General features: G+C 41.5%; 2 protein-coding genes and 1 pseudogene across 2 annotated transcripts; 1 reads left to right on the forward strand and 2 right to left on the reverse strand.

Moving 5' to 3' along the window:
- The first annotated feature begins 34,129 nt into the window (after nt 1–34,129).
- SMARCAD1 (SNF2 related chromatin remodeling ATPase with DExD box 1) lies at nt 34,130–219,235 on the forward strand. Its single transcript, XM_089691627.1, has 24 exons — nt 34,130–34,261; nt 69,211–69,358; nt 79,866–80,028; nt 89,288–89,453; nt 93,057–93,123; nt 105,416–105,504; nt 110,591–110,692; nt 119,813–119,897; nt 134,244–134,632; nt 148,841–149,043; nt 152,634–152,724; nt 153,005–153,104; nt 157,102–157,161; nt 157,243–157,318; nt 165,218–165,353; nt 171,068–171,205; nt 177,873–177,968; nt 178,079–178,196; nt 180,696–180,817; nt 197,651–197,839; nt 199,974–200,092; nt 200,727–200,909; nt 210,680–210,789; nt 218,701–219,235. The coding sequence occupies exons 2-24, from the start codon at nt 69,241–69,243 to the stop codon at nt 218,760–218,762; spliced, it is 2,982 nt and encodes a 993-aa protein (XP_089547753.1). The 5' UTR covers nt 34,130–34,261; nt 69,211–69,240; the 3' UTR covers nt 218,763–219,235.
- Nucleotides 95,334–96,776, reverse strand: LOC149450655 (uncharacterized; annotated as a pseudogene).
- A 6,567-nt stretch (nt 219,236–225,802) lies between the features above and the next one.
- LOC149450656 (hematopoietic prostaglandin D synthase-like) lies at nt 225,803–281,712 on the reverse strand. The gene is made up of 6 exons (XM_089691628.1): nt 281,632–281,712; nt 258,863–259,013; nt 242,822–242,914; nt 236,642–236,742; nt 229,142–229,234; nt 225,803–226,048 (listed from the first exon to the last, which is right to left on the reverse strand). The coding sequence occupies exons 2-6, from the start codon at nt 258,993–258,995 to the stop codon at nt 225,884–225,886; spliced, it is 585 nt and encodes a 194-aa protein (XP_089547754.1). The 5' UTR covers nt 258,996–259,013; nt 281,632–281,712; the 3' UTR covers nt 225,803–225,883.
- Between the last annotated feature and the right edge of the window lie 6,646 nt (nt 281,713–288,358).

Raw genomic sequence — 288,358 nt, forward strand, 5'->3', positions numbered from 1 at the left:
AGAAAGAAGCAGAGAAAGAAAAAGGAGGAGGGAACCCGAGTGGACCCACCATTAGGCTGCAGCTGCCTCCACTGGTGCGGGTTACATGGAAAGCAGATGGTCTCGAGGTATTGGGCATGGGTATATTCCAAAGTTGAAGTGAGCTTCTCCAAAGTTGAAGTGAGCCAAGAAAACAAATCCCACCAATTTCCCCTGAGTCCTAGATAGAGATGGAATATGTTCATGTAGAAGGGCTTCCTCAGGGTAGGGTTAAAATGAAATGAAGAGCGGAGCAAATCATAGCATAAACACGTGTCCAGAACTGGATTGTTTTAGGGCAAGTCCACCACATATTGGAGGAAGGCTCCACATTCTCTACAACCCTGGAAGCACATCGAGGACAATGAGTGAGTAAACTTAGTAATATGATCAGGGATCATATACCATCAGGAGAACATCTTATAAGCATTTTCATGGGCAAAGAGATTCTGTAAGCACTTGGAGGAGGCGAACCAAATTTTTATCCCATGTAGAAGTGTCTGGAGTTCTGCCGAGGTCTGCAGCCCACTTGATTGTATAGGGAAGGGATCAAATTAGTCAGGGAGGCATATAAATCAGAAAATAACCTTTCAAGTGTGGGTCTTTTTGGCATCGATTCTCAAGGATGAAGCAGGGCTTTTCTTCTTTGAGACATTGCCTTTAGCAAGGAGACCAATAAGCAGCATAGTGATGATAACACCAAATCCCACTTCAAACCTCCTGTGACTAGCAGTCAGAAGTAGCAGTGCCTTAGATCTTACACTACATATACAAATATAAAGCTATGAGGCTATTGGCATACCTCCCAACAGTCCCAGATCCTGCTGGAATCTAAACAAAGTCCCAGCGGCCTGAATATCCAGGCTGTTTCCCACTCAGAACCAACCAATGCACACAAGGTGTGTGAGTGCATGTTACTCAGACATTGGCATGAACACCTAGGGCTCACAATATGCAGTAGCATAGGCAGCTGCTGTAGGTAGCCACCAGTACAGAGCAACAGGCCCACCCACTGCATCAACACTTGGGAAGCTTAGGTAGGTGTGTGTGAGAACTTAGTTTGAGGTGATATGTTGGTGTGTGTGTATATGTGGTAAGTATGTGTAACTATCCTCCACCCCGCCCCCCCAACTGTACCAGATTCTGTACAATCTCAGCATCCCATGGATCACAGCTGTATCCTGCAGACAAGCACACAAACACTTGTTCCGGGCCTCAGCTTATGTTCTATTCAGAAACTGTGGGCAGCCATGCAGCCCCACTGCCTTACTCTCAAGGATCAGACTACAGCTGCTATGTGGTACCACTGTCCCACTTTTAGCATTACTATCACTATTTTGCTTTGATTGGCTGAGAAAGGAAGACATTTCTGCAATTGGTTGAAAAGTCATTCAACTCACCTCATCAGAGTGCACAGGTGCTGAAACAGTCATGGATAAGCACAAGTAATAATGGAGGTCAGCAAGCGCTGGGTGCGGGGACATGGTGTAGGTGATGTGATGAGTCAAGGTGAGAAGAAGTGGATTACATACTTCTTACCCTTGCACCCTACAACTGACCTCTGCATGCTGCATTACTTACATCTGCTCCTTGCACTCTGCATAATTTACTACTGACATTTTCACTTTGCATTAGTCACTAATGACCCCTGCACACAGCATTACTTATATACTTCAGACCTTTGCATTATTTATTACTGGCCATTGCACTCTGCATTACATATTTATGACCCCTGCACATTGTGCCACTTACTCCTGCCCCTTGAACTTTGTATTACACACTACAAAGCTTTGCACTCTATGTTACCTACTATTGACCCCTGTGCTTTGCATTACTTACTGCTGACCTCTACATTATTTACTACTGACCACTGCACTCTATATTACCTTATCGTGACCTCTGCACATTGCACTACTTATTCCTGCCCCTTGAGCTTTGTTTTACATGCTACTAAGCTGTGCACCCTGCATTACTTTCTACTGACCCCTGCTCTCTGCATTATTTACTCCTGACCTATGCAGTCTGTGTTACATACTACTGACCTCTACACTCTACTTTGACCTCTGCAATAGGCTTTGAAATTTAAGTTATCATGAATGTTCATTAACACTTATTTTGCATTAAGCAGAATTTAAGATGTGTTTTAAGACATTTGCATTGCATTAAGAACATTTGCCCTCTGTTTTTTTTATTCTTTTATGGGGGAAATTGGGTTAAAGGGTAAATCCCCAGTTTTGAGGAGTGGTTAACTTATGATATGAGTACTGGTGTTTTTTGGTGATTTTTTGTGCTGCATTCTTCCTTTCTTTTGTTTATTTGCTGAATTGTATAGACCCAACTTTCTTTTGAAAGGAACACCAGGGATTCCCATACTATCTTTCCCTTTATGCTTGGCTTGATCCACCTATAGATGATAGTGAATCAAATGGAAGAAGATGAGAGTTGTGTCAGTAGTGGGTGCATCTGTTCCAAGAGGCACTTGCACACCTTGTACCATGACATTCACATGAACCCACAGAAGCTCTTTGTCTGAACAAAAGTGTCAACGTTCGATACCTTACTGAAGAAACCTTAGTCCCCAACTGATGCAGTTCAAAATGTATGTGAGCCATCCAGTGTCTGGTGAAGAAAGTCTCCTGGTAACACTGTAGTAAGTATTTTATATGTTGTATAGGGCTTTATATACCTTGGTTAATTAGACACATACCTGTATTTAGGACAAAACTAAAGAAAGGCAGATGACTGTTTTACTTTTTTGTGGGTACTGAACAAGGAACTGTATATTTGACATTTTGCAAAAGATTGTTTTTCCATATGGCTGCAGGCCAGTGTCCACTGTGGAGCAATGGTGACAAGTAGAGCTTGTGTTGTTACAGACAAGTAGGGCTTGTGTTGTTACAGTGCAAGGCACTGTTGAATAATTATTTTAAAACTACAAAAAGTAACATCTAATCTAGCCCCTTAGACAAAGCACTGAAGAAGCATGGAATCGTTACCTAAAGCTGAACTCCAGGAATTGTATTTTTTGCATACTTACATTGGGACAGCTGATATCCAGAGGGCCACTGGGAATCCTGTAAATCACTGTAGTAGTCTGTGCTATATCTAGTGAAAGCAATGATCTTCTGGGTTTTGTGCTTTTCCTCTGCATATTGACAACAGGGGGTCACTTACTCAGCATCTCTGCCATTCATAAAATTCCTTGTATTTTTTATTGATTACAAGGTGTTCTCTGATTGGACGAGGTGGAGGGGAGGAAGAGTGACATCTTTTTTGTATGTCTCCTTGGTATATTAACAAGTTTATAATAAAAATGTTATTCCAAAAATACATATACCATTTGCGGGACATCTAATAATAAATATAATAACTGATGTTGAAATACATTGTAGTGTGTTGTTGCAACTTACATTGACTCAAACACTAAAAAAAATAAGATTTCAAACTACAGGACAATATGTGTACTTGTGTTTTGGGGCTGCTTTGCTGTGTCTGGCATAGGGTGATTTATGTATGCAGGGCTGAAAGAGGTCTCCAGACTATCAAGGAATTCTAGATTGAAAAGTACTGCCCAGACTCAGAAAGCTTTGTTTTAGTTGCAGGTTATGTGGCCTTATTAAAGTATAACAATCCAAGACACAAAGCTAAAAAAAAACCCATAAAACCAGAATGTCTAACAAAGGGGCGGACTGACAACTCATGGGGCCCCCAGGCAATAGAGGATCATGGGGCCCCTGTGTCTTTGCCCAAACTCAAAAAAGCCTATGAAAAAGGTATCAGGGGCATCTCATGGGGCCCCCTACTGACCCTGGGCCCTTGGGCAGCGCCCAAGTTTCCAAATGGTCAGTCCGCCCCTGATCTAACAACAAAACGTTTGACTATTTTGAGATGGTCTTTGACGAGCCCTGAACTGAATCCTGTAAAACATATATACAAAATGGTAAAATAAGCAGCTTGGTCGAGGTTTCCTCGAAACTCAAATTAGTTTGCTCAAGAAAAGCTGCCCAAACTACATTTTTCTAGGTGCATAAGCATCACTGTGTACTGCATGAACCACTTATTTTCAATAGTTTGCTAAAGGTTATGCAAAAATTGTCATATTTTTTTTATTAGGTCAGTCTTTAGTAGCCTCTGGAAATATAATTTCCTGAACATATTTATTTTTTGTGTTCCTCCTGAAAAATATCAGTACTCCTCCTGGTATGTGAGTGTACCTTGGTATTTCTGTGCATACAACCTTATAGCTGTATATCTGAAGTGTGAATCTTGGGCACCTTGTCTATGACTGCTAGTCTCTGAAGATTTGGAGTGGGATTTGGTGATGTCTTTACTGTGCTGCTCACTGTTCTCTCAATTGCAGCCTCTGACATGAAGATGCAAAGACCTACCTCTACCAAGATGGCTGCACCGAGACACAGTGTAGAACAGAGCATGAAAGAAGGAAAATCAGCTGTAGGGTAAGCATAGCCAATTCTTGTGCCTAGTCTTTTACCATCATCCTGCATTTTCTAATATATTAATCAAGCATAAAACAGCGAGAATTGACAATATGAATGAATATTCCTATAATACGCATCTCTCTTCTGCTGCTCCCTTTCCAGCACTGGTAATGGAAGTGCAAGCATTGGTTCAACTTTGCACTAGTACTGGCTACACAGACATCTATTTGGTGTAAGAGCAAAAGAAGGTGCTTCTACGGGCAACACAGTGGCTAAATGGTTAGCACTTCCACCTGGCAATACTAGGGTCGTTGGTTCGAATCCCAGCCATGACACCACCTGCCTGGCGTTTGCATGTTCTCTCTGTGACTGCGTGGGTTTCCTCTGGGTACTCCGGTTTCCTCACACACTCCAAAGACATGCTGGTAGGTTAATTGGCTCCTGTCTAAATTGTCCCTAGTGTATGTATGAATGTGAGTTAGGGACTTTAGATTGTACACCCCTTGAGGGTTAGGGACTGATGTGAATGTACAATATATGTATGTAAAGCGCTGTGTAAATTGACAGTGCTATATAAGTACCTGAAATAAATAATAAGCGCAGTAGGTCAAAAAGTTTTAATATCCAACCACGGCATCACCTGCCTAGAGATTGCATGTTCTCCCTGTGCCTGCGTGGGTTTCCTCTGGGTACTCCGGTTTCCTCCCACACTCCAAAGACATGCTGGTAGGTTAACTGGATCCCGTCTAAATTGGCCCTAGTGTGGATATGTGTGAATATGAGTTAGGGACCTTAGATTGTACACCCCTTGAGGGTTAGGGACTGAAGTGAATGTACAATATATGTAAAGCGCTGAGTAAATTGATGGTGCTCTATAAGTACCTGTAATAAATAAATATACCAAATGGTTTAAAACACTTACAAGAGATAAAAGGTAAAAAGGCTCATCAAATCATAGAAGCAACGTCCAACGGGAGGATCTCCTGAGTGGTGCTTCACCACCGACCAGCAGTGTGCCTAGAATGCAGGAAGGACCGCCGTGCTGCGTGAACCAGTGTGGAACACAAGCACTTATTTGACATCACATCCAGGTGCTTGCATTCCACAGTGGTTCCTGCTGCACAGTGGTCCTTCCTTCATTCCAGACACACTGCTCCACATTGCTGGTCGGTGGTGAAGCGCCACTCAGGTGCTCATTGAAACAGGAGATCCTCCCACTGGAGGTTATTTCTATGATGTGATGAGCCTTTTTACCTCTTACCTCTTGTAAGTGATTTTAACCATTTGGTATATTAATGCCTTTTTACCTACTGCATTTAGAAGCGCCTTCTTTTGCTCTTATATTTTTGCCAGAGTTTGCTTCTACATATGGAGTGCTGCTGAAGTGCATGTCAGGCTGCATGCTTATCCAGTTTCTGCCATACGCTGAACAACTTTTGGATTTCTACAATTACCAGAGGGTCCACCTGCCTAGAGTGCCCTATACAGTATACACCTATTTGTTCTACTCATTTTAGTGTGCATGCATGTACTGGATGTACAGGCAATGGTCAGGCTTCCACTGGTAACAAGGTGTACAGTCAATATTGCCCTGAATGGAACAGGTACTGGATGTATGGCACCAGTACTGGCTTGCACTGGTATAACTTGTACAGTCACTGGCATTCTGGCTAGCACTGGTACTGAATGGATAACAGCAGTAATAGCTTGCACTGGTTCTGGCTGCACAGGCACCAGTATTCTAGATGACACAGGTAATGGATGGATGTCACCGGTACTGGTTTGCACTGGTATTGAGCTGTACAGGCACCAGTGCTCTGGCTAGCACTGGTACTGGATGGTTGGCACTGGTACTGGTTTGTACTGGTATGGTTGTACAGGCACTGGTGTTTGCACTGGCATCAGTACAGGCTGGCATTGGGTGGGCAGGTACTAGTTCTGTTTGGTGCTGCTATTGGCGTTCATTAGTACCACCTGTAAAAGCACTCAAGCTCTGGTCAGCACCAGTACTGGATGGATGGCACTGGCTGTACAGGCACTGGTTCTCTGACTGGCACTAGTACCAGCTGGGCAAAAAATTGATCTGTATAGTACTGGCTTTCACTGGTACTGACTGTACAGGCACTGGTGCTCTGACTAGCACTGGTACTGGATGGATAACGAGTACTGGAATGCACTGGTGCTGGCTGAAGAATCCCTGGTGTTCAGCCTGGTACTGAATGGAACCTGCACTGGTTGGCACTGCTTCCAGCTGTAGAGACATTTGTTCTGGCTAGCAGTGGTGCTGGATTGTAGTCAATGATTCAGGCATACACTTGGAGTGTATTTACCATGCTGCACCACGAAGGGACACAAGTCTGAAGAGAACTTTAAGGTGCTCATTTTAGTACGTGAAAGGTGTCTTGAAAGGCAGTCAGAGAGCTTTAAAAACGTGGCTCTACCCCTATGGGGAGGGGGGGAGGCTGCCGCTCTCAAAATACAATAGTGCGGCAGGGGAAATCCCTGCATCCACATTGCTTGTGTAGATGTGAGGATCTCATAGTTTTTTTGTTTTTATTTTTCATTCAATCAAAAAAAAAAAAAAACTCTTCATGTATAACCTGCTTTAACACTCTTAAACAGTCTAACTTCCTTGCACTCATCTCCTCTGTGAACTAAAAATGTATTTTGTTTTCTGTTCATTTACATTTTCTTTACATGTTTTACTCCAACCCAGTCCCCAGTGAGAACATATCCCTCGTCGTGCAGCCTCCTGGGTTTTCTACATAACTCAATCCAGGAGGCTGCAGAAGCAGGGACTCACAGCAGCTGGTGGGCAGAATCTTTACTTTTTCAATACAGGTTCACTATCATCTAATCTGAACACACTGCCTGTTTCCACAAGCACTCAATTCCCTATAAAGGGTTGGCAAGAGGACAGTAGGAATGTAGTTCTTAAAACTTATGACTGGTACACACAGGCAGGTTTTTTTTTGTTCCACTCAATGTCAAAAAACCGGAGGATTTTGCGAGGAGCTCTCTCTACTAACTAAGCGATGTTAGTTCAGCGATCTCCCCGCTAATCTATTGTGTTCTGACAGGGGGATTGCCCCCCTGCCAAAAACACACTGGCTGTGAGCGCTAATCAGATGCTGATAGTCTGCTGTTTTTCCAGCATGCCCGTTTGACAGAAGCCGGACATTCGGTTTGCTTCTGTTGGACAGACTGCTGTACACACAGGCCTAATGTCGTGTACACCAGGATTTATGCTGTCTAATTTTCATGTACCTGTTTGAGGCTGAACTGACGAGAGGACTTCCCTTACACCTCCTGTCCTGTTTCTCCTGCAGTTGGTAACGGGATATAACAGGGTAAAGAGTGGCATGGGTGCCTTGTAGGAGATTCTGGCCAGAAGATACTTGCAGCAGGTACCAGGCACCAGGCAGACTGGTGATCTGGCAAACATAAGACTGCTGTAGCAGGTGCAGAACAGCAGATAGACTGGTGATCTGGCAGAGCCACGACCACTACAGACTAGTGATCTGGCAGAGCCACGACAACTGTAGCAGGTGCAGAACAGCAGATAGACTAGTGATCTGGCAGAGCCACGACAACTGTAGCAGGTGCAGAACAGCAGACAGACTAGTGATTTGGCATAGCCACAACCACTGTAGCAGGTGCAGAACAGCAGACAGACTAGTGATCTGGCAGAGCCACGACCACTGTAGCAGGTGCAGAACAGCAGACAGACTAGTGATCTGGCAGAGCCACGACCACTGTAGCAGGTGCAGAACAGCAGACAGACTAGTGATCTGGCAGAGCCACGACCACTGTAGCAGGTGCAGAACAGCAGACAGCAAGTAAGCTGGTGAATAGGCAGATCGGGGTATTGGGCAGTCAGGCAGACAGGAGTTGTTAACAGCCAGGGAGAAGAGGTACAAAATCGAGAACCAGAACAGAGTCAGGCCAGGGTTAGTATCGTGTGAACTGAAGAGAAGGTACCGGAATGGCTGGCAAAATCCATGGGCCACAATGCCAAAAAAATGCCCAATTACAATATACCCGACAACACCTTGACACGCTTCCCTGGGCTTTTTTGTGGCATTGGCGTAGTAAAGACTTCTTTCTGGCAACTTGATCATGCAGCTCATTTTTGTTCAAGTATTGTTGGATTGTTCTCCTTGAAACAACTGTCTTTTTCCAGAGCAGCCTGTATTTCTCCTGAGGTTACCTGTGGGGGTTTTTTTGTATTCCCAACAATTCTGGCAGTTGTGGCTGCAATCTATTTTGGGTCTACCTGACCTTGACATGGTATCAAGATATCCCTGAATTTTTCACTTCTTAATAGGTAATTAAACACTACTGACTGCCATATTCAAGGCTTTGGATATCTTTTAACATTCTTTTCCATCTTTATAAAGTTGCAATACCTTGTTATGCAGTCTCTTTTGACAGTTCTTTTCTGCTCCTCATGGCTCAGTATCTAGCCTGCTAAGTGCATCCACGTGAGATCTAACAAACTCATTGACTATATATACACAGACACTAATTGCAGTTTCAAGTATAACTAAAGGCAAAACTTTATTTTTGGATAGAGAGGGATGGATTAGAACAAGTGTCAGTTTGTATTGCTATCTGTGTCTGCATTAGGGAGATTTACCCTCTCTATTTGTCCTGTTTACCAATATCATTGAAAGTGAAAGCAAATGAAAATCCCAAATTTTGCATTGTCCCCAGAAAAGTAATAGAGGAGAAATATTCCAATGGGGACACTAGTCCTGATGACCTGGGGGTCCTCAAGGTATTTCCTAACTTTCAGGGATTTCCTCTCATTTCCTGTTTGGCTATGGGACTGGAAGTAAGGGTAAATCTCCCCAATCAGTCAAAAATAGCAAAAATAAATCTCACAAGGGCCATACCCCTATCTTACTCTATCCAAAATAAAAAAAAGAGTGTTGCCTTTAGTTTTACTTTAAAACCCCACATATATGGGAAATTAATGAATAGAATGCATGAAGTAAAAAACCTTCTGTGTGCAGCAGCTCCCCAAGTCCCCTCAATACTTACCTGAGCCTCATCGCGATCCAGCGATGTGAATGACAGCCTTGGCTGTCCCGGGTCTCTGCCTCCTCATTGGCTGAGACAGCAGGTGGGAGCAGTTGGCTCCCGCTGCTGTAAATTACAGCCAGACAGCCAATGAGCAGAGGGGGTGCAGGGCCAAGTCTTGACTCCGTGTGTGAATAGACACATGGAACAGCGGATACCCCCATAGCCAACTGCTGTTGGGGCACCTGACAGAAAGGAGGAGCCAGGAGAACCTGTGGGGGACCCGAGAAGAGCAGGATACAGGCTGCTCTGTGCAAAACAACTGCACACAGTAGTATAACATGTTTGTTATTTTAGAAGAAAAAAAAATGAACCTTTAGGATTGCTTTAACCTTTAATTACCATTTTTACCTGTGGGTGTCACCTTGTGTGTTTGTACCAAGGCCAAACATTGTATGTAAACTTTTGATCATAGCCATTTGGGTGATTTTTGTTATCATTATGATTTAAAAAGAAACCAACCAAGTGATAAGAATTGGCTTCATATAATCACTATGTTTTTTCAGAAAGAAAGTTTTTTGGCAAGATCAGTCATATTTTCAATATCAATGTCATAATTCCATGATTTCTGCCTGGGTATGCAAACTTTTGAGTGCTGGCTTTATACTGGTCTGGCAACACTGGAAGCAGTGTGGGGGTGATTAGGAACATTGTTGCTCAAGTACACTGTTCTTGAGACTCTAACTGGTGTGGCAGCACTAGTGTGGTGAAGATCAGGAACACTGTTGTTGGCTGCACTGGCCTGGCAGCAATCAGGAACACTGTTGCTAGCTGCATTGGTATGGTGACACTGTGACTGGTGTGGCAATGATCAGGGACACTGTGGCTGGCTGCTCTGGTCTGGTACCATTATACTGGTGTGTGATCAGGGACACTGGCAGTCTGCATACCTTGATTGTGCAAAGCAGCAAAGTTGGAATATCTACTGAAGGGAAGGCGTAAATTAAGTGAAATTGATCCCACTGAGTAACCAGTGTGTTCATTCCAAAGGCCTTGTCCTGGCCATAACCTGTCCAGCTTGTGGCTGAAGTGGTATTGTTATTATTATACAGGATTTATATAGCACCAACAGTTTGCGCAGCGCTTTACAAAATGAAGGTAGACATTATAGTTACAATACAATTTGGTACAAGAGGAAACAGAGGGCCCTGCTCCTTAGAGATTACAATCTAGAGATGTGAAGAGATTCATGATCCTTGTTACCCAATGGTGACATGTTCCAAAACAATTCAGGATGCAGGGATCATTCCCATGCAAATTAGTAATATTGTTGTTGTTAATTGCTGCACTTTTATGTGGATCTCCTCACTGTTTCAATAATAATGTACAGTATATGATGCTTGTAGCCGATTTGTCTAGGTTCAGGAACTGTGGGGAGATCTTATGCATGTACTGCAATTTATTGTTATGTCTTTATATGATGCTTCCTTTCATAAACATATGACATTTGAAAAGCTAGCTGTCTGGAGTGCTGCTATTTATTTATTGTGTACCATTGCTCTGCATCCTGGCATCTATGACTGTAGAAGTCCACCTGGCAACTGACCAACTGTCTACTTAAAAAATGAACAGTGTACCTTGGGATCATATGAAACCCTTGCGTGTGTCCTTTAACCCTATGCTCTCCATGAAGGTGATGCTCAGAGCATGGCACCTCAATATATCTAAACATTCCACAGTTTCTAGTTGCTAGTGTCCTCATACACCCCGTGGTTAAATCCTATATTATCTGAATTTCTGTCGAATCCTGACCCAATAGTCTTGGCCTCCTAGGGCATTAAAAACCTAAGTTATATTTGTGAAAGGGGCTCCTTGAAATCCTTTGATAGACTGAAACAGCAATTTGGACTTTCCAACTCCCACCACTTTAGGTATCTGCAACTCTGCCATGCCTACCATTCTCAATTCGGAATCCATCAGTTGGATCTTACTCCCTCTGAGCTGAAAACTCTATTATGGGATTTTTCCCTCTCTAAACCATTATCCATGAATTAAAAGGCTCTCATGCCTTCTGTTCATGTTGGCATGGAGGGTCTTCATTCCAAATGGCGGGCAGATGTTCCATATATTGATGGAGAAGATTTGGAGGACATGTGGTAATACCCTTTTCTTCAACTGGTTGCTGGCTGAGATAGACTGGTTAGAGACCACTCAATTTGTTGACTACAATTCTAATCCCGATGAAAACTGAAATCTGTCTCCTAGAATTGGTGGGTCCCTTATCCTTTCACATGACTGTCAAGACCCTTCTTGGCCTACTATTATTCTATGCTAGGAAGGCTATTGCTTTAAAATGGAAATCAGCAGAGCCGCCTACCCTCAATTCCTGGTAAATGCTGTTATACCCCTCTATAAGACTACCTACCTTTCCTGAGGATGTCCACACAAGTTTGATAAGGTGTGGGACCTCTGGCTCAATTCACCATCTACTAATTGGACATAGATAATATTGTATCCCTTTTTAGAACCATTACCAGCCTTACTCAGTGGGACCATTGTATTATGTGTTTTACCTGCCATATATGGAGTCATTGTTGAGGCTGCCAAATTTTACCCTGCCTTGTTTTCTCTAGTCCAATAAGTTACAAAGTTGATGACTGGTACTTTTGCTACCTCCGATGATTTACTCCAATGTGCACTAAGCAGACACCACATTTGGGTGTTTCCAAGGTTACTTAAACTGTGTTTTTTAAACTGTTAAGGTTACTTAAACTGTGTTGCTGTTACATTGTATACCTTTGAGCCAGGGAAAGCCTAACAACTCTGTTTTATATGTACCACTTTTTCTTTTATAAACAAATCTTCAAAAATGAACAGTGCACAAGCATAGAAAAAAACATTTCAGCTTAGGACAGGGCTGTGCTACTACTAGTGCTGTTCTGATGACTGATGTAAGCTACAGATGTGGTGTTGTCTGACTGTACCCTCATTGGTGGTCCCTAAAGCTGGTCCATACAGCACTAAAGGGATAGACAAATGGCCCTTAGTTCCAAAATGTTGATGAAAAGTTTGAAGCCCCTTCACAACCAAGTCCCATGGATCTTTTCCATCCTTAAGATGCCTTCCCAGCACGTCAGGCTGGCATCCACTATGAGAACTATGTTGGAAATGTTATAGGAAACTCCTTTCCTAACATTGATCAATGGTTCCAAATTAATAATATCTACTGTAGTAGGGAACAGACACAAAAAGATACACCCAGCATCTTTCAAAATAACTGCCCTGTTTATTTGGTGCATTTGACGTTTTTTTTATAACCATGCTTATATAAGTATCACATGAATATTACAATTGTAAACAGTACATAGGCAGAATAGTTATCAAGGTCTAAGGAATGTGACTGAAGAGATAGACTGCTGCCAAGGACATTGACTGCAGTAGACAAAGCAAACAAAATGCAATACATTTATATATGGAGTTGAAAAACTATTTCACATTTTTTACCCTTTTGATAAATATTTTACTTTTGATCACTGACCATACCAGCTATCACTTTTAACCTGCCATTTTCTCCCCAATGGAAGTAAAACTCAACTGGGGAGAAGCTAATAGTTGAGAACAGCTACACTATATTGCCTAAAGTATTGGGACACCCCTCCAAATCATTGGATTCAGGTGTTCCAATCACCTCTATGTTACAGGTGTATAAAATCAAGCACCTAGGAATGCAGACTGCTTCTGCAAACATTTGTGAAAGAATGGGTCGCTCCCAGGAGCTCAGGGCATTAAAGCATGGTACCGTGATAGATTGCCACCTGTGCTATAAGTCCATCCATGAAATTTCCTTGCTACTAAATATTTCACGGTCAACCGTTAGTGGTATTATAACAAATTGGAAGTAACTGGGAACAGCCGTAACTCAGCCATGAAGTGGTAGGCCATGTATAATGACAAAGTGGGGTCAGCGCATGCTGAAGTGCACAGTGCGTGGAAGTCTTCAACTGTCTGCATAGTCACAAGCTAAAGACCTGCAAACTTCATGTTGCCTTCAGATTAGCACAACAGTGCATAGAGAGCTTCATGGAATGGGTTTCCATAGCCGAGCAGCTGCATCCAAGTCTTACAACACCAAGTGCAATGCAAAGCATCTGATGCAATGGTGTAAAGAATGCCGCCACTGGACTCTAGAGCAGTGGAGATGTGTTTTCTGGAGTCACAAATCATGCTTCTCTGGCAACCTGATGGACGTGTCTGGGTTTGGAAGTTGTCAGAATTGTACTTGCCTGACTGCATTGTGCGAAGTGTAAATTTTGGTTGAGGGGGGATTATGGTGTGGGGTTGTTTTTCAGGGGTTGGGCTTGGCCTTTAGTTCCAGTGAAAGGAACTCTTAATGTGTCAGCATACCAAAACATTTTGGACAATTTCATGCTCTTAACTTTGTGGGAACAGTTTGGAGATGGCCCCTTCCTGTTCCTACATGACTGTGTACCAGTGCACAAAGCAAGGTCCATAAAAATGGGAATGAGTGAGTTTGGGGTGGAGGAACTTGACTGACCTGCATAGAGACTCATCTATACAAAAAACTAACAAGTTCTAATTAGAACCTGCCCTACATATTTGAAACAAACAATTCTACATATAACATAAAATGGAAGCCAAATAAAAGACAAATTGACTTTAACATGGCTGAACTACTGTTTAAATCATTCTAAAGGCTAAGTTCACCTTTTTTTGGGCAGAATTTCACTTTTCATAATAAATAGAATCCTATCATATCATTTCTTCCCCAGGCATCGCAATGTTATTATCTCTCACTTACCTTATCCACAAAAGGTGTTACTGGTTGAGTTTTAAAAAATTCTGTCTGCTTGTATCACTTCTTATAGGTCATCTCCCATCATTCACTGCATTGCTACATCACAGAAAAGGGTGAGCTATCATAATAATTTCTGTCCCAGCCATTGCAATGTTCTTATCTACACTCACGTCATCCACAGAAGGTGTTACTTGCTGAGTTTTAAAAAATTATTCTGCTTGCATCACTTCTTGTAGGTCATCTCTATCATTCACTGCATTGCTGCATCACAGAAAAGGATGTGATAGAGCATGTATTACTAGTCTGAACTACACCTCCCTCATTACCATATCAACTCTTGTGTTATATTCACCCACTTTCCTACTTCTTCCCTTAAGGTGACCATACACATTACAATCTGAATGTGCAATCTCCTTTAGATCTACCATTAACTATGTAGTACAAGGGCCTACCTGATTTGATACATATTGAATAGATTGTTCCTATTCCAAAGTTCTGGTAAATCTAAAGGAAATTGTACAGAGATTGAACAATCAGATTGCACAATGTATGGCCATTTCCATACAAGTACATGGGAGGGACTGAATGGAGATGCTCGGCTGTCAGGCCTCGTCCACATCTTCATAGAGTGTGAACTCATGTTCCCGTTTGTGTTCTTTTGGGACATTTCAGAGCGTTTTTTCTCATCACATATAGGGCAGCCCATTCACTTGAATGCACTCAGTGTGAAAGCAGCCTAAAAAAGTCTAGTATTTCCCTTAGGCGTCACTTCAACTTAATATAAAATATATTAGGGGATATTCAGGCAATAGTTTTCTAGTTTCTGACATCAACACGGCTAATCTGTTTTTCAGAATGTCATTAGGCCTTTCTACTTTTTCACTATATTATGGACAGTAGGGGGTATAAAAGGTACTTCACATAGAAAAGTGGATGACCACACTCAAATGTATGAAAATTACAAGCAAGTTTATTATTAATCCATCAATTAAGACACATGACAGCTTCAAAAGGCAGGAAACAGAGTTGGCGTGTTTCGCACTAAACACGCATAATCATAACTGTTATGATTAAGTACATTTAGCTTGAAATACATCAATGATATTCCCTGCCTGTTGAAGCTGTGATGTGTCTGGATTGATGGATTAATAATAAACTCATGTGGAAATTTCATACATTTGAATGCAATCATCCACTTTTCTATGTGAAGTACCTTGCTGCTGCAAAATGGACCAGCTTGTATGGAATGGTGGCTAGCACTAAGTATGGGCTGACCTGGAGCAATGTCTCTTTACTAGGGAGTATACAAGGCCTGTTGTAATTCCAATGCACTCAAAGGGGTCAATTCACTTAAGCAGTGATATATGAAGGTCACATGATTCATTTTTCTGAAATATCACATAAGATAATAAAAGAGTCAATTAATTAATGTAAAATATTGAATTTGAGGTAAATACCAGATATTTGTTAAAACTGTGAGGTAAATACCGTACAAAATCATCAATTTAGAATATAATACAAATATAATACAAAATAGTAAATTCACTAAAAAACATACACTTGTTATTTATCACCTTGTGTAGGCTGATGGTACACCTTGTGTACGCCTGGTTCACATCTACAGTATGTGTTTTTCAGTGTGTTTTCAGTTTTGCAGAAATGCACTATAGTCTGTTTAACATGGTTTCCTATTGGTCACGCTCACATCTGTGCTTTTTCCACTGCTGGAAAGGGTCAGGAAAGGATCAGGGACTTTTTTCCCGCATCAGGTTGCGTATTTGTTTCAACAGACTTCAGTGCTTGCATTTTCGATACAATTCTGCTGCGTTTTTGTTGGTTTCTCCCACAAGACAACTGACACTTCCCAAAAATATAAAATGCATCAAAAATGCATTAAAAATGTGTGAGAAAAAAATGAAAAAACACACCCAGGAAATGCATCAACAGCAACCTGCATTGGTGTGAACCAGGCCTTAAAGCAGAGTTCCAGTCGCACTGTGAAAAAATAAAATAAAAAATAAAAGTCAACAGCTACAAAAACTGTAGCTGATGACTTTTAAAAAACAGCCATTTACCTGTTCCACGATCCCATGGTGTCCTATCTGCAGCCCATTTCACCAGGTGTCTGGTGTTCCAGGCGCCGGCATCTTCAGTGTGGGCACTGCTTGCGGCTTCACAGCTAGGTGCCTACTGAGCATGGGCGAGTATTGCTGAGCTTCCTAAATGGCCCATAGTCTTCTGAGACCTGTCACGTGTCACAGAAGACTAAGTGGAGGAAGGGTAGGAGGATAACATCCGCTTTCGATCGCCTAGGTGATCGCAACGGAAGTGGGGGCGGGTACCTGTCAATTTCAGGTACCAGCTCCCCAAAGGTGCCAAGCCTTAATGGGGAGAGGGCAACCAGTCTTTAAAGCGGAACTTCCCCTTTTGTGTGGAGCTCCGCTTTAATAATGCACAAAATAATGAGGGGAATTCTGCACTGCCCATTAAGTTAAAAATGTGCAATGTATCAGTGTGAAAAAGTTCTACCCTAAGCTCAGGAATGAAAAGAAATTGTAACATTTCACCAGAAGGAGATTGTTCTGTGAATGAAATCACACTAGAATGTTTTCAGTTTCACAATATATCTGTTCTATAAAAAAAAAAAAAAAAAAAAAAAAAAACAACAAAAGAAAATTGCTCATGGTGCACCTCCACCACCAAGGGATCGCAAACCCCAAGGGAAAGTAACCCAAAAATAAATGAATGTGATCTGTGAAACACGCTGAGTGTATCAATTATTGTAGGTAATTATATGCTGCAAGTTAATTTAAAATTACCATACTCTGCAGACGAGATAAAGTGTAAAAATGTATCAATGTAAAAGCAATCAAAATAGATCAAATCCTGGAGGTAAATCATAACCTACAAATAAACTAGCGAAAGCTGAGGTCCGACTCCAGCAGCACATGTTGATACTTTAGTAGTTCCACAATTTGTATAAGCGATAATGATGATAATAACTTACCTACAATTTCATATACCAATCTGTTGGTCCCATAATGGCGGTGTTCATGTTGTGAAAAAAACTTTTTTTTTAATCTGATTTTGGGCACCATTCAAGAAATTAGGAAAAATGTGATTTGCTTTAGTGAATGGAGCCCAAAATCACAAATATTTAAACAAATATTTAAACAGTAGATGACCAAGTAGTATCTAAGAACTGAAATATTAAAGTCGATTCAAAATCAATATTGAAATGTTAAAGTGGAGTTCCAGTTGAAAAAAATAAATAAATAAAAGTCAGCAGCTACAAAAACTGCAGCTTCTGACTTTTAAAAAACAGCCACCTGTCCCTTGGTTCAGCGGTGTCCTCACCACCGCTGGTTTCACTGGCTGCCTTCTCTCCCTAGTGCCGGCATCTTTAGTGTGGGCACCCAACTGTGACAGCTTGCATCTTCACCGCCGGCTGCCCACTGCGCATGCGTGAGAAGTGCTGCACTTTGTGAACGGCCTCGCAGAAGATTACGTGGAGGGGGAGGGGGGGGCTGGACAACTTCCACTTCCGATCACCTAGACGATCTCAGAGGAAGTGGGATTGGTTACCTGTCAAATTTGGGTACCCACTCCCCCCCTGCTCCTCAAAGGGAGCGGGGGACAAAGCATCAAAGCGGAACTTCCCCTTTTGGTGGAACTTCGCTTTAACATATTGCTGATGAATGATGATGCTGACTATTGCCAATTTCCTTCAAAAACTGTGTGTATTAGTCTATCTACAAGAATTGATGCTGTTCTGAAGCCATTTGATTTCGGTTTTTCTTTTGGTCGCTCACTTTGCATGTGGTAAAATATACAGTGGTTATAGTAAAAAATCACCCCCTTTAAAATAATCACATTTTGTTGCTTTGCAGCCTGAAATTAAGACAGACACAGTTTTTGTTTTATCCAGCTGTATTTGCACATTTCAACTTATAACATCTAAGTGAACGATGTAACACCAACACGTCTGAAAATTTCTTTAAAATTTCAAAAGCAGAATAACTTACTCTCTCCTCCATCACTGATTTCCACTTTATATATATATATATATATATATATATATATATACACAATATATACACAATATACACACACTGCCTACTCAAAAAAAATAAAGAAACACTTTCACTTTAAAAACACATTAGAACTCAATGGGAAAATATCATGCTAGATATCTATACTGATATGGACTGGGTAATGTGTTAGGAATGTAAGGATGCCCCCACATATGATGGAAATGAAATTGATCAACCTACAGAGGACTGAATTCAAAGATACCCCGAAAATCAAAGTGAAAAAATGATGCAGCAGGCTAGGCCATTTTGCTGAAATTTCATTGCAGCAACTCAAAATGGTACTCAGTAGTTTGTATGGCCCCCCACGTGCTTGTATGTATGTCTGACAATGTTGGGGTATGCTACTAAAGAGACAACGGATGGAGTCCTGGGGTATTTCCTCCCAGATCTGGACCAGGGCATCACTGAGCTCCTGGATTTATTGGATTTAGGTTAGGTGAGTGTCGGGGCCATTCAGTGGTATCAATTCCTTCATCTTCCAGGAACTGCCTGCCTACTCTCGCCACATGAGGCCGGGCATTGTTGTGCACCAGGAGGAACCCAGGACCCACTGCACCAGCGTAGGGTCTGACAATGGGTCCAAGGATTTCATCCTGATACCTAGTGGCAGTCAGGGTGCCATTGTCTAGCCTGTAGAGGTCTGTGCATCCCTCCATGGATATGCCTCCCCAGACCATCACTGACCCACCACCAAAACGGTCATGCTGAATGATGTTATAGGCAGCATAACATTCTCCATGGCTTTTCCAGACCCTTCCATGTCTGTTACATGTGCTCAGGGTGAACCTGCTCTCATCTGTGAAAAGCACAGGGTGCCAGTGGCGGACCTGCCAATATTGGTGTTCAATGCCACTAGAGGATGTCGGGCCTTCAGGCCACCCTCATGAAGTTTTTCTCTGATTGTCTGGTCAGAGACATTCACACCAGTAGCCTGCTGGAGGTCCTTCTGTAGGGCTCTAGCAGTGCTCATCCTGTTCCTCCTTGTACAAAGGAGCAAACACCGGTCCTGCTAATGGGTTAAGGACCTTCTACGGCCCTGTCCATCTCTCCTAGAGTAACTGCTTGTCTCCTGGAAACTTCTCCATGCTCTTGAGACTGTGCTGGGAGACACAGCAAACCTTCTGGCAATGGCACATATTGATGCGCCATCCTGGAGGAGTTGGACTGCCTGTGCAACCTCTGTAGGGTCCAGGTATCGCCTCATGCTACCAGTAGTGACACTGACCCTAGCCAAATGCAAAACTAGTGAAAAACAGTCAGAAAAGATAAGTAGGGAAAAAAATGTCAGCGGCCTCATCCTGTAAAACCATTCTTGTTTTGGGGGTCGTCTCATTGTTGCCCATCTAGTGCACCTGTTGTTAATTTCATTTACACCAAAGCAGCTTAAACTGATTAACAACCCCCTCTGCTACCTAACTGGCCAGATCAATATCCCAGGAGTTTAATTGACTTGATGCTATATTCTCATTAAAAAGTGTTCCTTTAATTTTTTTCGATCAGTGTGTACCGTATTTTTCGCACCATAAGACGCACTTTTTTCCCCCAAAAAAAGGGGGGTAAATGTCAGTGCGTCTTATGGAGCGAATATGGAGCGGCCGGTCCGGTATTTCCACTGCCGCCGTGTCAGAATACCGGGCCGGCCGCTCAGCTCTACAGCGGGACCTTATAGAGATGACTGCTGACCTTTGGGGAGGGGGGGGAGCGGGTACCTGAATTTGACAGATACCCGCTCCCACTTCCGTGGAGTTGTTCTTTCATCTTACCCGTTCCTCTATCCAGCGGCGCGGTCTTCCCGGCTTCTGTAGTGTGGGCATGACAGCCGGGTGCCAAGTGCGCATGCGCAGGAAGCGGTGCTTTTTGAGAATGGTAAGGCGGCACCTGGGACACATGACAGATCCCAGAAGCCGCCGGACCAATCACAAAGCGCAAGTGCTTCTCGCTCATGCGCACTGGGCACCCGGCTGTCATGCCGAGCGCCATTACAGAAGCCGGAAAGACAGCGCGCGGCTGGATAGAGGAACAGGTAAGATGAAAGAACAACTCCGCGGAAGTGGGAGCGGGTACCTGTCAAATTCAGGTACCCGCTCCCCCCCTCCCCAAAGGTCAGCAGTCATCCCCTGTACTATCCACAGTCTCTGGTCATCCCTGTGCTGTCCGCAGTCTCTGGTCATCCCTGTACTATCCACAGTCTCTGGTCATCCCTGTACTATCCACAGTCTCTGGTCATCCCTGTGCTGTCCGCAGTCTCTGGTCATCCCTGTGCTGTCCGCAGTCTCTGGTCATCTCCTGTACTGTGTCCGCAGTCTCTGGTCATCTGCTGTACTGTGTCCGCAGTCTCTGGTCATCTCCTGTACTGTGTCCGCAGTCTCTGGTCATCTGCTGTACTGTGGCCGCAGTCTCTGGTCATCCCCTGTACTGTGGCCGCAGTCTCTGGTCATCTGCTGTACTGTGGCCGCAGTCTCTGGTCATCCCCTGAACTGTGTCCGCAGTCTCTGGTCATCCCCTGAACTGTGTCCGCAGTCTCTGGTCATCCCCTGAACTGTGTCCGCAGTCTCTGGTCATCTCCTGTACTATGTCCGCAGTCTCTGGTCATCTCCTGTACTGTGTCCGCAGTCTCTGGTCATCTCCTGTACTGTGTCCGCAGTCTCTGGTCATCTCCTGTACTATGTCCGCAGCCTCTGGTCATCCCCTGTACTATGTCTGCAGTCCATTAGTTCAGAATTTTTTTTTCCTGTTTTCTGCCTCTAAAACCTAGGTGCGTCTTATGGTCAGGTGCATCTTATGGAGCGAAAAATACGGTATATACTGTATACGGGTAGGTCCATATATATTTGGACACAGGCACAATTTTAGTTTTTTTCAGGTATTTGACAAAACATATTCAAGCTATAGTTATATAATGGATATGGACTGAAAGTGCACACTCTCAGGTTTAATTTAAAGGTATGTACATCTAAATTGGATGAAGGATTTAGGAATTACAGCTCTTAAGAATAGCTACTCCCCCTTTGTAAAGGGACCAAAAGTAATTGGACAATTGAATCAAAAGCTGTTTCATGGCCAGGTGTGGGCTACTCCTTCGTTATTTCTTCATCAATTAAGCAGGTAAAGTGTGGTTTAAGTGTGGTATATATGTGGTGTATATATATATACACACACATATATACACACACACACACACTACATTGCCAAAAGTATTGGGACGGACACCTGCCTTTACATGCACGTGAACTTTAATGGCATCCCAGCCTTAGTCCGTAGGGTTCAATACCCGCCCTTTGCAGATAACAGCTTCAATTCTTCTGGAAAGGCTGTCCACAAGGTTTAGGAGTGTGTCTATGAGAATGTTTGACCATTCTTTCAGAAGCGCATTTGTGAGGTCAGGCACTGATGTCAGACAAGAAGGCCTGGCTCACAGTCTCTGCTCTAATTCATCTCAATGGTGTTCTATCAGGTTGAGGTCAGGACTCTGTGCAGGTCAGTCAAGTTCCTCCACCCCAAACCTGCTCATCCATGTCTGTATGGACCTTGCTTTGTGCACTGGTGCACAGTCATGTTGGAACAGGAAGGGCCATCCTCAAACTGTTCCCCCAAAGTTGGAAGCATGAAATTTTCCACCTTTAATGTGACCTATAAACTGTACAACTCAATTAAAAAACAAACCGAAATATTTTAGGAACAGGAGTAAACACAAAAAAGTAAAATAATGCGGTTGCATAAGTGTGCACACCCTCTTAGAATTGGGGATGTAGCTGTGTTCAGAATTAAGCAATGTTAAATAGGAGTCAGTACATAGCTGCCATCATTTAAAGTGCCTTCCATTAACCCCAAATAAAGTTCAGCTGTTCTAGTAGGTCTTTCCTGACATTTTCTTAGTCGCATCCTTAAGTAAAAGCCATGGTCCGCAGAGAGCTTCCAAAGCATCAGAGGGATCTCATTGTAAAAAAGTATCAGTCAAGAAAAGGGTACAAAAGAATTTCCAAGACATTAGATATACCATGGAACACAGTGAAGACAGTTATCATCAAGTGGAGAAAATATGGTGCAACAGTGACAGTACCAAGAACTGGACGTCCCTCTAAAATTGATGAAAAGACGAGAAGAAAACTGGTATGGGAGGCTGTCAAGAGGCCAAGATTAAAGGAGCTGCAGGAATATTTGGAAAGTACTGGCTGTGTTATACATGTGACAAGAATCTCCCATTTCTTCATATGTCTGGGCTATGGAGTAGAGTGGCAAGACGGAAGCCTTTTCTTACAAAGCAAAACATCCAAGCCCAGATAAATTTAGCAAAAACACATCTGACGTTTCCCAAAAAGCTTGTGGGAAAATGTATTATGGTCTGATGAAACCAAGGTTGAACTTTTTGGCCATAATTCCAAAATATATGCTTGGCGCAAAAACACTACACACCATAAGAACACCATCACCATACCCACAGTGAAGCATGGTGGTGGTAGCGTCATGCTTTGGGGCTGTTTTTCTTCAGTTGGAACTGTGGCCTTAGTCAAGTTAGAGGGAGTTATGAACAGTTCCAAATACCAGTCAATATTATCAGAAAACCTTCAGGCTTCTGCTAGAGAGCTGAACATGAAGAGGAACTTCATCTTTCAGCATGACAATGACCCAAAGCATACATCCAAATCAACAAAGGAATGGCTTCACCAGAAGAAGATTAAAGTTTTGGAATGGCCCAGCCAGAGCCCAGACCTGTATCTGATCAAAAATCTGTGGGGTGATCTGAAGAGGGTTGTGCACAGGAGATGCCCTAGAAATCTGACAGATTTGGAGTGTTTTTGCAAGAGTGGACAAATATTGCCAAGTCAAGATGTGCCATGCTAACAGACTCAAACAAAATGACTGAGTGCTGTAAGAAAATCAAAAGGTGCTTCAACAAAGTATTAGTTTAAGGTTGTGCACACTTATACAACCATATTATTTTAGTTTTTTAGTTTTACTTCCCTCCACCTAAAAGATTTCAGTTTGTTGTTCAACTGAGATGTACAGTTTATAGGTTACATTAAAGGTGGAAAACATTCTGAAATGATTTATCTTTGTCTAATTTTTTTACATCACAGAAACCTGACATTTTAACAGGGGTGTGTACTCGAGATAAGATTTCCCCCCTAAGGGTTTAATATAATTGCTGGTTACAATAGTAGCACCCTCATGAAATAACTCCAAGTCTAAAAACACCAATCTATCCGGGTCGATGACATCGGTAAAATGTAACTCCAATGAGTTGTCATTACAATGAGAGATAAAGGAGGAGAACATGTCTGAACCACCACCCCAGATCAGCAAAATGTCATCAATATATCTACCATGCAAAATTATGTATTTGGTGAAGGGGTTGTTGGCCCAGACATGTAACACCTCCTATTATCCCATTGTTATGTTTGCATATCCTGGAGCAAAATTGACTCCCATGGCGGTCTCATTAATCTGTAGATATAATCAGTCAAGAAACACAAAATAGTTTTTCTCAGGACATCAGTGGAACTCTCTCCATCTATCTATCTCTATACGCCTTCCAAGCCTGCATGTGGAGTTCTTCTACCATCAGATCCACAGGATGACAGTCTGCTAATTTTGATGTAACATTAACCATTTATTAAATCACTTTTGGTTTTAATAAAAGTTCCTTCATTTGCATCCAGTCAAGAGCTAGTTCACAAGTATCTCCCACTGTCTCCTCCTCACAGGGAGAGAAAGCTGATGTTTCACTTGTACTCATCATAAGGGCCTAGAACAGCAGGTCCTCATCTGGTCCACCCTTACTGCCGTCTGAGGATGGGAATAACGCCACCAGCAGTGAAGTTTCAGTTGTTTTTTTTTTTAACAAGGAAAGGCAAACGTGAAATGTTGGGTTTACATACTCTTCAGTTTTTATGTTCTCCGTACTTGGGGAACCTGCTGTGCTTCCTGCAAATGGGGCATTGTGCTGGGAAATGGCCTGCAGAATTTTAAACCTCATCTGTTCATTTTCCCAGCGTCTATCTACTTCAGCTCTCATTAACATTATCTGCATCAGATCAGTCTGCTGCCATAATATCAATTTGATGTTCTTGTTCATCTGCCTGATGTCATGTGACATCAGCCTCATTTCTACATTAAAAACACAATCCCAAAGAATCTGGTGCTAAGTCTCTAATAGCATATAGCTAACTATACATGTGAACCACAGCTGCTGTAGGAAGCCACTTGGAGCAGTGAGCCACAATTGAAAGAAACCAAAGACCAGAGCGCTCAAGACCACTCTGTACCATGAATGCTCTCTTGATTATTATTATGCAGGATTTATATAGCGCCAACAGTTTGCTCAGCACTTTACAATATAACAGGAGACGATAGAGCAACAATACAGTTCAATACAAGAGGGTTAGGAGGGCTCTGCTCCTTGGAGTTTACAATCTAAGAAGGAGGGGCTAGCTGTACAAAAAGGTAATAACTGTGGGGGATGGACTGATAGGAGGAAGGGAAGATTCCATTATTAACTGAAGGCAGGATAGACTTGGCTGAAGAGACAGGTTTTCAGAGATCACCTAGAAGTGAGCAGAGTAGGCGATAGCCTGATAAATTGGGGTAGAGAGTTCCAGAGGATAGGGGAAGCTCTGCAGAAGTCCTGGAGATGAGCATGGGAGGAGACAAGGAAGCTAGAGAGTAGGAGGTCGTGCGAGGAGCGGAGAGTCCGGTTTGGGTGATATTTGGAGACAAGATTGGTGATGTAATTTGGGGCAGAGTTATAAATGGCTTTATATGTTATTGTTACTATTTTGAATTTTATTCATTGGACAATGGGAAGCCAGTGGAGGGCTTGGCAGAGAGGGATGGCAGATATGGAACGGTTAGTAAGGTGGATGAGTCTGGCAGCAGCATTCATGATAGACTGCAGAGAGGATAGCCTGCGATGAGGTAGGCCAATGAGGAGGGAGTTACAATAGTCAAGGCGAGAGATAACCAGGGAGTGAATAAGTTGCTTTTTAGTTGCAGAGGTTAAGAACGGGCGTATCTTGGAGATGTTGCGTAGGTGAAATCTACAAGATTTGGACAGCGATTGGATTTGGGGCTGAAAGGACAGATGAGAGTCTACACCAAGTACCCTGGCATGAGGGGAGGGACTGATGGTTGTATTGTTGATCTTGAAGGAGAAGTCAGGGGAGGGGGCACGAGCTGGAGGGAATAGTATGAGCTCAGTTTTGGAAAGATTGAGTTTGAGGAAGTGGAATGACATCCATGCCAATATGTCACTTAGTAGGTTAGTAATGCAAGAGGAGACTGAAGGGGTAAGGTGAGGAGTAGCAAGATAGATTTGTGTGTCATCAGCATAGAGTTGGCAGTTTATCAAGTGACCAAGGGAGGAGGTGTAGATGGAGAAGAGAAGGGGTCCAAGGACAGAACCTTGAAGGACCCCTACAGAAAGAGGGAGTGGAGAGGATGAGACAGACTTATAGGTAACGCTAAAGGAGCGTAGGTAATGCTAAAGGAGCGCTGCGATAGGTAGAAGTAGAACTAGGAGAGAGCAGAGTCTCGGAGGCCAAGAGAGTGGAGTTTTTTGGGGAGGAGGGGATGGTCAGCAGTATCCCAAGCCGCAGAGAGGTCAAGTAGTAAGAGTATGGAGTAGTGGCCATTGGTTTTGGCAGTTAGTAAATTATTAGTGAGTTTTATTAGGGCAGTTTCAGTGGAGTGTAGTGAGCGAAAGCCAGACTGTAAAGGGTCAAGAAGGTTGTTGTCAGTGAGGTGGGAGCTCAGGCAATTGTAGACTAAGTGTTCTAAGAGTTTAGAGGTAAACAGGAGCAGGGAGATGGGTCTTAGGTTGTTCAGGTTGGTGGGGTCCAGCGAGGGCTTTTTAAGTATGGGAGTGATGTGTGCATGCTTTAGAGGGGTGGGGAAGGCACCATTAGAGAGGGAGAGATTGAAAATGTGAGTGAGGGAGCATAGGATAGAAGAAGAGGGTGACCGTAGTAGTTTTGAGGGTACAGGATCAAGGGGGCAGGTAGTGAGACGGGCTTCTGAGAAAACTTTAGTGACTTCTTCGATAGTAGCAAGGTCAAAAGAGGAAAGTCTTGAGGGAGGTTTAGTATAAGGTATGCTAAGTGGGATAGATGTCTGTGCAGTGGAAATGCCCCTTCGAATTACATCAATCTTGTTTTTGAATGATTTGCAATCTCGTACGCAGTGAGTGAGTTACTGGGTGGAGGTGGAGAAAGTAGAGAGTTAAAAGAAGAGAAGAGACGATGAGGACTGGATGACAAGCTATTGATGAGAGTGACAAAGTAGGCTTGTTTGGCAGCATGGAGTGAGGAATTGTATGTTAAGAAAGCAGAATTATATAGGGTGAAAGCTTGCTGAGATTTGGTTTTACACCACAATCGCTCCAGTGCACGACTATGTTGCTTAAGATTTCTAGGGTCGTTAGTCTGCCATGGTTGTAATGGTCGGGGCCTGATACTTCGTGTAGTTAGAGGAGCGAGTCTAGTGTGGATGAAAGCGAACTGTTGTAGACAGCAGTGGCCAGGTCAGGGCAGGACAGTGGAAATACATGCTCAAGGCTCCCAACTTGACCATAAATGAAGGAACTTTTATTAAGACCAAAAGTCATTGAATAAATGGTAAAAGTTACATCACAATTAGCACACTGTCATCCTGTTGCCATTGTGCTGTGTCTCTGACAGAAGAACAACTCCACATACAGGTTTGGAGAGCAGATGGAGATGGATTGAGTTCCACTGAAAAGCCACAAGGCTAGGACTACTCAAGCCAGCATGGCTCACTGGAAGTGACATAGGTATCGGCAATAGCTGGCATAGGTACTGGAAATAGCAGAGGTGTTGAAATTTGTTTGCACACATAGCAGCTATGCACTTTTTGGTGATTAGGGTTTGAAATATTAATTGGCTGCGAACAGTCTGCTAAGGCTGTCGGACTGTCAGCTAAGACTGTTGGGACTTGCAATTCCTTCATTCACGGAAGTCAATGCACAGCCGTGCTGTTTTCAAGTTTGACAGATAAAAAAGACAAAATAAAATTAGTTACTTAATGAATCAAAACTAAACATTCATTCTGCACATCTAAGAAGCACATATTACACATTGTTAGGCACATAGTTAACCCCTTCATTGCCCCTTGATGTTAACCCCTTCTGAGCCAGTCTCATTTCTACAGAGTACAGTATTATCACCGATTACTGTATTAGTCTCACCAGCAATGTCAGTTAGTGTCTCTCCCAGCCAGTGTCTGTTAGCACCAGATTAAAAATAGTCACTGCCCCAGTTTATAACTGGCCTTCACAGCAAGGAGCACATGGAAGGGCGACACATGTCAAACAACAAAAACAGGTTAATTCGATTTGTTTGTAGGCTGGCTGGCAAGTATATCTTTTTCTTTCGAAATTTTGAGATTTTTTTGTTTATATAATAAAAAAATAAAAAACCCAGTGGTGATCAAATACCACCAAAAGAAGGCTCTATTTGTGTGAAAACATTATATAAATTTCATTTGCGTATAGTGTTGCCTGACTGAGCAATTGCCCGTTAAAGTAGTGCTGTGCTGAATAGCAAAAAAATGCTCTGGTCAAGAAGGGGGTAAAACCTTCCGCAGCTTAAGTTGTTAAACACTGTATATGCGTTTTTATGGCCGGTTCTGAATCACACAAGAACATGCTGTGCGTTCCAAACCACATTAACTGGCAATCTGCAGCGGGTGTCAATAAAAAGTTAACGACACCCAAAACGCAGTGCAACTGACCGCGTGGTTTTGTACCATGCGATCCGATTGTAGTGCATCTTAAAAAGTAGTGCATGCACTACTTTTCGTGTGGTGCGATTTCAGCCCATTCAAAATAAAAGGGCTGAAATTTCACTGCACAGAACTACATGTGAATCGCACATTGTGGTTCCTGTGCGATTCAAACCGTATGCAAAATGCACTACATTTGCAATCTGCAGTGGGTGTCACTATAAAGTTAACGATGCCTCAAACACAGGTCGCAAAAGCAACGCGTTTGCCCACCCCTGTTTGCATGGTACTGCAATTGGTACATGCAATTCAGTTGCACTGCGCTTGAAAAAGTGTGCTCTCCCCCACTTTGTCTTTTTCCCTATATTTGCACTGTGTCCACAATAGCATTTGCGTAGGCAGGGCAGAGTAGGACTGGCCATAGAGGGATTACTTTGACGCAGTTGGCCAGCTTAAACATGTATTGCAATATGTGTGAACCAAATATCCCTATTTATTGCATAGTCTGCTTGAAAGGGTATATACCATTGTGCAGAGGATCCTTCAGAATTTCTAGCCTTAAAGGATAAGTTCACCTTTGGGAACATGTCACCCTACCCCCCCCCCAAACAGGTAGTATGGGGAGACGTTTTTCCGTACTATCTGTCAGATTTGAAAACAGCGTGGCCATGCAGGGCTCTGCCCACACAGCCGCATCATTCATTCACAGACTTCCATGAATGAATGAATTGTGAACCACCATGGTAGTTCATTGAACCTTCCTGTCAGAATACACAGGTCTGCGACTAAAAAGCTGTTTGATTATTTTCAGCTAATTTCCATGTATTTTGGTGTGCTGAAAACAAATAAAATATTGAAAAAACCCCTAGACGTCATGATTTGCCACAAAATGCAAAATTGTCTTCAAATTTATAATTTTTTTTTAATTTTTGGTATTTTTTTTATATGATGGGTTTTTAACCAAATTTAAAGTCCACATTACTATTAAATAATTCACATAAGTGCATTTAAGATATAAAATTCCAAAAAAACCTTAAAGGGGTTGTCCGAGTTATGTACAAAAAATATAGCACTGTAAATCTGATGGTCAGCAATATATACATAAGCTAAGCAAGTTTTAGGGAAAAAAAATCTATTTCCTCATTTCCCTAGTTCTCTTCTGGCCCTTTGTTGTTATTTGCAGGTAAACAATCTCTGCCCCTCCCCCTGCAAAGGGGGTGAATGCATGTGCTGCTCTGAGTGACATGTCTGACTACTGGAATACCCAGCAGCATGCTGTATGTGTAAGCCTCAGCCCTGAGTCTGTGCTTCTACTGGTAGAAGGGGTTAATCTTTCCTGAAGAATCCACTGGGTGGGATACCAAATACCCTTGTTTTCTGTGTCTATGGGACAGTCAAGACCCACAAAATCTCTGGACCAAGAAGAGTTGGCAGCCGAGGGTGCTAACAGTCGGTGAAAAAAATGTCCTCCGAGAAACTTTGGTACCTTCCTATAAAGTTCTTCTACCACCTCTCCACATAAAATTGGGATTGATGAAGCAATTCTTAAAATCACTTCCAAGAGATGGAGAATGCTTCAAATACTTAGTCACCAAGTTTCCAGGCCTGTCGGAGGCAAAATTGAAGGAAGGTGTGTTCGTCGGACCAGACATTAGAAGGCTTATAGTTGATCAAACGTTTGTCAATACCATGACGGATCCTCAAAAAGAAGGGTGGGTTGCATTTAAAGAAGTCGTACAGAAATTTTTAAGCAATAACAAAGATCCTCACTGCAAAAAGATCGTCGGACGAATGCTGAAAGCATTTCAAGCTTTAGGTTGGCTGATGAGTTTGAAAGTGCATTTCCTCCAGTCCCACCTTGACTACTTTCCTGAAAATTTGGGAGCTGTGAGTGAGGAACAAGGTGAACAATTCCACCAAGACATTAAAGAGATGGAAAGGAGATACCAGGGAAAATGGAGCATTACAATGATGGCAGACTACTGTTGGATGCTTCAGCGAGACATTCCAGATGCTACTCACAAGCGTAAATGCGCCAAGAGGAGCCTCACAGGGAAGAAGAATCAAGTTTAGTGTGTGTAGGTGAGCTCATTTCAGTTCAAAAAAGGATTTTCATGAAAAAATTGTAATACAACTTTAATTTTATAAGTCTATTTCCATTTATTTTGAGGTATTGCCTTATTTAACATAGTTACCTAAATTGTCAGGAAACGTGATGTCCTATGACAAAATGGAGGTCATTTTCAGATTCAGCGCACCAAATAACATAAAGATTATGTGGAATAACCAAAACAGCTCTTGAAACAAAGTTTTTTGCAGATCTGTGATATCTGCTTGACCGTACATCCCGTATGGCAAGCAGATATTCTGACAGGTCTGTAGAAGACCTGCATGGCATCAGCAATCTACTGATCGCTGGTGTAATGCTTTCCAGGCTCCTGTAGACAAAAATAATAAATGCAAATTTTTTTACCTACAAAGACCTCTTGTGTAAATATAAATTGGTGACCTGTAAAGGCTTTTAAAGCATCTCTTATTGATATTAAAAATGTGTGTACTTTGTCGCCATTGTGCGGGCATGTGCAATTTTAAAGCATGTCATATTTGGTATCTATTTACTCGGAATAACATCATCTTTTATAGTTTATCAAACAATTGGACAATATAGTGGGTTTTTGTGCATTAAAATTCTAAAAAGTGTATTTTTCCCAAAAGATTTGCATTTGAAAAATCACTGCGCAAATACTGTGTGATGTAAAAAATTTCAGTACCCACCGTTTTATTCTCTAGGGAATGAAAAAATATATATAATGTTTGGGGGTTCAAAATAATTTTCTAGCAAAAAAAACCCAGTTTTTTCATGTGAACAAAAAGTGTCATAAAATGCTTGGTCTTCAAGAGTGGGTGATGTGGGGCATAAGCTTCTAATGTTGGCCCTAAAATGCCAGGATAGTAGAAGCATCCCCTCCAAATGACCCCTTTTTGGAAAGTAGACACTCCAAGGTATTTGCTAAGAGGCATGGTGAGTATTTTACAGATCTCATTTGTTGCCACGTTTTTGGAAAACGAAGAAAGAAAACAAAAATTTTTTTTTCTTTTTCAAAACCCTGTGCCCAAAATGATATCTGTAAAATACTCACCATGTCTCTTATCAAATTCCTTGGGGTGTCTACTTTCCAAAAAGGGTTAATTTGGTGGGGGATTTGTACTATCCTGGCATTTTAGGGCCTCCTAAACTGTGATAGGTAGTGGGGAAGTGATATAAGGAAATATGCCCTTTGAAAGCCTGGAGGTGGTCATTGGATTTTGCAGGCCTGTATGTAGCTAGGCTGCCAAAAAGTCTCTTACATGTGGTATCCCCATACTCAGGAGAAGTAGGAGAATGTGTTTTGGGATGTAATTTCACATATACTCATGGCATGCCTGAGCAATGTATCATTTAGTGACAACTTTGTGTAAGAAAAAAAAATGTGTAATTTTCAAAACATTTGTAGCAAAATTTAGATTCCCGGGACTCAACATGCATCTCTGCAAAATCCTTTGGGTGTCTACTCTCTAAAAAGTGTGTGTGTGTGTTTGTGTGTGTGTGTGTAGGGGGGTTGTACTGCACTAGCATTTTAGCACCTCAAGAAATGTGATAGGCAGTCAGAAAGTAAAAGCTGTGTAAATTCCAGTATATATACCATAGTTTGTAGACGCTCTAACTCACACAAGCCAATTAATATACACGTGTTGGGATTTTTTTTTTACCAAAGACATGTAGCAGAATACATTTTGGCCTAAATTTATTACTAACTTTGAGTTCATTGGATATTTGTCATAACCAAAAGTGAAAAATATTGTTTTTTTTAAATTTTCAGTCTTTTTTGTTTATAGCGCAAAAAGTAAAAGTCGCAGAGGTGATCAAATACCACCAAAAGAAAGCTGCATTTGAGTGAAAAAAAGAACATAAACTTTGGGTACAGCATTGCACAACCGCGCAATTAGCAGTTGAAATAGCACAGTGCTGAACAATAAAAAATGGCTTGGTCAGGAAGGGGGGTAAATCTTCGAGGGGCAAGTGATTAACTTAGAATGAAAACGCACTGAACGACATCTGATATGAACCAACCATAAATCACATCACACTACAATGAGTGTGGTGGCTAGTGCACTTGGAGTGGCATTATAAACGAATGGCACCAGAGTGCACCTGCTGAAACAACACATTTTCACGTACTACGGTATCCGATTTGCCTAAGTGTGAATGGGGCCTTAAAGTATAACTAAAAACAAAACTTTTTGTTTTTTTTTTAGTTTTGGATAGAGTGGAAAGGGATTAGAACCCCGGTCAGTTTTGATTGCTGTCTGTGCCCTTTGGGCTTGTTCACACTTGACTCCTTCCCAAACGCCCCTATAGCCTTTGACAGGCGTTAGCCCTATGGGTGGCTTTGAGGCGTTTCATAGGTATTTTTCAAGCGTTAAAACCGCACCACAAAGGTCTATAATGAAGTTAATGGTATTAACGCCCCACAAACGCCTGCCAGGCGTTTGAGGTGAGTCGCCATAGACTTGAATGGGAGGTATTGAAAGGCTTCAACTCTTCCTGACTGGACATGAGGCATCAATTTTGCTGCGATGCTAACGCTTCAGTGTGAACAGCACTGTGTGCTGCTATGTGTATCATTTTCATAGGCGTTTGAGGAGCGTTAATAACGTCCCTCAAACGCCTGCTTACAAAGCTAGTGTGAACTGAGCCTTAAGGAGATTCTTCCTTTTTGTCCTGTTTACCATTATCATTGAAAGTAAATAAAATCACAAATTTTGGGTTGTCCCCAGAAAAGTAACAGAGGGGAAACCTTCCATTGGGAACACTAGGTCTAATGACTTGGAGGGCCCCAAGGAATTCCCTTAAGGCGGAGATCCACTCACCCTGTCAAAAAATAAAAGACTGTGAGGAAGAACAACAAAAAGAAGCGCACCAACCTTGCGCATTACCTCAGTAACCAAAATTTATTAAATAAAAGAATGGTACTCACAAACAGCGAATAAAAACAGGCATGTAAGTCCTCAAAGGGACTTTAAAGGCAAGATGCAAATGCAAACCCCATCATGGAGGAAGCCACTCAGTACAGCTGACGCGTTTCGAAGGACAAGCCTTCTTCCTCAGTGCATTTTTTTTTTTAAAAAATAAAAGACAGCAGCTACAAAAACTGTAGCTGCTGACTTTTAAAAAACAGCTACTTACCTGTCCCTCGGTCCCGTGGTGTGTCCCCCGCAGCCCGTTTCCCCAGCCGTCCTAGGTTCCAGGAGGCCGGCATCTTCAGTGTGGGCACCCAGCTGTGATAGCTTGCGGCTTCACAGCCGGGTACCCACTGAGCATGCGCAAGTAGTGCTGCGCTTCATGAATGGTCCTGTAGTCTTCTGGGACCTGTCACATGTCCCAAAAGACTACAGGGAGGGAGGACGTCTTCCGCTTCTGATCGCCTAGGCGATCGGACCGGAAGTGAGATTGGGTACCTGCCAAATTCAGGTACCAGCCCCCCAAAGATGCCAATCCTTAATGGGGAGTGGGGGAGCAGTCCTTAAAGTGGAACTTCCCCTTTTGGGTGGAGCTGCGCATTAATGTGTAGGGATTTCCTCTCATTTCCTGTTTGGATATGAGAGAGGAAGTGAACGAAAATCTCCAAAATGGGACACAGATGATGAAAACATTTTTCAGCAGGGGTTATACTCTCGCCCTTGCTCTATCCAAATGTTTTCTACTAATTAGTTCTACTTTATTGCATGTTAAGCAGTTGTGTTGAGGCTTTTATTTAATGTATGCATTCTTTATTTCACAGCAGTGGCCAAATGACTTTGCTGCAAAAACTATCCAGTATGACCTAAGCACTATTCCACTGACTAGCTATTACATAAACTGCCTGGCTCAGCTTCCCTCTGAGGTCCATCCTCTTCACACGTTCTCTTCCTTCCCACCTCATCGACGAGCAGCAATTTTCACACCCAGCCGCCAATAGATGGAATCGTAGCGGATCAGCTCAGCGTGTTGACGTCATTCAGGCGCCTCTCCCAGTCCCCGGCCTGGAGGTGTCGTCATCAGGCGGCGCAGGTTGCCGGAGACCCTAGAAGCCGCGGGAAGGGAGCAGGAGGTGAGGAGAGCGGACCGTGTGGTGATGGCTGTGTGTGAGGAGACATGAGCAGGGGAAGGTGCTGGCAGCTCAGTGCTCTGTGTCCCGTCGCTCACACGGACTGTGGATGTGACAGGGAGCCGGCAGCTCTTTGTGTGTGTGAGAAAGGGGCCGCCACACAGCTTCATCACCGGGAGGGCTCTCCATGGACAGCCTGTGTCTTGTGTGGGCTCTGAAATGAAAATAAACTCGCTGATTGAATGAAATGGGGCTGCTGCTGGTGAGCTTGTCATCGCCATTGCATGCAGACGTGTGTATTCCAGTGCTGGAGAAGGCAAGGCCCAGTCATCTCTGTCATGGAGATTTATGTAGCTTTCACCAACAGCATGGATTGTGCTTAGGCCTTAAAATGTGGAACTCATCAGTTGTGTATATGCTCTTTAGAAATCAGACATGCCTGACAACAGCGCAGGCGACAGATTCACGTTCCCATTGGAAGCAGGGTCATGAATTTGTGTCAAGCACCAGGTGTGGAGGAGCACTGAGCCCAGAGTGGCCATACAGTCAGCTGAGCTTCCTCACCACTTCAGCTGCAAGGATCTGCAATTCATATAGCCCGAGACATGCAGTTGTGGATGTGGTGCAGGGGCGGACTGACAACTCATGGGGCCCCTGTGTCCTTGCCCACACTCAAAACACACCCAAAAAAGCCTATAAGAGGTACCAGGGGCATTTCATGGGGCCCCCTACTGATCCTGGGCCCTCGGGCACTGCCCGAGTGCTCAAATGGCTAGTCCACCCCTTAGCAGGTGTTTACATTTAGTCCTACTGCGGGTAAGCAGCAGGGTTAACAATTTTGTGTTTTTTTTACGGAGCGGACACCGGCGAAACACAAACAGATCTTCATGCTACACCAGAATTAGCGGGCTCTCCACTCATCAATCCTGGTGCAGGCAGTCCTCTCTCCTCCAGCCTCTCACTAGCTAGGCAGCTCCCTCAGCCCATCCACTACACTTGTTGGCCCCGTTCAGTCTTGGCCACTCCCACACTTCTCTTACACTCCTCCTCCTTCTTGGACACGTTGACAAGCGCCCTCACCTCAGAACTCGCTCTCCTCTCCATTTGTAATCCTCCATCTGCATACATTCTGCTGCAGAACACACCCAGCGGGTGGGCCTTAGGACCCAGACCACCATACAGGACATATCAATGACAACACACATCAAACTCTGTCCTGTTACTACTTTTCTACTCCACCTGCCACATCCACACACAGCATTGTACTTCGTGATTGCTGAGCGTAGGGATAATCAGAGGTGTTATGCTGAGTGTGGGGATGATCAGAGGTGGCATGCCACCCCTGTCATGCCCAGGCTCAGCAGGACACCTCTGGCCATGCCCAGGCTCAGCAGGACACCTCTGGCCATGCCCAGGCTCAGCAGGACACCTCTGGCCATGCCCAGGCTCAGCAGGACACCTCTGGCCATGCCCAGGCTCAGCAGGACACCTCTGGCCATGCCCACGCTCAGCAGGACACCTCTGTAGGGATGATCAGAGGCGTCCTGCTGAGTGTAGGGATAGTCAGAGATGTGATTGCTTAGTGAAGGTATGGTCAGCCTTAATTTAAATATGGTTTTGGTTTAAGAAAAAATAAAGACAAGTAGATTGAGACCCCAATTTAGTCCCTTGGACAAGTAGGTTTTTTTTTTTTTTTTTTTTAAATTTCCACACCCCTGAGCTGTCACACTGCACACCAGCCAAAGCGTTTTGTACTGGAGTGGGTGGAGCCTGATAGGGATTCAGAGATCTAGATCAGAGGCGGTCAACTTGTAAATTATAATGTGTTTCTAGTGTGCACATGGCACTTTGAGAGGGCAGCGTAATAGTGATGCATTCATGGGTAACTAGGTGCCTTATGTCAGGGTTAGGCAGACTGTTAAAATGAATAAGCAGCAGCAACACACTTTCAGCACCCAAAATTATGATCCTGTTGCATTTTTTTGCAGTGTATTGCTTTAAGTGGAAGTAAACTAAGCCTCCTCCTTGGTGTCAGTGGTTGCAGTCAGCACCCCCCAGTGTTGGTGTCAGTGGATGCTTGTTTAACCCCTCAGCATTGGTGTCAATAGTGGATGCATGTTTAACCACCAGCATTAGGCTACGTTCACACTAGCGTTGTGTGCAGACGGCAGAGAGGCGCTTGGGAAGCGTTTTTACCGCTTCCCAAACGCCTCTGCCAATTCTGCACATTACAGCACATGGTGCTGTTCTAACGGGAGCGTTTGCGTCGTGGCAAAACGGACGCCTCTGGTCGAGTCAGGAGGCGTTGAAGCCTCCTATTCTAGTCTATGGTGCCGCTCTGCAAACACCCGGCCGGCGTTTGCGGTGCGGTTGCAACGCTGTTGCGGGGCGTTTGCGGAGCGGTAACACCATTCAAACTGCATTATAGGTGTTTGTGGGGCGTTTTTAACGCTCGGCAACCGCCGCTAAACCGCGCATGCGGCGTTTGCCGAGCGTTAAAAAACGCTCCGCAAACGCCAGACAACGCTTGCCAAACGCTATTAGGGTGTTTGGCAAGCGTTGGTAAAACAGCCAAGTGTGAACGAGCCCTTACTGTCAGTTGATGCAGTAGTAATCCCCAGTAATGGTTTCAGTGGACATAGTATTGACTGCCATGGGTGTCAGTGGACGCAATAATGACTCTCAGCTTTGCTGTCAGTAGTCACAATATTAACCCCTAGCATTAGTACAAGTGGATGCAATAATAACCCCAGCATTGGTGTTAGTAAATGTGGTAATGGCACCTAGCATTGGCACTGGTGGACACAGTAATGGTGCCCAGCACTGGTGTCAGTGGATGCTGCATTGACACCAATGGATGCCACAATAACATCCAGCATTGATGTCATTGCTGATAAGCCCCCCACACTGGTGGTCATTGGCAGTGCTGTTTACAACCAACAACCCCCCTCCCCCCATTCAGTTGCACTGATAATCAGTGACATCTCTATGATCCATCCACAGTACAGGGTTTCCTTTTGTGCCAGGTGCTGGAGTAGAGAGAACATGTGATTCAAAGCAGGAAGTGGGCAGATCTATATCCAACAGCCTGCTATTGGGTATAGAATTCACGCACTGGGCTTTATTCACTGAATAATATTTCATGAGCTAATGGAATCGTGACACATTTTCTCAAATTACCTCATGAGATGGTGAAAATGTTAATTCACTATCATCTTATAAGTTAGTTACCTCACAAACCAAAAATGAGAACTCATAAAACTGTGTTAAAGTCGATTCACTAAAGGAAATAAATAAATACATGAGTTACATAAGTCATGGTATAGACATGAGGTATTTAGGAAATGTAAAAATATAATAGCCAATTTTGAATACTCAACCTTATTACATAGAAAGCTAAACATGGAAAAACACAATCATTGGGGTTGGTTTACATAAAGTACACTGCTCAAAAAAAATTAAAGGAACACTTTTTAATCCGAGTATTGCATCAAGTCAATTAAACTCCTGGGATATTGATCTGGTCATTTAAGTAACAGAGGGTTTGTTGAACAGTTTCAGCTGCTTCGGTGTTAATGGAATTAACAACAGGCGAACTAGATGGGCAACAATGAGACGACCCCCAAAACAGGAATGGTTTTACAGGTAGAGGCCACTGACATTTTTTTTCCTCTACTCATCTTTTCTGTTTTTCACTAGTTTTGCGTTTGGCTAGGGTCAGTGTCACTACTGGTAGCATGAGGCGATACCTGGACCCTACAGAGGTTGCACAGGCAGTCCAACTCCGCCAGGATGGCGCATCAATACGTGCCATTGCCAGAAGGTTTGCTGTGTCTCCTAGCACAGAGCATGCAGGAGATTCCAGGAGACAGCGAGAGCTGGAATGGGCCATAGAAGGTCCTTAACCCATCAGCAGGACCGGTATCTGCGTCTTTGTGCAAGGAGAAACAGGATGAGCACTGCCAGAGCCCTACAAAATGACCTCCAGCAGGCCACTGGTGTGAGTGTCTCTGACCAAACAATCAAATACATTTCTTCATGAGGGTGGCTTGAGGGCCTGACATCCTCTAGCGGGGCTTGTGCCATAGAGCTTGATTGGCATTTGCCATTGAACACCAGAATTGGCAATCCAGCACTGTGCTTTTCATAGATGAGAGCAGGTTCACCCTGAGTACATGTGACAAATGTGAAAAGGTCTGTATAAGCTGTGGAGAGCATTATGCAAAGACCTCTACAGGCTAGACAATGGCACCCTGACTGCCATTAGGTATCTGGATAAAATCCTTGGACCCATTGTCAGACACTACGCTGGTACGGAGGGTTCTGGGTTCCTCCTGGTGCATAACAATGCCCGGCCTCATGTGGCGAGAGTAGGCAGGCAGTTCCTGGGATATCATGTTTCGGTCCATCGACACTGCCAGTTTGCACTGACTTTCCAGGAGCTTAGTGATGGGCTGGTCCAGATCTGGGAGGAAATACCCCACAACACCATCATTTCATTAGGAGCATGCCCCAACGTTGTCAGGCATGCATACAACAAGCATGTGGGGGCCATACAAACTACTGAGTACCATTTTGAGTTGCTGCAATGAAATGTCAGCAAAATGGACTAGCCTGCTGCATCATTTTTTCACTTTGATTTTCGGGGTGCCTGAATTCAGATCTCTGTGGGTTGAATTTTATTTCCATCAAATGATGGGTTATCTTTGCATTCCTAACACATTACACACTCCATATCAGTATAGATATCCAGCATGATATTTTTCCCCATTGAGATCTGATGTGTTTTCAAAGTGTTCCTTTCATTTTTTTTGAGCAGTGTACAACTAAAGGCAAAACCTTCTTCTTTTTTTTTTCTGTTTTGGATAGAGTGGAGATGGAATAGACCAGTTTTATTGCTGTCTGTGTCCCTGTTAGGAAGATTCATCCTCTCTGTTTGTCCTGTTTACGATTATCATTGAAAGTACAGAAAATCCAGAATTTTGGATTGTCCCCAGAAAAGTAATGGAGGAGAAATCTTCCAATGGCAACGTTGTCTTCAGGGAATGCACTGTCTTAGTGAGTTGGCATATATCTATGGTTTAAAACACTTTCCGACTTTGTTGGCAATAAAAACTGACAGGGGTTCTAATCCTTCTGCAGTGTATCCATTCCACTGGATATTGTGTCGTGATAAAATACCGAATGGTTTTATGAGAATCATCTATGAACTGGAAGTAATTGTTTTTGAATCTGATGTAGTCATAGCGCCACTTTGTAAAAGTGGTGCTATTAAGAACTACCTGAATCTGTTGCTTGTTTTGGTAAACCTATCGGAACAGGGGGCAGGGCTTTTTCAATATGGCACAAGCCATTTAAAAGACCTTACTGCTAGAAACGTGTCTTGCTTTGGTTGTACCTAAACTCAAGCAAAAATGTACTGTATTGCAGCTTACCAGTCTGTAGATGAGGCATTTTTACACTTTCAGAGAGGGAGGGAGAGAGGGCCGCCAGGCAGCCACGAGTGTAGTACTTTGTTTATTGAATAGGATAAAATAAATAGCATATATTGCACTCACAAGTGTCAGAGGATAGGCATATCTCAGAGTTGCAATGTCAAGAGTCAAAGGAGCAGTGGATGTATCCTAGTGAGGACTGTTGGAGCCAATGGTTAGATCACAGGTGCTGCCACTAGGAACCCTTCAGTGGACTGCTAAAAGAGCTGTCAGAGGTGCAGGAGGTTTCTGGTAGATGCTTTGAAAGGCAAGACATGACTTCTTCCTCAGTCCTGAACTTTGACCCTGAACATTGCAACTCTGATGAAGTTTATCCTTTTGACACTTGTGAGTGCAATAAACACTGCTTGTTTTATCATATTCAATAAACTACTACACTAGTGAGTGCTTGGCACCCCTCTCTCCCTCCCCCTGTCTCTTTGCAGGTCTCTGGTTCCCAGCCTAACTGAAGAGGCAGCGGTGCCCAGCCAATTATAGATAGTTGATGACTAATTATCTAGATTCAGCCCATACCTCTGGGATTTCTGTTATCAGACAATTGTTGCTTTGTTACACATTCTTGATCTATATGTTGACACACACGTTTTTGGAAAATGAAGAAAGGAAAATGTATTTTATTACGCTTTCATTTTTCAAAACCTTGTGACAAAAAATTAGATCTGCGAAATACTCATTATGCCTCTTATCAAATACCATGAGTGTGTGCTTTCCAAAAAGGGGTTATTTGGGGATTGTTTATATTATCATGAGATAGCCAAGAAATCAAAAGAGTAAGCTATGCTCTTTGAAAGCCTGAAAATAGTCATTGGATTTTGGGCCCCTGTACATTATTAGCCTACCAAAAAGTCTCTCGCATGTGGTATCCTCGTACTCGGGAGAAGTAGCAGAATGTGTTTTGGAGTGTAATTCCATGTATACCCATGGTATGTTTGAGAAATATCTAATTAAAGTGGCAACTTAATGATAAAATAAAGTTATAATTTTCCAAAAACCTGTGCCAAAAAATAATCTCTTCCATGAACTCAACATGCCTCTCAACAAAACCTTGGGGTGTCTAATTTGCTCCCGTGGGGGGAAAAAAAATTCCTTCCTGATCCCCCAGGAAGCAGTCAGATATTCCTGGGATCAACAACCCCTGCTGTGATGTGGATAAAGAAATCTCTGCCTGAAAAATGTATATGCCGAGCATAGGAGCTACCGCGCGTTGACCACCCCACTCTCTAAATGCTTGGGCATGCACATTTTATTTATTTAAGTGCGGCTGGGGAAATCTTATCCTGCAGTGCTGCACGCACTGACACGTGTATTCTGACAGCAGCATCCTGCTGCTGTCAGAATACACAGATCAGTGCTGCAGCTGATTGCCATGCCTGCAAAGCAAACAACTACATTTAACAATAACACACAGTAGCAATATAACATTAGCTCAATAAAACAGCTTTTTTTTTTTTTTTAAATTATTTCCGTAACTTAACTTTAAGAAAAGTAACCTTTCCAGCCTTTGATTTTAAGGTCTCTAAAAACATGATATTTTCCTGACTACCTGACATCTTTGAAGACCCTTCTTTTACAGAATTGTGCCCTATACTGTGCCATGCTGTATCCTAAACCAAATGTCCACTACGGTGTGATCGTGATGGAATCAGTTTGAGGCAGAGGCCAGGCTGGCCAGTACAAGAGGGACCAAAAAATAGTGTGTCTTGCCTTATTCCATGTTTCCCACAGACACCGTATCTATTTTGCGGTGACTTGTGTTGGGGTACCTGACAGGACATCTGGAAAATGCTTCTCATGCAGCTGGCTATTTGCATCTGGATTTGGGCATTGGGCCACAGTGCCTTCTGTCTATAAAAGGGCCGTGATAATCACTTCCTGAAATTTTAGGAAGGATCCAGTTCTTCCAGTTGCTTTGTAAATAACAAAATCATTATACAGTATGTAGCCTATTGAAATAAATATAAACACTTTTATAATTGTGTTTAGCTCTGTGGGAAGCTAAACACGGCTTAATCATTTGGTCATTGAAGTCTTTTCATAATATAAGTCATATTTAGAATATAGTTGTGGACGCAGAGAGGCTTTTCAGTGACACCAGATGCCTTGTTTATTTGGACTGTTGTGTCTGGGTGAATGGAAGATAGGATGAATACGTCCCGTTTGTCCTTCCAGTTTACTGCGATTAGCTCTTTGTTGTACAAGCAGGCTTTCTGCCCCTTTCTAAGTGGGGAGTTAATGAGCCGTTGGGGAAAACCTCTGTGATTAGATTGCATGGTACCATAGCAGCCAATTTCTTTATTGAACAAATGTCTAAAAAGTGGTATGCTTGCATAAAACCTGGCCACGTACAAATGGTACCCCTTACAGAACAAAGGTTACACTAAGTCTTACCACTGCTCCCAATGTAGTCTGGGCATCCGGGGGGGGGGGTTCTACAAGATTGTCTTTTCCCTCATAAATTCTAAAATGTGTTAATTTTTGGTTGTTGACGATGCACTGTTAGGCTTAAACATTTCTTTGGTCCACAGTTGAATTGTGGAGTTGTTTGGAGAAAAACCACTAAGAAAATCAAAGGGCGTTGTTAAGCTTGTTTCCACCTGAACCCCCGGGCTGGGCTATAAATGGGGGGGGGGGGGGGGGGGGGAATGGGTCCTGCTGAATCTAGGGACAGGCCAGTTATGGTTTGCAAGCACCTCCTGGAAGTTTACTGTGGGCTCTACAGGCCTGTGCTCAAATGTTGGTGGGTGCATTATGCTACTAGTGCTTGCCACCTCACCAGCTTGTACTACACTGCTCGTGCTCGCCACTTTACCATGAAATACTGCAGTGCTTGTGTCTAAAAGGTCAGGATGTACTATGTATGCTGCTGGTGCTTTCCAGATCATGAAAAAGTAATGCAGCGCTAGTACTTGCACCCTGCTGCATATGAGCTGAATTTTGTGTTTTTAGCACTTCAGCAACCCGGTATCGGGTACTCCTGATCTTAGCAGGAACCTGACAGGCTATCTGTCAGGGTGCCGCTGCTTTCTACAGGTTTGTATCCTGAGCCTGATTCGGACAGAGAGAACTTCCCTTTGCTCTCATTTTAATCCTGTAGGCCACCTCACTGGTGTCCCTTTTTTTTTTTGGCACTAAATTTACAGGTACCTAGTTGTGACTATGGGAAAAAAAGAGCTATGGGTTAGCAGTCAGAGACTGGTTGCTTGGTAAAAATTAAACTTCTAGTGCTAGCAGAGATCAGACCTGATCTTGCTGTGGTTTTGTGTACAATGTATCAGAGGTGGCAGTGATCAAAAAAAATTATACTGACACTGCACTTGCTGCTGCTTTCAGTTATCGGGGCCGATCCTGCTAACAACATGTTTTTGGGGACACGATACTATTTGAGGCACTTTTATAGATCTGATCATGCTCAAGATATGATTAATCAGATTATTCAGAGTTAATCAGATTCATCCGTTAAGACAGTATACTAGTAATGGCATTGATCAGTGACCGTGTGACTGCAGTAGTGTGGTGGGCAATCTGACACTAGCTGACCTCTTGGCTGGGGGGAAACCAACTGCCTCTGACGCCATCTATAGTCGCTAGTGACACTAATACAGTGATCAGTGAATAAATGTCATACACTGTAGTAATGACACTGGTGACAGGGCAATCAAAGTGTTAAATGGAGGGAGATCAAAGGTTTAAATGTGCCTAACAAGGTTTATGTAAGTGTAAATGTGCTTCTTCTGCTGGAACAGGGAAAGGGCTCAGAAAGAGAAAATCCAGGCAGAACCTGTGTATGTTTTTGCAGATATTGACACAGGCTGTGCTGTGATTGGATACAGCTGATCAGAAAGTTTATGGCCAAAATCATTGGCTGGAACCTGCTGACAAACTGTAGCAAATCAAAGCACAGTTCAGCAGGGGGTACGCACATTCATGTCCCAAACCTACAACCATGTTTATTTCCAGTACGTTGCTGAGCCTCAAGCTGCTGCTCAATCACAGTAAATCTACTGTGACTGGGCAGAAAGTGGTTAAAAGGCATGTTGATAAATGCTAGAACGCTAAAAGTTTTGCTAATAAAATGGAAGAACTGGAACTGCTGATGCCTGAGGAGGATTTCAATTTTGTTGGAGTAATAGAAGCCTGGCTTGACAGCTCACATGACTGGCTGCCACTGTCCAGGGGTACTGCACTCTATACTGCATGACATTAAATGGGATCAAATTCTAGAAACAAGGAACACTGAGGAAAAATGGGAGTGCTTTAACTACTTAACTTCCTAAAGGTTTTATCCCCCAAAGCATTTTTCTATTCTGCACTGTGCTACTTTAACTGGCAATTGCATGACCACGCAACACTGTACGCAAATGGATTTTTTTTTTCCCCACAGACAGCAGTGTTTTCTTTTGGTGGTATTTGATAATCACTTTTTTTTTTTTTTATATTATATACAGAAAACAGATTGAAAATGTTTAAATTTTTTTCTAAGTTCTAAAACATATCCAATAAAAAAAAATCAAATTTCTTCAAAAACTGAGGCCAAAATGCATTCTGCTACATGTCTGGTACAATAAAATCCAAATAAGTTGTATATCGGTTTGTGTGCAGGCTATAAAGTCTACAATCTATGGTATATATACTGGAATTTACCCAGCTATAGACGCAATACTATAATAGCAATGATCAGCGACTTATAGTGGGACTGTGATAGGGTGGCGGGCAATCTGGCGCTAACAGACACTGGCTGGGAGGGTCACTGACACGTCACTAATGATACAATACAGTGATCATTGAAAATACTTTACCCTAACACTGTAAGTAAAAACACTGGCTGGGAAGGGGTTAAAATCTAGAGGCAAACAAGGGGTTAAATGTGTGCCTAACAATGTGTAATGTTTGCTTTTTATCCCTGTTTTTTAGGGGGAAGAAACAGCCAGATCCCTTTTCTTCTGCAGATAGAGTTCTGTGTGTTTGTAAACATGTGTTTGAACATAGAAGCTGACAATTATAGGCAAGTGAGTTTAACCCCTTGGCGCTAGCACCTCACTGTCCTTTAAGGGGTTTGTGGGAGGCAGGGTTTAGGGTAATGTGACTGTCGTGATTGGCTGTCACAGCGGTCACATAATCGGAAAGGTCCCAATCGCAAGTAGTAATTGGGGCCTTTCCATGAGGCGTCTGTAAATGTGCCGGAGGCGCTCACTGTCTGCACATGTTTGTTTACTTTTGGTATGGAAATATGTGGTCGCTCGGCCCAGCTACCGAGAGTAGTATTTTGGACTAGGGTGGTGCTGTGAACATAGCCTATCTTTATTTCAGTAAGGCATTTGATACATAATCTAATAAAAATGTTCTGCAAGCTAAGACTCCTAATGTAATTACACACGGATTATGAAAACTTTCATTATATGCTATATTGAGTGTACATACTCACAAAGCCGTTAAAGCATTTGTTTTGTGTAGATTGAAATATACCTGGTTGATCCTGCCTTCAGCTGCCTCTCCGATCTTCTCTGTGTCCTTATTGTAGGCTAAGATTGTGTAGACCAGCCGTTGTCCTGTACTGGGCATCTTCGTGTTTCAGTTCCCTTCTAAGTTATTCCTTTCCTCCTTGGATGCAGATGCCATCTGAATAAAGTGAAAACTAGTGTCAATCATCTTTGACTGTCCACACCAGGGGTCTCCAAACTTTATTAACTTTATAATTTCATTTGAATTACTCTTCTGAAACATTTTTTTTTTAGTCATTTGACTGGCACATCACCAAAAAGGGCAGGCCAGACACAGACTCATACTGTAGAGAGCATACCTCAGCAGAGTAATAGAAGCTTTTCCACAGGATCTTTCCCTACAGATGCCAGAGAACAGGAAAAGATCATTTGAATGACACAACAGTGCAGGAATAAGGAGTTTTAAACATCAAAGTACAGGAGCATGATTTATGTGACTGAATGGCAATTAATACTGCTCTGTTTAGTATCACTTTATTCCTTAGGTGGTTCAGTGGACATGCAGTTGGCTAAAGGATAGTTACCAGAGTGTAGTTGTAAGTGGGGATCATTCAGAACAGAGAACAGTCACTAGTGGTGAACCACAAGGTCTGTACTAAGTCCTGTTCTATGCATTCTATATGTAAGTGTTATAACTAAAGTGTTGATGGGTAAGGTTTGTCTTTTTGCTGATGACACAAAGGTGTTTAATAGGTTTGATATCCCTGGAGGTGTCTGCATCATGGAAGATGATTTGGCATTGCTGGAAGATTGGTCAAAGCAGTGGAAACTGCAGTTCAATGTTTCTAAATGTAAAATGCATTTAGGGAAGGATAATCCCTGGCAAAGTACAACAGTAAGGGTGTGGTGTTGGTCAGCACTACAGAGGAAAAAGATTTGTAAGTACTTGTCTCAGATGATTGCAGAATGAGCAGTGTGGCCAGGTAGTGGGAACATCGAATTCTAGGATGCTTCACTAGAGGGGTCACCAGCAGGAGGAAGGAGGTCCTGTTTCTGCTATATAGAGCTTTAGTGAGACCTCATTTAGAATACCGTGTCTAGTTCTGAAGACCTCACATACAAAAAGATAGTTATAAGATAGAACGAGTCCAGAGCTGGTGAAAGGTCTAAGGAATAAAACATATCAGGAAAGACTTAAGAAATTTAATATGTACAGTCTGAGGGAAAGGGGAGACATGACTATTTTTAATATAAAACCAAAATCAAGAACATGGGGAGATGACCTGAAACTAGCCAGGGGAAAGTTCCTTATCTTAGAAAGTATTTTATGGAAAGGGTCATTGATGCTTGGAATAGATTTCCAGAAGAGGTAGTGAGCCAGTCAACAGTAAGTGGATTCAAGCATGCCTGGGACTATGACAAATGCGGCGTCAGACCACCTTTGCTTTACCGACTTGTGACCAATGGCTGGTCAACCTCACATTGCACTGTTAGTGATGGGCAACAGCGACACTCAGCCTCACGCTGCACAAAGATTTTCCAGCTTGCAGGACCACAATCTAAGTGCCAACATACTGAGAGCAATTGTCACTGGGTTTGGGTAACTAAGCAATTAACCCTTTACTCTTCCACCAGATAGAGGTTTGCTCTATTAACCGTTCACTATATCAGCAATAGTAATTTATGACTTTAAATAAATGTCTGTACATACACTCTCACCTCAGACAGGTATATCCAGAGAGTTACCAAGTAGTACTTCTCTTCAAACAGACAGCAATTCTTTGTTCCGCATTGGTGCATTAGAAACAATTTAACCACTTTTCAAAACATTGTTTAACCACTTGCCCTCCTCAGAACTTACCCCCCCTTCCTAACCAGGCCATTTTTTGCATTATGGTGCTGCGTTACTTTAACTGACAATTGCGCAGTTATGCAACGTTGCACCCAAATGAAATTTGGGTCCTTTTTTTTCCGCAAAAACAATTTAGCTCTTTCGGTGGTATTAGATCGCCTGTGCATTTTTTTATTTTTTGCGATATAAAAAAAACAAAAAGTCAACAATCTGCTACATGTCTTTGCTAAAAGAAATTCCCAATATGTGTAAATTGGTTTATGTAAAAGTTATAGCGTTTACAAATGGAGGTGTATATATACTGGGATTTTTAATTTTTTAAAATTATTTTTACTAGTAATGGTGGGATCAGCGACTTCTAGCGGGACTGCAGCAGGCATTCTGACACTTGGAGGAGCTGACTTGGTGTCACATCCCCAGTGACACCATTACAGTGAAAAGTGCTTAAAAAAAAAAACACTGACACTATATTAATGGCAATGGGCAGGAAGGGGTTAACATGAGGGGCGATCAAAGGGTTAACTGTGTGCTGGGAGTGTTTTACTGGGGGGTGGTGTCTGTGTCCTTCACTGTAAGCACACTGCATTGGATGGCTGTGTTGTGCACAGCCATCCAGAGCAGTGTGCCTGAGCTGACAGGGAGGAGAACTGTTAGTAAACAAAACAGCTCTCCTCCCCATCGGAGATCCTCGGTAGTCACTGGTTGCTGGCGACTAATCAACAGCTGGGACCCAGTGATTGACAGCCGTGGCTGCGAATAGCGGCACGGGTAGGGCACGCGTGCCCCCTACATGGGGATGCAAGATCACGTATACAGTGAGGAACAGAAGTATTTGAACACCTCTTGATTTTGCATGTTCTCCCACTTAGAAATCATGGAGGGGTCTGAAATTCACATTGTAGGTGCATTCCCACTCTGAGAGACAGAATTTAAAAAAAAATTCAGGAAATCACATTGTATGATTTTTAAAGAATGTATTTGTCTTGCACTGCTGAACATAAGTATTTGAACACCTGAGAAAATCAGTGTTAATATTTGACCTCTGTAATTGCAAACAAAGGCTTCTGTACCAAACATTTCCTGTAGTTCTTGACCAGGTTTGCACACACTGCAACAGGGATTTTGGCCCACTCCTCCACACAGATCTCCTCTAGATCTGTCAGGTTTCGGGGCTGTCGCTGAGCAACACGGAGTTTCAGCTCCCTCAAAAGATGTTCTATTGGATTTAGGTCTGGAGACTGGCTAGGCCACTCCAGAACCTTGATATGCTTCTTATGGAGCCACTCCTTGGTTATCCTGGCTGTGTGCTTTGGGTCGTTGTCATGTTGGAAGACCCAGCCACGAACCATCTTCAATGCTCTGACTGAGGGAAGGAGGTTGTTGCTCAAAATCTCACAATAAATGGCCCCATTCATCCTCTCCTTAATACAGTGCAGTCGTCCTGTCTCCTTCGCAGAAAAGCACCCCCAAAGCAAGCATGATGTTACCACCCCCATGCTTCACAGTAGGGATGGTGTTCTTGGGATGCAACTCATCCTTTTTCCTCCAAACACGACGAGTGATGTTTAGACCAAAAACTTCTACTTTGGTCTCATCTGACCACATGACTTTCTCCCATGCCTCCTCTGGATCATCCAGATGGTCATTGGCAAACTTCAGACGGAGCTGGACATGTGATGACTTGAGCAGGGGAACCTTCCGTGCAATGCATGATTTTAAACCATGACGGCGTAGTGTTCGACAGTGACCTTTGAAATTGTGGTCACAGCTCTCCATGTCATTGACCAGCTCCTCCCTTGTAGTTCTGGGCTAATTCCTCACCTTTCTTATCATCAGTGATACCCCACGAGGTGAGATCTTGCATGAAGCCCCAGTCTGAGGGAGACTGACAGTCGTCTTTAGCCTCTTCCATTTTCTAACAATTGCTCCAACAGTTGATCTATTTTCACCAAGCTGCTTGGCAATTGCCCCGTAGCCCTTTCCAGCCTTGTGGAGGTCCACAATTTTGTCTCTGGTGTCTTTTAACAGCTCTTTGGTCTTGCCCATGGTAGTAGTTGGCATCTGACTGACTGTGGGGTGGACAGGTATCTTTAAAGAGCTCAGACAGGTGCTACTAAGTTAGATTAATGAGTGGAGTAGAGGTGGACTTTTTAAAGGCACAGTCACAGGTCTTTGAGAGCCATAATTCTTGCTTTTTCTTAGGTGTTCAAATACTTATGTTCAGCAGTGCAAGAGAAATAAATTCTTTAATTCTGAATTTTTTTTTTTAATTCTGTCTCTCAGAGTGGGAATGCACCTACAATGTGAATTTCAGACCCCTCCATGATTTCCAAGTGGGAGAACTTGCAAAATCGCAGGGTGTTCAAATACTTCTGTTCCTCACTGTATACATGTGATTTTGCGCACCCATGCCACCCTGTAGCAGTATATCTGCTATAGGGTGGTCTGGAAGCAGTTAATATTGAAAAGGTAAACAATGGTGCAAATAAAATATTTACATGAACAAGGGTATTAGAAAGAAAACAGAGATGATAATGCAACAGAAAAGAAACTAAGCCCAGGTTCACACTGGATCTGACTTTGAAATCGTGCAACTTCATTTGAGAGACATCTGTGCAGCTTCATGCACAGATGTCTATGTAAATCGGACCCCAAATCTGCAAAAGTAGTGCAGGAACTACTTTACTAATCGAATTCAAAGTCGGAGTCGCACCGATTAGAACCATTCCATTGCTGATCACTAGATGTGATTTGTAATGTGATTTGAACAGTCAAATCACATGACAATTCTCATCAGTGTGAGCCAGGGCGTAGGGCTCACTTTTTTAAAAAGAAAAAAAGATAAATTCCCTCCATGCCCCCCTTGCTGCAAGTGGAAATACTTATCTGATCTTCTCTGACCTAGCAGCCGGCACTTTCCTACTCCTGTCCAATGCTCTAGGATGTGGCTTGGCCCTCACTGTCCTCCCATACAGCGCAGGACTGCTAGTTCTTCATTGTGCGTAATGATGTCAGAGAACTCCGACTGACTTGGCAGCATATTGAAGCAGCTTCTGGGAACCTGTCACATAGAGAGTAGGGAGAAATGTAATGTAATTGTACTTATTATTCCCCAGTCAAACTAACTATAACCATTGCAATGAAGGGGGGCACACTACTGTATGGGTTAATTTAAAAGCAACTTGGAGTTGGAGCTTTAACTACTTTTCCTCCAGAAGGTTTTTATCCCCCTTCATTTTTTGCTATTCAGCACTGCACTACTTTAGCAGACAATTGCTTGGTCATGCAACACTATACCCAAACTAAATTTATATAATTTTTTTTCACACAAATAGAGCTTTCTTTTGATGGTATTTGATCACCACTGGGTTTTTATTTTTTATATACGCAAAAAGACCAAAAACTGAAAAAATGTTTTCTACAGTTATAAAACCTATCCAATCAAAAATCAAATTTCTTTATAAACTTAGGCCAAAATGTATTCTGCTACATGTCTGGTAAAAAAAAAAAATATATATATAAATCCCAGTATGTGAATTTGTTTACATGAAAGTTTAGTGTCTACAAACTATGAATCCTGGAATTTATGCAGCTATAGACGCTATATTGTAATGGCGGTGATCTGTGACTTTTATAGTAGGACTGTGATAGGGTGGCGTGCTATCTGGCGCTAACACACTCGATGGAAGGTATGCTAACTTGCTAATTGACACTGATGTCGCTAGTGACAATTAATTGATAATTCTGTACACTGGCTGGGATGGGGTTAACGGGAAATCAAGAGGTTACCTGTGGGCCTAACAAGTGTGAAGTGTAAATATGTGCTGCTTTTACTTATAGCTTTGGCTTTTTTTTCTCCCTACTTTTCAGGGAGAATGGCTAAATCGAGGTCTGTGTATAAAGTCCTATGTGTTTGTAAACACAGGACTTATCTGTGATTGGCTATAGCCGATTAGCAGGTCCACATCCAAAATCATTGGCTGGGATCTGCTGACAAAAGTGCGTTGTAGCCAGTGACAGTGCGGGTCAGCAGGGGATGTGCATCCCGAACCTGGAAGCTGTACGTGTACAGTGGATATAAAAAAATCTACACACCCCTGTTAAAATGTCAGGTTTCTGTGATGTAAAAAAATTAGACAAAGATAAATCATTTCGGACTTTTTCCACCTTTTAATGTGACCTATAAATTGTAAAACTCAGTTGAACAACAAACTGAAATCTTTTAGGTGGAGGGAAGCAAAAATAAAAATCGAAAATAATATGGTTGCATAAGTGTGCACACAATTAAACCAATACGTTTGTTGAAGCCCCTTTTGGTTTGATTCCAGCACTGTCTTTTTGGGTATGAGTCTGTCAGCATGGCACATCTTGACTTGGCAATATTTGCCCACTCTTCCTTGCAAAAACATTCCAAATCTGTCAGATTGCGAGGGCATTTCCTGTGCACAGCCCTCCTCAGATCAGACCACAGATTTTCCATCGGATTCAGGTCTGGGCTCTGGCTGGGCCATTCCTAAACTTGAATCATGTTCTGGTGAAACCATTCCTTTGTTGATTTGGATGCATGCTTGGGGTCGTCATGCTGAAAGATGTCTCTTCATGTTCAGCTTTCTAGCAGAAGCCTGAAGATTTTGTGCCAATATTGAATGGTATTTGGAACTGTTCATAATTCCCTCTACCTTGACTAAGGCCCCAGTTCCAGCTGAAGAAAAACAGCCCCAAAGCATGATGCTGCCACCACCATGCTTCACTGTGGTTATGGTGTTCTTTTGGTGATGTGCAGTGTTTTTGCACCAAACATATCTTTTGGAATTATGGCCAAAAAGTTCAACCTTGGTTTCATCAGGTCATAACACATTTTCCCACATGTTTTTGGGAGACTTCAGATGTGTTTTTGCTAAATTTAGCCAGGCTTGGATATTTTTCTTCATAAGAAAAGGCTTCCGTCTTGCCACTCTACCCCATAGCCCAGACATAAGAAAAATACGGGAGATTGTTGTCACATGTACCACACAGCCAGTGTTTGCCAGATATTCCTGCAGTTCCTTTAATGTTGCTGTAGACCTCTTGGCAGCCTCCCAGACCAGTTTTCTTGTCTTTTCATCAATTTTGGAGGGACGTCCAGTTCTTGGTAATGTCACTGTTGTGCCATATTTTCTCCACTTGATGACTGTCTTTACTGTGTTCCATGGTATATCTAATGCCTTGGAAATTCTTTTGTACCCTTCTCCTGACTGTTATCTTTTAACAATGAGATCCCTCTGCTGCTTCAGAATCTCTCTGCGGACCATGGCTTTTGCTGTAGGATGCAAATAAGAAAATGTCAGGAAAGACCTACTAGAACAGCTGAACTTTATTTGGGGTTAATCAGAGGCACTTTAAATGATGGCAGGTGTATACTAACTCCTATTTAACATGATTTTGAATGTGATTTCTCAATTCTGAACACAGCTACATCCCCAGTTATAAGAGGGTGCGCACACTTCTACAACCACATTATTTTAGTTTTTTTAAAGATTGATTTCAGTTTGTTTTTTTTCTTGTTCAAATATTTTACTGGCATTGTAACATGGGGAAAAAGACATTGACAGTAGATGTTTTTTAATTTAATGGTTTATAGGTCACATTAAAGGTGGAAAAAGTTCTGAAATTATTTATCTTTGTCTCATTTTTTTACATCACAGAAACCTGACATTGCTGCCCACCTGCAGAAAATGTACAGCAGGCAGCAAGCCTTTTGTATTAAGTCCACAACAGTAAAATCAGTCTGTATATGCAGTAAAGCATGCTTGACTGTGGAACCTAAGGGGTTAATCCTCAGCACTGTGTGGAAAGGATGTTTGATCCTGTCTTCTCTGGTCCTCCCCTTCTTCCACAGTCCCTAATCCATTTGATGATAGAACAGAACCTTGGGGGAAAGCTGCAAATGCCCAGTTTGGTGTCTATTGCTAAAGAGTTTTTCTTTTCTTTGGGAGGGAGCATGTGATCAGCACAGGGCCAATCAACTCAAAAAATTCTTCAAATCTATTAGTAAAAAGGTCAGGTCTGAGCATGTAGGCCCTTTACAGAATTATCTAGAGTGGGTGACTGGGGACAAAGAGAAGGCAAATTTATTAAATACCTTCTTCAGCTCTGTGTATACAAAGGAGCATGGGGGAGCTCTTGTCCATAATGGGCATGGTATTGACACAGCTCCAGATGATCCACATTGGCTCACAACTGATATGATCAAAAAGTATTTAAATAAAATAAAAGTGAGTAAAGCACCAGGACCGGTTGGCATACACCCATGTGTCACTAAAGAATTGAGCTCTGTCATTTCAAAGCCATTGTTTCTAATTTTTAGGGACTCTTTAATGACTGGCAAAGTGCCACTGGATTGGCGTAAGGCCAATGTGGTGCCAATATTTTAAAAGGGGTAAAAATCTTTACCAAGTAATTATAGATATGTAAGTTTAACATCTATAGTTGGGAAGATACTGGAGAGTTTAATAAAATACCACATAGATGAGTTCTTGCTGGAATAAAATATTTTAAGCAACAGACAGCATGGATTCATGAAATAAAGAAGTTGTCAAGCAAATCTAATTTCTCTTTATGAGGGGGTGAGCAAAACCTTGGACAGAGGGGTTGTGGTGGACGTGGTATACTTGAATTTTGCAAAAGTGTTTGACATAGTTCCCCACACATGGCTAATGTGTAAGGTAAAGTCTGCGGGCTTGGAAAAATCTGTATGTAAATGGTTAGAAAACTGGTTAAAAGATCGTATTCAGAGAGTAGTGGTTAATGATTCATACTCTGAATCTGGTCTGTGGTCATCAGTGGTGTACCCCAAGGTTCAGTGTTGGGACCCTTACTTTTAATATATTTATAAACGATATAGGGTCTGGGATTAACAATCCCATTTCAGTCTTTGCAGATGACACCAAGCTGTGCAGTGGAATAACGTCCTTACAGGATATCTTCAATTTACAAGCTGACCTCAATGCACTGTTTAATTGGGCAACTATGTGGCAAATGAGGTTTAATGTTGATAAATATAAGGTTATTCACTTGGGGGCTAAGAATATGCATGTATCATACATACTATGGGGGGTACAACTGGGGGAATCAATGGTGGAGAAGGATCTGGGAGTTCTGGTAGATCACAAGCTTAATAATGGCATGCAATGCCAAGCTGCGGTTTCTAAAGCGAGCAAAATCCTCTCTTGTATTAAAAGATGTATAGACTCCAGAGAGAGAGATATCATATTATTATGTACAAATCATTAGTAAGACCTCATCTGGAATATGCAGTTCAGTTTTGGGTACCAATTCACAAAACGAATATTGGGGTACTGGAGAAAGTACAGTGAAGGGCAACCAAACTGATTAGAGGCATGGAGGAGCTCAGCTATGAGGAAAGATTAGAGGAACTGAATTTATTCTCTCTTGAGTAGAGGAGATTAAGGGGGAATATGATCAACATGTATAAATACATCAGTGGTTCATATAGTGAACTCGGTGCAGAGCTATTCACCCTGAGAACATCACAGAGAACAAGGGGGTACTCTTTACGTCTGGATGAAAAGAAATTTAATCTCCAAACACGGAAAGGTTTCTTCACAGTGAGAGCTGTGAATATGTGGAATAGGCTCCCTCGAGAGTTGGTTCTGGCCAGCTCAGTGGATTGCTTTAAAAAAGGCCTGGATTCTTTCTTGGATACACAGAATATAACTGGTTACTAACATTTGTTGGTAAAGTTGATCCAGAGAATATACGATTGCCTCTCAGTGGATCAGGAAGGAATGTTTTCCCCTGCAGGAGAAAATTGGATCATGCTTTCCTGGGTTTTTGCCTTCCTCTGGATGAACTGTGGGTGTAGGATTAATTTATTTTTTTATTTATTTTTTTTGTATGGTTGAACAGGATGGACTTTTGTCTTTTTTTCAGCCAGACTAACTATGAAATTATGAATCACATATGTGCGGTGCGGATTGAGGCTCAGGTTTCACAGCTAATTGACACAGTAAAATGTCTTTAGGTGTCCAGAAATCAAAAGGCACCCAATCCCAAATAAGAGTATACCAGATGTTGGAAGATAAAGGGATTTTTGAGCGGTGCCACTTATAATCCAGTACCACAATAATTTTAAAAACTATAACCATTTTATTGAATGACAGCATATAAAAACAAACACCAAAATATGATTTTGGTTATAAAATCATCACTCATTACAATTGAGGTCAAAGCAACTCTGAATGTTTTGGCAGTAGCTTCTACTCATTGTGTTTCACCATAAATTGGCTCCTGCAGGAGTTTAGCGAGAACTGCACTTGCTGTCACTATTAAACAAAAACATGTAAAGAAAAACATCACATAATATATTCACAAAATTCACATACAATGATAAATACTTGTACAACACAGAATTGAATATAATGATTTCCTTAAAGGGTGTCATACCCAAGAGAATAGGGGATCATGCTGCACACTGTCACATTTCAGAAGCTTCCATGGCAAAGTTGGGGACCAAGTAAGGGCAATATCATTGGCCATAGGGGGGACATGGTATCCCCAGTCCAGTCCTACAATTATAAAATACTGATTAAAGTTCCTATACATGATGTAAATGTGTATTTGCAGAAGTCGGGCTAAAGCAAGCCCTTCATTTCCTTCAGGAAGATGAGTGCACTACTTCCACATGAAATATCCAACCAGTAATCAGCATAAACACCATTTTATTTTTGGAAAAAATGTTAGCCTTTCTCTGCTCCTACGCAATAGAAGGACAAGCAGTACGCCCCAACCAGAGAAGGAAGAATTTGCAGTTGAATAGAAACCAGAACATTAGGCTTTCCAGTAGTACCTCCCTCCCAGTAATACTTCACCATAAAAGTTCTTACCAATAGGACAAGAGTGTTCTCAAGTTCCCGACAGTAGCATGTACCGCATTCAACAATAAGTGCGGCTAGCAGGGCCGTTATATATCCCCCCACCTCACTGGCGTCTGAGATTGCTGGCGAGGTGCGGACGCCATTGGCACCAGAGAGCATGTGCCACCGTCAAGTGATGTGATGACGCACGCCATGCAGTGTCAAGCGCATGTGCGGTGAAAGCAACCACACCATCTTGGATTGACTCAGCTGTTCCACAGCCTTTGAATATGGCAAGCTTAAAGCATGTGCTAAACACAACATTCATAATATGCAAAATGCATCCACAGTACTCAAAAATGAAGAATCGGTGTAAATAAAGTCCAGTGCAAAAAAGTCCAAAACAAGTATCACCGCAGAAAAAAAAGTCTTCCACCAACTAATGGAAATCCTCTGTACCACATTTGTGCAACAGAGCTAAAAGGCCTCATGTACACAGGGCGTTTTTGCAGCCATGTTTAGGGGCATTTTATTATTATTTTATTTATTTATTTTTTTTACTGCTTTCAAATGGCCCTTCATATTATCTTATGTATCCATGCACACATAGACTTTTAGAAGCTTTTAGCAGCAGTAGCATTTACCAGCAGGGAAAAAAAACAGGACCAGAGCGTCTAGGGACAGCAGCGTTTTGGCAGAAAAAACACTGACCACTCCTAAACTCTAATAAACTGCTAAACACCAGTGCCCAGCATTTAGCAGAGTTTTTTTTTTTTTTTTCACTGGTTATTGAGAGGGCCAGGAAGCTGATCCCTGCGTCCTTAACAAAGGATGAGCCATCAGCTGTCAGCGGGGTTCCCTGCTTAAAAAAAAAAAAAAAAAAAAAGATGCTTTTGGGGGGATGACTCCTGCCCCAAAGCACTGCCCCCCTCCTCCCCATATGTTGAGGGCATGTGGCCTGGTATGGTTCAGGAGGGGGGCACTCGCTTGCCCCCCCCCCCCCCCTTTACTGACTTACCAGGCTGCATGCTTGGAAAAGAGTCATATGGATTTGGGGTAAGTGGGGCATTTTTTATTGGCCTGGGTGGCTTTACAATCCATACCAGACCCAAACGGCCAGGTAAGAATTGGGGGGGTTCCCCACGTTGGTTTTTTCACTTTTTTTTTTTATTGCTGATAGCTGATGACTCATCCCTTGTTAAGGATGCTGCAGCTGCCTTCCTGACTTGCTCTTTAACTACATGCCGCCCAGCCACTGTACATATACAGGGCAGGGCGGCACTCACAGGCAAAACCACGTTTTAAGATGTGTGTTTTGTAAACAAATAGGGGGCACGCGCAAGGCGCGCCACCGCCCTATCTGTCCCGCGGATCACCGGCGCAGATGTCAGTCGCCGGGTCACAGCCGCTCATTAGCGGCTATTTTCCGGCGATCGGCGGCAAACAGTGACAGACAGCAGAGCTGCAGTAGCTGTGCTGTCTGTCACTTCCCTGTTAGCTCGAGGATGAGCTGATCGAGAGAGAAGAGTTTCTCAGTCTCGATCAGTCTTGTCCTGTGCAGCACACACCCCCGCCCCCTAGTAAAATACTCCCCTCACTCCTATAACCCTTCCCTGCAAAATAAAGTTAACCCCTTCCTCCCCATTGCCATTAGTACAGTGTCAGTTTTTTTTTTTTTTTTGCACTGATCACTGTATTAGTGTTTTTGGGGATGTCAGTGACCCCAAGTCAGTACCCCCCAATGTCAGAATGTCCGCCGCAGTCCCGCCATAAGTTGCTGGTCGCTGCCATAAGTCCCTGATCGCCACCATAATTCGCTGATCGCTGCCATTATTAGTATAAAAAAAACCTAAAAATCCCAGTATCTTTCCCGCCATGTGTAAACGCTATAACTTTCACGTAAACCAATTAATTTACACGTATTGGGTTTTTTTTGTTAGCAAAGACATGTCGCAGAATGCATTTTGGCAGAAATTTATGACTAAATTTGATTTTTGCATTTTTTTTTACTGGACATGTTTTATAGCAAAAAGTCCAAAATATTGTTTTTTTTCCTCAAAATTGTCAGCCTTTTTTTCTTTATAGCGCAAAAAATAAAAACTGCACAGGCGATCAAATACCACCAAAAGAAAGCTCAATTTGTGGGGAAAAAAAGGATGTAAATTTCATTTATGTACCGTATTGCATGACCGCGCAATTGTCCGTTAAACTAGCACAGCGCTGTATAGCAGAAAAATGGCATAAGTTGCAGTATTTATACCATAGTTTGTAGACACTATAACTTTCACACAAAGCAATCAATATACACTTATTGGGATTTTTTTTACCAAAAACATGGAGCAGAATACATTTTGGACTAAATTTATAACTAACTTTGAGTTTACTATATATTTTTTATAGCTGAAAGTAAAAAATATTGTTTTTCTTCAAAATTTTTGGCTTTTTTATGTTTATAGCGTGAAAAATAAAAAGCGCACAGATGATCAAATACCGCCGAAAGAAAGCTCTATTTGTGTGAAAAAAAGGATGTAAATTTCGTTTGGGTGCAGCATTGCATGACCGCGCAATTATCAGTTGAATTAGTGCAGCGCCGAGTAGCAAAAAGAGGCCTGGTCGTTAAGGGGGGTAAATCCTCTGGAGCTCAAGTGGTTAACCATGGAGGTCCCGCTCTTTAATGCTGAATCTTGAAAACGTAGCTTACACACTAGGCTAAACGTGGCAAAAACCGTTTAAATGTTTGTGTTTTTTCGGCCAGCATTTCTAAAGCATTTTTTTTTGCTTTTCTAGTGTGTATGAGACCTAAAGCTGCCAGAAGAAAGCAGCAATATATGCGTTTTGTGTCAACAGGATCCTTCACACATGGTTAACCAGCTCCATTCTTACAATGGGGACTCCCTGTAGTACTACTTCTTGCTGCTGCGGTCAGTGCGTGTTTAGGAGATATTTTGTTTACCTACAGGTAAGCCTTAATATAGGCTTATCTGTAGGTAAAAGATTAAAAAAAAGATTAGTACCACTTTAAACACCACTGAGCTGCTTCAAGTTGTCGTCAAGTTTGCATCACATTGCATCTGAGCCGCTTTTCTTTTCCATAAACATAAAAGCTGTGCTTCTGTAGATATGCAAATGCTGGCTGGTACAATTCTCCTGCATTTGAAAACAGTCTGAGATAATTGAGTTCCTGTATAGGTGCAGTTGACCTCCCCCTTACCTGCAGATGACTCCCCCCCCCCCCCCCCCCCCCCAAAGCTTGACTTCCTCAAGCTAATACAATATGCTTTTGCATTCCCCTTGACCTGCACAGGTAGAAAAGCAACCAAAACAAAAATCTGTCCACACACAAGTGGTCAATTTATAAAGCAACAGTATCACCTTAGTACGGCCATATCCGTTCTTTAAAAATAGAAGAGAGCAGATAGCGATATCTGCTCTTCATTTAAATGGTTTACTGTCAGTAAAATGTTCCTGGAATCTGCTTTTTTTTAATTGTAAAAGACAAAGGACCTTAACCCCTGGTTCACATCTGTGCACAAATACCTGCAGCTGCACCACTCACACAGAGAAATGTGGGGTCTGCAGGTGGGTGCCTTTTAATTCTAATGACATGCTGCCCGCACTGGAAATTGCAACCATACTGGGAACCTTGGTTCCCATGCAGGCTGCGATTTCCAAAGTAGTGCAGGGACTTCTTCCCTGCATGTCTCGGGGCACGGAAGTCCATCCAAATGAATAGGCTCTCGTGCTCATGCAAATCGCGGACCACACAGATGTGAACCAGGGCTAAGTTATTACCACTGGGCATATGCAGCTATGTTTAGGTGATTGGACACCGAAAAAGAAATCTTTGGAGACATCCTCTTATCTCTCTCTCTCTCGCTCTCTCTCTATCCATTCTCAATCTAAAAGCTTTGACCTTTCAGAAGTTTTGTATGTAAACTGCCAGATCCATCATTGCCTCCCTCTCCTCCTGGGATATTTTATGGCTTCAGTAGATATTTGGCAAGTCTGCTTTCACATTTCCATCTTTCCTCTTTATCAGTGCGTTTTATGGTTAGTGATCAGCATTTACAATATGTCACCCTTCCCTTGGCTTGTCCACAGCCCCAGGGGGTACCTGGACGATCACCTGCTGAAAGATCATTACCCCATCAGCCAATGTCCAACGAAAACTACAGACGTTCAGTTGGATCGTCATCCTGCATCATGGCAATCTCGTAGATTAGAGTTCTTGAGCCTAACGGTTAGGCACAGCCCTGTAGAGGATCTTCTTACTCTGAGACAAATATCTGTCCCTCCCTCATGGCCCCTCCTTCATGGCCCAGAAGAGATCCTCACTTTGTGCCTGCATGAGGGTTTGGAGTTAAATGGTTGCCTCCTTAGGGTCTGTATCATATGCCCATTTTCACTCCAGATAAGACAACATTCTTGCAGCGTGGGACACTCAAATTGATCCTCTGTTGGAAAAAAAACTGCAAATTCCAGCACTGGTTGCTGTCCGCTTCCCAGCTGTGGAAAATTGTGAGTTTTTTTCAGTTGCCAGCGTTTGGATCCAAGGGGATAGACTCTCCACCTGGAGGTGTTTCAATCCTTTGCCGCAAGTGGAGGATGCCAGATGTGGATCTTCTGGTATCCAGATTCAACAGCAAACTGGACAGGTTTTTCATTATGTCCAGGGATACATGTTGTTGGTTACCTGGATTATCTATTTTTAAAGGATCAGTCCTTCTTATCCCTATCCCTAAATGCAAACTCTGCATAGATTAGGTTAGATTTTCAAACTTTGGACCTATTCACTCTAAGTGACTCACAGGTTAGAGTACTTGGGCCTGACTTTGCAGGGTTGCAGTGCAGGATTTTCCTATCCCAGGACAAACTTTTGTCCCCGCATTATTGTGCCTGGGCCCTTCAATCCCAGGGTCAAACCTTTTTTTTGTGCCTGCATAAGAGCCTTGGACCTGATGGTAGCCACATCTAGGCAGTGCCGTACATACATTTTCACTCCAGGCCATTGCAACTCAACATTCTGGCAGCACGGGATAAGCTGACTTGGTCCTTGGACCACATCATGCATTCATTTTCATTCCAGCCTGTGACCTGAAGGGGTTCTTCTCTACCCTGTTATGGCACAGTCTACTAGATCTATTTAGTGCTTTTCGGTATTGGACATCTCTAGCTCAGATTTGCAAGGCTGCCACTTTATTGTCCAAAATAATCTATACACGTCCACTACATAATGGTGCTGTAATCTATTGTTCATGAAATTGTTACTGTGTTTTTCTACCCCCCTTGTAACATCTTCCATTAGCTCCAAAACCTCTCCCTTTCCCACTCCCTTTTGTTTACTTTGAAAATCAGTGCGTGTTGGTTATGGTCATGTTCACTGCTGTATGCACACTGCACATTCCATAGTCCATTTGTGAGCAGGAGATGATGGCTACATCCTACATTCAGTAGGACCATGCAGAGCAAATTCAGCCATACATTAACAGCAGGCTGGATCACAGCAATAAAAAAATAATTTGGAGATGTGGAGGAGACTGAGAGTAATAAAAGGTACTTTTTTCAAGTTAAAGCAGTATTAAACCCAAAAGCAAACCTGTATTATATTGCAGCTTGCCAATTCTTACATGTGATGGCTGCATTAGTTTTTTTGTGTATTTTTTCAGGCTATCTTTCCTTTATTTTCATCTGATGATCCAGCTAGTAAGTCTGGTGTTTTTCAACAGAACAAGCTCTCCTGTAAATGTAGCAGTTTGAGTATTGAGACAAACCATTTACCCCTGATCAGCTTTTATTTATTCATGTAAAAAATGTATCCAAAAAGAAAAAACTGTTGCTTTAACTGCAGTATGAGCTGGAGTTTGGCTTCAATTTTTAGTGTATTTAAATATTGATAGTACATCTATTGTTCCCCTCCTCCCAAACTGACAATGTTGCTGTCCAGAGGTGCCCATTCATCCTGAGAGGCACTCTTAAAGTTGTAGTACAGTTCCGACTGTTTACTTGTACCTACAGGCAAGATTTAAAATAAGGCTTACATATAGGTACAGTAAATATCTCCAAAATGTACACCGTTTAGGAGATAATTGCTAAAGTAGCAGCCGGTGACGTCACCATCGCATGTGCACTGCACTCTTAATGGACAGCGTGCAGTGCATGATGGCCAGTCAGAGCCTAAGTCCTCAAACCCGGAAGGAAGACTTGGTGAAGATGGAAACCCTATCAGCAGTGACAGCACACTGCTGGAGGGCTTCCTTCTAAGATAAGTCTTTCATAATGTGCTAGTATGCAATGAATATTAGGCTATTATCCATTTTTCTGGAATAGAACTCCTCTGGGAAATCAGGTTGCACCTCAGACTGTCCAGGAGCTCAGCGATGCCCTGGTCCAGATCTGGGAGGAAATACCCCAGGACACCATCCATCGTCTAAATAGGAGCATGTCCCAATGTTGTCAGGAATGCATACAAGCATGTGGGGGCCATACAAACTACTGGGTACCATTTTGAGTTACTGCAATGAAATTTCAGCAAAATGGCCTAGTCTGCTGCATCATTTTTTCACTTTAATTTTCGAGGTATCTTTGAATTCAGTCCTTTGTAGGTTGATAATTTTCATTTCCATCAAATGATGGGGCATCCTTACATTCCTAACACATTACCCAGCCCATATCAGTATAGATACCCATTTCCCTATTGAGAATTGATGGTGTTTTCAAAGTGTTCCTTTAATTTTTTTTGAGCAGTGTGTGTGTGTGGAAGCCGCGCTGTTTTGCAAAGGACTAGTGTGTAGTGTGGTCATAACACTGGTCTGTGAGAGCCTCCACTGGTCACTAGTCTATGAGAGGACATATAGCAATGGCTAAATTTAGAGCAGGCATGCTTGGAGGCAGCCCACTCCTCCTTAACCATTTGACGCCCGGCCAATAGCTGTATGGCGTCCGGAAAAATGCAGTAGCTTTCCGGGAGGCCGCCATATGGCGTACTCCCGCACATGCGCAGTTTGTGTGCTTGCAGAGCCGCGCAGCGGCGCGATCTGTCACCGACCGTGTACTTCGGACACGGCAGATGACAGATCTGAGTATCGGCCCCATTGCCGGTACCATGTGACCTGCTGTGACCAATGAAAAAACCCTGAATGAATCGATGTCATTCAGGTAAATGCTTGCTTATAGCAAAGTTATTCTTTGCTATAAGCAAATTGTGTAAAAAAAAAAAATAAAAAATACTGATCACTTCCCCAAAGTAGTACAATGTTACTATGGTAACATTGTACTACTTTGGACATAGTGAAATATAAAAAAAAAAATCTTAAAAGAAAAAAAATTTAATAAAAATTTTTAAATAATAAAAAAAAATATATATTTTTTTTTTACACTGTCACCAGTCAGTGTCCCTGATCACCGCCATGCCAGTTATATGATAACGCTGTACTGCACTGGTGACAATATGTAAAAAAAATAGTGAAAATAATTTTTTTTATTTTGTCATTTTCCGAAAAATTATGACAAAAAAATACAACTTCAAAAAACTCGCCATGCCTCTTATGAAGTACGTCAGACTGTCTACTTTGCAAAAAGGGGTCATTTGGGGGATATCTGTACTGTTCTGACATTCTTGGACCTCAAGAAATTAGATTGGCTGTCAGTACTTCAGGATTGATCAATATTCAGATCTATACCATAGTTTGTGAACTCTATAACTTTCCTACACACTAAAAAATACATCCTAATTTGGGTTATTTGCACCAAAGACATGTAGTAGAATACATCTCGGCCTAAATTTATGAAGAACAATTATTTATTTGCAAACTTTTATAACAGAAACAAAGAAAAATGTGTGTTTTTTTCAAAATTTTCGGTCTTTTTTGTTAATTTAGCAAAAAATAAAATTATATACCACCAAAAGAAAGCTCTAGTTGTGTGAAGAAAATGATACAATTTTAGTTTGGGTACAATGTTGTATGACCGCGCAATTGTCATTCAAAGTGTGAGAGTGCTGAAACCTGAAAAATGGCCTGGGGAGGAAGGGGGTAAAATGCCCGGTATTGAATTGGTTAAAGGTGCCAGAAACACAGCACATACCAGAAGCACAGCACAATGGCAGCCAAAGACATTCGATATGTCCCTGCGTCTTTTCCAGTAAGCTAGACATAAATGGCAGCCACCCCAATTTATAACTAGCTTTTAGAGTAAGGTACAAACAGAAGGGTTTTGCACACAACATTTTCCAAACACACTTACTAGCTAGTCGAAAATAAAATTACACTTCCTAACAATTTGCATTAAAAACAGGCTTGCTACAAAAGTGAATCTAGGATAGAGGAGGGGTTGTATAGGGAATATTCCAGCAAGATTATTCCCAGTGCCCAAACACCTGATTGAAGCTACATATATATCCCATGGTTACAGACTACAGAACCTGTGTCCTGTACTGTACTTCAAGAAGTGGATTTACTGGCAAATAAAAATCTTATTTCTTAGGGTATTATTGAATCTCTATGCAGGACTAGAACAGAGCAGGCATGGGCTGGGGTGGGGGAGGAGGGATGAATCACTCTTGAGACTCATTCACCTATGTTTTTAATTTAGGCTATTAATTTTTTCTTCAGCAAAACAACTAGGGCAGGAGTACTGAATCAAAATTAATGGAGATCCAGTGAGTAAAATGTTCAGCAAAGGTCTTAATCTCATATTTGTGCTTTGTCTCAGATCCTTCACATCACAGTCAACCCAGGGCCCGTTCACAGTGAAATCAAGGTTTTACTGTCAGATCCGGAAACGTGCTGTGCACAATGCACATTTTGGTTCCCCTGTGCTGTGCACTTTTTTTTTTTCTTTCAACTTTATTAAAATGTCAGAACTGCATTTAATTAAATTCTGTGTTCCTCAGCTCGGCATAATTTACAGTACATGGAGATTTCAGGTGAACGATGGTCCATTGCCAAAAAAATGCATACAGTATGCATTTTTCTGCACATCATCAAACTGCTCTGCACCCGGGGACTTTGTTGCAGTGAGAACAGGGCACATAGAATATAATTGTTTGTCATGCGCCCTCGCAGAGACCTGTGATTTTATATTTCAATGGTAACACAACACAAGCCATATTGTAATTTATTATTAAAAATCATATTTTCAATCTGAAGCTTTGTGTCATTTTCATTGGCAACCTGTTCTGTACACAGTTGGTGAGGTGTAATTTCCAGTTTGTGTGATTGGCTCACGGATCTTCCCAGAAGTCTGCATTAAGATGCAAGTCAGGTTTTAGGCATCCCCTGAAACAAAAATGTCAGTTTTAGGGAGATGCTCCTAATGGGTAAAGCAGTATTTACCTCAAAACTAAAAATGTAATACATTGCAGCCTATCAGTCATTAGATGCATCAGTTTTCTTTTCTTTGGCTTTCTTCCCTTTGTCCACCTGGTTATCTGGTCAATAACAAACCCTCCTGTATTAGTGAGTGCAGGGAGGGGGAGTAGTGTTAAATGAATTAGCATTAACCAACGGCCACTATTCAATACTCCTACTACTCGACCTCTCCGCGGCTTTTGACACGGTTGACCATCCCCTCCTCCTCAAAAAACTACACTCTCTTGGCCTCAGAGACTCCTCTCTCTCCTGGTTCTCCTATTTATCTCAGCGCTCCTTCAGTGTTACCTATAATGCTGCCACCTCCTCTTCACTCCTTCTCTCTGTAGGGGTCCCTCAAGGTTCTGTCCTTGGACCCCTTCTCTTCTCTATCTACACCTCCTCCCTTGGTCACTTGATAAACTCCCACGGCTTCAATTACCATCTCTATGCTGTTGACACGCAAATCTATCTGTCTACCCCTCACCTCACCCCTTTCAGTCTCCACCCGCATCGCTAGCCTACTAAGTGACAAGTCGGCTTGGATGTCACTCCACTTCCTCAAGCTCAACCTTTCCAAAACTGAGCTCCTATTATTCCCCCCTGCCCGTGCCACCTCCACTGACTTCACCATAAATATCGATAACACAATAACACAATCATCAGTCCATCCCCTCATGCCAGGGTACTAGGTGTCATCCTAGACTCCCATCTGTCCTTCCAGCCCCAGATCCAATCGCTGACAAAATCATGTAGACTTCACCTCCGCAACATCTCCAAGATACAACCATTCCTAACCCCGGAAACCACTAAGCAACTTATTCACTCCCTTGTTATATCACGCCTTGACTACTGTAACTCCCTCCTCATTGGTCTACCTCATCGCAGGCTATCCCCCCTCCAGTCTATGATGAACACTGCTGCCAGACTCATCCACCTCACTAACCGTTCTGTATCCACCACCCCTCTCTGCCAATCCCTCCACTGGCTCCCAGTTGCCCAACGGATAAAATGCAAAACTCTGACAATGACATATAAAGCCATCCACAACACTGCCCCAATTTACATATCCGATCTTCTTTCTAAATATCACCCAAACCGTACACTTCGCTCCTCGCAAGACCTCTTACTCTCTAGCTCTCTTATCTCCTCCTCCCATGCTCGTCTCCAAGACTTCTCCAGGGCATCAGCCATCCTCTGGAACGCCCTACCCCAATCTATCAGACTATCACCTACTCTACTTACCTTCATTGAAAACCTTTCTCTTCAGGGAAGCCTATCCCGCCCTCTGCTAATACTGGAATCCTCTACGCTTCCAACCAGTCCATCCCCCACAGTTTTTACCTATTGTACCACTCACCCCTCCCTCCTAGATTGTAAGCTCCAAGGAGCAGGGCCCTCAATTCCCTCTTGTATTGAACTGTATTTTTACTGTATTGTCTCCCACTATAATGTAAAGCGCTGAGTAAACCATTGCCGCTATATAAATCCTGTATAATAATATTAGTACTGAATACACTAAACAAACTGAAGCCAGCTCACAGTTTATAATCCGTTACAGCAAAGTTTTTAATTTTGGGATAAAGGTTTCTCACATGAATAAATAAAATATGATCATTTTAATAACTTGCCAGTGTTTATTCAATCGTGCAAACTGATACATTCTGCTGGACAGCTTGAGCTTCTGAAAAATGGCAAACTTGCTGGCTGGATCACCAGATGAAAAAGAAATGAAGCCTAAAAAATAACTAATATGGCCATCACATCTATAAATTGGTAAGCTGCAATATAAGGTTTGCTTTTGGGTTTAGGCTCCGTGCACACTAAAATAAAAAAGCTGCTCCTAGAGGAGTTGAGAATTTTGCCTGTAGAATAAACCAATGTTATCTTATGTGTTCATGAACGTTATGTAGTATAGAGGCGTTTTTATAAGTTCCGCATTTAGAGGCAGAAAAAAAAACTCTGTTTTGTGAACTTTTTTTTTTTTTCTGGCAAAAAAAAAAGCTAATACATAAACCACTTAAAATTACCGTTTTTATTCTGCCACTGCATTAGCATTTTTTAAAGTGGTTGTAAAGTCTTGAGATTTTTTTTTTTTAACCTTCATGCATTCTATACGTGAAAGTAAAAAAACCTGTGTTGCAGCACGGCTCTGTGTGTGAATGGACACGCTGAGCAACAGTTTGGGAGTGAGCCTGCTTGGGTGACCCTATAGCAAGCTGCTTGCTCTGGGGGCACTAAGCAGGAGTGCCAGCAGGGGACATGACAAGAGGAGGATCTTGGCTGCTGTGTGCAAAACCACTGCACAGAGAAGGTAAGTATGATATGTTTGTTATTAAAAAAAAATGCCTTGAATATCACTTTAAGCTAGTGTGCATGAAGCCTCAATACTGCTTTAACCACTTCCATACAGGGCACTTTTACCCCCTTCCTGCCCAGGCCAATTTTCAGGTTTCAGTGCTGTCACACTTTGAATGACAATTGTGCGATCATACAATACAACCCAAACTAAAATTTTTATCATGTTCTTCACACAACTAGAGCTTTCTTTTGGTGGTATTTAATCACCACTGGGGTTTTTATTTTTTGCTAAATTAACAAAAAAAAGACTGAAAATTTTGAAAAAAACACGTTTCTGTTATAAAAGTTTGCAAATAAATAATTGTTCTTCATAAATTTAGGCCAAGATATATTCTGCTACATTTCTTTGGTGAAAATAACCCAAATTAGTATTTATTATTTAGTCTGTAGGAAGGTTATAGAGTTCACAAACTATGGGATATATCTCATAATTGATCAATCCTGAAGTACTGACAGCCAATCTAATTTCTTGAGGTCCAAGAATGTCAGAACAGAACAGATATCCCCCAAATGACCCCTTTTTGCAAAATAGACAGTACGATGTATTTCATAAGAGGCATGGCGAGTTTTTTGAAGTTGTAATTTTTTTGTCATAATTTTTCGGAAAATGGCAGAAATTAAAAAAATGATTTTCACTTTTTTTTTTGCATACTATCACCAGTGCTGTACAACGTCATCATATAACTGGAATGGTGGCAATCAGGGACACTAGTGACAGTACGAAAAAAAAAAAAAAAAGATTTTTTTTTTTTTTTTTTACATTTTTGTTATTTTTAATTTTTTATTACATTTTTTTCTCATTTTGTTTTTTCATATTGCACTATGACCAAAGTAGTATAATGTTACCATCGTAGCATTGTACTTTGGGGAAGTGATCAGTATTTTTTTTTTTTTTTTTTTTACACAATTTGCTTATAGCAAATAATTACTTTGCTATAAGCAAGCATTTACCTGAATGAAAAAAGCAGAGAATTTTTTTTTTTTAATTTTGAGCGTTTTTTGTTCTAGCGTTTAAGAGTGTTTAGCTTTTCTTTTCCGCTAGAAAATCGCTCTAAAAACCACAAAACAGAAAAGATTTTTTTTTTTTTTTTGCCTTCAAGCCATGAGTTTAAAAAGCACCTCTAGATTGCCTAATATGCTTAGACACATTACTGTAGGATAACATTAGTTGATTCTGCAGGCAAAATGCTAAACTCCTCTAGGAGCAGTGTTTTTTTAAACCAGTGTTTATGGACACTTACGCTTGAAGATTAGTTAAAACCCCCAAATATATTTTCTAAAAACAGAGATCCCAGAGAATAAAATGGTCATAATTGCAATTTTTTGAATGCCACTTGATGTTAGCGCAATGGTTTATCAAACTTGTATTTTCAGTAAAAGTTACGCTAAAGTTCATTTTATTGCACACAAATGTAAGTTTTTTGGTAAACTCACATATGTCCCAATCCTCACTGATGTTGACAAGGCTAGAGGTGATAGAAATTATCTGGTCTGCTTTCCACTTGTATGATCAGTATCGTCATTGTAGTTTTTTTTTTTTTTTTGTTTTTTTTTAATTTGTATTTTGGCAGGAAGTTTATTTATGTTTTATTTTCTGTTCCCAGATTCTTTTGTGGTGAACAAGGTAGAAAGATATGAGCTTGTTTAACCTCGACCGCTTCCGCTTTGATAAGAAGGGGGACCCAGCTTCCACTGAGAAGGAAGGGACAAGCAGACCTGGAACTCCAAAATATGAACTTGATGAAACACCTAGTAAGCTGTTTACTTATCTTTTTTTTTTTTTTTATACTAGTTATTCAGCGTGATGCACTGGAAAATTTTTGCTTAAAAGAGATCTATGGTTACAGTGTACACTTTCATTTTATAACATCAGCATTGTAAAAACAATACAAATAATGATTATATTTGGCAATCTAAACTTGCTTGAAAAATCTCCTTTCATGTTTTGTATGCTGCCTGTCTCCTGGCCATCTCTTTCCACATCTTCATGTATTCCTTGCATGCTTTGCAGCTTTTACTCTGCTGTTTACTTTAAAATTCTAAGGACTACATCTCACATGGCACCTTGCTACCTGAAACTCTTCATTTTACCACTTCTGTAGCTTAAGAGGCAGGATCTGTGAATTCTGTGACACCAGTACCTATTCACAGGGCACAGTGAATATGTGTTGCAGAGTTCGCAAAAGTAATTGTGTGGGGGATTTTCACAAAGTAAGTTTACAAGCTTCAAGCTGTTCAGAATAATAGGAGTAGGCTCAAAATATTTAAAATACAATGTGAGAATAATTATATGATATTACATTTTGACCATGGATACTCTTTAAAGTAATAATTTTTTGGAGAGACACATGGGGCTGTCATTACAAATCTCCATTTGAAGATTATCATCTGGCTATTGCACTGATCTACAGAAATTAATAAGGTTTGTGTTGCTGACCTGGAACAAATATGCAAATCTGTAAAGCTGGATGTCCTTATTTTCATACTCAATCCAGATAAAAGATGAACAGTATTGAAGAAAGAGGGTAAACATGATGGCAAGCTAGCATTTGCAGAATGAGAAATGGCAATAATGGCCTCCATGTTTCTCTCAGAAAACATTTACCTTTTTTGTGACTCAGTAGTGTTACTGCTTTTCACAGTTGGAACCTTTTTTTTTTTTTTTTTTTTTTTTTTCATGACATTAAAAAAGTGTGAAGTGCACTCTCATGTTCTTTCAGGGAGCCATGGACCATGCTAAACAATCCACTATGTGACTAATGAACTTGAAAAGGATGTCTATTATGTCACTTCTGAATTCACAACTGTCATTTTCCAGATACTACAGCTAGGTCAGCAGCTAATCAAGCATGATTTGTGCTTGATTAGCTGCAGGGGAGGCTGTGTGTCATAGGAAATTTAATAAAATTTAAAAGCACCTCCATAAACACCACAGTGCAAATGTGCGGCATAAAGCACACACAGCTGTGTGTAAACATAAATTGCCCTACATATGAGGTATTGCTGCGAACGTCAAAGTGTAAGCAATAATTCTGGGGCCATATTTCATTACTGATAACCTGCAAAAGCTTCTAATATGTTGTCTATAGAGAACTATGTGTTTGAAAAAATGGCAACTGCCATCATTTTATTCTCTAAAATTTTCAGAAATGTATATCATTGTTTGTGGGTTTAACCACTTGCCTATAAGGCCAATTCTGACACTTCATACATACATACATACATGTAAAAATCTAAATTTTTTTTTTTTTTGCTAGAAAATTCTTAGAACTCCCAAACATTTTATATACAACGGGTAAAATAAGTATTGAACACGTAATCATTTTCCTAAGTAAATATATATTTCGAAAAGGTGCTATTGATATAAAATTTTAACCACATGATGGTAACAGCACATACAATCCAAGCATACTAAGAAACCTTAACAAATAAGTTCAGAAATTAAGTTATGTGTAATAAAATGGAATGGCACAGGGAAAAAGTATTGAACACGCTAACTGAAATGTATTTAATACTTGGTACAAAATTCTTTGTTGGTAAGGACAGCTTCAAAACGCCTCCTCTATGGAGAAACTAGTTGCATGCATTGCTCAGGTGTGATTATGGCTCATTCTTCCACACAAACAGTCTTCAAATCTTGAAGGTTCCGTGGGCCTTGTCTGTGAACTCTGATCTTTAGTTCTTTCCATAGATTTTCTGTTGGATTCAAGTCAGGTGATTGGCTGGACCATTCTAGCAGCTTTATTTTCATGCTTTGAAACCAGTTGAGAGTTTCCTTGGCTTTGTGTTTGGGATCATTTTCTTGCTGAAATGTCCATCCTTGTTTCACCTTTATCATCCTGGTAGATGGCAGCAGATTCTTATCAAGAATGTCTTAGTACATCTTTCCATTCTTCCTTCCTTCCTTCAATTATATGAAGTTTGCCAGTACTGTATGCTGAAAAACAGCCCCACACCATGATGTTCCCACCTCTCAACTTCACCGTTGGTATGGTGTTTTTGGAGTGATGTGCAGTGCCATTTGACCTTCAAACATGGTGTATATTATGGTATCCAAAGAGTTAAATTTTGGTCTCATCTGACCAGAATATTCAGTGGCTTGAAAAAGTATTCATACCCCTTGAAATTTTCCACATTTTATCATGTTACAACCAAAAACGTAAATGTATTTTATTGGGATTTTATGTGATAGACCAAAACAAAGAGGCATATAATTATGAAGTGGAAAGAAAATTATGAATGGGTTTTCAAAATGTTTTACAAATATCTGAAAAGTGTGGCATGCATTTGTATTCAACCCCCTTTTCTCTGATACCCCTAACCAAAATCTAGTGGAACCAATTGCCTTCAGAAGTCACCTAATTAGTAAATAGAGTTTACCTGTGTGTAATTTAATGTCATTATAAATACAGCTGTTCTGTGAAGCCCTAAGAGGTTTGTTAGAGTATATTAGTGAACAAACAGCATCATGAAGGCCAAGGAACACACGAGACAGGTCAGGGATAAAGTTGTGGAGAAGTTCAAAGCTTTGGATTTTTTTTTTGATAACCTAACCCTGCTTTAAACATCTCGGAGAGACCTGTTCAATCCATTCTGAAAATGGACAGAGTATGGTACAACTGCAAACCTACCAAGACATGGCCATCCACCTAAACTGACAGGCTGGGCAAGGAGAGCATTAATCGGAGAAGAACCAAGAGGCTCATAGTAACTCTTGAGGAGCTGCAGAGATCCATAGCTCAGGTGGGAGAATCTGTTCACGGGACAACTATTAGTCTTGCACTCCACAAATCTGGCCTTTATGGAAGAGTGGCAAGAAGAAATCTATTGTTGAAAGAAAGCTATAAGAAGTCCTGTTTTCAGTTTGCGAGAAGCCATGTGGGGGACACAGCAAACATGTGGAAGAAGGTGCTCTGGTCAGATGAGATCAAAATTTAACTTTCTGGCCTAAAAACAAGATGCTATGTGTGGTGGAAAACTAACACTGCACATCACCCTGAACACACCATCTCCACCATGAAACGTGGTGGCAGCATCATGTTGTGGGGATGCTTTTCTTCAGCAGGACAGTGAAGCTGGTCAGATTTGATGGGAAGATGGATATAGCAAAATACAGGGCAATCTTAGAAAAAAACCTGTTAGTCTGCAAAAGACTTGAGACTGGGGCGGAGGTTCACCTTCCAACAGGACGACCCTAAACATACAGCCAGAGCCACACTTTTCATATAATTATTATTTGAAAAAAATTTTTTGAAAACAATTTATCTTTTTCCTTCCACTTTACAATTATGTGCCACTTTGTGTTGGTCTATCACATAAAATACATTTATGTTCTTGTATGTAACATGACAAAATGTGGAAAATTTAAAGGGGTATGAATACTTTTTCAAGGCACTGTATTCTCCCAGTATTTCACAGGCTTGTCAAAATGTTGTGTAGCAAACTTTAAACAAGCCTCAACATGCTTTTTCTTAAACAATGGAGTCTTGCGTGGTGAGCATGTATACAGGCCATGGCGGTTGAGAGCATTACTTATTGTTTAAAAAAACATTTGTACTTGCTAATTCCAGGTCTTTCTGAAGCTGTTCCACAAGTGGTTCTTTGGCTCCTGGACAACTCTTCTAATAATTCTTTTCACTACTGTGTCATAAATCTTGCCAGGAGCACCTGGTCATGGCCAGTTTGTGGTAAAATGATTCTTTCTACTTCCAGATTAAGGCCCCAACAGTGCTCACTGGAACATTCAAAAGTTTAGAAATCCTTCTGTAACCAATGTCATCAGTATGTTTTGCAACAATAAGTTTGCCAGGGTCTTGAGAGAACTCTTTGTTTTTACCCATCATGAAATGTTTCTTTGTGACACATTGGTAATGAGATACCATTTTATAGGCCATCAGTTGAGACTGAACCAGCTGATATTAATTTGCACTGACAAGGGACAGGTTTGCTTTCGAATTACTGATAGATTTCAGCTGGTGTCTTGGATTTCCATGCCTTTTGTACCTTTCTTCGTGTGTTCAATACCTTTTCCCTGTGTCATTCCATTTCATTATAAATAACTTATTTCTGAACCTATTTGTTTTGGTTTCTTTTGTATGTATGATTGCATGGGTTGTTAACGACATGGTGAAATTTTCATGTCAATAGCACCTTTAGAAATGTACTTGGCTATAAAAATGGTGACGTGTTCAATACTTCTTTAAATGCTGTATGTGTGTATATATATATATATATATATATATATATATATGTGTGTGTGTGTGTGTATATGCGTGCATACAGAGGCCCTATAGAATAAAATGAGTTTGGAAAACCTGCTGTGCAAATACCATGTGACATAATAGAAACTGCAACAAACTCATTTTTTTGGAAAAAATACACTTGAATGAATGTTGTTGCACACATACACATTTTAATGCCCAATTTTTTGTTAAAATATAAAAGATGATGTTACGCCGAGTAAATAGATCACCTAACATGTCATGCTTTAAAATTGCGTATGCCCGTGGAATGGTGTCTAACTACGGTATTTAAAATTCTCTGTAGGTGGCACTTTAAATGCCTTTTTAGAGGTTACCAGTTTAGAGTTGTACAGGAGGTCTGTCGCTAGAATTATTGCTCTCATTCTGATGTTGGCGATGATACCTCACATGGGTGGGGCGATCACCGTTTCACATATGTGTGCTGGATTTATGTATGCTTTCACATTTGCACGTAAGCACGAGGGGACTGATGTGCTTTAAAATTTTATTTTATCTAAAAATTTTTTTACATGGTCTTTCATTTTTTGTTTTTGTATTAACTTTATTGTTATCACAAGATTAACAACATCCCTTGTGACAGCATGAACCATGACAGGACCTCTTTATGGAGAGATCTGAGGTCTATTAAACTCTAAATTAATTTATTTTTATTTCATCTACTTGTTTAGCGCCGTCAAATTACGCAGTGCTTTACATATACAGGTGAAACTCCAAAAATTAGAATATCGTGCAAAAGTTCATTTATTTCAGTAATGCAACTTAAAAGGTGAAACTAATATATGAGACTCATTACATGCAAAGCAAGATAGTTCAAGCTGTGATTTGTCATAATTGTGATGATTATGGCTTGCAGCTCATGAAAACCCCAAATCCACAATCTCAGAAAATGAAAATATTGTGAAAAGTTGCAATATTCTCGGCTCAAAGTGTCCCACTCTAATCAGCTAATTAAGCCATAACACCTGCAAAGGGTTCCTGAGCCTTTAAATGGTCTCTCAGTCTGGTTCAGTAGAAATCACAATCATGGGAAAGACTGCTGACCTGACAGTTGTGCAGAAAACCATCATTGACACCCTCCATAAGGAGGGAAAGCATCAAAAGGTAATTGCAAAAGAAGTTGAATGTTCCCAAATTGCTGTATCAAAGCACATTAATAGAAAGTTAGGTGTAAGGGAAAAGTGTGGAAGAAAAAGGTGCACAAGCAGCAGGGATGACCGCAGCCTGGAGAGGATTGTCAGGAAAAGGCCATTCAAAAGTGTTGGGGACTTTCACAAAGAATGGACTGAGGCTGGAGTCAGTGCATCAAGAGCCACCACACACAGACGGATCCTGGACATGGGCTTCAAATGTCGTATTCCTCTTGTCAAGCCGCTCCTGAACAACAAACTACGTCAAAAGCGTCTTACCCGGGCTAAAAAAAAACAGACCTGGTCTGTTGCTCAGTTGTCCAAAGTACTCTTTTCTGATGAGAGCAACTTTTGCATCTCATTTGGAAACCAAGGACCCAGAGTATGGAGGAAGAATGGAGAGGCACACACTGGAAGATGCTTGAAGTCCAGTGTGAAGTTTCCACAGTCTGTGTTGATTTGGGGAGCCATGTCATCTGCTGGTGTTGGTCCACTGTGCTTCATTAAGTCCAGGGTCAATGCAGCTGTCTACCAGGAGATTTTGGAGCACTTCATGCTTCCTTCCGCAGACGAGCTTTATGGGGATGCTGACTTCATTTTCCAGCAGGACTTGGCACCTGCCCACACTGCCAAAAGCACCAAAACCTGGTTCAATGACCGTGGGATTACTGTGCTTGATTGGCCAGCAAACTCGCCTGACCTGAACCTCTAGAGCAGTGGTTCTCAACCTTTCTAATGCCGCGACCCCTTAATACAGTTCCTCATGTTGTGGTGACCCCCAACCATAAAATTATTTTCATTGCTACTTCATAACTGTAATTTTGCAGTGGGAGGAGTAGTGCCATGTCATTGGTGTCAGTGGAAGGAGTAGTGCCCCATCACTGATGTCAGTGGGATGAATAGTGCCCCATCGTTGGTGTCAGTGGGAGGAGTAGTGCCCCATCGTTGGTGTCAGTGGGAGGAGTAGTGCCCCATCGTTGGTGTCAGTGGGAGGAGTAGTGCCCCATCGTTGGTGTCAGTGGGAGGAGTAGTGCCCCATCGTTGGTGTCAGTGGGAGGAGTAGTGCCCCATCGTTGGTGTCAGTGGGAGGAGTAGTGCCCCATCGTTGGTGTCAGTGGGAGGAGTAGTGCCCCATCGTTGGTGTCAGTGGGGGGAGTAGTGCTCCATCACTGGTGTCAGTGGGGGGAGTAGTGCCCCATCACTGGTGTCAGTGGGAGGAGTAGTGCCCCATCACTGGTGTCAGTGGGGGGAGTAGTGCCCCATCATTGGTGTCAGTGGGAGGAATAGTGCCCCATCACTGGTGTCAGTGGGAGGAATAGTGCCCCATCACTGGTGTCAGTGGGAGTAGTGCCCCATCACTGGTGTCAGTGGGAGGAATAGTGCCACATCACTGGTGTCAGTGGGAGGAATAGTGCCCCATCATTGGTGTCAGTGGGAGGAATAGTGCCCCATCATTGGTGTCAGTGTGGTGGAGGGGAGAATAGTGCCCCATCATTGGGGTCAGTGGGGGGGGGGAAATAGTGTCCCATCGTTGGTGTCAGTGGGGGGAGGAATAGTGCCCCATCATTGGTGTCAGTGGGAGGAATAGTGCCCCATCATTGATGTCAGTGTGGTGGAGGGGAGAATAGTGCCCCATCGTTGGGGTCAGGGGGGGGGGAAATAGTGCCCCATCGTTGGTGTCAGTGGGGGGAAGAATAGTGCCCCATCGTTGGTGTCAGTGGGGGGAAGAATAGTGCCCCATCGTTGGTGTCAGTGGGGGGAAGAATACTGCCCCATCGTTGGTGTCAGTGGGGGGAAGAATACTGCCCCATCGTTGGTGTCAGTGGGGGGAAGAATACTGCCCCATCGTTGGTGTCAGTGGGGGGAAGAATACTGCCCCATCGTTGGTGTCAGTGGGGGGAAGAATACTGCCCCATCGTTGGTGTCAGTGGGGGGAAGAATACTGCCCCATCGTTGGTGTCAGTGGGGGGAAGAATACTGCCCCATCGTTGGTGTCAGTGGGGGGAAGAATACTGCCCCATCGTTGGTGTCAGTGGGGGGAAGAATACTGCCCCATCGTTGGTGTCAGTGGGGGGAGGAATACTGCCCCATCGTTGGTGTCAGTGGGGGGAGGAATACTGCCCCATCGTTGGTGTCAGTGGGGGGAGGAATACTGCCCCATCGTTGGTGTCAGTGGGGGGAGGAATACTGCCCCATCGTTGGTGTCAGTGGGGGGAGGAATACTGCCCCATCGTTGGTGTCAGTGGGGGGAGGAATACTGCCCCATCGTTGGTGTCAGTGGGGGGAGGAATACTGCCCCATCGTTGGTGTCAGTGGGGGGAGGAATAGTGCCCCATCGTTGGTGTCAGTGGGGGGGAGGAATAGTGCCACATCGTTGGTGTCAGTGGGGGGAGGAATAGTGCCACATCGTTGGTGTCAGTGGGGGGAGGAATAGTGCCACATCGTTGGTGTCAGTGGGGGGAGGAATAGTGCCCCATCGTTGGTGTCAGTGGGGGGAGGAATAGTGCCCCATCGTTGGTGTCAGTGGGGGGAGGAATAGTGCCCCATCGTTGGTGTCAGTGGGGGGAGGAATAGTGCCCCATCGTTGGTGTCAGTGGGGGGAGGAATAGTGCCCCATCGTTGGTGTCAGTGGGGGGAGGAGTAGTGCCCCATCGTTGGTGTCAGTGGGGGGAGGAATAGTGCCCCATCGTTGGTGTCAGTGGGGGGAGGAATAGTGCCCCATCGTTGGTGTCAGTGGGGGGAGGAATAGTGCCCCATCGTTGGTGTCAGTGGGGGGAGGAATAGTGCCCCATCGTTGGTGTCAGTGGGGGGAGGAGTAGTGCCCCATCGTTGGTGTCAGTGGGGGGAGGAGTAGTGCCCCATCGTTGGTGTCAGTGGGGGGAGGAATAGTGCCCCATCGTTGGTATTAGTGACACAAATGATGGGGCACTATTCCTCCCACTGACACCAATGATACTTACCTTGCTGACCCCTGCTCCAGCCTGGGCTCGCTCTCTCACTTACCTGTCAGCTGTCTTCCTTCTCTGGCCGCTCTCCTCTTCACTCGCTCCCTCGGTCTTCTTTGATGTCCGCGCGCTGCCGCTTGGCTCCTCCTCTCCAAGCTCCACCTCCTCGCCGGTGATTGGCCGCCTGTGTGCCTCTCCTGAGCTACAGTTCCGGTGGCCAATCAGCGGCGAGGAGGCGGAGCTGCTGAGCGATCTTGGAGGTGTGGCCGGGTGACAGCAGCGTATCATCCCGCCCACACATCGCCGGAGACTGCAGCGGTGTCTCGGTTCCTAAGACCATCGGAAATATGTGTTTTCCGATGGTCTTAGGCGACCCCTGGGAAATGGTCGTTCGACCCCCAAAGGGGTCGCGACCCCCAGGTTGAGAACCGCTGCTCTAGAGAATCTATTGGGCATTGCCAAGACAAAGATGAGAGACATGAGACCGAACAATGCAGAAGAGCTGATGGCCGCTATTGAAGCATCCTGGTCTTCCATAACACCTCAGCAGTGCCACAGGCCGATAGCTTCCATGCCACGCCGCATTGAGGCAATAATTGCTGCAGAAGGGGCCCAAACCAAGTACTGAGTACATATGCATGCTTATACTTTTCAGAGGTCCGATATTGTTCTATGTACAATCCTTGTTTTATTGATTGCATGTAATCTAATTTTCTGAGATTGTGGATTTGGGGTTTTCATGAGCTGTAAGCCGTAATCATCACAATTATGACAAATCACGGCTTGAACTATCTTGCTTTGCATGTAATGAGTTTATCTCATATATTAGTTTCACCTTTTTAAGTTGCATTACTGAAATAAATGAACTTTTGCACGATATTCTAATTTTTCGAGTTTCTCCTGTATATAGTACATTCACATTAATCCCTAACCCTCAAGGGGCGTACAATCTAAGGTCCCTCACATACATACTAGGGCCAATTTAGACAGGAGCCAATTACCTACTTCTCTGACCTCTTCTGGCCTTCAGTGCAGTCGATCAGACACAGATCAGTCCATTTGCCCGTTTGTGCCCTCCGGGGTCGCAGAAGATTGTCAGTTTCTCTCTCTCCCTCTCTCTCTCTGTAGTGCAGCTGTCGCCGCTGGTCATATCACTCTCGGATTCCGTGATCAGATTGTAGAGCCCGAGAAAGGTGGTGGTAGGAGGGGGGAATGAACCCCTTACGCCATCCGCAGGAGTGATGGCTGTTCAATTTGCTTTTGCTTTGCAGGGAATCGCCTGCTGCAAATTTTGATACTGGGCTGATGCCTGTAGCTGCAAGCCTCATCCTGGTACAACCAATTCAACCTAAGAATGTTATATGCTCCAGAAGTGGTTAAAGTAATTTCCAGAAAATAATGTAGATTTTAGCATGTGTGAAAAGTGCAAAACAATTTCCCTAGTAGACAAGTGTTTTTGTATTTTGGAAAGAATAGGGAAGAGTTAGAACCCCTATCAGGTTTACCAGGTTTTACTACTGTCTTGGGCTCAGCTAGAGAGGTTTTATTTTAATTTCTGTACTGGAAAAATCTGAAACAGGCAAACGAACAACAATGAACAGATATATAGTGAAGGAATCTCTCCAATGAAGCCTCTGACAGCAGTAAAACCTTTCAGGAAAACTAGTCCTTCCACACACAATCAAAAACTGAGAAAGAAAAATGTAAAAGTTTGAGCTATAGATAGACTTTAAAGCCGAACTCCAGGCAAAGACATTTAGCAGTTCCTATGTGCAAAAAGTTCCCTATGCTTCGGTGTGCTATATGCCTTGTGTATGTGTGTGTAAAATACACGTGTGTGTGTGTGTGTGTGTGTGTGTGTGTAAAATCAATTTTAATAATTCTTAAAAGCAATACCTTGTTTTGTTTTTTTTTTCATTGCTAGTGACCAGCATCCCAGAGACTCCAGAAAATAAGAGGATAAACAATGTCTCCTTTTTTAAGAATGATAAAGGTATTAGTTTTCTGGACTCTGAGTCTGAAATTGAGGACCATGAAAGTCAACCAAGTATGAGTTCCATACACAGAAAAGCCCACCCAAGGGAAGAGTAAGTAATGAATGGGTCCTAAACCATAATTCATGTTTACTTTTTCATACCCAGTCAATTGTCAGTTGTATAGTTAAACTTGATTTTGCCATTTTACTTTTTTAAAGCAGCCAGTGAATATATTTTTTTTTCTGTGACTTTGTAAGCTATACTGTATATCTGTAAATTATTGAAACTTTGAAAAATTCTTTTGTAGTAACTTACAGGAAAGCATTGTAGTTATTGTCCTTGCTTGCGAAATGTCTACATCTGCTTAGATGCAAAATTATTTAAGCATGGAATACTTAATGCTGAACTGCAGACTAAAATGTAATAAAATTGGAGGTTTACCTCCAGCATAACAGTGTTCATTAGGGAATGTTTACCCTTCCGCTGCCAGGTCTGTATGGTGTACAGATCTCATTCCTCCTTCTGCTATACGCTCATGGTCACTCCTGTGCCCCCCTTTCACAGTGTCTCCTGTGTGCCCCCCTTTCACAGTGTCTCCTGTGTGCCCCCCTTTCACAGTGTCTCCTGTGTGCCCCCCTTTCACAGTGTCTCCTGTGTGCCCCCCTTTCACAGTGTCTCCTGTGTGCCCCCCTTTCACAGTGTCTCCTGTGTGCCCCCCTTTCACAGTGTCTCCTGTGTGCCCCCCTTTTCACAGTGTCTTCTGTGCCACCCCTCCAGCTTCCACCCCCACCTTCCATCCAGCACTATGCTGCCTTTCGCACTCCACTCTGCAGGTAACATGAAAGCGACGGAGGATGGGCTAAGGTAGAGCCACGGTCACGATTGACCTGTAAGCTCCCCATGGTAGACCGGTCGGTCGTGATCGACGGCTTGCTGACCCCGATCTAGGGGGTCTTTTACAAACTCTGAAAGCTCTGAGTGAAAAATAAAAAAAAAGCAATTGAAAAATTGCAAAAATGGTCCAGCAAGTTCAGTTTAAAAGTGGTGTGCAGTGTCTGGCAGTGAGAGGGTTAAAAATCAGAATTTAAAGCTGAACTCCAGCCACATATAATAAACACAAATTAATGAAAATGTGTATATATATAATTTACACACACACGTTTTGGGAAGGGGATCAAATACTTATTTCCCTCATGAACATGCAAATCAGTGCATAATGTGTTAGACGTGCATTTCTTTTGTTGCTATTCTGTCTCTGTGTTACAATACACCTGCCATTCGATTTTTAGACTGATCATTTCTTTGTGAGTGGGCAAACATTCAAAATCAGCAGGGGATCAAACACTTATTTCCTGCGTATAAATAAATATATATATATATATATATATATATATATATATATATATATATATATATATATATATATATATACACAGGCAATAAAGCATTTGCCTTATCTTGAAATCAATGTACAATATACTGGGGCAGTGAGAAGCACCACAAGGAGCCAAACAGTTGTGCTCATGTGCTAATAAGGGACATGCCGATAGGAGGGGAGAGCTGAGTGAAAAGGAGATAATCTGATCTATCCTGCTTCTTTCACTGTCCAGTCACAGTTTGGGGGATGTTACATTTAAGTATTTCTGAACTGGAATGGAGAAAAAGAATGGCAGAACAGTGTAAATCTTAAGAATTTGATGGACAGAAAAACAAAACTGGCAGGTAAACAAATGGTATATGTGTGAATTTGGCAGTTTTCCTGGAGATAAGCTTTTACCCTTTTGTGGCCAGGTCTGTACTCTGTACAGACCTGGTAGCAGGGGGTTTTATACACAATCCAGTGGCTGCAGCCACTGGGATTGTGTATAAATCTGACAGGCAGACTGTTGCCTGTCAGCTGGAAGCAATTAGGCGGCTCCGCTGCCTCTGATTGCTGACATAGCCCCTGGTTCTGTTTCCCCCCCCCTTACCCAGGGGCGCGCTCCCGTGGCGTAACCTTGATCCGCTTGCCCATTTGTGGGCCTGGGGATTGCCAGCGGGTGGAGGCGAGAGAGGAGAGCATCACTTCCGGGTCATAGCTGTCACTTTCCTGACTAGAATAGCTGGGGAAGATGTATTGCAATGCGGTTTGCATTGCAATACATCTATAGGATTAGACCCTGCATGTCTCAATAAAGAGAACCTGTCACCAAAAAAATCATCACATAGGGGAGGCCAGATTTTTGTAGAGCATCTAGTTTATTTACAATTGTTTAATACATTCAATAGAATCCTCGAGGACCCAGAACATACAAAACTTCCTTAACCATTTCCCACCTTATTAATTGGAAAATGATGGCCTGACAAGGCACTCCTCATTCCGGGTGGACATCATATGCGTCCTCCCAGAAAGCGCCTTGCACATGGTCATGATCTGTCACCCGCTGTGTCCATCCCATATGAAAATCAAAACGTTTTGCAGCAAAGACCACTTCCTCAGGATGGAATAAATGTATTATAATGAGCTAGATGTAATAAAAAGAAAAAAAAAGAAAAACGAAGTGTGGTCAAAGCTTTTTTTGGCCATACTTCTCTTCTGTGTCACAAGAGTGCACCTATTTGTGCTCTCCTGTGACCCAGAATCAGCTGACAGTGGACTGATGTCACAGAGCCACTCCAGGCTCTAGAAGGATCCCAACCATATTGTCGGAATCCACCCAGGTGCCTGATTGACAGCTGGCTCAGCCTCTCAGCATGGCGCTGAGAGTCTTAAACAGCCTCTCCCACCCCTCCCCAGCCCAATGCTCCAGTGAGCTCTGCATGGGCACAGCAGAGAGCAGTGACTGACATCACCCTGATGCTGCAGCATAGAGGTGAGTATGTATGTATGTTTGTTTTTTTTTGTCAACTCCACATTCCAGCGGCATCAGCCTGGTATGTCATATACATATAAAAAATGTAAACCTCCTGCGCTACTAAGCCTATAGCTACCAACATCCAATCATATACCAGATGATAAATCAAATAATGAAAAAGGAAATGATGTGACGCTGCTACCTATGAATAAACCCTAAACCTGTAAAAAATACACTCATAAACGCATGTAACTATCCACAATAAAACAAATAAAATGAATACACAAATAAAGTGATGATATAGTGCATGTGATAAATGCCAACTATATAAGTGAAAAAAGGAACATGCATAAGCTGATGATGATGCCTAAACGCAATGTATGTGCATAGAAAACAAACCACACAACACTCACACCAATCTGGACTGAATGTTCAATTTTCATGTGATCGTGAGTAATCCAATGATAGGACTACTATAGGTGCTCCAAGTTTCTCAGAAAAATATACCCCACATAAAGTATCAAACCGCATGTACATGTAACATATATACAAAATTAATCAACCCATGCATTTTGTGCAAATACTCAATAAAACGATGAAAAACATAAATCAATATACATGCATATAGTGCAAAAAATATATCTCATGCCGTGCAGAATATATATATATATATATATATAATATATATATATAGCGCACCCTAATATAACAAAAAATGTCCAAGATGGGTGCAATACACACAAAATATGAAATCTTGTGAACTTGAGTGATCTGTACAGATGGTGACAAGAGGGCTTCCACTAATGGAAAAAATGCGCACTCACCTCCCCACGTCGACCCGTAAAGGGTCACAACGCTATTAGGATCTCTATCACTGGATCCTTCATGTGTAAAGCTCCTCCATAACTGCGTCACTTTCTCCTGGATGATATCCCTCTTTCAGACTGGTATATGTAATGGCAGACCTCTTTCCCGTAGTGTAGTAAGTATGGCCAGTAACTCACATAGAATATAAGCAGAAGCTCCAAATAATGTAATACTGCTTTTATTAATAAATGTAGGTAACAGTAAGATATGCACTCACATATTCCTCCTTCTTGGGAACAGCATAAACAGATATTTCCCTTCACAGTGGGTGTAGCTAAATGGGTGCACAAAGATGGCGTCTGACCGAAAGTACGTCGGCGCACGCCTATGCGTTACGGCAAGTCTCGTGACTTCCACTGGGCTATCCCCAGAATGCCTGCCTACTGTGACAGTACAGTAGGCATTCTGACACTAGTTAACTGACATGACCAATTACACTAATACAGTGGTCATTGCTACTCAAATGCGCAGATACTGAGCAGGGTTAACATCTGGGGCAATGAAAGGTTAACTGTGTGCCAAACTATTTCTAATGTGATGACTGTGTGCTGTTTTCCGAGGGGATGGGACAGGAAGACAAAAGCCGGCTCATCCCCGCTGTTAGTAGAGAGATCTGTGCTGTTTACCAACACCGAGTGCTCTCTTGTCTCTAGGTCTGACAATTGGTGGGTACTGGCCAGGACCCATTGATCGGCATGTTAGGGAGCCAATGATAGCGTGGGTAGGCGGGCACGCGTGCCCCCTACCCAGAAAGACAAAATCACACATCTATATGTGATTTTTGCCCAGCCGGCCAGTGGTCTGCAAGCTGTAAAATAACAAATCACGTGTAAGGAAAGTTTTTAAAAAATGGATTGGTTGATTGAAGTGAACACAGCTTCACTTTATTTACCAAGCTTAGTGAACATTCATTTTGCAGACAGCCTCTCCTCTAGTTTTTATATGCCACAGCCAACAACTTCTCCCATTAAATCATCACTACTGACTGTAACCAGTGTAAATGCTTTCTAATGTGTTAATGTGTCACTGCCGAATCATGCATCACCCCCTGGTCTCTTCTGTAGGTTGTGTCATTAGACAGCTGTTACTATAAGCAGCTGTGAAGTAGCTGCTGAACAAGAAAAGTTGATACTCCTGCTGGGAACTGTCACATGACACATCTATTATAGTGCAGCATTCACAGAGGCACTGAAGTGAATCCCTTGGCTTTTGGCCACAGCAAGCGTGCTATATGTTTATCCCTGATAGTGCTTTCTTCGTGGGTGCTTGTGCCATCATAGGAATAAACTTAAACTTATTTCTGTATTTTTTATTAACATTATACAGAGCTGTGAAAAGTGTACATTTGTGGCGCATAGTTTCTTGTTTATGAAAAGTCCCTGTATCCCTCATCTTTGTGTAGAGCTGGTTACAGTATTTGAGATCCACCGAATATAAGGGTAACTGTTCTTCAGTTACACTTAATACTTAAATCCTTCAAATGCTTTCAGGTCTTCCATCACACTCCGAGGGGACCAAAGCGAAACAACACTTTTTAAAACATGTCACATTAAATGACACAACAGATTTATCCAGCATTCGCTAGCACTGTGTGAAAATGCATTTCATTTTAATTGCAGAAATCATACTGGGTTTATCAGATGCCTGAACATAGACAGGCTTTAATACAGCCCATTATATTCAATGTAAAGCTCATATATTTGGACTCTTTTAGTGCATTTACTAGTACAGACATCCTAGAGAACATAATGCCAGGAAGTTTCTAAGGAGATGGAAAACATATTTAAAGTCTGGAAAAAGCTGCAAAGCCAGTTTATTGCGGGAAGTCATATACTGTCAGGTTATACTTTCACCTGAAGGAGTATTCGTTGGAACTTTAGATTTCATCTGTGATGAGCTGCTGAGAGCACATTGGCTTGTCTTCATCTGCCTTTTCTCAAGACAGATGTGTAGAGCACTCTTTTTAAAGTACTGGTCTTTTGAACTTTCTTTCATAGGCACCTGACTCGCGTGGTCTTTGAGTGACATTGCATTTTTCTACTGGCCCTTAATATTATCAAGGATATTACTGGAGATGAGCCCCCGATTTCCTCCGTGCGCATGCACTTGCCTCTCAGGTGTTTAGCAAAGCATGATATTTCAGGGATAAAAACTGAATCTCTGCTTTCCGCTCCCTCTTTGGCTTTTCACCTCATACTTTTCTATGTTTCTGCACAGATGACAGATCTGCATTTAGATTTTTGGAGTCTTCAGGACCAGGATGTCTTTGCCCCAGTTCTTCTGGCAGAAAAGTTTTAGGAGTTGTATTTCAGCGTGGTCACTTTTTCCTTTTTTCAAAAGGAACATCTGCCTCAATTGGAACCTTAAGCTACTGTGACCAATAAAGTGATCCCAAACTCAGAGGTCATTTAGTGGGACATCTGCATTATAGCTAGCAGTTATTTCATTAGTATAACAAATACAGAAGAAACATTGAACACAATAAGTTATTAAAAAAAAATTCACAATCCTCCACCAGGTTAATAATGACAGCATTGTCACCAAAGAACATCCTCTATTATCTGTTCCATTCACCATGGCCCATTCAAGATAATCCCTTTGAGTCACGTCTACATCCTCTTACACAATTTCTCAGGCTCACAACAATATATATTCATAAGATAGAAGAGTTTTCTCTCACTGAATCCTAGGTATCATACTGGTAATATGGAGTAATTAGAGTCTTAAGGACCAAGAGGGATCCCTCAAGGTGAAGCCGCAGTGTGTATGGGGTTGTTGCACTGTTTAACTAGTGACACCTTCCTTCTGTTTAACAAAATATCCACTTTAGGACAGCAATTGGTCCACTTGTTGTGCCTGATAGTAATACATAGATTGAAATACTACTATGCCTGCCATTCAATAGTGTGCATTCTGTCCCGGCAAAAGCAGGGCAGTAACAATGGCATGGGTTTAAGTCTGAAAAACATGGCAAGCCAACAAGTTCATAACGCAAATTAAGCACAACTTCTCATACATTTATGGTACTAATGCTGAAGATTACAGAGGTGTTTGAGTTGAGTTCATCACTGCGGATCATGTCGCTCCTTCATACCACCTTTTGACTTATTCTTGGCAATGGCACGATGGTCAAATAATTACAAGACCTAGAGGTTTAACTCCGTATTTAGGCCAAATGCTCAACTTATACAGTATGTCCACATTTTTTCTTTTGACAGGACAGTGTCAAAATTCCCCCTTTTTGCTCTTGAATTAAAAGAGAAGTGTGAGAATAAAATATATATGTTTACCTCTATGGCTGCAGAATCTCTGTGGTGCTGCAGCTGTCAACCTTCTTACTCTAAGCACGAGAACTGAGCAATCACATACGCACTGATCACTTCAGCGCTTAGTGGAGCTTTGGGCTGGAGTGAGGGCGGGAGCGGAATGAGAGGCTGAGACAGCTGCTGGTGAGGCATCTGGGTGGATTTCAATATTGTCATTATCTTTCCAGAGACTGGAGCGGCTCTGTGGCATCAGCTAAAATCAGGGTTTAGCCCACTGTTGGCTGATTCTGGGTCAGAGGAGTAAAAAAGTAAGTTCACACCTGTGACCAAGAGAAATATGGCCAAAAAAAGCTTTGGCCATACTTCTTTTTAAGTACATCTATTCATTTTACTTTCGATTCTGTTGGCTGACCATTATGCACCTGTAAATAGTGTTACGCTATCAGACTTTTTTTCCTGTTTTTTTCTGTTCCTAGTGGTGTTCTCCTACCCTCACTCGTAGTTGATGTTACATTTTTTGACACAGTATTTTTGACAGGGCATTCAAACATGTAAGCTTCAAGCTTGTCGCACAGTTAACTTATTAATTCAAAATCTCTTGGTGATACTGGTACTAAATAAGTCCTTGATTTTTTTCTTCAAAGGGACAGATTTGACTTTGTTCCACAGATATATCCCTTTTACCCTCAGGAACTCTGATAGCTTAGTTTATTTGGGTTACCTGACCAGCTCGGAGTGGACTAAGATGGCCATGCAAAATCCCGGCTCATCTAGCCCCTGAAAGTAGATTCGGACCATCAAATTCCACTATTGTTGAACATGTGCCAATGTTTATTCAGTACTTACGTTCTTACCAATCTGAGACATACTGCGTGATATCTGTACCAGCTCTGTTGCTTGCAAAGCTTCAACCACTTTCAATTATAGCAGGTCCTTCCTTTCTTGGCTGATTGCTTTTGCCTGGATTTTTTAAAAACACCTATGTGAATAGTGTCTCACCCTCCTCTTCCCCCCCCCCTCCTCTTCCCCCCCCCCTCCTCTTCCCCCCCCCCCCTCCTCTCTCCCCCCCCTCCTCTCTCCCCCCTCCTCTCCCCCCTCTCTCCCCCTCTCCTCTCCCCCCCTCTCCTCTCTCTCCCCTCTTTCTCCCCTCTCTTTCCCCTCTTTCTCCCCTCTCTTTCCCCTCTTTCTCCCCTCTCTTTCCCCTCTTTCTCCCCTCTCTTTCCCCTCTTTCTCCCCTCTCTTTCCCCTCTTTCTCCCCTCTCTTTCCCCTCTTTCTCCCCTCTCTTTCCCCTCTTTCTCCCCTCTCTTTCCCCTCTTTCTCCCCTCTCTTTCCCCTCTTTCTCCCCTCTCTTTCCCCTCTTTCTCCCCTCTCTTTCCCCTCTCCCCCCTCCCCCCTTCCTCTCCCCCTTCCCTTCCCCCCCCCCTTCCTCTCCCCCCTCCCCCTTCCCTCTCCCCCCCTCCCCCTTCCCTCTTCCCCCCCCCCCCTTCCATCTCTCTCCCCCTCCCCCCCTCCCTCTCTCTCCCTCTCCCCCCCTCCCTCTCTCTCCCCCCTCTCCTCCCCTCTCTCTCCCCCCCTCCTCTCTCTCCCCCCCTCCTCTCTCTCCCCCCTCTCCTCTCTCCCCCCTCCCTCTCTGTCCCAATTTTAGAAAGTATTTCTTGTGCGTTCTAAACAAAGGGTGGCAGCTTACAACAATATCCTTTAGTTGTATTGTATGTCTACAAACCTCACCATTCTTTCCAAAGGTCCATTGATTGCAGATTCAATGGGTTTTTATGGTACTTTGGAATAATATAAACTGTAGAGATGTAACTATCCACACATAAAATTCACCTTTGCTAACTAGGCCAGATTCCTTAGCCATCGCTAACTTAAAATTCAATGTTGATAGCAAAGCAGGAAGAGGGTGGTTTTCAATTTCTGGCACATTCCCACACTGCTAATAATTGTCTCACACCTCCCACATAGATATCTCCCTCTAGTAACACTATGTTGCTCCCCTTACACCTCGTCTTTATTACTAATGTACTTTATCAAGTTGAGGCTGTAAGCCCAAAATGTTTGCATTATCCTCGTTCAACTGCACGAACCAGTGCACGACTGTGGGGCTGCATTCTTATCTGATGCCAACTTTCTAGTTTCAGGTGTCGCTGCAGGTAGCCCCCAGTTTTTTCTGCTGTGCATGTTGCGTCTGTTAGAATGCTCAGTTGGAATGCTTTTGGTGAAATACTTCCTTTGTCCCTCAATGAATGAGGAAGAAAAGGATTTTTCAGGGTGTACAAACATACTGTATTATTTTTCCTCTGGGTTCAGTAGTGGGTATCAACAAAAAATCCCTAATCTATTAGGCAATTGCAGTTTTCATATGAACACACTCATCTAAAACATTGTCTTTTTTGTTAAAGGAATGGAGTTTCAGAATCTGCCACAGACGATTCAGCAGATGAATACCCTCCTCCCAAAAAGACTACTGGAACAAATATATCTCAGGTTAATGATGGGACCAAAGATGAAAAACTCCAAAAACTTCAAGAAATATTCCCTCAGAGGACCAGTGAAGATCTATTAGAAGTAATGTTGTGCAGATAAAACCTAAGTAGCCAGATTGTGGTGTTTTTTTTTTTTTTTTCAAATTTAGGGAGGTACTCTATTCCAAAAAATAAGTACAAAAACAATCCTTGCAATGTCACCAGGAGCTTATGAAACCTTTTGTATGTAACTAAAAGAAATAAGGTATGTTGTGCAATAACCAATCAGATTCAAAGGCTAAGTTCACCTTTTGTTTAAAAAAAAAAAAAATACATGCACATATTACGTGCAAAAATACGTGCAATGTCAGACTGCTGCAGGCAAGCCCTGCAACTTTCGGCCCGTTCCTCCGAAATGGGCACACTGTTTACATTCTGTAGGGCTTGTGAATGAACTGCAAGAACGCTCAACAGCACCCTCGCAGTTCATTGAGAACTGCAAAGCTGTCAGCTATGGCTGACGGTACTGGTAGTTCTCTCATTCACAGATCACTGGGAATGAATGATGCAGTTGTGAGGGTGGAGCCCCGCACAGCTGCGCTAATTTCAAACTGTGACAGCAGGTGCTGGAAGAAGATCCACAGGGGGAACTAGAGTCCAGTAGGTCTGGTCTGGAGCATGTTAAATTTTACACCCAAATTATGTGTGTCACATGTAACATGCTACGAAAGGTGATCTTATCCCTTAAGCTTTCATTGAATCGTTGTGTTTTAGGGTTCATTCACAGGGAACATTTCTGATCGCATGAAATGGGAATGGGTTTTCTTTAACGACACCCTATTCTAATCAACTGTCAGCTGTTCAATGAATAATTAGACTCATCTGTAGTTGAATTCTTGTTAATTAGGATTTTGTTGTCTAAAATTTAGTTTTGCTCCTAAGATTTCATTGGGGTGTATTCATTTTTGCAACATGGTCTTGAATAAATTTGTTAGGAAAAATACTTTGTGTGTGCAAATTAACAAATCTTGCCTGCAATCAATGGCCCGCATTAGTAGGAGTATTTTGTAGTATAGTGTCCCAATGTTGTGTCCAATGAAAATGTTGATAAATATATACACGCGCATATATGTGTGTGTGTATATATACACACACAAACACACACTCACTCTATATTGCCAGATATATGGGACACCTCCCTTTACACGCACATGAACTTTAATGGCATCCCAATCTTAGTCCGTAGGGTTCAATATTGAGTTGGCCCACCCTTTGTAGCTATAACAGCTTCAACTCTTCTGGGAAGGCTGTCCGCAGGTTTAGGAGTGTGTCTATGGGAATGTTTAACCACTCTTCCAGAAGTACATTTGTGAGGTCAGGCACTGATGTCGGACGAGAAGCCCTGGCTCGCAGTCTCCGCTCTAATTCATCCCAAAGGTGTTCTATCGGGTTGAGGTCAGGACTCTGTGCAAGCCAGTCAAGTTTCTCCACCCCAAACGTGCTCAGCCATGTCTTTATGGACCTTGCTTTTTGCACTGGTGCGCAGTCATGTTGGAGCAGGAAGGGGCTATCCCCAAACTGTTCCCACAAAGTTGGGAGCATGAAATTGTCCAAAATGTCTTGATATGTTGATGCCTTAAGAGTTCCCTTCAGTGGAACTAAGGGGCCAAGCCCAACCCAACCCCTGAAAAACCCCACACCATAATCCCCCCTTCACCAAACTTTTATACTTGGCACAATGCAGTCAGGCAAGTACCGTTCTCCTGGCAACTGCCAAACTAAGACATGTCCATCAGACTGCCAGACAGAGAATAGTGCTTCGTCACTCCAGAGAACATGTCTCCACTGCTCTAGAGTCCAGTGGCAGTGTGCTTTACAGCACTGCATCTGACGCTCTGCATTGCACTTGGTGATGTAAGGCTTGGATGTAGATGCTTGGCCATGGAAACCCATTCCATGAAGCTCTCTATGCACTGTTGTGCTAATCTGACAGCCACACAAAGTTTGGAGGTCTTTAGCCATTGACTTTGCAGACAGTTGGCGACTTCTGTGCACTATGTGCTTCAGCATGCACTGACCCGGCTCTGGTTTTTTTTACGTGGCCTACCACTTCATGACTGAGTTGCTGTTGTTCCCATTTGCTTCCACTAACAGTTGACTGTGGAATATTGCACAGGTGGCAATCTATCACGGTACCACACTTGAATTCACTGAGCTCCTGAGAGCGACCCATTCTTTCACAAATGTTTGTAGAAGCAGTCTGCATGCCTAGGTGCTTGATTTTGAACTCCTGTGGCCATGGAGGTGATTGGAAAACCTGAATCCAATAATTTGGTGGTGTGTCCCGATACTTTTGGCAATATAGTGTATCTCCAAAACTGGTTAAAGACACTGGTCTTGGGAAGAGGAGGAAGATCAAAAACAGCAGTGTTTTTATTAAGAAAAATGGACTGAGCTTCATCGACACGTTGACAATAAAAACACTGCTGTTTTTGATCTTCTTCCTCTGCAAGACCCGTGAGTGACTTTTTAAACAAGTTTTGGATTTATATGGATTTCTTTGTGGGTGAGCACCTGGGCATTTATCTCAAACATAGAGTGCTGTGGCTACTTTTAGAAATAAATATAAATATATATATTATTTTTTTTTACATCACTCAATTAGTGTGTGTGTGTTTTTTAGCATCTGCCTGAAGTTCGTATTTAGTTTCTTTTTTGTAGTGAAAGTTGACTTGCTATAGTATTTAAACACATCTGAGATGCCTTAGAATAAAGTATGCCCATTCTTAATTTATCTTCTAGTAAAGGTGTGTAAGTTACTTAGACACAATTGACCTTTACCAGAAACTGCCTGTGCATGTAGGGGGTGTCTGTAGATAAAAACAATCTGTGTAGCTTTGACCAAAATTGATGCCCTCGATGTAGGTATAGGCCATTTGCGCACATCCTTCATAGTGGTAGTAAACAACAAAAAAATCCCCTGCAAGGTAATGTCATAATGTGCTAGTATGCATCGCATACTAGCACATTATGAAGAACTTACTTTAAAATGAAGCCCTCCAGTGGTGTGCTGTGACCGCTGCAGAGGCTTCAATCTTACCCGGTCTTCCTTACAGGTTCCCGAACTCTGGCTGCCTGACTGGCCAAGCCACAATAATGTCCTGGGCCACGGCACAGTGCTCTAAAGGAATGGCATGGGTATGCCGTTCCTTCAGAGCGCATGCGTGCCGGCTCTCAAAAAGAGAGAATATTTCCTAAATGGTGCACGTGGTTAGGAGATATTCAGTTTACCTACAGATAAGCTTTATTATAAGCTTACCTGTAGGTAAAAGTATTAACGATTACTACTACTTTAAGCCTGACCGAAAACCTCCCAGAATTGGCATCATCCTGCCCTGCCATCTTGCTAGGATACTCCCAGCCAATACTGCTCACTTCCACCATTACGGGAGCAAGTTTTTTCTCGGATTCAACCCCCATCACATGTGCTTTCTCTTCCCTGACGTAGGAGCTCTGAGCTCAGGTTCAGCTCAGTAATGGCTTCTTTTTTTTTTTTTTTCCTTGTAGAATAACAATATAGCCTATTAGTAGAAAAGTGAGATTATTTAAAGTTTTATGTAGATGAACATATTACTATAGCATTACATCTTTGAAATTTTTAACCCATGATTTATTTTCGAGACTAATAATGTTTTTATTATTACAGCTAATTCAATCCACGGACACATTGGAAGATGCTGTAGCTGCTGGTATAGCTCGCTTTGATGATAAAGGTATGTCCTATTTTTTATATTGCATTAGAGTTTTCACTTTTGTACCTTAACATACACAACAGTTGAAATTAGTGATGGTAAACCTGAGCAGGCACTGAAATCACCTAAGGCTGTCCAATAATATTTAGTGTATACAGTGTTACAAAAACTGTCAGACTGGATGTATAGTAGATGGCTAGACACTGTTGATATGCTACAAATTATTATTATTATACAGGACTTATATAGTGCCGACAGTTTGCTCAGCGCTTTACATTATGGACAAATGGAGACTGAAGATATTTCTACAGTGGTTAGAGACTGCAAACTTGCTCCCTTAAAAAACTACTGGTCCCACATTTTATATTCCACCTTGCAATACCCATTATACAAAAATCAGAGGTCGTATGTGAACAGGCATCATAGGAAGCAATGTTATTTCGTGTGTCATGCGGATTGGATGTGGGTCAAACCGGTGATCAGTGACTTATAGTAGGACTGTGATAGTATGACAGGCAATTTGTTGCTAGCTGATGCTGGCTGGGAGGTACACTAACATTAATAGTGACACTAATACAGTGATCAGTGCTGATACTCTACACTATCACTGTACTAATGACAATGGCTGCAAAGGGTTTAACATTTTAGGGACAATCAAGGGGTTAATTGTGTGCCTAACAATGTGTAATATGTGCTACGTTTTTGCTACTGTGTCTGTTTTTCACAGTGCCGTGGTAGTTCATTAAAAACTACAAGCCCATAACTGCTAAGGCTGTCTGGATTTGCAGTTCATTCACGTTAATCCGTGAATGAATGAGGTGGCTGTGTGGGCGGAGCCCCACACAGCCGCTCTGTTTTCAAATTTGATAGTACGTGGAGGCTGCTCCCTGTACTATCTGTTGGGGGGGCGGCGCCTGCTGCTATGGGATCATGTTACATGTTCCCCCTTAAAACGGGGGGAACATGGACATGTTCCCAGAAGCGAATTTATCCTTTAATCTGTGCATTGCCATGCCACATGCCTTATGTTTGAAAACAAACAGAAACCTCTGATACAGAGATGAGAAGATTTAATTTACCATATGCTGAGTGTTTAGGGAAACAAATGACACCATAAAACTGTTAGGAAGGGGTTAATTTGGCCCCTCGGATGATCTGGGAGACCCCGTCAGAATTCTGGTAGCACACAATGAAAGACCACAGAGGCAGGTAGGCTCTAAGTGTGCTCATTTAATGATAGCGAAAGAAGGAATTAAATACAGACTGTTATGGAGGGAGGATGTCTCTCCATCCAATCAGATTATTACAACCAATATCAATTCAACCAATCAGAACATCATTAGCTAAGCATATTTCATAACATGATCTCATTCTAATAGTTATTATATAAAAGTGCTATGGTTTGCAGGAATCCAAAGTTCAGTATTTGTAGCTAGTGTGATATTAACAATTTTCGGGCAGGTTAACATGACACTCTAGAGCAGCAATGGGCAAACTACGGCCCGGCGGACCTTTTAATCCGGCCCGCGGAGCTAGGCTCCCGCTAGGCTCCTCTCACAGTCCGCCCTGAAGACCGGTGTAGCATGAAAATCTGTCTCCTATGAGGATCTGTCCCCCTCGACGTATCTGCGCATGTGCCGGAGATCGCCGATCGGCTGCTAATGCCTGAAACAGGCACATGCGCAGATACGTCGAGTGGGACAGATCCTCATAGGAGACAGATTTTCATGCTACACCGGAACGGCGAGGGAACACGGCGAGAGGAACGCGCGGAGCAAAGGTAAGTGAATTGACACAGGGGGGACTTGGGGACTTAATAGGGGGGATGAATTACTATAGGGGGGATGAATTACTATAGGGGGGATGAATTACTATATGGGGGATGAATTACTATATGGGGGATGAATTACTATGGGGGATGAATTACTATGCTTACTATGGGGGAATATTACTATACTTACTATGGATGACGCATACACATCATTCATCTACTCTTGGTCTGGCCCCCGGGTCCAATATATGAACCCATTGCGGCCCTCAAGTCAAAACGTTTGCCCACCCCTGCTCTAGAGATATGAATAAACAGTGGCAGAATAAATATTCTGTATTGATTGGATCAAAGTTCTCTATCGGTGAGGGAGAAATTAGATGTTGGTATTTTTCAGAATTATAAAAGTAGATTTTAGACAGGCATAAGAAATTAACCCTTTCCCCCACAATGCCCTCTTAAATCACAACGTGATTTCCCTCACAGAGCTATTTTCTTTTCTCTGATTACATATAAAGGTAACAATTCTATATACTGCATATAGAAAAAGGAAAAAGAGTAGGCACATTAATATCAGCATTCCTGCTTTCTTAAACCATAGAAAAATACCTCCAAAGAAATCACCAATCCTTCCTAGGCCCTTAAATGGATTCCATCCTTCTTCAGCTATTTTCCTGGCCTTCTCTTGGAGGGCTGAGACCTCTTCCCTATGTTTGCTAACTATGTCGTAATAGTCTGGGACATCAAAACTAGTGTTGTGTATCCAAGTACAGCATTCATATTCCTCAGTCATTTCACATAATCCCGTTAAGGAAGAACTCATAGATTCAATAGCAAAATTATGTATTTCTAACTGCTTTCTAATTGCTCTTTGCTCTACACTCAAGAGTTTAATATCCACAGTATTCTTTTCCATTATGTCATCTAGAATGTTTGAATAGTTATTCAATCTATTCATTACCTCCACTCCCCAACCTGTCCATTATGGAAACCAAGCCCAAATCTTATCCTGAATTAGAAACAGGTCCCGTTTCTGTTTGTACCTTAGTGGATACTTTGGATGGGGCCCTGCTTCCAGGAAGTGTGTGTGCGCATCCCCTTTCCCTCCAAGGACTCCCATGACGGGTATTAAGTAAGCTAGATAACACCATCCATGGGCTTCCAAGGGTATCCAGGGGTAACAGATCTTTCCACAGCATATGTAAGTGTTGTTCCCAAATGACATAGATCGAATACCTACAAACGTTTGTGCAGTATCGGAGTATCCTGCAATGGCTAGGAAAGCAAGAATTTTACTTAAAGCAGAATTCTTATTTTTAACCATAACATCTACTAACGTTTCATTGAACACTGGATCCTCAGTGTAATATACAGAAGACAAATCTGAACTAAGAGAGAAATTCAACTTTTCCCACTGCATGCTCCCCTCTTCTCACTTGAGATGTTACCTAATTTAAAACACCAATCTGGAAGCTGTATCTTACTATGTGAAAAGATATAGTGTTGTTCTCATACATGGCTGATATGTTAGTCAGGGTCACTGGAGGTGATCCATTAATAAAAGGGAGAAATCCTAGAGGGAGGCTATCAGGGGGATTCTAGCAGTGCTGGGGTGAAATTTGCTACATATCCAGCATTTTTCATATCCTGACCTCTGTGAATAAGTGTACTTAAACTTGAGCAATGACATTTTCCCAGTGTAAGTTTCCACATCATTAAAAGCAATTTCCCTTTTCTGTCTGTCATGGCTATACTGTAAACCACAGATAGAACTAATCATACCCAAGTCATCTGGATGGTATATACAATTAGAAACAATCCATGTGGGCAGGAACACTATCAGGACTATGATAAATAGTCGACACATCAGTTTCCCAGAATGCAGGGGCAAGACTAGCCAGGGCATCTTCTTCAGAGACTTTATCACCTGCTTCACTTACTCTTCGAGGTTTTAAAACACCTGCTTCACCTCCTTTATCTGTATCCGGTCCTTCAGGCTTGGAGGGAATTTTCTTTATCCTGCTGGCATGGGTCCAGGTATTAGCTTGTTCCGTTAGGACAGCCGTCCGGGTCACTGCAACCACTGTAGTTGGTGGTCCAAAAGGGTATTCTTGCTTCTTATTCCGATTCAGTTGTTTAATCACCACAACGTCACCTGGTACAATGGAGTGGGTTGGTTCCTGTGAAGGCAGAGAGAGTGCGAGCTAATTTGCCATAAACACGGTATAATTTGTCAATCAGGTTTTTACAACATTCCTCCTGTATTTTCTCCAGGTCCCCTCTTTCTATTATTAGGGGCTTTCTAGTCCAAGGAGTGGGAAACGGTCTCCCCATTAGGATCTCAAATGGAGAGAGACCATTTGTCTTGGAGGGAGTCATTCTGATCTCAGCCAAGACTGCTGACAGTACATTTTTCCACTTGTGATAAGTCCCACCTGTGGCCTTCCTGAGCTTGTCCTTGATTGTGCTATTCATTCTTTCCACTATTCCTGAACTTTGGGGATGATAGGGGTAATGAAACTTCCACTCAATCTGGAGCAGTTTCACCAGTTCCAGACATACTTTGGATGTGAAAGCTGGCCCATTATCAGAATTCATCTGAACTGGGCACCCCAATCTTGGAATTACTTCCTGAGTCAAGATTTTGACTACAGTCCTGCTATCCTCTATGTTTGTCACAAAGGCCTCTACCCATCTGGAAAACATGTCCACTATCACCAGCAGATACTCCTGTCTTGTACCCATCTTGGGCATGTGAGTGAAATCAATTTGCAAGTGTGTGAAAGGTGAGGTAGGATATTGCAAATGGTCGTGTGTGGGTTTGTGAGGAATGTTAGGATTATTCCTTATGCATTCAATGCATCTGGCCACAAAAGCTTTGCAAAGCGAAGGTAGGTGCAATATGTAGAAATCTTTTGCTATCAGTTCTGCTGTAACTCTCCATCCTCTGTGTCCTATGCCATGGTACTGTGAGATGAACAAGGACGCACTTCCTTGTGGGATACCTGGCTTCCCCTCTTTGGAAATGAGCCCTGTATTGGGGTCCAATTCCAAAGCTTGTGAAGCCCAGAAGTCAAGGTCTTCTTTAGTTGCAAAGGCTTGGAGATCTTGGAGTACTTGTTCCCAGGGAAGAGAGGGGGGGCATTAGGGGAGGAAGTTGTACAAGAGCCTGAGTGGCACTAGCAGCTGTTTTTGCGGCCGCATCTGCCAGGGCATTTCCCTTAGCAACTGTGTTTGTACCATGTGTATGTGCTTTGCAGTGAATGATAGCAACCTTTAGTGGCAAATGAGTGGAAGCCAATAAATCTTCAACCAAGGATGAATGAGAGATGGCTTTACCATCTGCATCGATGAATCCTCTCCTTTTCCATATTACTCCGAAGTCATGAACAACCCCGAAGGCATATTTGGAGTCAGTGTAAATGTTTACTTCTTGACCCTGGAATAGCTGACAGGTCCTTGTGAGAGCAATCAGCTCAGCAGCTTGTGCTGACTGGTAGGGAATCGGTTTGGCCTCCAAAATTGTGTCAGGTAAACTCACAATGGCATAGCCTGCATGATAAGTGTTCTCATTAGACCGGGAACAGGAGCCATAGAGTAGACTGCATGCGAATCTACATAGCCTTGAGTTAGATGACACCAGGTTAACTGGCGCCCCCTGTATGTCCAGGCCATAAGTAGCTGTGTCTCTTCGTCAACTGGGACGGAAAAAAAGGTGTTTGCTAAATCAACAACTGTAAAAAACCCTGCATCCGCAGGAATGGAGGTAATGAGAGATGGAACTTCAGGTACAATTGGGGCAATGGAAGCTACCAGATTATTGATGGCCCTGAGGTCTTGTACAAACCTATAGGTTCCATCACTCTTCCTCACTGGATTGATGGGCGTGTTGTAAGGTGATATGATTGGTTTCAATATCCCTTGCTTCAAAAAGTGCTCAACCATTGGGGCTATGCCTTCTTCCTTTTCTTTGGACAGTGGGTATTGTTTATCATAAACTGGGGTTACGCCGGGTTTCAATTTGGCCCTGTAAGGTGTGCACTGTACGTGGCCTACATCCAGACTAGCGCAGGCCCACAAAGGGTGTTCTGGCGGAAATGTCAACAGGACCTCATCTGAATAACAGTATCCAGGAATCAGAGTCCCCTGACCTGTAGACAGAGTAGTTTCCTCTGGGATTTCCAGGGATAATCCAAAATGAGGTGATTTAATAAAAACACCTCCTTCTCTAGTGAGGATAATTTCTATCTGCAGCATTCCTATCGGGTCCCTGCCCAACAAATTCACGGGGCAAGAGGAATGACCCGGAAGGAATGATGCAGCAATGTCTGGCCTGTTATGAAGTTTGCAACAGGGAGGGGTGGTGTTTTATATGTTTTAGTCAGTATCCCATTTATCCCCATGGAAGATTCAGCATCCTGTTTCTCACCCGTGTATAGCTCCTCCCCAATGGTACTTTTCGTGGCTCCCGTATCTAACAAAAACGGGGAAATTCGTCTATCTACCATGACGGGCACAAGGGGGGCTTCAGTGTGATCATCAGTGAGAAGTGGGAATGCTGGGACACTACCTTCCGGGCCTCCTCAGGCCTGGTGTTGGTTCCAGGGTAGAGGATCACGTGCAGTGGCTTGGGAAGGGGGGGGCCTTGTGTTTGCTGTGTCTGTTGTAGCTGTTGTGGCTTTTGAGGCTTTGGTGGATGTGGACATTGATTCCTCCTGTGTCCCTCCTGGCCACAGTTGAAATAATGAGTGTGCCTAACTCCCCCTTCCTGTCTGCGTCTTTCTCCTCTCCAATTTGGGCTTTTTCCTCTCCCCTACTTCCTATACTCTCCAGTAATTTATCACGGAGTTCGGCATGCACTGGATTATAGTACTGCAAGCTTCCCTGATAATGCAATGCTGTAACTCCCTTTGAATCAAAACAACCTGCTGCATCCTTCTCCATAATCTTACTAGTAAAATCCTTCACTGTTAAACTTGGCCATTCAGAAATCATTTGCTTCACCATGAGCCCTGATTCCTTCTTCAAACCAGAAACGAATGTTTGAATGAATAAGGGACCCATTGATCCTTTTTTAGACAAACCTGCTTCTTCCTTCCACACTTTCATAAACCTTACTCTTCTGTTTACATGCCACAGCTGTGGGGAGAGAAGACCTTTCACTAAAAACCCGCTTCATCTCTGTTGTTAATTGAGTCCACATCTCCTCCCGCCCTTCCTCAGTATTGAGTCCATAGGCACTAGCTGCTGTGCCTGGGCCTTGAATAGTGTTTATGGTTGGAACCTTGGCCCAATCCCAAGCACTTTTCTGATCATAACCCGTGATCCCATCTATGATTAACCTCATATCCTCCTGGGTGAACTGTCTGCCTTTGCATGCACGCTTGAGAAACATTATGCAGCAGGATTGTGCTGGGGCTTTGGGGCTCTGTTAGTAATGTCAGCTAATTCTCCAAATTCCAATGGCTTGAGAATCATCTGATCTCCCATAATTAAGTAGGGCAGTGTACTACTATCTTGAACCTTCTGGTTCCCACATCTCTCCTTCAGGGCTCCATGGGCGGGTTTTACCTTTAACAGCAAGCCTTTTAAGTTTCTCAACTGCTGCCATTTTGGCCTGTCTGGGGGCTTCAAGGGTTTCTTCTTCCTCCTGAGTTGCCTCATCGCATTGTTCCTTCAATGTATCTATTACATGTTCCAGGGTCGCCTTCAAAATAGTTGCCACTTTTTCACCACCTGCATCCCTTGACTCTTTGACCATACTTGGTAAGGGGGCAGATGCCTGGACCTGAGCAGCAGAATCTTGTTGGGCTTGGGGCTTCATGGCCAATGCAGCTATTTGGATGAGCTCCTTATCCTTGTCCCTGAAGCCCCAATATTTAATTTACCATATACTGAGTGTTCAGTGAAACAAATGACACCATAAAACTACAGGACCAATGCACATATTATGCTGCCGAAAAACACAGGCGATATAGGCTTTATAATGCCTTTAACCCCTTGATGCCGACGTAACACAAATTTGCGGCCTCGCAGAACTGGGCTTTTATTCGTGGGGCTGCATATTTGCGTACCTGTCTGGCCGCACAGCGCGCTCCCAGCACAAAGACCACGGTGTCACTGAGAGCCCCGGGTCCCGTTCTAATAATCGGGTCCCGTTCTAATGATCGGGTCCCGGGACTCCTGACTCCGGGTCACATGATCGCTGTGATAGCCTCTGATTGGCTGTCACAGTGATCAGTCACTGGACAGCCCGGCCCCCTTGTTTTTTTTCTCTCTATGAATGGAGAAGAGATGCATTGTATCTCTCTAACTCCTGGCATAGAAAGAAAAAAAATGTTTGTAAGAAAAGAAAGATAAATATTCAAAAATAAAGAACAAATACCTAGATCGAGGTTTGATCTAGTTCAGTGCCAGGGTTAGTGTTTGGGTCAGGGTCAAAGGTCAGGATTTAAAAAAAAAAAAGAAATTGGTGTCAGTGTGTTTTAGGTAAAAAAAAACAAAAACAAAATGCGCACTATTGTTTCTGGGCTGTACTATGGGTACAAATAATATACACATATATGGTCTCGCTGCGATCGTCAAGAGCTGGAGAATTTATTTTGGGTTGTTCTTTGGTGGTAGGTTATGGTAGTAACAAGAAACATTGCTAAATAAAAAAAAATTATTTTTTTTACTATTTTGGGCCAGTTTTCCTTTGATAATAAAAAAAATCAGGAGATATCCATTACCATTTAACACCAATTGAAAGCCCAATTTGTCCTGAAACAAACGTGATATAATTCACCTGGATGTACAAAGTAGTTGTGATATGTACGGTTTTACTAACACATGTCAACGTTGCAAAATTGTACTTGGGCATTTAGATTTGTTTTCCCCTTAGGCGTGAAGGGGTTAAACTAAAGGACCCATTTATAATGAAGAATAGATATTTATTCTTCTGTAATTATACACATACACTAGGTAACCCCAAACCACAACACGCATTCTAAGGAATTTTTTCTTTTTAATCTTTTCTCTCACTGACAGTGTAGAATTGTTAGGCTTTAAAACTGTCCTGGCTGTCTGAGCTCAGTGCTGAAGACTTAGATGTAAACAGTTTGTATCACAAAGGGTTAAATAATTTAATGACCGTTTTAAAGTCTTTCAGCAGCTAAGAAAATGTTTCCGTTGTCCTGTCTGAAGGTAAGTAGAAAGACAGGTCAGTCTATGGAGTAGCCACACAATCTAACAGCTGGCTGACCATTTGATAGGAGAACAGAAGTGAATAATGATACACCCCTATGCGGCACTCTGAGTAGAGATTCAGATTTTTATAAATGCCCAACCCTGATTGTTCTCATAAGCCCCAGTTCACACCAATGCAACTTTAAAGTGGTTCAACTTTATCGTGCGACTTGCTGTCACTTCAGGCGACTTTAATCATACAGCTCAATGCAAGTTGCAAGCAAGTCGCACTGCAGTAGCGCAGGAACCTTTTTAAAGTCCCTGTGATTTGAGTCACATCTATTAGAAGGGGCCATAGACACACATTGGATTGACTTGTCATGCGACTTCAAAGCGGCAAGTGGCATGACAACTTGCTTTGGTGTGAACCAGGGCTTAATGTCTTACCAATAAAATCCCTGCACATTTAATCTTCATCTGCATCTCTTGGCTTGGTAGCATACTCTTATTCTCTTTCATACTCGTTATTTCAAATATTTGCTGTAATATGGAAATCTTGTGTGGATTTGACTTCTGTACACCATGCCAGCAGTGCACACCCTCTGGGGCAGTCTGCCATTTCGGCATTCAGGGGGCACATCACAGCTGCTGTCCACATTTAAAAATTTTTCAACAGGTAAAGACGTGTTTTCGTTTAATAGCATCTGCTTTAACTTGAGGCACTTCTGGTTCTGTAAGCTGCTGAAACCTTGTTCAACATCTGCTTTATGGATAATTTGCATCATAAATGCAATCTGATGTTACATTAAGTTTAATGGGGGTATAAAATGATAAATTCGCAGATATGCATAAATAATGTTCAGAAAATAGCCAGAGGCAGACACAGAAAAATTCCAGATAGCTTTTTTTTTTTTTTTTTTTGTTAAATATACGTTTTGTGCACCTTACTGTTTTTACGTTGTATTTCCTAGTGTAGCCTGGTCTGTGACTGACCATCAGATGAACACACAAAACCATGTTCTGCTTGCTAGCTATAATGGTATTCTGCCTGAGGTGTGTCCTTTAAGTTTCATAGACGGATCAAAGCAGTGAAAAAATTCAGCTGCTAATCAAACTAAAAATTTCAGCACTTTCTATCATGTGAGTGGCTCATTATCTTGTCATATCCAAAATCCCCAGGTAGACAAGAAATGATCTGACATAAGCATTTTTCTGAGTAAAATGAATGGGTCTCTCTGAATATGCTTTCCAGGTTTGTTTTCTCCCTGTTGTATAATAGAGTCTCTGTTTATAAACTGTATTAACTCTGTAGGACCCATTTCCATTTCTGTATGTACAGTGCTATTCATTGTTAATAGCACCCCTGTACATTGCACAGTAGGATGTAACACAAGACTTCTAAAGCAGAACTACAACCAAAAAAAAAAGATGGCTCAAAGATAAAATTGAAAAAAAAATGTATGTATGTCTTTACAGTCTTCCAGTTTTGACTACCTGTATCATTCATCCTACTGTCTCTGAGGCTGTGGCTAGTAAGTGAAAGGATGAGTAGCACATTTAATAGGATTATCTGTTACTCTGCTTTCTCCTCCTATCATCATACTAACAAGGTGCATGTGAACTTTTTGTCTTCTTGTGCTGCTTTACAGTAGACATAAGAGGATGACAGCAAGTCAAATGTATGTACATAAATACATTTAGGCTGGGTTTACACAGGAATGAACAGCTGCCAGAACGCTTTACCTCTCCAGCAGCTGTCCGTTGCTGTTCCCCCCCGTTCCCGGTGTTTTTTTTTTTTTTCTTTTTTATTTGTACAGTCATTTTGTTAAGCTTACAAAACTTTCACTTTGTGGCACTGTACAGCAGCATAATGCAATGCGCTGCTGTACAATGCCATGCGATTCTGTACAGTGCTCTGTCATTGCAGTGTGAATGAAACACACAGGAAACATTTTTTTTCTTTGCGTCCTTGCGGTGATAGGTGTTTTACAATGCAGTAAAATGTAAAATAGCCCTTTATAATTTATTGGTGTTTAGTTCAAGTAAGCGTAAATATGGGGGGGGGGGGGGGTGCCATTGCTGACTTTGTGAAATGTCTAGCTGTCTGGTTGATACTTTTACCCGCTGACCAAAGTGCATGTCAGGGAAGTTCACAGGAACCTGCAGAACATTGCACCTGCGGTCAGTAGATCACGGGTGCAGTGTAAGGCTCCTGCAGCTTTCTGCCCATACCTCTTTGCAGGCTGTCAGTTTGAAAGCTGCAGGGCTTGTGAATGAACTATGAGGGTGCTGATCAGCACCCTTGCAGCTCATTTAGAACTACAAGACGTCTGCCATGGTGGCAAAAGGGACTTGCAATTTTCGCATTCATAGATTGCTGTAAATGAATGATGCCGATGTGCAGGGCTCTGTTTTCAAAATATGACAATGGGGAGAAGACCCCCACCCGCTTTCACTGGGAAGGGGGTTACTGGCAGCGAGAAGGGGGGAGGGGTTTGGTGAATAGGAGCTTGTTACACCTTAAATATGGGTGTAACATGCTCCTAAAGGTGAACTTATCCTTTAAGTCAATAGCATTCTTGTCCTGGGTTAGTGAACAAGAGACGTTTTGAAGGAAGAATCAGCTTGATAGGCACACCATTTGCAGAATAAGCAAATGGGCAATGACAGCCTCTGTTTTGTTCAGTGGGGCCAATAATGTATCAGAGGAGGTCCAGTTCTATTACCAGTTCATTCAATTTTAGTTTTAAACTGTGCCCCAGTTTACTTTGAAGAGACACTGCAACTGTGCTCATCCATGACAAATTGATAGTATCTCCTGATAGTTACCTCCCAGCAAGGTATGCTCACTGATGCATGCTCCCTTGCTGCCTCCCCGCAGTCATAGTCCACTCTGGGTAAGATTCAAGGTTGAGTGGTGTTAGAGCTCATCACTCAGGCCCGAGCATGCTTGCATGGTGAAGAGTGAGTATACCTTGCTTGGGGGAGCTACCGGGAGACAATAACACATTGCCTTGAATGGAAAAAGTGGCAGTGCTTTTTAAGCACCAAAAATGTGTCCTAGATAAAAAGACCTGTGAAATGAAAATATATAAATATATATACTATATACGATTAATTTCTCTGCTTAATATACTAATATCTAATCATTATTTGTGTTAAAAGGGTTCTTTAATTACACTGCAGTCTTTTGTGTGTATTTTTTTTTTTTTAATCAGCCAGATAAAAAAATATTGTACCTTGAAAGAAGTCCATGTTTTGTGACTCTGGTCTTTCTAGATTTTTTGACAATATTTTATGCATGGTCAGTATGTGCATTGTAAGCATGTGTCAGCAGTAATAGTAATGTTTAATAATATACTTTTTTAACATATATAGATAAAAACTCATCTCGAAAAAGAAAGGCAGATGACCATTCCCAGGATGGAGCTGAGGAAAAGGCTGCAAAAAAGAAGAAATCGGATTCTGTAAGTTTTTCTGTGACACTGATGGTCAGTTGTTTCTTCCTTGCCTTACCAACTTAGTTATTGGTAGTTCCACCTTACACTTTTTCATTTTAGGATCTTTCATATGTTTTCACCACACACCGCAATAAAATGCTTTAGTTTTAAGGCTTTTTTTGTACATCAGTCACTGCCCTGGAAGGGTTTACAGACTGCTGACTTTACCAGCATCAAACAAGCCTATGTGCCTATGTTCTAGAAGTTTTTCATGTTTTTGGGTTGATGAAGCGTAACTGGAGTAAATCATAGGAAGAATATACCCACTCTCATCAAACCGATAGCTTTAAACCTAGTGCCTTTGCTTTGCAGAAAATATTATTTTAGAAGATAGAAAGCAGGCTGGAGTAACTGGTCTTGAAGAGGAAGTACGTGCCTTCAGGCACCCAAAAGCAAACCTATCAAAAGGCTTCTGTGACAGCAGAGACAAGTTGTGTCAAAACATATGTTAACATGCACTTAAAGTGTATGTTACTCCAACATGTCTTATTTTTAATATGTCTGTCTTACCATGTCCTATGGTAATAAAAAGTAACCTGTTCTCTTTGCATGGAAGCGCATCCATCCCAGTTTGGTCAATTTTATTCTTATATTCTTCTTGGGAGTACAGCCTACCCATACTCCTATGGTCAAACACTTCCCCTTGCATAATTCTTTGATGGGAAGATCATTGTACTGTTGTTTCTCTGCCTTCTGCTGAGAGGTTCCCCCTGCAGTCTTCATCCCCACATTTACAAGCCCCTTATGCAGCTGAGAACAGAGGGCATGTGATCACTTATTAAAAAAAAATATGTATAATGTACATATCTTGCTTTGCGTTTTTTAAAAACTGAATGGGTTATTTTACAAGGTAAGGGTTTGCATTTATTTTAAAGGTATATAGAAACCTACAGTTATTCAAGAAATGTGTGCTGTGAGATGAGCTTTAAGTGTTAGCTTCCTTTCCAGAAGTAATTTATGCTTAAAACTGTTATAATGTGGAATGTTGTTTTAGTCTCTGTTCACACTACTGATACCTGAAAGTCGCGTGATTTGCAGTGCAACTTTGCTAGGCAACTTGAGTACTACTTTGAAGCAACTCTGAACCAACTTTTCAGGGAATGCCTGGGTGATCTTCCTGTAATGTCCGATCGAAATCACATCAATATAGATGAGGATCTGACTTGGAGGCGACTTCCATTAAAGCTTATGGGCACAAGTTGGATAGAAGTGGCCTTGAAGCATTACAGAAACCTTTTCTAAAGTCGTAGTGACTTCAGTAGTGCTAATTTAAGACCGCTCTCATTGGGGTCTCACAAGTCGAATCCCAAGTTGCGGGATTGTGAACTGAGCCTTATAGTACTAATGATTCAGGAAAGCTATGAATTGTAGACACTTTTTTTTAAGGTAATAAAACTTGAACAGTTTTTTTATTTCAGATATTTCATCTTGGACATAAAAGTAGGCAGGCAATTTCTTTTGGAGACAGCATGTCTGCTCCCTGAGGTTTTAGTGATGTTTCTAACGTCTACATTCAGTCTGACACTCCCTCTTCTTTCCTTTTGGCAGTAGTTACCCTTGTCTGTGTGCGTGCTTCTGTCCTAGACGCAGCTTGTGATTGTCTCTGTCAAAGGGAACAGTAGGATGATCTGGTGGATGCAGATCTCCATATTAATAAATTGTGTACACTGTTCTGAAAGGGACTCGGAGACTTTATGTAACATCTTAGGTGTTTTCAGTGCTACAGTATCGCTAAGAATTGACATTCTAATTCACTGTAGAAAGGTGGTGAGTGGCTTTTCCCAGCACATTTAGAAAAAGGTTGCATGTTTTTTTTTCTCCTTGTTTGTAGAGTCTAATGAATGCAAAGAGAGGAAAAAAAATCTGCAAGCTCCAAACTGCATCTTGAAACCTACACAGGGCAAAGGATACTCATTGCTCTCATGTGACAGCAATTGGTGCATGGGCAAACAATCATCAAACACCATTTCTGTCACGTGGAAGGATGAAGATTTAGAGCTGATTCACACATGTGCGGTGCGGATTGAAGCTCAGGTTTCACAGCTAATTGACAAAGTAGTCATTCAGCGGTTCAGGTCAGGTTTACATCAGATTCAGGTCAGATCAGGATTTTATCCTGTTCACAGCCAATATGCGGTTTAGAAACGGTTCCAATAATAGTCAATAGTCTCTAATCCGCACCTGAACTGGACCGCACTGCTCAGAAATCGCACATGACTCTGTTTCAAACCACACTGAATCCACGCTGCCAGTGCATCAGACATGCACTATATTGCCAAAAGTATTGGGACACCCCTCCAAATCATTGGATTCAGGTTTTCCAATCACCTCCATAGCCACAGGTGTATAAAATCAAGCACCTAGACATGCAGACTGCTTCTACAAACATTTGTGAAAGAATGGGTCGCTCTCAGGAGCTCAGTGAATTCAAGCGTGGTACCTTGATAGGTTGCCACTTGTGTAGTAAGTCCATCCGTGAAATTTCCTTGCTACTAAATATTCTACGGTCAACTGTTAGTGGTGTTATAACAAAGTGGAAGCAACTGGGAATAACAGCAACTCAGCCATGATGTAGTAGGCCACGTAAAATGATAGAGTGGGGTGAGCGCATGCTGAATTGCACAGTGTGCAGAAGTCACCAACTGTCTGCAGAGTCGATGGCTAAAGACCTCCAAACTTTGTGTGGCCTTCAGATTAGTACAACAGTGCATAGAGCGCTTCATGGAATGGGTTTCCATGTTCGAGCAGCTGCATCCAAGCCTTACATCACCAAGTACAATGCAAAATTTTGGATGCAGTGGTTTAAAGCACGCCGCCACTGGACTCTAGAGCAGTGGAGACGTGTCCTTTTCGGAGGGACGAATCACACTTCTCTGTCTTGCAATCCGATGGACATGTCTGGGTTTTGTGGTTGCCATGAGAACGGCACTTGCCTGACTGCATTGTGCCAAGTGGAAAGTTTGGAGGGGGGATTATGGTGTGGGGTTTGTTTTTCAGGGGTTGGGCTTGGCCCCATAGTTCCAGTGAAGAGAACTCTTAGGGCGTCAGCATACCAAGACATTTTGGACAATTTCATGTTCCCAACTTTGTGGGAACAGTTTGGGGATTGCCCCTTCCTGTTCCAAAATAACTGTGCACAAAGCAAGGTCCATAAAGACATGGATGAGCGAGTTTGGGGTGGAGGAACTTGACTGGCCTGCACCTCAACCCAATAACACTTTTGGGATGAATTAGAGCAGAGACTGAGCCAGGCTATCTCATCCGACATCATTGTCAAACCTCACAAATGCGCTTCTGGAAGAATGGTCAAACAGTTCCATAGACACACTCCTAAACCTTGTGGACAGCCTTCGCAGAGGAGTTGAAGCTGTTGTAGCTTCATAGGGTGGGCCAACTCAATACTGAACCCTACGGATGCCATTAAAGTTCCTGTGCATGTAAAGGCAGGCGACCCAATACTTTTGGCAATATAGTGTATATGAACAGGTACCATAGGAAGTAATGTTGCTTCACATATCATGCGGAATGGATGTGCTTCAAATCGCATCCAGTCCGCATATATGTGAACCGCCACTCCGTCACGTATTCATCATACCCGAAGGTACCAGCTGAATTTCTTCACTGGCTAAATGGAGCGATGGAAAATTGAAGGGATGAGGAAAGTGATGCTGGTAGGGCTGCCATTAAAGTGATTCTTGTTGCTTTGTCTTGCATGAACCAAACATATGCTGCCCAGGGGAGGACTGACAACTCGTGGGGCCCCTGGGCAATAGGGGATCATGTGGCCCCTATGTCCTTGCCCAAACTCAAAAAAGCCTATGAAAAAGGTACCAGGGGCATCTCATGGGGCCCCCTACTGACCCTGGGCCCTCGGGCAGTGCCCGAGTTTCCAAATGGTCAGTCTGCCCCTGATGCTGCCCCATAAATATATTTTCCCAGAAAACCTTTTAAAGGTAAGACACATATACCACATGCTTGAGATTTTACATTGAAGTCTATGGCAGTCATGCTGCACCACTAAAGTGTTTTTGTTGTTGCAACTGAAGTCACAGCAATGAAGATGGCACTCATTTAAATTAATGTATTTTTTAGTGTCTTGCAGCTTTCTGTGTTTCAAACCTCACAGAAGCACAGCAGTATTGCAGCAGTGTGAACCAAGGCTTAGAGCAACTTAGAGAAAATTGGTTGGGCACCATTGCATTGTTTATCACTGATGCAAAATTCCCAAAGGTCAAGTTCCGGCAAGCTTGTTATACATAGGGTAAATGTACAAATAAGTTGATGCCCTTCATACAAAAGTGATATTTCAAATGTAGGTGCAAGTGACAGGTTGAGTCATATGCTGCCACCTTATTCTTTAGGGAGGGCTTTGCATATTTCTGGGCTGTCTGTTTCAAAAATGTATAGAAGTATTTTGCTCCATGCTACTTTACAGCCAAGGATGTATCCTCTTGGTCATGTATCCCCTTGGTTATGGCAGTAAGCAATTTATAACAATCTCAATAGCAAATGGAGTAGCTCCTTGCTCCAGTACTGCTCATAGAAGAAGCATAGTTTTTCTGGAGTAAGTTGGGATACTGTAGGTGTCCAGTTCAACCATTAGATTTATATACCCTTAGGAAATATATTCTTTTATCTTTATTAAAATTATATCAAAACTGGTTAATTTTTATTATTAGTATACCTCTAAAGCACATAAAAGTGCTAAAGGAAAAAAAATAAATGTTAAATGTAGTTTAGCACATAAATCAACTCCTGATACTCTGATCTGCAAATCTAGCAAGCATCTCCTGTTTTTGAATGTTTTTTTATGTGCAAGAATGAGATCTGTTTTTGTTTGTTTTTTTTTCTTTTCCTCTTCTAGTGCCATGGCCTGTGCAGTCCAAAGTCTACAGCATTAGAACATATCTCTTCCCACATTGATCAATAAAATATATATTAATTTATTTTAGTATATAAGAATCTTATTGTTTTTTCTTAACACATATTTGATTTTGTTTGGTTAATTTCTGAATCCTCTCATTCTAAAACCTATTTTCTTGATCGTTTGCAGTTTGGTGTGGACAGCGACAGCTCAGGCTCTGAAGAAGAATGGGAAAAACAAGAGGCCAGTGTAAAAAAGCTGCAGAAGCATTTTCCTGATTTGGATAAGGAGGTCAGAGCACTGCTGCAATATTTTTGGTTGTCCTCTGCATGGATTCTCTTTTTACTGCACAAGAGAAGTGCGCCATTTCTTAGGCATTTAATAAGTGAAAAACGAATGTCTTAATCACAGTGGTTTGTGTCTGGAACATAAGCTAGAGTGTGAAGTAGAACACTAAAGAAAACAAACCATCACTGTATGTATGCAAAGAGAAAATAGAAGTAGTATACGGTTTTCCCAGCAATGTTGGGCTGCATTTTCTGTGTGTGTATATGTGTGTATTCTATATGCATACACAGACTTTGACACAAAAATGCTTTATCTAATCCTTGAGGTGTTCAAAAAAAATTTTTTTTTGTTATTTAGCAATACATTATTTAAATATTAGGCTGCTACATTTTTATGATTTTGTCAGGGGAAAGATATTTTTCTGACCAGGTCAGAGTGTACAAAACTCAATTTGTTGGTAGCTTTGTCAGCACTGAGTTTCCAAGAGATACACGTGTACAATTTTGCGGTGCTCTAAGCAAAAAAGCATCCCGCAATGCCAATGTTCTTCCCTGCGTTCTTCCAATCTGCTGTGCCATGTCCACATGCTTTTCTTTGCCTCATTGCAGGGCTTGTAATAGTTCTTTGTTCTGCCCAACTTCTGCCTCCATGTGGTGGTTGAACTTTACTTCTGTCTTAGCAGACTGCAGAGCACACATTGCTCCATGTAAGATGTCACATTGTTGAAAGGATTATTTGTGAACATAGCACTCCTCCATATTTCTCCCTTTCAGCTCTTTAAAGGAAAGTGATGGTGAGCTACACCAGTAAGCTGAAAAGGAGCACATGTGGCCACTGCTACATTCTTCTCCATCTTAGTCATACCCTAGAGGTACTGCTTCATACAGTAGTGATCACACACTTTGTGGTTTTATCTTGACAGGAGGGAGATGACAGGTGAAGGTTTGATATGAAATGTGAACCTGCAGATTAAGGGTGGCCTCAGTTCACTGCTGCCATTCTCTCACAATCCCACACTAATCTTCTTTTGGCCTACCTTAACCTTTAATATGTTCTTTTCAGTCACTTTTGTTTACACAATTAGGCCATGTTTTTACCCTTCCATATACAGTCAGGTCCATAAATATTGGGACATCGACACAATTCTAACAGTTTTGGCTCTATACACCACCACAATGGATTTGAAATGAAACAAACAAGATGTGCTTTAACTGCAGACTGTCAGCTTTAATTTGAGGGTATTTACATCCAAATCAGGTGAACGGTGTAGGCATTACAACAGTTTGCATATGTGCCTCCCACTTGTTAAGGGACCAAAAGTAATGGGACAGAATAATCATAAATCAAACTTTCACTTTTTAATACTTGGTTGCAAATCCTTTGCAGTCAATTACAGCCTGAAGTCTGGAACGCATAGACATCACCAGACGCTGGGTTTCATCCCTGGTGATGTTCTGCCAGGCCTCTACTGCAACTGTCTTCAGTTCCTGCTTGTTCTTGGGGCATTTTCCCTTCAGTTTTGTCTTCAGCAAGTGAAATGCATGCTTAATCGGATTCAGGTCAGGTGATTGATTTGGCCATTGCATAACATTCCACTTCTTTCCCTTAAAAAACTCTTTGGTTGCTTTTGCAGTATGCTTTGGGTCATTGTCCATCTGCACTGTGAAGTGGCGTCCAATGAGTTGTGAAGCATTTGGCTGAATATGAGCAGATAATATTGCCCAAAACACTTCAGAATTCATCCTGCTGCTTTTGTCAGCAGTCACATCATCAGTAAATACAAGAGAACCAGTTCCATTGGCAGCCATACATGCCCACGCCATGACACTACCACCACCATGCTTCACTGATGAGGTGGTATGCTTAGTATCATGAGCAGTTCCTTTCCTTCTCCATACTCTTCTCTTCCCATCACTCTGGTACAAGTTGATCTTGGTCTCATCTGTCCATAGGATGTTGTTCCAGAACTGTGAAGGCTTTTTTAGATGTCATTTGGCAAACTAATCTGGCCTTCCTGTTTTTGAGGCTCACCAATGGTTTACATCTTGTGGTGAACCCTCTGTATTCACTCTGGTGAAGTCTTCTCTTGATTGTTGACTTTGACACACATACACCTACCTCCTGGAGAGTGTTCTTGATCTGGCCAACTGTTGTGAAGGGTGTTTTCTTCACCAGGGAAAGAATTCTTCGGTCATCCACCACAGTTGTTTTCCGTGGTCTTTCCAGGTCTTTTAGTGTTGCTGAGCTCACCGGTGCATTCCTTCTTTTTAAGAATGTTCCAAACAGTTGTTTTGGCCACGCCTAATGTTTTTGCTATCTCTCTGATGGGTTTGTTTTGTTTTTTCAGCCTAATGATGGCTTGCTTCACTGATAGTGACAGCTCTTTGGATCTCATCTTGAGAGTTAACAGCAACAGATTCCAAATGCAAATAGCACACTTGAAATGAACTCTGGACCTTTTATCTGCTCATTGTAATTGGGATAATGAGGGAATAACACACACCTGGCCATGGAACAGCTGAGAAGCCAATTATCCCATTACTTTTGGTCCCTTAACAAGTGGGAGGCACATATGCAAACTGTTGTAATTCCTACACCGTTCATCTGATTTGGATGTAAATACCCTCAAATTAAATCTGACAGTCTGCAGTTAAAGCACATCTTGTTAGTTTCATTTCAAATCCATTGTGGTGGTGTATAAAGCCAAAAATGTTAGAATTGTGTCGATGTCCCAATATTTATGGACCTGACTGTATTAACCCTTTACTAAATTGTAGGCATTTATTGCATGCCAACCTTTAGGGCTCATGTACACAGGGCGTTTGAAAAACTCTTCTGACCGCTGGAAACTGACTGCTAGAAAATGTAGGTTAAAACCGTTAGTTTAGCTGCGTTTTCCTACTTTGTTTTTGTGCATTTAGCCGTGTGTACGTTTTGCGTTTAGAAGAGTTTTTAAAATATAACCTCCAGAGACCCTCCCAAATGCCCAGAATGCACTGAAAAATAGTAACCTCATTAAAAAAGGCTACTAAAATAGCGCATGAGTTATTTTATCAAGTCATGTGGTATTTTAGTAGTGAAAAGCATGCGTTGATGTTTCAGCTGAATGTAAAAGAAAGAATTGCCAGCAATCCATTGCCTATCCATACCAGGCCACATGCCCTCAACATGGGGGGGCTTTGGGGTAGGGGGGCTCCCTGCTGAAAACAAACGCTCAACTGCTCCTAAACGTCAGTTTAGCAGCTGCAGTGAAAATGAGCCTTTAACAGTGTAACTCATTTTTAATATACCTAAAAATACATTACTGTATGTCCTCTTATTCACTGTAAAGTATCACTAACGGCAAAACATTTTGGATAGAAGAAGGGAGGGTTATAACCCCTGTCCCATTTTTTTTGCCCTCTGTGTTCCATTTGGGAGTTTTTCCTTTACTTCCTGTTCCATAATCCAAACAGGAAGTGAGAGAAAATCCCTCCAAAGTGAGGGAATTTTGGGGTGTCACCAGAATTATTGTCCCCATTGGAAGATTTCCCTTCTATTACTGTTCTGATGTCAACCCAAATATTTGGGATTTTCTTTACTTTCACTTTCAATGATAATGGTAAACAGGACAAAAAGAGGGTGAATCTCCCTGATGTTGGAGATTTGCCTGACAGGAGTTTTAATTCTCTTCTACTCTATCCAAAAATTAAGTTAAAAAATAAACTTTTTGCCTGTAGTGACACTACAAACCTAGTAAACCTTCACGGTACAGACTATTTTCAGAAAACACAATAAATCTTGTAATTACTATTTATTGTTTAGTAAAGTGTCATTAGAGGCAATTTTTTTTTCTTTTTAGTTTTGGATTAAATGGAAAGAGATTAGAACACCTGTCAATTTTTTTATTGCTGTCTGTGTCCCTGTTAGGGAGATTCACTCTCCGTTTTTCCTGTTTATCATTATTGAAATGGAAAGTAAAATAAAATACCAAATTTTGAGTTGATAGCAAAACCGTAATAGAGAGGAAATCTATGGGGACACCAATTTTTGTGACCCTAGTGACACACTGGGATTCCCTCACTTTGGAGGGATTTATCTCACTTCCTATTTTGGATATGTGACAGGAAGTGAAGGGAAATATCCCCATTGGGACACAGATGACAAAAAAAACTGACGGTATTTATAACCCTCCCTTAGAACAAAACCCCCTTTTAAATGCCAGTTATTTTAAGAGACGGACATTTATGAATCTGATTCTTGTGATACTAAAAGCTGGAAAGGCTACTTCCTGCAAGATCTCTTTGGCATGAAAGACTTGGTGTGAGTCTAGGGGCGCATGGAACAACTCCTCCTTTCAGAAGGTGTTCTGAACCATTGTTTGGCTTTCAGCACTGTCAAGAGCTAGTTTTATGCCTTTTCTGTCTTGTTTCAGAGGCTGTTGGCTTCTCACTTCTTTAAGACCTTTGTACAGAGAGTCTCCCATATATCTCCCCCTGTTTGTTCCCCTTTGACTTTATGGGATCTGACTCTGGTTCTCTCTAGACTTCAGAACCAACATTTGAACCCATTAGAGACATTCCTTTCTTCTCCCACCCTCAAAGTTGTGTTCCCTGTATCTATTACCTCTGTAAGTTGAGGGTCTGAAGTAGAGGCTTTATCCTGCAAGGAACCCCCTCTGGTTTTGCATGGGAATTAGATGATATTGAGGCAAAGGACCACCTTCTTACCTAAAGGCAGTGCCTTCATCTCAAGCAGGGAATAGCTTTTCCGTCCCTCTGTCCATCCACACTTCACCAAACCAAACAAAATATTCTCTTGTCTAGATACGATTCATTATGTGAGAGTCTGCCAACCACTGCTTCTTTCAGAAAGACTAATGCCTTTTTGTCTTAATAGATGGTCCCAGTAAGGTTGCACCGGCTTCTCATTCCACCATCTCTTAAGTGTCTCAGACTAACCATCATCCAGGCTTATGGGCTCAAGGATCAGATTCCATCTTTTCATTTCAAGGTGCACTCTACCTAATCTGCAAGTCCTTCTTGGGCTTCTCCGCATCAAGCAGCTGTTTCTACATTTTTGAAGGCTGTCACCTGGTCTTCTGTTCACATGTTCTCCAAGTTTTTCCAGATGGACGTTTCTGCCTTCTCTGATGTCACTTTGGACATAAGGTCCTTCAGGAATCCCTTTGAGCTCCATGTAGTCCCGAGTTCTAATATAAATTATAATAAAGCCAAGCGCTAAACCATTACATTTTGTCTAACTCACAAATGGAAGGCCACAGTGAAGTGGTGGTGTTAATTGTCACCTGGTGGAGACCACATAATATTACATTCAAGATTTGTTTTTGGCTTGGGTTACTGAAAGGATTGTACTATCCACATAAGGACTTGAAGCTTTTTTTGTCTGTTTGGGACTGCACAATTGCACACAAGAAAGTGACATGTGTTTTTTCTTTTGTTGATAAATTTGCATTGGCTTACACAGGATTTTATTCACAGTGATTAACCACTTCCCGTCCGAGCCATGTATATAAACAGCCGGACGGGAGCAGTGCAGGAGAGGGTTGCCGTCCATCATTTTAGCCTGTGTGCGCTCCCTGGGAGTGCGCGGCACCGTGATCTGGTGCCCGCTGTGCCTGGAGAACAGAGCGGAACACCGATCGCTGTAATGGACCTCTTTGTGAGGTCCCAATCATGTAATCACTGATTGGCCAATCAGTGATCACATGAATAGTAGTAAGCAAGATGTCACTTCTGACATTATTGCTTACTACTTGTGAAATCTGTGAATGATCACAGAGGTCACATGGTACAAGGCTATTCACAACAGCCTTGTACCATGTAGCAAGCTGTGACCAATCACAGCTCTCACAGTATTTCTCAATGGATGCAAGAATGCAGCCAGAGAGAAAGAGAAATGATTGCTTTTACAGCCTTTATGGGTGTAAAAGCAATCAGTGTACAAAAAAAATCATCATCACCCCCCACAAGTAGTACAGTGTCACTATGGTGACACTGTACTTCTACTGTGACAGTATGTTAAAAAAAAAAAACATAATATAAAAAAAAATAAAAATGTAAACATTTTTTTTTTTAATTATATTTTTTTGGTTGTAAACTAATTTGGGTTTTTTTGTTTTGTTTTTTTTTTTTTTACTAAAAAGATAACTGAATAATTTTTGGTCAAGATTTATGAAGAAAAACTTTTTTTTTTCCCCAAACTGTTTATATAGTAAAACAAATAAAAATCTCAGTGGTGAATAAATACCACCAAAATAAAGTTTTATCTGTCTCAAAAAAATGCTAAAAAATTCATATGGGTACAGTGCTGCATGACCTCGCAAGTGTCATTCAAAGTGTGAAAGCACTGAAAAGTGAAAAATTGGCCTGGACAGGAAGGGGGTAAAAGTGTCCGGACTTGAAGTGGTTAATAACAAGGTTAGTTTGTGAGTAAAAACAATAATGGGTTAGTCTAGGCTTTTTAAAAATTCAGAGTTTTCACTTGTAAGGTAAAGCACAGCTGCTGTAAAAATGGGGTAGGCCACTTGGCACACAGTTCTATAACCTTTTTTGAGAGTCCCCAGTTCTGTTGTTTGTACTTGAGCCCATTAACTGTTTGTTTTGCCCATCCCTCACTTTTGACTGCTTTTGAACATTTTGAGATCTTGAGAAGGAAGATAAGATTACCTTTTTTTTTTTTTTGTAACAGGTTCTGTTTATGAAATGTCAAGGTTATGCCTCACCTACCCTCCAATGAAGCTAATGGAGTGTAAATGCTCTCCATTAGCTTCTTCCCTGGGCAGATTGTCAGATGAAAGTGACACCAGAAACCGTGTGTTTTACACGTCACTTCTGGGTTCTTAGTAGGGAAGGAGGATCAGTGAATAGATATTTGTTGATCTCTCTCCCCTTTACCCAACGGCACTTGTCATGCTGAGTCCACTGATGAGATGGCGGAGCCTGGGGGACAGTGTTGCTGGGGTGTGGGGAAGCAATTGAGTACATCGCTTTCATCTGAAATCTGGGTTGGCCCCTTCAGATTCTTGGCATAAGTCTGGCAGCAAAAAGATTAATTGACTTTTACAGTGCGCACAAAAAAAAAATGTTATGTTAATATAGTACAGGATACAGAACTTGTATTTGTACATGCCAGTCATACAGGCCGGGGCAGCGTTTACATTTCCCTCACTATCCAGGGGACATAGTCCCCACAGTAGTCAAGACTTCCCATCAACATTCTGGGACTTAGAGTCATCAGATGATCTGTACAACACTGAACCGTCCTTCTGCAAGGTTACCCAATCAGGGTACAGTCGGACAAAGCCACAGCAGAGGCATACATAAATCATTGGACGACACCAGAAGTCAAGCTGCCCTAAAAGAAACAAAAGAGAAAAAACTCATATTCCAACTCTCTCAGCCATCCACATCCCTGAGGTGGATGTTTATCAGGTGGATTTCCTAAGCTGTCAACATCTAGACCCAGGGGAGTGGTCTCTGCACCCAGAGATCTCTCAAAATCTCTGTCAAAGGTAGATAAAATCAGATGTGGACATCTGGTCTCCAGATTCAACAACAGGTTAAACAAATTCATAGCCAAGACCAAAGGATTCTCTCGCCTTTGCAGTAGATGCTATGGTGATTCCTTGGACTCAAGTCAAGCTTGTTTATTCCTTTCCTCTGGTGAAGATCTTACCTTAACTGATGCACAAGATAGAGGAGAAAAGAGTTCCAGTGGTTTTCATTGCATCAAAATAGCACAGAAGAATGTAGTTTAGACATACTCGGAGTTATGGCAGTTAAGCCAGATCCCCTGCTGATCAAAATGGACTGCCCCACCTGAAAGGGGCCTTAGACAAAAACTTTCCTTGCTATGTAAAGTGATATTCTTTCCACCTCTTCCAAACAGTCCCAAGGCTCCCTATTCCATCCTGCTTCTCAGTTGCTGTCTTTAATGGCATGGCTGTTAAAACCCCAAATCCTAAAGGATAGAGATATTTCTGATTTCGTTATTCCCACCTTACTCAGAGAAAGAAAATCTGACTTCCATAAGGTTCATCATTGCACATGGAAGGCATATATTACCTGGTGTGTGGACATTATGTTGAGTGGGGCTGCTGACTTTTATTGTGCCATTTCTTCAGTATGGGATTAACTAGCATCTAGCCCTGATTACCATCAAAGAGAGATTTCTGCATTATCCATTTTATTCCAAAAACCTATTGTCTTGCAATCCCTTATCAAGACCTTGAGGGTAGGAGGGAATTGCTCCTATAAATCCCTCAGTTGGATCTTCTTTTGTCACCTTTGGATCTCAACCTTCTGCTCTCTGTGCTCAGAGACCTCCCTTTGAGCCAATTAAAGATATTTGACTGGAAGAGCTCACTCGTAAGGTTGTTTTCCTAGCCATTACATCTGTTGGCTATGCTTTTGAGTTGGCAGCTCTTTTCTTTTTTTTGCAAAAGGATAAATTATTTTAAGGCCCCTTTCACTCGAAGGGTCCAATCAGGTCTTCTTGTCAGTTTTTAGGGCAGACCAGATCGGATGGCAGTAATCGTATTCTGCTGGCTGGGAAGGCTTCCTGCCGGCAGAACACAATGGCGTTGCGGGAGGTATTCCCCCAACAACAATGACCGCGTTGATGGGGGAATTGATTTGATTTTCTTTCCTACCACCATGGGTAGAAGGAAAGAAAATTGCCCATCAGTGGGCTGCTTTATATCCTGAAGCGCACCTTCCATACAACAGAATACCTACAGAAATCACAATAAAAACTCACAACATTCATCAATAGTTGTGACATATGTATACAAATCTGCAATACACCAACTGTGGCCTGTTTCCATTCACCATTCTGTATCTGTCTTCCTGCCTCTGGTTTAACAGTCATCGGATTGTTTACATAATCCCTCTTTCCTGTGCAGACACACTTGGTAGTCTTTTATTCATCTACATTGTTTTATTTTAGATTTCCTCCTCTTGTTAAGTTGAATGCTTTAAGTCTCCTTATACTATTAATTGCCTTTTTGCTGGCAGCATGTGCTCGTTTCATGAGTTTTTGACATGGCAGTGTTTGATTTCTTGATCCGTAACTAATGTGATGAAGACGTTCTGTAATTATGCAATATTTGTTTTTGAATAGGAGCTTAGAGAGGTTCTTCAAGAACATGACTGGTCTTTTCATGAAGCACTTGAGGCATTGAAGTTGTTTGCTGAAGATGAACAAGGTAAAGTCTGCCACATTCACAACTTTCCCAAATTGCTTTAAATGAAGCAATAAAATACTGTACATATACTAATGTGGAGTATGGTGTCTACTAAAAACATAAGCAAAATTGAAAACACTTTCTCTATATCCTTTTCTGTATAATATACTTTTTTATTTTATTTGAAGCCCAGAATATATGATATTCAAAAAATACCACACAACTATGCAGAGTTTGTCAGGCTTGGACTGAACCCTTGAAATCCCAGATATGAATGAATACAGCAGAATAAATTTTAGCAAGCTAGGCCAGCTGATCACAGTAATTATGCTGACTCAGGCTTTAGGAAGCAAGAATTTTCTCTTGTGTGAACGAGTAATAACTATTATAATGCTGTTATAATTTTAAATTTTCGTTATTTTTTTTTTTAGAGATACAGAGCATTTGAAATCATACTACGGAAGTTGTTCATTAAAACACACACACTCACACTCACTTACACTTACTTTAGAAGAGTGGTCTCTATACTGCCAGCCAGACGCAGCCCTTGGGATAAAATTGCTCTAGCAACACCCAACAGATTTCTTCTCATTGCCACCAATGATGAGGCACTATTTCTTAAACTGGGCATAAACCTATCGAAATCCATTGGGTTAAACAGTAACCGGGTTAGTGTCAGCACGTATTCTAATTGAGAGGGGTGAGGAGTCCTGCGCTATCGGAATACAGTAATGCAGTGGGAAAGTTCCCTGCGGGGATCTGTGCGTTTTTTTTTTTTGTGCAGCCATCTGGTTGAACAAAACAAAAACTGTGTGTATACCCTGCTTTGCACTGACACCAATGATGGGGTATAATTCTCGTCACTGACAACAGTGATGAGACATGCTTCCCACTGAACAAATGATCAGGCACTATTTCTCCCTCTGACTGCAACCGCTAGGCACTGATACCAATGATGGTGCATTATTCCTACCATGGATACAGATGATGAGGCACTATTACCAACCTCTAATACCAGATATGGGACTTTTTTCTTCTCCCTCTGACACCAGTGATGGGGTACTGCTCCTTCCATTATTGATATAATGATTGAACCCTATTCCTCCCACTGATGCCAATGATGGGGCACTATTCCTCCTACTAACACAAATGAGGGACTATTCCTCCCCCTGATACAAACCTTGGAGCACTGTTCTAGGGACATCAACAATGGGGAACTATTTCTGCCATTAACATCAATGATCGGAAATTATTCCTTCTACTGATAGCAGTGATGAGGCTCTATTCCTCCCCATGACAGCTAGGAGGGGGGAGATCTATTCCTCCCATAAACGTCAACAATAATGCACTGTTCCTTGTACTGACACCAACAAATCAGAAATATTCCTGCCAGTATATTGCTGATACCAGTGGATGAGGTACTGTTCCTCTCATAAACACATACTATTCCTCTAACTAAGGTATTCTTCTTGGTACTATTCCTCTCGCTAATATCAACAATGGGGCACTTTATCTGCTACTAACACAATGGTGGGAACTACTGCTCCCACTGACATCTAGGATGATGGCCTGTTTTACCACTGACACCAATGACTGAGAATTATTTCTGCCACTAACACAAATGGTTGTGCACTTTGTGACTGACAATGGTGCACTATTTCTATTCCTAGATCTGTCACCAGCAGTGGTGCACTAATCCTAACTCTGTCAACGAAGATGGTGCCTAATTTCTAGCTCTGATAACAATGGTGGTGAATTATTCCTAGTTCTGAAAACAGCAGTGCACTATTGCTAGCTCTGACACCAGCGGTGGTGCACTATTCCTAACTCCGACGATGATGACGGTGCCCAATTCCTAGCACTGAAAGCATTATTTCCCCAAGCACTGACATAACCCTGGAGTATTTTTTTATTCCCATGAAGCCTGAGGCATTTACTACTCCCAATGGCCATAGTCTGGCCTCCCTTAAGTCTGGCAGACCAGTAGAAGATAAAAGTACAGTTACATTTAAAAGAGATTCTTAGGGCTTACAAATGTAACTTTTTTCCCCACAGTTAGTTTTCTTTGTGTCACAGATACAGTACCCCTGAGAATGCTTTTCAACAAGTAAACGCAACAGCTGGTTAATGGTTGACTAATGAGAAACCAGTGACAGTTATAGGAAAATGCACCTTATAACACCCATCATTATACACGTGTGTCATCATGCATGCATTTTACTAGCGAGTTATGGGACAGCCCTAGAATGGCAAACATGTTTTGCCTTCACTGTTTAAAAAGACAATTGAGGTGGACCTGTTGATGGATCTCCGCGCACAGGTTATATAACTGGTTCTGCAGCGGTCTGCATTCACACTACTGTGTAACCAAGACTTTTCCATTTTTGCTGATCATGTTGTGGGTCTGTGCTGTTTATAGTTGTTACACAGATTAAAGTGTATTTTCACTTTTTCTGTAAAGTTTGAGAAAACCCATTTTGTATGTTTGTGCTCCCATTCACACAGCAAAAAAAATAAAAATAAAAAAAAAGTCCATATATTATGTAACCCTCTAGAAAAAATTTATATTTGTGCTGTGGTGTGTTCATTTACTTGACTTTCTTTCTAAACTACTTCCTGGTATGTGTATAATTTGTGTGTCTGCTAAATTCCATTTGACAAACAGGAGAACCAGTTAAAGCCTTTAGAATAGTACAAGATTTCACATGTTGATAACCATTGGTCTAGCTTTTCTTTGTCAATTAATTGCTCTAAACATTTTAACTTAAAAGCAGATCTACACTTATTCATGTTGACAGTCATTAAAATGAAGACATAAAAATGAATAGCAATACTTATCTCTTCTGGGAAGAATAGCTCTTCTTGGCTTCCTTTTAGTTGTGATAACATGACCAAAAGCTCAGGAGTGCCAATGCAGATGAACAGCCACTCTAAATTATTACCTGCACCAGAAATCATGAAATTAAATGCCCAGGCTTTTGTTTGTGATCAGCAGTGGGGCATAATTTTCTCTGTGAAAAGTTAGCAATTCACCCCTTCTAGTATACATTATCCTTTTGAGCAACACTAATTAAAATTGCTTAATGTTAAAGTTACAGTTGCTAAATGGAAATTACCAGTAAGAGTTTCCTGTAAAGAAGATTGCAAATCCTCACAGAGGCATTGTCAGTGGTAAGGGGACAAGAAATTGCCATTCAAAGACACATTAAAAACCAATATTTTGGGTGTCGGATTCCTGTCCCCCCTGTCTCCTACTGTGTTTACTCATTTACCTGTAAAAATCTTGCTTGTATAGACATCCATAAGCCCTGAGACTACTGAGTGTTGTCATCTTGGATGTATGCATGTGGTCACAAACACTGCTCTGTGTGTGCAAGAGAGGATGGCTGCGTTCCTGCATACAGACCATGGAATACAAACGTAGCCACCCTCTAACAGGAAGTCAGATCACAGGGGCAGAAATTGGAGGAGGCTGAGGGCAATAGAAGGTACTTTTTTGAGTTCACAGTACTTTAATTTTTTTGTTTTTTTTAACCAGAGTTTTTAGTGTCCCTGTAAGTAGTGGTATAATATGCTATTTTAACTACTCAGCTGTTAAATCAACTCCGATGTTGTTTTAAATTAAGCATAGAATACTTGTATGCTTAAAGTGTCACTAAACCCACAACTGTAAAATCAGTCTGTTTATGCAGTAAAGCATGCTTGTTATAGGAGGATGAAAATTCCTCCTACAAGCTTAACCAGTGCTCAGCTGGACACTGATAGAAGTCACAAGACTGCTTTAACTGCTGATGAGAAAAGGTATTTAGCAGTTTAAATTTACTAAAATAATTGCATTTCCATGTTTTGTGTACTGTGGGAGACCAGATATTGTGATTGCAGGGTCCTGGGTTTAGTAACACTTTAAAATGCAATTCACAGAGAAAAGGTCCTTTTTATCACTCGTTATTCAGGGTAGTGTCAGTGACGGAAGTCAGGCATCTTTTGATGCTTGTTGCGCTGTGATGAAGTGAGGTCAAAAATTGAACACCAATGGGCTGTTGTAATGCATTTTCCATGCCACAAATGTAATCTCAAAACAGATTTTAGGTGTTCAGGAATATTTGCTTATCCTCCTTAAACGGATTATCAACAGATACAGCACTAAATCAACCTATCTGAGATATTGATTGTGGCTCAGCAAACCCGGCGTTGCTATTCATGAAGAATTCCTTCTCTTTTAAATTAATTTTAAGATTCATATACAGGTGGTAAAAATGTTCTGTATATGGAATCCATAAATACTTTGGTGAAAGTAAAACCGTTATCTGCAAACATACCCATTCTGCTAGCAAAATACACCACAAGAGTGTTACAATAAAACTGAAAATATTTTTTTTATCACAGTAATGTTGGGTTTATGCATGCTGTCATTGCCAAGCCTCTGAAAAGTGATTTGCGGTAAATAGGTAAATACTTTGCCACCACATTCTATGCATGAATGTAAAAAACCTTCTGTGTGCAGCAGCCCCCCCCCCCCCCAATACTTGCCTGAGCCCAATCGTAATCCAGCAATGTGCACAAGAGCCTCAGCTCTTCTGGGACTCTCCCTCTTCATTGTTTGAGACAGCAGCAGAAGCCATTGGCTCCTACTGCTGTCAATCGCAGCCAGTGAGCCAATGAAGAGGGGGGGGGGCAAGGCCCAAGCCGCAGCTATGTGTGTAAATGGACACACAGAGCAGCGGCTCGGGAGCGAGCCTGCTTGAGTACCCCATAGCAAGCTGCTTGCTCTGGAGGCACTCGACAGGAGGGAGGGGCTAGGAGCACCAGCGGGGACCTGAATAGAGGAGGATCTGGGCTGCTGTGTGCAAACCCACTGCACAGAGCAGGTAAGTATAACATGTTTGTTATTTAAAAAAAAATGTCTTTAATATCACTTTAAAATAATACCAGCCTAATGCAATGCGAGTACACAGTGGAGCCACACACTGATAACCTCAACTAGAAAGTCTTTATTCCGCTGAATGGCCGGCTTCTCAAACAATCCCTGCCTGTCGGTCATACCCCACTGCTGCTCTTCACCTTGATTGGGCTCATTCGCAGAGATGAGATTAATGTAGTTTATACCACTGTAATACCAGTTTAATGAAAACACATCACTCAGTAAACAGATTATGCGATATGAGTTCCAGTTTTTGTGAATTGCATGTTTCGGCAGTCAAAATAAAGAGTGGCAAAATAATAAGATAACTTCCACTCTCAAAATGCTGAGCTTTGTGACTTGTCCCTATAATCTTTTGGGAGACTGTTGTTGAAATGATTGGTCTGGTGACTGGTGTCATTTTATGTTCTTTTTGACTTTCTACATGGGTAATGTGCAGGCAAGTAAACCAAAATGGAAATGTTGATTTGTATTGATATCAAATATGCAATTTGCTGAAGATAAAGGGGATTTGACAATGAAGAATAAAATGGGTTGTGTTAAAAATACCTTTCCTGCATCTTATTTTGTTTTATCATTTTTTTTTTGTGGTTAGTTGGCCACTCTGACCTGTGCTCCTTGCAGTGCTAGCATGAATATTCCTGCATGATCAGAATACGCTTGCATGTTCAATATCCTTTTTGTGCAAATGCCTAGGGTTATTCATGTTTACATGTGCTAACCAAAAGACAACTAAGAAAGAAACATTAAAAAAAAGGCCTTCCCTATCTGCTTGCTGTTTCTCAGATTGTATATCATATTCAATTTTCTTTTTTGTGTTGAAATATGTACTGTTTAACAGACGAATTTAACATTAATACCCTGAACTTGAGCAAAGTCTGTACAAAATTGTTTTTATGCAGTTTATTTTATCTCAGGTACTTATAGGGCACCGTCAATTTACACAGCGCTTTATATATATATATAGTTATATAGTTGCATATATATATATATAGTTGCAAGAAAACGTATGTGAAACCCTTGGGATTACGTGGAGTTTTGCATGAATTGGGCATAAAATGTGCTCTGAACGTCATCTAAGTCACAACAATAGAAGAACACAGACATAGATAAATGATGTAGCGCTTATACATAAACATATATATAATAATATAGTGACCCCCAAGTGAGATTACTGTGTACTAGTTCCCACATGGGCCTTATATAGTGAAGCAATCAACATGTGCAGGGGCAAGACAAGCTCTTTTATCTACATAAGACAAAAATAGATGTGTGACACGTTCAGTCCTCAATATAGGACTTAAATATATAATTAATGTGGAGTTAATACAAAGTGTGAAAACACTACAAACAATACACACATGAGGAAAAAAGTCCAGTGATCTGTGTCACATTCCTTTTGTTCATGCAAATCAAAGGAATGTGTGTGAACCCACACACCCTTGAATGTGATCCAATAACGGCTGAAATGGCCTCTCACCTCCTACCTGCGACCCTGCAGGGCCACAGAGCATTTAGTATACCACCACTGGGTCTAGGAAGAACTCCTCACGATTATATGGCTTGAGAATGTTTCCCCAGAACACAGCTTCCACCTCTCCTATGGTATCCTTGCGGGCCAATGAGCAAGATGAATCCCAGCTCAAATCCCCATAAGAAAAAATAAGACATCCTCCATAGTGTAGACCGTTTAATTATAACATTTAAACAAGTAAAATGCAAACTCACATGAGCAGAGTTTCATACAGCGTTTTTCCCATATGTTGGGTGTAGACATAGAACTAAAGGGTGTTCCAAGATGGCGCCACGCCGGAAGTGCGTCACCACGCTGTGCCGTCGACGCGTTGCGTCACGTGACCTCGTGACTTCATCACATTAAAGGGTGTGTGGGTTCACACACATTCCTTTGATTTGCATGAACAAAAGGAATGTGACACAGATCACTGGACTTTTTTCCTCGTGTGTATTGTTTGTAGTGTTTTCACACTTTGTATTAACTCCACATTAATTATATATTTAAGTCCTATATTGAGGACTGAAAGTGTCACTCATCTATTTTTGCCTTGTGTGGATAAAAGAGCTTGTCTTGCCCCTGCACATGTTGATTGCTTCACTATATAAGGCCCATGTGGGAACTAGTACACAGTAATCTCACTTGGGGGTCACTATATTATTATATATATGTTTATGTATAAGCGCTACATCATTTATCTATGTTTATGCTTTAAAGACCTATTGGTATAGGATTAGATGTTAGCAGCTGTTGGATATTTGGTGTGACATTATTTTTTTCCCACTATTGCTTAACATAAGAGCGCAAGAGGATTTTGTATATTGTCTTTTTAATAGAAGAACACAGTCTTCTGAACATAATACTACACAAACATTAGATGTTGCCATGGTTTAATTGCACATAACATGTAAACATTCACAGTGCAGGGAGGAAAAAGTATGTGAACCTTTGGACTTAATAACTGGTTGACCCTCCTTTGGCAGCAATAACCTCAAGTAATTTTGGACCACCTGGAGTAATTTTGGACCACTCCTCTTCACAAAACTGTTTGTGTAGCAATATTCTTGGGATGTCTGGTGTGAATCGCTCTCTTAAGATCATGCCACAGCATTTCAATCGGGTTGAGGTCAGGACTCTGACTGGGCCACTCCAGAAGGCGTATTCTGTGCTGTTGCAGCCATTGTTTTGTTGAATTACTTGTATGCTTTGGGTCATTATCCTGTTGCATCACCCATCCTCTGCGGAGGTTCAGTTGGCGGACAGATGGTCGCACGTTTTCCTGCAAAATGTCTTGATAAACTCTGGAATTCATTTTCCCATCAATGACGACAATCCGTCCAGGCCCTGACGCAGCAAAGCAGCCCCAAACCATGATGCTCCCTCCGCCATGTTTTACAGTGGGGATGAGGTTTTGATGTTGGTGTGCTGTGCCTTTTTTTCTCCACACATAGTGTTGTGTGTTCTTCCCAAACAACTCAATCTTGGTTTCATCTGTCCACAGTATATTTTGCCAGTAGTGCTGTGGAACATCCAGGTGCTCTTTTGCAAACTTCAAACGTGCTGCAATCTTCTTTTTGGACAGCAATGGCTTCCTCCGTGGTGTCCTCCCATGTACTCCATTCTTGTTTAATGTTTTCCTTATTGTAGATGTGTCAACAAAAATGTTAGCATGTGCCAGAGATTTCTGTAGGTCTTTAGCTGACACTCTGGGATTCTTCTTTACCTCATGCAGCATTCTGCGCTGTGCTCTTGCAGTCATTTTTACAGGACGACCACGCCTAGGGAGAGTAGCAACAGTGCTAAACTTTCTCCATTTGTAGACAGTCTGTCTTACCGTGGACACATGAACATCAAGGCTTTTGGAGATACTTTTGTAACCCTTTCCAGCTTCATGCAAGTCAACAATTCTTGATCGTAGGTCTTCTGAGAGCTCTTTTCTGCGAGGCATGGTTCACATCAGACATTGCTTCTTGAAACCAGTAAACCTAAAACAGGTGTGTGTTCTTTAAGGACAGGACAGCTGTCAGCAACACATCCAATATCATCACACTGATTGGAGTCAAGGTTGGCTCACTCCTGGCTCCAATTAGCTCTGGTAGAAGTCATTAAGCTAGGGCCTCGCATACTTTTTCCTCCCTGCACTGTGAATGTTTACATGTTATGTGCAATTAAACCATGGCAACATCTAATGTTTGTGTAGTATTATGTTCAGCAGACTGTGTTCTTCTATTGTTCTGACTTAGATGACGTTCAGAGCACATTTTATGCCCAATTCATGCAAAACTCCACGCAATCCCAAGGGGTTCACATACTTTTTCTTGCAAGTGTGTGTGTATGTGTATATATATATATATATATATATATATATATATATATATATATATATATATATATAATTTTTTTTTTTTTTGTACATTCACATCAGTCCCTAATCCTCCAGGAGCTTACAATCTAAGGTCCCTAACTCATATTCATACATACACATACTAGGGCCAATTAATCTACCAGCATGTGTTTGAAGTGTGGGAGGAGACCGGAGTACCTGGAGGAAACCCACACAGATACGGAGAATATGCAAACTCAAATCAGGTGGTTCCGTGGTTAAGATTTGAACCAACGACCCTAGTGCTGCCAGGTGCATGTTCTAACCATTTAGCCACTGTGCTGCCCAGTTCTTAGAAAACTATAGATGAAATTGGTAAATATGTTCCTGCAAGTCCTTCCTTGGCTTTTTTAAAGCCGTATTAAACCGAAAAGCATTTTTTTTTTATTGCAGCTTACCAGTTCTTAGGCTTTCTTCTATTTTTATCTGCTGATCCAGCCAGCAAGTCTGTTTTTTTGTTTTGTTTTTTGTTTTTTTTAATGCACAAGCTCTTTGGCAGACTGTATGCATTTATATTAAACACTTAAAATTATTAGCCTTTGTTTTCATGTAAAACCTTTATCCCAAAAGGGGAAAAAAAAAAGTTTGCTGTAACTGATTATAAAGTGTGAGCTGGAACTTGGCCTCAATTTGTTAGTGTATTTAAATCTGCTAACACATTTAACATTACCCTTCCTCCAGACTGACAATTCTGCTATCTAATCTGCCCCCTGTGTTTATTTATCCAGAGTGGGTTCACTATAATATAGGAGGTGTTATTGGCCAGATCACCAGGTAAAAACAGAGGGGTTAAAAGCTAAAGAAAACTAATGCAGCCAACACATCTAATGATTAGTAAGCTGCAATATATTTATATAATTTTTGGTTTGGGGTTTAGTATCACTTTAAATATTGTTGGCAAGTCTCTAAAGTATAAAGGTACCCATATGCCCAGTGCAGCTCGTTAAAATCCCTAGACAAGGTTAGGGCTTACATTGGGCCAAGGTGCTCCCACCCTACCCTCACATTATAGCACTCAAACATGGTAACTGACCATTAAGGTACTGAATGCCATGCTGTGAGGGGCAAGGGTGAGTTTTTCTAAGCATGGGAGCATGTGGCAGGTAGTTGAAGGCTGCTTACCATGTCTACCCACTGTGTGCAACGTTCACTTCATAGCTGGGTTTGTCAGGGCAAACCTGCAAAAAGAGAGAAATATCTGTTCATCAGCAAGAAAATTCCTGTTTGGGCTGACTACACAGAGCTCCTGCTGCACTGATGTATCAAACAACGTAGTCAGAACTCCATCTGCACAGCACCAAGTCCTACCCTGCATGTATACTTGTTTATTTCCCAGCAGAGTAATGCTGCTTCCTTGACTCCCAAGCGTCTGCCCACACATTGTGTATAGAAAAAAAATCTCTTGGGAGATATTATTCTCAAGGGTGTACCTACAGCAGTAGGAATGGAGCTCCCATTAGCTGTCCCTGCAAGACTTTTTCAAGCCTGTTGAAGTCATGGTTAGTAATAAAAGCTGTTTCTCACTACAGGAACAAGGTAAAACAAATAATGCTTGAACGTGCTCTACAGAGGGAGCTCGGAGGGTAAATTTGGGTAAAGCCTGGACATGTGCCTTTTTTTCCTTTTGAACCCTAAAATGTTTGATAGCTTTACATGTTTTCATGGCTGCATTTCTGACATCAAACATTCTGCTCACACCAAAGAACACAAAGCCCTACTTAACAGGCACAGGGATTTATATGTTTTTGGTTTCTCAGAAAAGTGCAAAAAGATGCAGATTCTGGTTGATGCCTGAACAAAAATGGTGCTGGTTTTATGGAGAGAAAAGCTGAATAGAAACGATGTACAGAGCTCAAGTGTTAGGCCCCTTTCATACGGGGTATATCCGATTTGCTCAGAAGGGTTCTGTCCCCTGATCTCCTGCTGAGCAGGCAGATGACAGGTCCGAGTCCGCTCAGTTTTTGCAGAGCGGACACGAACTGAGTCCGTTCTGCTCTATAGGTGGCCAGGTTCAAAACAGACTGGCTGCCTGTTTTCCACCCGACTACCTCCGAGCCACCTACATGGAGGAGAATGGATCCTCTTGTGTTTGATTTTAGAGGAGCGAATCGGTGGTAGGCATTTACACCTGCTGGTCCATAGGTATGAATGAACCATATGGTCAGGTCTGTCTGAAAAACTGACAGGCGGACTTGATCAGAATGGTTGTGTGAAAGGGGCATTACTCCTGACAAATGCACATGATATGAAAAAGTATCCTATGCAAGATCAGATAGATTTTACAAAATTCTGACTCCACAACATTAGCGTAAGCCTTTCTCTTCACCCCTCTGTCGTTTCATTCAGACACCGGAAACAAGTGTGTAAGTGATCTGGAGCTTACACAGGGCTGTTTTTTTTTATCCTAACGTCGGCAGCTAATCAGAATGGGGAGAGGGGAATGTCGAGTATGAGGTGCTGTGGGGGTTGGAGGGCTACGCAGGTGAATGATTGAAGGAAAGGTTCACTTTATGATGCAGCTTACCAGTCTTTGGATGTGCTGGCATTTGTTTTCTTCTTTTGAGAATATGTTCCTTAACTCTCACCTGATGAACTGCAGAATGTTGCCTTCTCTCCTTTTCTCCATAGCATAGGTGGTATTCTGTAATCCATAACAGAGTGCTAGGAATAAAATATGATAACAGTTGGCAGCCCACAATATTTGCTGGTCACAGGTGTTTGAGCTCAGCAGCTTTTTATTATTTTTTTTTAATTGATTCATTCAACCATGTCCATGCTGTGACATGTTGCAGCTCATTGTGGCATGCTGTGTTGCAATAAACTGTGTGCCAGTATCGTTCATCATTTTTTCACATTACCACACACAGCAATGCAGACTCCAGTTTTGCGTTTATTTTTGATTTTCAAATTTTTTGCAGAAAAGCACAATATAAAATTCATGAATATGTTATTACCTCAGTGCAGTTTTATCTTTTAGATTTAGTTTTTAAGTTCTGTTGTGTGCACTACAAATGATACAATTTATGAAAATTCTATGTGAAATATGATATATTGTGAAAAATTGCAAAAATGGTCTGGCCACCTGAGGTTAAATTTGGAGTGCAAGGTCTGGCAGTGTAAGGGTTAAACACTTTTCTAAAGTTCTCAGTAGACTACAGAACACCTCCCCCCCAATTAAGAGAAGAAGTAAGGGCTTTGAAAATTATTCTGTAGTCTTAAAATGCTTCCATTCTAAGGATGCTGCTCCTCTATAGAAACAATGCAGTGAGTGAGCCATGTCACCCTAGAACTGGATGCTTGTTATTGGCAGGACCACTACGTGAAAAAGTGAAGGCCTGAAAAAAGAAAGTGAACAAAGCCACCATATCTAAGAACTGGTAAACTGCAATTTTGGCTCTTAGGTTCACGTATGTTTTGTGCACAATACACAGGCAGATCTTACAATAACCACGGCATTTATTTTTTTATCCCCTAGGGCAGGGGTGGGCAACTGTGGCCCTCCAGCTGTTGGTGAATTACAAGTCCCATCATGCCTCTGCCTTTGGGAGTCATGCTTCTAACTGTCAGTTTTGCAATGCCTCATGGGACTTGTAGTTCTACAACAGTTGGAAGGCCACAGTTGCCCACCCCTGCCCTAGGGTAGATTTATCTCCCTTGCCTTTGAAGCCCGATCCACGTGTGGATTGCGCTCCCAAGGCAACTGACATGCGGTAAGGAAGTGATGCAAAGCTTCCTCACCGCCTGAAAATCACATACAGATGTGTGGCATTTGCGGTGCTTCCCCATTGACTTGCATGTGTAGTGTTCAGCTTGCTGCCCGCCAATCCCTACTTGTCAGGTCAACTTAGACGCGGTTGTGAAGCATCGCAGCTGCAGCATGTAAACATCCCCTTCTGCTGCCTATTGCAGCTTAAGAGAAGGCAATTGGTGGGCAGCAAAAACATGGCTCGACCACGCATTTTTGATGCCCTCCCCCCCAACTTCAAGTCTAAACAAGACCTTGGCTATTGTTATACTGGGTACACACAGTGAGGAGGCCAGTTCCTTTTTTGTATAAAAAAAGGGGCAATCAATAAACAGATTTTCTAGCATGCTGAAAGATGATTTTTAACTGTAATATCAGACAGTGCTAAAAGGAAATCTCAATTACTGGACTGTATACAGTTTCACTTAATTCTGTCAATTTATTTAGTTCCCTGTTCACGTGTTCATTTTGGTGCACTTAAATGTACTTCTTATTTCATACAAAATGCACAGTGGGTTGTGTTATGGTCAATGGCATTGTTCTTAACTCTCCTTTTCCTACCAGTGTTTTTTCCGCAGCAACAGCTGGGAAAGCACCATGTTACTGTGCGTCGAGGTTAACTGCATTGCAATATGAATGGCACACATTTCGCACATAATTCACATTACTACAACGCCACGGTGTGAACGAACCCTTCATGTGAAAATACCCCCTATTTTGCTGAGGAAAAAAAAAACTCTATTTGAAATGTATATTTTGCAAGTATTTTAGGAAACCTTAGTATAGTATACTGTTCTGCAGATATTTATAGAATCTTTGCTAGAACGTCTTAATAGAAGGATCTGATAGCCATTGTAATAAGAACCCCCCCCCCCCCCGATGTCCTTATATGTACAAAATATGCAGAATGTATCCCAACAAATATGGAAGTCATAGGGAAAATTAATATGTTTTCTCGTCACAAATTCTTCTCATGGTCCTGAAACTTGAAAAGGTTTGAAAACAGTTTCTTTGGTGTATAATTTTTTTTTTTTAACATTGCATTTTGTATGTTATACTTTCAGACATGGAACTACTATACAGTATATCAACATATGGCAGTATTGTGTGTGCATTGAAATCGCGAATACTGTAATATCCTAGAAAGCTTTATTTTGATATTTTTCATCTGCAAGATCTCTGTGTGCAGTTCAACCTATTAATCACAAGTGTAAAATTGTAAAGCGTTTGGCACCTTAAACTGTTCTGAGACTTGCTGTATGTGTAGGTATGTCATCAGACATTATATTCTCTAACCTCTCCAGGAGCCATCGTGCAAATATTACAGGTAGGTCATAGGGCATAAGTAATCTCTGCTGTGATTGGACCAAGATCTAAGCGCCTTGTGTAGTCCCACCCAGGTGACAGAGAGAAAGAGAGGGAATAGTGCTTTACCCAGCTTGTGTTTTTGTTGTTTTTTTTTTTTCTTTGGGACGTTAGTATTGTTACATTGTAGTCAAGTCTTATCACAATTGCAGCTTTTAATTTTTGCTTCCTCAGTGATCTTTTTAAAACCTGTACAATAAACCTAATGGGTTGGTCAAGTGTAGATAAATTATCTTGAAAATATGCTGATGGTTTTAATTGTCCCAGAATCTGTTTGGAATATTTCAAAGAACTGATTTTTTTCTTTTAAAGCCAAAATAACGTATCTCATATTCCTAAAGCAATTAACTTATCTTCAAAAGTGCCAGACACTGCAATTAGCCTCATACGCATGTATGCAAAAATTATATTAAAACTGTTTGTCTTCATTGCTTAAACAGATGATTTGCAGAGTACTTCCAAAAGCGCTGTGTGCAATGGAACATCAGAAAGTGACAAAACAAATGCTAAAAACGGCACCAAAGCGAAGCCAGATCACAAATCTAATGAACTGATACAGAACGGTTTAAAGAAAAAATCAAAAAGCAAAAAAAAAATGATCAGCTTTAAACGAGACTCAGAAAGCGATGAGTCTGCTTCGGATGCAGGCAGTGCTCTGGATGAAGACTACAGCAGTGGAGATGAAATAATGGAGGAACAACACAAAACTAAAATAGTTAGCTTCCTTCAAGATGCTTCCCTGGATGAGCTCTCTCTGATCCCTCAGTGCTCTCTAAAAAAAGCTCAGAGGATCACTGAGCTCCGGCCCTTCCATTCTTGGGATTCTCTGGTAAGTTTTCAGTGTACAGTACTTTTTTTTAATATTCCTTTATGCTCATAGGCAAGAGGTGTCTACAACCTTAAGGAGGCACAGATGGGTGGCCTTTTCCTGAGTAAGCTAACACTATATTCCTTGTAAGCCAATAGCAGTTCATATGACCTAATTTTGAATAAATTAAGGGGTGATTTTCCTGAAAAACTCTTGCTGATTGGCTGGCAATGCTGTCACTCATTCAGCAACCTAGGAACTTGGTTCAGTGCTTTGCAAAAGCAGACATTAGAGCTTTCATATGGGAAGAAGAACTTTGCCAGTCTGCTCTGAGCTGTTTTACAGGAAACTTTTGCAGCAAGCAAGAATGCAGCAGGATTTTTATCTCAACTGCGTCTGCCTAAAGAAACAGCTGCAGGAACTGCTCCATGTTTCAGGATGCCAGCATTATTTTTCAAGTTTCTTCCTAAAACAGTATCTTTTCTCCATTGTACTACATGCCTGTTACCTCTGCTGTGCAAGGGAATTTCTCCTATGTTTCTTGTGCTTGCACAAAACTTCCATTTTCTGAGTGAATGTTAACTTACTTTACTTAGCAGAGGGCTCTAAAATGAGTCTCTGGAAAAGTGAAATTTGTCACACTGATTGGTAAGTACATCAAACATTATTATACACATTTTTCTTCTATTAATTGATGTCATTTCTCTGTGCCAGTTAAATTTTTTTTCATATATATATATATATATATATATATATATATATATATATAATTTTTTTTTTTTTTTTTTTTTCCTCGTATCTTTTTTTTTTTTTTTTTAATCTTTTAATTTGAGTGCAAGTGCTAATTATTAAAGTGCACATTTGCAGGCCTCGGTCGGTATAATGCGCTGTGACTTGCAAATCACTCTTAAAACTTAGTGTAGTTTCAGAAGAATATTGCATTTTGATGGATTACCATGTGATGCGCTAAAGTGGGCATGGTTTCTAGATATAATGATTATCTGGGCCATTTTTTAGCTATTCCTTCATGAAAACAGAAACATTTTTTTTTGTCCTTTATGTTTTACAAAAGAGGACGGAGAAAGGTAATTGCTAAAGCTGCAGTGCAGATTCACAAGCCGCTCTTTGCACAGGAAAGGATCGTTTTGCCTGGAGCTTTTGGCTGTTCTGACAACATCTGTCTGATAGGCAGCTTGCAGCCGAACGTGTTGGGCTTTGTCTTTGCTATTTTTTTTATAAAACTATTTGCTGAAGGGCTGTCTTTGCTTCAGATGTCTCTCTTCAGTTTTTACCCCCTTTGGCAAAAGTGAAGAAAAAAATGATAATGTTATAAACTCTGTACTGACCTGCAGTGAATTGAAAGGCTTTTTTTCTATCCTTTTATTTGATTGAACATGTCTTTCATAGAACCAACGCCCATACGTTTGGTTGCTGTAACTACATGCCCAGAGATGTTGCTAATGCACACAGAATTCTTATTTCTCCTAATAGCTTCATGTTGCCAAAGAGTGAATAACATTTACTTAATTCTGTCTAAATTTCCTTTTAACATTTAATGTTTGTAACTTATTTCCTGTGCAGATGTACACATTACCTTGTTAAATAGATTTGTTCACTAAAAAATACAATTTTACAGTGTACTTGAGTTTCTCTCGATGTTTACAAATTGCAAGCCTTCATTTTTCAAATAGTATGTCAGATTTAAATCCTTTATTGCCCAAAGATTAAAAACCACATGGTTGTTAAAGGTGTGATGTAAAGCTGTGCTAAGCAAAGATGAGGGTTTTTTTCTTTTAAAGGTATCTGGAAGCAGACGAAACCTATGACCTGTAGCTATCAATCATGTGTTAATATTCTTTTTTTTTACAACATGATAAATATGCTTCTGCTGGCCATACACGTAGCAAACCTCAGGCAATTTTGGAGGCTTTTCTTCTGTCTTTGAACACATAGTTGCATAGAGTTGTACATAATTGCCTGGAATTGTTTTATCTATCTATCGATCTATCTATCTATCTATCTGTGTTTTTGTAATGTCTACAGCAGTGAAATTCTGCTCAGTTAACTGTAGCTTATGCTGGGTATTTTGGTGAGAGCCTGACAATGTTTATATCAGTTAAAGCTTATCAGGTCCTCGTCTAACCAATTGCTGGCATTGAGAGAAAAAAAGCCCCTATTCTAATAATCCTTATACTCCTCTAAATCTGCAGCCATGAGATTTTCTGAGCCCGTGTGTTCTCTTTTTCTTTTTACCAAAGGAAGAGATGGCCTTTAAAGGCAAAGTTCACCTTTTTGTAAAAAAAAAAAAAAAAAAATTAACACATCTTTTTGCAGATAAATTTTGCATTTATTATGTGTTCCTTCTGTAAAGCATTGCACCTGTGATCAGCAGATCATAGGTACAGTGCCAGGCTCCAGCATACTGTCAGCTGTCTACCCATACCTCCCATATGGGCAGACAGTTGCTAAATCCCAGAAAGAATCAAAGAACTACAAGAGAGTTGACCAGTGCCTTTGCAGTTCGAGAACTACAAGCTGCCTGCCATAATGGATGACAGTAGTTGTAGTTCATGCACAGGAAATGGAAACTGTGGATGATGTGGCTGTGTGGGCAGAGCCCCTCACGGCTGCGCTGTTTTTAAAGGGATTCTAAAGGGTTTTTTTTAAATGACAAACATATCTATACTTATTTGCTGTGTTTAGTGGTTGTACACAGAGAAGCCCAGATCCTCCTCTTCTTGGGTCCCCCGCTGGCTCTCCTAGCCCCTCCCTTTTGTCGGGTGCCCCCACAGCAAGCAGCTTGACATGGGGGCACCTGCTGCTCCATGTGTCCATTCACACTCAGAGCTGAAACTTGAATAAAAGAAATGCAGCGCTCTTAAAAAGTGAGTAAATATAATAATAAACACAGTCCGGTGAAAACAGTGCTCCTTGATTCCCAGTGCAAATGGTAGAATTTTACACTAACTAGAACGCGCATAGGTAATACGCATGTGTATATATATATCCTGAAGATCCCCTCTCCACTCAGGTCTGGTCAGGAAAATAGCTGGGAAAGATGGAGATCCTACGCCCTCATGTGGTGAGAAAATAATCCGGCAGGTCAGAGCAGTATCAATCTGGATAAGCCTCCAAAGGAACTGGCACAGGAATCCCCAGGGCTGCAAGGATGGAAGAAGCTCCTCACAGGAGACATAGGGAAGCACTCCTAGTGTAGTAGGTAAAACTTTTATTCCAAAAAAACACAGGTGCATATTTGAGTATTACATAGCCAAGTATGAGCAAACACACTGACCCTTTAAGAAGTCAAAATGGCCGCCGGGCCTCCTCGTGGCACCGACGGCTTAGTGTCAACGGCGTCCTGGGTCCCAGGACGCCGTTGACACTAAGCCGTCGGTGCCACGAGGAGGCCCGGCGGCCATTTTGACTTCTTAAAGGGTCAGTGTGTTTGCTCATACTTGGCTATGTAATACTCAAATATGCACCTGTGTTTTTTTGGAATAAAAGTTTTACCTACTACACTATGAGTGCTTCCCTATGTCTCCTGTGAGGAGCTTCTTCCATCCTTGCAGCCCTGGGGATTCCTGTGCCAGTTCCTTTGGAGGCTTATCCAGATTGATACTGCTCTGACCTGCCGGATTATTTTCTCACCACATGAGGGCGTAGGATCTCCATCTTTCCCAGCTATTTTCCTGACCAGACCTGAGTGGAGAGGGGATCTTCAGGATATATATATATATACATGCGCATTACCTATGCGCGTTCTGGTTAGTGTAAAATTCTACCATTTGCACTGGGAATCAAGGAGCACTGTTTTCACCGGACTGTGTTTATTATTATATTTACTCACTTTTTAAGAGCGCTGCATTTCTTTTATTTATGTATTTTGGGACTTTTATGTGTTTTTCCTATAATGTTCAGCTGCTTTGCATTGTAGATGAGCTCTTACTATACACCTTTATTATTCTCTAGAGCTGAAACTTGGCCCCACCTCCTCCTCATTGGCTCACTGGCTGTGATTGACAGCAATGGGAGCCAGTGTATCGCGCTTATGTCTCAGCCAATGAGGAGAGGGAGTCCCGGGATAGCTGTGACTACAGTACACATAGCTGGATCGTGAGGGGGCTTCAGTGAGTATTAGGGGGGGATGCTGCACCGAATAGGTTTTTTTTTTTTACCTTCATGCATGGAATGCATGAAGGTAAAAAACCTTGAGCCTTTAGAACCACTTTAAATTGTGACAGCAGGTGCTGGGAGAAGATTCCCCCACCCACTGTCACATTGGATGATCAAGGAGGTGCAGGCAGGTGCTCTTTGGTAACCCTTAATATGAATGTAACATGTTATCAATGGTGAACTTATCCTTTAAAGTGATTTAAAACGTTTGCAGTGTTATAGCTTGTAATATTTTTTCCCACTTGTTACCTTTCCCTTTGGGTTTTTCTTTGCAGCTTTCTGTAGAATATACTGTCTTGATTTGCTGCTATAGAACCTTTTTGTAATAAAATTGATGCTGGGGAAAATATGCCGACATCCTTCTTAAAACAGTATTAAACTCAACAATTGAAAAAATTGAAACGTGCAAGGTTTTTATAACAAAAGAGAGCCTGCTAGTCTCTTCTGTCATAAATGCCTCTCCCGGCCTGCCAACGGTGATGTAATCTGAGCTGAGCATGCGCAGCTCAGACCACATTTACAACTCCGGCTCTGTGCCATAATGTAGTGACTTCTGTGCCCTCATGCCTACGGGATCAATTCATTATGGCAGTTATGTCATCACAGCCTAGCCATTCAAGTTGCCAGAGAGAACAAATGCAGGAAGCAGGGCCGGGCAAAGATGATGGAAGCACCTAGGACCTACTGGAGCAGTGACAGTGCAGCTCTGGAGATCTGTATGACAGGCAAGTCTGTCTTAATGTGCAAATATGGAGTGCCTACTAACACATTATGACATAAACTTCCTGGGAACCAATTAAAAAAAAAATTAGCGGAGTTTAATACCTCTTTTAATGCAAGTTGTTTGGCCATTCTAGCAAAAGATCTCAGTGTTTTCTGGGGAACCTAGCAATTTGATAAGGAAAAGACAACAGTAGTAACCTCCATTTTTCTTAACTGGTTCCCTAAAATATGCTTCCCCTCTTTCCTGCAGAATGTGTTCTCTATGCATGTCAAGGGAAATTGCTAGAGGACTGTCTGCAGAGTACACAGGTACCTAGCTCTAGTGCTGGATGCTGGTGTAAAGGATGCGTTCTAAAGATTGGGTCTGTATAGCTAGTTATTATTTACAGTTGTTTTCACTTAAAAAGGAAAGTTATGAAAGAATCGTGGAGGCTGCCACTGTTGCCCACTCTTTTGATAATGCTACTTGCTATGCTGTCTTCTTAACCTTTTGGTTTAATTATGTAAGTCATTGACTTGAAATAAACAATGCATTCTTACTTTCCCAAACTTTTGATCTGCAGACTTGTTTCTACACAGAAAAGATTGAAGCCTTTGTTGCAGTGTAACAGCCTGGCAACTAACAATTTTAGAAGGTGGTCAGCTATGGTGGTCACCTTATTTCTCTCATGATAGGGCTACTTAACTATTTTACTGACCCTGTGGTATACTTGATCATAAAACTAAGCAGGCACATGAAAAGAGCACATACTTTTTCTTTATTTCTGTTTTTAATGCAGATCTAGAGGGTGTGTAGAGAACTAATATAAAGTAAAATACATAGTTAATAAAATCTATATACATTTACCTTATGTTAGTCACTTCATTGTCCCCATGCAGGGTAAATCAACAGGCTCCCTTTGGTGCGGACCTACCCAACATCCTTCATAAGCTGGCAAAAACATCTCTGTGTAAGCTCCAAGTTACACTAAGCAGAGCTTACACAGGCCTGTGGACTCTCTCTGCCTCCATATGACAGAGTTGAACCATGTACCATAGCCATCACAGAAGAAAGATAGGAGACTGAATTACATGCTTGTATTTTCTGTGCTTTTTGTGGTTCAATGGATCACTGGGGGGGGGGGGGGAGTGAAATAATGGTATGTGTAGCTGTGTAGAGTGGAACAACAGTCCTGGCGCTTTGTACTGCAAGAGCAGAGATTCTGGTTCTAGGACAAGATGTAAAAATTCAGATAATGGGAGTGGGGGCAGGTCAACTATAAAAAATGCTGCATTTGGAGGTTATAAAGCAGTGAATATGATGTTCACCAAACATTCCCAGGTGGCTAAACATCCCTTGTAATAAGAACACATGCACCAGGAAGGCTCGCCTGCTGTGAATGTCTTGTTCCACTTCATAACTAAGCCCACGTGGGCCTCTTTATCCTTGTCTAAAACTGGCCATACATGAAGCTAAAGTTCATCTGGTTCAGAAGGGATTGGACAAATTTTAGGTGGACAGAAGTCGATCTGCCAACCGACTTTTGTTCAACCACCCTGCAGGATAAAAGCCACTTGATTAGCGGGTGCAGCCAATGGCTGCAGGGCTGTTCTGTATTACTCTGAGAACAGGGGTGTCTCCCCGCTGTCAGAATACATTAACGCAACAGGTAGGATTCCCCCTTCCAGCCGAAATGTGTGTATGGAAGTAACAGTTCAGTTTTTTCATTATGCCCGCTGGCTGATTGGAAAAGCTGAGCCATGTATGGCTAGCTTAAAAATTATTTGGAGGTTGGTTAATTTTATAACATCAAATAGATTGTAAAAACTAAATCTGCTTATAAACTGCTAATTGTTTTTCCTCTGGAAGTGTGAAGTGGTATGTAGTATAGTGGCCTATTACAATGTAAAACAGATTTGTACATACTGCACAGCAGCTTGTTTATACCTGTAGAGGGACATATGTGATCCTCTGATTCATAATGGTTCTTACTGCAAAAAGTACACCTCTTCCAAGTAGTTGATAACTTGTATTATTCATCTTGATTTTTGTGGAAGTGATTGATGTTAAACCCAAGTTATGTGCCATCTGTTTGTGCAGGATAAATATACATTTTGCAAGTTTCAACAATGTTCAAATTATAACTCTTAAGGTGAAAATACACTTTGTCCTGATTACCTTGAAGTACCTGGTGATACTTAACCTTTTTTTTTTCTGTTTGTTTTTTTTTTTTTCTTTTCTTTTTGTTTTTGAGAGGTTTATACTTGTGTGCATTTTTCAGTTGAGTGTTACATATGCTTTTACCTCACCTTTAAGATTATACACATTTTATTCCTTTTAACTTGGTTGCATAGTTCTCCTAAGCTAGGGGTCTCCAAACTGTGGCCCGGGGGATGGATGCGGCCCTTTGATTGTCTTTATCTGGCCCTTGGGGCACTAATCCTCCCACTGATATATGAGGCACTATTCCTTCCACTAACACCAACATTGGGACATGATTCCTCCTACTTATATAAACTACAGAACACTATTACTTCCACAAGCACTAAAGATGGTGCACTTCTCCTCCCACTGGTACCATCATTGGGGTACTATTCCTGCCATTGACATCAACAATGGGGCATAATTCCATCCACAGATATAAAATATAGAGCACTATTGCTCCTGCTAGCAGTAAAGATGGGGCACTACTCCTGCCACTGACACCAATGTTGGAGCACCAGTTCTTCCACTGACACCAATGTTTGGGCTCCGGTCCTTCAACTGACACCAGTATTGGGGCAAATTTTCTTTCATTGATACCAGTGTTGGGGAACCATTCCTTCCACTGACACCAATGTTAGGGCACTATTCCTCTCACTGATACCAATAATAGGGCACTATTCCTTCTATTGACACCAATGATTGGGCACTATCTCTGCTGCATTCTCCACTCCCGCTGGTTACGGTCTGGCCCCCTCAGAAGGCCAGAAAACTGGCCCTTTGTTCAGAAAGTTTGGAGACCCCTGTCCTAAGCTATAATTCTTTCTTATTTTCCACAGTGGTTACTGAAGTCAAGGATTTCTGATGCAAAATAGGTATTTAGTTAGAAATTTGATGTATATCAAACTGTGTTTGAGAAAAGCTCACAGATTAATCTGCCTGTAGTATTTGCATTAGAGAAGGTGTCTCTAAACTTTCTAAACAAAGTGACAGTTTACTGTCCTTCAAACTTTAGGGGGGGGGCATCAGTGGGAATAAACAGTGTCCCATGATTGACATTAGGGGGACTAATCGTGTCCCATCATTGGGATCAATGGGAGGAATAGTGCCTCATCTTTAGTGTCAATGGGAGGGATAGCGCCCCGTCATTGGTGACAATGGGAGGAATTGTGCCCCATCATTGGTGTCAATGGGAGGAATAATGTCTCATCATTGGTGTCAATGGGAGGAATAGGGCCCCGTCTCTGGTGTCAATGGGAGGAATAGTGCTCCATCTCTGGTGTCAATGGGAGGAATAGTGCACCATCTCTGGTGTCAATGAGAGGAATAGTGCTCCATCTCTGGTGTCAATGAGAGGAATAGTGCTCCATCTCTGGTGTCAATGGGAGGAATAGTGCTCCATCTCTTGTGTCAATGGGAGGAATAGTGCCCCATCTCTGGTGTCAATGGGAGGAATAGTGCCCCATCTCTGGTGTCAATGGGAGGAATAGTGCCCCATCTCTGGTGTCAATGGGAGGAATAGTGCCCCATCTCTGGTGTCAATGGGAGGAATAGTGCTCCATTTCTGGTGTCAGTGGGAGCAATAGTGCCCCACCATTCGTGTCAATGGGAGAAATACTGCCCCATTGTCAGTGGCAGAAACTATGCCCCAGCATTGCTGACAGTGGGGGGACTAATGTTACAAGGACCAGATAAAGGCAAGGAAAGGGCCGCACTGCATTAAAGTAAAACGTAAAGTTTGAAGACGGTCATTGCTGTTACCTCGATGTGGGTTCCTTTCTTCATATGCTATGGACCTGTCCCAGATTTCACCCAGATTTTTACCCGATTCTGACAACCGCCTAGGCTATCGGAAGCGGAAGACTACGGGATCATTCACAAGGCGCAGCGCTACTCGTGGATGCGCAGTGGGCACCCGGCTGTGAAGCCGCAAACTGTCACAGCCAAGTGCCCACACTGAAGATGCCGGCGAGCAAGGACAGACGGTAAAACCGGCTGCAGTGAGTACACCACTGGAATGCGGGATGGGTGAGTGGCTTTTTTTTTTTTTTTATAAAGTCATCAGCTACAGTTAGTTTTTTTTTGTTTTGTTTTTTAGCTTTGACTGGAGCTCTGCTTTATTAGTTTTTTTTCAGCTTTGACTGTACTGGACCTCCTCTTTAAAAAAAAAAAAAAAAAAAAAAAAAAAAAAAAAAAAGGGGAGAGTGAGATTTGGTAAGGCAGTAGAAATAGGCCAAGGTGAGTCATGGGTTAAGAGAAACTCAAATCAGAAGTAAGAGTGTTTCAACCTCCAAACTGTGCTCCAGGGATGCTGGTCTCAACAGCCAGGTTTCTGCTTTCCTCAACAGCATAAAGTTAATGATAGAAGCTGGAGACCACAAACAGTCCTCTTTAGTCCTTCAGTGGTGTCAACCATTCATATTTACAAATAGTCCTGTGGTTTTCAGCTTTTATCCTGAACTTCAGGCTAAGATAACCCCCTTCATTAGTCCTGTTTACAGGGCTGAAACCGCAAGCTGAAATGTGGAAACATACAAATGAATTGAGTCCAAGTTGCTCATCCAAGTTTTGCCAAATAGTAGGTATTAAGAAAGTCACATCTTCTTATTGGTACCTGTTGTCAGGTATGTATATATATATATATATATATATATATATGTATACATACATACAGTATCTCACAGAAGTGAGTACACCCCTCACATTTTTGTAAATTATTTGATTTTTATCTTTTCATGTGACAACACTGAAGAAATGAAACTTTGCTACAATGTAAAGTAGTGAGTGTACAGCTTGTATAACAGTGTAAGTTTGCTGTCCCCTCAAAATAACTCAACACACAGCTGTTAATGTCCAAACCGCTGGAAACAAAAGTGAGTACACCCCTAAGTGAAAATGCCCAAATTGGGCCCAAAGTGTCAATATTTTGTGTGGCCACCATTATTTTCCAGCATTGCCTTAACCCTCTTGGGCATGGAGTTCACCAGAGCTTCACAGATTGCCACTGGAGTCCTCTTCCACTCCCTATGACATCACAGAGCTGTTGGATGTTAGAGACCTTGAGCTCCTCCACCTTCCATTTCAGAATGCCCCACAGATGCTCAATGGGGTTTAGGTCTGGAGACATGCTTGGCCAGTCCATCACCTTTACCCTCAGCTTCTTTATCAAGGCAGTGGTCGTCTCGGAGGTGTGTTTGGGATCATTATCCTGTTGGAATACTGCCCTGCAGCCCAGTCTCCGAAGGGAGGGGATCGTGCTCTGCTACAGTATGTCACAGTACATGTTGGCATTCATGGTTCCCTCAATGAACTGTAGCTCCCCAGTGCCGGCAGCACTCATGCAGCTTCAGACCATGACACTCCCACCACCATGCTTGACTGTAGGCAAGACACACTTGTCTTTGTACTCCTCACCTGATTGCCGCCACATACGCTTGGCACCATCTGAACCAAATCAGTTTATCTTGGTGTCGTCATAACACCGGACATGGTTCCAGTAATCCATATCCTTAGTCTGCTTGTCTTCAGCAAACGGTTTGCGGGCTTTCTTGTACATCATCTTTAGAAGAGGCTTCCTTCTGGGATGACAGCCATGCAGACCAATTTGATGCAGTGTACGGCGTATGGTCTAAGCACTGACAGCCTGACCCCCCACCCCTTCAACGTTGGCAGCAATTCTGGCAGCACTCATATGTCTATTTCCCAAAGACAACTTCTGGATATGACGCTGAGCACGTGCACTCAACTTCTTTGGTCGACCATGGCGAGGCCTGTTCTGAGTGGAATCTGTCCTGTTAGACCGCTGTATGGTCTTGGCCACCGTGCTGCAGCTCAGTTTCAGGGTCTTGGCAATCTTTTTATAGCCCAGGCCATCTTTATGTAGAGCAACAATTCTTTTTTTTTTTTTTTTTTTTAGATCCTCAGAGTTCTTTGCCATGAGTTGGCATGACGAACTTCCAGTCACCAGTAGGAGTGAGTGAGAGTGATAACACCAAATTTAACATACCTGCTCCCCATTCACACCTGAGACCTTGTAACACTAACCAGTCACATGACATCGGGGAGGGAAAATGGTTAATTGGGCTGAATTTGGACATTGTCACTTAGGGGTGTACTCACTTTTGTTGCCAGCGGTTTAGACTTTAATGGCTGTGTGTTGAGTTATTTTGAGGGGACAGCAAATTTACATTTATACAAGCTGTACACTCACTGCGTCACATTGTAGCAAAGTATCATTTCTTCAGTGTCGTCACATGAAAAGATAGAATCAAATATTTACAAAAATGTGAGGGGTGTACTCACTTCTGTGAGATACTGTATATGTGTGCGTGTATGTATATATATATATATATATGTGTGTGTGTGTATGTATATGTGTATGTATGTGTGTGTGTGTGTGTATATATATATATATATATATATATATATATATATATATATATATATATATATATATATATATATATAGTATAATATAGGTATGTGTGTTGTGAGGTACAGATGGTACCAGAAGTAATCAGATGTAGCATCTGAGCATTTCTGTTGAATTGGCTCAGCATCACCGTGCGGTGTGCAGCCAGGGAGCTTGTTCTACCTTTCCTCCGTGTGCATTCCCCACCTACTGAATTAAAAGATTTATAGGCAATATTTGTTTATGAAGGTGGGGAGGAATAGCGTGTGGAATACCTAAAGCAAACTAATACTGTACTAAAATGTAATAGATTTTTCATGCACGTGGTGTGGTGATACAGCGCAAAGGTTCCCAAACGATTCTTCAGAAGTGTATATATAAGTATGTGTTAATTAAATTTTAATGTATTTTATATATAATATATGAATAAGAAGGAGTAGGTTTTATTTTAATTGTTTTGGATCCAGATCTCTCTCTCTCTATCTATCTATCTATCTATCTATATATATATACTTTTGACCTGGTGTTAAGTTACATATGTAACGAATACGTCTGAAAAATTACAGCTTGGAGCAAATAACGTCAAACATTTTCATTTCAGTGGCTTAGCTGTTCCCTAAACCCTTTAAGTATCCTGTCAATCTAGCATTGTATATGAGTGTACTATATCTTAAACTGCTACCTGGAATCTCCCTAACACTTATTCAGTTACAGGAGGAAATAAGGTGATAGTTAAATCAAAAAGCTTTTATTAATTAGATCATAAATTTATAAATATTAGGGGCTCTTGCTCTCGGGCTGCCTGGGCCCTTTCAGTTTAATGCCCAATATATTTCCTCCACCCAGACAGTGCAGGAACAGCGTACTGCCAGTCATTAAAGCCTATTTCCTGCACTAGTACATGCAGTGGCTGTCAGCACTGTATGAACTATGTATCCTCAGCGCTGTGAGATGGTGATATCATCCGACTACCTCCCAATAATTAGCCAATTAGAGGAAGCCTTGTATTCATTCAGAAAATACAAAGCTTCCAATGAATGGTTGAGCAGTGCTCAGGCCTACTCGATTTTCTTCCATGTTCCCATCTTATTACAGCAGCACAGCGCTAAATGAACTCTATACAACTCAGTTCATACAGTGCTGACAATCACTGGACGTGTTAGTGAAGGAAATAATTTGTTTGGACCAGCTTGGTCCAAATGAACTATTTAAAGTTCACTAAAACACGGGGATAGGTTTTAACATGAATGGATGTGCACTGCTGTATTCGTGTAAATCGCGGTGCTATTGTAAACACAAGTACAGCGCACAAACATTTTTAAAAAATAGAACATTTCCTCTTTTTTGCTAATGCTAGTACACTGTACTGTTCTTGCGTTAGCAATGCTGTATACACAGCAGTACTGTAGCTGTGCAGTGCAGGCTGTAGACCGCATGTGGGCAGAGGAAAATATGCCCGACATTCCTCTGAATGGGGCTTAGGCAACCTGTGAATTCATGTGATCTCAAACTAAAATCAGATGTTTGCATCCAGTTGAGCAGTAATGTCAGAATGTGTATTTTTTTTTTCCTTAGAAATGCTGTTGTCAGATTGCTCTTGTTCAGTGATCCGATTTCTTAGACCAGTGTTTCTCAACCTTCTCTTTTTTTTTTTTTTTTTTTTTTACCAGCCAAGGCACTCCTTAAAATTATGCAAACTCTCGAGGCACCCCATACTAAAATGTAAAAAACTGAACCAATGGTTTGCTGTACCACAGCAACATCCATACACATAGAAAACCCACTAATAAAGGTGATTTAATTTACAAAGCAAATATACCCTTGCACACTGATACTAACTAATCCAGCATTTCTCTTCTCAATCAATTCCTCTTCCTTACGCAGCTAATGTGCTGATGGAGAGGGACGCAGAATGGGCAAACTAGGGCACTAGATGTGTTCCTTATCAACCGATGACATTGTTCGTTAGCATGCTGGTGGACGGCTCACACAGTGTCGAAGTTTAAAATTCTGGCCAATAAATACCTGTTGCTTTGTATTACAAAAAAAGGCGTGATCCATCATTGTTTGGCCAATTTGGGGCAATTGTTAGGCATTTTGCTGCAGCACCCTGGTTGCAGAAGGCTGTTCTAGACTGTATTGCTGTGTGGAAGTATTAGGGAATGCAGTTCACGGAGCCTACCTTCACTACATCATGCAAGTGAGATTAGGAGGTCACACGAAAACCTATATTATTCATTCACTAATAAAATTCATGTCAACCAAGATGTGCACCCATTGCAAATGACAAATTATTCAGCAAATAGTCTGTAGCGTTTAGATATCCACAAAAACTGTGTAAAGCAGTAACAGCAGGACTATAACCCGAGAAGTTAGTTTGAAACTTATTTCTCAACACTCTTGATTTCGGGTGAATTGTAAAACATCTTGATGGTCTCCTTGTGGCTTACAAAGTTTGAGATGATAGTAGTGGTTCTGAACCCCATTTTGTTAACTTTGATCTAGATGGCAAACTTTATCTGTGCACGAACATTAGAACTTGCATGTTTTCATTGAATTTTATGTTGTAGAGTAATACACACGGTTCTAGTTAAAAAAATATATATATATATATATATTATTTTTGTTTCAAAGGACAAGGCTGCCTGTTTCTTCAAGGATAGGCAAATGTGCGACTTCGTCATGTGCATCAGCTATCTCATTTTTTTTTTTCAATAATTTTTTTTTTCCTTTGCAGCTTAACAAAATAAACAAAGTGAATACTCTTTCGTTAGACCTAGTTTGGAACTGTAAAATACTGATCAAGGAAAGAGAAGTGGTTTTAAAACTTATGAACAAATGTGAGGAGATTTCCAAGAAATTGATGAATAAGGTGACACATATCACTGAAGATGGAGAAAGTGGCTGGAATGTGAAGCAACCATCTATGCTGTCCAAGAGGTATGCCCAGACTTGTCAAGGTTTTTTTATTTCAGCAATGTCAGTAACTTTCCACCTCCATAGGTTGTGTATGTAGGTTTTGACTTCACTAACTGGGGACTCGCTGAACCCTGAGTAAATAAAGAACTATATAAAGCTATGATAGTTGTTTTTCCGTGGAAGCTGTGTTTGAAAAAGGCAATCAAAGGGCAGTTCACCAGTGTTGACTATTGGGTCTCTGCAGCTTATCTTAATCCCCGTTATTTATACCTTGTTTTGCACTGTATCTGTGTAGAGGAAGCCATCTTGGTGAAGGCAAGCCTTTGCTTTATCATATTGAAGCTGCACCCCAGGTGACTATTAAGGGTATAATCAATAAGCACCAGCTAAAGAAATCACACATCCACAGAATGAAGCAGATGCAGGGTGATCCTTGTATTACAGCTTTCTCTTCAAATTTGATGAGATCAGTAATCAGAGGCAGTGCCCTTAGATAATTTTTCATGCAGGTATACAGTTATTGGGCTTAAAGTACTGGAGTGGAATGCAAGACAGAAGTTAGCCTTTTTTTCAGGGTACTCCTTCAGCACGTTTTAACTTTGCTAGATGTGTCCTGTAAGATAGATAAATTTTTGCTTTTTCACAGTTTGAATTCAGGGCCCTTTAAGTAATTCATACAAAACTAATGCTTCAGTTTTTAATAATTGACACAGGATTTTTTCAGTGTTGCTGAGATCTTAGGGGTAGTCCTGCAGCTTTCCGAGTCGGCTGTTACTTGGCATAACCTACCCATACCCCACTGGAAGGAAGAAGCAGGTTGGCCCTGTAATGGGTCTTTGTATACTGAACACTGCAATAGGTACACATTTCTTGGTATGTTAGGTGCAAAATTTCTGGAAGCTGCAGAATGCTTTTACAGGTTCAGGTCCTTGGATTACACTTCAGTGCAAACCTACCCCTGAGGACTGCTGTGAGAGTTTGCCCATCTGCAGGGCGAAGACTGTTGTCCCTGAACCCTGCTTGTTGTCTTTTGTGTGATGGGACTGCATCAACTGGGGTAGGTCTGGAACTTGTCAGCCTTTAATTGGAAGCCCTGGGTGCATGCTTCTAGTCTTTCTCCCCCCCCCCCCCCCTTCCCCAAGGAGTTAACAAGGTTTGACCAGCTGCAACACTTTTCTTCGCATACTAGCAGCAGATGGAGCGCCGCACAATTTTAAATTTGGTGTCTGAGCGGCCTCTTTATTATTGATCATTTTATGCATGCTCACTTTTGCAGATCGTGTGCAGCCAACTCCCTATAGCGTCCACATCAATTCTTTAACATTCATGGTCCTATGCATCCCCCTTAATTGGGTTTTTTACTCTGCATTCCTAGTATGGAGGATCATAAGCACAAGGGCAGAGGTGCCACGGGCTCTGCCAGCTTCTGCTCCAGTGGTTTCAGGGGGGCTTGCAGTGTACCCTCCAAGGAACCTGACGCAGAGTACCTAGATCACTGTTCCCTCCCTTTCAGGGTGTATCTGCCAGTTTCAGTCTGAGCTGTGGAAACTCCCAGTCCATTTCCAGCATGATGATGACACATTTAGCATCCCCAATCACCCTGGATGTGTTTGACAATGGATTGTACATAATTCTCAAGATGCATTCCCTGACACCCAATTTCACTCCATGTCATTACAACTCAATTTTTTGGCTGCATGGAATAAGAATGTATTAACCTACAACCCAGAACCTGTCTTGCTTGGCGGATCACAAATTTGGCTGCTGAATCTGGGAAGTCCTTTTTACCCCTCTGTTGTAAGGTCCTCATGACAGAACCAGCTTGTTGGGCGGGGAGCAGAACTGGACTCATTTGGTACATGGGACTTAGTTGATGAAATATGTTTTTCTCACAATTAACATTCTTCTGATCAGAGTGATCTGGTTACCCGTTCGGCGCTGAAGCTCATACAGCAGCACAACAGTGGCTTACATCAACCATCATGAGGGAACCAGATGTCTCGACAGTCAGAGAGGAAGATCAGTTTCTGGCTTGGGTGAAACTACACATACAAGCCCTGCCAAATTCCTCAGTCATCAACATCTGGACTCCAGAGAATGGTTTCTTCACCTATCTCAAAAAAGGGACAACGAAAGTGGACCCCCTGACTTTCAGATTTTACAACAACCTGGAAGGGTTTGTTTCTATGTCCAAGGATCCCCTGACCTTCACACTCTACCCTTTCCCCTCTGTCGTTCCTCTCTTGTCTGCTCTGCAGGGTTGAGATGGAGGGCATTCTGGTGATTTTTATACCAAACTGGCGCAGGCAGATATAGTACTTGGACCTTGTCAGACCTCCTCTGTCCCAAAGGACAATTTACCACTTTGCTTTATATCCATTGACTTTAACAGCCTGGCTGTCGAAACCCAGGTCCTAAAGAATAAGGGCCCTTTAGTTTCAGCTATTCGTACACTGTTGAAAGCTACGAAGTAGACTTCTTGTAGGGTCTACCATTACGCTTGGAAATAATATTTCTCGTGGTGGAAAGCAGGATATTTCCATCCCAGAAAGAGCTCTGTGGGATTATTGCTGACGGTTCACCTATGAAGGCTGAAACAGCATTTATTTAGCCTTGAGTACCATCAAAGGACAGACCTTCATCCTGGTGATTCTTTTTCAAATACTGCTTGCTTCTCACTGCTCAGTGAAAGCCCTTTGAACAGGTTGTTGCTCACATTGTGACCCTGTGGGATTTCAACCTGGTTCTGTTGACTCCTAAAACCATCTACTGTGGATGTTTTCTTGTCTTCTGCCCCTCACAAGGTTGACTTTCTTATTGCCATCACCTCATTACAAAGTGTTTGAATTGATGGCCGTAACCTATAAGGAACCCTTTCTTTATACTGCAGGATCTACCTGTCCCCCATCCATAGATCCTGTTTAATTCATAGAAGCTATTGGAATCACTTCCATGAATGGAGGAGCTGGGCAGAAGGGGTGGACATAGTCTGGCATTCTCAATGAGAGCAGTGACAGTTTTTCAGTTCTGTTAACCCCTACCTGAAAGATTGAGGGGAGGGGGTGTAAAATGTCCTAAAGGCAGCATAACCCTGCTTCTCTGAAGTACAATCCTGTGACCAGTAATGTTCTCAAAGAAAAGAATTTTACAGATAGTATAAAAATCCTATTTTATCATCCGTCTTGCTCCAACTCCATGGCGAGCTCTTTATGCTCCCACTGTAGATACTAATAGCTCAGTCTGAGGTGGTTTGATTCCACCTGCTGCTGTTGTGCTATAAAAGAAAAATGTGTATTGTGTCACCAGGAGTGAAAACCCCACGTAGTGTCGTGGTAGCTAGAGTGATTCTCTTGTCAGGTATTGAGAGGTATAAGCCCATGTGCTACTTTTTAATGTGTTTCCTTTGCTTGTCTGTGTTTGTGGCAGTTTGTTGTAAATTTTGTGAGGAAAAAATACAAAGCTGGTCATATTCAGTGTCAAAATAGATTCATGTACTCTGTAAATCTACTTCAACGATTTTTTCTTTTTAGCCTGTTATTGTTTGCATGCATTTTTTTTTCTTTTCTAGTTCCTGCCATCACAAGTGTTTAACAGTGCTTTTATTTTTAAAGTCTAGAGCTCAAGCCTTACCAGAAGATTGGTTTAAATTGGCTAGCTTTGCTGCACAAACATAATGTCAATGGAATTTTGGCAGATGAGATGGTGAGTTGTGTATTTACATCTTTTACTATTATACTAGCTTAATTATTTAAAACATATACTGTAAAAAAAAAAATAGCTTTTGTAATTTTAGTTGCAAGTTTAGCTTTGGCTTTGTTCTTAGGATCATTTCCTACTGAGCGTAAATATCTACTAATTGCCTATGCAAATAACTGTATGTTCAGTGAGATAATGTTAGGATTAAAGTGTGTGTTGGATAAGTTCTTCGCTTCTGTGGAAAATACCCAGCATAATGAGAGAATTTCTTTTGTGTTTTTCACAGGGTTTGGGCAAAACTGTTCAAGCTATAGCATTCCTTGCGCATCTTTACTCGTTGGGAGATAAGGGCCCACATCTTGTGGTAGTACCAGCTTCAACATTAGGTTAGTGGTTTATAATATACCTGTAGAAGTCTACACTCGGGAGCTTTGTGCAAGACAAGAAGACCTATAGTAGGCTAAAACTGGCTATGAGTGGATTGAATTTCGGACGCTGATTAGTGTATTTTAACAGCAGAGGAGTCCCGCTGTCAGAATACAGTGTCTCAGCAGGTGGATGGAGGAATCAGTCCATTTTTTTATTTATTTTTGTTCAGCCAGCTTTAGTAAATTTTAAAGAAAGCATGACTTTCGTATGTTCATAGTAATGTTGTATTATTTGACCTGAAAAAATAACAGATGTTTTTTAGTTTAGCTTTTTAACCACTAGGGGACCGCCCACAGTACATATACTGCTGCAAGGTGGCCCCTGTGCGCAGGATCACGTATATAAACGTGACCCTGCATTTCTGGGTAGTGGATGTGCTACCGCCCTACCTGCGGCCCCGGGAGTCAAGCACCGGGTCCCGGCCGGTGATTGCCACCAAACACTGACAGGGAGGACAGCTGCATTGTTTACAATGCAGCTTTCCTCCCTGTCAGTTTGAGCACACTGATCTGGATGGATGAGCTCCGCCTTCCGGATCAGTGTGCTTGCAGTGAAGCCCCCCCCCCCCCAGCCCCTTAGTAAAACATTCCTCTCACACAGTTAACCCCTTGATTGCCTTCAAAGATTAACTCCTTCCTCCCCAGTGCCATTAGTACGGTGTCATTGCCCTTTTTTTTTTTTTTTGTTTTTTGCACTGATCACTGTATTGGTGTCACTGAGGATGTCAGTGACCCCAAGTCAGTTCCCCACCAGTGTCCGAATGTCCGCCGCAGTCCCGCTATAAGTCGCTGATCAGCGCTATTATTAGTATAAAAATTTTTTTTAAAAATCCAGGATCTATACTGCCATTTATGAACACTATAACTTTCAAATAAACCAATTAATTTACACATATTGGGATTTTTTTTTTTTTAGCAAAGACATGTCACAGAATACATTTTGGCCTACATTTATGACAAAATTTTAATTTTTTTTTTTTTAATTTTTACTGGACATGTTTAATAGCAAAAATATTGTTTTTTTATCACAAAATTGTTGATTTTTTTTTTATAGTGCAAAAAAAAACCACAGGCGATCAAATTCCACCGAAAGAATGCTTTATTAGTGGGGAAAAGAGGACATAAATTTCATTTTATTGCAGCGTTGCATGACCGCGCTATTGTCAGTTAAAGTAACGCAGCGCCATAACACAAACCGCTTCTGTAACTGCTTCCTGACCGCCCTATAGCAGAAATACTGCTTCAGGGCGGCACGAGTGCGCAAAATCGTGTGTGTGTATGTATATATATATACATCGCGCTCGCACAGTTTTCACGCCCCTCCCAGATAGCGTCAGATTGCCCATCAGTACACCAGTAATCAAATTTAACCCGTTGATTGCCAGGAACACACTCATACACAATACACCCAATTGCTAGTATAGTATATATATATCTTTGATTAGATCAGCACTATACCAGCGATCACATTAGTATAGCATCCCCAAAAACGCACCGTTAGCTGGATCAGTCCCAGCACCTGCGTTTTAGCCCCTACACTTACCCCCCCCTTCTCCCTCAGCAAGTGCAATGTCAGTAGGTCACTGTCCCTTGATACATTGCACACAAAACCGCAGTGTTCACAGAATCAGGCCTGATCTCTGTTAGCACTTGCCGGTAAATTTTCCTGACTCATTTGCAGCAGAATGCCAGTACTAGGCTGCCTTTTGGTGAACTGGCAAGCACCAGCCGCCTAGTACATCCTGGTCTATCACATACCAGCACTGCAGTATCACTTGGTGACGTGGCGAGTCCCATAAGTGCAGTACTAGTGCAGTGGAGAGCACAAGTATTGTCCCGCAACCACCAAGAATTCTCACACAGACCCGTAGAGCCCCTAGTATCCTTCTGGATGTGCTTCCAATTTGCAGCCCACAATTTCTGCAGTACCCGTACTTCCCCCTTTCACTGCCCAACCCAGAATTCAGGTGGAAACAGCAAATTTAAGTACTCCCCTTGATTATTTGGAGCTGTTTTTCACGGAAGATCTGTGGATTGTGGATCAAAGAAATTAATATGCACAATAATTTATCGCCACCAACCCAAATTCAAACCTTGCCAGACCATTTGCATGGAAACCCATTACGGTTTCTGAATTAACATTTTTTTTTATGGGCATTACTAAAAAAAATTAATTGCGGTTATATTGGTCCACAGACCCGATTCATCATTTGCCAGTGTTCTCTGCTGCTATGGCCAGGCATAGATATGAGAGTATAATGTGTTTGATGCATTTTAATGGCAATACACTCTGTCGTTCTCAAGGTGACCCAGAATTTGACTGGCTCCACAATATGCAGCCCCTCGTAACTCACCTTAACCAAAAATTTGCAGATGTCTATACTCCCCAGCAAAAAATCTGCGTTGATGAGTCCCTCATTAATTTTTCTGGCTGCCTTTCATTCAAACAATTTCTCCCCAGCAAGCGTGCCAGATATGGGGTTTAGATGTATAAGAGAGGGCAACAGGCTATACTTATAAGTTTCGGGTTTACTGGGGAAAAGAAGTCAGGTGGAACCTCCTGGATGCCCAGGCTACAATGGGAGCAGTGGCAAGATAGTTTGGGACTTGGTGTCATCCTTTTTCTATATGGGGTACCACTTATACGTGGACAATTTTTATTCAAACTTGCCACTATTTAGACATTTGTACAATCTTGGAACTGGCGCATGTGGCACAGCGCGACCTAATGTGTGCCCACCATTAGAAGTGGGTGGATGCAGGGCGGTATATTCTAATGGTGGCATACCACATACTTTTTCTGGCAGATATTTCTTCTCTTTTTTTCATTCTGCCCACAGGCTGCATACAAAAAATGAAGAACATAGCATATATACCCAACAAGGACGAGCGACGTACTGGTACATCACTGGAGTGTGAATGGTTATACCAGGATGATGCCTACAGCTACAGGCTTTCACGTAAAATCAATCCTAGTGGCTAATTAGCTGCAGGATTGCTTTTACAAGCAGCGGGAGATGATTCCCCCCCCCCCCCCCCCCCGCTGCCTTCCACTGCCTTCTCGGGCAGTCCCGTGCCATCGGGGGGAACCTGAGACTGCAGTCGGTGTTTCTGCCAGCTGACCATAGAGCTGATTGGAGACCAGAATGGTGGCAATCATCTCTATAGCCTAAGAAGTCGGAAGCTATGAGCATTTCATCACCTCAGTTTCGCAGGATATAGAGAGCGCCATTTGTAAATTGGGAAAGCATCTGATCACACCGATCTTGGTTTGATTAGATAATGTAAGGGCAGAGGAGATATCTAGAGTATGATAGACCCCAGATTTCTCAAAAAAGAATATATGAAAATGCCCATTGAAGTTATAGGATTCCCTGTGATAGCATTAAAACTGATCCAAAAAAAAATTAAAGGGACAGTGTAAAATAATAATAAAAAAAAAATCGAAATAAAAAAAAAAATTAAATCACCCTTCCCCCCGCGTGTGCACACCTGTGTGCGCGATCGTTGACCCTGTGCTGGTAGGTAAACAGCGGTTGCACCATGCATGTGAGGTATCGCTGTGAACTGCAGATCAAGTGCAGTAATTCTAACACTAAACCTCTGTAAATCTAAAATGGTAGCTTGTAAAGGCTTTTAAAACTTTGCCTATGGATATTAAAAACGTATGCAGTTTGTCGCCATTGCACGGGGCATGTGCCATTTTAAAGCATATAATGTTTGGTACCTGTTTACTTGGCATACCATCATCTTATATATTTTACCAAATAATTGGCCAATATATTGTGTTTTTGTGCATTAAAAGTAAAAAAAAATTTTGTTTGGGTACAGCATTGCATGACCGCGCAATTATCAGTTGAATTAGTGCAGCGCCGAGTAGCAAAAAGAGACCTGGTCATTGAAGGGGTAAATCCTCTGGAGGGCAAGTGGTTAAAATAATGATTTGTTTCCACAGATAATTGGATACGAGAATTCAATCAGTGGTGTCCAGACATGAATATCTTACTATACTATGGTAAGAACACAGTAATTTTTCTTTCTGCATTTAGGCATGTAAATATCTTTCAATCAATGATACACTTTTCTCTTTTTTCAGGTTCTCAGGACGAAAGAAAGTACTTACGCTATGACATACTTAATAAGGTTATAGAATTTAATGTGATTGTCACAACGTGAGTATTCTAGAAGGATAAGTACAAATGTTTATTATACTTAGCATTTCTCTGCAGATAGAACCCCACCTCTTTTAGTTGTGTAGACCCAACAGTTTCCCTGTATGGCACACTGAAAAGTTTACCTGGTTATCCAACACCTCAGGGCTTCAGATGGCATACCTCTGCCAAATCGCCACTGGATTTGGGCCATGTGCATGTCCATAGGCCTGTTGCTCAATTCTGTTACTAACAGAGTGAAAATCCAGAGTGCTAGTGCTGAAAGCACAAGGGATTTTAGTACTTTAAACATTCAGACTGTGCAGTAGGACCATACATTGTGTGGATGTTTGGACAGGTAGGTGGCCTCTCTGTTTTGACATTTGTCAGTGAGGTCTTTTACAATGAGTCTTAACTTTGAAGTATTTCATAGAAAAGAATTTGAAGTGTTACCTGCCAAAAGGTAGCAAATGAGCACTGTGAGAAAAGGCTACTGTTTAACCGCTTACACGTCGTCGTATAGCAGATATACTGCTACACGGCGGCACGGGTGTGCTAAATCACGTGTATATATATATATATATATATATATATATATATATATATATATATATATATATATATATATTCATTCATATTCATTTCCGGGTAGGGGGGTGCGCGTGCCCTACCCACGCCACCATTCGCGGCTGCAGATGTCAATCACTGGGTCCCACCCGCTGGCACCCGATGATTACTGACAATCACCTACGGGGAGGAAGACTGTTTTGTTTACAAACAGTCTTCCTGTTAGCTCAGACACAGCCATCTCGATCAGTGTGCTTACAGTGAAGCACAACACCCCCCGCCCCCTATAAAACACTCCCTAGGCACAGTTAACCCTTTGATCGCCCCGCACATTAACCCCTTCCTGCCCAGTGTTGGTGCTGGTTTTTAGCACTGATCACTGTATTGGTGTCACTGGGAATGTCAGTGACACAAAGTTAGTTTCCCCCCAGTGTCAGAATGCCCCCCGCAGTCCCACTAAAAGTCGCTGGTCGCCACCATTACCAGTACAGAAAAAAAATTACAGTATATACCGCCATTTGTAAATGCTATAACTTTCACGTAAACCAATTAATATACACGTATTGGGATTTTTTTTTTATTTTATTTTTACTGGACATGTTTAATAGCAAAAATTCCAAAATATTTTATTTTCTCTAAATTGTTGGTCTTTTTTTTTGCTTATGGCTCAAAAAATAAAAACCACACAGGCGATCAAATACCACCAAAAGAAAGCTCAATTTGTGGGAAAAAAGGACATAAATTTTATGTGGGTGTGGTGTATGACCGTGCAATTTTCAGTTAAAGTAACGCAGTGCCGTAATGCAAAAAATGGCCTGGACAGGAAGCGGCAAGTGATTAAAAGCAGCAGGTTCTCTCCGTTATTTACTAAGAGAATTGACTACTACACTGCAGCAGACCTGTCGACTGGCTAATAATGCCATATGGTAAAACCACTGTAATTAGATATGGTTCAGTAAGTTATGGGACCATAGGCAGAACCTGAAATTCACAAATAAAAAGATTAATAATTAAACATTTACACATTTTTGTTTGGATCAAAATGGCCACAACCTTTTATTATTTGTAAAATAAATATTTTTTTTATTATAACCAACTTGTAATACCTATATAAATAACATTTTTGACCAATGAAATTACACAGAACTAAAATATATCCTCACATTTAAGAATACCTATATAACTCGGCTATTACAACTCAAGTTATGGCAACTGGTACAAATAACTGTCCCCTTTGCATGAAAGGGACGAATGCCACATAAAAAGGATCACAACATGGGAGGGAGGCACACTTCTTCTGTTGCTCTTGGCGTCTGACAGCTTGGGATGCAAATTAAATTTTTTTAATTCATTGCCTTGTGCTACAGCTGTTTAAACATGTGACTCTCTCCTTTTAACCAATTATAGCCTATTTAACTGTTACTTTTGCTATGCTGAATCTGCCAATTTTAAGGTCTGCCATGGTGCCATAGATGGTTGAGGCAAATGAATTGCTCCCCCAGTTCCCATTCCCTCTCAGGCACTAGACTATGCATTAAAAAGGAAACTGCCAGGATAGAAATTTTCGAGTTGCCTTTGCTGAATATATGTTAAAGGCTGTCATCTTTACCCTATCTTTACTAAATAATTTGTAGCAAGCATATTCAGATTAGGTGTTACGATACCTGGCATGCACTGAATTTTTTTCTGGAAGCAATCATGGAACCTGTTGCTTTAAATATAAGTTGTCAATGGTAGCTCTATTTCTGTCCTGACAGGTTCCATAAACAAAATAAAAATAAAATAAGGATTATACTGATGTGATTAACAGCTGTGTGTCTGAACACTGGCTCTCAGCCTGGGTATGCATTACCCAGAGTGTTCTCCTGCGTTTTAGGTTTAATTCATGATAATAGCCTGAAATTTTTCTACACATAAGAGAGCTTAGTATTAATTATTTAAAAACATAGTTCTGGTTCCTGCACCTAATGTGACTAAGAAAGTAAATAAACTCTGCTGCCGTCGACCTAGATCTAGCACACTCAAACAGACCAGCGTTCAGCAAATTTCCATTTACCAAGCAAAAGAAGCAAAAGCATTGCTCAGCCAAGAGGAATGAGCGTAAGCACACCACCCCCACAAGTTACTGAAGAGGACTCTGCCTCACAATTTAAAGATCTTGATTGCGACTCCAAACAACTGGCGACTGAAGGAGCATCACATCTTACACATGACCTCACATCTGAGAAAAGCTCCCCCTTACCAAAACCTGAACAGATGCCTTGGAGCATCTGGAAAGTACTGTTGATGCTATGATAGACTTGCTGATATCTTAAAACACTTAATAAAAGACAGTCTGCCCTAATGGAGAAAAGTGAAAGCTTAGAAAACAGACTGTAGGGAAATAATCTTTGGTGGACATAACAGGACATCTGAAACCCTCTGACCTCCATAAATTTTGCCCATTGCATTCCCAATGCCCTTGAATACCTACAACCAATAAAAGTAGAGCAGGTACATGGAATCAACTTGCATTGCTCCAGCGATTCCCAGCCATCCAATAATGGCTAGTTTCAGACAAAGCTTACATCTAGTGAATTTACCAGGCACAAAATCACCTCATTGCTGTTAGCCACAAAATACTGCTGTTTTTTGATCCAAAGTTTCCTGGCTGCATAGAGCTTTCATTTGCGCATACCCTCTGGTGAGGACAATAAAATCCCTCCTACTATATCGAGCCACTTGGAAGATCTTTGCTCCTGACAATGAAATCCACTCCTTCACAGACCCAGAGGGGGCAGACCATTTTCTCCAGACACCTCACCTACACAAGACACCCAGGCGATCCTGAGGGAGGCAGGCTACCAACAATCAGCTCCTAGCTGTTCTATTGGAGCTAGAGTGGACATCTGAAGATCGCTCCTCCCAATGGTAAGACCCTTTGGGGATCTTCCTTCTGTCTATAATTTCACCTTACGTCCTACAATAACCAGTGGAAACCTTTTACCTTCTTTTGTTTTCTACTGTACTTTGCACCTACACTTAAATCAGGGCTCACAGCAGATGTCATTACTGAGTGGTCCAGGCACTACAGGCTCATTTACCTTGTGTCTACAATAAGCTACATTTTTATGTTTTTCCATTTTTACTATTATACATTTTTAAAATGTTCCATCACTTTTCCATCCTCAACAGGAAAAAAGTATAAAGATGGACTTTTAAAAGGGAATAGTTGTGCGTATGCATATGCTCTGTTTCACCTTGGTTTACCATCTAGCTTTTGACGCTTACTCAACATTACTAATGGAACCTACAAGATCAAAATTTAGGGAGGGGGAGCTTTGCCTGGACATCCACCCTCTTCCCCGACCATAGACTTTTTCGTCGGAAGTCTCGACATACATATGGCCCTTCATGAAAATAGTGACTTGGAATGTCAAAGGACTACACTGGCCTAACAAGTGAAGGAAAGTCAACCATTGCCAAAAAAAACCATATGCATGGCCATTGTTCTTCTTTCAAAAGACTTGCCTGTATCAGGAGAGCTTTGTTTCCTCTGGATATTTTGGGTGGGCATGCCAAGGGCCATTGAACTGGTTTCCTCCTATTGATTCTTGAAAAATTAAGCTGTCAATTGCTACCCATTGTGATCTCACAGAAAACAGATGGGCTAACATAGCCAAACGCCTTCAAATTGTCACTATATAGTGTATATTACTATCTAATATCTATTAAATGGAATATCTAATTCAGTTGACCATGATTATTCTGGTAACCTAACAAAACAAATTATACACACACAACCATGGAAACAGTGAAATCCTTTCCTCCCCCTAGGTGTTGGAAGTCCTGACAACAGACCCAACATCAGTCTAGCGGGGAATCCTGGACATCCTGTCAGTCCAGGGGACCTGGTCATCAGGGGAAGCTTGGATGCCAGTAAATGTCCTTGAGCTCAGAGAAATTCTTCTTGCCCTTCAGAACTGCTCTGGGGACTGCCAGTCAAGGTCCAGTCTGGTAGCTTCTGGAAGCAGAATACATAAACCATCGGGGCAGTACCAGATGGCAGGCTGCTCTTTAAGAAGCTGCAATCATACTGACTTGGAAAAAATGTAGTGTTCTGATTCTGTCCAGTACAAATTCCCAGCTTGGAAAATTGACTGCCAATGGCGCGATCCCATGGAGTGGTCCCTCAACTTGGAGGAGTTTCACCAACTTTGTGGTGTTTGGGGAATGCCAGACATAAGTATGACATACAGACATAGGTTCTTATCTAGGCTTAGGGATCTTGGGTCTACTTCCTAGTCTCCTCAGTCACTCTGTGGAATCAGTTCAAACTATTTTATTAATGCTGCCCCCCCTCCCTCAAATATCTGCCTTTCTCTGCTTTGGAGGGTAGAGAGAAAAGGCATTCAGATTCTCACTGCACCAAGGGCATCCACGCAGACTTTTGTTGGTCTGTGCCTTCTCTCTCAAGGTCCTGTGTTCCGTTCTACTTCACAGTCACTGGTTTTGATGGCTTGGCTTTTGGAGCAGTAGTCTGGTGTGCTCCAAATCCCCCTTTGCTGAAAGCTAGAAAGCCCTCCTCTCAAATGGTTTATCACCGCATGTGGAAAGCATACTTGGCTTTGTGCGAAAAAGGCAAAGTGTCATCTTCGAAAATACCCTGTGGCATACAGTAAGGATAATCCTTCCTTCACAAACAAAACCATTTCCTAGCACACTTACCAGCTAGCCTGAAAAAAAAACAAACTGACCCTTTTCTAAAAAAAAAAAAAAATTAATGTTCTAAACAGTAGGTTTAGTTACACACATTTGCAAATATATGTGGAAGTTGCAGTGCCTCGCCAAGGCTCTTCTATATACTGCAGCCCCAACTCTATAATTGAGAGTCTCCAAGTTGAAGCATATACAGCAGTGGATAAATTCAGGGCAGGTTTGCCTGGAGGGATCCCACTCTTCAACAAAGTTACAGCAACGCCCAACAAGAGCACTATGGCAGCTGAAGGCATCCAGTGTGTCCCCACGCCAAATCCTGTATTTCCTTCAGTCATGCTTGGACAAGTTCTTAGCCCTGAGAGTTATTTAAGGTTAGGTTTCTGCATTGGTAGTACCCTTACAGACACTGTTGGCTCTCCATTATTTTGGTCTTGGATGTCTCACATTGTTCCAGTAGTTCACTCCCCGCTAACTTCATGGTGTAGTTGGTCCTACAAGGACCACTGTTTGAATCCATTTTGGATATTTCTCCCTCTCGTTTCGTGCAAGGTTGCTTTTCTTGTGGCTATCGCCTCAATTAGGGTATCTGAGCTTGTGACTTTGTCTGGTAAGGAGCCTTTTCTTGTGTTTCACAAGGACAAGGTGGTGTTGAGGCCACCTAATTTCCTTGTCTTAAGGGTACATTCACACTTTCAAATGTACCTGACTACGATTAGATGCGAGAACAAAGACAGCATATGGTCTAGTTGTGCTTCATATATATAAAATGCCACATTACTAAAAAATATTACAGGACAAAACATATTTTTAAGCAAGACTTTACTTACATTGATCCCTGAAGTGCTACATTATAACATGACATGGCAACCCCATAACTTCTTTGTACAACTATACTTGCATTAAACTACACTAACATCTGATTCACCTCACTGTAAAAGAAAAAAATTTAAAAAAGGAAGTCTCAGGTCCCCAAAGAGCATGCTTTTTGTATATGAAATTTTGCATTTGTCAGTTATGCAAAGTTGTGCAGTATTGTCAAACCAGTCCCATTCAGCTCAAGTGCATTCTTCTTAGTGCTGCGCTATTTACTTAACCACTTGCCGTCCAGACGATTTACCCCCCTTACTGACCAGACCATTTTTTGCATTACAACGCTGCATTACTTTAACTGACAATTGTGCGGTCATGCAATGCTACACCCAAATGAAATTTACGTCCTTTTTATCCCCCCCCCACAAATGGAGCTTTCTTTCGGTGGTATTTGATCGCCTGTGCTTTGCTTTTTTTTTTTTTTTTTCCGCTATAAACAAATACCAACATTTTTGAGTAAAAAGACAATTTTGGCTTTTTGCTATTAAATATGTCCAATAAAAAAATACAAAATCAAATTTCGGCATAAATTTAGGCCAAAATGTATTCTACATGACTTTGCCAAAAAAAAAAATTCTTATTACGTGTAAAGTAATTGGTTTACGTGAAAGTTAGTGTGTGTATGTGTGTGAATATATATGTGTGTATATATATATATATATATATATATATATATATATATATATATATATATATATATATATATATATATATATATATATATATATATATATATATGATTTTTTTGTCTTTACTAGCAATGGCAGCAATCGGTGACTTATAGCGGCACTGAGGCGGGCATTCTGACACTGGGGGGAACTGACTTGTCACTGACATCCCCAGTGACACCAGTACAGTGATCATTGCTAATAAAAAGCATTGACACTGTACTAATGGCACTGGGCAGGAAGGGATTAACATCTGGGGTAATCAAAGGGTTAACTGTTTCACATTATGTGCTGTGTGTGTGCTTCACTATAAACACACTGCTTTGTATGGCTATGCTTTGCAAAGTTATACAAAGTAATATGCAGGAGCTGGCAGGGGAGAGAACTCTATTGTTTACATACAATTCTCTCCCTGTCGATAATACTTGGCGATCGCCGCGTGTCGGCGAGTAATCACCGGCTGGGACCCAGTGATTGACCGACGAGGTTGCGAATGGAGGTGTGGGTAGGGTTCATGCACGCCCCCAACCCGGAACTGCAAAATCAATTTTCTTTTCTGTGTGTGTGTTCACATATGTATGTGGTGATGTAAACGGTAAACAGAAAACAAAAAGTGTAATTCAAAGTGAAACATTGTTTCTGGGCTTTACCAATTTGTTATATTGTGTAAAAAAAGAAAAAAAAATCACTTTACTGATAGCATTGAAGGCAAAAGCATTTGTTGAAACCTGCATAGTATGCTTATATTCAAAAGTGTTGCAACTATAAAGCTTTATCATCCCTAAAACAATAGATCAGAAATTCAAGACAATTTATGTCATCAAACTTTACACATCTAAGTTGCTGGAAGTAAAGGGTTTAAAGATTAGATATTGTAAAAGCAGACTCTGATGACATCTTGTGGGATCATTGGGAATTGTATGTCCACAACAATGAAAAACTATGCATAATCACAAGTTGAAAAAAAACAAACAAAACTGTCTTTCACTTCAGTGATTAAGTATTGGCATAAGACCAGTAATTCTGTATTTTGCAAGAAAAATGTATTTATAGCTTCAGAGCATAAACACTTTGAGCTCTTTACAATTACTGATGATTTCTTTAATACACATGGCAGGTACAACTGTGCAATTAGCAGCTCTGAGGATCGCAGTTTGTTCCGACGCTTGAAGCTAAATTTTTCAGTGTTTGATGAAGGACACATGCTAAAGAACATGAGTGCCATTCGCTATCAGCACCTTATGACTTTAAATGTAAGTTTACCCCTTCCAGCATAATGTTCAGAGTTTTTTTAGGGGTTTTTTACTGCTTATGTAACCAGTATTCACATAATTGTACATGCTTGACCAGTCTTTGGATTTATGAAATTCTTCAACAATTGATGCATGTTACGTGTTTAAGATATAGCCAATAAATTACACACTTTAGACAGGTTTTCATTTGACCATCCTGTATTGAAACTGCTGCCTTACCTTTTTTTTATTACACTGGCATTGAACACAGTCTCAGGTTTAGTAATACTAAACTTTGCTCAGCTCTTTGTGAGCATAGATTTCAGATTTCCTGAAAATGTAAAAGTTTTATCTTTTAATATGTAAATTCTCTGTTTCCAGGGTTAATTTTTTTTACGTTTTTTACCAGCAATAGTTTTTTTTTTTCGTAGGGCTTTCTGCTTGCTTGGTTTGTTTACTTGTTGCATGGTTTGCTTGATTTTTGACAGAAAGTTGCAATGAAATTTTTTTTTCTATAATTTACTTTTTATTAATTTTTAAAGAGTGTACAACAGAATTACATAGAAGTGTGAAATAACAATCATGAGGCAATGAAAGAACAAAGAAACAGGCTCATCAATGAGATGCATATAGGTACATACAATGTCCGTGCATAACAGTAAATTAGCCATTGTTTGCAGACAATTGAGTAGACAAATCGGAAACTGAAAGATCCCATGGTTCCTAAACTGCTTCAAAGATGGTGACAGAGTTTGCATATGAGGCAATCAGGTGCTCCAGTCTTCTGATCTCTACTATAACCTTCACCAATTCCAAACATGTAGGAGGCGTAGTAGAAAGCCAATTCATCGAAATGGTTCTCCTGGCCGATGTTAAAACATGGGAGGGATGTTTCCTGGGAAATTTGGAGAGGCCTGAAAAAGGTAGGCTCAGCAAAAAGTAGATGGGCTCAAATGGAGTAGGAGCCTGTAAAAGTAGCTGCAAAAGGTTAAGGACCTCTCTCCAGAAGGGTGCAATGTTCTGGCATGTCCAGAAAATAAATTATAAGAGGGAGCCAGTTTCCTTGCCACATCACCAGCAGACAGGAGAAACACTTGGATTGTGGGCATGGAGAACCTCACGGGTCTTATACCAAAACTTCAGTATTTTTATAAGTGTTTTTTTTATATACTACACAAAGAGAAGATCTGGAGGCAGCCTCCTAAATCCTACTCCATTGATCCAAGGCAATATCACGTTGGATTATTTGGGGCCATTTACGCATAAAAAAGTGTGTATTAATAGAAAGGGGACAGGCATCTTGAAGCAGCTTACAAGTGGAGGAAATTATGCCCTGTTGGTATGGACCCTGAATGCAGATGCGTTTTGAAGAGAGTAGGCTTTTTTTAAGGGTTAGAGACGGGGCTTTGGAGGAGAAAAAGTGACGTATCTGCAGATAAACATAATACTGGTGAGATGACATACGAGTAGCTTTTTGAATCTCAGAAAATGACTTTAGCTTATGGGTCACTGGGTGGACCAAGTGTCGCAATTGAAGTAGATCAGCCTTGGCCCAGGGACTCACTCGAGCCAAAGCCAAACTATCAGGGAGACTGGAATTAAGTATGACATTGGTCAGGGGGGAACACAAAGAAGACAGAGCAAATCTAACCCTACTCCGCCTCCATATAGATCAGTGGTTCTCAACCTTCCTAATGCCGTGACCCTTTAATACAGTTCCTCATGTTCTGGTGACCCCCAACCATAAAATTATTGCAAAACGGTCGATCATTTTGCGCCTGGTCATCCGACTGAAGGAATTTGATGGGAACGGAAGTTAATCTGATTGCCAATTGGATCTGATAGTAAAATTGAAGTGTGCATGACCAGTATTCCCCCCTCCCCCCCAGGGATATCAGCCCTCTTCCACACCAAGTCGTCCTGCCTGAGGCTCCTTGTATGACCCCGGAAAGTTTGGAATTGCTGGTCGCTGTGTACTTTCCACTAGCGGGCCATGTGCCCCAGTGTCAGCCCTCGTACAAGTGCTGTGAGGAGAAGCCTCTGTGGGAGGTAAGCGGCTGTCGGGCACTTGCTCTGCGGGTAACCAGATCCCCCCTCCCCAGAAAAAAAGGGGGGCCCGGCTCACATCTATCCAGCTGTTGTGAGCAGCTGCCCACTCAGGGAAACGTGCAGCAGGTGCAAGGGCAGCCAATGGGTGGCAGCGGGGCACCTCCGACATGCCCCTTGCAGGGGAGGAGCCTCCAGACTGGCCAGCCACTCATAACGCACAGGGAAGAGGGAGCAGGCCAGTCAGTGTGCTGGTGTTAATTCAGCGTGAGAGGCCCGCAGCAAGCCGGGAGTGCGGGACACCCTGCCGAGCCCCTCCGGCCGCCCTCACCACTGCCTCATAGAGTCTACCTGCATGTTGGCGGACCCGCCTGGAGACGGATAGAGGAACGGTGTCTCCGATGGTCTTAGGCGACCCCTGTGAAAGGGTCGTTCGACCCCCAAAGGGGTCTCGACCCACAGGTTGAGAACCGCTGATATAGATGATATAAAATGCATGAGTCCAAGCAGCAGATGTTTCTAAGAGGTGGTTTCAATGTTGGTCATAGACCAGAGTAGAGAACAAGGGTGCATTGGATGCAATTGTAGCCACTCAATCTCAGCCCGTTTATTAGAGGGGGGGGGGCGCTGGGAAGACCATGCGACAAGAGTACGAAGATGAGTAGCCGAATAATATGACACAATATCTGGGGCCCCCAGACCTCCCCTAGATTGAGAAGAGAGAAGGACAGTACAGGCAATTCGCTGAGATTTATTATGCCAGATGACATGGAGGAAAGATTTCTGAAGGGAACGCAACTTTGACATGGGAATAGGAACAGGAAGCGTCTCAAACAGGTACAGTAGTTTGGGCAGTATGGTCATTTTTAGTACATTAATCCTTCCAAGGAAGGAGATGGCAAGATTGTCCTAAGATTTTAAGGATTGAGAAATAACATGAAACAGGGGAAAAGTTGGCATCATAAAGGGAGTGGTAAGAGGAGGTAAGGTTAGCACCTAAATACCTCAAGGCGTGTAGGCACCATCGATAGGGATAATTTGACTGAAGAGAAGACAAAATGGTAGATGGCATGTGAAGCGATTAAGTTGGCCCTACATGTTTCTAGTCCTGGAGAGATTTGGGTTCAGTGGTCTGTTTGTAGCTGCTTTAAAAGCTCTTTACTCCACTCCCTCCTCCCAGGTCAAATTAGCGTTGTTCCCATCCCCTTCTTTTCGGATGTCCAATGATCCATAAACTGATCAGGGAGCATCGCCTCTGATGCCTGGCGGGTCAAACATCCTCTCCATAGGCAATTCACGTTTTATTCTATTCCACATCGCATGTTTTCCCGATTGGATAATTTTTTTGTCGCCACCCCCCTGATCCCCTTTTTGGTTTCCTTGGAGATCATTCTGATGACTTGGTCAGATCACGCCTCACTGTCACTTGATCTCCTTTTTCCTACCTCCTCCCCTAAGGTCTGCCACTGGCGCCACCATGTGAGTTTTCTGTGCTCGGAACATTTTCAAGAAGAGCTCTCTCGGGGCCTGGATGCTTATTTTCAACTTAACAATCCACATAATAGCTGTAATCAGGACACAATTATTAAGAAAATTGCTAAGGCACACATGGGGATATAGGAGCTCAATTAACAGGGCTGATACATAGTAAAGAGTCAGGTGGTGGAGCCCACCGAACCAGGAAGTTGGGGACGTTGAGTGCGAGGAAATCTCTTCTTCCCAGGTTAAGCGGGTGTCCAGCTCTTGCCTGGAATAACAGAGGACCTGGACAGAGTAGGAGGTTGCTGTAAGGTCTCTTCCGGCAGGGGAGGGAGTCCCAACTGTTTAAAGAAGTTCGCTTCATGCAGGTCACGAAGTACGACTTGGGCATTATCTTTGGAGACAACTAGCTTGAAAGGAAATCCCCACCGGTAAGTGATGCAGTGCTGCTGGAGATGAGTGGTGACCGGCTTCAAGACACGTCTTTTTGCCAAGGTGATGGGGGATAAATCACTGAAAATTTGAAGCCCGTCTCCTTTAAATTCCAGGGAGGACTTGTTGCGGGTGGAAGAGAGCAAGGCTTCTTTGCTATCAAAGTAGTGAAAACGAATGATAACATCTCTGGGACTAGTGCCCACAGGAGGCTTTGGGCCTAATGATCTATGGGCCTGGTCCATACGCCAATCAACATCTGGGACTTTGAGGGCCAGAATGGTAAACAGAGACAGCAGGCAACGCTGAAGTTGGGAGTCAGGAACTGTTTCAGAGATGCCACGAACACGAATATTCTGGCAGCGCTCCCTGTTGTCCAGGTCTTCCTGCTGGAGCTGTAACTGAGACACTGAGTGTTTCAGATTTGCATTATCCTCTTCCAGGACATGGACATACTGTACCAATCCTTCAAACTTTGACTCAAGGTGGTCTGTGCGGTATCCCAATTGGGTTATCTCCCCCCTAAGCTCCTGAGCCAGCTTCCCAATCTCAGCAGAGATAGTGCGGGTGATATTGCATAAGAATACTTGCAGTTTGGCCTTCAGGATATCCACCGTCCAAGTAGGGACCACCAAGGTGGGAAGTAGAGCAGAAGAGGCGTCTGTGTCTGTCCCCTCCATTTCAGCGGACCCTCCGGAGCACTCACTCGGACCGCCGCAGGTACTCGAGGCCGGGGATGCAGGCCTAGTAAAGAAGTGATCCAACATGGAAGACCGCAGATCCGGTGGGTGGCTTCCAATGCCCGATTTTGCCCATGGAGGGGGGGGGTGCCTGAGGACATCCCGATTCAGGGAGAGTGCTCCCGGGTCTGTGGGTGCTGCAGAGGAGGAGTGGGAGGACTATGAAGGCTGAGCTTACCATTCAGATGTCCGCCATCTTGGATCGCCGTGCATGCACCCTCGTTGCAATGAATATTTATCTCTTATGTGCTTGTGCTTACACCCTAAAAGGTCTGTGGTTTCATGAAATGGGACTGATTATTATTGATTTCTTGTCTTAATTTGGGAAGGACCCTGTTTAACTTTAGATTCTTCATTAATAGAATCTTAATTGGTGACCAACTGCAAACTCATGAAAAAAAAAAAAATCACCAAATGTATCAAGCCACCATTTTGTAAAATTGTGCTATATCTGTATATTCTGCCCACACAAGGGAGTTTCGAACAGAGAACAGCATTGGAGCCTACTGCAGTGGGAGTCTGGTAACTAAAGCCCCTTCTGCTGGACGTAATGAGCAGTTTAAACCTGTCCTTTTTTTTTTTTTTTTTTTTTTTTTGCGTATTGACTTTTAATAAAATAAACCTTAATTTTATTAAAACTATTTTCTCAATATATCAACCAAAGTACAGATGTAGCAAAACAAAAACACAGCAAGCAGCTGCTTCTATTGCTCTTTCTGTTGCCCACTGCCAGAATTTTCATTTGAATGCAGTTACGAGCTTGTGGATTTTCGTGTGTTTATTATCTTTGTCAGTTTAATTTTTTATTTATTTATTTTTCTAACTCCATTATTGGACATTTGGATCAAATGGGAGTTGTTGTTAAATACTTCTATATCACAACAGTTAAGCTTCATTACCCTATAGGGTAAGGTCCATACTCTTTATGCCTAGCTTTACTGTTTACAGAAAGCTGAGGCTGCACATCATTTGAGAAGCTCTTTGTTACGCTAAGGATTAAGAGTTGCCAACAGTACTTTTTTCACTCTTTACTTACAGGCCAAACATCGTCTCCTTCTGACTGGAACCCCCGTTCAGAATAACCTACTGGAGCTGATGTCACTCTTGAATTTCGTCATGCCACACATGTTCAGTAGCAGCACCAGTGAACTCAAAAGAATGTTTTCATCCAAAGCGGTAATGTCAGATTAGCCACAAGGCTAGTTTTGGAGTCTTACATCTCTACTTAAAACCATTGTTTAAATTCCAGATGAGTGGACAGCTGGTACGCCCTGAATTTAGACTATATCTTAACCAACATTGTCAGTTCTGCCTGTTGGAATATGGCACTCCCCCCATTCACTGTTCCTCTTGGTCCCACTATACATGAATTGTTATGTACCTAAACTTCAGCTTTAAGCACAAGAATGCATGGACCTGCATTTTTTTTATAATCTAGTAAGGCCTACTGACTCTTGAACTGCATACATATATGCACTTTATATATAAATACTGTATGTGTGTCTTGTGGAACGGCATTTACTGTAGAGGAACATAAAGACTGAAATTTATGTGCCACAGTAAATAGTTATTATGTATGAAATCTGTTGGCAATTTATAATGTAGTTCAGCTTTCTTGCCCGCAGTGTTTTAAAAGGCTAGAATTTATTTGGTTAACAGATTTCACCACAAGAACATGAGTGTTCAATCAAACCTCTGTGTGTGTTTTTTTAGCTTCCGCTGTGTGATAAGACACCTAGTTAACAAGTGGGAGACCTCACTTTCGTCATTCACTGCATGATATGCTAGTAATATGGAGTCGTGTCAGAGCTTACTGAGCTTCAAAGAGGGCAAATGAGAAAACAACTGCTACAAAAGTGACTGCAGAGCTCAATCTAAAACTTCATGGGACTGAGTTTTAGCTCTGCAGTCAATTTTGCAGCAGTTTTCTTATTCTAGGTCACAATCTTGCGCAATGTCCTTTTGTCTCTTTCGGTCAGTTGACCATGTCGACAGCGCTTATGCTTATCAGATGATGTTTTCCCAGAAACTGTATGCAGTATGCCGTTACCTTTTGATACTGTACCTTGTGACACAGCAAATTGGCAACTTCAGTCAAAGAGCAGCCAGCTAACCGGGCACAAATAATTTGCCCTCTTTGAAGCTCTGACATGACTCTGTATTGCTAGCAGGGAATGACGAAAGTGAGGCTTACCATCTGTTAGCTAGGTGTCTCATCACACAGCCTATGCAAAAGAATGTTACATGACTTCTGGTTTCAATGCGAAACATGGCGTCACTTTCACACCTGCAAATCATGTCGGGTTTCCATTTTTTTTTTAACACCTGTATATCTTCATCATATGATACAGGACAGGACAATTCATAGACCATGGTTTATATGCTGCTACTTTCAGGTGGTGGATACTGACAAAAGCTTCACTGGGTCCACGCCCTAGTGTATGTATAAAACCTTGCCCACGCAATGAGACTGCAGTTTTTTGGGTTTTGTTCAATACCCTTAGCTGATGGATGCCTTCTCCCTTTCATTTATTTTGTCAACATCTACAGTAACTGCTTTTGATGCTCATTAGCAGTTTCTGGATTGTTAACCCTTATGTAAACTTTGGGAACTATAACTGGACTCAACGGCAGCCAGGCTGGCTTGTATTGTTTGCATCAGGCGCTGGATCCTACATGGATACCCACCTCAGCACTTTGTGCAATCTGTGCAGTTAGCTGCAGGGTGCTGTGCAGGGCCGTGGTCTATGCGAATAGAACCCTCTGAGAGTATTCCCATAATGCTGGGTAAAGCCTGGACCCCTGGATGAGACCATCAACATGCATAAGGTAACACAGGGACAATCTTACAGTGTTTCCTTATTACCCGACTATGGTGTGAGACTCCAGTTTTGTTAGGAAGCAATAAAGAGAGGAAAGGAACCTACAGTATGTCCTGTACTGTGCGCCAAGATACAGAATTTACACATAAACGTCAAAATTCCTCGTCTTTATCATACAGCGTAGGGCTCAATTCATAGGTCAGGTGACATTCACAAGTAATCGAGGGGTAACCAAACACTAAACAGCAGCAACAGGATACTTGTGACAGGAGTCACTTTGGGTGGGAGACCCATGGAGCCCAGCTCACTTTGGAGAGGTGGGCAGACCCCTGTCTCAGCTCCCCATATCTCTATTATGTGTAAGTCACCCTGTGCCTGTTAGGGGCACAGGGTGATCTGTCCGAATATTGTGTAGACATGTATAAGTGGGGTGGGGGTTGTGGATTGTTAAATGCCATGTGGTTGCATCCCATTGTTCTATTGTGTGTCTTGCATGGGAGCAAACTATTATGGGATGTATATGTTTGTGTATTGGCTTGGTGGGGGGTGTCTCCAGCAGCCCTCTCTCCTGATGGGACTGTCTGTTGGTGTGTCTCTTGTTACTAAATGTAGATTGCCCCACCCTGTGTCATTATGTAGGGAGGGGGATTGTTCCTTTGAGTGTATATATCTTGTATCTGTGTTAAAATAAACTAGTCTACTTTCTGGATTACTTCAAGATTGGTGTCGTCTAGTCTTGTATGGTCAGCTGTGGTGTCTGTTGTCTGTGTTTGGACGGGGAAGCGGTAGTCTAACAAAAGTACCCAAGCGCATTCTGGGGTCGGTTCCATTACACTACTGTTCTGAGAACCTCCTTTGCGCTGGCTGGCCCTACTCTAGAACGAGCAGTAGCTTCCTTATATCCAGGTGAAACTCAAAAATTAGAATATTGTGCAAAAGTTCATTTATTTCAGTAATGCAACTTAAAAGGTGAAACTAATATATGAGACTCATTACATGCAAAGCAAGGTAGTTCAAGTCGTGATTTGTCATAATTGTGATGATTATGGCTTACAGCCCATGAAAACCCCAAATCCACAATCTCAGAAAATTAGAATATTGTGAAAAGGTGCAATATTCTAGGCTCAAAGTGACCCACTCTAATCAGCTAATTAGGCCATAACACCCGAAAAGGGTTCCTGAGCCTTTAAATGGTCTCTCATTCTAGTTCAGTAGGAATTGCAATCATGGGAAAGACTGCTGACCTGACAGTTGTGCAGAAAACCATCATTGACACCCTCCATAAGGAGGGAAAGCCTCAAACGGTAATTGCAAAAGAATTTGGATGTTCCCAAAGTGCTGTATCAAAGCACATTAATAGAAAGTTATGTGGAAGGGAAAAGTGTGGAAGAAAAAGGTGCACAAGCAGCAGGGATGACCGCAGCCTGGAGAGGATTGTCAGGAAAAGGCCATTCAAAAGTGTTGGGGACTTTCACAAGGAGTGGACTGAGGCTGGAGTCAGTGCATCAAGAGCCACCACACACAGACGGATCCTGGACATGGGCTTCAAATGTTGTATTCCTCTTATCAAGCCGCTCCTGAACAACAAACAACGTCAGAAGCGTCTTACCTAGGCTAAAGAAAAACAGACCTGGTCTGTTGCTCAGTGGTCCAAAGTCCTCTTTTCTGATGAGAGCAACTCTTGCATCTCATTTGGAAACCAAGGACCCAGAGTATGGAGGATGAATGGAGAGGCACACACGGCAAGATGATTGAAGTCCAGTGTGAAGTTTCCACAGTCTGTGTTGATTTGGGGAGCCATGTGATCTGCTGGTGTTGTTCCACTGTGCTTAATTAAGTCCAGGGTCAATGCAGTCGTCTACCAGGAGATTTTGGAGCACTTCATGCTTCCTTCCGCAGACGAGCTTTATAGGGATGGTGACTTCATTTTCCAGCAGGACTTGGCACCTGCCCACACTACCAAAAGCACCAAAACTTGGTTCAGTGACCGTGGGATTACTGTGCTTGATTGGCCAGCAAACTCACCTGACCTGAACCCCATGGAGAATCTATGGGGCATTGCCAAGAGAAAGATGAGACATGAGACCGAACAATGCAGAAGAGCTGAAGGCCGCTATTGAAGCATCCTGGTTTTCCATAACACCTCAGCAGTGCCACAGGCTGATAGCTTCCATGCCACGCCGCATTGAGGCAGTAATTGCTGCAAAAGGGGCCCAAACCAAGTACTGAGTACATATGCATGCTTATACTTTTCAGAGGTCCGATATTGTTCTATGTAAAATCCTTGTTTTATTGATGGCATGTAATAATCTAATTTTCTGAGATTGTGGATTTGGGGTTTTCATGAGCTGCAAGGCATAATCATCACAATTATGACAAATCACGACTTGAACTATCTTACTTTGCATGTAATGAGTCTATCTCATATATTAGTTTCACCTTTTAAGTTGCATTACTGAAATAAATGAACTTTTGCACGATTTTCTAATTTTTCAAGTTTCACCTGTATTAATAAACCTATTGTTAAATGGACTGGAGAAACCCATACTGAGCTTTCTTCTCCTATATAGGTGATCATCAGTTTTATTTAAAGATGCAGCTTGTGCCCTCAGCCCTACTGTCTTGTGTAGACACATTGGGCAATTTTGTCAGATCTCCTGAATGTCTTTACTTTGTCTATATGCACAGGATTTTATGGCTGTAGCACAAGAAAGATGCTTTTTGATGGCAAACCTCTTTGGTAATGCCACAGATGAATACATCAAGATGGCTACTGACGCTATAAGGTTCGGGCCCCATTAACCAAGATCACAATTACCTCTGGAATGGATCTCCCCTACCTTGTGGATTAGATCTGTTTGACACCATTAGCTACTGTGAGTCCTTCCAGTAATAGCAAGCCTTCCTTCCATAAACCCAGCTGAGCTACCAAAAAGCCTTGTTTACATTTAAAAGTTTACCCCGTGTCAGAGATGAAGCGATAGCCTTCTGATACTTTTAAAATGAGAAGCCTGAACCTTTTCTTTCATTCTGTTTGCTGGTGTTGACACAGTAATTTTCTCTTGTCATCTCCAGCCCTCTCTGTTTTTATCCTTTTCTACTCATTGCTAGGAATGAACAGTTTTTCCTTAACCCTGTGTTTTTCTCCCACTTGAAACACTTTCTGAAGCTGCACATCATTAAAGCGGTAGTACATCTTAAACAAAAAAAAACTTCAAGGTAAAGGCATAATGTGCTAGTATGCATTGCATGCTAGCATATTATAAATGACTTACCTGAGAACTAATCCCTCTAGCGGCGTGCTGTCACCACTGCAGAGGCTTTCATCTTCACCTGGTCTTCCTTCCAGATTTACAGGCCGCTTGAATGGTTGAGCAGTGATTATATCACTCCGGTGCATGCGGGAGTCACAGCCGCGGCGCACAGCTATGAAGGAGCAGAACGGGTGTGCCATTACGTCAGAGCGCATGCGTTGGTGACGTCACCGGCTGCTGCCCTCTAGAATATCTCCTAAAAGGTGAACGTTTAGGAGATATTTATTTTACCTACAGGTAAGCTTTAGTATAAGCTTACCTGTAGTTAAAAATAAACTTTGAGACTTAACTACCACTTTAAGCCTGGATTGTATTGTATCTCTTTTTCAGCATCTGGCCTCACAATCGGGCTACACCAACCTAGCCCCTACTGCTCCATTGCACCAGGACATATCCTTCCCTGGTATCAGCCCTCAAGACTCTGTCTCAAACTCTGTTGTGCCTTTCCCTACTTCTTCCACAGTTGCAAATCATGGGATCGCTTCTCTCAACTAGAGGTGACTATCCTGATTTCACTTCCTTAGCACTGACCTTAGTGCTAGACAATGTATCCCCATCCCCATGTGTTGGACAGGTTACCATCCCTCTTTTACCTGGGGTTCTTCGGTGCTCATCTTTCCTCTACATATATTGTGTATTGCAGCTAGGGCACTTATCTTAAAAAGGTCCTCTTTCATGCAGGTTACTTTTTCCTGCTCATTGGTCCCTACTAAGCTGTTTCCACCTAGTGATCTGATGGGGGCAACTTTATCCAAATTTTTAATTGTTCATCATATTGTAAAAATGGTCTGCCTGATCCAACTTACTGCATGCCAACTTGTGTCCTGTGGGTCCTATTCAGCCTTCAATATCCTCTCCCTATATCCTTAGCACTTGCACCAGCAGGGCATTTTATGCTGATAATGTGTTCTCCCTGGTTTCATGTGGGGACTCCTGTAGGGAATTGAGACTAGCCAAGCCCTACTCCCTCTGTTTTCTGCTTAATGGATGATTGTTTTGTACCCACTTTTTAGGTGGTTTCTGCCTACTTGGAACAGGTCTCCCCATCCCTGCTTAAGTGCATCCTCTCATTGAGGTGGGGTTCTGAGGCATTTGCAGTCTATTCTATTTGATTGGAGCCTCTGCCTGTATTGTTTCATGTTCCTTAACACTATAGGCTGTTGAATGTCTGTTGGTGTTTGTTCCAGCAGTGAGGTGTTTCCACTATCGATGGACTGTTTGGGTCTACTGACCCTGCTTGTCTTCCTTTGGGTCTGTTGCTACTGTTTTGTTTCCCATCCCTCGATTATTGCTTGGAGATGTCACATGGTCTATAATTCAAGTCCTGCACTGTATGATAAAGACAAAGAGTTTTGACATACTTGTAAATTCTTTATCTAGATGTATAAATATAGTACAGACATGGGTCCCTCTCCTCATTTTATGCATTGCTTTCTAACAAAACTGGATTCTCACAGCGTGGTCAGGGTTATACACTGGGGGCAGGACTCAGCAAAATTTTTGCCTGGGTCCAATCACGTGATTGTAGCTACTGTACTGTGCTCCAAGATATGGAATTTACAATTATGTCAACATTCCTCTTTTTTTCCCTTCCTTTTTTTTTTGCTTTACCAGATTAAAAAAACAGTCTAAAAGTTTTCTAAAGTAGTGTCCTAATTATATTTTAATGTGATACTTTCTTTTTTTTTTTTTTTTTTTTTTTTTTAGAAATCTACTGATGAACAAAGCACTTTTGAAAAAGAAAGAATTGCTCATGCTAAACGAATCATGAAGCCATTCATTCTCAGAAGAGTTAAAAGTGAGGTATGGTTTGTTATGAGTACATTTTACTAACGTGTACATATTACATGCAAATTATTGGAAATCTGTACTATTCTTTCTGGTAGTATTGTCAACATATTTGTTTCTCCCAGGTCCTCAAGCAACTACCTCCTAAGCAAGATCATGTTAAGTTTTGCACATTGTCCAAGAAGCAGCAGCAGCTGTATAATGACCTAATGCAGAAACTAAAGAGATCAGTTGAAGGCACAGGTAATGTATGTCTGATAAAGCTGTCCATTGATGGATCAAAATTTGTCCATTTCAGCAGCAACCGGATGAATTTCAGTCCACGTGTGACTGTGCCTGTTTGACAGACTTTTGGCACTGAATCTTACGTGAGGCTCTCACCTTGACACTTAAGTTAGCCACAGGATGCTATACAAATTCAGGGCCGTGGTCCATCACAATCGAGCCCAGCCCCCAAAGACCCCTTCAATGGTATGCTTGCCTTGAGGAGTGTAGCCTGGACCCTATATACAGTCCAACTTTGTGAACAGGTAACACAGGGTCACTCTGTATAATTGACCGTCACAGTGTAGCCTGGACCCTATATGGGGACCATCGAATTAGACAGTTAAGACAGGGTCACCCTGTATCTCTGACCCATTACTGTGGCCCTACAATCCTGAGTAGTATATGTTTGTACGTTTTAACTGTCAGAAAAGCAGGACTATGTTTGGAATGTGTTCACTTTACAGTGTAAACTTTTCAAACTTTACATCCACCCAGAGCTTAGTCTCACGTGGTTTTCCAGGTGTTACAGCACACCACAGGTTGCACACTTTAAAATCACTGCTGCCAAGAATAAGGTATTTAGGCGTTTCCTCCCGCCCTTTCACCATGAGGATTCGTAGCAGGATGGTCTACTCCTGGGTTCCTGTATACTCCTACCAGACACTCTTTCCCTACCTCCCACACTCTACTCCGTGTCCCCCCACAGGGTAGTACCCTCATTTGTAGATATGGCAGACAGCAGGTCTAAGGTGTGCTCAACACTTAAAGTGATGATGCATTCCACTGGAGCAGGAACCGATCTTAACACCGGGTTCAGCATCCAATGCTAGTCCTATTTCAGGAGTGCAACAAGCAGCCTATTTGACAAAAGCAGACTTTTCTGTATGTATGTCACAATTTCGTGGACAAATTACGACCTTAATTTAGCCATCTTTGTCCAGAGATCAAAAATGCCTCACCTCTTCTGCTCCGTTTCTCATCCAGAGTCGAAATTTGATATCCTGGTCCTAGAGGATGCTGAATCAGAAGGTAACAAAGGATACATTAGAGACCGTATTGGAGGAAGCTGCAGAAGATTTCTCTCCCTCACATGGTCACTGTATTGAAGAGGGAGCTTCCCCCAATATACTTGCTAATGTTAAAAACGTATTGGCTCTGTCCGCAAAAGCCTTGACATTATACAGGTAGACTGTTCTCCATCTTGCCACACCCCTTTGGGCACAAAGAGACCTACTAAGCCTTGCAAAACATTCTCTGTTCATGAACAGATAGAATGTGCGTTCTGTGATGTCTGGGTCACTCCTGAAAGGATTTTCTCTATCACACTCACTTTCACAAAAATCTTTTTTTGAACTCTATCTTGTTGAAAATGTTGACTGTTCTTGTGGTCTAAACTAACAACTCTCTGTACCCACTGATGATGTTCCATCTTTCAAAGATTCTCTGGACAAAGAATCTGTGATGCTTTTAAAACTTTTTTTTTCCTCTTAAAATTCCTCGCAGGCCCAGCCCTGCAACCAGCTCTGGCTGCTATTTCAGTATTGCAAACCACAGCTAACTGGATCAGGATAATGAACAACCAACATGACCCTGTCTTTCAGGATTGGGCAGTTGCAGAGCAGTTATAGCAACTTTCATCTGATCTTTTTTTCTGTGATTCCCTGCAACACATCATGAGATAAATATCAATAATTTGTACAACTTCCAGTTTGATGCACTGCCATTTGGTCTATCCTCTGCTCCCTGATTTTTCACATATATTCTTGCTCCTCTCATTGCCCATCTCAGAACTGAGAGCATCCTGGTCACAGGTTATCAAGACTATCTTCTAAAGGACTTTTCTCTCATCTAGCTATCTGCAAATGTCCACAGGACAATTTGGATGCTTTGGAATTTTGGCTGGATGATCATCTTCCAAAAATCTGCTCTCCAACCTTCTCTTCGCCTCGAATACGGGGTCTTATTCTAGACACAGCCCAAGCAAAAACTGTGCTCTCTCAGAATTCACACTTGGAACTTGAGATTACGTTTTGGGTCTCGTCGTAGCCACCTTCAAGGCTGTCCTATTTGCTCAATTTTGAGACCTTTCCAGCACAGCATTTTATTGGTATGGATTAAGGGTGCTCCTTCCCCTACCCCTGCTTCTATCCAGCCAAGCAAGGAATTCCATAGTCACTACCAGAAAGCATTACTATCGTACCTGGAAATCCTTTTTTGCTTGGTGTCAACACAGGCACTTCTTTATAAATATATAGGTCTTTTTCATTATTTGTGCAAGGTTTTGTCCACTAAATACTTTTCTTTAAAGTAAAAAAAAAATCCTTAAGGTTACTGCCCCTTCCTTATTTGTTTTGCTGATTGTATTGATTTCTGCTTGTTTCATGTCAAGTCCTGGTGAAAAGGAGTATAGTCAGGAGTATAGTGATTTTACCAGAAAAAATAGTAGAGCTAATTTAATTTTATTTTTTATTCTAGAGAAAAATACTGAACTATGCAATGTAATGATGCACTTAAGAAAAATGGCCAATCACCCATTACTACACAGGCAGTACTACACTGCAGACAAGTTAAGAAGTATGTCTAAACTAATGCTTAAGGTAAGTACTATGTGGTATCTGGATAAACCATTTTACATTTCTATATTACAGATATATACACACATAACCCCAATTCCAAAAGAGTTGGGATGGTGTGTAAAATCTACATAAAAACAGTATTCAGTGGTTTGCAAATGTCATAAACTCATATTTTATTCACTATAGAAAACATATCAAATGTTTAAACTGAGAAAATGTGCCATTTTAAGAAAAAAATAAGGTAGTTTTGAAATTTATGGCAGCAACACGTCTCAAAAAAGTTGGGAAAGGGCCATCACAGTGTAGTGTCACCTTCTTTTAACAACATTTTGTAAACATCTGGGAATGGAGGAGACCAGTTGCTGATGTTTTGGGAGTGGAGCGTTCTCCGATTGTTACCTGATATAGGATTCTAACTTCTCAACATTCCTGGGTTATCTTTCTCGTATTTGATGTTTCATGATGTGCCAAATATTTTCAGTAGGTGAAAGGTCTGGACAACAGGTAGGCCAGTTAAGCACCGAGACTACTACGAAGCCACGCTGTTGTCATAGATGCAGTATTCGGTTTAATCTTGTTCTGCTGACATATGTAAGGTCTTCCCTGAAAAAAGACTTCATCTGGATGGGAGTACTGTATATGCAGCTCTAAAACCTCGATATATCTTTCAGCATATTTGGTGCCTTTCCAGATGTGCACACTACTCAATCCATACACACCAATACACCCCATACCATCAGACATGCAGACTTTGAAACTGAGCACAGATAACATTTCAGGAGGTCCCTCTCCTCTTTAGTCTGGAGGATACAGCGGCCATGGTTGCCAAAAAGAATGTCAAATTTCAATTCATCTGACCACAGAACCATTTTTCGCTTTACAACAGACCATATTAAATGAGTTTAGGCCCAGAGAAGACCGTGACGTTTCTGGATCATCTTCAGATATGGCTTCTTTGCATAATAGAGCTTTACTTTACATTTCTGGATGGCACAACAAACTGTGTTCAGACAGTGATTTTTGGAAGTATTCCTGAAGCCATACAGTGATGTTTATCACAGAATCATGCCTGTTTTTAATACATTGCCATCTGAGGGTCCGAAGGTCACGATCAACCATTATTTGCTTGTTCCTTGCGCACAGAGATTTTTCCAAATTCTCTGAATCTTTTGATGATATGTATTGTGATGATGATATATTTAAAGTCTTTGCTATTTTCCATGAGGAACAATATTCTGAAATTGTTCTACAATTTTTGGATGCAGCTTTTCACAGATTTGTGAAGCTCTGCCTATATTTACTTCTGAAACACTCTGACTCTCTAAGATTCTCTTTTTATACACAATCATGTTACGGACTATTGCCCATTAACCTAATTAGCTGCAAAACATTTTTCCTGCTCTTCCTTTTTAGTACCACTTTGCCAGCTTTTTGGTATCCTGTCCCAACTGCCACCACTTATCAAATCCAACATAGAGGATGAGACACCACAAATAAACCTCTTTCGTTCCCATTTACTGTAAAATCTGTACATTTTGCAGACCTGACAGTGGGGGCGGTTTACACAAACGTCTGCATTGTGTGTGCACCTAACAAACGAATTTCTGGCTGTCATATGGAAGCAATCCAGAGGCTATGTAGCCGCCCGATAGCTTCCAAACCCCCTAATAAGGGGCACCTCACCTACCAAAAGCAATGTGTAGAACAATTTTGTACCCAATGTGATTGGAAAAAAGGTAAAAAAAATTAAGTTTTACCGAATCACATAAAATATAAAATTCCAGCTCACCCCCACACAATTGTGATAAACATGTTATGTATCACTGCGAATGCACACGTGAGAGCAATAATTCCAGTACCAGAGCTCCTACGTAACTAAACTGATGACCTTTAGGAGGTTTTTAAAGCATCACCCTAGAAAAATGTAGGGTACTAAAGTTTGTTGCCATTTCATGGCTGCACACAAATTTAAGGTTTGATATGTTGGGTATCTGGTTATCCCTGCACATACATTTATTGCGTTTGTGCACCCTAAAATTAACTTCAAGGTAGTTTTTACTGAAATTTTGCATTTACTAGTCCTTTGCAGTAGTATTGTGTAACATTAAAAAAAATTAAACTACCACTATTTTATTCTCTAGACTGTTTGCTTTTACAAAATATATAATGTTTTGAGGGTTTAATGCAATCTTCAGGCCTAAAAGTTTTTTTTATTTAAACGTATACGCAAAAAACGCAATGGGTTAATCTCAATTCCTCCAGCACATACATGGAAAAATATGAACGACCATTTCTGGTGTACCTTCCCTTAAAGAGGTTCTAAAGCCAGAAGGTGTTTTTTTGTTTTTTTTGTTTTTTTTTAAACCTTAATGCATTATATGCATTAAGTCAAAAAACCTCGGTTTGAGCCCCATCTTGAGCTATCGATGTGCATGAGAACAGTGGCTCTCTCTACTCATTGGTGCACACAGCAGTGGGAGCCTTTGGTTTTATGCAATCTTCAGGCCTAAAATGTTTTTAAACATATGTGCAAGAAACGCTTAAAACAGCTCTGGCATTGAAAGGGTTCATCTCAATTCCTTCAAGACTTACTTGGAACAATCTGAGCAACCGTTTCTGGCGTCCCTGTCCTTAAAGTGGTTCTTACCTTGGCCCCATCTCAGTCCTGCGATGTGCATGAATGCAGCTTTCCCAAGTCTCTCTCTCTCCTCATTTGTCACACAGCAGTGGAAGCCATTGACTCCTGTTGCTGTCTATCACAGCCAGTGAGCCAATGAGAAGAGAGTGGGGGTGGAGCTGTGTCGCGTTCTGTGTGTGAATGATCACTGTCCATTCACAGGAGTGTGGCTTGGGAGCACTCCTGCTCAAGTCCCCCCATTGCAAGTAGCTTACTACTGGGGACGCTCTGCAGAGGTGGACCAGGACCGCCCACGTGTGACCCTAAAAGAAGAGGATCGGGGGTGCTCTGCACAAAACCATTGCACAGAGAAGGTAAGTAATAACATGTTTTTTTTTGTTTTGTTTTTTTTAATTACAACCTTTTAAAGTTTTCACTTTAAGTTTACAAGCATTTGGTGTACATTTTCACACAGGCTTAAATAATCATTAAAAAGCTCTGAAGAGGAAACTCGTAACCACCCTGTTACTAAGTAACTGATAAAACAATCCCACTGCCGAAACAAGATGAACACTTATCACTTCCATCTACTTCAGGTATGAATAGGATTACAGAATACACAAGGCATGATCAATCCTTGATAGTCTACAACAGGGGTTGGCAGCCCGTTAATTCCAATATACCCATTGATCACGGGCAGGTGATGGGCAGATCATGTCCTTTGATTTCTGCACCCTGGAACCTTGAGAGGAGGGGTGGCATTTTAGGGGGCTGTATTTCCTCTCTTCAGCAGCTAAATACCAGCAATGTTTGCTTCTCCTCTCCCTCCCAGCAGCATATAGCTGCTGCAGGTAGATAAATACAGCCCATCTTCCTTATGGTGCTAACCCCCTTGTGTGTTTATTATGCTTCAGTTTGTAAATGAAAAGGAAGCCGCTCAGCACAGTGCACTTTCCACTCATTCATTGTCCCGTGCAGCTGAGGCTTCAGAGAAAGGGACTAGGAAATACGTGTTCTTAGTACCTTTCTCTGACCCCAGATATTTCACCCACCAAAGCCCCCTATCTGGGCTCCTATGAAAATTGTAAAAAAAAAATACACACACATACACACACACACACACACACACACACCCACCCACACACCAGTGCCCTGCCCACACACCGTACACTGCCCTACTGACTCTCCACTGCTCTGACTGACACTGTTCACCTTTATCTGCTTAAGGACTGCCATATAGCGGATATACTGCTACAGGGCGGCACCTGTGCGCAAAATCACGATTTTGCATTTCCAGGTAGGGGGCACGCGCGCGCCCTACCTGCTCCGCCATTCACGGCCGCAGATGTCAATCACCGGGTCCCTGCCGGTAGTTACCTGCCGGCGCCTGGTTGATTACCGAGAATCTCCCACGGGGAGGAAGATTGTTTTGTTTACAAACAATCTTCCTCCCTGTCAGCTCGAGCACACTGCTCAGGATGGCTGTGCACAGTACAGCCATCCCGATCAGTGTGCTTACAGTGAAGAACACACCCCTCGCCCCCTAGTAAAACGCACAGAGTTAACCCCGTATCGCCCCTCACATTAACCGTCTCCTGCCCAAGTTAGTCCCCCCGTGTCAGAATGTCTGCTGCAATCCTGCTAAAGGTCGCTGATCGCCGCCATTACTAGTAGGGAAAAAAAAATCCCGTTATCTATACTGCCATTTGTAAATGCTATAACTTTCATGTAAACCAATTAAATTGCACGTATTGCAATTTGTTTTTTTAGCAAAGACATGTAGCAGAATGCATTTTGTAATATATTTTTGCCGGAGTTTGATTTTTGTAATTTTTTTACTGGACATGTTTAATAGCAAAAAGTCCAAAATATTGTTTTTTTGTTTCTCAAAATTGTCGGTCTTTTTTTGCTTATAGCGCACAAAATAAAATCCTGCGCAGGCGATCAAATACCACGGAAAGAGAGCTCAATTTGTGGGGAACAAAGAGCATAAATTTCATTTAGGCGTTGCATGACCGCACAATTGTCAGTTAAAGTAATGCAGCGCAGTAATGCAAAAAATGGCCTGGTCATGAAGGGGGGTAAATCCTTATGAGGGCAAGAGGTTAAAGTAGGCTAAGTTTATATTTTTACAGTGACATTTGTTTTATTATGTTTTCGAAGTTTATTATAAGTTTTCCTTACTATTAGTTAGGCATTGTTACTTAATTTCATTAAAGAGAAAAAAAAAAATAATCGAACCCCAGTGATCTTTGGTCTCTTTCATGTTGTTAGATCTCCACCTCTCAAAGGTAGCCTACGACTGAACATAAAATAAAAACTAATTAAATCCCCTGATTCTATAAAAGGGTTTGCAAAAAAAGGTACCTATCAAAATATCTTTTTAATCTTTATGAATATAGTGAGGGCAATTGGTAAATCCATCTTGCTTCTTTTTTTCTCAATTCCAAAACTCTTTCCTCCTCTTCTCAGTCTGAAGATTTCTTCCAAAATAATAATTTTCAGGTCGCCGTCTTTGTCCTTTCTCTACAGAATGCCTGGGAATCGGCAATTGTCTGTTTTTAATTGAAAATCGATGCTGTACTAATCTTTTCTTTACTTGTTGCATCGTTTCTCCCAATGAGATCATCCTAAAGGGGCAGATCAACACACACATCACAAATGAGGATTGACAGGTTAAGTGTTGTCTAAAAGGATAAAATGTGCCATACATGGGGTGTGTAAATACATTAACCCTAACTATATTAACATGCACCCTAAAACACTCCTTTCCTACGACCTAAAAACGTGTGTCTCTATCAGTGAGGGGAGGGAAACTGCAACATCACTAACAATTCACTTAAACTCTTGTTGCTTTTCAAAGCATCCATAGGCATTTGTTGGAATAGGTGAATCTGGTCATCTTAAAACAGAATAAGCTTTTGCTCAGATATGGTGAAAACAATTGTTGAACTAATTTGTCCAAATTCATATACATCTGGATTTATCCTTTTGACACCAGAATAATTGTTTCTGTCTTGGGTTTGGAAAAAATGCAGCCATGTCAAAATTCCAACTTGTATACTCTCACAGCAAGCAAAGTTCATAATATTTATTAGGCAGGACACAGGATTACTGGCATTGGGAATTTTTTTTAGACAGACTGTGGGGGTGCTGCAAAATGCCTACAGGTATGGCATTCAAATGAAGCTACAAGCTGAACAGTGTTTTATATCTTTGGGGAACTTTGACTGCATAGTTTTTTTTTTCTTTCAGAAGAACCGTTATACTTCATTATGCTATTACTAAGTGGTATAATTTTCTGTTGCAGTGTTATATGCTGGGTTATGTAATTTATGTGTTTTGATATGCTCTTGTTAGTTTGTTTAATACAATATTGCTGTGCTATGCGATCTCAACAGGGCTTGCATGTATATTAAATGTTATTAGAATGATTAAATATAGACATGTATAGATGTTGTGAAGGGCCAGTTTCAACAGTCTAAAAAAGTTCACTTTAGAACAACTTCTCTCCATACATTTAAGTACAAAGCAGGTCCACTGTACATGCAGTAAGTGCTTAATGATCTCAGAATAGTCTCAGATTGATGTGAAAAATGAATTATATTTTCCCCTCAAAGCCGGACTACACAGGCTCTTGGATTTCATTTAACTGTGTTACCTGAGTTCAGCTCAGTCTAGTGCACTTGTTCTCACACAATGGTACATATTTACCCCAGGGGGTGTTTTTGATGATTGCTGTATACTAGTCAATAGCAATACTATCTGATGTCCACTAGATGGCAGAATAGTATGTGTTGATAATCAAAGTCATTTATAGGAAAATACAGTGAGAGTAGATTAACTAGGTCTGGTGCAGTTGTGCAAGCTTTTAGCTTTTAAATCTGAGGTTATTGTAGCCGTATTAGTGCACTTGTTACAAAAACAATTAAGTACTGTCCATTAACCTTTTTTTTGTTTGCACGAACATCCACATTTTTTCAGTACAAGCTACCTAAGGCTTAACTGAACAAGCTGAGGTTAGAAGATGATTGCACAGCTGCTCCAGATTTTGTCTGTTCCAGTTAAAGTACATTTCCCCCTGATGACTTTACGAATTACCTAGAGCTCATAATAAATGATGTGGTTACCTGATGATTCAAAACATATCATCAAAGGAAACACTTAAAACACACTCATTCTGGGCTAATTTACATCAGAACACTATGTGGGAAAAGCGCTTTCTATGCACGTTTCCCACACTGCAGGTGAACGTGTGCTGCCTTTGTGATCTGCAAGCGGGTGTCAATGTATTGTTAACGGCACCGCAAATGCAGAGTCAGTGCATTTGCGGGCACCAATTCCCATGATGCTGCAGTAACATACGGTTTGGTACAGTGTCCTTTAAAAAGCTTCACTTATTTTGTGCTGTCAAAACATACCGCAGAGGTGTGAACTGGCCCACAGTGCTACCAATGATATGCTATGCAGCTTCACTGTAGATTTGTGCACAGTTTGCATCAGTCAGCCCCTCATGAAGATGAAAATAATTCTTTTGAAATCACCAATGCTGTTAGGAGATGCCTTTCCTCAGTAAAATTGTGAAACAGAAATGCTGTGTCCTGTAGCAAAAGTTTATTTAAAGTAAAAAAAGGTTCCTAATCGTACATTACCTAACACAGAGGACTTCGTATTCGTGACTATTTGGGTTATGGTGCCACACTGGCCACAAAAAAACAAGAATTCTTGCTCAGGCATAATCCTCCCCAGCTCAGCTAAGCCTCACTTCTTAGCTAATGTTCTTACGTAATGGATGTGCCTACAGATGCCTCTCTCTGAAGATCTAATTTTGTGAGCTTTAGTCCCATACTTTTTGGCCTTTTTGCTATCAACCCTGATGGGATAGAGGAGATCTTCATTCAGTTTCGTCGTATGACCAGTAGGCAAATAGGGGCTGTAATTGGCTCCCACTTGCAAGAGCAGAGAAATGTCAGTGAAGGTAGCAAATTCCAGGAAACTGTCCTGTACCAGGTGACCTGGCCGATGGGTTGCTCTACAGGTCCAGGCAGGGCATTGATCACCCAGTGAATGATTTGGAAAGGGGGGGAATGGTCTAAACAAGTCCCTGAGGGTGCTGCCATGATGGGTGAAGATTGGGCCTGCAGCTTGGAAGAACACTCACAAAAGCAGTGCTCAGATAAATCGCTTGTCTAAAATCATCTTCCAACAATATCATTGCCCCCTTAAGGTTGCATACTCCTGGAGTAGTGTCTAAGATCTTGCTACTACTTTTTTGAGTGTTCTTAATTGTTTTTAATAAAATCTAATTAGTTACTCTGATACTGCACCATAAGATCCTTTTTGCTTTATATTTTGCATTGATCCGTCTGGTGTCCAGCGGTCTTAAAGTGACACTTATCTGTTATAAGTTGATTTATTGGAGGAAGATTACCACTTACTATACCCAGAGTGTTGGGAAAGCATGTTTGACCTTACCTTTGTGTGGATCAAACCTTGAGGTAAGGGCAGCATTGAGAGGTGTTGGTTCACTGTGGTGGAGCACATTAGAAGGTTTATATGGAGCATGCATGTCATCAAGCACGAATGGTTCAGAAGAAAGTTATGGGACTGTAATGAGTTTCACATATGTTTACAATGTATTTATGTGCATGCGTTTACATATGACTTTTTCAGTTCACATGAAGTTCATTCAGGGATCTTAGTTCCAAAGTACTGTTCTTGACAAATAAGGGGGATTGCACAATAGATTGGTTGTATTTATTACAACTTTATTGCCATTTTTTAGTTTCTTGGGTTTATATGCATTTATTGTTTTGTATACAGGTTGTGTTGGATGTCACACACATTTATTGGGTTGTATAATTTTGCACATTTTTATTTAGTGATACACATATTAGTAGTTGCACTGCATGCTTTGATATTGATCAACATATAAAGCTTATATTGTTCAAGTTTATAAGGCTCGTACCTAGTCGTCTTTTCACGTTTATGAAGTTTTACCAGATAGATGTTAATGCTTCTGGGGATGTCAGGTTTGGACAAAAGGTCTTCCTGGAGGCTTTGTTGTGGAGTTCCCCCCTCTTCTGTCTTTTGAGTGTGTTTCAACTTATTGCTGTGTTGCCCACTTATCATGTTTAGTGCTTTATCATCTCATCGAGTCATTAATATGAAGTCCTCTGTGTACTGTGATGTATGATTAGGAAACCGGGATTTTTGGTTTACCTGAAAAATCCTTCTCTTGGAGAGCATCGCAAGACAGACACATCTGGTCCTTTCCTCGTTGCTTGCTACAAAGCTGCAAAGGTGTATGTTTGTTTCACACTTTTCTGTATATTGAAGTTAAACTCCAGAATATGTGAATAGAATGGCATTTAAATACCGATTTTTATTCTCCTGTTCTTCCTTGTTTTCCCCCCTTTTTTCCCTATTTCCTTCTCTCTTCCTGTCCCGGTGACTACTATTGATTCAGGATGTGCAGTAGGAAATCTATTTAACTTGCAAAACAGCGTTGAATTACTACACTTTTTGGAGCATTCATCAGCTTAATATCATGGTCTTTGTTCCCATTGGGCATTTCTTACCACTCCCTGTCCTACTCACAAAATTTTCACCAGGGTTGGTAGTAATGGGAAACCTCCTCACCACCTGTCACAGACTGCAGATAAAACTGACAAAGATGCAAAGCCTTCCCACTGTAACAAAAATAGTTTGTTGGCGGTACTTTAAATTCAGCTATATATTGGTTTTTAAATTTGAGGACCACAACTGTACTCCCTCTTTCTGTGAGAGTAATTAGTAAAACCCCTGGTATTCACCTCAAAATATCAACAAAGCTTTTTGAGTGCAAGGATACCATACAAGTTTGATTATTTTTTTATTTTATTTTTTGTTTGCATAATGTGGCCAAATTGTACAGCCAAAAGTCCATTTTTATTTTTTTTCCATTTGCACATTATATCTGGATGCACACAGGTGAAAAGAATGTATTTGTAAATGTTGGGTAATGATTTACATAAGATCCATTTAGGCTTGTGTGGAAAGGAATACATTTGATGGCAATATATTTCCAGGTTGGTTGGCACTACAGCATTATACATGTTTTTGAGAGCACTTAGGACTCGTAGTCATAAGTCATTTATGGTATTCATTGGAACCTGTTTTTTTGTTTTTCTACCTTTTTTTTGTCTTCAGAGCTAACTTGACTCCCATCTGCTCTCTCACATACACTCTGCAGCAGCACACGCCTCATGATAATGACCTACGGTACCTTAAAAAAGTATTCATACCCCTTGAAATGTTCCTCATTTTGTCATGTTACAACTGCTTCTGCAGCGAATAAAATCTGTTTCAAATTGCCTCTTCATATTTCCCCAGTCTGTCCTCCCAATAATTTTTTCTGCCTTTGCAATCCTTTTTAAATGAAAATAGCAGGAATCCATAGCTTCCAATGGCATGACTTAATTATGTGCGTTTTTTTTTGTTCAAGGAGTGACTAAGCCCTGATGTATGTGAATGAAAAGAAAGTATGAACGTTAGCAAAGTAATTACTATATCCTATGTTGGCATTAATAGTGTTACTGCTATCTAGTTTCCTCTATTTACAGACTTTGTTTTTTCTATGAATGTTGCCCAGGTGCTCAGTTTTGAAATTCAGTTCTAAGTGCAGCAATGAGTTTTAAATGACTTGGATAGGTTTCACAAGATCAGCTAATACTAGAATGGGGGGAGAAAAGAAAAAAAATAGATAATGGAGATAATGAAACTTTTTTTTTTTTTGTGTACTTGTGTAAAATGTTCCACAATCCCTTCCCTCCCCACCACTTTGGTTGTTTTGTTTTTGGCCTGCTGCCATGGTTGAATGTTTTTTGTTTATTTTTTTTTTAACTTCTACTGATTTTGCTACAACTGAACTCTTGAGCAGGTGTCAGGGTAGCCACCAGAGGAAGCTGGCCCCTTTTGATTTGTGTAGTGTCCAAACCATGTGTTGGATCTACATTGTGAAGAATTCCTATGAAGTTTCCTCCAATTCATCTCGGAGAAAAGGATTCATCAATGAAAACAAACAAAAATCCTGTTTTTTGTTTTTTTTTTTTATTGTTGAACTAAACTAAAAATAAATAAGTACAAAATGAATATGGTGAGAATTCACTGTAGAAGAGTTACAAAAATCTTAGTCTTATCTCACAGACTGATTTAGAGGCAAAAAACAGGATAACGTGTCACAAGCAAGGGGTTACCTTATATGTTGGAGTAATGTGCAAAGTCCTAATAAAGGGACTGTGGTCTGAGTAAGAAGAGGGTCTTAATCACAATATGACACGTGGCGGGAACTTAGATCTTAAGCCTCTGGCATATTTAGAAGAATATGTAGGTATATGTAGGAAGAATGAGGGAAAAAGAAGAAAAACAAAATGGATTTTAGTACAACATTCTCCAACAGTTCTAGCTCACAGATATCCAGATAAGGGGTAAGATGAGTGTCTGTAGGGTAGCCAATTAGACTAAGTTTTTGAAGACTTCCATAGTGTCTCTGTTTTTAGCTGACATCCGTTCAATTTGTTATTGGAGTCCATTTAGTACACTCATTCTGACAATGAAGGAGGCATTGTCTTTTAGCAATATCCCTACAGGCCAACACCAAGAAATGTCTTAGAAGACCCCCTTTAATCTACCTGTAAGATCCTGAAGTCAGAGAGAGATCCGAAGTTTATTAGGGATCTTGACATCCATGAGTTTTTGATATATGTAACATTATATCGAAGCTGCCATCTTGGCCTCTGTTTGACCTGCAGTTTTCATGGTGCTGCACATGTGATCAGTTGTGACACCAGCCATTTGATTGTTTGACAGGTTGATTGAGAGCACAAGTGACCCTGTGACAATTGTCATTCATAACATGCCTTGAATGTAACTGTTTTGGGAAACCGTTCCATTGATGGTTTTAGTTTCCCTTTAAGAGTAGCAGTATTAAGTGTATCAAGGGAGAGAGTCCGGATGTTCTTGACACAGTACAGCTTCCATGAAATGCCTGTAGATCCTCGCACCTGTACTTTGTCTACCTTTTCATCATGGTAGTAACTGATATTTTCTTTAGTTATATATAACTATTTTGAAGAACCTAAATGGTCAGTGCACGCAAAATGTGCACTTCTAGAGTTTGAGAGAATCCAGAAAATATGGAGGAGGTTCAGGTTGAGCAGGAGTTCAACACCATATTAAGCCTGTTTGAACCCAAGCTGATGTTTGTAAATAAATACCAGCTGGGGATCTGTCATTTTGTGATAGCGACAAAATGACAGATTCCTGGCCAGCTAGTGTTATAAAAACAATATGGCCTGGGGTCCCCCATTAAATTCATACCAGAGCTGTACCAAACCAGCATGTGACCTCCTAATTCCCCCTTCCTAAACCAGGCCAGGCCACATGCCTTCAGCATTGAAAGGAAAACTTGCAAGACAACTCGTCACTATGTTGACATGACATGAGCTTCATGCCCACATCCTGTCGCCCCAAAAGGGATTTTGGTGTTGTCATTATCTGGAATCTACATTGTATAATAAACTGGGAGAGCAGGAAAAGCTTTGTCGAGCAGTAGATCATCACAACTGATGAGGATCTACTTCCCTAGACGACGTCATTGATGTTGGAATTAATTTGCAGGGCATAATTTTTTTTTTTTTAAGTTAAGGATTTACTACTTTTTCTTGATGTAGGCATGTTTTTATTTACATTTGGGAGGAGTAAGTAACAAACGACACTATGTACTCTGTACTTATTCCTAAGGGGGACTTCCGGATTCTGATTAGTCCCTTCCAAATAGCCCACATCCTTTTTAGAGGACAGGATGTAGATCTCCTTTGCAGACGGACAAGACATTTAAAGCTGAATTTAAAGCTTTCAGTACACTTTACGTGTCCCTCACTAACATGTGAGGCTGCTGGATGTGCTATATGAACTGTGTATAGCTGAGGCTACATGGCTCAAGCAAACTATGTAAAGTGAATCAGAAGCTGGAGTTCAGCTTTAATTGATAAATTCACCTTTCGTAACATGCTACACCCATATTCAGGGTGTAATGTTTCGAAAAGGCAGACCCCCGCTCTTCCTCCCCAGCCGCGTCACTCATTCACAGTGTTTTGTGAATGGGAAACCACAAGTTCTGACAGCCTTTGTGGGTATCTGCTTATAGTTCTCAGTAAACTATCATGGTGCTGTGGTAGTTCATTGATTCTTCCTGTAAGTAAGTATCGGCTTGCCCATATGAGGTACGAGCAAGCAGATTCACTAACAGATTTTCAGGAGTCTTCTGATTGCTGGTGCAATGCTTTACAGGCTCCTAACACCAAAAATAGTAAATGCATATTTTTTTTTAACCTGGAAAAAAATGTGCATTTATTATTTTTTTGTGAAAAGGTGCGACTTATCCTTTTAACATGTGCACCTTTATTGAAAATGCTTATTTAGCACTCCAAGAGAAAAAAACCTAAAGGCTTTAGTTTAACTATTTTAGCTCTTTGGACATAATAGGTGTGATGAAAGAGTGGGGGGTTAAGCAGATCACTTTCACAGTATGGGTGGCATGGGCCCACCCCAGCACCCCCCTCCTGGGCTCTCCTGCTGTTTCTGGGAGTCCAGGACCACATTCGAAGCATGTAACTGAGCATATCTTTGTTCGGTTAAATGCTGTGGAGGGCAGGGGAGTTTTGGGTTCTATTAGACCCATCACCTGCCCAACGCTGTCAGATGGGGGTTTGTTAACTCCTTGTGATAGCACTAATGTTAAAAATAAAAAAAAATGATATATATATATATATATATATATATATATATATACATATACATATACATACAGAGATATAGATATATAAAAATTATAATGTATATATTATAATTCCCTCTTTAGATTGTAAGCTATGACAAGCACGGTCCTCTGATTCCTCCTGTGTTACTTTTTATTGTAATTGTACTGTCTGCCCTTTTGTTGTAAAGCACTGCGTAAACTGTTGGCACTTTGTAAATCCTGTATTATAATATTAATAATTTATTAAGAAAAAAAAATTAAACAAAGCCCCCACTGCTCTACACACATTTGAAAATGCTCACCCAGGGTGTGCATGTCAACCATGATTGCACCACATGTGTGAGATATCACAAGCATTAAAGTGAGCAATACGTCTAGCTCCAGAGCTCCCAGTTGAAGTGCCCACAGAAGGGCCTCCATATCAAGCTGCTTCTTGCTCTGGGGGCCCTTCTGTGGGCTCAATCCCGAGCCGCACTGTATGCGTCTATTAACACACAGTGCAACTGGGCCCTGTCCCCCTCTCCTTCGTCACTGGATTTGACTGACTGACAGCTGCAGGAGCCAATGACTTCCGCTGCTCTCACAGAGTCCAGTGAGGAGGGAGAATAAGCGTAGCACCATTGCCCTTGAGCACAGCACTGGATTGATTTCAGTCTCGGATAAGTATTTTAGGAGGGCAGAGTGGAGTTGTGCTTAAAAAGTGTTTTTTTTTTTTTTTTTTTTTCCTTTAATCCAGAGTATGGATTAAGGTAAAAAAAACTAAAAAACTTTAGCCTTCACAAAGACTTTAACTCTAAAGTGCAGTAAAGGCTTTAAAAGTGTTGCCTATGGAGATTTTTAGGTACCACTGTTTTGCACAATATTACGAGCACATGCAAGACTTGCCATGTTTGGTATCTGCTTACTTGATGCAACTCTTACTTTTATATTTTACCAAAAAAACTGAGTATTGTGTTTGTGTGCACTAGTATTCATTTTATTGTATGTTTCCCTGAAACTGTGTTTGATAAACAGTTGTGCAAATATTGTGCAAGATACAAAATTGCAATAATTATCTTTTTATCCTACAAGACCCCTTGTTCTGGGGGTTTTAAGTGTTTTTTTTTGTAAAAAATGAAAAAATTGCTCTAGTGTGGAAGTGGTTAAATAGAAGAGGACAATACATTGTTTTTCCAAGGCCAATAGACTGAGCTTTGATTGGGTCCCGGGACTGCTTCACACTAGCTGCTCAGGAAAATGTTTTGTGGACGAGCTTTGGGGGGCAGTGCCTTGTGTATTTACAAGGCAAAAGGCACTGTTTGCCTTTATTTTATTTATTTTTTTTTCATTTTTTTTTTTAATTTATTGAAATGTCCCAAAATGATATTTCATTTATTTCTATGCACCACATTTCAGCTGTGGTAAATAGAAACAAACGATGTGACAGAGTGCTGTGGAGTGGTGTGGAAAAATGCGTTTTTCCACCCAAGAATCTTTGCTGCTCCTGCCTGCACTTCAATGACAATAGGATCCATGAAAAACAATTCTGTGTAACCTTGTACAGACCAACATTTTTCAAGTGCAGAAAAACACTGATCTCCGCAGTGTGAATGAGCCGTAACAAAGCAGATTAGACAGCCGATCTGTGAGAATTTTTGGTGAGGAACACCTGTTTCATGTTCAGCTTTTCTGCTTAATGCTAAGGGAGATCTCTATTGGCCACAGCAGTGAAAAGGATTTTTTTTCATCCTAAGCTTATATGTTTGATTTATTTAGTTTACAGTTCTGTGTTGTTTCCTGAATGCAGAGCTTTTATGCAGGGCTACATGTATTGTATGTCTATGTCCTCAATGTATGTACACATTATTTCTAAGGAAATGTAATTCCTAAAACCAGCAGCCTTCTGCCACATTATAACTGCAGTCAAGTCTTTGTCGCTTGAAAGGAGAGATTTAACAAAAATGACACATTTAAAATGCATTGCCTAAACAATAGTCATTGATATAGTCACAAGCTCCAATGTTCTCCATATTGTTCACTAAAACACTACTGGTTGGATGAAGATTGTTTTTGACACTAGACGGTTAAAAGTATACCCAAGGAGGAAAGCACGTAAGACATTGTGTCACTCAATCTTTTCTTGTCAGGCTATTCATTTAAGCCAAACCCCCCCCCCAAGAAATAAATCAGGTTGTTCTATATGCTCTAGAACCAAGTATCAAGTAGTAGCTGTCCTGGAGATAGGGGAAGATAAACAGAAAAAAATATATAGATTGATTCACGAGAATATAAGTATGTGTGAGGTGGAAATGAATTATAAGTGTTTGATAAGATGGCATATTACACCGATTGTGGAACACAGGATTAGTGTGGAGAAATTTTCTGGGTGTTGGCGAGAGTGTGGAGAGATTGGTACGACATGTCACATTTAGTGGGAGTGTCCAAAAATACAGATATTCTGGAAGAAAATAATACATCAAATTAGGTTGATAACTGAAGTAGAGTTGAGATTGGACCCAGAAATCTGTCTTTTTCATAGTACAGATTTGTCAGTTAAGAAATATAAAGAAACCGGAATATGGCACTACTTGAATGCTGCAAAAGGATTGATACCCAAGTTTTGGCATAAAGTTAAGACGCCAGGGGAAGAGGACTCGATGGATAGAGCGGAACTGATTAGTAGGATGGAAAAATTGTTTTACACTCGAATATAGATTAGGAGCATATTATGTGAAATGGAATAAATGGGAAGAATATAGACTGAAGGTTAAATGTATGAAGTAATAATGATTATTTTTGAGAATATTTTTCTTGCTTTAAGAATTTAAATATATATGTTATGATAAGGTAGAAAAGTAGGATAAAATTGTGGGGGGTTGAGGAAGGGGGGAGGGAAGGTTGGGGTTTTTGATAGGAAGGGAGAGGGGATGTTATTAAATGTATGGAAATGGAAATATGTATTTTTGTGTTTGTTTGAAAAATAAATTAACAAAAAAGTAGTAGCTGTCCCTAGTCTGTAGCTGTCTATGTGTTTCAGTTACATAAAGGCACCTGTAATTGTGCTAGCCTTTGTTGATTCAGTAGTTTCTGGTTTTATGTCAAGGGCAGTAACATTAGTAATGATGTTTTTCATCCAAGTAAGCCTGGCAGGCATGTGAGCATTTTTTCATAACCCAAATTTGTGATTTTTAAAAATGCATTGGTGTAATGTTGTTTTTCTTTATAAATGCATTATTTCTGCTGTTGACACGAAATTACATTTTCCAGTTTAAAGGCGGTGAGCAGTGGGGTGTTGGGGTGGATGTATATATGTCATGGTTAACTGGAGTGCAACATGTTAGGGTGTCTTTTATCATATTGTTGAACTGTTTAAAGCATCAAGATATTCTTTATGCATTAGCTGAAGTAAAATGTTTCATGAACTATGAATGTTTATTTTGTATAATATTTTTTAAAGGAACCTACACATTGTGAAGCCAATCCTGATCTTATCTTTGAAGATATGGAGGTTATGACAGACTTTGAGCTGCACAGGCTTTGCAAAGAATTTTCAAGCCTATCCACATTTACACTTGAAAATCAGCTCCTTTTAGATTCTGGGAAATTTGAGGTGCTGGATCAATTACTATCTGACCTTAAGAAAAAGGTATATATTTTTTTCTTTCTTTACAAATAGGATTGTTGTACCTCCCATAGAATTATTTTCTCAGTGTCCATTGAGAAACATAAGCTTTTAACCTTTTTGGTATAGTGCTGCCAACAGATGATTGAACATTGGCAAACAAAAAACTGTAGGACAGCCAGAATAACCCCTCCTACTACTAGCATGCCTCAGTTTTGTAGAAAAACATTATCAAGAAAATGAGCATAAACACAGAGAGGTGTGGACCCTGTGCCCCTCAGTGGACTCCAAAAAAAGGAGTTTACAATGAGTACAATAACCTATTTTTTTTTTGTAGTCCACTGAAGAACATATGCCGTCTTTCACCTTTAGCTAAAGGGTGGCCAACAGAGCAAGCAAACTTTAACAGGCCAAAATGAACAATATAAAAATGTACTGGTTGGAGGAAGATCAGAACTGAACTGGGTGAGAATAGATGTAAAATTTCTGAACATTTTTAAGCCATGAAGAAAAGAGGGGGGTTTTTTTCCAGAATGTTAAAGAAAAAGTAAAAGTAAAAAAAAGTGGAGTCGTTTTTGAAAGTAATTTTGTTACACTGGGAAGGTGGAATGCAGTGTATATGAAAGTATTATGCTTGAAATAAAAGTACAGCTTATTCAGTAAATAAACTAAACTTGATTTTTAAAAATATATTTTTTATAGTACAGATGGAATAGCAAGGACTGTATATGTTAAGAACATTTCAACTGTACATGAGAACATAGTTCCCTTTCCCTTGTAATGATTTAAAAGCTTCCAACCAATATGCATTTTCAGTCATTGACAATGCTGAGGCAGAAGCATATATTGCTCTTGCAGATCAATTTTCTCCTGATTGTCAGTTATTTTATCTATTTAGTCCCCGGGCGCACCGGTGCGAATTGTCATGCAATTTGATAGTTTCAAATCACATGGCAAGTTACACCCTATTGTCCACAATGGAATCTGTCAAATCGGTGCAACGATTTTGAAAGTAGTTCATGCACTAATTTTTGCAAGTTCAGGTGCAACTTGCACAGACATCTGTGCATGAAGTTGCACAGATGACTTCTAAGTCACACTGATATTCGACTTTGAAATCGTGAGAATTCAAGTGAAGGCGCACGATTTCAAAGTCAGATTCAGTGTGACTGAAGTCTAAATGAAGGAATTTTGTATTTTTGTGAGGCAGTTGTTTATAACACTTCCTTACTTGAAGATGCTGCTGGTGAAGAAACACTTTGTGATTATCCAGAAGCAGCAGAAAGTGTTTCTGGAATGAGAAAATTATAAAATCCTCCTGCGCTTAGTTGGACCTGTGAATAAAGCTGCTAACACCTTACCACATACCAGAATGGTCAATATAAAGTGTAATAATGTGGTGCTGTGCTAGTATATGCACTGTAAATTAATAAGTAACAATGTGAATATAAAATAGTGAACAATATCCCCCCTATGAAAACAATTTCTGAGTATCTAGGTGACTACATAAACAACATATATGAAACTACGACGAATGGGTCACATTCATCATAGTTTCATATATGTTGTTTATGTAGTCACCTAGATACTCAGAAATTGTTTTCATAGTGGGGTTATTGTTAACTATTTTATATTCACATTGTTATTAATTTACAGTGCATGTACTAGCACAGCTCCACATTATTACACTTTATTTCTGGAATGAGAACTCTAGAGGGAAATTGTACTTTTCAGACACAGACTGGCTCAGCCCTGCCCCGCTCTCTGCTCACTTAATTTGACTGACAGCAGCATAGGCCAATTGCTTCTGCTGCTATCAGCTTGTGAGAGGGGGGAGAGGAGCTGCTGCAGACGTGCACAGCGCTGGACCGAGATCATGCTCAGGTGAGTATTTAGTATGGGGGGGGGGGGGGGGGAGGTGCTGAGAGCTGCCTGTAAAAAGTATTTTACCTTAAAGTGAAGAATGCATTAAAGTTAAAAAATGTTACCATTACAACCACTTTAAGAATATTCTATGTGTCTTACATCTCCATAAAATGTATATTTTCTTAATAAAAAAAGTTATGATTTTTAATGAATACATCAACGAGTTAAATTTAAAACTGCACAAAATCAACCATGTACTCTATATGATGATTTTGCATTTATTTCTATGCAGGGTGACAGAGTTGTACTTTTCAGCCAGTTCACTATGATGTTAGATATATTAGAGGTCTTTCTGCAGCACCATCAGTATCGTTATCTCCGACTAGATGGGAAGACTCAGATATCGGACAGGTGTGTATAAAAACTAAACCTTTTTCATTGCTTTGAGTGTAGTATCATGGAATGTGTTCAGGCTATTTACATATTAAGGTCTGCTTATGAATGCTTGCAAACCTGTTCTATTTGTCTTTTATATCCATTCTTAGAAAATGTTATGTTGTAAGGCTAGGTCACTGGATATGGTATTCAACTTCAGGAATGGAAACCTTATGCACAATTCAGGAACCACCTTCTTTTTGAGCTAAAGACGCATAAAAAAACAGCTGTGTTTTTAGGTGCATTGCCTGCCTTGCTCTTGGGATCTGTCAATGCCTGTTCTGCCTCTTTGTAAATTTTCTTACGCAACGCCATTGGAAAGAAGTTGTCCATGTTTGCTTGTTAAAACTGTAAACAAAATTGTATTATTCCCACAGGGAATGCTGTATATTAGGGCATAATTTGTAATACCAATGGTTTACAAGGATGACATGTGACTGCTTGGCTTTCAACATCCACATTTTTTTTAGAATGGTTGAGATAGATAGAAACAGATTTGTTTCTACATCCTCTGGTTGTCTTGGTTGAGACTGTGCATTTCATAACTTGTGTGTTTACTGAAGTACCTTTTGCATATTTAAACAGTGTTTTTTTTTTTTTCTTTTTATAGGATACATCTTATAGATGAATTCAATAGTGACATGGATATATTTATATTCCTTCTATCTACTAAAGCAGGTGGACTTGGGATAAATCTTACCTCAGCCAATGTTGTAATCCTCCATGATATAGACTGTAATCCTTACAATGACAAGCAAGCTGAAGATCGCTGCCATAGAGTGGGCCAAACCAAGTAAAGTTTTAGTTTTGCTTTAAAATTTGTGGAACTTCAGTCAAGCTTTTTATTTGTTTGGGTAGTCTGGCTAAGGGTGAGAATCTCACATCAGCTTCTCTTTGTGCTGCCTGTCGTCTTCGAGGAGATTTCACTTTGCTTTCCTTTCCCAGAAACCTGTTGGGGAGAAAATTGTTCCTATGAATTTCACCCTTTTTTCTTTTCCAGTCACATTAGTTGACAACTAACGGAGAGAAGATGAATTCCCCAAATGACAGCAAAAAGATAACTGATTCTAAACCATCCTTACTTTATGAGCAGAAAACCAGTGTGATCCAAGCACCATTTACTTGCTAAGCTGAAATGGTGTACATTTATTTTCACTGCTTGACTTGAGAGTAATTTGACTCTGCTACAAGCCTAAATTGTAATCTTAAATATGTCCATGTGAATGAAAACTCTTTTTCAGTTGTTGACAATGTTTTATTAATTTAGTTCACCACCCTTTTCAGTCAGGCTTGATTGCAGCAATTCCAAATACGCCTACTTTATTCTAGATGCTTAGTAATTGTAGGGCTAAAGAACAATTCCTTATTCACAGTTTAAGTAATATGTTTACGCAAGCCAATTCTTAAAATATCAGCGTACGTATGTATGCCAAAGGTTAGCTCTGTGTAAGCTTTTATTCCAAAGTTCAAGATATATGAAAACTCATCATCAGTGGTTGCCTTTAGTAGGAAATATGACAACATTCTAACCATTGTCATTGTGGGTTTTAATATCATGCATTACACTAATATACTATGATTTCTTAATCTGACTAAGGTTTAAGGAAAGGCTTGTGGATTTGGTGTATCTGGATTTTTCGAAATCATTCAACAACGCTTAAATCACAAATTGAGGCCTATTGGCATAGACCAGCGGTCTCCAAACTGCGGACCGGGGGCCAGATGTGGCCCTTTCCTTGCTTTTATCTGGCCCTTGGGACATTACTTCTCCCACTGATACCAATGACAGGTCACTATTCCTCCCACTGACACCATTGATGGGGCATTATTCCTTCCACTGACACCAATGATGGCACACTTTTTTGCCCACTGATACCAACAATGTGGCACTATTCCTCCCACTGACACAATTATTGGGGAACTATTCCTTCCACTGACACCAATAACGGCACTATTCCTCTCACTGACACCAATGATGGGGCACTATTCCTTGCGCTGACACCAGAGATGCGGCACCATTCCTCCCACTGATACCAATAATGAGGCACCATTCCTCCCGCTGATACCAGTGATGGGGCACCATTCCTCCCACTGATACCAATGATGGGGCACCATTCCTCTAACTGATACTAATGATGGGGCATGTTGTACTCCCATTGACACCAGAGTATTTTCTATTTACACTGGCCACAGTCCGGCCCCCTCAAAGTCTGAAGGACAGTAAACCGGCCCTTTGTTTAAAATGTTTGGAGACCCCTGGCTTAGACCATAGCATATATACCTGGATAGAAAACTGGTCACAGGGGCATGTCCAAAGGGAGGTGATAAATAGCTTGTACTCAGAAAGGTCTAGAGTGGTAAGTGGGGTACCCCAAGGCTCTGTCCTGGGAGCATTTCTGTTTAATCTATTCGTAAACGATATCGAAGATGACATACAAAGCTGAATCTCAGTGTTTGCTGATGATACACAGCTAAGCAGAGCAATAACATCATAGCAGTATGTAGAACCCTCACAGGAAGACCTCAATAAAATAAAGAGATGGGTAAATGCATGGCAAATGAGGCTTAATTTTGGAAAATCTAAAGTAATATACCTGGACAGCAAAAACATGAACTCAAGTTACTCGCTAGGGGGAGGACAATTGGGCGATTCCTGTATGAAAAAAAGATCTGGGGGTCCTAGTAGATCAGACTCAGCAAGGGCATGCCAAGCTGCAGCAAGCAAAGCAGAGACACAGACCGGGCATGGGGGGGAGGGGGACAATTTCTTTAAAATTATTTATTTTATTATTCATTTTACACTGCTCCCTTTACATTTTTTGATCACTTGTATTGTTATCACAAAGTATGTAGACATCCCTTGTAAAATCAAAGGGCAAACCCCAGATCTGAACCTGTCCTTTGCCAGTAATGGCCAGTAAACTACTGGCCGAAACTGTAAGTGACTAAATACTCGTCGCTTCCAGTTTCATATTTGATGAGGATGATCGGGGATGTTCCAACTTCAGTCTAGGCTCACCGGTGGGATGGTAGAGCCCTGAGAGGCAGCGGAGGGTGACAGGACGACCCCGTTGGCTCTCACTGCTGTCCGTCACAGCCAGTGAGGAGAGGGTGGGGTTGAGCCATGCTGTGTGTGTTTTATAGATGCACAGCAAGCTCAGGAGTGAGTACGCACAAGTGTCCCCAGGGAAAGCAGCTTGCTTTGGGGGCACTCAGCAGAGGGAAAGGGCCAAGAGCGCCAGCAGGTGACCCATGAAGAAAAGGATCGGGGCTGCTCTGTGCAAAACCATTGCACAGAGCAGGCATGTATGACATGTTTGTTTAGGTGGGTTAGGCACATTCTTCTAGATGAAATAGGCTTCTAATGCCGATCATATTTGGATTCATTAAAAAAGGTAACCTCATGCTGGGTGATAATACAGTGGGTATAGAAAAAAAGCACCCCCCTTTTAAAATAACCACTTTTTGTAGCTTTACAGCCTTAAATGAAGACAAACACATATTTAGCCAGTTGTATTTACTCTTATGCAACTCAAAACATCCGAGCGAAAGATATAACATCTACATGTCAGAAAAAAAAATAAAAAAACGGAATCACTGAGTTGGAAAAAAGATCACTCCCTTGTGTCAGTATGTTGTTGAACCACCTTTTGGTTTAAATAGAGCCTTTAGTCTGTTGGGATTTGTCTCTATTAACTTTGCACATCTAGACTTTGCAATATTTGTGCACTCTTCTTTGCAGAACTGTTCAAGTTCAGTTAAATTTGATGGTGACTGTGGACTGCAGTCTTTAAGCCATTCCACAGAATTTTTTAATGGGGTTTAAGTATAGGCTGTGACTAGGCCATTTCTCTTTCAATCACTGTGTGGGGTCATTTTTGCTGTATGCTTTGGGTCATTGTCATGTTGGAAAGTTAACCACCTTCACATTGACAACTTTCTGGTAGAAGGCAACAGATTTTCCTCAAGAGTTTGACGTGATTTGCCTTCTATCCTAACAAGTGCTTCAGTCCCTGTTGCAGAGAAAAACCCCTTAATATTACCACCTCCATGCTTAATGGTAGGAATGGTGTTATTTGGATGGTGAGCTGTATTGGATTTCTTACAGACATATTGTTTTTAGTGTTGAGGCCAAATAATTAAATTTTAGTCTCATCTGACCAGAACACTCTTTTCCAAGTGGCCTCAGAACCTTAAAGGTGCGTTTTTGCAGAGCTCAGTCATGACTGCATGTGGCAAATAAGGAGTGGCTTTTTTTTGTAGCCCTCCCATACAAGCCACATTTGTGGAGAATTTGTGATTTTGTTGTCACATGCACACTATGACCACTCTTTGTCATAGATTCCTGCAACTGCTTCAGAGTTGCTGTAGGCCTATTGGTAGCTTCTCTTACCAGTTTCCTCCTGGCTCATCAAGTGTGGAGCGGCGTCCTGATCCAGGGAGGGTTTGTGTTGTACCAAACACCTTCCACTTCCACATAGTAACTTGCGCCTGTCCACAATTTTATCCCGGAGATTTTTTGACAGTGCCTTGCCACCCATAGTTGATTGTTTCAGTCGCACTATCAGGGACTGAAATTCTCCAGGAAAGCTCTTTTGATGCTAAGCTAATCAAAATGATCACAACTGATCACAGTTGAAAGTCAAGTGGCTGTGTGTCCCATTGAGTAGGTAATTAGTTACACCTGATTTGACTTTAAAAGTAATTTTTTGGAGGGCGGTGATCCCTTTTCCGACTCAGTGATTCTGTTTTTGATTCTTTTTTTTTTTCTAACATGTTGGTGTTTTATCTTTCACTTGTATGTTATAGGTTGCACTGAGTAAATGCAGCTGGATAAAACAAAAACTGCGTATGTTTTCATTTCAGGCTGCAAAGTATCAAAATGTGATTATTTTAAAGTGGGGTGATTCTTTTCTATACCCACTGTTTATTGCTCACCAAAATGTAACCTGTAGGCATGTGAGAGTATTAATGTGTATAGAAAACTGTATCTGAGGGAGATACAACTGCACAATCATAAAAGCATTGACATCCTATTGGCCACTCCTCAGACCTTCTCATTGGTAAGATCCTTCTGTTCACAAACCCTATGCATCTGAAAATGCGGTGCATTTCACAATTACACCTCCTTATTGAATTGGCTTCCCCTAGCTTACATGTGCAATCTGTTTGTCCCCTCCAGCTCACTAAGTGCCGGTTCACATATATGCAGATTGGATGCGGTTTGAACCGCATCCAATCTGCATGAAATGTGAAGTAACATTGCTTCCTATCTTGCCTGTTCACATATGTCCGGTGCACTGGCAGTGCGGTTTGAAAAAGGATCCTGTACAATTTCTGAGCAGTGATGTCTGGTTCAGGTGCGGATTACAGGCTATGGACTTCTATGGGAACCGTTTCTAAACCGCATATGAGTGAACAGTATAAAATCCTGGTCTAAACCTGTCCTGAATCTGATGTAAGCCTGACTTGAACCGCTGAACAACTACGGCAATTAGCTGTGAAACCTGAGCTTCAACCCGCACTGCACATGTGTGAATCAGCTCTGAACCTTTTCAAAAGCATTCTTCGCATTGAAAGTTCACCTTGAGAATCAACTGACATTTGCTCCAGCATAGAACTGAGACGTTCTGGCCTTTTATTTCACTCTGTAGGAAAGGTACAGAAACCATCCCTATTGCTTTCCTCTCTCTGATGCATTCTACTACCCATTCCTACTTGCTGCTTCACAAAAAGCATACGAATTCCCTACACCTCTTTGCAGCAATCTCAAGGGGCGATCATCCCCGTCCCTTTTTAGGACTTACAAGGACTTTAAATCTTTAACAGGGACCCATGTTCATTTAGGGATGCATTTACCCATCGTGCCATTAAAACATCTCTCTTAATTTCTGCAGTGGCTAGGCTCCTTCAAGGTCTTCTGTAGATCTGCCACTATACTCTGTCTATTCCTAGCAAACGCATCATGTTGGGTTATACTCACTGTTTGTTCATATATCAATGCACTTCTTACATTGCTGAAAAAAAATCACTACACTCTGGTGCTATGTTATTAGACCTTTAATCACACCCTGAACATTCATATCCCAGAGTGCCTCAGGGACTTTAATACAAGGCTGTGGAGCTTAATTCTTTTAATCATATTGTATGCCCAAATGCTAATGCTCACACTTCTCCTTTTTCTGCCTTCTCTTGCTTCTCCTGGACCTTTTACTGTCTGGGCCTCCTGGGTCTAATCTTGACATAGTTTGTTTTTACATTCTCCATCAGCACTTTTTTTTTTTTTCTTGTCTGTCTGGTGTCATGTTCAAGAATATACTCTCGTTAGCACCCCTCAGTTGCAATTTCTCTGATGTTATGATGGACTCTGCTTGTACACTGTTTTATGCACTCAGACTCACTGGAATTATTCTCCTTCCTATATGAGGAGGTTAACTCCACTACTTAGAAGCCTCATTTACTTTTTATTACTATAAACCATATCTCCTGGGCTTACAACCCTCTGCTCTGAGCTCTGATATGCCCCTTCCTCCTCGTATCAGAGTTGCAGATTACCAAATTGCCAGTTTATGGGCTGAGAAGCTCTCACCACCTCAAACCTGGCCTTTTGTATTGGGCAACTGCATTTGCTAGCTTAGTAATGGTAAAGGATGCATTGTCCCTATTCTCGTTGCTCCCCTTAGGCGTTTGTTTCCATCTCCGTATGCGTTCTGTATGTGCCTCAGCACTTGTCACACTTTTTCACCAAACATCGTCAATTATATTACTTCTCTACATACTTTTTTTGTCCAGAGATCTCCTTGTATCTCTCATTCACTAGTTAGGCACATTCCAACTTCTAGATTGGGTGCCCACTTTTCCTGGGGTATGCAGATCAGTTCAAGTGAGGTAGTGCTCACCTAATGTGATGCTAGGGAACCCTAATCCAGAATTTGATCCTGTTCCTCATCGTGCAAATTCTTCTGTTTAAAATGACCAAAACTCTTGCCCTAGGTAAGCTGCAGGTCTTTGTTTGGTCTTGTACATCTTCTTCCTAACACCTTGGCTCTTGCACACTGTTTGCAAGAAGTTGCTCCTCTTCATTACCTACTGTAATTACACTGTTCAACAAATTTTTATTTTTTGCCAGTTTTGGAAACAAAAGGATCCATTTCTTAATGAATTTCACATTCTGAGTTCAAATATAACAATGAAATTTGTCAATTGGCTCTAGTTTTTCTGTAAACGGAAAGTTTTCTACTATAGGCGTAATGACTACATAATGCACAATAATTATATAGATAGATGTCTTTCCACAAATATAAAGCAAGTGATATTGACTACATAACAAAGCCTAAATGGCATAATATATTGCATAGGATTACCAAGAAAAATTATAGCCATAAGCTAAGTTGAATCATTTTAATACTTAGGATTCTCACTAGTTTTGTCTTCAGTTTGTGTCGGTTTTGCTTCTCTTGGCTTTTCTCTTGTATTCGAGGAAAGGGCTATCTCTTACAACTGCACGTGACTACACGCTTCAGGTTCTTCCTCACTTGACTCAACCACAAAGGATTCTGGTGCTTTAGGAATTGGTAGCCCCTCTCCATGAGGAACTGGACGTATTGCCGATGGAATATTTGGATAGTGCACAGATAACTTTTTCTTCTTATTTAGCCCTTTTACAATTGGAGGCACCATACAAAAGTAACAATTACTAACATGATCTGTTGGCTCTCTCCAAATCATTGGCACAGCGAAAGGCATAGATGCCTTTTTTCCATTCAACCATTGCTCCAGTGCCGTCCCACAAGAATTGCAACATATATGTGGTGCCCAGCTCTTGTCCTGGTCTCCTATCTTGCAGCCAAAATACAAGTTGTAGGCTTTCTTTTTTTTTTTTTTTTTTTTTTTTTTTTTTTTTTTTTTTTTTTAGTGTAAACCCATTTATTAGTTGAAAGACAATGCATAAAAGTACCTACTCACGTTAAAATAGATGCAAACGGCGTTTTCACCACACTATGGGTGTACTGCATGTGTGGGTAATGCTGGGGTGCACCAAGATGGCGCCCGCGCCGGATCTGACGTCACTACGTTGCCACTCAAGCCCCTCCTACTGGCGTATCTGATACTGTTTTGTTTTTTTTTTTTTTTTTTATAATTTAAGCATTTATTAAATTTTTCATGTTAATACAAAAGAAAACAAACCCAAAAAGGGTAATAATTCTCATACAAATAAACATTTGTAACATTTCTACCTTTCCCTTACTAAAAACTCTTTTCTTTCCCATCCCACTACCCCCTCTTCCCCCCCCCACATCCCCCCTCCTCCCCCTCTGCAGACTCTAACCCAATCTAATCTCTTGAGGCTTGTTGATTTTTTGCTAACATCCTAGTTCAAATTTTCCTATATTTCTCTTTCAATCCTGCTCTTTCCCACTTTTCCCATCTGCTAAAATAAACTCTCATCCTATCTTCCTGCATATGGTATGATCTTTCCATTCTACTTATCTGGTTTACTCTATTGATCCAGTCTTCCTCATTCGGTACCTCAACTTTCCGCCAAAACTTGGGTATCAATCCCTTCGCCGCATTCAAGAAGTACCAAATACCTGAATCTTTATATTTATTTACAGATGTCTCAACATTGTGTAGTTAATACAAGTTGTAGGCTTTCTTAATCATTCCTGTTATCCTCCTTTTTTGTGAGATAAAAGTTATTTCACCGCAGATATAGCAGAAATTATCTGCTTTATTCACACAAGTTCGAGGCATTACTGAGTAGCCTATATAAGCATAAAACGAAATGTAAAGACGCTGTCTAACTACAATCAGCTACAGATACTGCAGCTTTTATGCAGTGAAGTGATGCAATTAAAGGCTAATATTGCATCATCTCAGTATACATGCAATTTTCTATTGGTCACCAGTATCAATTGCGCAATATGCGGCTGAAGTTGCATCATAATTTTGAATGGCTTACGTCATTAGATGGGTGAATATATCATGGAAACTAGAGCCAATCAACATTTTTTAGGGTCATTTTCGTTTTCAGCACCCCAAAATTATGTAACATTAGCTAATTTTATGCCCAAAACTTTTTACCTGTTGAACAGTGTTATCTGGGACCTTCCTCAAATGCTCTTGTCCACGTAGTGCCCTCCACTTGTTTTCTAGGGTGTTACTCCCTTAAAAGGGCCTCTGTAGGAACAGAGCCTTCTTGTCTCTCTTTTCTTCTTATCCCCTATTTTCTTCTTGGGAAACAAAGTGTCCTGAACGTCAGTCCTTCATGTTTCCCTGGTGTTCTTATCACCTCTTGTGAGAATGTCCATTCTCCCTCCCCTTGTCCTGAAGGCATGGATAAAATTTACGTTTCAGCTTATTGATGGGTTCAAGGCTACCTGCGCTGTCTTCCCTTGGGAACCCTCTTCATTTTCCTTACAGCGTGGTCCCTGTATGAGTTCCCTTCCTATTCTTCCACTTCATGGTTCTTTCCTTGCTTTTTTTTCCCCAGGGCTTCTGCCCTCAGGGTATGAGTCATTTCTTCCCTATCTGACCCTATTCTCCTAGAGATGTTGGGCTGCTTTGGCTATTTACAGAATCTAGCATCTGTTTTTCTCACAAGTTGCAGGGCCACCACCTGATCTTCTGTTTACATTTTTAAAAATGTATTTGCCAGGTGGCTGTATGAGCCTGTGCTGTCAATTGTCTGTATGGATCAGTTGAACTTTCTTGTTTCTCCTGTGGACCTGTTGCTATGGTTTTGACACCCCTTGGATGGGGCTATAGGGATACACGGGGGCAGTCCCAGCAAAGTATTTTGCCAGTGTCCAATCACCTTAAGGTACTGGCATATATCCCATGATCTAAGAATCAATTCCTGTATCTTGTACTGGACTATGGTATGGTATTTATAGGTACATCAAAGTTCTTATTTTCTGCTCATAACAGTAAAGTGTGTTTGAAAATGGCTAACAAGTTACTATGAATGTCTGCGTATTTTGTCTGTTTTTGACTTATGTTACAGATGGCATAGTGTGCTTTGAGTTCACTTTTTTTGCGCTATATTTGTAGTGATAGTAGACAGAAAACTTTCTTTACCTTCCCAGACTGAGTCAAATCCTCTTTCATTTGTGTCCCATATGCTCCCCCTCCACGGGGCTTCATCCTTTAGTGGTGGGGGTCCAGCAATAGAGGTCCAGAAAGCCATGAGCAGAACTGGTTGTGGCCAAGTGCTGAATGACAAGTTACTGGCTTGCCTTATGTTGCCTGAAATGGATAACTCCTAAATGAAATGCAACCCAGCAGATTGAGAAAATAATAGAATATTGTCTGTTTTGGAAGACACAGGCAAGTTCTTTAGAAACAAAGTTGAGAAATCTATTCTGCCCTCTGAAAGATTGAACCTCCATTCTCAAACAGATCCTCTGTTGTTTAATAAGGTGTAGTAAGAGCACTGGTGTTTTTGTATGTTCCTTATACCAAGATGCCATATCCATCATGATAGTCACACATTTTGTAGAAGGAGAATAATATACAAAATGCATGATTGTTTTGTGTGTTTTTTTTTTTCTTCTTTTTAAGGGAAGTGAATGTTATCAAGTTAATTGGTAAAGAAACAATCGAGGAGTCCATGTTAAAAATCAGTCAACAAAAGTTAAGACTAGAACAAGATATGACAACCACGGATACAGGTACGTCTGCTTTGGAAACCTAGTAAATAAGCAATTATAGTTGCCAGCTCAAGAAAGAAAAAAGAAGTCATAGCGATGCTTGAATTATGGCTTGCAAATTCTGTTAACATTTGTTACTATTTTCTGTTAACACAAATTATGTTAATTTCAAACAGGATACCATATATGTTTACCATTCACCTACCTAACTTGAAAAATAAATGGAAAACTATTAAACCTAATTAGACAACTACTATGTTTCAGTTATCTGAAACAACATTGCTTTTTTTCCCCCTGTAATTACTAATAATTCATAGCATAACAATAGCTTAGAACAGCAAGACTAGTAAGCCTGGTTCATCTTCCATTAAAGCATATGTCAAGGCAACCGCTGCAAAAAAAAAAAAGAAGAATGAGGCCCTTACCTTCTTTGGCATGGCAACACAGCTTTAAATTACCCGTAATGTCAGCCTTGCCTGCTTCCATCTAGATTACAAACAACGCAGACCCCTGCTCATCCTCTTCTCCCCATCCCCTCCTTATACACAGGCAAAGAGCACAGGAATGTATCAGCTCACAAGGTTTCAGGTGAAATTCATATTTTTTTACATTTACTGAATTAATAGAACTAAATATTTAATGGTATATTTAGCCGGCCAAAAGGGAGAAAATAGGAGCAGTTCATTGTTCGTGTTCTATATACACTTTAAGTTTTTACTTACCATCCATCTTGGGAGAATATTCCCAACTTTGCCAGTGTACCAATCAGTAGAGGTCACAGACTGCATATGCCTCTCTATAGGCTCCAAGACCATTGTGAGTGACAAAGCGTATGTGAACAACTCATGGGGAGGAAGAGAAGAAATGTGTGTTTTTAGATCATTTTCAGATCAAGGCTGTGTATTGGTAAAGTTTACAACTAACTGAGCCTTCTCGCAGATTAGGTATGTAGTGCCTTTGTAAGAGCACAAAAGGTACTCGGCCACCGCACAGTTTTATGTAAGGGAAAAGGAACAGGGATGAAGAAGATCCAGAGGCAGCGGCAGAGGAAGCTTTGTAAGGTCTCTCACCCTCAGAATCCAATACACCTGATGTTGCGGATTCATGCAATATTCTTGCCTGTGTGAATGTGCTCACTTTTGCTGTGCACAAAAGCCTTGGCATTGTTGCACTTGACCCCAGTCTCACCATTCCCTATTGAGTACAAAGAGACCTGAAAAATCTAAAAAGATATTCCCGGTTCATGAACAAATAGAATGGGCAATTTATGATGATTGGGTCAATTTCAGAGAACATTTTCACCTTTCTGAAAATCCTTGCCAAGCTCTATCCAGCAAAAAGAGTTCACTAAAAAGTGGTCTGTCCAGGTAGGTGATCTTGCCATCTCACTCCTAAACATCTCACTGTACCAATTAAAGATGTTTCTTAATTCAAAGTTTCTACAGAAAGGAAGTTTGAGATATGCTCCTAAAGGGTTACTAAACCCACAACAGTAAAATCAGTTTGTATATGCAGTAAAGCCTGCTTCATATACTCACTGTAGAACCTAAGGGGTTAATCCTCTGAATTGTGTAAAAATGCTGTTTGACCCTGACTTCTCTGATCCTCCTCTTCCAGTGCCCCCCTCTTATCTCCTGATAAGACATATCGCATGGAGACACTGCACATTCTCAGTTTGGTGTGTATTGCTAGAGAGGTTTTGTTTTGTCTTGGGAGAGTGCATGTGATCAGCACAGGGCCAATAAGCACTGTCCAGACAGAGGCCAGGGGTTCTGCATCCTCCTAGAGCAGAAAGAAAACTCCTACAAGCTTTAACCAGTGCTCTGCTGAACACTGATAGAAGTCACAAGACTCAAAAGTTTAAATGCCCTTATCGATCTACTCAGGCTTCAGACTCAAAACCTAGTTCAGTCCTTCCTTTTGGCGTAAGACTTTGGCTTCAAAGCCCACCCCCTAAATCACTCTTCCCAATGAAGGGACATCCTCAATCCGATGAGTGCAGGGACATCAGTTTGCTTCTCTTTGAGTCCTAGGAGGCAAGACCTGTGGGTTAAATTGTTGGTTTCAAAGAGGTACAAGATAGAGTATAAAATTCTACCCCCCCTCATCGCTTTTTTTCTCTCTCAAATTCAACCTTAAGATAGATTTGCATAATACCCTAAACGTCACTTGTCCCAGGGAGTAGTTGTACTATTATCCCTAGTAGTAGTTGTACCAGTAGGTTTAAAAGATTCTACTGAAACCTGTTCATGTTACCTAAACTTAAAGTGATTGCAAAGGTAATTTAAAAACAAAAACATAGTTACCTGCTCTGTGCAATGGTTTTGCAGAGAGCAGCCCCAATCCTTCTTTTCTCTGGTTTCCTGTTGGCGTTCCTGGCCCCTGCCAAGTGCTTGCTTCCGACCGAGCCCTACTGTGTGTCCATAAGATGCACAGAGCATGGTTAGCCCCCCCCACTTTAGTGTGAATATTAAAATCCCTCAACAAATACCTAAATTTGGCATGGAATCCACAAGGTCAGTTATTGCTTTTCTGAGACAAAGGGAGTACTTGGCATCTGTATAAATCCAAGATGCTATCTACATATGGTCTTTTATCCACATCAGCACTTTCTGGGCTTTGCACTAGGAGACCACTTCCAGTCTGTCGAACTGCCATTTGGCCTATCCTCTACTCCCGAGTATTTCCAAAGGTCCTTGCACCTCTTCTTGTGCTTCTAAGAACTGAGTGCATCCAGGTCTCAGGTTATCTAAATGATCATTTGCTTGAAGACTCCCTTCCAGCTATCTGCATGTCCATAAGATGATTGAGCTGCTTCAGGTTGTTTGATCAGCTTGCAAAATCTGCTCTCCAATCTTCTTTTCACCTGGAATGCCTGGGTCTGCTCCTGGGGCAAATGCTTATGCACACTCAAAATTTCTGTGTTTCTGTCTTATTTGTGTGTCACAGTAAAATTACTTTGCAACTTCAAAGTCAAAGGCATGCTATATACATCAGATGGTACAAAACTCCCAAAGTATCCATTTAGATTCCAGTGTGTAATGCAACGAAACAAAAAAAATGCCAAGAGACGTGAATGCTTTTGCAAGGCACTGTATTTTTTTATATTTTCATCAACAAAAAAAATCTGCAAAATGATGTTAATGGTTTTATTCTGTGATGTATAGTAGTCTGTTCTTTTTTCTTAAGTCGAAAATGCATCACTTTTAGCTGCTTTATATACATGGTTCCAGCACTGCTTCGACAAGTAGTTACAAAATTGGACCACTGCACATAACCCACTTTTTTTTAATCGTACACTATGGGATACAGGAGAGTTAATTCTTAGACCATTGGGTGATCCTTCACTTCCAGGTGAGGTTTGACATGGCCATGCGCACTGCGCTTTGAATTGAGGGCATGGTGAATGTACCATCAATTCAGAGCTCTGTGCCTCAGCTGTGACTCCCCTGCACATGCGTAGGAGTAACCTAATTTTTTTTTTCTTTCATAGTATGCTAGTACACATTGGCAATGGCACATTATGCCAATAACTTGCAGAGGGACTGGATTTTTTTTAATGACTTTACTACTGCTTTAAAGATGAGCACTTGGAACTCTTTTTAGAAAAGTTACAGTTCTAAATTGATGAGTTTGGAGATTCTGGCTGGTGGTACTTGTGGCCATATAGCCTCTTGAATATTTCCTATGCCTGGGTTTAAAACGTTTTGTCCAGTGGCTTCAAGCTGGAGTTTTGCATTTTGCTTTCACCATGTTTCATGCTGTCAGAATGTGCCTGCTGTACTTAACAAATGAGCAGCCTGGACCTGTTGCACTCTCAAGGTGGCATTGTTACTGTTCTAGAACCTGAAAGGCTAGACAGTTGCTATTCCTAACTTTTGATGGTGCCCAAGCCAAATAGCAATGTTCAGTCTATTCTGAACCTAAAGAGCTTGATAAAGATTTATTTTGTATGTTCAGAATATCCATATGGAATCTGTAGGATCAGTGATTCCTTTCCTCCATCAAGGCCTCAGTGAAAATGTCTAGCCTCCGTGAAAATTGGCTGTCTTACCTATACATTCCCATTTGTCTGCCATCTGTCAGTGCTATCTGCGGTTTATGATGAAGGAACAACTTTTTTAGTTGAGGTTTTGCCCATTGTTCTGGCCACAGGACCACGAGTGTTCACAAAGGTGCTGGCCCGAGGATCTATATTATGGGGCATCTGGACCATTTGCTTCAGCTGGAACAATCAGTGAAAAGAATCCGTTTCAACATCAGTGTGCAATAAATGGTGCAAGTCCTGCAGGACTTTGCCTGGGTCCATAATCTCAAAAAGTCAACCCAGAAACGGCTGCATCACCTAGAAATTCAAGGCCTCGTCTCAGACACAGCCCTGGCAAAAGTTTTTCTTCCCCAACAAGAACTTTGGACCTTTCTGCTAAAGGTACAGGAGTTACATTCCCTGGAACACCCCTTTATCCACTTTTTAATGAGGATGCTGGGGGTGATGGTAGCCTCCTTTTTGAGGCAATCCTGTACCCTCAGTTTCATTAAAAAAATAAATTCAACATCCTGATAGCATACAGCGAGCAGACTCTTTGGACACAGAGAAACCTATATAAATTAGTGCAGCGCTAAATTGTAATAGTGATATAACAGAGATTGACAGAAGTAAAATACATCCAGAAAGGAATATATGTTCAAGCCCCCAAAAGATGATAAAGTCCTGTGCAAGTGCAAAAATAAAGTTGAGTTCCAATAAAGTGATTAAGATCTTACAAACGATCCATCAGAGGCTCATACCATCAAACCATAGTATGTGAATCTGTTTATATCTATACGTAGAAGAACCAGAGAAAATCAGCCGCTTACCAGAAGCGACATGAACATTACCTATCCAGCAAATGGTCATTCAGCGCTTGTGGGGTTGATCAAGGCCACCCTCCGGCCGATGAATCCACTCTGCTCCACACACTTGGGCTGCAATGTCACTCAAACAAATGGAAGCGCTTCCATAGTGTAAAATTCAATGAACATTTTGGTTTAATATATGTTGTTTTGAGCTTAGTATCACAGGCTTTATTTGTGCTAGCAGCTCACCTTTTCTGTGACATACCTGAGCGTGAAAGAAAAAAATGTATTTACAAAGAGACAAATGTCTGAGCACTAAAACCTAGTTATCCTTGGACTGATCACTATCTAAGCCAGCACTGGAGTTTGGGGAATCCTCCTTCCTGAGGTGTGGAAGGTACTGACAATAGACACCAGCCTGTCGGGCTGGAGAGCACTCATGGATTGTCTGTTCAGGGCATGGAAAAGACAGGCTTCCTCTCAATCCTTAATTGCTAGGTGGATTCAGCAGTTCATTACTCAGACATACAACCTGAAGGTTCACTCCACCAGAAGTGTTGGTGCTTTATGGGATTTTCAACATCAGGCCCTGGTTACCCCAGTCTGTAAGACTACCAATTGGTCTGGGCACATTACCCAAGTTTTACCAGGTGGATGTTAAGGCCTCAGCAGACGTTGACCTTAGACAGAAAGTTCTCCAAGTAGCCTTGTAGGGGCCTTCTCAGTTCCTCTTTTTTTCTTCTTAAGGGGATTTCCTGTTACCCATTTGCTGTGGTCTGCCCCTAATGGGATTGCTTTTGGATGTCCCAGTGGTTCAGAAATGTACTCTTCTGTGTTCTGTGATGAGGACACCGGAAACAAGATTTTTGACTTGCCTGTAAAATACCTTTCTTGAAGTACGTGACAGGACAAAGGTCCTTCTTTTGTTTTACTGCAATAATGTTCCCTGACAAAACTCAGGCTGTGCTAGGAGTAGGAGGGAGTTATGCAGGGAGTCAAGCTTCAGTATGTATGTTGTCATATGCCTTCTAATAGATTTGTCATTAGGAATATTTGAAGAAAGCAAAGTCTTGCCCAACAAGATACAAAACAGCAGTGCATCCAACACATTCACCATAATTTACTAATTAATTTGAACATGTTCACTTTCATAGTGAATTTTTATTCATCTTTGTGAATGAGATGAAATGAAGTGAAAATGCATGTGCAAGGCAATTTAAAAAAAATATGCTTGCATATGATTGAATAACTGAAATCAGCACAGCTTCACATTATTTACTAAGCAAAGTAAAAATTCTCTTTGCAAATACTTAGCGAATAGGATAAAATTGTTCTGATATTAATCTAGCAATAATGTGCAAGAAAAAAAATCACTTAGCTCAGTGAATGATACATTTGAAATGTAAACATAGAACAGAGGGCGTGCCAGCCTAGTGCATTATCCTCAAATAATGACTTTATTAATAGAAACATGGTATGTATTATACTTAAAAACCCACAGATGTACAAAGGCTTGTCACAACACAACAGCAAATTCCAACCTACGATGCATCTCATCACATGGTAGGATATACAAAGATCCAACTGACACATTTCGAGGCCTTGCTTCTTTTTCAGAGCCATATGATACATTTGTTCCGACTTTAATCTTCCAATAATGTGCAAGGAAAAAAATAGTAAAACAAGCCCACCATCACTTAGATTGGGTTGATTGGCTCCTGTGTGATCCTATATGTCTAATGCTGCCACAGCATTGGACACCGCCTTAAATTAGTATTAAAGTGATATTAAAGGATTTTTTTTTTGTCTTAAAATAAAAAGAACAAATAAATCAATGGAGCTCTTCCCAGTATTATTGATGCTTACAAAAAGCCACAGTGCATAATTTAAAGTTATGTCTAATCTCACAACATGATCGTTTGAATAACATCAAATGTGCATTCAAAATAATCTATACAGCAAATATATGAATTTACTCTCCTTTGCCGTGTGCTTAAAACCAGGGAAGATTAAAGAGAATCCAATATTCCTCCACCATGTGCGGTAAGATTGGCAACTTACCAGATGCCCACCGTTGTGAGCACCAAAAGAGGTGCCTTCAAATTGGAAAGCGGTCAGAAGTCTACATAGCCTCTTTGGGGTTATTCTCTTGTAATAAATGGAATGCCACCATAAATGTACTCCTGAAAGAGAAAAAAAGATTGCTCCCATAGCGTTAGTAAGTTTATTAAAAATGGGAAAGTAATCATTAAAGTGCACTCACGTGACAGTGTGCCCCAAGGCACTCAAACACAGCCAGAGATAGATAACAAACACTGCGCACGCACCTCCGCTCACTACACTCGAGCCGGCGTGCGTTCCATGGGTTGGATTCAGCCCACCGGAAGTGACGTACAGAAGGGACCAAAAAGGCCTGGCCGCTATCATCACTTCTGGTCCCTTATGCACTGAGAATAATAATACTGGGAGAGTTATATTCATATAATCACTGTATAGACTATATATTGAATGGACATTTTGTTTACATAATCATGTTGTGAGATTAGACCCATAACTTTAAATTATGCACTGTGGTTTTTTCTAAGCATCGGTAATACTGGGAACAGCACCCTTGATTTGTTGTTTGATCTTATAGAGTGTTATTACACTTTGAAGGACTGCTTCTCCCTGATAGTAGTTATATTAATTTAAGTTGCCGCCCCTTTCTGTAGTTTATTGTTCAAAATGAAAAGATGTTATACTTACCTGCTCTGTGCAAATATATAGTTCCCTGCCAGCCCTGTCTGTTTCCCCTGCTCTGGGTGCCTCCTTAGCAAGCCAGATGCTAAGGAGGCAACCGTGTACATGCTCTTCCAAGCCAACCTATGTGTGCTCATAGACACCCATAGTGCTGGTAAGGCACACCCCTGCTCCCTCCTCACAGAGGCATGAAGATCAGTTCAGCCTAAGTTTTTTGTCTTTTGTGTTCCCCATAAATTGTCAAAATCAGAAGTACTCTGTACTGTCAATATGCTTTTAGGTTATAAGAAATCTACACTTAACTTGTTAACCTCTGTGCATTCATAGTTGATATTGATCTTTTTGTCTTTGTTTCAGGTGATGAAGGATCCATTCCTCTAGATATGGCGACTTTACTAAAAACATCTCTTGGTCTTTAATGAGAGTCTTTTTTTCCTCTCTTTCTAATTACTTTTTCAAGGCAGTGATTTTTTTATACTGACATAAAGGATTGTGAACTGCTTTTTTTTTTTTTTTTTTTTTTTTTTTTGTAAGTATTTCTTGAGAAACTGAACTTACATTTATAGCAATTTGGGGTATCTGAGCTGTTTGATGTACTGTTTAAATTTCACAGCAGCTAGGTAATCCACATTTTGGAAGTAACATTCTGAATATGTCAAGTCATGTTTGTAACTGCAAATTCACTGGTTCTTTAGACTGTCAGTATTTTTGTATGTTTACTTGATCTCTTTAATACTATGTCCTCTATTCTATTGTATGTGGATACATTATGTATTTTTGTTATGTAATTTGATTGTCATATTTCATTTAGTGTTATTTGTATTACATGCGCCAATTCCAGTGTGTTTTTTCCCCTTATTTGGTTTATTAAAAAATAAGATTTGCAAATGGATCAGTGTGCAAGTTCTCTTTTTTTAAATAAGTATTTTGTATGTTACCAACGTCCTAGCAACAAAGCAGACTAGGATTATGCCACCTCCTGGGATTTTCTGGCCAGACTTTGGGAGTTGCATACAAAGGCATATACCTATAACAAGGGCATTACTTAAGGCAGAGCTGCACAGTTTGCTTTTTATCTAAAGGCAGTTTTTGGTTAAAGTCAACTAATCACATAAGTATATCGGCTGGTGTGAAAAGCAATGCTGTGACACTAAACTGCATGTGAGCAATCAGAACAAACCACTGCCATTCTAATAGGCCATGTATGTTCAACCTTCTTTCATTGTGGGCCACTTTGTGTGGCAGCACTGAGTTGCAGGTACCGATGACAAAGTTTTTGCTCGAGTATTAAAATGCTGTTTATCTTAAAATATTACCTAAGCCCCAGCCCTCACCCGAATATTTCAGTCTTACTCTCCCGAATTTTGGAATGGTTCCCATGTCCTCCAGTGAAACATTCTACACTCATCGAACAAGATATATCACCGGTTGATTTATGGGCACTGTTATGAGGCTATGGTACCTCTTACCACTCCATGTCCTCATTTTTACCTTTGACGGTGGCCTCTCTTTCACTCTGGTACTGACGACGAGACTCATACTTCTTTTCAACTGACCCAGGCCCACTCACTCCTTTTATTTGACAATCCAGCTTTACTGGAGAGCAAAGGGCGTTTCGATCCACGACTATCTTGGCCCACGGCACGCACTTTTTTGCATCCTTCCTTAGGATCTTTCGGCCATCTGCCAACCGTGTCTCTGGATTAATGGACTGGTTGATGACTTTACGCTTATCTCTGTACTGTAACGCTATACATGACTCAAAACAGATACATAGGCCCCCCCTTTGTAATGTACAGCACTGAGCAAACTGTTGGCGCTTTATAAACACTGTATAATAATAGATTTTGAAAAACTGTCTTAGCACTGAACTGCTCCGTCATTCACTGTCACAGATATATAAACTTATTTTACAGCGCATCTGCGCGAAAAAGGGGAAGGCATATTTCTGTTGCCGCACTGGAATCGGATCGCATGGGTGTTCATACCCTCGTGATCCGATTCAGGCAAACGCACTGCATTCTGCAACCTGATTTTGAGTTGTCGTTAACTTTTAATTGACACCCACAGCAGATTGCATGAGTGATTGCTATGCGGTGCGATGCAGGAAACCTAGCGATTCCTGTGCCTTTCCCATATCACATCAGTGTGAACCAAGCCTAATGCCACTTTCACCTAGAGCTCTTATAAAATACTAAAGTGTTTCTACCTGCCCTTGCCCCATGAGGATTTGTTACAGGACTATTCTGTTAGACAAATGGATTCCCTGTTTGTTCTTTCCTAGAGACCTCACAAGGGGCACCCGGCTTCAAAATTCACCATTGTATGGTGTATCGGGAACCTGATTACAAGAGCCTATGCTTTTAAACGAAAACCTCCTCCTGTACTGTTTCACTTTCACTCCACCAGATATATCAGAGTATCCTGGGTGTTTTGGCAACTGACGTCTGTTGCTTAACTGTGTAGGGCCTCCAGCTGGTGTTCTGTTCATACTTCAAATTTTACCAGGTTGAGGTCCAATTTTCTGCAGAAGGTTCTTTCAGCAAAACTGGACTTGGGTCCTTTGCCCGTTTTTTGGGCCTGTGGTTAGTTACATTTGCCTGTTTATGTTTACCACTGCTCAAGGTAGAGAGACTCCAATCTCCAAGCACAATTTCTCCTGTAGGTGCTAGCCCAGCTCGTGTGCTGCATAGATGAGAACAAAGGAAGTCCAATCGGCTGCACTCCAAACAATCCACTTTATTGAACCAAGTAAAGACTGTAATGAATATCCAAACAGTAATGAATAAGCGCTGTCTATAGCGTGAAACGCGTTTACCTGTCAGTCCCCTACTGTATTTCCACTGTCTATATTGGTTTTATCTTGGTTCAATAAAGTGGATTGCAGCTGATCGGACTTCTTTTGTTCTCATATACTTGCCTGGTTGTTGCCCCCTGGTTGTAACTTGAACGTCCCATGGTGTATGAAAAGGTTGCCTATGCCCTGTACTGTACAATTAAGATAAATAATGTTGACTTCCGCTGTGCTCTTCACTCTCTCAAATATCTGGGAACACACATCCCAGTAGATCCTACAAAGATATTCAACTTGAACTTTCTCTGAATCATGCAAATAATTTCGTAGGGACTGCCTGGAAAAATGTTGCTGTCACCTGGTTTGGGAGATGTAATGTACTGAAGATGAACGTGATGCCTCACATCCTTTACATTCTCCAAACTCTACCAATTACTATTCCTAGAACATTCTTTCATACCCTTCAAGCAGAATTTACTAGATACGTTTGGCACAACATGATGCCCTGCATCAGTAGAACGGTCTTAACGAGACCTAATCATTGGGAAGGAGTGAGACTACCTGACCTGCTGAAATATTACACACACGACACATGTTATTGATTGGTTTAAACATGGCGCCTTCGAGCTCTGGGTAGCCTTGGAAGAAGACTCGGACCTACATTAAAAGAAATTAATAGATACTTTACCTTGGCCAAATCGCCCCTGACCCCCATACTGGGACACTCAGCCTTTGTCCCTTTTGGCAGGTCAGAAGTTGGGACTACTTAGTGCTCAGGACTTCCTCCACCAGTACAACTGTAATTACTTTTCTTCGCTTTCGATGAATGTTGAAGTCATATCTCTTGACCCTTGGTGCTGACTACAACCAAACTATGCTAGATGTCAACTCTCACCTGGATCTGGACTTCCTCTCCTTTCATGGGGCGAGGACCTAGACATAACTTTCTCAGATAAACAATGGGTTATAATTCTTATTTTTGCACACAAGGCCTTGATCAGCTGCAAGTATCAGAAATATCTTACAAGATTGTCACTTGATAATTCAGAACTCCCTCCATGCTAGCCAGGCTATTCACTCGACAGAGTGACCTCTGCTGAAGGTGTGGCACTCACAGAGGAACACTCTTACCTGTATTCTGGGAGTGTTCAGCACTTCAGTCATTTTGGTACCCAGTTTTGACAAGTCATCCACCAAGTTACAGGTTATACCTTATTCAGTAACCCGTCAGCAATACTCCTTCAATTAACCTGTATGTTCTGTAAGCAATATAAGAAGTCTTATGCTACTCCGGCTGCTGAACACAGCAAAAGCCAGTATCCTTAGCTCCTGGAAGTAGGGATGCACCGAAATTTCAACCACCGAAACATCGGCAAAAAATAGCCCTATCCGGCATTTTGCCGATAGGAAAAATTTAGCCGATAACAGGGCACTATGTGTACTGAAGATGTGAAGGGGGTGATGGAGAAAGGCAGGAGAGGAGCAGTGTATACAGTGACTGTCACTATGTCAGTGCCAGCTTTTAAATGTAATTATCGACTTTTTAGCTTTTTAGCAGAGAATGACTGCTCCTTCTCTGAGCTATAGTGAAGGGGAAAAAAAGCCGGTGATTACATTTAAAACATTGCATTGTTTTTAAATGCAATTGCCGGCTTTTTTTTTTTCTTCACTATAGCTCAGAGAATGAGCGGTCACTTTCCCCGAGCTAAAAGATACAAAGTTTTGTTTTAGTTTCTTTCCCCAAGCTAAAAGAAACAAAGCTAGCTCCGGGGAAAGTGACAGGTCATTATCTGAGCTCTAGTGAAGAAAAAAAAAAAACGGCAATTGCATTTAAAAAACGGCACTGACATATAGTGACAGTCAGTGCGGGAGCCTCTCTATACACTGCTCCTCTCCTGCCCCCTCCTTGCACACACTGCCCCCCCCTCCCCCTTACAAAGATGACCTGTCACTCATTCTATCACATAGGAGACTATTGGTCCCCTATGTGATAGCAATAAAATCATAAGCTCAAAAAAATAAGTAAAAATATACATGTAAGTAGAAAAAAAAATTTGGAACCTCCCCACCCCCACATACGCAGCCATTTTGGTTTCGGTTCGGTTTTCGGCGACATGCATTCTGAATTTACATTTCGGTGCACCACTACCCGGAAGAGTACATCCCCACTGATGCTGAGACAATGGTTTGCCAGAGTAAACAATACCCAAGAGATGGAAGACCTTACAGCAGGTATCAAAGACAAGATCTCTGATCAAAACAAAAATTGGTACTATTGGAAAAAATTGTATATTCTCCCCTAGATACCAACAATTACTTGGCTAAATCCAGCTAGACACCCCAGGCTGCCACTACCAACAATTTCCCTTGGGAAGTAAGCCACATTGCCTTCTTTCTCCCCTCACTTCGGTTTCTGTTTCCCTTAGCTCTAAGGTGCCCCCTCAGGGACCCTATGTTTACCGTCTCTCTGTGTCTTAAAGTTGGAAAATGTTGGCTTGCATTATACTATTGCAAACTTTACAATAATGTATTTGGCACAATACTTATTCAGTTACTGTTCATATGTACAATGTCACCTACTTATCCTATGATGATTGAATTTTTGTTTACATTGTCCATGGTGGCTATTGACCTGCATAGATGTAAATATCAATATGTCTGCCTGTGGTGATACATACCCTTTAAAATAAAAATAAATTGACTATAAAAATTATAATCCTTATCACGGGGACAGGACAGACCACCTTCCTTAACCTCATTTTTTCTGCATGGTTCAAAACTGAGGACTCAGATTGGGGTAGGCCTATAGGGAAAGCCCCCCAGGGGTGTGTCCTCAAAGCTTGCAGTGTCCAATCACCTGAGGGTACAAGCCTATAACTCATATATACAGCACAGTGATATATACCTTACAAACATTTAACCACTTTAGGACCGCCCACCTGTATTGTACAGTAGACAGGTGGCTCCTACAGGCACTGCGACATACCTGTATAGATGGATAAAAAGATTTTTTAGGAAAAAAAAAAGCAAATTTTTAACACTTGTTTGGCGCACGCCTAACCCCTTAATTACCTGATATGTTAAGATCAGATCCATATTCGCAAACTAAAATGCCTTTCTCTGTCATCTTGGATGATGAAAGAGGATGCAGTCACCATTGCGACAAAATGCCTTAGAGCGAAGCGACAGTGTGGGCAGAAGCTGGTGTCTAGGAGTCCCAGTACACACACACACAGATGGCTGTTACTTTCACTGTACACAATGCTTTTAGTTTACTGGGGGCCACACTGGATTTACGTATTGATGCCTGCTTATTCACTTGTTACTTGTGAGTATAATAGTTGTTTTATTAATGCCTTTATAAAAATGCATTACACTGTGAGTGAATCATCCTTCTTTGGAGTCTGGAACAACTATCCACGTCAGTGTTTCTCAACCTTTTTCAGTTAAGGCACCCTTTAAAATTATGGACAGTCCGGAGGCACCCTTTAACATTATGGACAGTCTTGAGGCGCCCCATTCTAAAATGGGTGCCTCAAGACTGTCCATAATTTTAACAGGGCACCCCATTCTAAAATGTGAAAAACTATTATAATAGTTTTATATAATGCAGCAACATCCACACATGTAGGACTCCCAACATTTAGAGGTGATTTATTCTTCCAAAGCAAATACACTTTGCACACTGGTACTGACTAGTATTCCAATGTTTTTCTTCTCCCTCAGTTTTTATCCACCACTGAGCTAATGTGACCCCAGCACTGATGGAGATGGGCAGGGGAGGGTCAAACTAGGATGCTGTGCAGGCAGCCGACATCCTTATCAACTGAGGATGTAATTGTTTGTCAAGACGCTGGTGGCTAGAAGGTCGTAATGGTGCACAATGAAAACCTGTGGCTTTGTGTAACTGAAAGGCAGGCTTGTTCCACTCGCTGGCTTTTGTACAAGTTTTGGGCACTTTTTAGACATTATGCCAAGGCACCCCAGGGTGCCTGAGCACCCTGGTTGAGAAAGGCTGATCCACATAGACAGAGGATTCCTTGAGAGATGGCTTGAGCCTACTTTCCCCCTGTTGAGGGGGGGAGATCTTGCAGTCTGAAGTCCCAAGCAGCCATCCATGCTGCTAGAGGAGGATTCCTTGTGAGACAGCTTGAGTGCCTTTTCTTGAGAAAAAGGCATTTTACTTTGGCGAGTGGTGATCTGAACTTTGTGGTGAAAGATTGTTCAGTGGTGGTGCACAGGACATTTATCAGAGGGTGTAAAGTTTTTTGTTGAAACATACCTGAAATGTGTTCACAGAAGTGAACAATCAAAGATTTAAGTGGAATCTTTGTTCCTGTTCACATCTGTTTATTGAACATTTTTTTTGTATGTGAGCCCTGGACACCTTTGTAATTTTTGTCTTTACTGTATGTTTTCATTGACACTATATTGTTAGGATCACTTTAAATGTTTGAGGTATGTATCCCTGTGCTGTGCTCTGAGATATAATAGACTTCATTTACTTCTTAAGGCACCTAATGAGCCACACCACAACACACAAATGTAAATGGGCCTAAATATGATTGTTATTCAAAGCAATGTTCATACTTATAGGGATGTTTCAATGTGAATCTATTCCACATTTAGACACTAATACACATACATTGAGAACACTTACACAAATTGGACACTGAGGTTTCAAATTTTATTTAGACCAAGCTGAATCTTTTAATTCTTAATAACAGCAACATGACAGAAGACATATTAGAATGGTGACTCTGGTCGTTTCTTTATCCATGCTGCAATCTCTGGGATTTCTTGTACTCTCTTTCTTAGAGCCAGTAAATGAGGGTAGGCATTTGCAAAACCAGGCTGATAGTGCTCAAACATGTCACCACAGTTATCCCAGAAAAAGTCAGCCCATGTTACCTATAGGTAGTAAAAAAATAGATTAAGTAAAATTTAGTTTAATACATAAAGGATGAGAACTTGAAAATAAAATAATGTCCTAGGTCAACACATAGGGCAGTGTCAGGTGGGACTTAGTTTATAACCACCAGTACAATGTCATACTTGTGCCACCTCAAGTTTATCTAGAGTGTATTTCCATTGAAGCAAATTGTTGGAGATGCTTGCATGTCCCATAGATTTTTTTTTTTCTCATTTCATGTGGTATAGCAACACAAGTCACCTGTATTCCATTAACAATTCTCTACGATTAAGATAACATTTTTCCTGAACTATGTAAACTACAGAACACAGACTAAGTATTCATAAACACAGGGTTTCAAGGCTCATATCTTCAGGTGATTGGACACTGGCAAGCTTTTGAGGACATACCCCCTGGACCCTCCCCTATAACTTTTCTGCTAGTCCTCAGTTCTTTGCTAGTGTCCTAATGTCACAGACCTCTTCTCCATTACAGAGAAATCATTCTCATCCTAATTTTTATTATTTATTATCTTTAGATTCTAAAATCAACTCCTTCACTGTCTTCTAATACCGCAACAGAAGCAATACATCCAGGTTGTTACAACTTCTGAAAAACCTTGGGAGCCATACCCAGCCTGTAATGTTGAACTGGATCCTGCATGGGCGTTCAGCTTGGCACTTTATGCAGTCATCCACAAGATGATATACCGGTCCATTAAAGATAAAAATTGGGGGGGCTATGTTTGGAATGTATTTGTTTTACATTGTAAACTTGTCACTCCGAGCTTAATCTTAGGTGGATGCCCTTGTGCATTTTACTGCTATTCTGCCTGGAGCCATTATAAGGTACTCAGGCACTTCTTTTTTTGGCACGAGGACTTTGCTACAGGATGGGCTACACCTGGGTTGGTGCATACTCCTTCCAGATAGGTTTACCCTATAGCTGCACCTGAGTAACCCCTGGGGCATGGCCAAAAAGCTATCTGTTGATTATAGTTGCCATGAAAGGTGGACCATCGTAGGAGAAGTTCCTACCAGGAGGCTGGATGTCGTTGGACATACCAGTGAGCCAGATGTGACCCCAGAGTGAGTGCTGACATCCCCTGAGTTTCTACCTTGGTGACCGGATGCTGCCCGCAGTAGGAACCAGGCCTCCTTTTCCGTTGATGGTACACCTGATGACATACATACAACGCTCAGTTTGTATGTTCTTGTGGTAAGCGCATAAGTTTATTGGAATCTTCAGGATTTTACACTGAATTGAACATTTGAAGTTTTTATTTTACAAGCCTACATGGTTTTATCCACCACACATGGAACTTGGACATGCTTTAATTGATGTTACTGGGTTTTAGCAGAGCTATTGCTATTAGAGTTTCTTAATGACATTTATTTAGCGCTGCATACCTTGTTGATTTGTTTGTTTAGTTTAGAGGTGTTGAGGATTGCCCTGTATGCTAGCTGCTGCCGTTTTTTGCTTTGCGCTCACTTACCTTATCATTTTTTGCAAACCTGCCCTCTGTTCCATCCTGCTTCTCAGTCTGTTGAAGCTCAGGTTTTAGGAAACAGAGGGGTCTCCAAGTCTGGCATTCCCATATTGCTAAAAGCAAGAAAAGACACTTCTAGAAAGATCTACTCTTGTACCTGGAAATCCTTCTTTGCCTGGTGTGAACACCATTTCAGTTTCAGAGATTACTCTGTGCCTCCCATTCTGGCCTTTCTGCAATCATGTCATGACCAGAGCTTGGCCTTAAGAACTCTGAAAGAACATGTTTCGGCCTTGTTCATTCTTTATCAAAAACCTCTGGCTTCGATCTCCCTTGTCAAAACCTTTTTTCAAGGTGTATCTTGATTTAAGCCCTCCTTGCTTTCTTGTTTTTTTTAACGTGATTCTCACTATTCTGTAGAAGCCACATTTTCAACCCACTAGGGACATTTGATCGCTAGAGCTTACACTTTCAAGGACAAATCTCCTCCACCCCTTTTACGTGCCCACACCACAAGGCCAGTTGGAGTTTCCTGGGTATTCTAGGCATCAGGCCTCTAGCTCTGCAGTTTTGTAAGGTCTTTTCTTGATACCTTTTCAAAGTTCTACCAGGTTGATGTCCAGACTTCTGTAGATGCAATTTTTGACTTCAAGGTTTTTCCAGCAGCACTCTAGTTGGGACTGTTGATCCTTGTTGTTGGGCCTGTTGGCACATTTCTGTTTGCTTGTTTTGTGTCCTCCCATCTCATTCATTCCTTGGGGACACCCCAGGGTCTATGAATATTCAGCCTGTGTCCTGTACGATTAAGATAAGAGGAATTTTGACTTACTGGTAAATTCCATATCTTGGAGTACAGTACAGGACACCCATCCCTTCTATTCCTTTGTTACCCTGCACTGCTTTCTACAAATCTAAGGACTTAAGGAGTGGGGTTGGGTTATAGGAAAGGTGTCTAAGGGGTGTATCCTCAAATGCTTGCCAGTGTCCAATCACCTGAAGCTACCAATATAAAACTCAGGGTCTTTGAAAATTCAGCCTGTGCCCTCTCTTTTACCCCAAGATTTGGAATCTAACAGGTAAATTCAAATTCCCCTTCCATTCTCTTAAATATCCGCTATTGTCACATACTAGAGGCAGTTGGAGAGGAGGCCTACATACCTGTATGTTGTTGGTTTGTGGAATTACTGCAGAGGAACCACAAACAACCCACACAAACATGGAAAAAAACATTGTGTTCTGAAACAACTGATGCTGCCAATCAACATTAAAGCCTAATATTGCCTAATTATCAATAATGATGTTTGTTCAAGGGCAGAGCACAGCTTTCTAGCTGTCTTCCAGAGCACATAGTAAAAAAAAAACTCTTTGGACTGATTTTGCAGACAGCTTGTGGACCTTGCAATGCAGCAGTACTTTCACACTTCAAGGAACCTAGAATATTTTATTTAACAAACACTTTCCTTATGCACCTCTCACTTATAAAATTGTGCCTGTGGCTTTTTAAGACGTGGTAAACTTTTTCTAGCTTAGTTTTCATACAGTATGAAGTGAAAATTGTACTGTTTTTACCATGCAGCTATCCATTTTGATAAAGAATACTTACGTAGTCGCCAGCAAACCATTTCTTGTCACCTAAAGCCTTCTCCAAGCCAGACAGGATTGGCTGACCATTCTTTTCCATGTACTCCTTTATTTTCTAGGGTAAAAAATGGTGTTATGTGAGTAGTTTTCCTTTTCTTTTCCAATTTTAACATTTTAAAATGTTCCCTTACCTAAAATGTAAGAAACCCTTAACCATTGTTGAGAGTACAGACAACCACCCTTTCTGGCAATACAGGGCTCCATGAGTCAGCTTGGACTGCAACTTGACCAGGACCTATTCTAGTTTGCCCCCACTGAATATGACTGATCAATTATGTACCTGGGTCTAAATACTAATTAAAGGGAAAGCTGTACTGACCACCTTCAGGGCTAACTGGCTGGCTATTTCTGGCTTCAGTACTTTGAGACACTACTCCAGGACAAGTATACAGATCCGGACAGAGAGAAGTCACTGATGTTCCAGATCAGTAAGTCAGAAACTGCTGAAAGCAATGGAATCTGCATGATAGTTTGAGCAATTATTATTCTGGCCAATGAAATGAATTAATGTTTGATGCCTGTAAACGTGCCTAAACACTTGTAAAAGCATTTAGACACTTTTACAAGGGTCAGGTGTTTTTTCTGCAAAAATGCTGCCAGGAGGAAAATATTCAAAACATCCTGCGTACAGGAGGCCTTATGCAATTATTTGAAGAATGTTTGAAAAGGTAATGCAATATAAATAACTTTTACAGTCAAATAATATACTCGTTTACAGAGATGAATACAGTTAAAAAAGGGTATTTCAGGAGGAATGAAAGACAAGGGGAATTTGTCCCAAATGAGGGACAGTTGGGGGGTTATTGTATCCACTTGCCGACCAGTCACCGATTTTGGTGTGACTGAATGCTTTTAAGAGCAGAAGATGGATTTGGGATCTTATTGACCCCAGAACACTCCATAAAGAGTACCTGTCACAAGGGATGTTCACATTCTTTAAAGTGACAATGTAAAAAAAATAAAATAATTAAAGTGCTCCCATCTCTCTGTGCTTGCACACAAAGACGAACACACGTGTCGGTCCCACACGCACACAAGCAGCGCTTGTCCTCACATGTGACGTATCACCCCAACCTTCAGTTCATGAGCAGTATTTCTAGCACTGTAAACTCTTTTAAAGTAGTAACATTTACATTGTTGCTGTTGCACGGGTGTGTGCAATTTTAAAGTGTGACATGTTTGGTATCTATTTACTTGGCATAACATACTTTATAATTTACCAAAAAATGGGTTATGTACTGTGATTTTTTGCATTAAAGTTCAAAAAAGTGAATTTTTCCCAAAATATTGTGTTTGGAAAACAGCTGCACAAATACTATGTTACAAAAAAATTGCAAAACCCACCAATTTATCCTCTGTTTAAAAAAAAAATGATGTTATATATATATATATATATATATATATATAAAACACATTTGGGGGTTCTATATAATTTGTTTAGCTAAAAAAAACTGATTGTTACATGTGCTTAAGTGAGTATTATTGTGGATTTGACATTGAACCACACCTGCTTGGTGGCTTTATAAACAGCAATTTTAATGCAATATCAACTACTTTTAACCAGCTTTCAATCACAAACAGGGGCGGACTGACCATTTGGAAACTTGGGCACTGCCCGAGGGCCTGGGGTCAGTAGGGGGCCCCATGAGATGCCCCTGGTACCTTTTTCATAGGCTTTTTTGAGTTTGGGCAAGGACACAGGGGCCCCATGATCCCCTATTGCCCGGGGGCCCAATGAGTTGTCAGTCTGATCACAAACATCAGAGCTGATCACCTTACCTATTGCCTACAGTCTTCATCATTTTACGGTTTCAGTACAAAGTGTTGCTAGGCAGGTTGCATTGATCCAGTTGGTTGCTTTTGCACTTGAAAGCTGGTTGACAGACTCAAATCAACTCTTGACAACTCTGACAATTGTCAGAATGCCTCTTTCACTGCCCAGCTACTTTGTTGTTCTGTTTTTTTTCCCCCTAAAAGTGCCTTGATCTCTGATTTCCTTACAAAATCCAGCTTTCCAATGGGATCTGGCAAACTTGCCTTATGTGAGACACCAGTTCCACCCTCAATATACAGTTAGCTGGTGCAGGCAAAAAAGTTGATAAGACAGGTTCTGAAACCCCAGTATTTCCTAGTGGCACAAACATACTGCAGGAAAGGGTCTGCAAAGCTCAAGAGAGTTTTAAAATTGTGCACCTATCTTCAGTCCTCGTCATTATGCAATACCTATTCCTAGGAAATACAGTAAAAAAAAATGTTACGTCTGTACTGTTACTGTACTGATACATCCCTATCAACATCAATAATAGCATTCCTCACACTAAAACTTCCTCAACACTCCACTCGACTTCGACCTTGCTACCACTGAAGCGGTCACTAAGGTCTTCTCTGAAGCCCGCCTCACCACCTGCCCCCTTGACCCTGTCCCCTCACAACTCCTACGATCACCCTCCTCCTCCATCCTACGCTCCCTCACTCACATCTTTAATCTCTCCCTCTCTTCTGGCACATTCCCCTCCCCTCTAAAGCACGCGCACATCACTCCCATACACCGTGTTCCAAATTATTATGCAAATTCTATTTAAGTGTCACAAAGATTAAATATTTTGTTTTTCAGTTTAAGTCATGGATGGCATTGTGTGTCAGGGCTCTTTTGATCACTATAAACAATCTCGGACACCTGTGATAATTAGATTGGCCGGTGAGCCCAATTTAAGGAAAAACTACTAAAGGAGGGTGTTCCACATTATTAAGCAGAGCACCATTTTCAAGCAATATGGGGAATAAAAAGGATCTCTCTGCTGCCGAAAAGAGTGAAATAGTTCAATGCCTTGGACGAGGTATGAAAACATTAGATATTTCACGAAAATGTAAGTGTGATCATCGCACTATTAAGAGATTTGTGGCTGATTCAGAGCACACACGGGTTCGTGCAGATAAAGGCATATTAAGGAAGATTTCTGCCAGATCCATGCATCGGATCAAGAGAGCAGCTGCTAAAATACCATTACACAGCAGCAAACAGATATTTGAAGCTGCTGGTGCCTCTGTAGTCCCACAGACATCAAGGTGTAGAGTCCTCCAGAGTCTTGCAACTGTGCATAAACCTTCTATTCTGCCACCAATAACCAATGCTCACAAGCAGAAACGGCTGCATTGGGCAGAAAAATACATGAAGACTAATTTACAAACAGTCCTGTTCACGGGTGAGTGTTGTGCAACCCTGGATGGTCCAAATGGATAGAGTAGTGGATGGTTGGTGGATGGCCACCCTGTTCCAACAAGGCTGCGACATCAGCAAGGCGGTGGTGGAGTCATGTTTTGGGCTGGGGGTCGGCCCCTTTAGGGGCCCTGAAGGTGTAAAGATGACCTCTGCAAAATATGTGGAGTTTATGACTGACCACTTTCTTCCCTGGTACAGAAGGAAGAACTATGCTCTCCGTAATAAAATCATCTTCATGCATGACAATGCACCATCACATGCTGTAAATAATACCTCTGCATCAATGGCTGTTATGGGGATAAAAGGAGAGAAAGTCATGGTGTGGCCTCCATCCTCCCCTGACCTCAATCCTATTGAGAATCTTTGGACCATCCTCAAGCAAAAGATCTATGAGGGTGGGAGGCAGTTTACATCCAAACAGCAGCTCTGGAGGCTATTCTGACATCTTGCAAACAAATTCAAGCAGAAACTGTCCAAAAACTCAGAAGTTCAATGGATGCAAGACTTGTGAAGCTGCTATCAAATAAGGGGTCCTATGTTAAAATGTAACGTGACCTGTTAAAATGTTTAAAAAGTTAAAATGTTGTTAAAAGTTTGATTGAAATAGCTTTTGATTTCAGTAAATATGCTGCAAACACAACAAATGACAATTTTCAGTTCTTTACAACCTATTAAGTGTTTTGAAATTTACTGTGCGTAATAATTTGGAACAGTGCATTTAAGTGTTTTATGTTTAACAAAAATACTGTTATCATTAGGAGGTTTGTTCAATAAAATTTGAATTTTACTCTTAATAGTTGATAACATGAGAATTATGCTGACTGTTATTTACATCAATTATTTATGTAAATGAGAAAAATATCATTTGCATAACAATTTGGAACACAGTGTACTTAAAAAACCCTCCCTGGATCCCACCAACCTGAACAACCTTAGACCCATCTCCCTGCTGCAATTTACATCCAAACTCCTAGAGTGCTTAGTCTATAATCGCCTGAGTTCCCACCTCACCAACAACAACCTCCTTGATCCTCTACAGTCTGGCTTCCGCCCCCTACACCACCGAAACTGCCCTACTCAAACTCACCAATGACCTGCTAACCGCCAAAGCTAATGGCCACTATTCAGTGCTCCTACTCCTCGACCTCTCTGCGGCTTTTGACACGGTTGACCACCCCCTCCTCCTCAAAAAACTACACTCTCTTGGCCTCAGAGACTCCGCCCTCTCCTGGCTCTCTTCCTATCACAGCGCTCCTTCAGTGTTACCTATAACGCTGCCACCTCCTCTTCACTCCCTCTCTCTGTTGGGGTCCCTCAAGGTTCTGTCCTCGGGCCCCTTCTCTTCTCCATCTACACCTCCTCCCTTGGCCAATTGATACACTCTCACGGCTTCAACTACCATCTCTGTGCCGACGACACACAAATCTCTCTCTCTACACCTCACCCCTTCAGTCTCCGCCCGTATCACAAGCCTACTGAGCGATATATCAGATTGGATGTCACTCCACTTCCTCAAACTAAATCTTTCCAAAACTGAGCTCCTAGTTTTCCCCCCAGCCCGCGCCCCCCCCCCCCGATTTCTCCATCAAGACCAACAACACCACCATCATTCCCACCCCTCAAGCTAGAGTACTAGGTGTCATCCTTGACTCCAATCTGTCCTTCCAGCCCCAATCACTGACAAATTCATGTAGACTTCACCTCCACAACATCTCCAAAATACGTCCGTTCCTAACCCCGGAAACCACTAAGCAACTCATTCACTCCCTTATTATTTCACGCCTTGACTACTGTAACTCCCTCCTCATCGGCTTACCTCACCGCAGTCTATCCTCGCTTCAGTCTATCTTGAATGCTGCGGCCAGACTCATCCACCTTACAAACCGCTCCATATCCGCCACCCCCCTCCGCCAATCCCGATTGCCCAACGGATAAAATTCAAAATGCTAACATTTACGTATAAAGCTGTTCATAATACTGCCCCAAACTACATCACTGATCTGGTATCCAAATACCACCCAAAACATACTCTGCTCCTCACAAGACCTCCTACTCTCTAGTTCCCTGGTCCCCTCCTCCCATGCCCATCTCCAGGACTTCTCCAGGGCTTCCCCCATCCTCTGGAACTCCCTACCCCAATCCATCAGACTATCACCTACTCTCCTCACCTTTAGGCGCACCCTGAAAACCTATCTCTTCAGGGAAGCCTACCCCGCTCTCAGCTAATTACTGAACTCCTCCACTCTTCCTACCACTCCATCCCCCACAGATATTTCCTCCTGTACCACTATCCCCTCCCTCCTAGATTGTAAGCTCCAAGGAGCAGGGCCCTCGAACCCCTCGTGTATTGAATCATATTGTTACTGCACTGTCTCGTGTACTGACTCCCATTATAATGTACAGCGCTGAGCAAACTATTGGCGCTATATAAATCCTGTATAATAATAATAATAATAACCCAGCTACATCCCAACTCTTCCCCATAACCTCTTCTTTTGCACTAGCTCAGTGCATACAGTCCTCCACTCACTCTGACGGGAACACTCTTGACCTTGTTTTCTCTCACCTTTGCACTCCCTGCAACCTCACAAACACCCCCTTTCCTCTCTCTGATCACAACCTTATCACCTTCTCTGTCTCCTCGTCCTCAAACACCTATCCCTCCAAACGGCAAACAATTACCAACAGAAACCTCCAGAACTAAAACCCTGCTCCCTTCCACTCTGCAACTGACCAACTCTACGACAGCATCCATCCCCTGTCCTGCCCTGACCTAGCCAGTACTGTCTATAACAACTCGCTTTCAGCCGCTCTAGACTCGCTCGCACCCCCAACAACACGAAGCATTAGGCCCCATCTGCTACAACCCTGGCAGACCGACCACACCAGAAACCTCAAATGACATAGTCGTGCGCTGGAGCGACTATGAGGTAAAACCAAATCCCAACAAGCGTTCACCCGCTACAAATCTGCCTTCTTAATGTACACTTCCTCTCTTCACGCTGCCAAACAGGCCCACTTTATTACCCTCATCAATACCGTCTCCTCCAGTCCTCGCCGGCTCTTCTCCACTTTTAACTCTCTACTTTCTCCACCTCCACCTCCGCCCAGTACCTCACTTACCACCCACGAGATTGACGCAATTCGTAGGGACTTCGCCACTGCTCGGACACCCATCCCACTTAGCACTCCTCATACATTAACCCCCTCAACACTTTGCTCCCTTGACCTCATTACCACCGAAGAGGTCACTAAGATTTTCTCCAAAGCCCGCCCCACCACCTGCCCCCTGGACCCTGTCCCCTCACAACTCCTGCGGTCCCCCTCCTCTTCCATCCTATGCTCCCTCACTCACATCTTCAATCTTTCCCTCTCCACCGGTACCTTCCCCTCCCCTCTAAAGCACGCGTACATCACTCCCATGCATAAGAAACCCTCCCTGGACCCCTGCGACCTGAACAACCTAAGACTCATCTCCCTACTGCCATTTACCTCTAAACTAGAACGCTTAGTCTACAATTGCCTGAGCTCCCATCTCACCGACAACCTTCTCGACCCTGTACAGTCCGGCTTTTGCCCCCTACACTCCACCAAAACTGCCCTACTCAAACTCACCAATGACCTACTAAGCGCCAAAACCTACGGCCACTATACTATACTCCTACTACTTGACCTCTCTGCGGCTTCTGACACGGTTGACCACCCCCTCCTCCTCAAAAAACTGCACTCTCTTGGCCTCAGAGACTCCTCTCTCTCCTGGTTCTGCTCCTATCTATCGCAGAGCTCCTTCAGTGTTACCTATAACGCTGCCACCTCCCCTTCACTCCCTCTCTCTGTCAGGATCCTTCAAGGCTCTGTCCTCAGACCCCTCCTCTTCTCCATCTACACCTCCTCCCTTGGCCAATTCATAAACTGCCACGGCTTCAACTACCATCTCTATGCCAATGACACACAAATCTATCTCTCTACCCCTCACCTCACCCCCTCAGTCTCCAATCGCATCACCAGCCTACTAAGTGACATATCGGACTGGATGTCACTCCACTTCCTCAAACTCAACCTTTCCAAAACTGAGCTTCTAGTATTCCCCCCAGCCTGTGCCCCCCCTGACTTCTCCACCAAGATCAACAACACCACCATCAGTCCCACCCCTCACGCCAGGGTACTGTCAGCGCTATATAAGTTCTGTATAATAATAATAATACTGTTAAAACTCTTCTAAACAAACAACAAATGCCATACCTTTTCATCACCTTCCCAAGGAAATGATGTCACCAAGTCATCCAAATGATCAATTATGGCATCGATGTGAAGGTCATCTATCGCTGATTTTCCTGTCAGGCCTGTAGAAACAAGAATCCATATTTGTAAAATTCATGATATACAAATATTTCTAGTCATTCACTGGTTTTATTTGAAGGGTGTTGTGTGCAGAGCAGCCATTGTCTTTCACAAATGAGGTTCCCATCCCATCATTAGATGCTGCTGCTCCACTAGATTAGATCTGCTGCACACAGCTACCTACCACATGACTAGCATTTGTTTTTGAGTCATGAGATTCCCCTGGTACCTTTTTCTTGTTCAAACATTTTATTCATTTTGAAACATAGGGGGAAAGGCATAGACAATTGGCATTAGACATTGTACAGGCTGTGAAATACAGAGAAAAATGTACACAGCAGACATGTCTTTAAACAAATAGGGAGAGAAAACATCAAACACAAAGTGCAATGCAAACAAGCTTGTGACTCTAGGCATACAGAGATTATTTTAGGAAAAGGTAACGATGTGCTAAAGAGAGTTCGTTCATTGGGGTTAGAGACTCTCCAGAGATACTTAAGGAGTTGGGGAGAGGCCGAGGGGGACCAAGGAAGAGTGGGGGGGGGAGGTGGCGGGAATGACTCAGGACCAGTGAGAAAGAATATACATAATACGTGAGACCGGTTAGAAGTGGTACCAGCATTGTGTAGGAAAAAAAATATTTAATCTAATTTGGATCAAGGAAGAAGGAGGGATTTGTCAAAGTTTTGCGGAAGGAAATTTTCGACCCAGGTAGTCCAGACATTCAAGAACTTAGGAATTGTATCAAGAATTGTGGCTTCAACTTTTGCGTGTATCATAGCTTGTGTTACTCTGGTTTTAACAGCAGCAATGCTTAAGGTGGGGGCTTTCCAAGATTTCGCTATGACCTGCTTGGCTGATGTGGTAACTTGCATGATAAGTTTGAATTGTGACGACGTCACATTGGGAGGGCGTAGGTTGAGAAGAGCTGTTGTCGGGGTGGGTTGGAGTATGTTTGTACTAAGTCTGGATATCATAGTGAAGACATCCGTCCAAAAAGACTTGGCTACCGGACAATCCCACCAGATGTGGTAGTATGATCCCGGGTCTACACAGCCTCTAAAATAGTTGGGGGAGTAGCTAGGAGTATATTTTGCGATTCTCGCTGGAACCATGTACCAACGGGTCAAAACTTTATAGTTTGTTTCCAAGGCCGCAACGTTCTGCGAAGATGATTTCGTATTGGCCTATATGTGATCCCAGTCAGATTGATTTAAATGCCTATCCAAGTCTGTTTCCCACCTACAGGTATATGAAGGGAAGGATGCGGTGGCCGAAGTTGTAATGAGGGAGTATAGATAGGAAATGAGGCCGCGCCTATGGGGGTCTTTATAGCAAACTCGTTCAAAGGGAGACATGGTATTAGTTTGGTTGGGTATTTTAGTATAGGGGCCATAAAAGTGTTGCAGCTATAGATACCGGAATATTTCAGAGGCTGGGAGGCTATACGCCTCCTGTAGTGAGGCGAAGGATTTGAATTTATTTCTCTGCAAGAAGTGATGAGTGCAGAGTAGGTTAGCTGAGGTCCATAATTTAAATGAGAGTGGCAAAGACCAGGCCGGGGGAAAAGCTGGATTCTTTAGATGTGAGAGTAACGGGTTATGCAAGGATTGGAGAAGGTAGCGAGTCCTGAATTTGTCCCATAATGATAGAAAGTGAGAGGTAATGGGGTTTGTTATCGAGCGGCGGTCACTTGGTCTGAGCCAAAGTAAGTTAGCCGTAGAAAGGAGATCACAATCTATAGATTCAAGAGCAACCCACTGAGGTATTTCATAGGTCGCATGGTATTTTGGCAACTGAGCCAGGTGTGCCGCCTGATAATATTTACCGATGTTTGGTAGACCAAGACCTCCGTTAAGTTTGGAGCGATAAAGGGTGGAGCGGGGTACGCGGGGGCGGATAGTGCCCCACACATAGGATGAAATGCGACGCTGTAGAACGCTAAGATAGTGGGAAGGTACTGGGATTGGGAGAACTCTGAAAAGATACAAACTTTTTGGAAGTATTGACATCTTTATGACCGTTATTCTGCCAAGCCATGCGAGAGGTAAGGAGGACCACTTAGTCATAAGAGCGGTAAGATGTGTTAACATAGGAGTATAATTGGCTGTATAAAGGTCTGATAAAGTAGGGGTTAGTTTGATTCCCAAGAAAGGAATATGATTCCGAGACCAGGGAAATGGAAGTATATGCTTCAAATGTGCCAGCTCCTTACTGGGGAGGGAAATATTAAGTGCCGTGGATTTGTGGGGGTTTATTATAAGGCCAGAGAGTGCTCCGAACCTCTCGAGAAGCCGGAGGAGGTGAGGGGAGGAGGTCAAAGGAGAAGTGAGAAAAAGCAGAACGTCATCCGCAAAGAGGCATAATTTATGGTGGGAGCCACCTATTTCAAGTCCTCGGACATCCGGATTAGCTCTGATTAGGAGGGCAAGCGGTTCTATGGCCAAAGCAAAGAGTAAAGGGGAGAGAGGGCAACCTTGCCTTGTGCCCTGGGAGATTGGAAAGTGAGCAGATCTATGCCCCAGGTATCTAATGCTAGCCGATGGCTCTCGGTACAAAGAGAAAACCCAGGTTAAAAAATGCGGGCCAAAACCCCAGCGGTTCAGAATGTAGCGTAAATAGGGCCATGAAACCGTGTCAAATGCCTTCCTTATGTCCAGGGACAGGAAACAGGTAGGAATATTACGGGATTTAGCAATATGCGCCAGAAGAGTTGCGCGTCTGACGTTGTCTCCGGCCTGCCGAGATGGAATGAATCCCACCTGGTCATTATGGATTAAGGAACCTATACACATATTAAGGCATGTGGCAAGAATTTTGGCAAGTAGTTTAATGTCTATATTGAGGAGGGAGATCGGCCTGTAATTGGACCATTGCGTATCGTCTGAATTAGGTTTTGGGATCATTGAGATGGTAGCTTGTACTGATTCTGAATTAAAGGTATGGCCCAGTAGTATGGCGTTAAGAGCACTGGTAAGGATGGGCGTTAGAAGGTGGGAACATTTTTTGTAATATGTGGCGGAAAACCCATCTGGTCCTGGACGTTTACGAAGCTTTAAATTATTAATTGCGCTTAAGGTTTCAGTTGGGGTGATGGGTTGTTCTAAGGCTGCTAGGTGGTGCTCAGAGAGTGTTGGGAAGGAGATGGGCGCCAGGAGAGCATCGGCCTGGGTGAGGTCAAAGGGTGTGGAGGAAGAGTAGAGTCGTGAGAGATGCTTGTGAAAGGTTTGCAGGATGCGTTCCGGGTTATTGGTGAGGTTGCCAGAAGAGGTACGTATTCGAATAGGTCTAGTTATCTGGTCAAGCCTACGAAGCGAAAGGGCTAGAAAGGTGTTGGGTTTATTTGCTTTTGTATAATATTTGTGTCTGGCTCTTCGGAGTGAGAGGTCCGCGTGGTCCGTGAGGAATAGGTCCAGAGCTAATCGGGCTCGCTCAAGAGCTTCACTGTTGGCTGGTGTAGGGGTTGCTTGGAAGGCTTGATGGGATTGGTTGTACGTTCGCTCAAGGGAGAGGCGCCTCTGTCGTTTCGCTTTATTTAAGTAGGATGCTTTACTAATGCAAAATCCCCGTAGGACTGGTTTATGTGCTTCCCAGAGAAGGAGAGGGGATAAATCGGGTGTTTGTTTGAAAGTTAAATAATCTTTGAGAGCTGCCTCAATTTCTTGGCAGTGAGAAGGATTCGCTAATAGATTGTCAATGATCCAGGAGGGGTCAGACGGGTATGGGGCTAGGGAGGTCATGGAGGTGAATACAGCGCTATGGTCTGACCAGGGGATAGGAAGTATGTCAGAGGCCAGGAGCCGAGATGAAGAGCCAGCGGTTACGAAAATGTGATCTATCCTAGAGAAGGACTTATGAGGGTGTGAATAAAAAGTGTATTGACGCTTAGTTGGATTAAGTTCCCTCCAGGTGTCTATCATGGAATGAAGTTGCAATACGGCTTGGAAAGTGTGCTTAGAAGAAAAGGATATAAAGTGCAGTTAGAGTCTCCGCAGACAAGCAAAGTACCTCGCGCATGATGGTCTATAACCGTTAGTAGGTGGGAAAGAAATGGTAAGGGCCTTTGATTCAGTGCATAATATGTGGCTATGGTTACGTCTACATCTAGGAGTTTCCCTATTAGTAGGAGGTAACGGCCTTCAGGATCCTTAACTTCATTGCTTAAGGGGGTTGTACGATGGAAGGCGATGAGTACTCCCCTGCATTTTGCTGTGGCAGAGGCTGTGTAGACCTGCGGGTAACGGGGGCCAAAAAACTTGGGGGTAGAGTTAGGGGTGTAGTGCGTTTCTTGCAGGCAAACTACATGGGCTTTAAGTGATGCAATAGACCCCAGATGTCTCAGTAAAGAGAACCTGTCACTGCCCATGCTGTCACAAGGGATGTTGTCCATCCCTTGTGATTGCAATAAAAGTGATTTAAAAAAAATAAAGATTAGAATTAAAAAAATATATATTTATAGTGCCCCACCTCCCAATGTTTGCAGAAAGGCAGCACATACATAGCTCACATGTATAAACAGTATTCGCACCACACGTGAGATATTGATGCGAACATTATAGTGAGAGGAATAATTCTTGCACCAGACCTCCTGTGTAGCCTGGTAACCTGAGAAAGCTTTTAAAAGCATCGCCAATGAAGATGTTTAAGTACCATAATTTGTTGCCATTTTACACAATTTTAAAGCTTGACATGTTAGGTATCTATTTACTCGATGTAACATCATCTTTTATATTTTACTAAACTATTGGGTATTATAATGTGTTTTTGGGCATTGAAATTTATTCAAGTGTATTTAAAAAAAATTGTGTTTGAAAACTACTGTGCAAATACCTTGTGACATAAAAAACACCATTTTGTTCTCTAGGGCCTCTGCTTAAAAAAATATATAATGTATATAATGAGGGTTGAAAATAATTTTCTAGCAAAAAAGGGCAGGTATTTACATGAATGAAGTGTCAGAATTGGCCTGGTATTGATGTGGTTAATGCTTGGTATCACTTGCAATTACTTAAGCAGAGAACTCTCACTGTCAGATCATAGAACGACTTAAACTTGACATGGCTTTTTCACTTTATGTTCCCTTCCACATAAACTCTATTGAAAACAGTTGTGGAATGACAGTCATGTACATAGGCGTGTAAAATGGGTGCCCCAGCCCTGTTTGCACACAGATACAATTGCCACTTATCCCTCTGATTTGTTTGCCATGCTGACACATACCACCTGTCTATACAGGCAAGCAATCACTCTGTAGGCTGCAAGGAACCCAACAAGTATAGCCAGCTTAGCCGAACTGCAGATGAAATCAGAAAGAGCACTACGTGGACAACAGCAGGAAGATCATATAGAGATAGGGAGCTAACATAAAGCAATGTGCAGAATTTAGAAAATGGGTCAGTTCTTTGTTAAAGAGATTGAGTCTATGTTACTTCATATAATATAGCACAGTGATATGGTGTATATCTCACAATAATAATAAAAACATTCAAAGTTTAAACTTCATGTTTTTTTTTTATTGTGAGGCATATATCACTGTGCGACTATATGGGGCAGTATAGACCTAATTTATTTGATACTTTTTTGGGGTATTAAATACATCAGCGTTTTTGGTTGTTGTTGTTTTAAGTATTTTATGATTATCATTTGGTTTATTAGGGAGAGAGAAAGAGTTAAAAAAAAAAATCTCCATGTACCGTGGATTCGGTATTGTTTCTTATTTGGGTCAGCTCTTCACGTAATGTGGAAAACCTCTTTGAATATGTCACATCCTTGACCTTGAAATTATTAATCTGTTTCGAACATCATACTTCTTACACATTCTTCCCTCACCATTAAGTAGACATTTTCTCTACTTGCCTGCTTTAATGCCCAAAGTTGTTACAGAAATCTCTTAGGTACATTTGTTACTTTTTCATTTCTTCACACAGTGCCGCTAGTGATTTAAGTGATGTATCACATGTCTGTTCATAATTGAAAGCTACTTTTAAGCTACAGCAACATTTAAAATGAATAATACGAATTAAAAATTTAACTACCGTATGTCAGTTTGCAACAGTATGTTACCATAATAAATTACCTTACCTGCTTGTCTGGCCAGGTATCTGCCAATAGCAAGGCTCTGACTATAGGTAACTCCATCAATATCTAAAACCGGGACCTTTCCAAATGGGTAAGCTGCAAGAAAAAATAAAGTGAAAAAAAAAGTGAAGGGATCATATAAAATCTATTGGAAGTCACTGCACCCTGTTCAGGGAGTATCTTCCCAGGTGCACTGCCGCAAAGTAGCCTCAGATGATAAATAAAAAAATAGATTTGCTCACAAGTCTTGAGCAGGACTATGTGTTCAAACAAGAGGAGTTAATTTTGTCTAACCTTTTGATGGATCACAATCCATAATTATCAAGGTTTGACAAAGATGGACATGAGGCGATTTTAGCCATATTAGGCAAAGTTCACAGCTGTGCAGATGGTTGCCTCTGTAGGGCCTGCACCCACAAACACCCACACAGTTAAACACAGGAGCTGAGGGTAGGTGCCATTAATCCTAGGAAACACACTGTACTTGTTCCCCTGTGAGCTGCAATTTCAAAAATAGTGCAGGAACTTTTTCTGTACATTCCACAGGGCACGGCAGCCCATGCAAATGAATGGGTTGCCCTGGCTGCACAAAATGCGGCCGCACGAGCTGTATAGATGTGAACCTAGCCAGTGTGCTCTTGTGACAACAAAGCTGATACTTTTGACATTTGCATAGTTACATTTTCTGGACAAGCTTTCAGGGTGTAATCCCCTCCTAAAGCTCAAGCAGTACTCATATATAAAACATTAGCAAAATGTTAAGAGTAACAGTATCTGAAAACAGAAAAAAAAAATACACATGGTAATTAAGGCTAGGTTCAAAGCTGTACAACTTAGTTGAACAACAAACTGAAATCTTTTAGGTGCAGGGAAGTAAAAATATAAAACAATAATATGGTTGCATAAGTGTGCACAACCTTAATACTTTTGTTGAAGCACCTTTTGATTTGATTCCAGCACTCTGTCTTTTTGGGTATGAGCATCAGCATGGCACATCTTGACTTGGCAATATTTGCCCACTCTTCCTTGCAAAATCACTCCAAATCTGTCAAATTGTGAGGGCATCTTCTGTGCACAGCCTTCTTCAGATCACCCCACAGATTTTCGATTGGATTCAGGCCCGGGTTCTGGCTGGACCATTCCAAAACTTTAATCTTCTTCTGATGAAGCCATTCCTTTGTTGATTTGAATGTATACATTGGGTTGTTTTAATGCTGAAAGATGAAGTTCCTCTTCGTGTTCAGCTTTCTAGCAGAAGCCTGAAGGTTTTGTGCCAATATTGACTGGTATCTGGAACTGTTCATAATTCACTCTACCTTGACTAAGGCCCCAGTTCCAGCTGAAGAAAAACAGCCCCAAAGCATGATGCTGCCACCACCATGCTTCACTGTGGGTATGGTGTTCTTTTGGTGGTGTACAGTGTTGTTTTTGCGCCAAACATATCTTTTGGAATTGTGGCCACAAAGTTCAACCTTGGTTTCATCAGGACATAACACTTCAGATGTGTTTTTGCAAAATTTAGCCAGGCTTGGATGTTTTCCTTCGTAAGAAAAGGCTTCCATCTTGCCACTCTACCTCATAGCCCAGACATATGAGGAATATGGGAGATTGTTGTCACATGTACCACACAGCCAGTACTTGCCAGGTATTCCTGCAGCTCCTTTAATGCTGCTGTCAGCCTCTTGGCAGCCTCCCAGACAAGTTTTCTTCTCATCTTTTCATCAATTTTGGAGGGACGTCCAATTCTTGGTAATGTCACTGTTGCGCCATATTTTACTTCACTTGATGATGACTGTCTTCACTGTGTTCCATGGTATATCTAATGCCTTGGAAATTCTTAGTGTTTTATGTTCCCCCCCCCCCCCCAAAGAGAATTCAGTTTGTTTTTCAATTGAGTTGTACAGGTTATAGGTCACATTAAAGGTGGAAAAAGTTCTGAAATTATTTATCTGTGTCTCATTTTGTTACATCACAGAAGCCTGACATTTTAACAGGGGTGTGTAGAAATTTTATATCCACTGAATATCATGGGCAGTGCATACCAAAAGTGGGCTGCAATCCATAAAAATAGTTGATGGCTTACACTCCTCTTGGTTGGACATATTCTTCTGCCCAAGACCCATGAGTGACTCTACTACCTTTTATTTATCAAAAGTCAGGAAATTGTAGTCAGAATATTTTTCTTTCCACTAAAACAAGTAGCATAACATTCATTCATTCATTCATTCATTCAGAGCCTAATAACAGGATGCAAAAATGCCTGGAAATCATTATTTTTTGTAAATGGTATTTTTGTTGAAAACTTTAAATAACAAAAAAAAACTAAAAAACAAAAAAATGTTGAAAGAGACCTCAGTTAGCAGCTCACTTATCTATTAAAGTTTTTCAGCTGCCAGGGTATTATTGAACAGTGATCATGTGAATAGTCTGCTAAGTTATTTTTCAGAACATAATGCAAGTACTTTCAGGTTAATATATTCCTTTGGTCCTGCAAATAAAGGCAAAGCCAGATGGGTGCTTTCCTTACACCAATGATCTTTTATGGTGGAAGTGATGGAAATACCCCAATGGAGATAGAGAAAGCCATACAATCTTGGCATTCATACAGTATATTTCTTTACTAATGTGTTCCTGTCTGTGTCTCTCTTGAACAGATTTGTCCCCTGTTCCTGACCTCATAAAAAGAAAAACACATTTTTACATTTCTTCATTCTAACTAGAAAAAAATGTTCTACTCAAGTTCTAATGTAAAGTGAAAGTCCAGCCTATTCCTAACTAAGCTTAAATCTGCTCCCTCAGCCCTTCCAAATCCTATTCTATATACCCTGTGAAAGAAGAATGTGTATACTTACCTATTCTGAGAGCGATCTGGTTTGGTCAAATGATCAACTGACAGTGGTGGCTTCAGAGTAGAGGCAGGACAGCTGACAACAGATGCCTCTTATGCAGGTCATAGATGGGTCGAAAATCGGCCGATTTTTCGGCCGAAAATAAAATCGGCCGATTTTCGGATCGTTAGTGGGCGATTTGGTCGGCCGTTTTTCGGTATTTTGGCCGGTTTTTTTTTCGGTAAAGTTGGAAAAAATCGGCCGATTTTGCCGATCGGCCGATTTTCGCGGCAATTAGTGGGCAAATCGGCCGATTTTTTACCGATAAAAAATCTGCGCATGGGCAGTGACCTGCAAGAGAAAGACAAAAAGAAGAAAAAGAAGAAGAGGATGAAGAAGAGGATGAAGAAGAAGAAGAGGAAGAAGAAGAGGATGAAGAAGAAGAAGAGGATGAGGATGAAGAAGAAGAAGAAGAAGATGACGATGAAGAAGAGGATGAGGATGAAGAAGAAGAAGAGGATGAGGATGATGAAGAAGACGAGGATGAGGATGAAGAAGAGGATGAGGATGACGAAGAAGGAAGAAGAAGAAGAGGATGAGGATGAAGAAGAAGAGGATAAGGATGAAGAAGAAGAAGAAGAGGATGAGGATGAGGAAGAAGAAGAAGAGGATGAGGATGATGAAGAAGAAGAAGAAGAAGAAGAGGATGATGAAGAAGAAGAAGAGGATGAGGATGAAGAAGACGAGGATGAGGATGAAGAAGAGGATGAGGATGAAGAAGAAGAAGAAGAAGAAGAAGAGGAAGAAGAGGATGAGGATGATGAAGAAGAGGATGAGGATAAAGAAGAAGAAGAGGATGAGGATGAGGAAAAAGAAGAAGAGGATGAAGAAGTAGAAGAAGAAGAAGAGGATGAGGATGAAGAAGAAGAAGAGGATGAGGAAGAAGAAGAGGATGAGGATGAAGAAAAAGAAGAAGAGGATGAGGATGAAGAAGAAGAAGAGGATGAAGAAGAAGAAGAAGAAGAAGAGGATGAGGATGAAGAAGAAGAAGAAGAGGAGGATGAGGACGAAGAAGAAGAAGAAGAGGATGAGGATGAAGAAGAAGAAGAAGAAGAAGAAGAAGAGGAGGATGAGGATGATGATGAAGAAGAGGATGATGAAGAAGAAGAGGATGAGGATGAGGAAGAAGAAGAGGATGAGGATGAAGAAGAAGAAGAGGGTGAGGATGAAGAAGAAGAAGAAGAGGATGAGGATGATGATGATGAAGAAGAAGAAGAAGAAGAGGATGAGGTTGAAGAAGAAGAAGAAGAGGATGAGGATGATGAAGAAGAAGAAGTAGGATGAAAATAAGAAGAATTCCAGTCCAGCAAAAAGTGTCTCTGCAGAGAGCTCCGCTATTTCTGACAGTTCTTTGACATTTACAGCGGTTGCAACATTGTATCTATTTGTTTCCGAATAAAAACATCTGTATCCGAAATGGAAACAAATAGATACAATGTTGCAACTTCTATAAATGTCAAGGAACTGTCAGAGAACTGTCAAAGAAATAGCAGAGCTCTCTGCAGGGACACTTTTTGCCGGCTCTAGACGGGTAGAAAATCGGCCGATTTTTTTTACCATTGATGGTAACGTCGGCCACTTGAACGACCGATTTTTCATTTTTTAAAAGAAAAATCTGCCGTTTTTCTCCCCATCTATGGCCTGCATTAGTAAGCCTAAGGGTGACAGTAATTTGTGGCAGCTGAGTAACTAGAGCAGGGTTTCTTAACCAGGGTTCCATGGAAGCCTAGGGTTCATCTATAGGTTACTAGGGATTTCTTGAACAGTGAGCAATTTCGGCCTCTCAGATAACTTCCCACTGAAACCAATGATCGTTTTAGCCCTCTGTAAGGGGGTAATTCTGACCATCACACTAATGTATCATGAGCTGTAGATAGAGTCATTTTTAGCAGGGGTTCCCTGAGATTGGAAAGTTGTTTCAAGGGTTCATCGGTGTTGAAAACGTTGAGAAAGGCTCAACTAGAGTTAACATGACGCGGATCAGTAAGCATTGCTCATCAAGATTGATGAGGATCTGTATTGCTGGGCAACATGATTTATATTGTGGGGCATTTTTTTTTTTAATAAAGGACTTGTCAAAAACTGTGTTAATTTTTTTTTTGTGAATGAGTAGGGCTACTATATACTCCTTACTCATTCACTAGGGATTGAATGGTATCTTGGGCCCCCTTATTTTTAAAGAGTGCTTCCAAATTCTGATAAACCCCCTGCTCAGACCCCCATAACCAAAGGGGGTCAAGACAAGGTATTTGGTGAGAGACAGCCCCCCTACTCCCAGCAAGCTACCTGTCCCATGTTGAGGGCATGTGGCTTTTATAGCTCAGGGGGAAGGGGATGCATGCTCATCCTCCCCCATTTTCTGGCCTACCAGGTTGCATGCTCGGATCAGGTTCTGGTGTGAATGTTCTTGTTTTCTTTTTGCATGGGTTCCCCCTTAAAATCCATACCAGACCCTGATCCAAGCATGCAGCCTGATAGGCCAGAAAAGAGGGAAGGAAGACCGTGCACTCAGCCCTCCTGAACCATAAGGAGGGGGGAGGAGCTAGTCAATGACATCACGACGCAGCAAACAATCAGCTTAGTGCTCAGCAGCGATATACATCACTCCTGGACTCTCCAGACTGTGAGACAATTTGAGGTCACACTGCGGGAGGTGAGCAGATATCTGGTGGAGGAATAATGCACCTATTTTAGTTAGCAGCACCTGGTGGTCACAGGAAGAAGAATTGCTTAAGAAGAAATATTTTGGGACTTTTGGTTTTGTTTTTATGATTTTCTCTTTTCACATAATTGTTACAAATTATTGCTGTGTAGCGATGCACAGATATTATACACACATATAATATAGATTTTGTACTTGCCCAATTATAAGACATGGGTTTTGTGCACTAGCAGTTACTGTTATATATTTATAATTTTTGATATTTATCTTTTTGATTCATAGTAACGCGTATGTTTTTTTTTCACATTTGCATTGTTCAGATATGCCACTTCACAGGCAGGTTCATGACATTCCCCTAGACATACTATATTATTTAAATGAATAAGGCACTTTTAATGTTTAAATTTTAGCATTTAAAATTGCTGCTCCCTGCCAAAACAACATTTTCCAAAGTATTTTATTATTTTTTATGCTATGGTACATGTTCCTAAGGACAGTGCCCAGTCCCCCATGCCATTTGTTTGACAATCACTTGCCGATTAGCCTAGAAAATTGCAACCACTGATTTCTAAGAGTTATTTTCTATTTAGCACCTGAACTATCTATCCATTCAGTGGTATCCGACCCTTGGTGATTGCATGGACCGTCACTCGTAAGCGACTTTTTCAATGAATTCTCTTAGCAGTTATTTTACAGGGTAGGTTGCCAGGTTTGTCCCCAACCCCTACTATACAGGAAGATCCTGCATGGCCAGGGATGAAACTAGGACAATTTAGACAGGAGCCAATTAACCTTCTAGCATGTCTTTGGAATGCACAGGGAGAACATGCAAACTCCATGCAGGAGGCACCATGGTTGGGAATTGAACCCATGACCCATTTACTGCACGGCAGCTGTGCTAACCAGTAAGCCACTGTGCCACCTGAACTATCAATAGGTTCACAATAAAATCCTGGCTTTTGGCTCTTCACATTGCAACAAACAAGAAAGTGTCTTTTTTATCTTACTATACATGCCTAAATAGACATCCAAAATATAGAGTTCAAAGATGAGTGTACTTTGTCAGATTTGCTTCCACAAAGGAGATTTCTGATGAGTCCAATACCCGTATATGAAACCAAACTGATGCCAGGGTAATTTGTAAAGGGAAATAGTCGGGGGGGGGGGGGGGGCTGGGGGCGGAATCCTTGTTTTCTCCCACAAGATGACCCACAGCTTATAGTGGTAGGGTGAAAGGGCAAGTTTAAGATGATGGTAGAAGCTGATGCACAAGGGTGGACTAGAAAAGTGCCAACGCATATTCCCATGGGGACCATATGTTAGTGTACATGTGTAAGGTGTTATTTAAACACCTTGCAAATCTTTGAAACATCTTTATTTTATGCTTGTTGCAAACTTGAACAATTCAAATCAAGTATATGTTAGAGGAATAGGCAGGGGATACCTACACTGAAAAGTAGTCTAAATTATGTGTAGATCTCAGCTTAGAAAACTGCATTACCAGCTTCTTTAAAAAAAAAAAAAAAAAACTGCAAACTTTTCCAAAGTTCCCCTTACTGGCCTGCTATGTATTGTGGGTACCTTTGGGGTCTGTGTGCCATTTGTGCTTAAAACAAGCCAGAAGAGAGATATTATTTGCCAGCCAGTTTTTTTTTCTTTGTAAATGTCAGTGCTCCTGGCCACACCTGCTATTTGACACCTCCTTGCCTATTATCCCAGAAAATCAGTATTTTTCATTTGACCCATTCAGTTCTTGTTCACTTTCAAAAGGGTTGGGGTTTGTCATCTAAACTTCTTTGAAATTCGATGAAGTCCTGCTGAACTGAACCCAGGACAGTTCAGCTTATCATTGCTGGGGGGCATGAATGCTAGAAATGGTAACATCCTATGTTGAAAACATTAACGTCTTGGCTTAAACTCTGACCTGTTGGCTTTAATGCTTTCTGAGTCACTGGCCTGTAATAGTTATGCAAATTCAAAGTTCAACATGATTTTCCTGATATAATTGTTTGTTCCAGGTCAGTGTTTCTGCAAGTATTGAAGTTAAAGATAGCCAACCAACTAGCATTTTCAGTACGAGATCAGCAATGGCAAACTTCTTCTTTTGCCACTGGCCTTCAAAATCAAACCCCAGTTTGTTGTCTTTTACTTCAAGTGATTCTAAAGGCTTATGGGTTATTTTTTTAAATAATACCCATGTCTATACTTACCTGCTGTGTGTAGTAGTTTTGCACAGAGCAGCCTGGTTCCTCCTCTTCTCGGACCCCCCACAGACTCTCCTGGCCCCTCCCTCCTGTCAGGTACCCCCACAGTAAGCAGCTTGCTATGGGGGCACCCACTGCTCCATGTGTTCCTTCACACACGGAGCCATGGCTAGGCCCTGCCCCCTCTCTATTCTCATTGGCTAGCTGGCTTTGATTGACAGCAGTGGGAACCAATAGCTCCCGCTTCTGTCTCAGCCAATGAAAAGAGAGAGTCCCGGGATAGCCGAGACTCCAGTGCACATCACTGGATCAAGAAGGGGTTTAGGTGAGTATTGGGGGGGGAGGGCTGGAGGGGACGCTGCACACAGAAGGTTTTTCACGTTCATGCATAGAATGCATGAAGGTAAAAACCATGAGCCTTTAGAACAGGGAGGTCTGGTTGGTAACATTTTCTTTCTGCAGAGGTCCAAAACTAATTTTTCTTCTACTACACAGGTCTTTCACATCACAGCCCCCTTTACATTAATATGCTCAGTCCCCCCTTTCCCATCACAGCCCCCCGTACATCACAACTCCCATTCACATCGGAGCCCCACAACATTATAGCCCCACTTACATCACAGCCCTCCTTCACATCATAGGCTTTCCTTGACATCACAGTCCCCCTTGCAATCACAACCCCCCACATCACAGCTCCCCCTCTCTTGACATCACAGACCCTTCATATCACAGCTCCCTTCTCTCACATCATACCCCCCCATATCACAGCTCTCCTCACATCACAGCCCCCCAGTATTACAGCTCCCCCCTCTCACATCACAACTCCATCCTATCATAGCCCCCATTACACAGCTCCCCCCTCATGTCACAGCCCCCCATATCACAGTTCCCCCTCTCACAGCACCCCCATTTCACAGCTCCCCCCTCTCACTTCTCAGTCCCCAATATCACAGCTCTCCCCCTCTCACTTCACAGCTCCCCATATCACAGCTCCCCCCTCTAACAGCACCCTCATATCACAGCTTCCCCTTCTCACAGCCCCCACATCACAGCTCCCTCATATAACAGTTCCCCAATCTCACAGCCCCCTCATATCACAGATCCCCCCTCTGATATCACAGCCCCATCTACCCCATAATCTTCCCCATACCTTAACGCATTGTGGAGGGTGGGAGGAATGGTGGGGTGGACTCCTGTACGTACTCATCTGCCGTTGCCGCTGCTGTTGAAGTCACAGCAGGGAAGAGGGCAGGAGGAATGTAAGGGAGGACTCCTCTTCGGAATGTACTGGCTTGCCATCGCCACCACTGAACTCAGAGCAGGGTGGGAGGAATGGAAGGAAGGACTCTTCCCAACTCTTCCTGGTAAAAAGAGAGTGATCCGGATGAAAGGTTGGCTCCACTTCCCCGCTGCGCTGTAGACCTGCAGTGTTTCCTGCCCTCCTCCCTGCTCTGAGTTCAGTGGCGGCAAACCAGTAGATTCAGATGAGGGTCTTTCCTTCCATTCCTCCTGCCCTCTTCCCTGCTGGAATTCAACAGCAACGGCGAAGACGGCAGTGGCAGAAAAGTACATACAGAACAGGAGTCTACCCTGCCATTCCTCTCGATTACTAACAGCTGCAGTGACAGGAGGAGAGGAGTCCACTCAGGCTGCTAAGTGGTGTGGCTGCAGTCCGGACAGGACTGTCACTCAGTCCGTATTAGGACCATGGTCCACCATTTAATGATGCCTGCTTTAGAACCACTTCATGTACTATGACAGTATGTCACAGGGAAAGGACGTGATGGGAAATGTCTCCAATAGAACAGCGGCAGCAACATGTGGAAAGTTAGAAACTGTCAGTTTGTTGTCACAAGGATAAGAAATGAGAGGGAATCTATAAAGTGGTCACAAAATGCAATAAAAACCTGAATGAGTTCCTACACTTCTTTATTACAGTCAGGTCCATAAATATTGGGACATCGACACAATTCTAACATTTTTGACTCTATATACCACCACAATGGATTTGAAATGAAACGAACAAGATGTGCTTTAACTGCAGACTGTCAGCTTTAATTTGAGAGTAATTTTAGAGTAGGAATTACAACAGTTTGCATATGTGCCTCCCACTTGTTAAGGGACCAAAAGTAATGGGACAGAATAATAATCATAAATCAAACTTTCACTTTTTAATACTTGGTTGCAAATCCTTTGTAGTCAATTTCGGCCTGAAGTCTGGAATGCATAGACATCACCAGACGCTGGGTTTCATCCCTGGTGATGCTCTGCCAGGCCTCTACTGCAACTGTCTTCAGTTCCTGCTTGTTCTTGGGGCATTTTCCCTTCAGTTTTGTCTTCAGCAAGTGAAATGCATGCTCAATCGGATTCAGGTTTAGATGTCGTTTGGCAAACTCTAATCTGGCCTTCCTGTTTTTGAGGCTCACCAATGGTTTACATCTTGTGGTGAACCCTCTGTATTCACTCTGGTGAAGTCTTCTCTTGATTGTTGACTTTGACACACATACACCTACCTCCTGGAGAGTGTTCTTGATCTGGCCAACTGTTGTGAAGGGTGTTTTCTTCACCAGGGAAAGAATTCTTCGGTCATCCACCACAGTTGTTTTCCGTGGTCTTCCAGGTCTTTTGGTGTTGCTGAGCTCACTGATGCGTTCCTTCTTTTTAAGAATGTTCAAAACAGTTGTTTTGGCCATGCCTAATGTTTCTGCTATCTCTCTGATGGGTTTGTTTTGTTTTTTCAGCCTAATGATGGCTTGCTTCACTGATAGTGACAGCTCTTTGGATCTCATCTTGAGAGTTGACAGCAACAGATTCCAAATGCAAATAGCACACTTGAAATGAACTCTGGACCTTTTATCTGCTCATTGTAATTGGGATAATGAGGGAATAACACACACCTGGCCATGGAACAGCTGAGAAGCCAATTGTCCCATTACTTTTGGTCCCTTAACAAGTGGGAGGCACATATGCAAACTGTTGTAATTCCTACACCGTTCACCTGATTTGGATGTAAATACCCTCAAATTAAAGCTGACAGTCTGCAGTTAAAGCACATCTTGTTCGTTTTATTTCAAATCCATTGTGGTGGTGTATAGAGCCAAAAATGTTAGAATTGTGTCGATGTCCCAATATTTATGGACCTGACTGTATATATAAAATTTAAAAAAAAATGTTTTGGCTGTAGTTAGGTTTGTATTACATTGTCTAGCTTGGAATGTGACCATGCTCCTGCAAATCATCCATAAACAGGTATTTATGTTTGACTTGCAAAACTAGAATTTATGAATGCGGGATCTGCTTTAAAAATAGCTGGTAAAATAAGGTCATTGCTTCTGTATTTCACTGGAAAAATGTCAACTAGAATGTTGTAGTTTAATAGTTTTGTTGTTTTGCAGGCATGAAAATTGAGAAGCCATATAATACCATGTCATGCTGTCCCAAGCATGAACCTTATACCCTTTGATTATTGTAATCCATGTAGCCATGATGAAATACAGTTATGCAACCAAGGCTAAGTTACAGATTAACGTTAGTAGAGCAATATGCAGACTGCATCTACCTGTAGAAAACATTCAGTTTTCTGTTCTAAATGCTCTAAATGTAAGGCAATATCTTAACTGACTGCTATAGGTTTCTGCAAAATGACTTTACTTCCAAAAAAGTTTTTTTCCCTTATGAAGTGAATGTGAAATTATCGATTGCGTTAAAGCAAACACTTTTTTTTTAATACATATGTGCTAAAATGCATGACACATCTTCTTCTCAAGGGAATGCCATGTCACTGAACAGTTACTAACCTTGAAAGGATAACATCCGTTTGATGTCCTGTATAATTTGTTGAATTTTGAAATATTTGAAACACTGCCCAGACTGTAAACATACATTTTAAACAACTCTCAGTTGTTCCAAAAAAAATTGGCACAGTGATATCACGGTTGAAAACTTCAAATGTTGCTAATTTAAAATATATCAATATATGGAAAAAAACTATTTCTTGTTTTAATGGCTGATAACAAATACTATTAAGACTACATACTGTGTATTCTTTCTCGCTCATTAAAGTGATTCTAAAGGCTCAGTTTTTTTTTTAAATAACAAATGTCAAAACTAATCGCTCTGTGCAATGGTTTTTCACAGAGCAGCCCCAATTCTTTTCTTCTGGAGTCCCCTGCCAGTACTCCTGGCCCCTCCCCCCTGCCAAGTACCCCCATAGCAAGCTGCTTGCCATGGAGCAATAGTGGGTGCTCATTCCCGAGCTGGCTCTGTGTGACCATAAGGCACACAGAGCATGGCTCGGCCCCCACTCCCTCCTCACTGGCTGTGATTGGCAGCTGCAGGAGCCAATGACTCCCGCTGTTGAATCTGTCCAATGACACATCACTGCGCACAGTGTGCACATTGCTGGATCGAGACTGGCCTAAGGTAAGTATAAGGGGGATGGGGGAGGAGCTGCTTGCAGAAGGATTTGTACCCTAATGCATAGAATGCATTAAGGTAAAAAAGCTTCTGCTTTAGAACCACTTTAAGGGATGCAAGATTTAGAACAATTATACTGCAAGAGGATTTGGATACTGGCAACAACAAAGAATGAACAGTCTGGTATAACCCATCCCACTCCCAGCATGCTTCACTTTTTTGCTAGTGTCCTAGGAATTGGTTGCCAGCCTTTAGGGCTGGGATGGAATCCTACACATCTTCTTGATGCAAGCGGCTTGGGCACTGTAGGAATCTCATCTCCCAGTCAACATTTTAGAATTTTGGGCAATTTTGTTCTCCCTGCAGTGCTGGACCTCCTGATTGGAGGGTCATTTGATCTGGATTCAGTCAGACAATGCCATAGCAGTGGTGTACATCAACTATCAATGAGAAACTAGAAGTCTTCCTGAGACAAGAAGGGTATAAAGGATTCTGTCCTGGGCAGCCTCATCAGCTGTTCACATCCCATGCATAGACAATTGGCAAGCAGACTACCCCAGCAAGCAGTGCTTGGACCCAAATGAATAGTTCTTATGCCCAGAAGTGTTTCAGGACCTGGGTTCCAGGTTCAACAACAAACTGGACAGGTTTATCTCCAGGTGCAGAAATCTTCTGGTGGAAACAATGGTTGTTCTGGTGGCTCCATGGAATCAGTATAACCTGATCTATGCCTTTTTTCTCCTCTGAAACTTCTTCCTTGTCTGCTTGACAAGAGGGCATTCTGGTGATACTCATAGTTCTAAACTAGTCCAAGGGGATATGGTACTCTGACCTGACTGAGCAGTGTCTGATCGACCCGATCTTCTATCCCAAGGACCAATTTACCACCTTTCTTCATGGTTGGCAGCTTTAGAAGCATGGCTGTTGAAGCACAGGTTTTAAAAGACAGGGGCCTCTCTAATTTGCTAATTCCCACATTGTTAAAAGCTAGGAAGTCTACATTCCACAAGGTCTACCATCACACATGGAATGCATGCTACCGTGGTGCAAGGACTAAAGTGTTCACCTCAGGAAATACTCTGTGGGACAGATCCTCACCTTGTTTACAATCAGCTTGAATCAAAATTTGGCCCTGAATACCATTAAGGGGCAAATCTTGGGCAATGCTATCCTATTTGAAAAATCACTAACCACTGGTAACTCCATGGATTTGAATTTGGTTCTTTCAAGCACTTTTCGACCAATCAGTTTAATTCCCCTTGCCATGCTTACTCTTAATGTTGTTTTCACCATCATCTTTGCAAGGAGTGTGTCTGATATAGCAACCTTGTCTTGTAAAGAACCCTTTCTGGTCTTACACAAAGGTAAGGTTGTGTTTCAGCCCAGAGCCTTCTTCCTTCCCAAGGTAGCTTCGGCCTTTCACCACAATCAGGACACTGATTTCTTGTCTCTCTGTCCAGAGTCAGTATATCATAAATACATTTCTCCTCCATGTCTGTTGTGTGGGTTTAACTTGCAGCCTCTGCTTCCATTACAAACATCTCTGATAGTCCCAGTAAAGGGGAACTGGCTTTTCATTACACCATTCCCCAGTAGCTCAAACATATCATTGTTCAAGCTTTTAGTCTTAAACACTGGGCTCCAGCCTTTCCTGTTAAAGCTCATTCTACTAGATCTGTGAGTGTTTCTTGAGCTTTTTGGCATCAGACGACTGTTTCCCAGATTTGCAAAACTGCCACCTGTTATAGTTTGCAAGTATTTTCTAAATTTTACTAGGTGGATGTTCAGGCCTCATCTGATGTCTTGTTTGGGAATAAAGTCCTTCAGGCAACTCTTTGAGCTGCAGACAGCCCTCCGTTTTTTTTTTTTTGCCAACCCCTCACTTGGACGGCTTTTAGACATGCAATGTTTCTCTGAATCCTGTTCCTGAATACATTTAATATAGAATTTTTGTATTTACCATAAAATGCATTTCTTGAAGTTCATTAAGGGACTGTTTTGTGATCCTATTCCCTTTACTGCTTCTCTACAAACTGAGGCAAGCTAGAAGTGGAAGGAGTTATACCAGAGCCATCACTGTTGTTGCCAGTGTCCAAATTCTCCTGTGTAGTTTAGGTCAAAGTACACTTGACATCAGAGATATATAGACTGCCACTGCTAGCCTGCTTCTGATAATGCTAGTCTAATATTAATATTTCTGAACTGTAACCGCAGATGCAGAATTCTTTGTACTCAGTCTTTTTGTTTGAGTTGATTGTAGCCGTATTAATGCATTTGCGACAGAAACAATTGAGTACTGTCCGTGATACTTTTTTATTTGCACTAACATACAATTTTGAGGACAAGCTTTCAGGGAATGTCCCCTTCTTCAAGGTCTAAGCAGTACAGATCCAGAAACTTCAAATTGGGCACCCTTTGCAGGGCTTCCTTGGGCACACCTATAAGTTTGTTGTACCATTCTCCTGACAAACCTCCAAACCCAGACACATCCATCGGATTGCCAGACAGAGAAGTGTGACTTGTCACTCCAGAGAACACATCTCCACTGCTCTAGAGTCCAGTGGTGGCGTGCTCTACACCTCTGCATCTGACGCTTTGCACTGCACTTGGTGATGTAAGGCTTGGATGCAGCTGCTCGGCCATGGAAACAAATTCCATGAAGCTCTCTACGCACTGTTGTGCAAATCTGAGGTCAGGAGTCCATAACTGGTGTAATATCGCTGTTGTACTTTGTTACAATAGAAGTGCAGAATTCTAATTCACTCCAGATTAAAAAGTGTAAATTGTATACCAATGTGCCCAATAACAATGTCCCAAATATTACCATGGTTCGCGGAAAAATATGCAAAACTGTACATTCTTAAATTGGAGAAAACATGAATATAGTGGATGCATGCAATATTTCATCTTATCCTGTCATGTAACAGGATACAGTGGCTTCCCATTTGGCACAGTCCTCAACTTTGTGATGAACAAATGGAGGAAGTAATGTTAACAGTCATTAGTCTGTATGACTCCCATATAAATACATTATAAATTCCCATATTCCCGATAGAAAACACACACCTAATATCTAATGCAGTCTGCTGGTTATAATGTGGTGACAATAAAAGGATTTCTTGGCAGAGCAGGCTATACTTTGCACACATTGTTGGCGAAAATGAGTTCCTAATACACATCTTTTCAAACAAATTATTGTCATATGATGATAGCCCATATCCTCTATAATTGTGATAATGATAGGATGTAAAAAAACCAAGGAATTCTTGTTGTGTATCAGCCAAGCAGATAAATTCCAACCACTGGTGATAACCAGCTAGTGCACTCAGTTAAATGGATGCCAAATGGTACAGCCATCCAGTCTAGATAAAGGGATAAGGGTCTTTTTCCTTAAAAAATGCACAGTTCAGCTGAATATTATACTACTCTCACTAGCCACTATGTGGTCCACATCTAATGACAGTGTATCTCCAAGACAAGTGTGATATGGCAGAAAATTCACAAGCCTCATACATTTCATCTATGAATTGGACTTCCTCAAAAAGGAGCTGCATAATTTTCATCAGGCATAGCTCTGATAAAAAGCTGTACTATCCAGCATCAGAAGATGGCACATGTGGAGGTGGAGACTAAAATTGCCTTCACTTTTCAACCAGAGCTAATGCATCGCACAGCCAGAAGTTGCATTCCCCCAACCAGAACATCAGATGCATTTTTAGGAGCCCAGACCTTATAATAACTATCAATCTAAGAACAGACTAAGCAAGCAAACACATTTAAATATATTTAAAAAAAAAGCATACATCTATTATACATTACTTTATAAATATGAATGCAGGATACAACACCATCTCTGTAATAGATTCATACTTACATGCTTTGTGGGCAGCCCATTCATTATATTCAATTCTGTTATCTTCAAATGGAGTATTTTTGTAAGCAAATATGTAGCGTACAATCTCTCCTCTCCCTTTGAAATTGAAATAGGTCAGCTTGTAGTTGGGCATGGTTTACTGTTGTAATGACTACAACATAAAAGAACATAAAAAATACATATAAGTACTGATAATAAGCAAAGATGTCATGATCAATAAAAGTTTCAGGTTTTCAAGTTTTCTATAAGCTTGTTTGCAAATCTTACTAAATGTAGAGAGTTGATTTGTGAAAAAGGTTTGGTGGTATTATGGAAATGTGTCATTACATGTTAAATCGGATCTGGAAATAGCTGGGAACATGTGATTCTAATTATAGATATGAAAAAAGAGCCATTTGGTTGGATATTGGAGCAGAAAACTTTAACTCTATTGCTAAAAGTATTGGGACACCCCTCCAAATCATTGCATTCAGGTGTTCCAATCACCTCCATGGCCACAGGTGTATAAAATCAAGCACCTAGGCATGCAGACTGCTTCTACAAACATTTGTAAAATAATGGGTCGCTCTCAGGAGCTCAGTGAATTCAAGCGTGGTGTCGTGATATGTTGCCACCTGTAATAAGTCCATCCGTGAAATTTCCTTGCTACTAAATATTTCACGGTCAACTGTTAGTGGTATTATAACAAAGTAGAAGCGCATGCTAAAGCACACCTTTGGGATGAATTAGAGCGGAGACTGTGAGCCAGGCCTTCTTGTCTGACATCAGTGCCTGACCTCACAAATGCGCTTCTGGAAGAATGGTTAAACATTCCCATAGACACGCTCCTAAACCTTGTGGACAGCCTTCCCAGAAGAGTTGAAGCTGTTATAGCTGCAAAGGGTGGGCCAACTCAATATTGAACCCCATGGATTAAGATTGGGATGCTATTAAAGTTCATGTGCGTGTAAAGGCAGGGGTCCCAATACTTTTGGCAATATAGTGTAAATGGCAACAAAGCATTATATGCACATATCTTCTTACTGTACATATTCAATGTTACAATCAGTAAGAAAAAGTAGATTACTACACTTCAACATCTAATGTTCCTGCAAGTAAGCATGTAACAGTCCTGCTATATTTTCCATAACAGGTAAGTCATTTTAAAGTGGTTCTAAAGGCTGAAGGTTTTTTTACCTTCAAGCATTCTGTGTATCTGTCTAATAATGTACGAACATGTCAACTGACATAGAAATTTGATGTACAGCAAGCATGGTTCAGAAGATCTTATTTTCATACATAGTCAAGCATTGCCTTACACTCTATTGACCTGTATGGCATTGAAGGAGTCTTGCCATCACTACAACCCCTGGCAAAAAGTATGGAATCACCACTCTTGGAAAATGTTCATTCAATTGTTTAATTATGTAGAAAAAAAAACTAATCACGGACGATTTTCATTTAACATTCCAACCTTCTGGCTTTAAGAAACATAAAAAACAAAGAAAACTGTTGTCAACTGCAGCTGTTTTTGCAGATCAAGTGGATCTGTCAGAATCTCCGTCCATGACTGTATTCTTCCCATACTGGTGTGTATGTATATGCTTATGGTTAATGTTATATGTTGGCTGCAGTAGTTCCTCTTCTCTCAATTACTTTGTTTAGATTCCTGGTCAATTTCTCAAGAAGGGAATCCCCTCTACTCATAGAGGCCCTGTCCTGGGTGGCGGCACTGACAACTTTATTATCAAACCTACTCTTCCACTTAGCGAACGTTTGGTTCTCTTCTTTACCTACAGATTTAGCACAACATCCTGTATGGGGAGAACCATTTCTCATAACCCCCGCCTCCCCAAAAAGACACTACAGAGGTCTTTAGTCTACATAAACTGTTGGATTGTCAAAAATAACAATTGTTCATATGCTGATATTATAAAATGAAATTGTATGTTGTGACTATATACTGTATTTATCTCCTTTAAAAAGAAATCATTATAAAATCATTAACTGCTTCCACACTGCCCTATAGCAGAAATACAGCTACAGGGCAGAGCCATACAAAGCAGTGTGCTAACAGTGTAAAGCACACACACAGCCAACATAGTAAAATGGCACACAGTTAACCCTTTGATCGCCCAACATGTTAACCCCTTCCTGCCCAGTACCATTAGTACAGTGTCAGTCCTTTTTATTAGCACTGATCACTATATTGGTGTCACTGGGGATGTCAGTGACACTAAGTCAGTTCCCCCCCAATGTCAGAATGCCCACTGCAGTCCCACTATAAGTCACTGATCGCTGCCATTACTAGTAAAAAAAACAAACCAATCCATTATATATACACTAGTATAATATGCCATATGTAAACACTATAACTTTCATGTAAACCAATTAATTAACACGTACTGGGATTTTTGTTTAGCAAAAACATGCCGCTGAATACATTTTGGCCTAAATTTATGCCGAAATTTGATTTTTAAAATTTTTTTACTGGACATGGTTTAATAGCAAAAAATCAAAAATATTTTTTTTTTCAGACTTGGTCTTGTTTGTTTATAGTGGAAAAAATAAAAAATTTAAAAATTACCACCAAAAGAAAGCTCTATTTGTGGGGAAACACGGACATAAATCTCATTTGGGTGCAGTGTTGCATTACCGCGCAATTATTTATTTATTTCAGGTACTTATATAGCACCGTCAGTTTATGCAGCACTTTACATATACAGTCATGGCCGAAATTGTTGGCACCCTTGATATTTCTCCAGGAAATCATGTATTTCTCACGAAACGTATTGCATTAACACATGTTTTGCTATACACATGTTTATTCCCTTTGTGTGTATTGGGACAAAACAAAAAAAGGGAGGAAAGAAAGCAAATTCGACATAATGTCACACAAACCTCCAAAAATGGACTGGACAAAAGTATTGGCACCCTTTCACAACTGCGGATAAATAAGAATGTTACAAGCATGTGATGCTCCTGTAAACTCACCTGGGGCAAGTAACAGGTGTGGGCAATATAGAAATCACACCTGAAAGCAGATAAAAAGGAGAGACGTTCACTTAACCTTTGCATTGTGTGTCTGTCTGTGCCACACTAAGCATGGACAACAGAAAGAGGAGACGAGAACTGTCTGAGGACCTGAGAACCAAAATTGTGGCAAAATATCAACAATCTCAAGGTTACAAGTCCATCTCCAGAGAACTAGATTTGCCTTTGTCCACAGTGCGCAACATTATCAAGAAGTTTGCAACCCATGGCACTGTAGCTAATCTCCCTGGTCGTGGACGGATGAGGAAAATTGATGAAAGATTGCAACGCAGAATAGTCCGGATGGTGGATAAGCAGCCCCAAACATGTTCCAAAGACATTCAAGCTGTCCTGCAGGCTCAGGGAGCATCAGTGTCAGCGCGAACTATCCGTCGACATTTAAATGAAATGAAACGCTATGGCAGGAGACCCAGGAGGACCCCACTGCTGACACAGAGACATAAAAAAGCAAGACTACAGTTTGCCAAAATGTACTTGAGTAAGCCAAAAGCCTTCTGGGAAAACGTCTTGTGGACAGATGAGACCAAGATAGAGCTTTTCGGTAAAGCACATCATTCTACTGTTTACCGAAAACGGAATGAGGCCTACAAAGAACAAAACACAGTACCTACGGTAAAATATGGTGGAGGTTCAATGATGTTTTGGGGTTGTTTTGCTGCCTCTGGCACTGGGTGCCTTGACTGTGTGCAAGGCATCATGAAATCTGAGGATTACCAAAGGATTTTGGGTCGCACTGTAGGGCCCAGTGTCAGAAAGCTGGGTTTGCGTCCAAGATCCTGGGTCTTCCAGCAGGACAATGACCCCAAACATACGTCAAAAAGCACTCAGAAATGGATGGCAAAGAAGCGCTGGAGAGTTCTGAAGTGGCCAGCAATGAGCCCAGATCTAAATCCCATTGAACACCTGTGGAGAGATCTTAAAATTGCTGTTGGGAAAAGGTGTCCTTCCAATAAGAGAGACCTGGAGCTGTTTGCAAAGGAAGAGTGGTCCAAAATTCCGGGTGAGAGGTGTCAGAAGCTTATTGATGGTTATAGGAAGCGACTGATTTCAGTTATGTTTTCCAAAGGGTGTGCAACCAAATATTAAGTTAAGGGTGCCAATACTTTTGTCCAGCCCATTTTTGGGGTTTTGTGTGACATTATGTCATATTTGCTTTTCTGCCTCTGTTTTATATTTGTTCCAATACATACAAAGGGAATAAACATGTGTATAGCAAAACATGTGTTAATGCAATACCTTTTTTGTGTGAAATACTTGATTTTCAGGAAAAATATCAAGGGTGCCAACAATTTCGGCCATGACTGTATATTGTACATTCACATCAGTCCCTAACCCTCAAGGGGCATACAATCTAAGGTCCCTAACTCACATTCATATACAAAGGCCAATTTAGACAGGATCCAATTAACCTACCAGAATGTCTTTGGAGTGTGGGAGGAAACCGGAGTACCAGGAGGAAACCCACACAGGCACAGTGAGAACATGCAAACTCCAGGCAGGTGGTGCCGTGGCAGGGATTTGAACCAACGACCCAAGTACTGCCAAGCGGAAGTGCTAACCATTTAGCCACTGTGCTGCCCAATTGACAGTTAAAGTAACGCAGCGCCGCATTGCAAAAAATGGCCTGGTCAAAAAGGGGAGTAAATCCTCAGGAGGGCAAGTGGTTAATGAATCATTATAGTTTCCCTTTAGATGTTGTTGCTTTGTTTGATTAAACATGACAAGGAAGAAGAAGAGAGGGGAAAAAAAAACATGACAAGGGAATGAGTTTGTTAAAGTGTATTTCTAGCAAAAACTTTTTTTTTTTGCTTTAGATGCAGTAGGAGTTATTACATGGACACATATAGTAAATAGAAAGCAACCTTACAGATGTTCAAAACTTTTTTAATTCAATGCAAAGCCAAAAGAATTTTGGCAGGAGTTCCCCTCTTTAATTTGCATATATGGTATGTGTATGTGGGAGATGGTATGTGAATGTGGGTGATAAGGTGTAAAGCTTTCTGTTGATTCAAATTACTGTGGCAAGTGATCCATACACCTTTTACTTTCAAAACAGACAACTGAAGTATAAAAGAATTAATATGTATCACAGAGCATTTGTATGAAAACAGATGGGCACAGTTTGGTTTTAATGAATACTGGTATAAGGCAATTATGAACATACTAGCAAATGTGTGCCTGTTTATATTGCACATTTCTAGAAACTAAAGTTTTTATAAAACAATAGCTAACTTTAAGGGCTCACTCACATGGGCATATGCACATTTTCTGCATGGAATGCGGATTCTTGCTGGCAGAGCTAGCAGAAGATCTTGTGTAGATTCACGCCTAAAGTATTTGCGTTTTACATGCATTTAGATATGTACAAATCTTTTCCTCCATACAATCTGCAGATATGTATGCAGATGCCAATTAATTTTTTGCACACCACTAAACACGGCATGCAATTTTGTTTGTAGCAGCAGCTATGTGTATGGCCCCATTGATTTCTATAGTGCTGTGTTTTGATGAGTGCAGAACTATATGCTGTATGCATCTAAACGCAGCATTTTAGATATGCAAGTGAACAAGCTTCTGGATCCTGAGGGTAAATCTAATTTTTGTGTGAAACATTACCTCTTGGTGAAAAGGCAGCACAAAGGTTCAACAGAAAACAATGGCAGAATCCCCTTCCACTGAAAGCCAAAGTTCTACTTGAAATTGGGTTTTATAAAAGATAGGATGTATGAATTGCAATGCAAGTACAATACAGTACTGATCCCGTGTCGATAAGCCACCATATACAGGGGACACTTCTGAATGATGGAAACTGACTGCTGGAAAAAGAAGGTTAAAAAACGTTTGTTTAGCCGCGTTTATGAGTGTTTGCGTTTAGAAGTGTTTTTTAAAGATAACCTCAGGAGACCTTCCCAAATGCCCAGAATGCACTGAAAAACAGTAAAAAATTAACTACTTCAGACATTTTGAGAGAAATAGAGAGAGCAGAAGCAGGGAGAGCAGTATTTGTTGAGATTAGCTGTTTTTTTGTGGTGTTTGGATGTGTTCCATCTCATTTCTGTGCAGAAATTATTGCGGCAGTGTCTAATATATTTTCTTTCATGTGAAACCTCAAAGTACGGTGTATCAGGTCCATTTGAGTACCGGGAAAACGCTATGCATGCATTTTTCATGCTGAAAAAAAGGCTCTGGACAGCATCTGGAAATGGAAGAGTTAAAAAAATTAGCAAACACTTATAAACGCGGTTAGCTGCATTTAGCCGCGTTTACAAGCATTTGGCGTTTGAAACGCTGATAAAATCTACTCCTGAATGAAAGTTTTCTGCATTCAAAAAAACTCAACTGCCTGTAAACAACATAGTGTACATGGACACATAGGAAAACATTAGGGTGTGTTCAGGGACTGCTGGAAAAAACGCTGAACGGCTCTTAAACGTGAGTTTATCAGCTGCAGTGTACATGAACCCTAAAGGATTTGCTGCTGGGTATTGAAGTTCAGTGACACATTTCTAATGTCATATGATTTTTATGATGGAACATTGTGGTTCTCTACTACTCCTTTATGAGGATTATGAGAATTTCTGGGTCATACAAACCCATGTCTGTAGGTGCCATGCAATCCGATCACAATGAATCTGACCCTTAAGCACACAAAACGAGAACTTTATCTAGGGTTTAGTCCTGATACTCATTGTGTAGGTGACACAAGGCAAGATAAGATTAAAAAATGACATTTCTCCTATTTGTTAAGCCAGTGCTGATGTAATCATTTCTTAGGCACTGGGTCATGGGCCACATGTATGAATAAAGAAGTTAACAAGAAACGTTTCGTATTATCAGTAGTAACCAGTCGGCTTCCAAAATTTGGGCTACATTAGGAGCTGAATCACACTGTTGCAATCATTGCAGTAAGGTTGGTGTGATATTCAAAAATGCACTAAAACGCATTAAAAAAATGTTACTTTTTTATCCTGTCCTTTTACGTTTTCTGCTCATTAACGCATATTAACGCATGACACAAAATGTATTGACAGGCATACATCCTCAAGACACTCGAGAACGGAAAGGTATCAATGGGCCCTTGCACTTTTGCCTCTTTCATCCAGCTGATTTTTGATTTTTTTTTCTTATAGTGACCTTTTTATTGATTTTCAAACATTTACAACTAACAGGGTTGCATAGAAACACGATATGACAAACATAGAGCAGCAAGAAAACAGAAAAACAGGCTGATCGATGAGAGGTACATAGATACATACAATGTCAATACATAACAGTGAATTGGCAATCAGTTTCAGACAGGTGAGCGCACAAGTCAGAATTAGAAGTATTCCACAGTTCCCAAACTGCTTCAAAGCTGGGAACAGAATTAGCATGCAAAGCAGTTAGGTACTCCATTTTTCTAATCTCTGAATCTCTGCTATAACCTTCATCAACTCCGATAGCGTAGGAGACGTAGTAGAAAGCCAATGCATAGGAATGGTTCTCCTGGCCGCAATTAAAATGTGAGAGGAAAGTTTCCTTGCAAATTTACAGAGGCCTGAAAAAGATGTGCCCAACGAAAAGTGGATGGGCTCAAATGGAATCCTGCAAAAGTAGCTGTAGTAGGTTAAGGACCTCTCTCCAAAAGAGTGCAATGAACTGGCAAGCCCAAAAAATGTGGAAAAGAGTGCCAGTTTCCTCGCCACAATACCAGTATACAGAAGAAATATTCGGATTACGAGCATGGAGAATCTCAGGGGTCTTATACCAAAATATCAGGATTTTGTAAGTGTTTTCTTTATATACTACACATATAGAAGATCCGGAAGCAGCCTCCCAAATCCTGCTCCATTGATCTAAGGCAATGTCACATTGGAGGATATGGGGCCATTTACCCATATAAAGGTGAGTATCAATAGAAAGGCAGCTGGCGTCTAAAAGCAGATTATATGTAGAGGAAATTATGCCCCGTTGGTATGGGCCTTGGATACCGATACTCTCAAAGGGGGTAGGCTTCTCAAGGGTCAGAGAGGAGGCTCTGAAGAAAAAGAAATGACGTATTTGTAGATAAACATAATATTGATGGGGTGGCTTTTTGAATGTCAGAGAAGGATTTAAACTTACGAGTCACTTTATGGACCAAGTGTTGCAACTGAAATAGGTTGGCCTCGGTCCAGGGACTCACATGAGCCAGGCTATCTGGGAGACATGGATTAAATTGGTTAAGGGGGAACACAGGGAGGACAGGGTGAATTTAACCCTACACCGCCTCCATATAGATAACGTGAACTGCATGGGTCCAAGTAGGAGACATTTGTAAGAGGAGGTGTCAGTGTTGGTCATAGACCAGAGAAGAGAGCAAGGGTGCGTCAGACTTAGTTGTAGTCATTCAATTTAGGCCCATTTATTTGGGGGGCACTGGGAGGACCATGAGGCAAGAGCCCGGAGGTGGGTAGCTAAATAGTTTTAGATGTATTAACTTGATATCCCAACAAGGCACTGAAGAGCTGTAAAGTACGATGCAAAACAGGTAAGGTAGTGTGAGGCTCCGTCAGCATCAGCAAGATATCAACAGTGAACAGGGACAATTTAAGTCACTGTTATGGGTGTGTATCACTTGGATGTCTGGGTTGGATCTAATAGCTATGGCCAGGGGTTCTAGACAGAGGATAAACAACAAAGGGGAAAGTGGACATCCCTGGTGCGTACCATTTGACATCCACAAGGAAGTTGATAAAAACTATGCCAATTTGACCTGGGAGATGGGGGTGGAGTAAAGAGCTTTCAGAGCGGCTATAAATAGACCGCTAAACCCAAATCTCTCCAGGACCAGAAACATATAAGGCCAGCTAAGTCAGTCAAATGCTTTCTGGGAATCCAACCTTAAGAAAGTAGGAGTCGAGGACTTATTAACAAGATCGATCAGGTCAATAGTCCTCCTAGTGTTATCCACGGCATGTCTAGCAGGTACAAAACACACCTGGTGTCCACCGTCAGAGAAGGGGCCACTGGTGAGGGATGTGAAGCTGCAGGTGGATCTGTGTCCATCCCCTCCATCTCAGCGGATCCCCTGGAGCACTCCCTGGGGCTGCAGCCACTACTTGAGGCCGGGGATGCAAGCCTAGGATCTGGAGGAGGCAGCGTGGGCCGCTTCCATCGCCCGATTTTTCCCATGGGAATGCCTGGATGTGCCTAGACTAGGCTCTCCCGGAGCTACAGATGCTGTAGAAGCGGAGCAGGATGGCCATGAAGGCTGAGGGTCAGCGGAGCTCCGTCTTCAGATGTGCCTCTGACTTTGCTGCAGGAGGGGGGGGGGAGGGCTGGTGTTGATTGATGTCAGGCTCTCTCTAAGGGGTCTGAGTTTTGTGTTGCCTAGGGCAGGACAAAACCTAAATACACCACTGAGCAATGTACAACCACCAATACAAGAGAAGTACTGTACGCAGCGGTGTAAATGCTGGTTGTTTCTGCATCAGCATGCTTATCCTCTGGCTTCATGCTTTTTGACCCAACAAACAAGAGATGAGAACATTTGTACTGCTACTACAACTCCTACTGCTGTTCTAGGTCAGTGAGTCAGTGTTTGGATCATTATGACAGCCAGGCAACTAACATTTTTAAAATGAGGTCAGTAATGACAGATCATGCAATATTCTCTTGATAGGTTCCCTTTAGGACTTATTCACATTTAAAAGTGTTAAACCCACAACAGTAAAATCAGTCTGTCTATGCAGTAAAGCATGCTTGTTATACACACTGTAGACCTAAGGGGTTAATCCTCCACATTGTGTAAAAAGGATGTTTGATCCTGTCTTCTCTGATCCTCCCCTTCTTCTACGTCTTCAGTCAATCTTTTGATAAAACAGAGCCTTGGGGGCAACTCAGTTTGGTGTGTATAGCAAGAGAGTTTTTTTTTTTGGGTGAGTGCATGTCATCAGCACGGTGCCAATCAGCACTCCCCAAACAGAGGGTCAAGGGTCCTGCAGCCTCATAGGACAACTAGGGGAGAATGAAAACTCCTCCTACAAGCTTTAACCAGTGTTCTGCTGGACACTGAAAAAAGTCACAAGACTGTTCTAACTGCTGATGAGACAAGGTATTTAGCTGTTTATAATTTCTAAAAATAATTGCTTTTCCATGTTGTGTGTACTGTGGGAGACCAGATATAGTGAATGCAGGGTTCTAGGTTTAGTAGCACGTAACATTCCATTACAGCTTGTTATCATGCGCTATTGCATACATTATTGTGCATGGAGTTAAAACAGCCCATTAATTATGAATAGACTGCCTTTTATAGCAACATAGTGGGCATGGGCCCTGTATGTAGAGAAATAGGGGGTCTGCATTTGTTTGTTCACTGCTATCTTCAATACTTTCTTCTGCTAACTTACACTAATTTTACACCAATGCACGTAATGCATGTATAAATTAAAAATCAGCTGGCTGGGGGCGCATGTGCATAAAGTCTGTCAGTCAAGCAACTAGCATTTTCAGCAGAAAATCAGTATTGGCAGTCCTTGTGTTTGCGATCATGACAGGTTACGTTTAACTGCAATAAGTATGTTAAAATGTATCCCTTTTCACAATTTCCTCACTTTGCAGAAAAGAAATTTCACAATTTCCTGCCATTTCTGCAGTAGATTTTTCTGTACATCATTCCCATATTTCAGTTGCATCAACATGGATCAATTGAGTACATTTCTATATATAAAGTAATACATACTACCTATAATAAATTCACACTAACATAAAAATTAATAGCTATAAAGCTACGGTGGGAAAGTATAGTGATATAGTGTATAATGGAGAGTGCATTTAATCACAAAACACGTAGAAATATTTGCAATTATGCATATAATACAGTATCTCACAGGAGTACACCCCTCACATTTTTGTAAATATTTCATTATATGTTTTCATGTGACAACACTGTAGAAATGACACTTTGCTACAATGTGACGTAGTAAGTGTACAGCTTGTATATTTGCTGTCCCCTCAAAATAACTCAACACAGCCATTAATGTATAAACCGCTGGCCACAAAAGTGAGTACACCCCTAAGTGAAAATGTCCAAATTGGGCCCATTTTCCCTCCCCGGTGTCATGTGACTCGTTATTGTTACAAGGTCTCAGGTGTGAATGGGGAGCAGGTGTGTTAAATCTGGTGTTATCGCTCTCACTCTCTCATACTGGTCACTGGAAGTTCAACATGGCACCTCATGGCAAAGAACTCTCAGAGAATCTGAAAAAAAGAATTGTTGCTCTACATACAGATGGGCTAGGCTATAGGAAGATTGCCAAGACCCTGAAACTGAGCTGCAGCATGGTGGCCAAGACCATACAGTGGTTTAACAGGACCCACTGCAGGGGTATTTAGTATTTTCCGGAGTTCAGCTTTAGCCAGAGAAAACATGTTCCTAAAGGGGTGTACAAGGTTTAGTAATATGACACTTAGGCTTTTCTGTCTGACTATCAAGCTGATCCAATACCTTGAGCCACTGACCTGGAGCAAGCACGCAAATCTGCAAACTGCATGGTTGCTCAAAGTCAGTAACTCTGAAACTGCTGGAAACAGTGGTGGCCAGGCAACTGGCCTTTTAGGAAAAAGGTAAGGTCTACAAAAAGACAAAATTTTACAGTATGCAAATGTGTGTATGCAGGACTTTTTTCAGTGGGAACGCAGGGGAATGCACCTCCTGTACTGAATGTATGTAATGGCAAGGGGTGCTGGCTACTAGAGGGTCTATTGATGCTGGCTGCTGGGAGATCTGTTGTTGCTGCTGGGGGTCTATTGTTGCTGGGGTGGTATGTTGCTGTGGGAGTCCAATGTTTCTTGGGGAGTCTGTTGTTGCTGCTGGGGGTCTATTGTTGCTGGGGTTGTATGTTGTTGTGGGAGTCCATTATTTCTGGGGGAATCTGTTGTTGCTGGAGGGGGGTCCATTGCTGCTGGCTGAAAGGAATATATTTTACTGCTTTTCTTGTTATTAACAAATTCCATACAAATTGCTTAGCAGCACTTAATTCTATATTCTCTAAAAGGAGCAGTACTGTTAGGTGGGTAGGGGGTGGAACCAAGGAAAGGTGCTCGGAGGTGGATTGGGGCACGTAGACAAGAAGTGACTTAGAAGGTGGACATTCCTGCACCTATTTTTTTTTTTTTTACAAAGTCCTCTATGTATGTAAAAGTACCAAAGCCATCAAACTTGTTATTTAATCTGCCTGAAGCTGTAGAAGAAGACATTCACATGCTACTCTTAAATGGGACCATCTTTACTCTTTTAAAGTGCGTTTTGTAGCTTGTGTTTTATAAAATTACAGCAACAATATCTATAAAAAAAACCTAGCTCCATTTTACTTGGCAAAAAGAACATTACACCTTAGCCTAGTAACATTTACTTGCCAAAACAAACATGCTCTCCATGCTACTGATCCCAGTGTAACCTTGTTGAGATTAAAATCATATTCTAACAGTCTGAACTTCATACTTAGTTGCACCACACTGTAATAAAGCTGGAAATCAGAAAAGATGCAGTACAATGCTGACAAGCATGTTTTATTTGACTGGATTACTTCAAAAAGGCTGCCCATTACCTTTCAGAATGAAGGGATAATCATACTCTTAGCCCTGGTTCGCACTGGATCTAACTTTGAAATCGTGCGACTTCACTTGAAGTTGAACGAGTTTAAAGTCAGATGGCAGTGCAACTTTGGGTGCAACTTCATAGACATCTCTGCGACTTCATGCACAGATGTATATGCAAGTCACACCCCAAATTGACAAATGTAGTGCAGGAACTACTTTTCTATTCGGTGCGACTCTGACGAAGTTGGAGTGGTTAGAAAAATTAGAGTAGTTAGAACGGTTCCATTGATGATCATTGAATGCAATTTGCCATGCGATTTGACCATTCAACAATTTGCATCAGTGTGAACCAGGGCTTATATAGTTACCCTATAATTAAGCCCAGTATTCCACCAATTCTTATACTTACCTGTCCATGCTTCTTCAGCTATCATGTGTTCTCAATTATCAGAACTGGGGACCAATGTGTGTGTGTATGAAGATAGCTATCAGAGCCAAATTTTATTTTTTTTACAAACCTGTTGAAACTCACATAGGCCTGGTTCACACCAATGGAGTTTGCGTATGATCAGTTTTTGTATTGCATTTCTCTTTGCATTTTTTGCACTTGCGTTTTTACCTCATTTTGCATTTTTTATTTTGTGTTTTTTTTTTATTAATGTTTTTGTTGCTAGGCAAAATAAAAATGCAAAAATGCTGCAAAAACATGGCTAAAATGCACTACATGTATTTCAGCAGTGTCTCCATTGAACTCTATTGTAGCATAAACGATGCTTTGTGCATTTAAAAAAGTCCCTGACTCATTCCAAAAAACACAGCAGCTGAAAAACGCATAGATAAGAACATGCCCCTTAGGAAACCATGTTAAATGGACTGCAGTGCATTTCTGCAAAAAGCCATGGCGAACTGAGCTGGAAATGGGAGCGGGTACCTGTCAAAACCTGGTATCTACTTCACCCTCAAAAAATTCCAAATGTGGTAGTGGATGGGGGAGGGGGTGAAAAAAGCAGAGCTTCCCCTTTTGGGTGGAGCTCCGCTTTAATTATCTTTGAGGAACATGAAGACGTCGTGTTTGCTGTCAGAATATACTTCCATGTATAATTTTTTTTTATCTCCCACCCCATTTGCTCCTATAAGTGCTACCTTTTTGTACTTGGGTGGAAGCACAGGTAGACCTTGAGCTGTGATAGTTATCTTTATATTATTTGGAGACAAAATAAATAATATAAAAACAGTATAAAAACCTAGGATACCTACTAGGCGTATCTCTCTCATTTTAATATAGCAATGGCTTATTTGATAACGTGCTCACACATGTGAATGCTGAAAAGAAATATGTTTGCATATACAATGTACTAGGAGTGTTGGAAAATAAACACTGCGTATGCAAACTTTACTACTTTAATTATATATTGTATGTTTTCTGGGAAACCTGTCATATATTAAATGCATAGTAACAACAATTCCCTTGTGTAAAGGGAAGACTGAACAACAGAACGTATCAGAGCCAGAACTCCGCCTCTGAAATCCCTCAGTTTTATTTATGGAAAGATAAAATACCGTATCTCATGTCCATTCTACAAGGAAGGTGGGTGGTAATGTCTAAGCTCTCTAATTTACTTGTTGCTGAGAGCTCAGATGTCAGCGAAAATACCTTTTCTGTTAAATATTAGGTTCTATAAACGTTGCCACCTTTTTCAGATTAAACAAATATTTGAGAGTTTCAGCTTAGTTTTTTAGTGGGAAGAATACTCTAAGCTTGGCACGAGTTTTCAATGGTGAAAGCAAATAAAAGTCATAATGTTCTACTGTCCCTAATCTAAAAGATGTCCTTAAAACGTCTCCTGTCTGGACAAGTAAACAGGCTAAACCTAACTCTTAAAATAATACCCTATCTCTAAAGTTTACACTTAAAGTGCATTTCACTTTTTCAGAGAATTTGGGATAACGCCTACTATACATTTGTTACTTGTTCCCATTCACATAGCATAATTGTGCTGGCAGATCTCATATTAGTTGTACACTAGATTTGATGAAAAAAAAACATTTTCTACACTATTGCCCCGTACACACGATAAGAAAATCGTCCGAAAAATTTCACGGACCCACTGATCAAACTATTTTCTCTTCGTTGATGAGCAGGATGTTTTAACCGATAACGATATTGTGAACGAAAAAATCCGGTTAAATAACAGTGAAAAATGTTGTAGTTTCGCATATGAACCACCGATTTTCTATGCGGTGGTATGACGGTCATACAAAAAAAATCTATCAAGCGCTATCATGCATGAGCGGAAACAGAAGATGACCCGGATGTTTGTGTCCAAGGAATCTTCGTAAACACGAACAAAAATAATAATGTTAAAAAGTGATTGGCCTAATGAGATAATGAAACCAGAATTATGCATATTATATTTTATGTATCACTATTTAATGTAATAAACTATATAATACTCATTGCTATTAATTGTTGTGTATATCGCTTGTTCTGGCTGGAAGGACATGCCTACAAGGTCACACGCACATTGCATCACTTCCGCTTGTACAGAAGACATCAACACTATGTAATGCCTGATGAACAATTTTTTTTAGATTGGTTAATGTGGGCCATGATTTTGACCAACGAAAGAATGCCTTTTGGTCGTCGGATGACTGATCGGTCGATTTTCTAATCATGTATTCCCACCTTTAGTGTACCTATAGAAAAAAATTTGAAGAAAAAGCAGCACGCTATTGATCTGAATACAAGACCTAAACCATAAGTACTGTGAAACAGGTGTGCTAATAAAATGTAGTTATTTTAAACAATCCCAAACAGTGATGAAATATAACAATCAGAAATTAGTTTGCTCAAATCATAATAAATAACTTTAATATAATTAAATATCAATATAAGTGAAAAATAACACAGGGGAGATTTACTAAAACTGGTGCACTCAGAATCTGGGGCAGCTGTGCATGCTAGCCAATCAGCTTCTAACATCAGCTTGTTCAGTTAAGCTTTGCCAATAAAACCTGGAAGCTGATTGGCTTCCATGCACAGCTGCACCAGATTTTGCACCATGTAAATAAGTTTTAGTAAATAACCCCCTACAATGTACTGTATGTGCAGATGAGGACAAGTAAACGTTCCTAGTAAAGACAGTGCTATATAACACTGAATATAAGGAAAAAGGTGCAGTGCCACAGGTAACCCTTCAAAACACAAGGGGGGGGGGGTTACTAAAACTGGTGCACTCAGAATCTGGTGAAGCTGTGCATGGTAGCCAATCAGCTTCTAACTTTATTTGAAAGCTTGTTCAATTAAACGTTGGCAATAAAACCTTTAAGTTGATTGGTTTCTATGCAGAACTGCACCAGAATTTGCACTCTCCAATTTTAGTAAATAACCTCCACTGTGTCCACAATGGATGTCCCCATGTGCAGGAAACGCTCTTGCTAGAACCATAGGATCTCTAAATTAAAAGAGATCTAAGAACGTCTGGTGGACACACAGCCTTGACAGCCTGTAGTATCCAGAAGCACCAGCTTGAATTCACAAACACATGTAATAGAAGAGGAACACCAAAGCACATCCCATAGTGTGGAAATTTTAAATAAAAACTAAAGATTTTTTAAAATGACACTCACATGTACATATAAACACAGAAAATCCTGCAGAAGATGATCCAGGATGGCCATTGCAGTACTAGCCGGCAACACCGATCGTTCAGAAAAAATGTGTCAGTCTGGTTTTTCACACATTGATTGATAGATCAATTTGTGTACAACCAGGGTGCCCACACATGGATCAAAATTTGTCTGGTCCCTGCTGAACTGGCCAATTTTTCATCCATGTATGGCAAGCGTAAGGGTTAAATAAAGCCAACTAGAACCTTCCTTCCCTTACCCTGGACACTGCTTGTTCTTCAATAAACCAAAAAAAAAATAATGTGTCATCACCAATGAATAAAAGACACTGTCAACATTCAGATGAAAGAGATAAAGGCACACAAAGAACACATTTTACTGTGAACCCTGCAAGCACTTTCCATTCATACATTTTGCTAGCTGTTAGCAGTTGAAAATCTCATTGTGTGCCTCAGAAGCCTTAACAATAGCTCTACAAGGGAAGAGCAAAAAAATCAAACCTTTTTTACATTTATACATATGGAAGTACTTTCCTTTCAAGATCATCAACTCACAAATATCTCAGTTTGTAGCTATTGAACTACCTTGAAATGAATGTTGAATTCCAGGTTATCAGGAAAATATACATTTGAGATACAAACATGAAAATTGTTTTACATGCCAAAATTTTGTTCAGCCAGGATTGTGAACTGCCCACTCCTGCCAGACAGCAATGCCAGATTTTCAACCTTCACTACAGAATCGGCACAGTTTAATCATGAGCCTAATGACTGGAAACTCAATGACAGCTAATCAGGCCATTACAAAGATACCAAGGCATCTTTAAATGTCAAGGAATCCTTGTAAACAATTGTGGTGGTACAGGAGTCCATACAAGTGAAATATCGATCCTTGAGCTAGTCGGTCAACTTTTCCATACAGTGAAGATGGAATTGATTAGTAAACTATTCCTGTATTGTAGGAATGTGTGGTCTTTGGCTGTCAGGGTATCACTGCCCTGACAGCTAACATAAAATATAGGAAAAGGCCCTCCTTGGCTGTAGAAATGGAGCCTGGATAAACAGAGAGAAGGGATATTTTTTGAGTCATAGACACGAGCAGGGCCCTCTGTTTCCTGTTGTACCAAATTGTATTGTAACTGTAATGTCTACCTTCATTTTGTAAAGCACTGTGCAAACTGTTGGTGCTATATAAATCCTGTATAATAATAATAATAATATAATAATAATTACATCACTGCTTTGTTTATGGTGAAGATATGGACCAAAAGGTCCATGGGGCAGGACCACCATATATGAAGCTCTCTCTCATAGCACCAATAATATTCACATAAAAGGAAAATCCTATGGATATCACAGATGCATCTATACCAGTGTGTTAGCATCTTATATCTGTTTTTGTGCTGAGGAAGCTATTCATTCCTTGTAAGTAAAAGTTGAATGTCTTAAGAAGATCTACTTCCTGGAATTGTTTCTCCAGTTCCCTTTCCCAAGCTTTTATATAAAGGGAAGGTTCAGGACTAGCATATTACAACAATAATGTGTATAGGAGAGAAATGAGATGAGACAGACCTTCCTTAGAAAGACACAGATCTTCAAAGTTCTCTATGGACCCCCATCCTTTTTTAAGTTGATGTACAAATGCCCAAAGCTGAAAGTATTTGTACCAATGGTCAGGGCAGTGGTCTAAGTCCATGACAAAATGAGTAACTTGTTGGAGGTGCCATCAATCAAGACCTGGGAAATAGGGGTAGTAGGCCTGCATGTCCAGCATAGAAAAGTAGAACCCCAAGGGAAAAGCCCCAAAATTGGGGTAAAGGGAGTCAATACAGGATGAGATTGCCCAATGTTTGATAGCCTCATTCCAAACCTGTAGTAGAGAAGGGATACTCATAGGGAAAAGGGGTAATAATGGTCAGTCTCCAGGTTGTACCCAAGAAAGGGAAGTGAATAAACGGGCGACATCACATCCATCATATCAGCCCACAGTATGTCTCTGGTACAGGGGCAGACTGACCTTTTGAGCACTCGGGCACTGCCTGAGGGCCCGGGGTCAGTAGGGGGCCCCATGAAATGCCCCTGGTACCTTTTTATAGGCTTTTGTGGGTGTGCTTTGAGTGTGGGCAAGGAAACAAGGGCCCCATGATCCCTTATTGACCCGGGGGCCCTATGAGTTGTCAGTCCGCCCCTGCTCTGGTAGAAAACTCCCATCAAGATTGTGCATCAGGAGTGCAGATTTGTAGCAGAGAGAAAGATATTGGAGGCCTAGGCAGTCTGACTGTTTTTGCTGGATCAAAACATCATAGCACAATAGTGGCAGAATATGTGCCCATGCATATCATGAAAGATGATTTTTGATCTATTGGTTTAAGCTATTTTCTCTTATAGTTGAATGTCATTAGGATATTGTTTTAGGTAATTTTGGTCAAATGTTCCTAGGCTATTGTTTTAGGGTCCTTTCACAAGGGCAGACCCGTTTAGTGGATTCGCTTGCTCAGCGGGGGGATCTCTCCAGAGCGGACAAAAAGCAGCTCGCTGTCCTCAATGGGCAGTCGGATGAAAATAGACTGCCTGATTGTTTCCATCTGACCTGATCCGATGGACGGAAGGGGAATTGGATCCCCATCTGTCCCTTTTTTGAGAGGTTGGATCGGACTGGATGTCAGCAGGTGTAAAGAGACACATATCTGTTTACACCTGCCGCTCCTTAGAAGAGAATAAAGGTTCCGATCGGGTCCACCTGAAAAATGGGCAGGCGAAACCAATTGAAACATCCATGTGAAAGAGGTCTTAGGTTATTTTCTCTTCTAGTTGAATTTTCCTAGGCTATTTTCTCTAACTGTTCTTGATATTAGGAAATGTTTCATTAGCCCTGTGAAAGACAACTTTAGAGCAGAAAATAACATTTTGCACACATTAAAAACATTTGCTAGGGTATTTTTTTGTTACTTTTTTTGTGTAATGCTGGTACATGCTCAAAGCAACTATTTTACATATAGGCCCATAAGTGTAAACCATGATCAGTAGCATCCATGTATAAATATAGCAGTTAGGAGATAGGAGGGCATTAGCTATGTTTAGGAGTTAGCGGTTACTGTAAGTACATATCTGGACAGTCAATCAGATTATAATGAGCTAAAAAATGTATTTAAAGCACAACTGCAGCTACAAAAAGCAAGCTAAGAATGAATAGACCATTAAAAGGTCAACTAGCAAATCCAACTATTGTTACAATAATAAACCTGAATCCAGAGATTTCCCCAACAGTACTTTTTCTGCCACTAGATGCCCTCAGTCTCATGACCAGCATCATTCAACTCATTTCTTCTGAGCCCAGGTTTTCCTGGACCCACCCCAGCTTGTGATTAGACAGTGAAAGCAAAATGATGAGCTCATCTTTCTCACTCTGTCACTCTGCTCTTTCCCCCAACAGCATGCTTCTCATCAGCACATAAACTGATTGTCTCCTTGTGCTGCTTTTTCATGCTGTACAGAAACTGCAAATGGCTGATACCAGGTCATATTCAGGTACTTGTATGATACTGCTTGTATTTAAAAAAATACATTTAGGCCAGGTTCACATTCATGCGGTGCAGTACATCGCATGTGATTCGCACAGGAAGCGCACCGCATTCCTGTGCAAATAACATGCGAATTGTGTGTGGTGCAATCGGAGTGCTACATTTTGTATGGCTCTATTCGCACCACACCCGCACCAAAAATGTGCATAACCGTTTTTTGGTCCGCACTAGAATCGGATCGCATGAGTATTCTCACCTATTCGATCTGATTCTGCACATCGCACCATGTTTTGTGGACCGATTTTAGGGTGTTGTTAATTTAACATACACAACTGCAGCGGTTCGCATGAACGGGGTGCGATTCTGATGCGATGTGGAATTCGCACAGGAAACACTGCGAATTTTGAAACGCATCAGTGTGAACCAGGCTTAAAGATGCATTAATGATTACAGAGCTGCATTAATTTATGTCTTTTATATCTACTTAGAGTTCAGCTTTAATGCTAACAACAGGAATATCTTCCCTTTTATATTTGTTTTGTGGCTAGGGTTGAAAGAAATCTATCACTCGTACATTGTTACATGTCCTGTATATGTGACACCTTGGATCATGTTCATTCTACTGATTTTCATATATTAAGCAATGACTTTTAATAGCAACATTGGTTACAAAGTTCCCTTTTGTTTTGCCTGAATGTAATACACCAGTGTTTTGTTTAAAAACAGGAATCTTTATCATATCATTATTTCATTTTCGAACTATAAAATTAACAACGTTGGCTTTTAATGTGAATAATCTATAAAATGACATTTCATTCTGACAAGCTTTGTCACAATGTCTTAATAATAGTATAATGGGGAAAGAGCATTCATAAAAAAGATATGTACTCTACAGTTTAATTGGTGTGTAATGTAGCAAAATATCAGTAAAATGTAGCATATAATGGGCAGATAACCAGACCAGAGCTATTCTATTGTGGCCTATGTATCCTCCTCTAATGGTGGCCATACATGCTTTTATAATATAAGCGCTGCGCAAACTGTTGGTGCTGTATAAATCCTGTATAATAATAATAATAATATTATCCGATTCATGTGCGGTTTGATCAAATAATCAAAATAAATAGTTATACCTTCCCTTCTGATCAATTGCTAATAATTATTGATAATTTTTTATCAATTGGCAGCATTGAGATGCTTGGGTCATGAATCCAAACATTTCCATTGATCAGATTATGAGATTACGTGGTGGAAACTCAGATGCGATTACTAACTTGTGCTCATATTTTCCAACTATTAGTAGAAATCCACTTCCCTGCTTGTGGCATATTGATCAATTGGGTTTCAACTATAGATCAAGAATACCAACCATTTATTGAAGCTTTTTTGTTCACCATAAGAAGCCACATGGTGTCACTTTATATCTAATGTACTTGCCTCTTTTTCTGCGCCTTATCTCTCTAGAGCAGCCATTCTCAACCAGGGTGCCCAGGCACCCCGGGGTGCCTTGAGGTTTCATGTCTAAAAATTGCTCAAAACCTGTATACAAGCCAGCGGGTGGAACAAGCCTTCCTTTTAGTTACACAAAGCCACAGGTTTTCATTGTGCACCATTACGACCTTCTCAGGAGGATCTCAGTTGCCTGTACAGCATCCTAGTTTGACCCTCCCCTGCCCTTCTCCATCAGTGCTGGGCTCACATTAGCTCAGTGATGGAGGAAAAACTGAGGGAGAAGAGAAACATTGGCATACTAGTCAGTATCAGTGTGCAAAAGTGTATTTAATTTGGAAGAATAAATCACCTCTAATGTTGGGTGTCCTACATGTGTGGATTTTGCTGTGTTATATAAAACTATTGGAATCGTTTCACATTTTAGAATGGGGTGTTGTTTTAAAATGATGGACAGTCTTGAGGCACCCCATTTTAGAATGGGGTGCCTCAAGACTGTCCATTATTTTAAAGGGTGCCTCGGGACTGTCCATAATTGTAAAGGGTGCCTCAGGACTGCCCATAATTTTAAAAAGGGTGCCTTGACTGAAAAAAGGTTGAGAAACACTGCTCTAGAGTGTTAGCTTGTGGAGACATGGCTGTCTCTCTCAATATTTAATCTTGGTAGTGTTCTGTATGGTTTTGTAATATCTCTATTTATTCACCATTGGAAGTGCCTTTAAATAGAACTATACTGTAGGCAAAACATTTGCTTTCATTTTGGATAGTGTAAGTGAGGGTTATAACCCCTGTAAGGTTATTTTTGCCATCTGTGTCCCATTGGGGAGATTTACTTTCACTTCCTGTCCCATAGCCAAAGCAGAAAGTGAGAAAATCTCTACAATTAAGGGAAATCCTTGGGTACTCCCAGAACTAGTGTCCCCATTGGAAGATTTCCCCTCTATTATTTTTTGGGGACAACCCAAAATTTGGGATTTTCTTTTACTTTCGCTTTTAGTGATAATGGTAAAACAGGACAAACAGAGAGGGCAAATTTCCCTAATGGGGACACGGACAGCAATACAAACTGACAGGTACTCTAATCCCTCTCCACTCTATCCAAAACTAAAAATAAAAGTTATGCCTTTCGTTCTACTTTAAGTATTTGCATTATCTGTATAACTCACCCTTGTCGGTGTCATTCATATCATACAGCGTTACTTAATAATTACACTTATGCCCTCTTGTGCTATTAAATACTCAATATAAAAAAAAAAAATTACAAATAATAATAATAATGATACAAGTATTATATTCAGCCTATCCTGCATAAACATTGCATAAACATTGCACTAAAGATATTTGCACACAGCCCATAGTAATAATACAGACGCTATCCTATATACCTAACCTAGAAGGTTAAATCTTATATCCATTGTTAATAGTTTACCTTCCTCTGCCCTTTGTAATGTTTGCTAGCTATTCTTTGTAGGATAGGATTTATAAATTGTTCCTTGTATACACATATGTACATTTGTAAATGAAGCTGTAATTATATTCCTTTCCTTTCATAGCTTATGGTCAGGCGATGTATTACCTTAGCAGTCCAGAGTCTTCTGATCTAATGAGCTGCACTGTGATCTGCCTCTTAGACAAAAGTAACTCTAAACCTTTGAACCTAACCAGAAAAAAAAAAAAAACCAGACAGGGATCTCATTATAATCATTCAATATCGCCCCCTAGTGGATAACATTTACACTACTTTAGGACCAGGCAAATTCTGACACTTTGTTTACAAGTAAAAATCTGTATTTGTTGCTGGAAAATTACTTAGAACCCCTTAAAAAAAATAATAAAATGGCAGTATTTCCGTGGTTTTTCACTTGCAATTTTTTTTAAAAAGAATACACTTTAATTAATTTTAATGCAAAAAGCACAATATATAACCCATTTTTTTTTTTAAATATAAAAGATGATGTTATGCCAAGTAAATACATACCTAATATGTCACACTTTAAAATTGCACACTCTCCTGGAATGGTGACAAACTTTAATACTTAAAATCTCCATAGGTGATGTTTCAAAATTTACAGGTTACCAGTTTAGAGCTACAAAGGAGGCCTTGAGCTAGTATTATTGCTTGTGCTATAACGTGCGCAGGAATACACCTCATATGTTTGGTGTGAACACTGTCTATATATGTGTGTGCAACCTACTCATAGGGTTCGCCTACAAGTAGGCGGGGTGGGAGTAGCGGATGGGGCACTTTACATTTTTTTATTCTGTTTATTTTATTTTAAAAAATTCATTTTTACACACTGTCTCTTTATTTTTTTTCACTTTTATAGCTATCACAAGAAATGTGAACATCTCTTGTGATAGCAATAAAGCATGATAAGTCTTTTTATGGAGAGCTCTTGGGTCTATAAGACCCAGGTCTCTCCTCTACCCTTGAAAACATCAGATTAAAAAAAAAAAAAATCATTGATCTGATGCTCCCTTGTCCCACCCAAAAAAAATGGTATTGTCTACATTGTCCCTAGCCGGAAGTGACAAAAATTTTTTCTCAACATCAACACCATCATTTATTTAATGTCTTGTAGACACATTTCACAGGCAGAAATGCACAAAAAACATTCATCAAATCAAAATTTCTTTGTATCAGCTGTACAAGAGTCATTAAATATATTTTATATGGTGAAAACCTAAAAGATGTTTATATTAAGTAGAAAAATGTTCACTTGAAAGTATCAATTTACGAATGCATTTTTCATTTAAAGAAAATGCTAAATAATTTTATCTTTCCATAAAATAGAATTATCCTTGCAGGTAGCAGGATACTGTATAGTAGTTTTTTTACTGTGTTTATTTAACCGCTTGGTTAAATTTACTGTGAGCGGGTGGCACAGGTGGGCATGGCGACATACTGGGGCCCACAACTGTGCACTCTTGTGCCCACTGGACACAGTGGATCATGGTGCTTGTTCCACGGCCACTGTGAGCAGCCAGGGTATCACTATGAACAATCATAACGATCACATGATATTATGTATGCAAACTGTCATGAATGGCTTTCATTCATGAACAGCTTGCTTACTGTTGTGATTTTCCCACAGCTAGCACATGGTACCTGGTGCCCTGTACCATGTGCTTAGCTGTAGACAATCACAACATATCAACAGTAAGCAAACTGTCATGAATGGAAAGCCATCACTTTCAGTGATCATCACTGTTATAAGCAATGATAGTGTAAAAATCAATCACCTGGTTGAATGGTTCATGTGTTGCAGAGTTGCAATTAAACAGTAACAAGACAAACAGCAATCTTTAATCATTATCACTGGTACAATGGCAGTACAGATACAAATACAGTAATAGTGGCTGCCCACAGTATCTCTGTACTGCATATTTCACACAGGTATAGGCTACATTACCAGGTGCTACATCTTCAAGAGTGTGGCTGACTGGCGGAAAGGTGGCACAAGGTACTCTTGAGGAGAATGAACAGAACCTATGCAGCCAGTCTTTCAGCCAGTGGACAGCAGAACATATAGCTATGTCCCTAAACTTTCTCTCCTCATGCAGAAACCTTTTCCTGTTTTCCATTAGGCTAAATAACTGCCCCCAAAGAAGTGTAGTTCCTTTCTCTACTGTAGCCACTCAAAGAATGCATGCCAACCCCAGAAGAGCACTGCTATTTATTAGCACTTCCTATACTAAAAATGGCTGCCAAAGGTCACTCAAAGCTGAAGTGTCCAATCGAACCGAAGCTCCCCTGATGACACCTACAGAGATTGCCCAGGAACAACATTCATCTCAGCCTCCACTTTCATCTGCACAGAAGCACAGCAACACAGCACCACCTACAGCATGGAGGATAAACTTGACCTGTGTTTGCTGGGTTGAAAAAAAAATGTCTGATTTTCAGGCCATTGCTGTTTGTTGGCAACATTAACAAGTGCTGATGCGCTTGAGTTACTGCACTGCATAGGACCAGAAAAATGTGAGGGTCTAAAGTAAACTTGTTACTTTGCCTGCATGAAAAAGCCTATGAAAAAGGTACCGGGGGCATCTCATGGGGCCCCCTACTGACCCCGGGCCCTCGGGCAGTGTCCAAGTTTCCAAATGGTCAGTCAGCCCCTGGTATGTACTGTATCTTAGTTTGAAATAGGTATGCTGTCTGAAACTATTTTCCTTGCGACAACACACCTCACAGATATACTTGACTTGAGTTTGGCAACAACAGTGCAAGTTGTTTTATCTAGTTAATCAAGGATTTTGGGATGTTTGAAATATAGCTCAAAACCAAAAAAAAAATGCATATCCTCTTAAACCAAATATATGCATGGTTAGCTTGTGCTGTATTGGTCTAGGCATGTCATTTGTAGAGATGTGCATGATGGAAAAAGCAAAATTTCTCAACTTTGACATGTGTTAGTAAAACTGTATATATTGTCAGAATTACTTTCTGTATTCAGATGGATTATACCTTGGGCTTTCTTTGGTTGGTAAATGGTAATGGATATATCCTGATTTTTTTTTAAAGAAAAACTGTCCCAGTATAGTAAAAAAAAACATTTTTTTAAATTTAGCTGTATATTTCTTGCCATTACCATACAGTAAGTTACCACCAACCAAGAACCTAAAATAAATTCTTCTCCTGATGATCACAGAGATACCACATATGTGTATCTTAGTTGTTGTTTGTACCCACAGTAGGACCCAGAAACAATGGTGCACCATTTGCATTTTTTTTATCCCACCTAAAACACACTGACACTGATACTAATATAAAAAAACAAAAAAAATTCTACTCAAAATATGCTGACCTTGACCTGTGACCCGACATTGACCTTAACACTAACCCTGGCAAACCTTGATCTTATTTTTTTTTCTTTATTTTTTCTTTGTTTTACACTTTTCTTTTATTTACAGCTTAACTAGTTGCCGACCAACCACAGTGTTTTTTACTGCAGCAGGGCAGTACCTCTGTGCAGAACGCCGCTTTTAAACGGCGCACTGCAAAACAGGTAGGGGCCGCGCGCGTGGTGCATGCCCGCCCTACCCGCCCCGCCGATCGCAGCAGTGGGTGTCTATCACCAGGTCCCGGCCGGTCATTACCCACCGGGTCCCGGCGATTACTAGCAATCACTGACAGAGAGCACGGCTGCAGTGTTTACACTGCAAGTCTGCTCTCTGTCAGTTCCGAGCACGCTGAACCTGAGAGAAGAGTTTATCTTGGGATCAGCGTGTTCCGGTGAAGTACACACCCCCGCCCCCTAGAAAAACACTCCCCTTGCACAGTTAACCCTTTCATTACTTAAAAAATGTTAACCCCATCCTCCCCAGTGCCATTAGTACAGTGTCAGTGTTTTTTGCATTGATCACTGTATTGGTGTCACTGGGGATGTCAGTTGTCTTGGAAATTCGCTTTAACGAATTTCTCCTTACCGTGAGTACTCGCAGTTGGATGCGCAGAAATCCCCCATAAAGCTGTGCGAATCTCGCTTACCACGACTGCAGCTAAACTACACGATTCCTGCCCATCCAAATACTTTGGCTCTGTTGAGATGTGGGGGAATTAGAGCTCTGTTACCCTAGAATGATCAAACGACACTCTCAGGATGGTGTTGCAACTCACATAAGGGCTGGTTTTAGACTCAGCTCTCTGTTTTATTAAAAATACACACATGCCCCCCACATGAATAAAGTCAATCCCCTCCCACCAAACAATGCAATGGGGAGTGCCTATACACAGGATGTATATTCCAATTGGAGCATAGCCTTTCCTATTATCTATCACTGGTCCTCCCCCATGAGTCTTCTGAGGTCAGCAGACTTCCTCCCCTTCCCCCCCATGAGCCATCTGAGGTCATATTTCCTGTCCTACTAGCTTCTATTGGTATGTCCATTCCCTGTACAAGCACTCCCTAAAAATATCAGTCTGTACCTGGATGGGCCCGGTACGATCTTTATTAAAACACATCCATCCGGATACAGTTCAGATTGGTAATGGGTTGTAAGATATGCATAAGCCTACACGCGGAGTTCGTACCGCTTGGCGCCTTGCGTTATGAAGCCCACGTGGTACTATGCTGCTGATATGTGGATACAGGCCCGCGGTCTACTGCCAGCGACATTCGCATCGAATGCCGTGGTGGTATACACGCCGGTCTATAAGCGCAGATCTGCCATCTCATCCATTACCAAGCTGAGTACTGTAATACATACATTGTACATGCGCATGGCCCAATTGCAGCCTTCAGAGCTTTAATTAAGCCACACGAGAGACATATGAATAACACGAATATATGACACATTTAAAGTTCGACCAACAATACAAAATTTCCATGACATTCCCTCCTGTTTTATCATATTCTCCTCGTGTCCCTTCTTGATCTTCTTTAGCTTGATGGGTGTAGTCTCAAACTTCAAAGAGTTCCTGTAGTTGTCCCTGAGAATAAAGCTCCACGGGGTACCTGAAACAACAAGATCCGACGCAGACTCGACGCAAACAGGCTTGATTGAAGCAATGATCCTCAAGAGCGTTGGAACCTTCACTACAGGAAGGCTCTTGCAAAAACCAAACAGACTTGTGGTATGAATAAGGCTTGTGATCCCACGGTGGTCTGGGGAGATCCAGCAATAGATTCTCAAATTGCCCCTGCAGACGGGGCCACACAAGGCTGGTCTCGACCCAGACGGTTTTCCAAATTGCAGACACAAACCATGATGAGGCTTGAAGCTTGCTTGAAGGTCTTGGAGAATGTGGTCTTCAGAGAGATAAATTAGAGGGAAGCCAGGACGTAATCTGTAGAGAAGGTGGATGGTTGGTGAGGTCTTCCTCCGATCAGTGGTTGGAGTGGGATCCCAGGAGCGGGCATGGAGATGTAGTCGTCTGCCCGAGCTTGGCTTACACGGTCGATGAGGCAACAGGAACATCTCACCGCGGCATCATGGTGGTCATAGGGGCGGAGGACTCATCAGGAATGAACTGCCACCGACCTTTAGGTAATTGGGGACAGCTCCTCCTCATGTGCCCCGTTTGGTGGCACTGGAAGCACCTGGGTGGGGGCCTATCCTTCCTGTGACCCAGATCCCTTGGTTTTTCGTGTGGGGTCTGGGACATAAGAACTTTGGCCTTGTCTTGTTTTCTTCTATCCATTTCCCTCTCTATTGCCGCAAGAGTGGAAAGGATAGCAGGGATAGACATCTCATTATATTCGGGTCGGGCCAGAACCAGCCTTTCCCGAATTTTAATATTGATGCCTTCCAAAAATTTGGCCCGCAACAGAATGTGCGTCGCGGTCACCTTTACCCCTTCAGTTGGAGCATCAGGTCCAACTTCCAGATCCGCATCCAGTGCCGTCTGCTTGAGACGGCGCCAGAAGCAGGCGCTTTCCTCATTAGGACCCTGGGTGAGCTTCATCATGTCCGTAGTAGAGGTAGCACCATACATTTCTGGAAGCTTTGCCTTTAGCTGTGTACAGAACTCTTTGCCCCCTGAAGTCATCTCCTCATGCGTGGTTATAGAGCACCCTGCAATCACTGTACTGGCCACTTCCATGCCCACCTTAGCCCGCAGGATCTGCGCACAATCTGACCCGCTCATACGATAGCTGAACTGGTTTTGTCCAAACATTCGAGCAAATCCTCTCGGATTGACTCGATAGTCCGGGAGCTCAGCCAGAATAGTGCGGATCTCTGCCGGAGTGAAGGGGACATGCCAAACTACCCGTTCCCCTAAAGTCCGTTCCCCCCGTGCATTGGGAGGACCTTCAAATTGCTGCACTCTGACTGGATAGGCCTCGGTCCGGGAAGAGTGCAAGGGCTGACCCAGCTTCATCGGTGGGCTTAGATTAACCACCTCGCTTACTGCACCTTCAGGTTTGAGGTCCCTCAGATCAGGGTATAGCTGGGGGGCAGGGGTCTGATCAGTGGTTCGTAGCGCTTTGATGCAATCCGCCCTGTTTCTTAACCGGGTGTCTATTCCCCTTGATTCACAGATAGTCTGCAAATCGGTTGTTGAGTAGGCTTCATAGTTGGAAACAGAAGGAGCTGGGGTGAAGCAGGAAGAAGGGAGAGGTAGAGGTAGAGGCTGAGGCATAGATACAGAAGACACGGAAGGTACATCAAGAGTGATGTCACTAACAGAAGAGACAGGTGCAGTTATACTTATCTCAGCCACTGTTGGTTGTTGGGGAACCCCAGCAGACCCTGATCCTGCCTGCCTTAGTAGAGTCAGCCCTGAAAGAGCTTCCTCCACCTCTGACACTGGATCCTCCTGTTTTATTCCCTCTGGAGGCCAGGTATACATCACCTGG

The sequence above is a fragment of the Staurois parvus genome, unplaced genomic scaffold, assembly GCF_062004578.1.
Source record: "Staurois parvus isolate SC_StPar_1 unplaced genomic scaffold, SC_StPar_1.0 ptg000566l, whole genome shotgun sequence".
Taxonomy (NCBI): domain Eukaryota; kingdom Metazoa; phylum Chordata; class Amphibia; order Anura; family Ranidae; genus Staurois; species Staurois parvus.

Excerpts from the sequence above, each read along its gene's own strand:
- SMARCAD1 (XM_089691627.1), top strand. The coding sequence starts at position 69,241 with ATGAGCTTGTTTAACCTCGACCGCTTCCGCTTTGATAAGAAGGGGGAC. Across the intron at positions 149,044-152,633 it reads CCATCTATGCTGTCCAAGAG|TCTAGAGCTCAAGCCTTACC; the intron begins GTATGCCCAGAC and ends TTATTTTTAAAG. Across the intron at positions 197,840-199,973 it reads TATCTGACCTTAAGAAAAAG|GGTGACAGAGTTGTACTTTT; the intron begins GTATATATTTTT and ends ATTTCTATGCAG.
- LOC149450656 (XM_089691628.1), bottom strand. The coding sequence starts at position 258,995 with ATGCCCAACTACAAGCTGACCTATTTCAATTTCAAAGGGAGAGGAGAG. Across the intron at positions 236,743-242,821 it reads ATACCTGGCCAGACAAGCAG|GCCTGACAGGAAAATCAGCG; the intron begins GTAAGGTAATTT and ends TTGTTTCTACAG. Across the intron at positions 226,049-229,141 it reads AATGGTTTGCTGGCGACTAC|GTAACATGGGCTGACTTTTT; the intron begins GTAAGTATTCTT and ends TACTACCTATAG.